General features: G+C 39.3%; 17 protein-coding genes, 9 long non-coding RNA genes and 4 other non-coding genes across 56 annotated transcripts; 14 read left to right on the forward strand and 16 right to left on the reverse strand.

Moving 5' to 3' along the window:
• Window positions 1–955: 955 nt before the first annotated feature.
• Window positions 956–20,439, reverse strand: LOC146519617 (uncharacterized). The gene is made up of 2 exons (XR_014873656.1): window positions 19,699–20,439; window positions 956–1,797 (listed from the first exon to the last, which is right to left on the reverse strand). It is a non-coding gene; the product is annotated as an uncharacterized LOC146519617 (long non-coding RNA).
• LOC146519618 (uncharacterized) lies at window positions 1,796–15,739 on the forward strand. Of its 4 annotated transcripts, XR_014873654.1 has the most exons (5): window positions 1,796–4,467; window positions 8,041–8,174; window positions 12,216–13,629; window positions 14,966–15,060; window positions 15,161–15,739. It is a non-coding gene; the product is annotated as an uncharacterized LOC146519618 (long non-coding RNA). The 4 variants fall into 4 exon arrangements; XR_014873652.1 differs by lacking the exon at window positions 12,216–13,629 and having other exon boundaries at window positions 7,966–8,174; XR_014873651.1 differs by lacking the exon at window positions 12,216–13,629.
• On the reverse strand, window positions 9,941–12,691 carry LOC146519619 (uncharacterized). Its single transcript, XM_085156458.1, has 3 exons — window positions 12,195–12,691; window positions 11,983–12,102; window positions 9,941–10,986 (listed from the first exon to the last, which is right to left on the reverse strand). Exons 1-3 carry the CDS (start codon window positions 12,689–12,691, stop codon window positions 9,993–9,995), a joined length of 1,611 nt encoding a protein of 536 aa, XP_085012584.1. The 3' UTR covers window positions 9,941–9,992.
• Window positions 20,440–20,566: 127 nt separating the features above from the next.
• LOC146519620 (uncharacterized) lies at window positions 20,567–29,884 on the forward strand (the record flags this gene model as incomplete). The annotated part of the gene is made up of 9 exons (XM_085156471.1): window positions 20,567–20,860; window positions 25,380–25,581; window positions 25,712–25,744; window positions 25,843–25,961; window positions 27,712–27,814; window positions 27,978–28,010; window positions 28,359–28,391; window positions 28,491–28,724; window positions 29,864–29,884. Coding segments are annotated over exons 1-9 (792 nt in total), but the record flags the coding sequence as incomplete, so codon positions are not given.
• Window positions 29,885–29,888: 4 nt separating this feature from the next.
• LOC146519621 (uncharacterized) lies at window positions 29,889–35,378 on the forward strand. The gene is made up of 3 exons (XR_014873650.1): window positions 29,889–30,766; window positions 30,863–30,918; window positions 31,708–35,378. It is a non-coding gene; the product is annotated as an uncharacterized LOC146519621 (long non-coding RNA).
• Window positions 35,379–40,378: 5,000 nt separating this feature from the next.
• LOC146519622 (uncharacterized) lies at window positions 40,379–56,839 on the forward strand. 6 transcript variants are annotated; one of them, XM_085157752.1, is made up of 12 exons: window positions 40,379–40,681; window positions 45,497–45,698; window positions 45,829–45,861; window positions 45,960–46,078; window positions 47,793–47,895; window positions 48,059–48,091; window positions 48,440–48,472; window positions 48,572–48,805; window positions 49,943–50,046; window positions 51,138–51,303; window positions 51,400–51,455; window positions 52,251–56,839. In XM_085157752.1, exons 1-11 carry the CDS (start codon window positions 40,668–40,670, stop codon window positions 51,442–51,444), a joined length of 1,086 nt encoding a protein of 361 aa, XP_085013878.1. In that variant the 5' UTR covers window positions 40,379–40,667; the 3' UTR covers window positions 51,445–51,455; window positions 52,251–56,839. The 6 variants fall into 6 exon arrangements, with proteins under 6 accessions (XP_085013878.1, XP_085013881.1, XP_085013880.1 ...); XM_085157755.1 differs by lacking the exon at window positions 40,379–40,681 and adding an exon at window positions 42,777–44,097; XM_085157754.1 differs by lacking the exon at window positions 40,379–40,681 and adding an exon at window positions 44,032–44,637.
• A 4,312-nt stretch (window positions 56,840–61,151) lies between these two features.
• Window positions 61,152–73,797, forward strand: LOC146519623 (uncharacterized). Of its 3 annotated transcripts, XM_085157856.1 has the most exons (13): window positions 61,152–62,222; window positions 63,334–63,535; window positions 63,666–63,698; window positions 63,797–63,915; window positions 65,665–65,767; window positions 65,931–65,963; window positions 66,304–66,336; window positions 66,436–66,669; window positions 67,808–67,911; window positions 69,011–69,176; window positions 69,273–69,328; window positions 70,118–71,113; window positions 72,371–73,797. In XM_085157856.1, exons 1-11 carry the CDS (start codon window positions 62,152–62,154, stop codon window positions 69,315–69,317), a joined length of 1,143 nt encoding a protein of 380 aa, XP_085013982.1. In that variant the 5' UTR covers window positions 61,152–62,151; the 3' UTR covers window positions 69,318–69,328; window positions 70,118–71,113; window positions 72,371–73,797. The 3 variants fall into 3 exon arrangements, with proteins under 3 accessions (XP_085013982.1, XP_085013980.1, XP_085013981.1); XM_085157854.1 differs by lacking the exon at window positions 61,152–62,222 and having other exon boundaries at window positions 62,279–63,535; window positions 69,558–71,113; XM_085157855.1 differs by lacking the exon at window positions 61,152–62,222 and having other exon boundaries at window positions 62,280–63,535; window positions 70,130–71,113.
• Window positions 73,798–78,032: 4,235 nt separating this feature from the next.
• LOC146519624 (uncharacterized) lies at window positions 78,033–90,899 on the forward strand. Its single transcript, XR_014873735.1, has 4 exons — window positions 78,033–79,095; window positions 83,910–84,118; window positions 90,125–90,219; window positions 90,331–90,899. It is a non-coding gene; the product is annotated as an uncharacterized LOC146519624 (long non-coding RNA).
• LOC146519625 (apolipoprotein L3-like) lies at window positions 85,377–87,809 on the reverse strand. The gene is made up of 2 exons (XM_085157173.1): window positions 87,714–87,809; window positions 85,377–87,680 (listed from the first exon to the last, which is right to left on the reverse strand). The coding sequence occupies exon 2, from the start codon at window positions 87,380–87,382 to the stop codon at window positions 86,390–86,392; it is 993 nt and encodes a 330-aa protein (XP_085013299.1). The 5' UTR covers window positions 87,383–87,680; window positions 87,714–87,809; the 3' UTR covers window positions 85,377–86,389.
• Window positions 90,900–93,076: 2,177 nt separating the features above from the next.
• Window positions 93,077–100,385, reverse strand: LOC146519626 (uncharacterized). Its single transcript, XR_014873736.1, has 2 exons — window positions 98,803–100,385; window positions 93,077–94,011 (listed from the first exon to the last, which is right to left on the reverse strand). It is a non-coding gene; the product is annotated as an uncharacterized LOC146519626 (long non-coding RNA).
• Window positions 100,386–105,113: 4,728 nt separating this feature from the next.
• gfap (glial fibrillary acidic protein) lies at window positions 105,114–175,350 on the reverse strand. 2 transcript variants are annotated; one of them, XM_085157175.1, is made up of 9 exons: window positions 174,798–175,350; window positions 173,107–173,167; window positions 172,913–173,008; window positions 172,652–172,813; window positions 172,354–172,479; window positions 171,511–171,731; window positions 171,385–171,428; window positions 171,090–171,172; window positions 105,114–108,715 (listed from the first exon to the last, which is right to left on the reverse strand). In XM_085157175.1, exons 1-9 carry the CDS (start codon window positions 175,316–175,318, stop codon window positions 108,656–108,658), a joined length of 1,374 nt encoding a protein of 457 aa, XP_085013301.1. In that variant the 5' UTR covers window positions 175,319–175,350; the 3' UTR covers window positions 105,114–108,655. The 2 variants fall into 2 exon arrangements, with proteins under 2 accessions (XP_085013301.1, XP_085013302.1); XM_085157176.1 differs by lacking the exon at window positions 105,114–108,715 and adding an exon at window positions 168,948–170,648 and having other exon boundaries at window positions 174,798–175,348.
• LOC146519628 (uncharacterized) lies at window positions 109,694–112,140 on the forward strand. Its single transcript, XR_014873737.1, has 2 exons — window positions 109,694–110,622; window positions 110,780–112,140. It is a non-coding gene; the product is annotated as an uncharacterized LOC146519628 (long non-coding RNA).
• Window positions 112,458–116,044, reverse strand: LOC146519629 (uncharacterized). Its single transcript, XR_014873730.1, has 2 exons — window positions 113,976–116,044; window positions 112,458–113,818 (listed from the first exon to the last, which is right to left on the reverse strand). It is a non-coding gene; the product is annotated as an uncharacterized LOC146519629 (long non-coding RNA).
• Window positions 129,552–136,238, forward strand: dcaf7 (ddb1 and cul4 associated factor 7). The gene is made up of 7 exons (XM_085157096.1): window positions 129,552–129,946; window positions 130,262–130,420; window positions 132,067–132,178; window positions 132,284–132,402; window positions 132,499–132,708; window positions 132,944–133,061; window positions 134,986–136,238. Exons 1-7 carry the CDS (start codon window positions 129,809–129,811, stop codon window positions 135,156–135,158), a joined length of 1,029 nt encoding a protein of 342 aa, XP_085013222.1. The 5' UTR covers window positions 129,552–129,808; the 3' UTR covers window positions 135,159–136,238.
• kcnh6a (potassium voltage-gated channel, subfamily H (eag-related), member 6a) lies at window positions 135,941–163,874 on the reverse strand. Of its 5 annotated transcripts, XM_085157095.1 has the most exons (17): window positions 163,722–163,874; window positions 163,320–163,431; window positions 160,336–160,566; window positions 158,558–158,707; window positions 158,172–158,275; window positions 157,045–157,354; window positions 155,129–155,331; window positions 146,268–146,696; window positions 144,633–145,050; window positions 143,983–144,182; window positions 142,917–143,169; window positions 142,161–142,354; window positions 141,127–141,226; window positions 140,752–141,039; window positions 140,365–140,548; window positions 139,632–139,839; window positions 135,941–139,125 (listed from the first exon to the last, which is right to left on the reverse strand). In XM_085157095.1, exons 1-17 carry the CDS (start codon window positions 163,845–163,847, stop codon window positions 138,838–138,840), a joined length of 3,798 nt encoding a protein of 1,265 aa, XP_085013221.1. In that variant the 5' UTR covers window positions 163,848–163,874; the 3' UTR covers window positions 135,941–138,837. The 5 variants fall into 5 exon arrangements, with proteins under 5 accessions (XP_085013221.1, XP_085013220.1, XP_085013219.1 ...); XM_085157094.1 differs by having other exon boundaries at window positions 163,320–163,853; XM_085157093.1 differs by having other exon boundaries at window positions 135,941–139,134; window positions 163,320–163,853.
• trnac-gca (transfer RNA cysteine (anticodon GCA)) lies at window positions 136,478–136,549 on the reverse strand. Its single transcript has one exon. It is a non-coding gene; the product is annotated as a tRNA-Cys (tRNA).
• On the forward strand, window positions 140,248–140,319 carry trnac-gca (transfer RNA cysteine (anticodon GCA)). The gene has a single exon. It is a non-coding gene; the product is annotated as a tRNA-Cys (tRNA).
• Window positions 143,505–143,576, reverse strand: trnac-gca (transfer RNA cysteine (anticodon GCA)). The gene has a single exon. It is a non-coding gene; the product is annotated as a tRNA-Cys (tRNA).
• Window positions 158,743–158,814, reverse strand: trnac-gca (transfer RNA cysteine (anticodon GCA)). The gene has a single exon. It is a non-coding gene; the product is annotated as a tRNA-Cys (tRNA).
• Window positions 175,351–180,766: 5,416 nt separating the features above from the next.
• Window positions 180,767–203,241, reverse strand: map3k3 (mitogen-activated protein kinase kinase kinase 3). 2 transcript variants are annotated; one of them, XM_085158226.1, is made up of 18 exons: window positions 202,693–203,241; window positions 201,807–202,476; window positions 196,665–196,753; window positions 196,072–196,193; window positions 192,843–192,883; window positions 192,305–192,404; window positions 191,763–191,876; window positions 191,428–191,548; window positions 190,665–190,798; window positions 190,215–190,288; window positions 189,926–189,993; window positions 189,432–189,527; window positions 189,155–189,316; window positions 187,866–188,014; window positions 186,515–186,646; window positions 185,882–186,011; window positions 185,552–185,729; window positions 180,767–184,331 (listed from the first exon to the last, which is right to left on the reverse strand). In XM_085158226.1, the coding sequence occupies exons 3-18, from the start codon at window positions 196,666–196,668 to the stop codon at window positions 184,103–184,105; spliced, it is 1,854 nt and encodes a 617-aa protein (XP_085014352.1). In that variant the 5' UTR covers window positions 196,669–196,753; window positions 201,807–202,476; window positions 202,693–203,241; the 3' UTR covers window positions 180,767–184,102. The 2 variants fall into 2 exon arrangements, with proteins under 2 accessions (XP_085014352.1, XP_085014351.1); XM_085158225.1 differs by having other exon boundaries at window positions 201,807–203,241.
• Window positions 203,242–205,454: 2,213 nt separating this feature from the next.
• limd2 (LIM domain containing 2) lies at window positions 205,455–216,495 on the reverse strand. Its single transcript, XM_085158245.1, has 4 exons — window positions 216,304–216,495; window positions 208,726–208,770; window positions 208,379–208,515; window positions 205,455–208,283 (listed from the first exon to the last, which is right to left on the reverse strand). The coding sequence occupies exons 1-4, from the start codon at window positions 216,304–216,306 to the stop codon at window positions 208,136–208,138; spliced, it is 333 nt and encodes a 110-aa protein (XP_085014371.1). The 5' UTR covers window positions 216,307–216,495; the 3' UTR covers window positions 205,455–208,135.
• Window positions 216,496–218,671: 2,176 nt separating this feature from the next.
• ddx42 (DEAD (Asp-Glu-Ala-Asp) box helicase 42) lies at window positions 218,672–226,985 on the reverse strand. Of its 3 annotated transcripts, none has more exons than XM_085158221.1 (18): window positions 226,876–226,985; window positions 225,017–225,238; window positions 224,746–224,896; window positions 224,600–224,661; window positions 224,218–224,254; window positions 223,778–223,930; window positions 223,549–223,653; window positions 223,271–223,390; window positions 223,010–223,186; window positions 222,789–222,917; window positions 222,590–222,689; window positions 222,439–222,486; window positions 222,250–222,347; window positions 221,698–221,974; window positions 221,299–221,525; window positions 221,061–221,171; window positions 220,826–220,939; window positions 218,672–219,940 (listed from the first exon to the last, which is right to left on the reverse strand). In XM_085158221.1, exons 2-18 carry the CDS (start codon window positions 225,229–225,231, stop codon window positions 219,335–219,337), a joined length of 2,730 nt encoding a protein of 909 aa, XP_085014347.1. In that variant the 5' UTR covers window positions 225,232–225,238; window positions 226,876–226,985; the 3' UTR covers window positions 218,672–219,334. The 3 variants fall into 3 exon arrangements, with proteins under 3 accessions (XP_085014347.1, XP_085014348.1, XP_085014349.1); XM_085158222.1 differs by having other exon boundaries at window positions 225,017–225,233; window positions 226,876–226,963; XM_085158223.1 differs by lacking the exons at window positions 224,218–224,254; window positions 224,746–224,896; window positions 225,017–225,238; window positions 226,876–226,985.
• Window positions 226,981–236,657, forward strand: strada (STE20 related adaptor alpha). 4 transcript variants are annotated; one of them, XM_085158228.1, is made up of 13 exons: window positions 226,981–227,117; window positions 227,748–227,811; window positions 228,275–228,332; window positions 230,581–230,609; window positions 232,339–232,441; window positions 233,655–233,776; window positions 233,969–234,077; window positions 234,215–234,338; window positions 234,440–234,611; window positions 234,752–234,856; window positions 235,063–235,316; window positions 235,433–235,475; window positions 235,652–236,657. In XM_085158228.1, exons 2-13 carry the CDS (start codon window positions 227,800–227,802, stop codon window positions 235,805–235,807), a joined length of 1,287 nt encoding a protein of 428 aa, XP_085014354.1. In that variant the 5' UTR covers window positions 226,981–227,117; window positions 227,748–227,799; the 3' UTR covers window positions 235,808–236,657. The 4 variants fall into 4 exon arrangements, with proteins under 4 accessions (XP_085014354.1, XP_085014355.1, XP_085014356.1 ...); XM_085158229.1 differs by lacking the exons at window positions 228,275–228,332; window positions 230,581–230,609; XM_085158230.1 differs by lacking the exons at window positions 226,981–227,117; window positions 230,581–230,609.
• A 36-nt stretch (window positions 236,658–236,693) lies between these two features.
• Window positions 236,694–241,237, reverse strand: rnf113a (ring finger protein 113A). The gene is made up of 10 exons (XM_085158244.1): window positions 241,096–241,237; window positions 240,615–240,694; window positions 240,112–240,210; window positions 239,746–239,853; window positions 239,447–239,556; window positions 239,015–239,121; window positions 237,507–237,596; window positions 237,337–237,430; window positions 237,151–237,257; window positions 236,694–236,837 (listed from the first exon to the last, which is right to left on the reverse strand). Exons 1-10 carry the CDS (start codon window positions 241,199–241,201, stop codon window positions 236,770–236,772), a joined length of 969 nt encoding a protein of 322 aa, XP_085014370.1. The 5' UTR covers window positions 241,202–241,237; the 3' UTR covers window positions 236,694–236,769.
• An 888-nt stretch (window positions 241,238–242,125) lies between these two features.
• rundc3aa (RUN domain containing 3Aa) lies at window positions 242,126–256,781 on the forward strand. 4 transcript variants are annotated; one of them, XM_085158232.1, is made up of 11 exons: window positions 242,126–242,405; window positions 250,227–250,354; window positions 250,570–250,703; window positions 250,809–250,894; window positions 251,080–251,169; window positions 253,474–253,554; window positions 253,644–253,809; window positions 253,895–254,052; window positions 255,142–255,255; window positions 255,364–255,467; window positions 255,825–256,781. In XM_085158232.1, the coding sequence occupies exons 1-11, from the start codon at window positions 242,299–242,301 to the stop codon at window positions 255,965–255,967; spliced, it is 1,311 nt and encodes a 436-aa protein (XP_085014358.1). In that variant the 5' UTR covers window positions 242,126–242,298; the 3' UTR covers window positions 255,968–256,781. The 4 variants fall into 4 exon arrangements, with proteins under 4 accessions (XP_085014358.1, XP_085014357.1, XP_085014360.1 ...); XM_085158231.1 differs by having other exon boundaries at window positions 242,128–242,405; window positions 255,361–255,467; XM_085158234.1 differs by having other exon boundaries at window positions 242,128–242,405; window positions 250,227–250,342; window positions 255,361–255,467.
• On the reverse strand, window positions 246,089–248,064 carry LOC146519642 (uncharacterized). The gene is made up of 2 exons (XR_014873903.1): window positions 247,389–248,064; window positions 246,089–246,341 (listed from the first exon to the last, which is right to left on the reverse strand). It is a non-coding gene; the product is annotated as an uncharacterized LOC146519642 (long non-coding RNA).
• On the reverse strand, window positions 246,089–249,783 carry LOC146519643 (uncharacterized). The gene is made up of 2 exons (XR_014873904.1): window positions 248,978–249,783; window positions 246,089–246,341 (listed from the first exon to the last, which is right to left on the reverse strand). It is a non-coding gene; the product is annotated as an uncharacterized LOC146519643 (long non-coding RNA).
• Window positions 256,782–256,887: 106 nt separating the features above from the next.
• Window positions 256,888–267,467, forward strand: fam117aa (family with sequence similarity 117 member Aa). Of its 3 annotated transcripts, none has more exons than XM_085158236.1 (8): window positions 256,888–258,894; window positions 260,274–260,419; window positions 262,932–263,027; window positions 263,221–263,334; window positions 263,654–263,770; window positions 264,128–264,353; window positions 264,493–264,667; window positions 266,073–267,467. In XM_085158236.1, the coding sequence occupies exons 1-8, from the start codon at window positions 258,771–258,773 to the stop codon at window positions 266,284–266,286; spliced, it is 1,212 nt and encodes a 403-aa protein (XP_085014362.1). In that variant the 5' UTR covers window positions 256,888–258,770; the 3' UTR covers window positions 266,287–267,467. The 3 variants fall into 3 exon arrangements, with proteins under 3 accessions (XP_085014362.1, XP_085014363.1, XP_085014364.1); XM_085158237.1 differs by having other exon boundaries at window positions 260,277–260,419; XM_085158238.1 differs by lacking the exons at window positions 256,888–258,894; window positions 260,274–260,419 and adding an exon at window positions 260,781–262,407.
• Window positions 267,468–267,705: 238 nt separating this feature from the next.
• On the forward strand, window positions 267,706–274,564 carry slc35b1 (solute carrier family 35 member B1). Its single transcript, XM_085158243.1, has 9 exons — window positions 267,706–268,388; window positions 270,431–270,522; window positions 270,708–270,838; window positions 270,957–270,987; window positions 271,459–271,619; window positions 271,766–271,892; window positions 273,197–273,303; window positions 273,438–273,591; window positions 273,878–274,564. The coding sequence occupies exons 1-9, from the start codon at window positions 268,264–268,266 to the stop codon at window positions 273,928–273,930; spliced, it is 981 nt and encodes a 326-aa protein (XP_085014369.1). The 5' UTR covers window positions 267,706–268,263; the 3' UTR covers window positions 273,931–274,564.
• A 3,351-nt stretch (window positions 274,565–277,915) lies between these two features.
• coxfa4a (cytochrome c oxidase associated subunit FA4 a) lies at window positions 277,916–280,699 on the forward strand. Its single transcript, XM_085158246.1, has 4 exons — window positions 277,916–278,078; window positions 278,669–278,757; window positions 278,876–278,936; window positions 280,194–280,699. Exons 1-4 carry the CDS (start codon window positions 278,037–278,039, stop codon window positions 280,248–280,250), a joined length of 249 nt encoding a protein of 82 aa, XP_085014372.1. The 5' UTR covers window positions 277,916–278,036; the 3' UTR covers window positions 280,251–280,699.
• Window positions 280,700–283,614: the final 2,915 nt, after the last annotated feature.

Genomic DNA, 283,614 nt, shown 5'->3' on the forward strand with positions numbered 1-283,614 from the left:
AGGGTTCATACGCCTTTTTCTGGCTCCAATTCAAGCACTTTTTAAGCACTTTCAAGGTCCATGTTCAAGCTTTCCCAGCACATGGCCAAAAAAAACCCCACAGAAAGCATGTTTCACTTTGCATCACCTCACTAAGACCATGTGAAAATGAAAACGAATCATCTTAGGTTGACTTAAAAAGCCTTTCTTTCCCACAAAACAGGAAAACTGCACCAAACATCACATATTTCAAGCACCCATGTGAACCCTGTTTACAGATAAATACAGATTCAATGAAACTGCACATTAATCCCATAAATATGAAGCTCTGACCTTCTATGTGACTGAAGGTTGATCAGTGACTAAATCAGTGGATCCTAACAGTGAGTCCGGAACACACTTCCTAGTTGCCCTGCACAGTACCTAAGGACTCCAAGGTGCAATTTGCTATTGCAATAAACTATTATTTATTTATCCACACTTAACAACTCTTGCACTTAATCTATAATAAAATGATGACAAAAAATATAATGAAATATATTTGAAATAAAAATTTAATACAATCAGTTTCTTAATGTATGTTCTTTAAAACACGGTGTGTGTTTATTAAATGTCATAATTATAATAATCCATAATTATGTGGATATGCATATTACATATATACACACAGAAGCAGACAGGATAAGACTAGTGTCATATCTGAGACAGTAACCAGGGCCGGACTGTTTCTGAAACCTCCATCATTTTCATTGTGCAACAACACGGCAGCAGAGGACAGTTTGATTTTGTTATGGGAATAAATCACTACTGGAAATCACAGGACTCAGATCAACACATGATCTGCTCAACGATCTGTGCCACAGTAAATCTCATGCAGTGCTACTTTTAAAACTCTCACATATTTGGACAATCTATAATCTTCTACCACAAAAACATACAATTGTTCATTGAAGTAAACACACAGAACAGTAGTGGATATTTTAAAAATGTGTTTATTTATTTTGATTTGCTGCTAACTGCAAGGATTTTATTTGTAGTTTTTGTAGTAGGAAGCACTGCAAAAATTACAAATAAAAAAGTGCAGTTAACAACTGCAGTGCTCTCCACTATGTAAAACCCTCACCTGAATTTTTAGGCTTTTCAGTTCAAGCCAATTAAATGAAACCCAAAAATTCAACCCCAACAATCAAATGATCCCCTATGAGCAAGCACTCTGGCAACGGTGGAGAGAAAAAACTCCCTTTTAACAGGAAGAAACCTCTGGCAGAACCAGGCTCAGGGAGGGGCAGTCTTCTGCCATGACTGGTTGGGGGCGTGAGGGGCAAAATAAAATCAAACATAAAGGAGAGCACAGCATATTTTAGAAGGGCGCCGGCCTTGAGGCAGACCGAAGAAACGGTGGATGGACAAAATCAAGGAAGATGGAGAAACCTTTGCTGAAGAACGGACCCTGCACCAGCGGGAACAGCGCCAGGATGAAGGTGGACTGTGGATGGAAAATATTATTACTGTTTTTAAGGGGTTTCTGGTCCACATCCACAATTACAGTAGGGCTGTAATTGTGGATGTGGACCAGAAGCCACAATTGTAGCAATCCCCGCTCTGTGGGGTCATGATTATTATCATGACCCCACAGAGCGGGACATTCACTTTAGCCGAAAAGCATTGCGATGGCCCAGCAAGCTGCAGGAACAACAATGGCCACTGTGGCAAGACCTAAACCTATTTTAAGTAGGCGTTTGGCACCATGACACCACGAACCATGGGTCTCAGCCTCCTCAGGTTCAGGAGCATTGCTATTTATTGTACACTGTGCTTCTTCCGCTAGGCGCTGATGATTTTCCACAGTTTTCCTGAGTTCTGCCTTTTCATTGCTATTTATTATACGCCGTGCTTCTTCCGCTAGGCGCTGATGATTTTTCATAGTTTTCCTTAGTTCTGCGTTTTCATTGCTATTTTTTATACACTGTGCTTCTTCCACTAGGCGCTGATGATTTTCCATAGTTTTCCTCTTTTTTTTTCCTCTTTTATTGTCACAGCGTGACAATAAAAGACCCTCGGCTAGCTCCAACAACGAAGCACTGCTAAAGGCTAATGCTAGCCAAACAGCCGGGTCGGTAAACCCACTGCTTGACTACGGTCATGACTACACGGCTTTTTCACTACCTCTCCCAATAACTGTGGACGTAATGGACGAGTTTCCACCTCTACCCGTCTCACCCAGCCAGTCTCCGGCGCCAAAGAAAGCCCTGCATTCAAAGGTAGATAGCGTGGATATTGTTGAAACTCTGTCAAAGCTAATTGACTATGTGCACGTTAGCATATGCTACTTCCGGTGCGGAAACTCCTGTGGGGAGCTTTGTTTCCGGTGTCCTATTCGCGCCCTGTTTACGGTCCAAAACAAGTTAAGCAAATAAATAAATAAAGCGGCGATTTACATTTCTATAGATGTCTCGGGCATTTACCCAATATATCTGTAAATGATGTTCATCGACTTGTCGATATTTTTCCCCCACGCCTCAGGGGAAAAGAGAAAATGGATTCAAATGTTATATTTCTCAGCTGTCCCTCGTTTATCGCAGGTGTTATGTTCTAAAAATAACCAGTGATAGGTGAAATCAAGTAGCCAATTTTATTTTTTGACGGTGCAAAACGTTTCGTGTACATCGTGGACATACAGCACTGCACTTCAGAGTCACACTGCTAGCGATAGATGCAGCGATTCTGTATTGTACAGGAGAGACGGAGGAGATCGTCTACAGCGATCAGGACGCAGGACGTAAAAAAGCATGCAAACTTGCACTAAAAAATCTGTGAAACAGCGAGGTGAAAGGTGAACCGCGTTATAGCGAGGGACCACTGTAATTTTGAAGGTAAGTCACAACATACCCTTCGTAAATACTAATGTATAGAAACCGTTACCAGCAATCATTAATTTTTTGTGTGGCTTTTTTTCACGGTTTGTTAACATGCTGTGTAGGTGTGTACTTGACTAGCTGATATCGACATAACGGAAAACATCTGGTTTGACTATTGTTCACCTGTAGTTTGAATGCTGAACATTTGCCTGTTTAAATCATGAGACCAGTCACTATACAGAGATGTGCTTCTGCTGCAGTGATGCAGTTCTGCTTGTGTTTAGTGATGTAAACAACTGATCGATCTAAACTTTTTAAACGTCAAAATTGATCATTAGATTTTTATGACACAACAGTGGTGAGTGTTCCCACCTTCTCCTCTTTGTAACTTAACGCGATCGTTCCGTTTTCGAGTTTTCACATCAATTTTGGAGTATATCTTTGCAGTAGCGATTGACCGCAAAGTAAAGCTACCGGAAATGTACAACCCCACATCCGGTCTCAAACCAGGAAGTTAGCATTTTCTCGTGCACAGGGTCAATTAACGAAAGAATGGATGACCTGGATCAGAAAAACTGGACTTTGCATGTGAAGAGATAAAAGATGTCAAATGCAGAGTGGGCACTTTGGAGCAGAAAATCTCCAAAGAGGAAGAGCGTATGACCAGCAAAGAATCACAGATCACGAGCGATACTCCAGACGGTGAAACCTCAGGCTGTTTGGTGTCAAGGAAGAGCAACAGGATGATACATGGAGAGTTGCTGTTGAGATTTGTCAGGCCTGTTGCCTGAATGTAAAAATCAACTTTCTGACACTGTACATCGGGTCGGCTCCAAACGCCCAAACAACATCAGTCCCAGACCTATTATCATCCAGTTCATCTCCCGCAGAACCAGAGATGTCTTGGCTGCTTTCCACAGGCTATCTCCATTCTTAAAGGAGAACCGGGACCTGAAGTTGGCTGAGGACCTTTCCTGAGAAGAGAGGGAGCGCCGCAGCAAGATGTGGCCTATTATTGAGAAGGCTCGCAGAGAAAATAAAAAGGCCTATTACGTCGGATGCCGGGGTTTTGTTAATGGGACGGAGGTTTTCCCGTCTTCAGAATGAGAGGTGAATACGGGGGAGCTAAGGAATAGAAAAGTCCCTACAATGTTGCACAGTTGTTTGGACTTGGTTGAATGTTTTTCATTGATCCTTCTGATGTTTTGGATCATTAAGTCTATGCTTCATTTATATTTCGAGGACACTTTAAGTTTCAGCACCTGAGTTGTACCTTAAAAAATATTTCTTGTATTTATGCCGAGTTATTTTCATCCCTGCAATGCTCGGTCCCTTAGTGAGGTTTATTTTTTTGTTAAGCACACAATATTGGTTCCTTAAATTTCTAGCGGTTTATTTTGTGTTTTCTTAATTGTCATTTTCTATTGTTTCCCTTAATGCCAGGGGGTTGAGACAGATCTGTAAACGTAAAGCCTTATTTTGTTTGGTAAGAAATATAAAAGTGATTTTTGTTTTTTCCAAGAAAGCCATTCTGTATCTGCTGATGTGAACTTCTGGAAGTCTCAGTGGGGTAACGATGTTTGGTATTCGCACGCCACAGAGAGGTCAGCTGGGGTCACAACACTCAAAGGTAGCTTCGGAGGTATTGTTCTACATTCAGATTGTGACTCTTTGGGTCATTATATTTGTCTGGTAGTAGAATACAATCACTCCATTTTCAGAATTTTGCTTATTTTTTCCGCATAGAAAAAAGTAGATCTAAAGCCAATACTATTCATAAATTGAATATAAATGGTACAGTCAGTGATGATGCAAAAATTATCTCTCGATTTTGTTGTAATTTCTACTCAAAGTTGTATGAATCCAATTATAACGCAAAGGTCGCTACCCAATTTATTGACTCTGTAAATAATGTTGAAATGATTAAAAGTGCTGATAGGCTTTTTTGTGACAGTCCAATTACTGAAAAAGAGATATTGACATCTATTGAATTTCTTAAAAACAACAAATCTCCAGGCACAGATGGGCTGGTGGCTGAATTCTATAAATCATTTTCTTCTCATCTTGCATCCTTTTTGTTGCAGGTTTATAATGAAAGTATTGAAAGGGGCACTCTTCCCCCCAGCCTTACTCAAGGACTTATTACTTTAATTCCCAAACCTAAGAAGGACCTACTTTTTATAGACAACTGGAGACCAATAAGCCTCCTATATAATGATTATAAAATATTAGCTCTATTGCTAGCTAGAAGAATGAAATATATTTTGGATGATATTGTAGATTAGACACAGTCTGGATTTATGACAAACATACACATCTCCAATAATATTAGACTCATCTTGGATATTCTGGACTACTCAGCATTAATATCTGATCACTCATTTATCCTTCTCCTGGACTTCTATAAAGCCTTTGACTCAATTGAGCATGAATTTATATTTCTTACACTTTCTTACACAGAAATTTGGTTTTGGTGATATCTTCTGCTAAGATATCAAAACTCTGTATTCCAATGCTAATAGTTCTATTAGAATGAAAAATGGCACCACTTCTCGTTTTAGTCTTAATCGAGGGGTACGCCAGGGTTGCCCAATTAGCCCTTATCTTTTTTTTACTTTGCACCCAAATTCTTGCCTCTCATATTTCGAATAGCACTGTGAAAGGTATAAATATAGCAGACAGAGATTGTCATCAGTCAATTGGCAGATGATACCACAATTTTTCTTAAAAATGCCAGCCAAGTGCCAATTGCTTTACATGTAATAGAAGATTTCTCAAAAGGGTCTGGATTGGTGCTAAACTTAAATAAATGTCAATTATTACCTGTCAAAGAGTGTAATGTTCAGAGTATTTGTAATATAACAGTTAAAAATGAAGCAACATATTTAGGTCTGATTATCTGCAAAGATCCAAAAGACAGAATTTCACTACATTTTCCCCCAATTATTAAAAAATCTCAAACCAATTTAAATCAATGGTTGCAGAGAGATTTAAGTTTAAGAGGAAGGGTATTGCTCTCAAAAGCAGAAGGTCTGTCTCGACTGACTTATGCAGCAATTTCTCTGCATGTGGACGGCAAAACTTGTAAGGATATTGACCGAATGCTCTTCAACTTCCTCTGGAAAAACGGGACACATTACATCAGAAAAAGTGTAGTGATGAATGACTATGAACACGGTGGTCTCAATGTTTTGGATTTTACTACTCTAAACAATACATTTAAGATTAATTGGGCTAAACATTTTCTTAAAAATCCAATATCCATTTGGAATTTTATTCCTCACCACATTTTCTCTAAGTTTGGTGGTCTAAATTTTATCTTTGGTTGTGATTATAATATAGATAAGCTTCCAGAAAACTTGTCGATGTTTCACAAACAAGTTCTATTAGCTTGGTCCCATATATATATATATACTCAACTTTACACCCCATACGTATTTAATTTGGAATAATAGGAACATAGTGCATAAAAATAAATCATTATTATTTTTCTATGTGGGTTGAGAAACGGATTGTTTTAGTGAATCAGCTGTTTAATCCTAATGGGCAGCTTATGTCCTATTCAGAATTCTTAAACACCTATAAATTTCCAGCCACACCCAAAGAATATGCCATATTATTTGATGCAATACCTACGGGTATTATAATGCTTTTTAAAGGTATTCAACCTTGCATATCTTCTGTTTCTCCCCCCAACCCTTTGGATTCACACATAGGAAGAATCTGTCTAACAAACCATAGTAAAAGTAATAAGAATATTCATGCTTTGTTCCAGACAGAATCTCTAACTATTCCACATGTGGTCTCTTATTGGAATTCTTTTGTCAGTGACAGTGGACAATTCCTAACAAGTATCTGGTAACAAATAAAGTGAAGGAAGTCTCATTTAAGTCTAATTTAAAATACTGCATAAATTTTATCCTGCTAATCATTATATGACAAAGTTCAAAAGGGACATAAATGTGAACTGTGGATTTTGTGGAAGCCATCCTGAGACTGTGCAGCACCTCTTCTGGATCTGTTCATACGCTAGAACATTTTGGAAAGACTACACCCCCTGTGATATATTAATTTTGCCCTGGTTGTATACACGTTCTGTATACTGTTTCTCAATAAAGTTTAATAATAATTTTTAAAAAAAGGATCAAAGAGCGCTGTGGATCATTCTGCGCATGCTCAGATCATACATAATGAAATGAAATTTATTTTTAAATACTTTGCTTTATTTTTGCACAATGGGAGGAGGCGCTGTCGCGTCGTCCATCTTTTATACAGTCATTGGTTAAAATCATTAAATAAATATATTAACTGTAAATCATTTATACTATTTTAACATATATTTAGAGTAACTGCAGAAAAAACACTGCAGTACATCACACATTAACAAATCAGTGTGAATGCTGATTAAGCATTATGAAACACGTAGTGTAGTCCTTATTATGCCATTATACAACAAAAGCACACGAGTGAGAAGAAAGCAATCGTTGCAAATGTCATACATTATTTGATAGATGTAAGCTGTATGAATATGATATTACTAAAGACAATGTACTCATAGGTGATTTAGACTCATTGACGTACTGTTGCTGTCCCCAGAAAGGCAAAGTAACTAACATTCTCGGACTTTTTCCGCATGTAAAAATGAAATTGCATTTGTGATGAGATGATGGATTGTATGTTTGTCGGGAAATTTTTGGGAAGAAAAATGAGAAAATATTTGTTGTATTTCAGCATTTTCAAACACTGGTTCAACTTGGACAACTTGATTAGTGTTTTAGTTTGTTTTCCACGTTCACAAAATCGTTTCAGTTTTAATTATTTCTCAAAAGTCTATTTTTTTTATATTTATTTTAGTAAACAACATTATTTTTCACAACTAGTTTTAGCTTTTAGTTTCGTTTTGGTTTAACCTGGGAAGAAGCACCAATTAGCTGGCACGAACCGTAGCATAATTCCCCCACTGTAATTCCCCACAGCCGAGCTGCACAGTGCCAAGGCGACAGCGTATGCTTGAACGCTGAAGCCGTGTCCCTGCCGTGTTTCCTCACTGTAGCCGAGCTATTCGCTAGCCGGCAGCTGCACAGCATGGTCCGACCGGCGCATAACCTCTTTTTTTTTTTTTTCGAAGCGATATGCCGGGGAAGGGGGACCAACCAAGGGGAAGCAACGGCCAGCTAGGGGGAACCAAGCTAAGGGATACCAGGGGAATACCGGGGCTACCAGGGGAATACCGGGGCTACCAGGGGAATACCGGGGCCACCTAGAAGGGAGAGAGACATCGCCCACGGAGGATGCCGAAGCAAGCTCTAACAGACGCAAGCACACAGTACTCTCAAGGTAAGCACGCACACACACACCAAGTGGAGATCAAACAATCAGATCAAACAGGGATTAGATGATTTACAGTTGGCTGACATCATAGAAGTAGACACCTTTTTAAATCTGTTCTCAAACCTAAAGCAACCTGTTACACTTTTGTTTGGTTTGCAAGCTTCAGATTAAAATCTTCCCACAGCTGTGGTTACAGCCCGAGAGGCAGAGATCTGATATAGGCACATCCTGCTGAAGATAAAGTAAATTCAAACAATGGTGAAAGTAATTTTTTTTTTCACATAGTGTTTAACATGACTATTACTGATATAACCTCACAGGTACACCTTGTTGTTACTACGTTGGACCCCTCTTGCCTTCAAAACTGCCTTAATTTTTGTAAAAAAGTAAAGAGGTTTTGTAAGCCACACATTACTTTAGTCAAGTATGTACATTTAAACATGGTTTTAGCTTTCAAAGAGCAATACAAAGAACTGAATAACAATAAAAATTCACATATTTTATTACTTAAAATATATATATATTGCCCGGATCAACAAGGTCCACGTCAGGTGTTGAGGAACCAGGGCACCCTGACGAGAAGTGGGCTACTGGAACAAGAAGGCATCGGTGGGCAAGAGACGAAAACAGGGCGTTGTTGGAATGCTACTACGCAAGTAACCCTGGCAGAAGGGGTTACATGAATAGGATGAGGGACCTATGGATTCTTCGATACCCAACATCCACAATGACGGCAAAACAACTAGTAGCTCAGTGTTCCAACATTCGAAAGAAGGGACTGCTCTCACAGCTAGAGATTGATGAGGTACAACATAAATGCTACGGCAAGGGGGAGCCAGGACGCCAGGTCAGGGGGGGAGATATCATCACCCCCACCCAAGATTGGGTACCAAGCCCCAAGTGCGATACGGGAAGGATCGTTGAGTGCGAGAGAAACTGACCTGAAAGATCATGGCCAAGCTTGAAACCTGGACCCCCCCGTAGCCGGTTACCAAGATTACGTGAAGTACCCTCAGAAGGTCTGCTAGATGATGTTAATGCACTACGGACGATACCTACAGCCACAATTACCGACACTAACAAGCTGATATATATATATATATATATATATATATATATATCAGCTTGTTAGTGTCGGTAATTGTGGCTGTAGGTACAATTACTGCCCTGGGCTGCCCTTTTCAGCCCAGGGCAGCTGTGACAAATAAACGTACAGGTTTTACTCTAAGGACAATATGCACATATACCAACAATGACCTTGTTAAATACTGTAGCAATAAAATTAAGAGCATCACAGTTGTGGGAATTCTGTTTTGCTTCATCTGGAAGATATCATCATCATCATCATATATTTGCCTTTGAAACTGTAATTACAGCTGTCACATGTTTTATAAGTGAAGCTTGCAAATGTGTAAGAGGCCACTGGAAAAGGTATCCATGTTTATCACATTATCAGAGAGTCTGACTAAATGTTCTGAAAAAATTTAAATTCTATTTTTATGTAAAATATTGATTCTTAAACAAGAAAAACTACAACATCTATTTTTTTGTTTTAGTTTTCATCTAGTATTAAATCAACCACATCAACCACAGGCATAGCTTTTTAATTATATTCACTAAAACAATTCTGGATATTAACACATTTCACTGGATAAGTTAAAACTTTATATATCAACAGAGGGAAAATTTAAGGATACACGTATTTATACAAAAAGAAACAGACTACATTTACATTATGATCATTACATGTGATTAGTGCTGCTGTTATGAGTCGAGCACTTCAGTGATCAGTAATTTACAACTGTTTCATTGCAGTTTTTTTAATCATTCAGCAGATGGTTCTACCCTTTCTGCTTCACTCTGTTTCTTCACCTCCATCTCCAGATAAATTGGAGTCTCCAGGACAGCCTTCTTTTTTTCTGATGTTGGCAAACCTTCATTCAGAGAGTCATGCATCTTCTGCCATGAGTCGATCTCTGAACGCCAAAGTGCAGCTCTGGCTCTGATGAATTGTGAGACTTCAGTCTCGCTGCCTTTAGCCAGACTGATGCTGTCTTTACAGATGAAGAAAATATCCATGCCGAGGAGGAGAGCATTAACTGCAATGAGACCTGCTCTTGCTGACATGGAGAATGCAAGGGTCCCTTTGGCTGCTGCCTGACCAATATCTGGGATATCTGAAGCCACCCTGGGTGCATTACGTAACGCTTGTCCTTCTTGAGCCACAACTTTCCCAGCACTCATGAGCAGCTCTTCAGTTTGTAACACCTTAACAGCAGAAGCGGCATCAACAAGTGCATCAATATCCTTTCCAATAGTACCAGCGTTAGCTGCAATCTTGCCAACTCCCACAACCATATTTATGTCAAGTGCGTCCAGTTTGGCGATGGTTTGACTGGTAACCTCCTCCAGACAACTCTGGAGACTCTGTACATCCTCCATAAAGTTCTTGAAGACTTCAGAGGCTTTCTTTCGTTGTGTAGCATTTACTCCAACCTCTGTTGCAGTGGTCACAACGCTGTTGACTCCACTGGTGATTCCCAGCCCGACTCCAGTCATTGTCAAAGCTAGAGAAACTCTTGCTGTGAAAGGAATTAATGCCAAACCAACAATGGACAGCACACCTCCAACTGCCCCCACGGAACCGCCTGCCACACTGGAAATCTTTGCCCCCTTATTCATTTTGTCTAACTGAACAGCTGTCTCCTCCAGCTCCAGAAACTGCAGCATGGTGGGCTGTCGCTTGTCAAACTCGCTAATGAACCCATGGCACGGTTCCTCCTGGAACAAGAACACCATTCGGAACTGCTCGTTCATCCTGAGAGAAGAAATTTAAAAAGAATTAGTGGGGTGACACATTTTAAAATGTCAGCATGTTATTGCAATATTAACAATATTTGGGTTTAGCTTTTAAGGCTACATGACCAACAAAAACATGTCATGTGTCCTGCAAAACATTTTTTTGGTTGCAGGGATAAAAGTCCTCCGTGCAGCCCATGAACAAGACTAAAGGTTTAACCTCCTACGACCCAAACTCTTTCAAGTCATGCATTTTTAATTTCTCTTTGCTATTTGGGCTGATTGGGACCTGATGAATGTAAAAACAAAGAATTACCTGATTTTTTTTTTTTACCTGATTTTTGTTTCTGAGAGAAATGAGATCCACATATGAGGACATTTGTTTTAAATTTTGATAGAACAGTGGCAGTATAATGTCCTCGTAAGTGGATATTAGGACTTTGTAGAGCAAAATTTTGTATTTTGGTCTAGACAACCCAAAATGTGATCTCCACATATGTGGACGCCAGGTCCTAGGAGGTTAAGAAACATCTACACTGGCTTCACTTTTCAGATCCAGAAGCTACATCATTTTTTTTGTATAGTGTAGTGTCCAGGCAAGCATGTTTATCAGGGGTCTCGAACTCCAGGCCTCGAGGGGCAGTGTCTTGCAGGTTTTAGATGTGTCCTTGATCCAACACAGCTGATTTAAATGGCAAAATTATCTCCTCAACTTGTCTTGAAGTTCTCCGGAGGCCTGCTAATGAACTAATCATTTGATTCAGGTGTGTTGGCCCAAAGTGAGATCTAAAACCTGCAGGACACCGGCCCTCGAGGCCTGGAGTCCAAGACCCCTGATGCACTATGAGTGAAACTGGTCTCACTGCAGCGGCAATGTCTACGTCACAGCACCAACATCAAAGGACATCTTATGCAGGCCTGTAGGACACCAGCAGTATCTGACCCCTGAGATGAAAAAAACAAACAAACAAAACAAGCTCTGTGCTGACACATATTTTGGAACAGAAAAACTTACCTGATCTCATCAAGCTGATTTACGTGATCAAGCATTCTCTGTATGTCATCCTCAGACAAATCCACATCAAGATCAACCACAGTTTCTACAGCCATCTTCAGACCAAAGTCACTGAAGCAGCTGTGAAGAACGCATGTCAACTTATTTTATACAATAGATGATACTTAATGTGAAAAATTCCTTAATATTTTGTATATTATTTATTTGTTTACCTTTTGTCCAACTTCTCACAGATTGTCTTGGAGGTCTGTATGTATCTGTCTAGCTGATATGATGGGACTTCCATATTCTGGAGTTTGGGAAGGAAGAAGGCGTTGTCGTCTCTTTTAAACTCCAGCAGCAGAGGACAGATTCCTCGTGCAGCCAAGATGACAGCCTGAACATACTCAGGACTGATCCCTTCTGGAAGGTGTAACACCTGGTTCTCCGTGAACACATGCAGCGAGGTCACTGCCAGCTTCTCCACTGCATCCAGGAAGCTGCTGAGACTCTCCAGGCCACTTGCAGTGTCCTTCAACACTTCGACCAGCTCATTCTCCAGCTCTGCACACTTGCTGTCTACATTCACAGTCACCTTGCTCTTCATATACTCCACAAAGGCTTTACCTTTTTCCTCTGATTTAGTAACATGGTTGATGTTTAGGTCAAGTGCGTCAAGTCTATCTTTGATATCGCTCATCATTTCTACCTCGGTGTCTCTCCAGAGCATCCATTTAGAGAAGATCTCACAGAATGCTCTGACTGTGTGGATGTAGGTGAGGGTGTCTGTGGTGTAGCGGTATAAGGCCTCCTGTAGCTCCTTTCTGTAACACAAAGCATCATCTGTTTGTGAGGTTTCTAGGGGAATTCAAACAAAACTTGTACATGACAGCTCGGTCGCAGAGCTCAGTAAAAAGTGCACTACAGAACAACTTTAATAGTTTAAACACTTTTATTTAAAATGTACAGCACAGCACAGAGTCCAACACAAACCAAAAAATACTTCAGATTTTATTTTGCTAGTAGTGCTAAGTGGGTAGGCACTTGGTCCACAATAGCTAATATTAGAGATTTTGTACCAAAAATTCAATTTGTGGAAGAATCTTTGTTTAATCTTGGGCTAACATCTCACAGGATTGTCTTTCTCTTTTTAAGTTCCCTTTCGCACTATCCCTCTTCCCTTCTGTTTTTCTTTTCCTTCATCTTTCTGTCTCCCTTTCCTATCCCTCAGTCATGTCTGTCTCGTCTGTAACAACTGAAAATAAAATAAAGTAAATAATAACAACAAAGGTTGATCAAATGGACCAATACGGCAAGGCCGTGATGACCATTTGGCAAAGTAAATCCATTGGGTATCCTTGTTGGTCTTCAGACAACAATTCTGACGGCTAAAGAACCAAATGGGACAGGCAAAAAAAAAAATCCTTCCACTACCATGACCTGGATGACTGAGAGCCTACACCGATGTCTCACTGTGGATTTGATGCAGGATCCAAAATAATCATATAGATTTTCTTCATAGTCAGTTTGAAGTAATGATAACGGGGTTGTTTTTTTTTGGGGTTTTTTTTTAAGTGACAAGAGTGCCCAGGGGAAAGCAAAAGATGGCAACAAGTGTCAGCACTCTTTGGCACCAAAGGACAGTCCTACTCCTTCTTAAGACTGATGGTAAAAATGTAGATTTGGTATTAATGTACCCTTTAAACATTTCTATGTTTGTTTTGTAATTTAAGTACTTGAAATCTTTTTGAACCATTTTTAGTAGGTATACTATTACACAGTTGGGGTTTGTTATATTGTCTCTATTGTTCTAGTTCTTGTTTTTATTCTAAAGATGCACTAATATTACAGAGATTTAAATAACATGCAAATAAACCTCAGCAAAGGTTTGTCATTGTTTGATTAACAAAGAGTCTCCCGGTTGTGGACTTTTGTTAGCTCAGATACACAAACTGGTTTTGTACCAACAAAGGCCTGAAAGTCCCTATTTTGTATTTTACTAGCTGTTTTTATAATATAACCACTAGATGGCGCCAAATTACAAAAGGCTATGGCTCAGTAAATTGAGTTATTAGGACAGGTTTTAATAAAATGGTGCTGTTGCTGTACACCAACAGAAGATATAGCTCTTCTTCTTTGGCTGTGTACTGTGTATATTGTGCTTCATCCGTTTCTAATTTATTTAAACATGAATATTTGTCACCCATTTCCTGTCCTGATGGGACTTTTATTACTTATTATAAAGCCCGACTTCAGACATGCATAAGCAGGTAACATTAATGTGACTAAGTCATTTTGCCCTTTTGTTCAGGCCTCAATGGTTAGAGTGGTAGAAAAACACCTGGGATATTAATTAGCAGCACACTCATTATCAGATTGTTAATATTAATGCAACAGTGCTCATGTATCATGTCTGTTACAGTTGCAGTGTTTATGACTTAACCACAGACTTTGTCCTTTAATACATCTCTGTATAAAGTTTTTCTATAGCCCCTCCAAACGTTTATGTAAGGAGTCAATGTGATTGAAAGAAAGAAAAAAGCAAAGATATGTTTTTTGGGGAGTGGACATTGCATATTTGTACATTTTTTAGGTTTAAAAAGATTAAAATATAAAAAAAAATAAAAATAACATGAAAACTTGGATGTAACCGGAACTGAAGCTGATTAAAGTGAAAGAGTAGATACTATATTAAGGAAGACAATGTAAATGATATTGTAAAGTCATTAAAACAGAATACTCTGATTAAAAGAAACATGTAATTGGGTAGGATAATAATAATAATAATATTAAAAAACATGTACATGATGGGTATGTATACTTGTACCCAGAATTTAACAACTATAAAGTTGTAGCATGCCAGACCATCTTGATTGAATGTAACTTCGCTCCACGCAAGTTTTATGGTAGACATATTCATATTGGTATCTAATAAATGATTAATTCTTAGATTTTATCGAACGTTAATTTATAAATTGTTTCTGTCTTGATGTGTTTGTTTCAGAAAATGCAAGATGAAATTATTCAGTCAGCAAGACACTTGCTGCAGTTGCTGACATCATCCAACTGAACTGCTGCTGTGATGAATCATAATACAAGGTTTACTTTAGCAAGACTTATGAGTTAATGCTACATTTAACTAAATTGTTATATATTTTTTGTGTCCAATATTGTCTCCATATGATTTTGTTTTTTGCAGCATCTTGCAGAGAACAGAGTCAAGGTGGCCAGGGTACCAGCTTGGTCAACCCTGAAAGACCATTCGTTCATCAAGAAATGACCAGGTGAAAAAGTCATAAACTAAACACTCTGCATGAGCATGGAATTTAGGATGCAACTTTATATCTTACCTGCTCTACAGTCAGGGCTTGAATTACAACAACAGTAAATCACATAAAAAAAATATACTTTTGGTAGTTCTGCGTCTCTGTCTCTCTCCTCCAAACCCAGATGGCTGCTGGTACTGAACCGGGTTCTGCTGGAGGTTTCTTCTTGTTAAAGGGGAGTTCCTCTGCACTGTCACTTCATGCTGCTCAGTGTGAGGGATTGTTGAGGTTGAGTCCATATGTCCTGCGAACAACTGCTGGGCAATGACACCATGCAATCTTCTGGGATTCTTCAGATAGAAAACCTGTGAACTGCACTTGTCCTTGGTCTTCACAGCTCACCTTTTTACTGTTTATTGAATCAAAATGCTCCAGTGACATGGATTCTACATTGTAACTGATGTGATGTTCTATAAAGTGGTTTTAATAAAATAAAATAAAAAAAAAAAAAAGGCAAAAATTTGTTTGTTTCTTTATTCAATTTTTGAACTGATACTCACTCAGTACATATTCAGTAAATGCAAATTATTTACACGGCAGTGCACTACAGGCATAAATCTAGACCCCTAGATAAAACATTATGGCATTATAGCAGTGACAACTCCTCCACAGTAGCAGGTGGGATTTTTCTTTTTTGAGGACAGCTCCTTTTACCTGTCACTACAGATGGTCTGTTTATGTTTTGATCAAGAGCCTTTTTTTGGGCAGCTGAAGAGGAGAAGTCTATCTTATGGCCAACCTCTGACTGTATCTTGGTCATATTACCCAGCAAAACCCAGTATGGAGGTTCATCTGTAACAGTCCTTGTGCCACAGATCAACACTGTTGCTTCTACATTAAACAGAAGAGCAGCGACATGACTGCAGGTCTCCGCGACTCCGGCCTTACAGGTGCAGTGGGCGGCTTCAACCTTCCCTGTGATGCTCACAGTGACCCATGGCTGCAATGCTGGTTCATTCAGTCTTTGAGAGTGCAGGACCTGAAACACACAAAGTTAATTTAAAGACAAGAACTATCAGCCAAGGCCGACATAAATGTGTTTTATCTACTTAATCATTAATGTAACAAAGTGTTTAGAAAGTTAGCACATACATGTAATTTTTCATTTCTTTATGTGTCCATCTATAGAACGCTGCATGTTATAGTGTAAATCTGCCTGTTCTCTCTCAGAAACCTGCCTGCAGAAAATGAACCTAAAGGATGTAATGCAAGGATGTCATCACTTTAGAGATGGAGAAAGCATAAAGTGACAATTATGAATCACTTAATATGATAAGGAGATTCTGCAGGTCATTAATCAATGTATAAAATTAAAATAAAATGTATTTTTAGTGACACAAGATACAAATATGGAAGCAAGATGTATAATCGCTCAGTTTGGGGAAATTGTGGGTAGCCTGCAAGGGCCTCAACCTCTCCATTCCCACAATGTGCAACAAATGGGCACAGCTGATCTTCAACAGTGGAAAATCGGCCAGTTACTTCCACCTTTAACGCAGCTTGTAGTCTTGGAGAGCAGCACACCAAAACTGCATGCACAACTTCTGCTAACAGTGGAAACGGATTAAGAAATCCATGCAAACAGATTCATAAACCGAAAGAATATTATTTTACAGGATTAATGATCATATCAGCCGCTGGCTGATCACAAACCCTGAGGGTGTATACAAGAAGCAGAGGGAATATCCCATTTAAGTTTAGATTGTATTTGTAAAGATATTGACCATATCCTTTTCTGAAAGTGTGGATATAATGGATGGGGTAAGGTACTGACATGCTACAACTTTATAGTTGTTAAATTCTGGGTACAAGTATACATACCCATCTTGTACATGTTTTTTAATATTATTATTATTATCCTACCCAATTACATGTTTCTTTTAATCAGAGTATGCTGTTTTAATGACTTTACAATATCATTTACATTGTGTTCCTTACATTTTCCCTAATCGTATGTTATATTAATCCTATATTTCCGTTTTAATATTTCTAATGTTTGCCTTGTTTTCTTCACTGTCTGGTCTGCCTCTGTCTTGCCTGTATGGATGCATTTACACCTAAATGTCCCCAACAAAGGATGTTTTAATTCACCACTATTCCAGTGAAACACAAGTCTCCCATCTTCCTGCTACCGGTCTCGAGTTTTTGTTCACCAAAGCACACACCAACTTCATACTGACGGACAGATCACTGCCCTTTTGCCGCCTTGTGGCTTTGGTTCACTTCACCTCACTCTTCCCCATTCTTGTCATTAAATCAGGCCGTTCTGCAACCATGGCAGCCATTCACTCTATGGCTTTATTCATGCTGTATTTTACCCCTTCACCAAAGGCCGTTCTCGTTTCCAACATTATATTTGCAGTGTTCGTCTATCTATCAATATCTGCGGAGTCTTTGTTTTTTTTACAAGTATCCTATTTTCTAAAGCACAGCATGTAAAGGGTAGCTCGGTTAGCAAGATGCTAGCATGTAGCGCTTAGTGAGACACGCCTCAGACGAGTTGAGCAAAGACCCCGTCTGTGTACTTTATACGTGAGCAACGGATTTAAATAAAATTAACGTTTCAAAAGACAAACTTGAAGATAAAAAACAATATACTTACCGGAGAACCGCCAGGGTTTGCCGCTTCCATCTTGCTGCTCCTAAATTCAAAACTGCCTCTGCAGACAGGCAGGGGAGGCGTGGAAATTGTATTCGAGTTAGTCAAACGTTTTCCTTAGTTCGAGTAGATGATGATAAAATAAAATAAAAAATAAATGGGATTTTAAGCAGGACTACGCGTTCTGTAATGATCTCTATTTAGGAGAAAAACTTAATCACTCACCTTTAAACAGCTCTCTTTTAGGAGACACACTGCTGGCTAACGGTGTCATGTGATCAAACAGCGTAATTTAATTGGCTGAGAGCCGCTCGACTCGATCTAGTGCTGATTGCTCTGGCTTGGGTCATTCAAGTTCATCACTTTTGCAGTTGTATTTTTGCAGGTGAATTTTTTGCAGGTGAATTTTTGCAGGTGAATTTTTTGCAGGGAAATTTAGAGGATAAAAATTCAGTGTTATAAATTCAATGTCTAAAAATACTTGAATTCTGATGATGCTATATTTCTTCCATACAATTTGCTATTGCAATAAACTATTATTTATTTATCCACACTTAACAACTCTTGCACTTAATCTATAATAAAATGATGACAAAAAATATAATGAAATATATTTGAAATAAAAATTTAATACAATCAGTTTCTTAATGTATGTTCTTTAAAACACAGTGTGTGTTTATTAAATATCATAATTATAATAATCCATAATTATGTGGATATGCATATTACATATATACACACAGAAGCAGACAGGATAAGACTAGTGTCATATCTGAGACAGTAACCAGGGCCGGACTGTTTCTGAAACCTCCATCATTTTCATTGTGCAACAACACGGCAGCAGAGGACAATTTGATTTTGTTATGGGAATAAATCACTACTGGAAATCACAGGACTCAGATCAACACACGATCTGCTCAACAATCTGTGCCACAGTAAATCTCATGCAGAGCTACTTTTAAAACTCTCACATATTTGGACAATCTATAATCTTCTACCACAAAAACATACAATTGTTCATTGAAGTAAACACACAGAGCAGTAGTGGATATTTTTAAAATGTGTTTATTTATTTTGATTTGCTGCTAACCGCAAGGATTTTATTTGTAGTTTTTGTAGTAGGAAGCACTGCAAAAACTACAAATAAAAAAGTGCAGTTAACAAAAGCAGTGCTCTCCACTATGTAAAACCCTCACCTGAATTTTTAGGTTTTTCAGTTCAAGCCAATTAAATGAAACCCAAAAATTCAACCCCAACAATCAAATGATCCCCTATGAGCAAGCACTCTGGCAACGGTGGAGAGAAAAAACTCCCTTTTAACAGGAAGAAACCTCTGGCAGAACCAGGCTCAGGTAGGGGCAGTCTTCTGCCGTGACTGGTTGGGGGTGTGAGGGGCAAAATAAAATCAAACATAAAGGAGAGCACAGCATATTTTAGAAGGGCGCCGGCCTTGAGGCAGACCGAAGAAACGGTGGATGGACAAAATCAAGGAAGATGGAGAAACCTTTGCCGAAGAACGGACCCTGCACCAGCGGGAACAGCGCCAGGATGAAGGTGGACTGTGGCTGGAAAACATCATTATTATTTTTTTAAAGTATAATTAAAGTAAATAAGTAGTAATACTAGTAAAGTATAATTGTGGGTAACTGTTAACTATAACAGTTACCCACAATTATAGCGCTCTGTCCCGCTCTGTGGGATCATGATAATAATCATGATCCCACAGAGCGGGACATTCAGTTCAGCCGAAAAGCTGTGAGATGGCCCAACAAGCTGCAGGAACAACAATGGCCACTGCGGCAAGACCTGAACCTACTAGTAGGCGCTGTTTATTTGCCACAGTTTTCATGAGATCTGCGTTTTCTTTCCTAAGTTTTTTGAGCTCTTGCCTGAGATCTTCGTTTTCTTTCTTAATATTTTTCAGGTCTTCAATGGCGTCTGACTTTTTTTTCTCACTATTTTCGAGCTCTTGCTTGAGATCTGCGTTTTCTTTCTTAATATTTTTCAGGTCTTCAGTGGCTTCTGACTTTTTTTTCTCACTATTTTCGAGCTCTTGCTTGAGATCTGCGTTTTGTTTGTTAATATTTTCGAGGCCTTCAATGAGTTCTGACTCGTCTTTCTTACTATCTTCGAGCTGTTGCTTGAGATCTGCGTTTTTTTCCCTACTATCTTCGAGCTGTTGCTTGAGATCTGCGTTTTCTTTTTTAATAACTTTAATTAGAAGTGCTATGTTTCTGTGAACTTGAGACATACTCGTCTCAACAGCCTGAAACTGCACTGTTGGTGACTCATCTCCACTATCACTTCCAGAAGGTAAGTTATTTAATGAGTCCTGTGACATTTTTTAAAGGTTTAAGGCACGGTCTCACGGGTTAAATACGTATTAGCTTTGTCTAAAACAACGGTCTGTTTCTGAAAATGCTCCAATGTAAACCGTTAAAGGAGCTCCCTATTTAAGCACTAGCAGAGAACGTGACGTCGAACGTGACGTCAGAATGGTCCTTTGTGAAGATCAAAGGATCAAAGAGCGAGGGGGCGTTCCCAGATGGCCGAGAAAGTACACGCTTAGGGACGTGCAGAGGGGCGGGGGGGGGGGGGGCTAGAGGGGCTTGAGCACCCGCCCCTTTCCTGATGGGTGCCCAAAGTGCCCTTTTGTTGAGGCAACGTTTTAAAAATAATAATAATTTTTTTTTTTTATGTGTGTGTGCGTGCGGAGTCCTGTCTGTGCCCCTCAACAATAATATTTAACTATTAATCACAGTTTTGCTAAATAAAAGGATCTGGCTTGCATCAGTCACATGATCACATTTAACCAATGATCGCCCTTGACGGCAGAACGCGCTGGTTACGAGCCGGGAACGAGCTCACAAAGAGCACGCGCATTTTTAGCGGTCCGGAGCTGTAGGAGAAACAAGTTAACTCAGAGACACAGACTTACTATATTCCTTCCATACAGACTGATGCGACAAAACCAGTAAGTAGGTGTACAGCGTACACTGTAGTGTATAGCACACAGGAGTATTAGCTTATTACGTACACGTTGGTAAGTTGTCTTGTGGCAACTGACGAACTGAAAACGAGCGTGCTGTGTGTGCAACAGCGCGACAAACATTACCTGTCCTTTTATTAACTGCACAAGTAGTGCTGGTCATAGCTGCTGGCTACCTGTGTAAGGCTGTCATGGGTCTGTAGCTCTGTCACCGTTTTAAGGAACATATTTAGTTTTAAAGTAAGTTTCCGGGCTTTTCCTGCCTTTCTGGTGGGATTATATTTCACTAAAAAACGATCTAATATGCATGTCCACATAATTATGCATTATTATAATATTTAAAAAAACACACGCTGTATTTTAAAGAACATACATTAAGAAGCAGATTATATTAGATCTATATTTTAAATAAGACAAAATTTGGATTTTACAGCAGTAAAATTATTGTATCTTCACAGTTTAAAAATGTAATAAGCTTTGCCCCTGCACAGAGTGGATAGTGAAACAAATGGAATCATCATAAATACATTAATTCATATTTATTACTTCCCCCTCCTCATTGCGTTATTATTGTAGCTCTAGTAATAAATAATAATGTAAGGATTCTGGATCAGCACCGTGATGCCCATAGTATATACAGTATTCTGAAGAAGGTCTAAAATGTCACTGTGTGTTCGTGCATGTGTTTGTTTTATGTATATGGATTTTTTTTTAAATTATTACTCATGATATAACATTGTCCAGACATGCCTGGTAAGGACATGAGGAGGAAACAGTAGGAGCTGTGTGAGGCTACTAAAGGCAGAGCTATAACATTTTTCTGTCATCATTTTATTATAGATTAAGTGCAAGAGTTGTTAGGTGTGGATAATTAGATTATAGTTTATTGCAATAGCAAGTTGTGCCTTGTTCTCAGATAGACAGCAAGTGGAGAGTGATATATGAAATGATGGGATGGATGGAAGAAGAGAAGCAAAGAGTGATTCACAGGCACAGCCTACATTATTTCTCACAGTTTTTTGTTGCCTTATGGTTCCAAGCGCTGTCACCAATCTTTGCATTTTGTTATTATCTCACTTGTTTAATCAGCTACCATCTCTCCTATGGACTTTTTACTGTCTACAGTCTCAGATCAACACAGCCCTGCCCTTCCCATATTAGATTCTTGATGAATGTGTGTTGTTGTTATTCAGCCTGGTTTAATGTGCCCCTTTTTAACTTTGAGCACCCGCCCCTTTAAACCTCTCTGCACGGCCCTGCTCCCCAGCTTAGCAAATGTAACGCTATAATACTGTAGGAACACTGTGTCAACTCAGACCTCAGAAGCTTTTTTCGGTATTTAAGCGAGAAAAGGACTGATTTTGATCAATAAAGCGACAAAATGTCACAGCGTGACAATAAAAGACCTAGCTTCTAGTTTATAATAACAAAGGTAGCATGTTTTGGCACATAATTTTTCCCATCAGAATTATGCTTCTTGCTCTTATTAACAAAGTGTTGCATCTTCAAAAAGTAACAATGAAATAACTGAGACTTCCAATGGCGTATTGTTGCAACTGGTTTACTGAACCTTTCTTTCAGGGCATGTACAGAACATGAGCATACATTTTCTACTGCCTCCTACGGGACACACTCTTCTTCTGCTTCCTTACAACATTAATGTAACATAGAACCACTACTGCCTCTCCTGGCATTACCATTGTAACAACACACTCATTCTGTTTCTTTCAGATGAATAACAGGAACTTAGGATGTATGTATCTATGAATAATAACTATTATGCATACTCATATATTTATATAACCACACAATATTTCTCGTGTATATATATATATATATATATATATATATATATATATATATATATATATATATATATATATATATATATATATTTCCTGCGATACCACACAAAGGTAGCATGTTTTGGCACGTAATTCTTCCCGTCAGAATTATGCTTCTAGTTTATAATAACAACAGTAGCATGGTTTGGCACTTGTTTGTAGAAGCAGTCTGCATGCCAAGGTGCTTAAATAAAATAAATAAAATAAAATAAAATGAAATAAGACATTCAGACAGATATTCTCCTGTTGCATTAGTTTGTGCATGCACAGAGTGACGGCGCTGTGCGCGCTGCCCTCAGCTGGTGGATGGTGGAGTTAAAGCTGTGGCTGTCTGATGCTGCTCTGAGCTCACAGTTGTCGTTGTGCAGTGCAGTTTTTCTCCCCACTGTGTGCAGCCAACCGCAAGAAATGGTGAGTGATGATATATCATTTACCTGCAGTAACCATTCTGGTTCAAGGAAATCGCGTATTGATTTCTGGTTAATATCAAGTAGTCTATCAAAGGACAGTGTCACGGTCAATATCCTTGCAACTCCACTTACGGGCCATAGAGCAATATATATATATTAACCTGCAACTCTTTCCAACTATTGCAATTAATAGATCCTCATATTGGAAATTAAATAGTTCGCTTTTGAGCAATACAATTGTGAAATCTGAAATCACACGACTGTTAAAACATTTTATACACAAGGCTAATATTGAGAATTCCTATGGCATAAACTGGGAAATTTGAGACGAGTAAAATGTTAAGACAGTATGGGGCAAAAATAGCTAAGTCAAGGGCAGCAGAAGAAGAAAATCTAATTGTTCAAATTTCCGCAATATATCAACTCCCACCAGACGAGGTCTTGGAGGAGGATAGATTACATCTTAGGTCCTTTCAATCTAAACTGGATGAGCTTTACCGCCAGAAAGCTGAAGGAGCTTTTGTTCGTTCAAGAAAAAGATGGATAGAGGAGGGAGAGCAGAATTTTGCTTATTTTTTCCGCATAGAAAAAAGTAGATCTAAAGCCAATACTATTCATAAATTGAATATAAATGGTACGGTCAGTGATGATGCAAAAATTATCTCTCAATTTTGTTGTAATTTCTACTCAAAGTTGTATGAATCCAATTATAACGCAAAGGTCGCTACCCAATTTATTGACTCTGAAAATAATGTTGAAATGATTAAAAGTGCTGATAGGCTTTTTTGTGACAGTCCAATTACTGAAAAAGAGATATTGACATCTATTGAATTTCTTAAAAACAACAAATCTCCAGGCACAGATGGGCTGGTGGCTGAATTCTATAAATCATTTTCTTCTCATCTTGGGAAGGAAGGAAGCATAAATGCGACCTTTATTTTGAAATGTCCTTCCGGATGTTGAAGTGTCCAAATTGTTGTTAGCTGGAGACGTTTCTCATACAACTTTAGCGTTAGCAACAACAAAATCGGTTTTTGTGGTCCCAACTTGACCGAAATTTGACCATAAATGGGGAGATATACGTGTGCCTACAACTGCGACACCTCGAGCGATCCAGATGTAAAGTTTTCGATAATAGCGCTGCTTTTTGGTTAAACTAAACCAACAGTCAAATCATTTGAGAACCACTTGTGAGCTGTAGGAGTGACTTAAGGGTTTAAGGTGCTGGTGGTATTGTATCAGGGATCAGCCCTGAGGTGCTTATTTCACCAACAAACATAATAGTCCATAGTATTCATGGACTGTGATGCAGGGAACATTGTGACCTATACTGACAGTAAGGAACAGGTGTGAACTGTGGACATCGGAGAGAAGAGAAATGAGAGGGATACAGGTGTGACACTGCAAGAAGTAGAGGTAGTGAAGATAGATGAGTTTACATACCATTCAAAACAATAGACAGTGCATAAGAGAGGTGAAGAAGAGAGTGCAGGCAGAGTGGAGTGGGTGGAGACGAGTGTGGGTGATTTTGTTTTGACAGGATAGCAGGAAGGGTAAAGGGGAAGGTTTACAAGATGCTAGTGAGACCTGTTATCATTTATGGTTTGAAAATGGTGGCACTAACAAAAAGACAGGAGGCGCAGTTTGAGATGTTAAGATTGTTATTGTGAATGACCAGGATGGACAGGATTAGAAATGAGTATGTCAGAGGGACAGCTCAGGTTGAGTGTTGGGAGACAAAGTTAGAGAGCTGCATTTTTAGGTGGTTTGGACATATGCAGAGGAGGGACAGTGGATATATTGGACAAACGATGCTTAACATGGAGCTGTGGATTTGGTAAAGGAGAACATACAGAGGGTTGCTGTGACAGAGGAGGATGCTAAGCATAGGTTGAGATTGAGGCAGATGAACTGCTGTGGCGACCCCTAAAGGCAGCAACGGAAAAAAGAAGAAGAAAAAAAGACCACTTAAGATCCTCTAAATTACATCTATGAGACAAAAATACTCCAGATTAAGACCTTTAACATTAAATTATGCTCTTATTATTATGTTTTTCTGTTGTTTAAGTTGAATTATCTAGCTTACATTCAGTATATCACGCTGGAAATACTGAGTGTTATATTACATATAGCATATCATAATCAGTTTTAACAGAGTTAGTCAACAGGTATAATTTACTGAACTCTACACGATTTTTAGTGAGTTACTTTTCACACAGGGGAAAAAATGTTTTCTGTGTGTGCATGCAGGTTTCCCCTGTACAACCCCCGAAAACTTAAAAAATGGGTACTGAACATGAAGTGGAAGGACTGGACGCCGACTCGCTTTTCTGTTCTGTGCATCAATCACTTTGAGGAGCAGTACATTGACAAAACGGGCAAAAGTGTGACACTTCGGGAAGATGCGGTTCCCACCATATTTACACCGACTGACAACACACAGAAAAAGAAGGTTTGTGTGTATCATAGATAATTGTTGGCATCATTTAGAAATAAAACATTTGTGAAATATTTTAAGCTGCATAATGAAACTCCTCTGGCTTTTTAAAAATAAAGGTGTTGTTACTGTCTCCTTGATGCAGGCTGCCATTAACCCGAGACGTAAACGACACAAGGTGAGCTGACCCAGACGGTTAACTTTTTATTGTTTAACGTTTAATGTTATTCATTTTTCTAAATGCATTACGTGTTGTTTCTTTTATTGTGAAAGCAGCAACCTGGTGCTAAAAGCTCAGAGAAGGATTTGGCTGCATCTGCAACATCAGCTCTCCCTGCAACAGACGACAGCGTCCGGGCCAAAGAACCCAGCCAGACAGAACAAGAGACATCTGGGTATGTAACTACACACAAGGAGACGTTCTACTGTCCTGGTCCTCTTTTCTTAAATCAATAATAAGCAGTAATGCTTCAGTATGCACAGTACGGATGCCCTTCATGAGGGATTTGTGTCTCTTCCTTGGTATCTTTCACTTTTTAGGCAAATGTGTGAACAGCTACACTATGGAGCCAGTTTCTTTAATCATTAATTATACCTCTAATAAGTCAGTGTTGACAGTTTGAAGACTGCCATTAGCTTCTTAGGCATATTTGCTTGTTAATTATTAATAATACGTTTATTTGTAAAGCGCATATTTACAAAGTGCTTAACCGTTTGAATAAAACCACACATTAAGGATAAGTGTACATAATCAAACATGCAGTTAGTCTTACATTCGTTCCTGCATACACACATTCAAAGAACCAAGGGCCAAAAACAACAGTCAAACAATTAAGGAAAAGCTGAGTTATGAAGCGTCACTGAAAACCAACCATAAATTCAACCAACCTGATAAGCTGAGGAAGGTTTAGCAGTGGCAACTTCAAAAGCATTATTACCTCTGGTTTTAAAGTAAAAGCGTAAAATAGTTAAAAGACCTTTTCAGACCCAGATGACCCTCTTCAGTCTCAGCAGATCTGCTGTATAGGTAGGAGCCAAGCCATGTAGGGCTTTATATGTTATTAATAACATTTTAAAATGAAGAAAGGTTTAATTTTTGCAGTGTTTGTTCAATAAAGGAAACAAGGCTGGATGAGCTTAGAGATCAAAATTTAGATTGTGGTAAATAATATTAGCAGCTTTAAAGTTTTCCTTCCATATTATTCTCTAAAACCAACTTCCTCCTCCTGTTCTCATCGCTCCTTAATTCACTGAATCTGCAACTTTTTTGTTATATATTTGCTGAGCTTTTAACATTCACACATGCTCCATAATGAGCTTATGAGAAATAGTTTCTAGGTGTCACAGATTGATTCAATTATATTCCACTGTATATGTATAGTGACCGTGAAAGATTTGTTTTGTGCTCAGTGAGGGACATTTAAGATTTGTTAGAAGTTTTAGAAGAAAAGCAAAAGATTAAAAAGGACAAAAGGACTAAACATGTTACTTCTGACTACTCAGTTTCTCTCAGAGGTATAAAAAACAATCTGGTTCGTCAGCTGCTACCTGCTGAAAGATTGTGGCTCATAAATGTCTTTATAGAAGCAGTTAGCATTATACAAACGCCTCAGATTTTAAATTGATATATATTTAATGCACAAGCCTAAAAACCACAGTAACCTTGCAAAAAGGTTGTTTTGGATGGTACAGTTTGCAGGTTTACAGTGAAGATTGTGTGCTTACAGGTATAACACAATGTCAAACCTAAGTTTTTTTTATTTTAAAAGCTGATAAAAGCATTTAAGATGACATTTTCCTGCTGTACACGCATTTAAAAACAAATTTACAGTCATGGTGGTTTGCTGTATTGGTCCATTGGAGATCTGCCCACTGGTTAGGTCACTAAACCAGTTTTCAGACCTAACCAAAGGTTTCCTTGGGACTTGTTGTGTTGGCAAAGATGACTTTCTGGTCGATCACAGGTTTTCTCTTGGAAAAAGATAAAGATAAAATCAAATCAAACACCAGAGAGGTTTCTTTGGTGCTTCTCCTTCATAAATCAAAAAAATTTCCTGTTCTTTTATTTATTTTGTTAATAATTTCTGTACAGATATATATTATTGTTTCCTTAATGTTTTAACTTTTTTCTGTTTTAATGATTAGAGATCCCAAAACGTCAGAGAAATGGAGGATTATAATTGATGAAGCGCTGATGAAGATCGATTCATTTCCACACTTTTTTCATGGAGATTACTGTGTACCACAGGTAGATGGAATTGTATTTTATACATACTGATCACTGGGATAACTTAAGAGTTTATGTTTAGCTAATCTTATGGCATTTACGGCATATCCGATATGTTTTATCTTGTTGTTTATCTTCATTAGTGCGAGTTAATCTATGTGTGTGTTTCCACCTGCATCGACAGAGTATCCACTGGGCTCCAGATAATAATTTCAGTGTAAGTAGAATATTTTCAGTCTACTAGGGGTGTAATAAATCTCTGAAACTGGATGAACGGATGAACACTAAAACCACAACCCTGATCACTTGATTGGATCATAAACAAAAAATAAACTTTTATTCTCATATATTTCCAGTTCATCCACTACTGGGACATTTTTAACAGAATTCACCAGACTAGCTTTAACCAAGGGCTCCACACGGGTATCAGGACACCGAGTGTTGGGCACAATTGTGTCACAGTTTCCTGTCTCTGCTGCAGAATTCTTACACCCTTTAATCTGTAAACGTTTGTCTTTTATATCGAGAAGCACTTAATTCACCTCCTCTTTTGTCATTTTTACAGCCTGAGGATAAAGACAATGAAAACATTATAGAGGTACGTCTGTTGTACGATTACCTGCAGGTGTTACTCCAAATCCAAACCAGGGTTTAGGGTGGTTTTGTCCCTCTGCCTGATGCATTGTCCTGACTGCAGGTGAAGGAGCCATGGGAGTGGCTTGCTCTGGATGTCCGAGGACCGCTGCCTCAAACAGTAAACGGACACAAATACATTTTGACGGTGACCGACTTCTACTCCAAATGGGTGGAAGCTGTGCCGATGACAGCGTGCCTCCCTTCAGCTGTGGCAAAGAACGTCGTGGACATCATTGCGCACTTTGGATATCCACTGAGAATCCTCTCCAGACTGCCTCTTGACATAGTCCACAAAGTGAGCGCGCACCCTTGATTAATCTGCCTGGACTGTTTTGCAAAACCTGATTTCATATCAACATCAAAAATGTAGTTGAAGTTTAGAAACTTGCATTTTTTAAAGTGCCTTATAAATCTGACTTGGAATTAGTGCCTGAAAACCAAACCCAAGGCAGTTAAACCCATGTGTAGTTATTATAGTGACATGCTTTTAATTTAGAAGAGCATATTTAACCTTCACAAGACCAACTCGGCAATCATATAATGCATAAAGAGAAGCTAATATACTCCTTATTTTCTTTCACACACATATTGTTGTGGTTTGTTCGTACCAAATGGGTAACAGTTTTGTCTTGTGGTACTTGCATGAATACAGTTGTGTTTGAAAACCATGAGTTTTCTCTGCAAAACACACGTACAACTGATGGCTAGAATCGAGTTCCACAACGTATTTTCACAACTTATCACGGAGTCCTGCGATGTCTCCAAACTTTGCCCCCTTTTTTCAAGTCTCTAATAGTCAGATTGAAGCCTTGGGCTGTTTGCATCACGAACTGCATCTGACATAAAAATCTGTGAAATCAAGCATGTGCAGCCTGAGAACAATTGTCTAGTCTTGCTTTGTATGATGTCAGTGAGACCAGATGGCTCAGAAATTCCACCTTCCTCCGGTAAAAAGCTCCTGTTTACAAGTGGCTGCCAGTCAGGAGACTGTTGGCTTAAAGGGAGCAGAAGGAAGGTAAACTGGCTTGTTTTAGACCGTGGATGAACTTAAGGGCTGCACTGAGGCCCAAGGCAAGATGAAAAACATTATCTGAACTGTTAACAATTTGAAACTACAGTTGTTTTTTTAGAGTTCCAGTATAAAAAATATGGTGCTGAGAATGAAACTTTATCTATTCTGTGAGATGTTATGATAATTAAATGCTAATGAAATAATATTGTTTTTGTTTTTGTTAAATTAAACATATACTCTGAATTGTCCAGTATAACATGTTATACTGGAAATGAATTACCACCAGCTGAAAAAGCCCTTTGTGTCTTCCAGCTCATAATATAATGCATGATACTTTTTTTGTTATAAACTAATGTTATAGTGTGTCCTCGTTGTCCAGTTTCACACAACTGTATACTGTGTGACTGTCTTCCTGATGACAGATCAACCGAGAACTGAAAGACAGGATTATTCATAGTGAGTCATTCAAACCACACAGGAACATGTTTTAATGCATTGTGTTGTTGATGGATCATCTCTGAGATATAGTCCGTTTTCATCATCTTCTTCCTACCAGATGATAGTGGGAGACCCTCAACATGAACTTTTATTGAGAATAGTTTTATCCAGATCTGTGCTGATGTGTTTCTATCAGCTCGACCATAACTAGCCACCTGGTAGTAAAGCATATGTCAAGTATCCCAAAGCTGCTGTTATTTTTTCCATCTACCTTAACATCGAAAGTTATAGCCGAACTCTACTTTTTTCTTTTTGTCAAAAAACATACTAAAGTGAGAATTTTGTCAACTTCAGATGGAAATGAGCTCTTCTTTACTTTTGGATGTCTGGACATGAAACTTTATTGAAACAGTGGTCGCGCTCATTTTATTGGAGCTGAAAGAGTCTGGACAATTTTCAACTCTCTGTGGATTCTCAGTACTTGTTTTGTTGGGAGCTAAAGGAATATTTGAACAACAATTTCCTGCTGATGATGTAGTTGTCTTTTATAATAGTATTTATGTTTTTTTCTCAATGAGATAAAAGGGAATAAATAAGACCAAAAATATGAAATATCTGGCACCTATGGACCAAACTGTTATTACAAACAATCGGCGCATAATACCTGGATGTTCTGTCGTCATAGTAACATCTCAGTGCTGTAATGTTCCTAATCAAACAGGATGGTGAACGATCTAATAGAGGAGCATGCAGCTGACTGGGATGTTTACCTGCCTGCCAAAGTGTTCAGTCTGTGCTTCAAAGAGCATTCAGAGACCAAGGAGAGGCCTTTCTCAGTGCTCTGCTGTAAGGGACTAGAGCCTGTTCAATTCCCCAGAGAACTGGATGTAAGTGTTGGTTTTAAAAATTTGAGTTCTAATAAATCTTTAATAAACCTTACAGGTAAAGTAAAATGACTTTCTGTTTAATCCATTTTTTCACAGTTTCCACTTTCCAAGATCCGAGAGAGTGCCTTTGTGGTTAGATAGAAGTTTACTCGGTGAGTTTTATGTGGAGTTGTGCACCACACGGTAATATAATATTCTGTATTTTACAGTTTTTTTTTTTGTGATCAATATTTTATTGATTTAAAATGGGGTTTTGGGGGGGGGGGGTACAGACAAATACAGCACAACTGTAAACTGCAGTAGCAAAGCAAACATTGGTCACAGGGCATAGGGACAGCAAAGAAAAAACAGAAAGTTAAAACCAATTATTGCCTCTTCCAGGAGATAACTCTGGATGAGAAGATTTCCCAAGCTTCAACAGTCGCAGGTCGAGCTTTATTTAATTTTCTGTGGTATGTTCAAAACCAATAACACGGATAAGACATCGTCTCCAGAATGATTCCATACAAATGTCAGGACTGAACCATTGCTTTGTAATAGTCTTCTTTGCGGATGTGAATCCAGCCAACAACATTTTGCATTGTATTTGTTTCAAGGAGATCATTAAGGAGACAAAGACCAGGATTGGGAACATAAAAAACTTCCAGTACCTCAGATAACTCTGTATTTTACTGTTGTTTGGAACTGTGTGAAGCATATGGGGCATTTGTGGAATATATCACTGGGATTAGGTAATTACTATTACTATAGCAATTATTCAGGTTTATATTTTCTCTTGGTTAGATTATTGAGGTGTTCTTTTAACAAGCATCAGAAATCAGTTGAACGACTTCAAATTCAGCAGTGAGACGTCTTAAAATATTATGCCAGTTTTAGTGACACTACACTGGCTACTTGTGTTGTTTTAAACTGACTTAACAGTGATGTTCAACTTGTCTCAGTTTTATTTTCAGGTCACTTTAATTGGAAACAAACTGGAGCTGCTTTAGCAGCAAACCAGGGAAGAAGAACGTGTTCAGTCCTGGAGGTATTCGTTCTGGTGGAAACCCTGATGAGTGGACCGGGATGTTCTAGTACTGAGCTCTGTGGAGAGGATTTGTTGATGAAGCTGTGCATTTCAACAGCATTTTCCACTTTGTCTGTGATACACTGAGATGCTCCACCTATTTTTCATTCGCAAGTATTTTTCGATGTAGTATTTTAATTCAGTTTTTTGCTGTAGCACTGCAGCAAAATGTCTTGCTTAAAATATATAGCAGCATGTCTGCAGTGTTGAGACTGGAACAAGGTAAATGTAGGTTAGGAAGGCAAGACAGTTTTCTGAGCCATAGGAGACTGATCAGTATAGCATTATTATTTTTATGACTTCAAGCAGTTCAGCCACCTCCACTGGTTTAGGCTGCTGATCGTTGATGTTTTCTGTTTGTAAAAAGGTAAAAGATGCCAATAAACTTTATTTAAATATAATTTTTAATCACTAGTGAATAGTTTTTGTTTATTGACTATCCATGTTATTCTTATCCAATCTGGGGGTTCTTGAGGCCAACTCAGCTACCTTAAGGTGAGAGAGGGGTACATCCTGGTTGCCAGCCTATCACATGATAACACAGAGAGACGGACAACCATTCATACTTACAATCTCACCTACAGCCAATTTAGACTCGCCAGTTACCCGATGCCTATCTTCAGACTGTTGGAGTAAGACGACCCAGACTGGAAAAAAACAAAGTTAAAAAACACTTCTTTTTTTTTTGTACAATAATCTCACAAACAGCTGATTTACAAGTCTTCCAAGAATCAGTTGACGAGCCTACAACTCACTTCTGCTATTCTTATTTTACAGTAAAGAGAAGTGTGTGTTTTTCTGTCACACATTTTTAGACACTGCTGACTCCTGAGGGTCAAGACAGAAAACCAAACCTCAGCTGTTGTCAGGTCAGTCATCCCACTCATCTCTGAGGGAAGGAAGGCGTGATGAAACGGTTTAAAAGGTGTCGATGTTACAAAACTTTACTTGTGTTGAATCCAAAAGGAGGAAGCTTCTTGCGAGATCTGAAAAAATCTGAAAAAAAATTAAGATTTCCTTGACCTACCCCAGATCTCAACAAAATAGATGAGTTCATTTATAAATATCCAGAATAATTATAAATATTTTATAGATAAACACACACACAATCTTTGCACTTATAAAATTAATTTTGTATTTGAACACAATTCCCACCTGCTAAAAACAGTGTTTTTAACTCTAGTCACTGCTAAAACTATCAGCTGTAAAATCATCTGCTAATCTGTCTGCTAACCATGGATGGCAGGGGTATCAAACTCAAGGCCCAGGGACCAAAATCTGGCCAGCAATGACTCCAACCCGGCCCACAGGTTAGCTTTGAACAATATTCAAGCAGGGCTCTCATTTTAAGCTTTTCACCGTGCTTTTATAAGATTTACAACTTTTCATACTGATAAGGGCTTCACCCATTCATACTACACCAAAGTAATTAAGTAACAGATAAACCGTTAAATGACAGAAAAGTTCCTGTTTCGCCCCGCTTACTATGGAAATTTCTGCTTTTTTGTGAATTAACAAAAGCATTGTTTTATTTTAAATTGTAATTTTCCACATTTATTTAAACCCAGAGTTTCAGTATTAATGCTCACGTGTTGACTTTTGCAAAACAAAACGTCTCAGTATGTGGGAAAAACGTGGCGCAATCCTTCATAAAACGGGAGCTCCGATTAACTCTGATAATTATGGCAATGCGCATGCATACTCTCCTGCACGCAACGGGCTTTGGGGTTGACGTAACGCCGCAATGCATTGTGGGAGCGCAGCACCATATTGGCAGGCCACGAATCAAAACAAAGGGCCTTTCTCAATATGCGTACTTGTGCTACTTGGTATGATAAGGGCATCTGGTCAGTGATGCATTTGTTAAATGATAGAGGTAAAATTTTATTAGAAGATTTCACCACCAATTATAATCTGCAAATAAATAACAAAGAATTTTAAAAAAAATTACTAAGGCTATCCCTCAAAACATTCTATGTACAGCATATAATCTTTTTCAAAACCCTGACTATAGATCCCCTGACCTCCCTGAACTCTTGGTAAATGGGCATAACATTACAGCTAACAGTCTAAAAAAACCTCCCAAATTAGGGAATTATTTACTAATGTTTTTTTCCCTTATAGATCCAATCCAAATTCCATCTCACATCTGTTCTCCGGTGATCAAAAGAAAGAGATCAGAAAAAATTACCTAAAACTTCCCATTCCTCCCAAAGCTAAGGAGGTCCACTACAAAATCCTTTCTGGTATTTACCCTTCCAAAGAATTTCTCAGACGTCGCTTTGCTATTGATAATAATTCTTGCTCTTTTTGTGATGGGGATATTGAATCAACAGAACATTTATTTTATGATTGTATATTCTGTAAAGCCCTGTGGAACGATGTGCACTACTGGCTCTTTCCAAAGATTCCAAACTTACTTGAATTTTCTAAAAATGATATTATTTTTGGTTCTCTAAGAAAAGAAAAGAAGCTTGAAAATGTTTTAAATGTAATAATTATTATGGGGAAATTCTTCATTCACAAATGTTGTTTTCTGAAAACAAAGCCGTCCTTTTTGACTTTTCACAAAGAACTCTGCCTCTTCCTCTCACCTGTTAAATTTATGGACAAAAAACAAGCTCTGGTTCTGAATCATATGCTTATTGAACTAGATCTGCTAGAAAACCCCTAAGGTATAATGTCTTTTTTTTCTTTGTTTTTTTTTTTTTGTTGTTGTTTTGTTTTGTTTGTTTGCTTTGATTCTGTTTGTGGTTTGATTTTATTTATTTATTTGTTGTTGTTTGTACTTCCTGTTTATTATCTATCTTCTATATGCTGGAATTTAGCCTGTTCTGATACTATTTCATGTTGGGAAAATAGAATCTTTGTAGAGATAATAATTTGTAGCCATAATTGTTGTACATTTCTGTGCAAATAAAAAAAAAAAAAAAACTCGTGTACTCGTGATACGTCATCAGTCAGAGACCAAGTACTGTTCCAATAGGAGAAGGGTCTTGCTGCAGCCAGATGCTGTTGTGGTGTGGGGGGGAATTTATAGCGCATCCCAGCTCAGTTTCCAACAATGGTGGCAGCTAGTTAGTTTTAAAATGACTCTTATTATTCTTTCTGGGTCACAAAATAAACATTTAACATATTTTAAGGCGAGAATGTAACTGTGTAAACCTCAAATATCTCCTCAGTTTATCAAGACACCACATATTTTCAAAAGCGCTCCTATGTTTTCGGAGACCTCTGTTACCCACTAGCTCGATAGCTAGCCGGGAGCAAGGCTCACTAGAGCCCGTGAGAACACCAGATTCCCGGCAAATCGTTTTCAAACCCACCGCTGTCTTTCGCTACTGAGGTTAAACATGATATATAAGTCACTTAGATAATTTAAAAATGTTATTGTTTGGCTTTTTTTAGTATTTTATTTGTTCCTGAGTAAATCGGTTTGGCTGAGATTAAAGTTATAGTTTTTACACAGCTGAATAAACATCAAGCAGACAGCTGATTATCAGAAGTGTGAGATGCTCGAGAATTTACTCCGGTGTCCTGTTATATTTTAGATAGCAAGGAGTTTATTAAACTTCACCGAAACAACTTCACCGAAACAAAGCTATCATATAACTAATGATAGTTATAACTATCATTAGCTTGCAGCTTTAAGTGTATAAAGTGCTCTTATATAAGAGCAGATGCATGCTGGTGCAATAAGCTGTACGTTTTATGTCCAATGGATACATGATCTGATTAGTCGACTAATCACAAAAATAATCGGTGACTAGTCGACTATCAACAGCCCTACTGTTCATACACTAGAACATTTTGGAAAGACTTCAGAAGATTCATTGCTGGACATCTCTACAAAGACTTTACTGTGAAATGGGAAAATGTTGTATTTTGTTTCTTTTGAAGGCAGAAAAAAAGGGATGTTTACTTTATAATAAACTTTTTATCTTAGCTAAATTTTATTTTCACAAATGCAAATACAGTAACCAAAAACCTAATTTTAAATATTACTATAATGATGTTTTATGTTACATATAATTGATTTGTGGATTACTTAACAAAATGCTATGAAAACTATTACCATTTGTAGTAATTATAAATTATTTGAATGTATTTAATTCTTTGTATTACACCCCCTGGCATATATTAATTTTGCCCTGGTTGTATACACGTTCTGTATACTGTTTCTCAATAAAGTTTAATAATAATTTAAAAAAGGATCAAAGAGTGCTGTGGATCATTCTGCGCATGCTCAGATCATACATAATGAAATGAAATTCATTTTTAAATACTTTGCTATTTAACAAAGGTGACTTCCCTCTAACAAAGGTGAATTTTGCAACACCTGGTGGCGATTCACCGTTATCAACCCTCAAGCTCGTGAATTGGCTCACTAGCTTTTACGTTTATGATCGATTGCTACTGTTGTCTATCGCATATGTATTATTTGGAACCCAGCTTACCTGTAAAAACAGAGAAACAGGAGGTATCAGGAACTACCTGGTGCGCCAGCTCTGCACTACTCTTCTAGCGAGGTGTCGGCTACTGATGTGTAAGACACTGAGCGCCCTCTGCTGGCGGAACTTATATTACAGCAAAATAGACACTAACAGTAGTTTTTCCCAAAAGGAAGTGACATGAGGCATATAAATAAAATGGGGGGCTGCAATTTTCATGTATTCATCTATGATGCCACACATGCCCAAAACTTAATTTAGCATATTAAATAAATGTGAATGACTAGAAACAGTTGTTTCCTGAATATAAGAATAGAAGAATAGAATAGAATAATCCTTTAATTGTCCCACAAGGGGAAATTTGGTTGTAACAGCAGCCAAAAAGACACATATACAAACAAACAGTACAGAAAACTGCCCAAAATCAAAATATGTAACTCCAAAATAAAGTTTATTTCAAGCCACTGAGCCAGTGATCCTGAAATATATGCAAGAAAAAGCAATAACAAAAACACTAAAATACTTCCTCTGTGTGTGTGTGTGTGTGTGTGTGTGTGTGTGTGTGTGTGTGTGTGTGTGTGTGTGTGTGTGTGTGTGTCACCGTTCTCACCTCCGTGCGGGCGGGTAGGCTCGCACACGCCACTCATTAAAAGCAGCTGCAGGCTCAGAGGGCTCAGCGAGATGAGGTGGGCGGGAAGATCCAGAAGATCCCTTTCCAGCTGTGAATCATGGGAGGAGGGATCAGCTTGGTTTGGGGTAACCTGCAGCACCAGGTATTACCCCGTCCTCCTCTGCTACAAACATTTTCAGCGAGTGTATGAACACACTGCAGGGCTGCCATCACACTGCAGGGCTGACATCATCTATCTACATTTACACCTGAAACAGGTCTGTGTGTGATATTGTTGCATATTTGTCTGTTTGATACATGTTTTAGATTATAAAACTTGTTTGCATTTTAGACAAAGATAATAAAGATATTACAAAAAGTATTGTTTAAATTATGGTTTCATTTATAAAGGGAAAAACACTCTCCAAACCTGCCCTATCTGCAAAAGTAACTGCCCCCTAAACCTAATAACTGGTTGTTCCACCCTCTGCAGCAGGAGCTGCAATCACGTGTTTGTGATCCTTCATCCTGATCATCAACCTTTCTGACTGAAGGTCATTTCTGCCAGCAGGACTTTCATCAGCACCACAACACTTAATGCTAAACACAAAGTTACAAAACTCAGTTCACAACTACGCAGTCTGATCTACAAAATATTGATGAGCACAATTTGAGCCCAGACAGCACAGCGGTTACCCTCTAACCTGAAACAGATTTTTAAAAAGTCTCCTCTCTTTTCTTTCCTTCTGTAATCCATGTCTGAAGCAAACACCTGTCAGTATTTCCTTCAACAGGACACAGTAATGTGCAAAAGTGTTGAGCTGCCCTTCAATTGTTTATATTTGGAGTCAAAGACAAACATTATATAACACATTTGATTAAAAGAATGTTTAAAAAATGTTTTTAATATTATATAATATTTAAATTTTAATATTATATACCTCCCAATCAAGGGTTCATACGCCTTTTTCTGGCTCCAATTCAAGCACTTTTTAAGCACTTTCAAGGTCCATGTTCAAGCTTTCCCAGCACATGGCCAAAAAAACCCACAGAAAGCATGTTTCACTTTGCATCACCTCACTAAGACCATGTGAAAATGAAAACGAATCATCTTAGGTTGACTTAAAAAGCCTTTCTTTCCCACAAAACAGGAAGACTGCACCAAACATCACATATTTCAAGCACCCATGTGAACCCTGTTTACAGATAAATACAGATTCAATGAAACTGCACATTAATCCCATAAATATGAAGCTCTGACCTTCTATGTGACTGAAGGTTGATCAGTGACTAAATCAGTGGATCCTAACAGTGAGTCCGGAACACACTTCCTAGTTGCCCTGCACAGTACCTCAGGACTCCAAGGTGCAATTTGCTATTGCAATAAACTATTATTTATTTATCCACACTTAACAGCTCTTGCACTTAATCTATAATAAAATGATGACAAAAAATATAATGAAATATATTTGAAATAAAAATTTAATACAATCAGTTTCTTAATGTATGTTCTTTAAAACACGGTGTGTGTTTATTAAATATCATAATTATAATAATCCATAATTATGTGGATATGCATATTACATATATACACACAGAAGCAGACAGGATAAGACTAGTGTCATATCTGAGACAGTAACCAGGGCCGAACTGTTTCTGAAACCTCCATCATTTTCATTGTGCAACAACATGGCAGCAGAGGACAGTTTGATTTTGTTATGGGAATAAATCACTACTGGAAATCACAGGACTCAGATCAACACACGATCTGCTCAACGATCTGTGCCACAGTAAATCTCATGCAGTGCTACTTTTAAAACTCTCACATATTTGGACAATCTATAATCTTCTACCACAAAAACATACAATTGTTCATTGAAGTAAACACACAGAACAGTAGTGGATATTTTTAAAATGTGTTTATTTATTTTGATTTGCTGCTAACTGCAAGGATTTTATTTGTAGTTTTTGTAGTAGGAAGCACTGCAAAAACTACAAATAAAAAAGTGCAGTTAACAAAAGCAGTGCTCTCCACTATGTAAAACCCTCACCTGAATTTTTAGGTTTTTCAGTTCAAGCCAATTAAATGAAACCCAAAAATTCAACCCCAACAATCAAATGATCCCCTATGAGCAAGCACTCTGGCAACGGTGGAGAGAAAAAACTCCCTTTTAACAGGAAGAAACCTCTGGCAGAACCAGGCTCAGGGAGGGGCAGTCTTCTGCCATGACTAGTTGGGGGTGTGAGGGGCAAAATAAAATCAAACATAAAGGAGAGCACAGCATATTTTAGAAGGGCGCCGGCCTTGAGGCAGACCGAAGAAACGGTGGATGGACAAAATCAAGGAAGATGGAGAAACCTTTGCCGAAGAACGGACCCTGCACCAGCGGGAACAGCGCCAGGATGAAGGTGGACTGTGGATGGAAAACATTATTACTGTTTTTAAGGGGTTTCTGGTCCACATCCACAATTACAGTAGGGCTGTAATTGTGGATGTGGACCAGAAGCCACAATTGTAGCAATCCCCGCTCTGTGGGGTCATGATTATTATCATGACCCCACAGAGCGGGACATTCACTTTAGCCGAAAAGCATTGCGATGGCCCAGCAAGCTGCAGGAACAACACTGGCCACTGTGGCAAGACCTAAACCTATTTTAAGTAGGCGTTTGGCACCATGACACCACGAACCATGGGTCTCAGCCTCCTCAGGTTCAGGAGCATTGCTATTTATTATACGCCGTGCTTCTTCCACTAGGCGCTGATGATTTTCCACAGATTTCCTGAGTTCTGCGTTTTCTTTTATAATATTTTCGTACCCTCTTCTGAGTTCTGCGTTTTCTTCCCCGAGTTCTGCGGTTTTTCTTTTTATATATTCGTACCTTGTTGTGAGTTCTGTGTTTTCTTCCCACATTTCTTTTATCTCTTCCCCGTGAGCTCTCCCACTTTCTTCATACTCTTCTCTGATTTGATTTCTCTCCCTTCTAACGTCAGACAGCTCAGCAGATATCCTACAGCAGAACTCAGTACGTAGCTGTACTACTTTATTAAGCTGAGACGCTCTCATACTAGTAGCCTGAAGCCGCTGCTTGAGTGATCCCGATCCACTATCGCTTCCAGAAGGTAAGATATTTAATGATGCCGGTGGCATTTTTTAAAGGTTTAAAGAACGGTGTCACGGGTTAAATACGTATTAGCTTTGTCTAAAACAACGATCTGTTTCTGAAAAAGCTCCAATGTAAACTGTTAAAGGAGCTCCCTATTTAAGGACTAGCAGAGAACGTGACGTCGACCGTGACGTCAGAATGGTCCTTTGTGAAGATCAAAGGATCAAAGAGCGAGGGGGCGTTCCAAGATGGCCGAGTAAGTACACGCTTACTCCCCAGCAGGCACGTGCAGAGGGGGGGGGGGGGGGGGGCTAGAGGGGCTTGAGCACCCGCCCCTTTCCTGATGGGTGCCCAAAGTGCCCTTTTGTTGAGGCAACTTTAAAAATATATATATTTTTTTTTTTAATGTGTGTGTGCGTGCGGAGTCCTGTCTGTGCCCCTCAACAATAATATTTAACTATTAATCACAGTTTTGCTAAATAAAAGGATCTGGCTTGCATCAGTCACATGATCACATTTAACCAATGATCGCCCTTGACGGCAGAACGCGCTGGTTACGAGCCGGGAACGAGCTCACAAAGAGCACGCGCATTTTTAGCGGTCCGGAGCTGTAGGAGAAACAAGTTAACTCAGAGACACAGACTTACTATATTTCTTCCATACAGACTGATGCGACAAAACCAGTAAGTAGGTGTACAGCGTACACTGTAGTGTATAGCACACAGGAGTATTAGCTTATTACGTACACGTTGGTAAGTTGTCTTGTGGCAACTGACGAACTGAAACAAACGAGCGTGCTGTGTGTGCAACAGCGCGACAAATATTACCTGTCCTTTTATTAACTGCACAAGTAGTGCTGGTCATAGCTGCTGGCTACCTGTGTAAGGCTGTCATGGGTCTGTAGCTCTGTCACCGTTTTAAGGAACATATTTAGTTTTAAAGTAAGTTTCCGGGCTTTTCCTGCCTTTCTGGTGGGATTATATTTCACTAAAAAACGATCTAATATGCATGTCCACATAATTATGCATTATTATAATATTTAAAAAAACACACGCTGTATTTTAAAGAACATACATTAAGAAGCAGATTATATTAGATCTATATTTTAAATAAGACAAAATTTGGATTTTACAGCAGTAAAATTATTGTATCTTCACAGTTTAAAAATGTAATAAGCTTTGCCCCTGCACAGAGTGGATAGTGAAACAAATGGAATCATCATAAATACATTAATTCATATTTATTACTTCCCCCTCCTCATTGCGTTATTATTGTAGCTCTAGTAATAAATAATAATGTAAGGATTCTGGATCAGCACCGTGATGCCCATAGTATATACAGTATTCTGAAGAAGGTCTAAAATGTCACTGTGTGTTCGTGCATGTGTTTGTTTTATGTATATGGATTTTTTTTTAAATTATTACTCATGATATAACATTGTCCAGACATGCCTGGTAAGGACATGAGGAGGAAACAGAAGGAGCTGTGTGAGGCTACTAAAGGCAGAGCTATAACATTTTTCTGTCATCATTTTATTATAGATTAAGTGCAAGAGTTGTTAGGTGTGGATAATTAGATTATAGTTTATTGCAATAGCAAGTTGTGCCTTGTTCTCAGATAGACAGCAAGTGGAGAGTGATATATGAAATGATGGGATGGATGGAAGAAGAGAAGCAAAGAGTGATTCACAGGCACAGCCTACATTATTTCTCACAGTTTTTTGTTGCCTTATGGTTCCAAGCGCTGTCACCAATCTTTGCATTTTGTTATTATCTCACTTGTTTAATCAGCTACCATCTCTCCTATGGACTTTTTACTGTCTACAGTCTCAGATCAACACAGCCCTGCCCTTCCCATATTAGATTCTTGATGAATGTGTGTTGTTGTTATTCAGCCTGGTTTAGTGTGCCCCTTTTTAACTTTGAGCACCCGCCCCTTTAAACCTCTCTGCACGGCCCTGCTCCCCAGCTTAGCAAATGTAACGCTATAATACTGTAGGAACACTGTGTCAACTCAGACCTCAGAAGCTTTTTTCGGTATTTAAGCGAGAAAAGGACTGATTTTGATCAATAAAGCGACAAAATGTCACCGCGTGACAATAAAAGACCTAGCTTCTAGTTTATAATAACAAAGGTAGCATGTTTTGGCACATAATTTTTCCCATCAGAATTATGCTTCTTGCTCTTATTAACAAAGTGTTGCATCTTCAAAAAGTAACAATGAAATAACTGAGACTTCCAATGGCGTATTGTTGCAACTGGTTAACTGAACCTTTCTTTCAGGGCATGTACAGAACATGAGCATACATTTTCTACTGCCTCCTACGGGACACACTCTTCTTCTGCTTCCTTACAACATTAATGTAACATAGAACCACTACTGCCTCTCCTGGCATTGCCATTGTAACAACACACTCATTCTGTTTCTTTCAGATGAATAACAGGAACTTAGGATGTATGTATCTATGAATAATAACTATTATGCATACTCATATATTTATATAACCACACAATATTTCTCGTGTATATATATATATATATATATATATATATATATATATATATATATATATATATATATATATATATATATTTTTTTTTTTTCCTGCGATACCACACAAAGGTAGCATGTTTTGGCACGTAATTCTTCCCGTCAGAATTATGCTTCTAGTTTATAATAATAACAGTAGCATGGTTTGGCACTTGTTTGCAGAAGCAGTCTGCATGCCAAGGTGCTTAAATAAAATAAATAAAATAAAATAAAATGAAATAAGACATTCAGACAGATATTCTCCTGTTGCATTAGTTTGTGCATGCACAGAGTGACGGCGCTGTGCGCGCTGCCCTCAGCTGGTGGATGGTGGAGTTAAAGCTGTGGCTGTCTGATGCTGCTCTGAGCTCACAGTTGTCGTTGTGCAGTGCAGTTTTTCTCCCCACTGTGTGCAGCCAACCGCAAGAAATGGTGAGTGATGATATATCATTTACCTGCAGTAACCATTCTGGTTCAAGGAAATCGCGTATTGATTTCTGGTTAATATCAAGTAGTCTATCAAAGGACAGTGTCACGGTCAATATCCTTGCAACTCCACTTACGGGCCATAGAGCAATATATATATATTAACCTGCAACTCTTTCCAACTATTGCAATTAATAGATCCTCATATTGGAAATTAAATAGTTCGCTTTTGAGCCATACAATTGTGAAATCTGAACTCACACGACTGTTAAAACATTTTATACACAAGGCTAATATTGAGAATTCCTATGGCATAAACTGGGAAATTTGAGACGAGTAAAATGTTAAGACAGTATGGGGCAAAAATAGCTAAGTCAAGGGCAGCAGAAGAAGAAAATCTAATTGTTCAAATTTCCGCAATATATCAACTCCCACCAGACGAGGTCTCGGAGGAGGATAGATTACATCTTAGGTCCTTTCAATCTAAACTGGATGAGCTTTACCGCCAGAAAGCTGAAGGAGCTTTTGTTCGTTCAAGAAAAAGATGGATAGAGGAGGGAGAGCAGAATTTTGCTTATTTTTTCCGCATAGAAAAAAGTAGATCTAAAGCCAATACTATTCATAAATTGAATATAAATGGTACGGTCAGTGATGATGCAAAAATGATCTCTCAATTTTGTTGTAATTTCTACTCAAAGTTGTATGAATCCAATTATAACGCAAAGGTCGCTACCCAATTTATTGACTCTGAAAATAATGTTGAAATGATTAAAAGTGCTGATAGGCTTTTTTGTGACAGTCCAATTACTGAAAAAGAGATATTGACATCTATTGAATTTCTTAAAAACAACAAATCTCCAGGCACAGATGGGCTGGTGGCTGAATTCTATAAATCATTTTCTTCTCATCTTGGGAAGGAAGGAAGCATAAATGCGACCTTTATTTTGAAATGTCCTTCCGGATGTTGAAGTGTCCAAATTGTTGTTAGCTGGAGACGTTTCTCATACAACTTTAGCATTAGCAACAACAAAATCGGTTTTTGTGGTCCCAACTTGACCAAAATTTGACCATAAATGGGGAGATATACGTGTGCCTACAACTGCGACACCTCGAGCGATCCAGACGTAAAGTTTTCGATAATAGCGCTGCTTTTTGGTTAAACTAAACCAACAGACAGCTAGAAGCACGTTTGTAAAGTAACAGTGGCTTACAGAAGTAGGCTTGTATCAGTGTTAAGACTCAAATTTTCCACCTTTTCTCAACATTTTAAGCCCACATAATTGGATCTTTTTCTGTATACATGGGAGTGCAGTTCGGAGTGCACCTGGAAAAGTTACCGAGATGTGTACACAAGCTCACTAAGCAAAAAGTGCATAAACAAAGAAAGTTTATCACTGTACATTTTGCTGCGGCATTATTTTTTTATGCAGTTGCAATAGAGGGGTTTTATTCACACTAAATTCTAAGTCAAATCATTTGAGAACCACTTGTGAGCTGTAGGAGTGACTTAAGGTGCTGGTGGGATTGTATCAGGGATCAGCTCTGAGGTGCTTATTTCACCAACAAACATAATAGTCCATAGTTTTCATGGACTGTGATGCAGGGAACATTGTGACCTATACTGACAGTAAGGAACAGGTGTGAACTGTGGACATCGGAGAGAAGAGAAATGAGAGGGATACAGGTGTGACACTGCAAGAAGTAGAGGTAGTGAAGATAGATGAGTTTACATACCATTCAAAACAATAGACAGTGCATAAGAGAGGTGAAGAAGAGAGTGCAGGCAGAGTGGAGTGGGTGGAGACGAGTGTGGGTGATTTTGTTTTGACAGGATAGCAGGAAGGGTAAAGGGGAAGGTTTACAAGATGCTAGTGAGACCTGTTATCATTTATGGTTTGAAAATGGTGGCACTAACAAAAAGACAGGAGGCGCAGTTTGAGATGTTAAGATTGTTATTGTGAATGACCAGGATGGACAGGATTAGAAATGAGTATGTCAGAGGGACAGCTCAGGTTGAGTGTTGGGAGACAAAGTTAGAGAGCTGCATTTTTAGGTGGTTTGGACATATGCAGAGGAGGGACAGTGGATATATTGGACAAACGATGCTTAACATGGAGCTGTGGATTTGGTAAAGGAGAACATACAGAGGGTTGCTGTGACAGAGGAGGATGCTAAGCATAGGTTGAGATTGAGGCAGATGAACTGCTGTGGCGACCCCTAAAGGCAGCAACGGAAAAAAGAAGAAGAAAAAAGACCACTTAAGATCCTCTAAATTACATCTATGAGACAAAAATACTCCAGATTAAGACCTTTAACAGTAAATTATGCTCTTATTATTATTATGTTTTTCTGTTGTTTAAGTTGAATTATCTAGCTTACATTCAGTATATCACGCTGGAAATACTGAGTGTTATATTACATATAGCATATCATAATCAGTTTTAACAGAGTTAGTCAACAGGTATAATTTACTGAACTCTACACGATTTTTAGTGAGTTACTTTTCACACAGGGGAAAAAATGTTTTCTGTGTGTGCATGCAGGTTTCCCCTGTACAACCCCCGAAAACTTAAAAAATGGGTACTGAACATGAAGTGGAAGGACTGGACGCCGACTCGCTTTTCTGTTCTGTGCATCAATCACTTTGAGGAGCAGTACATTGACAAAACGGGCAAAAGTGTGACACTTCGGGAAGATGCGGTTCCCACCATATTTACACCGACTGACAACACACAGAAAAAGAAGGTTTGTGTGTATCATAGATAATTGTTGGCATCATTTAGAAATAAAACATTTGTGAAATATTTTAAGCTGCATAATGAAACTCCTCTGGCTTTTTAAAAATAAAGGTGTTGTTACTGTCTCCTTGATACAGGCTGCCATTAACCCGAGACGTAAACGACACAAGGTGAGCTGACCCAGACAGTTAACTTTTTATTGTTTAACGTTTAATGTTATTCATTTTTCTAAATGCATTACGTGTTGTTTCTTTTATTGTGAATGCAGCAACCTGGTGCTAAAAGCTCAGAGAAGGATTTGGCTGCATCTGCAACATCAGCTCTCCCTGCAACAGACGACAGCGTCCGGGCCAAAGAACCCAGCCAGACAGAACAAGAGACATCTGGGTATGTAACTACACACAAGGAGACGTTCTACTGTCCTGGTCCTCTTTTCTTAAATCAATAATAAGCAGTAATGCTTCAGTATGCACAGTACGGATGCCCTTCATGAGGGATTTGTGTCTCTTCCTTGGTATCTTTCACTTTTTAGGCAAATGTGTGAACAGCTACACTATGGAGCCAGTTTCTTTAATCATTAATTATACCTCTAATAAGTCAGTGTTTACAGTTTGAAGACTGCCATTAGCTTCTTAGGCATATTTGCTTGTTAATTATTAATAATACGTTTATTTGTAAAGCGCATATTTACAAAGTGCTTAACCGTTTGAATAAAACCACACATTAAGGATAAGTGTACATAATCAAACATGCAGTTAGTCTTACATTCATTCCTGCATACACACATTCAAAGAACCAAGGGCCAAAAACAACAGTCAAACAATTAAGGAAAAGCTGAGTTATGAAGCGTCACTGAAAACCAACCATAAATTCAACCAACCTGATAAGCTGAGGAAGGTTTAGCAGTGGCAACTTCAAAAGCATTATTACCTCTGGTTTTAAAGTAAAAGCGTAAAATAGTTAAAAGACCTTTTCAGACCCAGATGACCCTCTTCAGTCTCAGCAGATCTGCTGTATAGGTAGGAGCCAAGCCATGTAGGGCTTTATATGTTATTAATAACATTTTAAAATGAAGAAAGGTTAAATTTTTGCAGTGTTTGTTCAATAAAGGAAACAAGGCTGGATGAGCTTAGAGATCAAAATTTAGATTGTGGTAAATAATATTAGCAGCTTTAAAGTTTTCCTTCCATATTATTCTCTAAAACCAACTTCCTCCTCCTGTTCTCATCGCTCCTTAATTCACTGAATCTGCAACTTTTTTGTTATATATTTGCTGAGCTTTTGACATTCACACATGCTCCATAATGAGCTTATGAGAAATAGTTTCTAGGTGTCACAGATTGATTCAATTATATTCCACTGTATAGTGAGGGACATTTAAGATTTGTTAGAAGTTTTAGAAGAAAAGCAAAAGATTAAAAAGGACAAAAGGACTAAACATGTTACTTCTGACTAGTCAGTTTCTCTCAGAGGTATAAAAACCAATCTGGTTCGTCAGCTGCTACCTGCTGAAAGATTGTGGCTCATAAATGTCTTTATAGAAGCAGTTAGCATTATACAAACGCCTCAGATTTTAAATTGATATATATTTAATGCACAAGCCTAAAAACCACAGTAACCTTGCAAAAAGGTTGTTTTGGATGGTACAGTTTGCAGGTTTACAGTGAAGATTGTGTGCTTACAGGTATAACACAATGTCAAACCTACGTTTTTTTTATTTTAAAAGCTGATAAAAGCATTTAAGATGACATTTTCCTGCTGTACACACATTTAAAAACAAATTTACAGTCATGGTGGTTTGCTGTATTGGTCCATTGGAGATCTGCCCACTGGTTAGGTCACTAAACCAGTTTTCAGACCTAACCAAAGGTTTCCTTGGGACTTGTTGTGTTGGCAAAGATGACTTTCTGGTCGATCACAGGTTTTCTCTTGGAAAAAGATAAAGATAAAATCAAATCAAACACCAGAGAGGTTTCTTTGGTGCTTCTCCTTCATAAATCAAAAAAATTCCTGTTCTTTTATTTATTTTGTTAATAATTTCTGTACAGATATATATTATTGTTTCCTTAATGTTTTAACTTTTTTCTGTTTTAATGTTTAGAGATCCCAAAACGTCAGAGAAATGGAGGATTATAATTGATGAAGCGCTGATGAAGATCGATTCATTTCCACACTTTTTTCATGGAGATTACTGTGTACCACAGGTAGATGGAATTGTATTTTATACATACTGATCACTGGGATAACTTAAGAGTTTATGTTTAGCTAATCTTATGGCATTTACGGCATATCCAATATGTTTTATCTTGTTGTTTATCTTCATTAGTGCGAGTTAATCTATGTGTGTGTTTCCACCTGCATCGACAGAGTATCCACTGGGCTCCAGATAATAATTTCAGTGTAAGTAGAATATTTTCAGTCTACTAGGGGTGTAATAAATCTCTGAAACTGGATGAACGGATGAACACTAAAACCACAACCCTGATCACTTGATTGGATCATAAACAAAAAATAAACTTTTATTCTCATATATTTCCAGTTCACCCACTACTGGGACATTTTTAACAGAATTCACCAGACTAGCTTTAACCAAGGGCTCCACACGGGTATCAGGACACCGAGTGTTGGGCACAATTGTGTCACAGTTTCCTGTCTCTGCTGCAGAATTCTTACACCCTTTAATCTGTAAAAGTTTGTCTTTTATATCGAGAAGCACTTAATTCACCTCCTCTTTTGTCATTTTTACAGCCTGAGGATAAAGACAATGAAAACATTATAGAGGTACGTCTGTTGTACGATTACCTGCAGGTGTTACTCCAAATCCAAACCAGGGTTTAGGGTGGTTTTGTCCCTCTGCCTGATGCATTGTCCTGACTGCAGGTGAAGGAGCCATGGGAGTGGCTTGCTCTGGATGTCCGAGGACCGCTGCCTCAAACAGTAAACGGACACAAATACATTTTGACGGTGACCGACTTCTACTCCAAATGGGTGGAAGCTGTGCCGATGACAGCGTGCCTCCCTTCAGATGTGGCAAAGAACGTCGTGGACATCATTGCGCACTTTGGATATCCACTGAGAATCCTCTCCAGACTGCCTCTTGACATAGTCCACAAAGTGAGCGCGCACACTTGATTAATCTGCCTGGACTGTTTTGCAAAACCTGATTTCATATCAACATCAAAAATGTAGTTGAAGTTTAGAAACTTGCATTTTTTAAAGTGCCTTATAAATCTGACTTGGAATTAGTGCCTGAAAACCAAACCCAAGGCAGTTAAACCCATGTGTAGTTATTATAGTGACATGCTTTTAATTTAGAAGAGCATATTTAACCTTCACAAGACCAACTCGGCAATCATATAATGCATAAAGAGAAGCTAATATACTCCTTATTTTCTTTCACACACATATTGTTGTGGTTTGTTCGTACCAAATGGGTAACAGTTTTGTCTTGTGGTACTTGCATGAATACAGTTGTGTTTGAAAACCATGAGTTTTCTCTGCAAAACACACGTACAACTGATGGCTAGAATCGAGTTCCACAACGTATTTTCACAACTTATCACGGAGTCCTGCGATGTCTCCAAACTTTGCCCCCTTTTTTCAAGTCTCTAATAGTCAGATTGAAGCCTTGGGCTGTTTGCGTCACGAACTGCATCTGGCATAAAAATCTGTGAAATCAAGCATGTGCAGCCTGAGAACAATTGTCTAGTCTTGCTTTGTATGATGTCAGTGAGACCAGATGGCTCAGAAATTCCACCTTCCTCTGGTAAAAAGCTCCTGTTTACAAGTGGCTGCCAGTCAGGAGACTGTTGGCTTAAAGGGAGCAGAAGGAAGGTAAACTGGCTTGTTTTAGACCGTGGATGAACTTAAGGGCTGCACTGAGGCCCAAGGCAAGATGAAAAACATTATCTGAACTGTTAACAATTTGAAACTACAGGTTGTTTTTAGAGTTCCAGTATAAAAAATATGGTGCTGAGAATGAAACTTTATCTATTCTGTGAGATGTTATGATAATTAAATGCTAATGAAATAATATTGGTTTTGTTTTTGTTAAATTAAACATATACTCTGAATTGTCCAGTATAACATGTTATACTGGAAATGAATTACCACCAGCTGAAAAAGCCCTTTGTGTCTTCCAGCTCATAATATAATGCATGATACTTTTTTGTTATAAACTAATGTTATAGTGTGTCCTCGTTGTCCAGTTTCACACAACTGTATACTGTGTGACTGTCTTCCTGATGACAGATCAACCGAGAACTGAAAGATCAGCTGAAGGTTGCTGTTGCTCTTGTGGTCTATCATCAGCAGACGGGCATCGCAGATATGATCACACCACAGCTGATAGACAGGTCTGTAAAAAGCCAGGGTGTGCTAATATTTGTTTTTTGTGACATTTTATAGTCTTGTTATACCTTTATACCTGTAGTTTTGTTTCCTTTGGTCCTTTTCCAGATTTTATTAATTTTACCAAAATACACTTTGTCATTTGGATGACCTACAAAGTTCATTCTCTTGTTGTTGCAGGTGAAAACCTGTAGCTTTTAACACAGGATAAAAACACTTAGGTTATTAATAATATCACGAATGTTAAAGTCTCTGAAGTTTCCTGTTACCATATTGGTTTTGCAGTGAATGGTTTTAGATGCCTTCGTGCCTTTAGGGCAGTTATAACTGTGCATGCACCAATAAATCAGGCAAACATCAGTATCTGTTTGTTAAGTGGTGATGTAACAGGATTATTCATAGTGAGTCATTCAAACCACACAGGAACATGTTTTAATGCATTGTGTTGTTGATGGATCATCTCTGAGATATAGTCCGTTTTCATCATCTTCTTCCTACCAGATGATAGTGGGAGACCCTCAACATGAACTTTTATTGAGAATAGTTTTATCCAGATCTGTGCTGATGTGTTTCTATCAGCTCGACCATAACTAGCCACCTGGTAGTAAAGCATATGTCAAGTATCCCAAAGCTGCTGTTATTTTTTCCATCTACCTTAACATCGAAAGTTATAGCCGAACTCTACTTTTTTCTTTTTGTCAAAAAACATACTAAAGTGAGAATTTTGTCAACTTCAGATGGAAATGAGCTCTTCTTTACTTTTGGATGTCTGGACATGAAACTTTATTGAAACAGTGGTCGCGCTCATTTTATTGGAGCTGAAAGAGTCTGGACAATTTTCAACTCTCTGTGGATTCTCAGTACTTGTTTTGTTGGGAGCTAAAGGAATATTTGAACAACAATTTCCTGCTGATGATGTAGTTGTCTTTTATAATAGTATTTATGTTTTTTTCTCAATGAGATAAAAGGGAATAAATAAGACCAAAAATATGAAATATCTGGCACCTATGGACCAAACTGTTATTACAACGCATAATACCTGGATGTTCTGTCGTCATAGTAACATCTCAGTGCTGTAATGTTCCTAATCAAACAGGATGGTGAACGATCTAATAGAGGAGCATGCAGCTGACTGGGATGTTTACCTGCCTGCCAAAGTGTTCAGTCTGTGCTTCAAAGAGCTTTCAGAGACCAAGGAGAGGCCTTTCTCAGTGCTCTGCTGTAAGGGACTAGAGCCTGTTCAATTCCCCAGAGAACTGGATGTAAGTGTTGGTTTTAAAAATTTGAGTTCTAATAAATCTTTAATAAACCTTACAGGTAAAGTAAAATGACTTTCTGTTTAATCCATTTTTTCACAGTTTCCACTTTCCAAGATCCGAGAGAGTGCCTTTGTGGTTAGATAGAAGTTTACTCGGTGAGTTTTATGTGGAGTTGTGCACCACACGGTAATATAATATTCTGTATTTTACAGTTGTTTTTTTTTTGTGATCAACATTTTATTGATTTAAAATGGGGTTTTGGGGGGGGGGGGGGGGTACAGACAAATACAGCACAACTGTAAACTGCAGTAGCAAAGCAAACATTGGTCACAGGGCATAGGGACAGCAAAGAAAAAACAGAAAGTTAAAACCAATTATTGCCTCTTCCAGGAGATAACTCTGGATGAGAAGATTTCCCAAGCTTCAACAGTCGCAGGTCGAGCTTTATTTAATTTTCTGTGGTATGTTCAAAACCAATAACACGGATAAGACATCGTCTCCAGAATGATTCCATACAAATGTCAGGACTGAACCATTGCTTTGTAATAGTCTTCTTTGCGGATGTGAATCCAGCCAACAACATTTTGCATTGTATTTGTTTCAAGGAGATCATTAAGGAGACAAAGACCAGGATTGGGAACATAAAAAACTTCCAGTACCTCAGATAACTCTGTATTTTACTGTTGTTTGGAACTGTGTGAAGCATATGGGGCATTTGTGGAATATATCACTGGGATTAGGTAATTACTATTACTATAGCAATTATTCAGGTTTATATTTTCTCTCGGTTAGATTATTGAGGTGTTCTTTTAACAAGCATCAGAAATCAGTTGAACGACTTCAAATTCAGCAGTGAGACGTCTTAAAATATTATGCCAGTTTTAGTGACACTACACTGGCTACTTGTGTTGTTTTAAACTGACTTAACAGTGATGTTCAACTTGTCTCAGTTTTATTTTCAGGTCACTTTAATTGGAAACAAACTGGAGCTGCTTTAGCAGCAAACCAGGGAAGAAGAACGTGTTCAGTCCTGGAGGTATTCGTTCTGGTGGAAACCCTGATGAGTGGACCGGGATGTTCTAGTACTGAGCTCTGTGGAGAGGATTTGTTGATGAAGCTGTGCATTTCAACAGCATTTTCCACTTTGTCTGTGATACACTGAGATGCTCCACCTATTTTTCATTCGCAAGTATTTTTCGATGTAGTATTTTAATTCAGTTTTTTGCTGTAGCACTGCAGCAAAATGTCTTGCTTAAAATATATAGCAGCGTGTCTGCAGTGTTGAGACTGGAACAAGGTAAATGTAGGTTAGGAAGGCAAGACAGTTTTCTGAGCCATAGGAGACTGATCAGTATAGCATTATTATTTTTATGACTTCAAGCAGTTCAGCCACCTCCACTGGTTTAGGCTGCTGATCGTTGATGTTTTCTGTTTGTAAAAAGGTAAAAGATGCCAATAAACTTTATTTAAATATAATTTTTAATCACTAGTGAATAGTTTTTGTTTATTGACTATCCATGTTATTCTTATCCAATCTGGGGGTTCTTGAGGCCAACTCAGCTACCTTAAGGTGAGAGAGGGGTACATCCTGGTTGCCAGCCTATCACATGATAACACAGAGAGACGGACAACCATTCATACTTACAATCTCACCTACAGCCAATTTAGACTCGCCAGTTACCCGGTGCCTATCTTCAGACTGTTGGAGTAAGAGGACCCAGACTGGAAAAAAACAAAGTTAAAAAACACTTCTTTTTTTTTTGTACAATAATCTCACAAACAGCTGATTTACAAGTCTTCCAAGAATCAGTTGACGAGCCTACAACTCACTTCTGCTATTCTTATTTTACAGTAAAGAGAAGTGTGTGTTTTTCTGTCACACATTTTTAGACACTGCTGACTCCTGAGGGTCAAGACAGAAAACCAAACCTCAGCTGTTGTCAGGTCAGTCATCCCACTCATCTCTGAGGGAAGGAAGGCGTGATGAAACGGTTTAAAAGGTGTCGATGTTACAAAACTTTACTTGTGTTGAATCCAAAAGGAGGAAGCTTCTTGCGAGATCTGAAAAAAAAAATTAAGATTTCCTTGACCTACCCCAGATCTCAACAAAATAGATGAGTTCATTTATAAATATCCAGAATAATTATAAATATTTTATAGATAAACACACACACAATCTTTGCACTTATAAAATTAATTTTGTATTTGAACACAATTCCCACCTGCTAAAAACAGTGTTTTTAACTCTAGTCACTGCTAAAACTATCAGCTGTAAAATCATCTGCTAATCTGTCTGCTAACCATGGATGGCAGGGGTATCAAACTCAAGGCCCAGGGACCAAAATCTGGCCAGCAATGACTCCAACCCGGCCCACAGGTTAGCTTTGAACAATATTCAAGCAGGGCACTCATTTTAAGCTTTTCACCGTGCTTTTATAAGATTTACAACTTTTCATACTGATAAGGGCCTCACCCATTCATACTACACCAAAGTAATTAAGTAACAGATAAACCGTTAAATGACAGAAAAGTTCCTGTTTCGCCCCGCTTACTATGGAAATTTCTGCTTTTTTGTGAATTAACAAAAGCATTGTTTTATTTTAAATTGTAATTTTCCACATTTATTTAAACCCAGAGTTTCAGTATTAATGCTCACGTGTTGACTTTTGCAAAACAAAACGTCTCAGTATGTGGGAAAAACGTGGCGCAATCCTTCATAAAACGGGAGCTCCGATTAACTCTGATAATTTAAGCAGTTATGAAGATAAATAAGACATTCAGACAGATATTCTCCTGTTGCATTAGTTTGTGCATGCACAGAGTGACACCGGCCGTTCCTCTCAATTCGCGCCTCAGAGACGTCGTTATTTTTCAAAAGAAAGAAAGAAACAGCAACAACTACTAAACAGAATTTTTGCACGTTCATTGCACATTTGTGGGTATGTTTAAATATTTACTTTTTATTAATTACTTTTCATTTTATCTTTATTTTTAAAATCACCATGGCAATGCGCATGCATACTCTCCTGCACGCAACGGGCTTTGGGGTTGACGTAACGCCGCAATGCATTGTGGGAGCGCAGCACCATATTGGCAGGCCACGAATCAAAACAAAGGGCCTTTCTCAATATGCGTACTTGTGCGTACTTGGTACGATAAGGGCATCTGGTCAGTGATGCATTTGTTAAATGATAGAGGTAAAATTTTATTAGAAGATTTCACCACCAATTATAATCTACAAATAAATAACAAAGAATTTTTAAAAAATTACTAAGGCTATCCCTCAAAACATTCTATGTACAGCATATAATCCTTTTCAAAACCCTGACTATAGATCCCCTGACCTCCCTGAACTCTTGGTAAATGGGCATAACATTACAGCTAACAGTCTAAAAAAAACTCCCAAATTAGGGAATTATTTACTAATGTTTTTTTCCCTTATAGATCCAATCCAAATTCCATCTCGCATCTGTTCTCCGGTGATCAAAAGAAAGAGATCAGAAAAAATTACCTAAAACTTCCCATTCCTCCCAAAGCTAAGGAGGTCCACTACAAAATCCTTTCTGGTATTTACCCTTCCAAAGAATTTCTCAGACGTCGCTTTGCTATTGATAATAATTCTTGCTCTTTTTGTGATGGGGATATTGAATCAACAGAACATTTATTTTATTATTGTATATTCTGTAAAGCCCTGTGGAACGATGTGCACTACTGGCTCTTTCCAAAGATTCCAAACTTACTTGAATTTTCTAAAAATGATATTATTTTTGGTTCTCTAAGAAAAGAAAAGAAGCTTGAAAATGTTTTAAATGTAATAATTATTATGGGGAAATTCTTCATTCACAAATGTTGTTTTCTGAAAACAAAGCCGTCCTTTTTTACTTTTCACAAAGAACTCTGCCTCTTCCTCTCACCTGTTAAATTTATGGACAAAAAACAAGCTCTGGTTCTGAATCATATGATTATTGAACTAGATCTTCTAGAAAACCCCTAAGGTATAATGTCTTTTTTTTCTTTGTTTTTTTTTTGTTGTTGTTGTTTTGTTTTGTTTGTTTGCTTTGATTCTGTTTGTGGTTTGATTTTATTTATTTATTTGTTGTTGTTTGTACTTCCTGTTTATTATCTATCTTCTATATGCTGGAATTTAGCCTGTTCTGATACTATTTCATGTTGGTAAAATAGAATCTTTGTAGAGATAATAATTTGTAGCCATAATTGTTGTACATTTCTGTGCAAAAAAAAAAAAAAAAAAAACTCGTGTACTCGTGATACGTCATCAGTCAGAGACCAAGTACTGTTCCAATAGGAGAAGGGTCTTGCTGCAGCCAGATGCTGTTGTGGTGTGGGGGGGAATTTATAGCGCATCCCAGCTCAGTTTCCAACAATGGTGGCAGCTAGTTAGTTTTAAAATGACTCTTATTATTCTTTCTGGGTCACAAAATAAACGTTTAACATATTTTAAGGCGAGAATGTAACTGTGTAAACCTCAAATATCTCCTCAGTTTATCAAGACACCACATATTTTCAAAAGCGCTCCTATGTTTTCGGAGACCTCTGTTACCCACTAGCTCGATAGCTAGCCGGGAGCAAGGCTCACTAGAGCCCGTGAGAACACCAGACTCCCGGCAAATCGTTTTCAAACCCACCGCTGTCTTTCGCTACTGAGGTTAAACATGATATATAAGTCACTTAGATAATTTAAAAATGTTATTGTTTGGCTTTTTTTAGTATTTTATTTGTTCCTGAGTAAATCGGTTTGGCTGAGATTAAAGTTATAGTTTTTACACAGCTGAATAAACATCAAGCAGACAGCTGATTATCAGAAGTGTGAGATGCTCGAGAATTTACTCCGGTGTCCTGTTATATTTTAGATAGCAAGGAGTTTATTAAACTTCACCGAAACAACTTCACCGAAACAAAGCTATCATATAACTAATGATAGTTATAACTATCATTAGCTTGCAGCTTTAAGTGTATAAAGTGCTCTTATATAAGAGCAGATGCATGCTGGTGCAATAAGCTGTACGTTTTATGTCCAATGGATACATGATCTGATTAGTCGACTAATCACAAAAATAATCGGTGACTAGTCGACTATCAACAGCCCTACTGTTCATACACTAGAACATTTTGGAAAGACTTCAGTAGATTCATTGCTGGACATCTCTACAAAGACTTTACTGTGAAATGGGAAAATGTTGTATTTTGTTTCTTTTGAAGGCAAAAAAAAAGAGATGTTTACTTTATAATAAACTTTTTATCTTAGCTAAATTTTATTTTCACAAATGCAAATACAGTAACCAAAAACCTAATTTTAAATATTACTATAATGATGTTTTATGTTACATATAATTGATTTGTGGATTACTTAACAAAATGCTATGAAAACTATTACCATTTGTAGTAATTATAAATTATTTGAATGTATTTAATTCTTTGTATTACACCCCCTGGCATATATTAATTTTGCCCTGGTTGTATACACGTTCTGTATACTGTTTCTCAATAAAGTTTAATAATAATTTAAAAAAGGATCAAAGAGTGCTGTGGATCATTCTGCGCATGCTCAGATCATGCATAATGAAATGAAATTCATTTTTAAATACTTTGCTATTTAACAAAGGTGACTTCCCTCTAACAAAGGTGAATTTTGCAACACCTGGTGGCGATTCACCGTTATCAACCCTCAAGCTCGTGAATTGGCTCACTAGCTTTTACGTTTATGATCGATTGCTACTGTTGTCTATCGCATATGTATTATTTGGAACCCAGCTTACCTGTAAAAACAGAAACAGGAGGTATCAGGAACTACCTGGTGCGCCAGCTCTGCACTACTCTTCTAGCGAGGTGTCGGCTACTGATGTGTAAGACACCGAGCGCCCTCTGCTGGCGGAACCTATATTACAGCAAAATAGACACTAACAGTAGTTTTTCCCAAAAGGAAGTGACATGAAGCATATAAATAAAATGGGGGGCTGCAATTTTCATGTATTCATCTATGATGCCACACATGCCCAAAACTTAATTTAGCATATTAAATAAATGTGAATGACTAGAAACAGTTGTTTCCTGAATATAAGAATATAAGAATAGAATAGAATAATCCTTTAATTGTCCCACAAGGGGAAATTTGGTTGTAACAGCAGCCAAAAAGACACATATACAAACAAACAGTACAGAAAACTGCCCAAAATCAAAATATGTAACTCCAAAATAAAGTTTATTTCAAGCCACTGAGCCAGTGATCCTGAAATATATGCAAGAAAAAGCAATAACAAAAACACTAAAATACTTCCTGTGTGTGTGTGTGTGTGTGTGTGTGTGTGTGTGTGTGTGTGTGTGTGTGTGTGTGTGTGTGTGTGTGTGTGTGTGTGTGTGTGTGTGTGACCGTTCTCACCTCCGTGCGGGCGGGTAGGCTCGCACACGCCACTCATTAAAAGCAGATGCAGGCTCAGAGGGCTCAGCGAGATGAGGTGGGCGGGAAGATCCAGAAGATCCCTTTCCAGCTGTGAATCATGGGAGGAGGGATCAGCTTGGTTTGGGGTAACCTGCAGCACCAGGTATTACCCCGTCCTCCTCTGCTACAAACATTTTCAGCGAGTGTTTGAACACACTGCAGGGCTGACATCACACTGCAGGGCTGACATCATCTATCTACATTTACACCTGAAACAGGTCTGTGTGTGATATTGTTGCATATTTGTCTGTTTGATACATGTTTTAGATTATAAAACTTGTTTGCATTTTAGACAAAGATAATAAAGATATTACAAAAAGTATTGTTTAAATTATGGTTTCATTTATAAAGGGAAAAACACTCTCCAAACCTGCCCTATCTGCAAAAGTAACTGCCCCCTAAACCTAATAACTGGTTGTTCCACCCTCTGCAGCAGGAGCTGCAATCACGTGTTTGTGATCCTTCATCCTGATCATCAACCTTTCTGACTGAAGGTCATTTCTGCCAGCAGGACTTTCATCAGCACCACAACACTTAATGCTAAACACAAAGTTACAAAACTCAGTTCACAACTACGCTGTCTGATCTACAAAATATTGATGAGCACAATTTGAGCCCAGACAGCACAGCGGTTACCCTCTAACCTGAAACAGATTTTTAAAAAGTCTCTTCTCTTTTCTTTCCTTCTGTAATCCATGTATGAAGCAAACACCTGTCAGTATTTCCTTCAACAGGACACAGTAATGTGCAAAAGTGTTGAGCTGTCCTTCAATTGTTTATATTTGGAGTCAAAGACAAACATTATATAACACATTTGATTAAAAGAATGTTTAAAAAATGTTTTTAATATTATATAATATTTAAATTTTAATATTATATACCTCCCAATCAAGGGTTCATACGCCTTTTTCTGGCTCCAATTCAAGCACTTTTTAAGCACTTTCAAGGTCCATGTTCAAGCTTTCCCAGCACATGGCCAAAAAAAAACCCCACAGAAAGCATGTTTCACTTTGCATCACCTCACTAAGACCATGTGAAAATGAAAACGAATCATCTTAGGTTGACTTAAAAAGCCTTTCTTTCCCACAAAACAGGAAAACTGCACCAAACATCACATATTTCAAGCACCCATGTGAACCCTGTTTACAGATAAATACAGATTCAATGAAACTGCACATTAATCCCATAAATATGAAGCTCTGACCTTCTATGTGACTGAAGGTTGATCAGTGACTAAATCAGTGGATCCTAACAGTGAGTCCGGAACACACTTCCTAGTTGCCCTGCACAGTACCTAAGGACTCCAAGGTGCAATTTACTATTGCAATAAACTATTATTTATTTATCCACACTTAACAACTCTTGCACTTAATCTATAATAAAATGATGACAAAAATATAATGAAATATATTTGAAATAAAAATTTAATACAATGTATGTTCTTTAAAACACAGTGTGTGTTTATTAAATGTCATAATTATAATAATCCATAATTATGTGGATATGCATATTACATATATACACACAGAAGCAGACAGGATAAGACTAGTGTCATATCTGAGACAGTAACCAGGGCCGGACTGTTTCTGAAACCTCCATCATTTTCATTGTGCAACAACACGGCTGCAGAGGACAGTTTGATTTTGTTATGGGAATAAATCACTACTGGAAATCACAGGACTCAGATCAACACACGATCTGCTCAACGATCTGTGCTACAGTAAATCTCATGCAGTGCTACTTTTAAAACTCTCACATATTTGGACAATCTATAATCTTCTACCACAAAAACATACAATTGTTCATTGAAGTAAACACACAGAACAGTGGTGGATATTTTAAAAATGTTTTTATTTATTTTGATTTGCTGCTAACTGCAAGGATTGTATTTGTAGTTTTTGTAGTAGGAAGCACTGCAAAAACTACAAATAAAAAAGTGCAGTTAACAAAAGCAGTGCTCTCCACTATGTAAAACCCTCACCTGAATTTTTAGGCTTTTCAGTTCAAGCCAATTAAATGAAACCCAAAAATTCAACCCCAACAATTAAATGATCCCCTATGAGCAAGCACTCTGGCAACGGTGGAGAGAAAAAACTCCCTTTTAACAGGAAGAAACCTCTGGCAGAACCAGGCTCAGGGAGGGGCAGTCTTCTGCCATGACTGGTTGGGGGTGTGAGGGGCAAAATAAAATCAAACATAAAGGAGAGCACAGCATATTTTAGAAGGGCGCCGGCCTTGAGGCAGACCGAAGAAACGGTGGATGGACAAAATCAAGGAAGATGGAGAAACCTTTGCCGAAGAACGGACCCTGCACCAGCGGGAACAGCGCCAGGATGAAGGTGGACTGTGGATGGAAAACATTATTACTGTTTTTAAGGGGTTTCTGGTCCGCATCCACAATTACAGTAGGGCTGTAATTGTGGATGTGGACCAGAAGCCACAATTGTAGCAATCCCCGCTCTGTGGGGTCATGATTATTATCATGACCCCACAGAGCGGGACATTCACTTTAGCCGAAAAGCATTGCAATGGCCCAGCAAGCTGCAGGAACAACAATGGCCACTGTGGCAAGACCTAAACCTATTTTAAGTAGGCGTTTGGCACCATGACACCACGAACCATGGGTCTCAGCCTCCTCAGGTTCAGGAGCATTGCTATTTATTATACGCCGTGCTTCTTCCGCTAGGCGCTGATTATTTTCAAAAGTTTTCCTTAGTTCTGCGTTTTCTTTTATAATATTTTCGTACCCTCTTCTGAGTTCTGCGTTTTCTTCCCCGAGTTCTGCGGTTTTTCTTTTTAGATTTTCGTACCTTGTTGTGAGTTCTGTGTTTTCTTCCCACATTTCTTTTATCTCTTCCCCGTGAGCTCTCCTACTTTCTTCATACTCTTCTCTGATTAGATTTCTCTCCCTTGTAACGTCAGACAGCTCAGTAGCAAGCCTACTGCCGAAATCAGAAGTTAGCATTTCTAATTCATAAAGCTGAGACAATCTCATATTAATATCCTGAAGCCGCAGCTCGAGTGATTCCGATCCACTATCGCTTCCAGAAGGTAAGATATTTAATGATTCCTGTGACATTTTTTAAAGGTTTAAAGAACGGTGTCACGGGTTAAATACGTATTAGCTTTGTCTAAAACAACGATCTGTTTCTGAAAATGCTCCAATGTAAACCGTTAAAGGAGCTCCCTATTTAAGGACTAGCAGAGAACGTGACGTCGACCGTGACGTCAGAATGGTCCTTTGTGAAGATCAAAGGATCAAAGAGCGAGGGGGCGTTCCCAGATGGCCGAGTAAGTACACGCTTACTCCCCAGCAGGCACGTGCAGAGGGGGGGGGGGGGGGGGGGGGGGCTAGAGGGGCTTGAGCACCCGCCCCTTTCCTGATGGGTGCCCAAAGTGCCCTTTTGTTGAGGCAACGTTTTAAAAATAATAATAATTTTTTTTTTATGTGTGTGTGCGTGCGGAGTCCTGTCTGTGCCCCTCAACAATAATATTTAACTATTAATCACAGTTTTGCTAAATAAAAGGATCTGGCTTGCTTCAGTCACATGATCACATTTAACCAATGATCGCCCTTGACGGCAGAACGCGCTGGTTACGAGCCGGGAACGAGCTCACAAAGAGCACGCGCATTTTTAGCGGTCCGGAGCTGTAGGAGAAACAAGTTAACTCAGAGACACAGACTTACTATATTTCTTCCATACAGACTGATGCGACAAAACCAGTAAGTAGGTGTACAGCGTACACTGTAGTGTATAGCACACAGGAGTATTAGCTTATTACGTACACTTTGGTAAGTTGTCTTGTGGCAACTGACGAACTGAAACAAACGAGCGTGCTGTGTGTGCAACAGCGCGACAAACATTACCTGTCCTTTTATTAACTGCACAAGTAGTGCTGGTCATAGCTGCTGGCTACCTGTGTAAGGCTGTCATGGGTCTGTAGCTCTGTCACCGTTTTAAGGAACATATTTAGTTTTAAAGTAAGTTTCCGGGCTTTTCCTGCCTTTCTGGTGGGATTATATTTCACTAAAAAACGATCTAATATGCATGTCCACATAATTATGCATTATTATAATAGTTGAAATGATTAAAAGTGCTGATAGGCTTTTTTGTGACAGTCCAATTACTGAAAAAGAGATATTGACATCTATTGAATTTCTTAAAAACAACAAATCTCCAGGCACAGATGGGCTGGTGGCTGAATTCTATAAATCATTTTCTTCTCATCTTGGGAAGGAAGGAAGCATAAATGCGACCTTTATTTTGAAATGTCCTTCCGGATGTTGAAGTGTCCAAATTGTTGTTAGCTGGAGACGTTTCTCATACAACTTTAGCGTTAGCAACAACAAAATCGGTTTTTGTGGTCCCAACTTGACCGAAATTTGACCATAAATGGGGAGATATACGTGTGCCTACAACTGCGACACCTCGAGCGATCCAGACGTAAAGTTTTCGATAATAGCGCTGCTTTTTGGTTAAACTAAACCAACAGTCAAATCATTTGAGAACCACTTGTGAGCTGTAGGAGTGACTTAAGGGTTTAAGGTGCTGGTGGGATTGTATCAGGGATCAGCCCTGAGGTGCTTATTTCACCAACAAACATAATAGTCCATAGTATTCATGGACTGTGATGCAGGGAACATTGTGACCTATACTGACAGTAAGGAACAGGTGTGAACTGTGGACATCGGAGAGAAGAGAAATGAGATGGATACAGGTGTGACACTGCAAGAAGTAGAGGTAGTGAAGATAGATGAGTTTACATACCATTCAAAACAATAGACAGTGCATAAGAGAGGTGAAGAAGAGAGTGCAGGCAGAGTGGAGTGGGTGGAGACGAGTGTGGGTGATTTTGTTTTGACAGGATAGCAGGAAGGGTAAAGGGGAAGGTTTACAAGATGCTAGTGAGACCTGTTATCATTTATGGTTTGAAAATGGTGGCACTAACAAAAAGACAGGAGGCGCAGTTTGAGATGTTAAGATTGTTATTGTGAATGACCAGGATGGACAGGATTAGAAATGAGTATGTCAGAGGGACAGCTCAGGTTGAGTGTTGGGAGACAAAGTTAGAGAGCTGCATTTTTAGGTGGTTTGGACATATGCAGAGGAGGGACAGTGGATATATTGGACAAACGATGCTTAACATTGAGCTGTGGATTTGGTAAAGGAGAACATACAGAGGGTTGCTGTGACAGAGGAGGATGCTAAGCATAGGTTGAGATTGAGGCAGATGAACTGCTGTGGCGACCCCTAAAGGCAGCAACGGAAAAAAGAAGAAGAAAAAAAGACCACTTAAGATCCTCTAAATTACATCTATGAGACAAAAATACTCCAGATTAAGACCTTTAACAGTAAATTATGCTCTTATTATTATGTTTTTCTGTTGTTTAAGTTGAATTATCTAGCTTACATTCAGTATATCACGCTGGAAATACTGAGTGTTATATTACATATAGCATATCATAATCAGTTTTAACAGAGTTAGTCAACAGGTATAATTTACTGAACTCTACACGATTTTTAGTGAGTTACTTTTCACACAGGGGAAAAAATGTTTTCTGTGTGTGCATGCAGGTTTCCCCTGTACAACCCCCGAAAACTTAAAAAATGGGTACTGAACATGAAGTGGAAGGACTGGACGCAGACTCGCTTTTCTGTTCTGTGCATCAATCACTTTGAGGAGCAGTACATTGACAAAACGGGCAAAAGTGTGACACTTCGGGAAGATGCGGTTCCCACCATATTTACACCGACTGACAACACACAGAAAAAGAAGGTTTGTGTGTATCATAGATAATTGTTGGCATCATTTAGAAATAAAACATTTGTGAAATATTTTAAGCTGCATAATGAAACTCCTCTGGCTTTTTAAAAATAAAGGTGTTGTTACTGTCTCCTTGATGCAGGCTGCCATTAACCCGAGACGTAAACGACACAAGGTGAGCTGACCCAGACGGTTAACTTTTTATTGTTTAACGTTTAATGTTATTCATTTTTCTAAATGCATTACGTGTTGTTTCTTTTATTGTGAAAGCAGCAACCTGGTGCTAAAAGCTCAGAGAAGGATTTGGCTGCATCTGCAACATCAGCTCTCCCTGCAACAGACGACAGCGTCCGGGCCAAAGAACCCAGCCAGACAGAACAAGAGACATCTGGGTATGTAACTACACACAAGGAGACGTTCTACTGTCCTGGTCCTCTTTTCTTAAATCAATAATAAGCAGTAATGCTTCAGTATGCACAGTACGGATGCCCTTCATGAGGGATTTGTGTCTCTTCCTTGGTATCTTTCACTTTTTAGGCAAATGTGTGAACAGCTACACTATGGAGCCAGTTTCTTTAATCATTAATTATACCTCTAATAAGTCAGTGTTGACAGTTTGAAGACTGCCATTAGCTTCTTAGGCATATTTGCTTGTTAATTATTAATAATACGTTTATTTGTAAAGCGCATATTTACAAAGTGCTTAACCGTTTGAATAAAACCACACATTAAGGATAAGTGTACATAATCAAACATGCAGTTAGTCTTACATTCATTCCTGCATACACACATTCAAAGAACCAAGGGCCAAAAACAACAGTCAAACAATTAAAGAAAAGCTGAGTTATGAAGCGTCACTGAAAACCAACCATAAATTCAACCAACCTGATAAGCTGAGGAAGGTTTAGCAGTGGCAACTTCAAAAGCATTATTACCTCTGGTTTTAAAGTAAAAGCGTAAAATAGTTAAAAGACCTTTTCAGACCCAGATGACCCTCTTCAGTCTCAGCAGATCTGCTGTATAGGTAGGAGCCAAGCCATGCAGGGCTTTATATGTTATTAATAACATTTTAAAATGAAGAAAGGTTTAATTTTTGCAGTGTTTGTTCAATAAAGGAAACAAGGCAGGATGAGCTTAGAGATCAAAATTTAGATTGTGGTAAATAATATTAGCAGCTTTAAAGTTTTCCTTCCATATTATTCTCTAAAACCAACTTCCTCCTCCTGTTCTCATCGCTCCTTAATTCACTGAATCTGCAACTTTTTTGTTATATATTTGCTGAGCTTTTAACATTCACACATGCTCCATAATGAGCTTATGAGAAATAGTTTCTAGGTGTCACAGATTGATTCAATTATATTCCACTGTATATGTATAGTGACCGTGAAAGATTTGTTTTGTGCTCAGTGAGGGGCATTTAAGATTTGTTAGAAGTTTTAGAAGAAAAGCAAAAGATTAAAAAGGACAAAAGGACTAAACATGTTACTTCTGACTAGTCAGTTTCTCTCAGAGGTATAAAAAACAATCTGGTTCGTCAGCTGCTACCTGCTGAAAGATTGTGGCTCATAAATGTCTTTATAGAAGCAGTTAGCATTATACAAACGCCTCAGATTTTAAATTGATATATATTTAATGCACAAGCCTAAAAACCACAGTAACCTTGCAAAAAGGTTGTTTTGGATGGTACAGTTTGCAGGTTTACAGTGAAGATTGTGTGCTTACAGGTATAACACAATGTCAAACCTAAGTTTTTTTCTTTTAAAAGCTGATAAAAGCATTTAAGATGACATTTTCCTGCTGTACACGCATTTAAAAACAAATTTACAGTCATGGTGGTTTGCTGTATTGGTCCATTGGAGATCTGCCCACTGGTTAGGTCACTAAACCAGTTTTCAGACCTAACCAAAGGTTTCCTTGGGACTTGTTGTGTTGGCAAAGATGACTTTCTGGTCAATCACAGGTTTTCTCTTGGAAAAAGATAAAGATAAAATCAAATCAAACACCAGAGAGGTTTCTTTGGTGCTTCTCCTTCATAAATCAAAAAAATTTCCTGTTCTTTTATTTATTTTGTTAATAATTTCTGTACAGATATATATTATTGTTTCCTTAATGTTTTAACTTTTTTCTGTTTTAATGATTAGAGATCCCAAAACGTCAGAGAAATGGAGGATTATAATTGATGAAGCGCTGATGAAGATCGATTCATTTCCACACTTTTTTCATGGAGATTACTGTGTACCACAGGTAGATGGAATTGTATTTTATACATACTGATCACTGGGATAACTTAAGAGTTTATGTTTAGCTAATCTTATGGCATTTACGGCATATCCGATATGTTTTATCTTGTTGTTTATCTTCATTAGTGCGAGTTAATCTATGTGTGTGTTTCCACCTGCATCGACAGAGTATCCACTGGGCTCCAGATAATAATTTCAGTGTAAGTAGAATATTTTCAGTCTACTAATAAATCTCTGAAACTGGATGAACGGATGAACACTAAAACCACAACCCTGATCACTTGATTGGATCATAAACAAAAAATAAACTTTTATTCTCATATATTTCCAGTTCACCCACTACTGGGACATTTTTAACAGAATTCACCAGACTAGCTTTAACCAAGGGCTCCACACGGGTATCAGGACACCGAGTGTTGGGCACAATTGTGTCACAGTTTCCTGTCTCTGCTGCAGAATTCTTACACCCTTTAATCTGTAAAAGTTTGTCTTTTATATCGAGAAGCACTTAATTCACCTCCTCTTTTGTCATTTTTACAGCCTGAGGATAAAGACAATGAAAACATTATAGAGGTACGTCTGTTGTACGATTACCTGCAGGTGTTACTCCAAATCCAAACCAGGGTTTTGGGTGGTTGTGTCCCTCTGCCTGATGCATTGTCCTGACTGCAGGTGAAGGAGCCATGGGAGTGGCTTGCTCTGGATGTCCGAGGACCGCTGCCTCAAACAGTAAACGGACACAAATACATTTTAACAGTGACCGACTTCTACTCCAAATGGGTGGAAGCTGTGCCGATGACAGCGTGCCTCCCTTCAGATGTGGCAAAGAACGTCGTGGACATCATTGCGCACTTTGGATATCCACTGAGAATCCTCTCCAGACTGCCTCTTGACATAGTCCACAAAGTGAGCGCGCACACTTGATTAATCTGCCTGGACTGTTTTGCAAAACCTGATTTCATATCAACATCAAAAATGTAGTTGAAGTTTAGAAACTTGCATTTTTTAAAGTGCCTTATAAATCTGACTTGGAATTAGTGCCTGAAAACCAAACCCAAGGCAGTTAAACCCATGTGTAGTTATTATAGTGACATGCTTTTAATTTAGAAGAGCATATTTAACCTTCACAAGACCAACTCGGCAATCATATAATGCATAAAGAGAAGCTAATATACTCCTTATTTTCTTTCACACACATATTGTTGTGGTTTGTTCGTACCAAATGGGTAACAGTTTTGTCTTGTGGTACTTGCATGAATACAGTTGTGTTTGAAAACCATGAGTTTTCTCTGCAAAACACACGTACAACTGATGGCTAGAATCGAGTTCCACAACGTATTTTCACAACTTATCACAGAGTCCTGCGATGTCTCCAAACTTTGCCCCCTTTTTTCAAGTCTCTAATAGTCAGATTGAAGCCTTGGGCTGTTTGCGTCACGAACTGCATCTGGCATAAAAATCTGTGAAATCAAGCATGTGCAGCCTGAGAACAATTGTCTAGTCTTGCTTTGTATGATGTGAGTGAGACCAGATGGCTCAGAAATTCCACCTTCCTCCGGTAAAAAGCTCCTGTTTACAAGTGGCTGCCAGTCAGGAGACTGTTGGCTTAAAGGGAGCAGAAGGAAGGTAAACTGGCTTGTTTTAGACCGTGGATGAACTTAAGGGCTGCACTGAGGCCCAAGGCAAGATGAAAAACATTATCTGAACTGTTAACAATTTGAAACTACAGGTTGTTTTTAGAGTTCCAGTATAAAAAATATGGTGCTGAGAATGAAACTTTATCTATTCTGTGAGATGTTATGATAATTAAATGCTAATGAAATAATATTGGTTTTGTTTTTGTTAAATTAAACATATACTCTGAATTGTCCAGTATAACATGTTATACTGGAAATGAATTACCACCAGCTGAAAAAGCCCTTTGTGTCTTCCAGCTCATAATATAATGCATGATACTTTTTTTGTTATAAACTAATGTTATAGTGTGTCCTCGTTGTCCAGTTTCACACAACTGTATACTGTGTGACTGTCTTCCTGATGACAGATCAACCGAGAACTGAAAGATCAGCTGAAGGTTGCTGTTGCTCTTGTGGTCTATCATCAGCAGACGGGCATCGCAGATATGATCACACCACAGCTGATAGACAGGTCTGTAAAAAGCCAGGGTGTGCTAATATTTGTTTTTTGTGACATTTTATAGTCTTGTTATACCTTTATACCTGTAGTTTTGTTTCCTTTGGTCCTTTTCCAGATTTTATTAATTTTACCAAAATACACTTTGTCATTTGGATGACCTACAAAGTTCATTCTCTTGTTGTTGCAGGTGAAAACCTGTAGCTTTTAACACAGGATAAAAACACTTAGGTTATTAATAATATCACGAATGTTAAAGTCTCTGAAGTTTCCTGTTACCATATTGGTTTTGCAGTGAATGGTTTTAGATGCCTTCGTGCCTTTAGGGCAGTTATAACTGTGCATGCACCAATAAATCAGGCAAACATCAGTATCTGTTTGTTAAGTGGTGATGTAACAGGATTATTCATAGTGAGTCATTCAAACCACACAGGAACATCTTTTAATGCATTGTGTTGTTGATGGATCATCTCTGAGATATAGTCCGTTTTCATCATCTTCTTCCTACCAGATGATAGTGGGAGACCCTCAACATGAACTTTTATTGAGAATAGTTTTATCCAGATCTGTGCTGATGTGTTTCTATCAGCTCGACCATAACTAGCCACCTGGTAGTAAAGCATATGTCAAGTATCCCAAAGCTGCTGTTATTTTTTCCATCTACCTTAACATCGAAAGTTATAGCCGAACTCTACTTTTTTCTTTTTGTCAAAAAACATACTAAAGTGAGAATTTTGTCAACTTCAGATGGAAATGAGCTCTTCTTTACTTTTGGATGTCTGGACATGAAACTTTATTGAAACAGTGGTCGCGCTCATTTTATTGGAGCTGAAAGAGTCTGGACAATTTTGAACTCTCTGTGGATTCTCAGTACTTGTTTTGTTGGGAGCTAAAGGAATATTTGAACAACAATTTCCTGCTGATGATGTAGTTGTCTTTTATAATAGTATTTATGGTTTTTTCTCAATGAGATAAAAGGGAATAAATAAGACCAAAAATATGAAATATCTGGCACCTATGGACCAAACTGTTATTACAAACAATCGGCGCATAATACCTGGATGTTCTGTCGTCATAGTAACATCTCAGTGCTGTAATGTTCCTAATCAAACAGGATGGTGAACGATCTAATAGAGGAGCATGCAGCTGACTGGGATGTTTACCTGCCTGCCAAAGTGTTCAGTCTGTGCTTCAAAGAGCATTCAGAGACCAAGGAGAGGCCTTTCTCAGTGCTCTGCTGCAAGGGACTAGAGCCTGTTCAATTCCCCAGAGAACTGGATGTAAGTGTTGGTTTTAAAAATTTGAGTTCTAATAAATCTTTAATAAACCTTACAGGTAAAGTAAAATGACTTTCTGTTTAATCCATTTTTTCACAGTTTCCACTTTCCAAGATCCGAGAGAGTGCCTTTGTGGTTAGATAGAAGTTTACTCGGTGAGTTTTATGTGGAGTTGTGCACCACACGGTAATATAATATTCTGTATTTTACAGTTTTTTTTTTTTGTGATCAACATTTTATTGATTTAAAATGGGGTTTTGGGGGGGGGGGTACAGACAAATACAGCACAACTGTAAACTGCAGTAGCAAAGCAAACATTGGTCACAGGGCATAGGGACAGCAAAGAAAAAACAGAAAGTTAAAACCAATTATTGCCTCTTCCAGGAGATAACTCTGGATGAGAAGATTTCCCAAGCTTCAACAGTCGCAGGTCGAGCTTTATTTAATTTTCTGTGGTATGTTCAAAACCAATAACACGGATAAGACATCGTCTCCAGAATGATTCCATACAAATGTCAGGACTGAACCATTGCTTTGTAATAGTCTTCTTTGCGGATGTGAATCCAGCCAACAACATTTTGCATTGTATTTGTTTCAAGGAGATCATTAAGGAGACAAAGACCAGGATTGGGAACATAAAAAACTTCCAGTACCTCAGATAACTCTGTATTTTACTGTTGTTTGGAACTGTGTGAAGCATATGGGGCATTTGTGGAATATATCACTGGGATTAGGTAATTACTATTACTATAGCAATTATTCAGGTTTATATTTTCTCTCGGTTAGATTATTGAGGTGTTCTTTTAACAAGCATCAGAAATCAGTTGAACGACTTCAAATTCAGCAGTGAGACGTCTTAAAATATTATGCCAGTTTTAGTGACACTACACTGGCTACTTGTGTTGTTTTAAACTGACTTAACAGTGATGTTCAACTTGTCTCAGTTTTATTTTCAGGTCACTTTAATTGGAAACAAACTGGAGCTGCTTTAGCAGCAAACCAGGGAAGAAGAACGTGTTCAGTCCTGGAGGTATTCGTTCTGGTGGAAACCCTGATGAGTGGACCGGGATGTTCTAGTACTGAGCTCTGTGGAGAGGATTTGTTGATGAAGCTGTGCATTTCAACAGCATTTTCCACTTTGTCTGTGATACACTGAGATGCTCCACCTATTTTTCATTCGCAAGTATTTTTCGATGTAGTATTTTAATTCAGTTTTTTGCTGTAGCACTGCAGCAAAATGTCTTGCTTAAAATATATAGCAGCGTGTCTGCAGTGTTGAGACTGGAACAAGGTAAATGTAGGTTAGGAAGGCAAGACAGTTTTCTGAGCCATAGGAGACTGATCAGTATAGCATTATTATTTTTATGACTTCAAGCAGCTCAGCCACCTCCACTGGTTTAGGCTGCTGATCGTTGATGTTTTCTGTTTGTAAAAAGGTAAAAGATGCCAATAAACTTTATTTAAATATAATTTTTAATCACTAGTGAATAGTTTTTGTTTATTGACTATCCATGTTATTCTTATCCAATCTGGGGGTTCTTGAGGCCAACTCAGCTACCTTAAGGTGAGAGAGGGGTACATCCTGGTTGCCAGCCTATCACATGATAACACAGAGAGACGGACAACCATTCATACTTACAATCTCACCTACAGCCAATTTAGACTCGCCAGTTACCCGGTGCCTATCTTCAGACTGTTGGAGTAAGAGGACCCAGACTGGAAAAAAACAAAGTTAAAAAACACTTCTTTTTTTTTTTTGTACAATAATCTCACAAACAGCTGATTTACAAGTCTTCCAAGAATCAGTTGACGAGCCTACAACTCACTTCTGCTATTCTTATTTTACAGTAAAGAGAAGTGTGTGTTTTTCTGTCACACATTTTTAGACACTGCTGACTCCTGAGGGTCAAGACAGAAAACCAAACCTCAGCTGTTGTCAGGTCAGTCATCCCACTCGTCTCTGAGGGAAGGAAGGCGTGATGAAACGGTTTAAAAGGTGTCGATGTTACAAAACTTTACTTGTGTTGAATCCAAAAGGAGGAAGCTTCTTGCGAGATCTGAAAAAATCTGAAAAAAAAAATTAAGATTTCCTTGACCTACCCCAGATCTCAACAAAATAGATGAGTTCATTTATAAATATCCAGAATAATTATAAATATTTTATAGATAAACACACACACAATCTTTGCACTTATAAAATTAATTTTGTATTTGAACACAATTCCCACCTGCTAAAAACAGTGTTTTTAACTCTAGTCACTGCTAAAACTATCAGCTGTAAAATCATCTGCTAATCTGTCTGCTAACCATGGATGGCAGGGGTATCAAACTCAAGGCCCAGGGACCAAAATCTGGCCAGCAATGACTCCAACCCGGCCCACAGGTTAGCTTTGAACAATATTCAAGCAGGGCACTCATTTTAAGCTTTTCACCGTGCTTTTATAAGATTTACAACTTTTCATACTGATAAGGGCCTCACCCATTCATACTACACCAAAGTAATTAAGTAACAGATAAACCGTTAAATGACAGAAAAGTTCCTGTTTCGCCCCGCTTACTATGGAAATTTCTGCTTTTTTGTGAATTAACAAAAGCATTGTTTTATTTTAAATTGTAATTTTCCACATTTATTTAAACCCAGAGTTTCAGTATTAATGCTCACGTGTTGACTTTTGCAAAACAAAACGTCTCAGTATGTGGGAAAAACGTGGTGCAATCCTTCATAAAACGGGAGCTCCGATTAACTCTGATAATTATGGCAATGCGCATGCATACTCTCCTGCACGCAACGGGCTTTGGGGTTGACGTAACGCCGCAATGCATTGTGGGAGCGCAGCACCATGTTGGCAGGCCACGAATCAAAACAAAGGGCCTTTCTCAATATGCGTACTTGTGCTACTTGGTACGATAAGGGCATCTGGTCAGTGATGCATTTGTTAAATGATAGAGGTAAAATTTTATTAGAAGATTTCACCACCAATTATAATTTGCAAATAAATAACAAAGAATTTTAAAAAAAATTACTAAGGCTATCCCTCAAAACATTCTATGTACAGCATATAATCTTTTTCAAAACCCTGACTATAGATCCCCTGACCTCCCTGAACTCTTGGTAAATGGGCATAACATTACAGCTAACAGTCTAAAAAAACCTCCCAAATTAGGGAATTATTTACTAATGTTTTTTTCCCTTATAGATCCAATCCAAATTCCATCTCACATCTGTTCTCCGGTGATCAAAAGAAAGAGATCAGAAAAAATTACCTAAAACTTCCCATTCCTCCCAAAGCTAAGGAGGTCCACTACAAAATCCTTTCTGGTATTTACCCTTCCAAAGAATTTCTCAGACGTCGCTTTGCTATTGATAATAATTCTTGCTCTTTTTGTGATGGGGATATTGAATCAACAGAACATTTATTTTATGATTGTATATTCTGTAAAGCCCTGTGGAACGATGTGCACTACTGGCTCTTTCCAAAGATTCCAAACTTACTTGAATTTTCTAAAAATGATATTATTTTTGGTTCTCTAAGAAAAGAAAAGAAGCTTGAAAATGTTTTAAATGTAATAATTATTATGGGGAAATTCTTCATTCACAAATGTTGTTTTCTGAAAACAAAGCCGTCCTTTTTGACTTTTCACAAAGAACTCTGCCTCTTCCTCTCACCTGTTAAATTTATGGACAAAAAACAAGCTCTGGTTCTGAATCATATGATTATTGAACTAGATCTGCTAGAAAACCCCTAAGGTATAATGTCTTTTTTTTCTTTGTTTTTTTTTTTTTTTGTTGTTGTTGTTGTTTTGTTTGTTTGCTTTGATTCTGTTTGTGGTTTGATTTTATTTATTTATTTGTTGTTGTTTGTACTTCCTGTTTATTATCTATCTTCTATATGCTTGAATTTAGCCTGTTCTGATACTATTTCATGTTGGGAAAATAGAATCTTTGTAGAGATAATAATTTGTAGCCATAATTGTTGTACATTTCTGTGCAAATAAAAAAAATTAAAAAAAACTCGTGTACTCGTGATACGTCATCAGTCAGAGACCAAGTACTGTTCCAATAGGAGAAGGGTCTTGCTGCAGCCAGATGCTGTTGTGGTGTGGGGGGGAATTTATAGCGCATCCCAGCTCAGTTTCCAACAATGGTGGCAGCTAGTTAGTTTTAAAATGACTCTTATTATTCTTTCTGGGTCACAAAATAAACGTTTAACATATTTTAAGGCGAGAATGTAACTGTGTAAACCTCAAATATCTCCTCAGTTTATCAAGACACCACATATTTTCAAAAGCGCTCCTATGTTTTCGGAGACCTCTGTTACCCACTAGCTCGATAGCTAGCCGGGAGCAAGGCTCACTAGAGCCCGTGAGAACACCAGACTCCCGGCAAATCGTTTTCAAACCCACCGCTGTCTTTCGCTACTGAGGTTAAACATGATATATAAGTCACTTAGATAATTTAAAAATGTTATTGTTTGGCTTTTTTTAGTATTTTATTTGTTCCTGAGTAAATCGGTTTGGCTGAGATTAAAGTTATAGTTTTTACACAGCTGAATAAACATCAAGCAGACAGCTGATTATCAGAAGTGTGAGATGCTCGAGAATTTACTCCGGTGTCCTGTTATATTTTAGATAGCAAGGAGTTTATTAAACTTCACCGAAACAACTTCACCGAAACAAAGCTATCATATAACTAATGATAGTTATAACTATCATTAGCTTGCAGCTTTAAGTGTATAAAGTGCTCTTATATAAGAGCAGATGCATGCTGGTGCAATAAGCTGTACGTTTTATGTCCAATGGATACATGATCTGATTAGTCGACTAATCACAAAAATAATTGGTGACTAGTCGACTATCAACAGCCCTACTGTTCATACACTAGAACATTTTGGAAAGACTTCAGTAGATTCATTGCTGGACATCTCTACAAAGACTTTACTGTGAAATGGGAAAATGTTGTATTTTGTTTCTTTTGAAGGCAAAAAAAAAGAGATGTTTACTTTATAATAAACTTTTTATCTTAGCTAAATTTTATTTTCACAAATGCAAATACAGTAACCAAAAACCTAATTTGAAATATTACTATAATGATGTTTTATGTTACATATAATTGATTTGTGGATTACTTAACAAAATGCTATGAAAACTATTACCATTTGTAGTAATTATAAATTATTTGAATGTATTTAATTCTTTGTATTACACCCCCTGGCATATATTAATTTTGCCCTGGTTGTATACACGTTCTGTATACTGTTTCTCAATAAAGTTTAATAATAATTTAAAAAAGGATCAAAGAGTGCTGTGGATCATTCTGCGCATGCTCAGATCATACATAATGAAATGAAATTCATTTTTAAATACTTTGCTATTTAACAAAGGTGACTTCCCTCTAACAAAGGTGAATTTTGCAACACCTGGTGGCGATTCACCGTTATCAACCCTCAAGCTCGTGAATTGGCTCACTAGCTTTTACGTTTATGATCGATTGCTACTGTTGTCTATCGCATATGTATTATTTGGAACCCAGCTTACCTGTAAAAACAGAGAAACAGGAGGTATCAGGAACTACCTGGTGCGCCAGCTCTGCACTACTCTTCTAGCGAGGTGTCGGCTACTGATGTGTAAGACACCGAGCGCCCTCTGCTGGCGGAACTTATATTACAGCAAAATAGACACTAACAGTAGTTTTTCCCAAAAGGAAGTGACATGAAGCATATAAATAAAATGGGGGGCTGCAATTTTCATGTATTCATCTATGATGCCACACATGCCCAAAACTTAATTTAGCATATTAAATAAATGTGAATGACTAGAAACAGTTGTTTCCTAAATATAAGAATATAAGAATAGAATAGAATAGTCCTTTAATTGTCCCACAAGGGGAAATTTGGTTGTAACAGCAGCCAAAAAGACACATATACAAACAAACAGTACAGAAAACTGCCCAAAATCAAAATATGTAACTCCAAAATAAAGTTTATTTCAAGCCACTGAGCCAGTGATCCTGAAATATATGCAAGAAAAAGCAATAACAAAAACACTAAAATACTTCCTGTGTGTGTGTGTGTGTGTGTGTGTGTGTGTGTGTGTGTGTGTGTGTGTGTGTGTGTCACCGTTCTCACCTCCGTGTGGGCGGGTAGGCTCGCACACGCCACTCATTAAAAGCAGCTGCAGGCTCAGAGGGCTCAGCGAGATGAGGTGGGCGGGAAGATCCAGAAGATCCCTTTCCAGCTGTGAATCATGGGAGGAGGGATCAGCTTGGTTTGGGGTAACCTGCAGCACCAGGTATTACCCCGTCCTCCTCTGCTACAAACATTTTCAGTGAGTGTATGAACACACTGCAGGGCTGACATCACACTGCAAGGCTGACATCATCTATCTACATTTACACCTGAAACAGGTCTGTGTGTGATATTGTTGCATATTTGTCTGTTTGATACATGTTTTAGATTATAAAACTTGTTTGCATTTTAGACAAAGATAATAAAGATATTACAAAAAGTATTGTTTAAATTATGGTTTCATTTATAAAGGGAAAAACACTCTCCAAACCTGCCCTATCTGCAAAAGTAACTGCCCCCTAAACCTAATAACTGGTTGTTCCACCCTCTGCAGCAGGAGCTGCAATCACGTGTTTGTGATCCTTCATCCTGATCATCAACCTTTCTGACTGAAGGTCATTTCTGCCAGCAGGACTTTCATCAGCACCACAACACTTAATGCTAAACACAAAGTTACAAAACTCAGTTCACAACTACGCTGTCTGATCTACAAAATATTGATGAGCACAATTTGAGCCCAGACAGCACAGCGGTTACCCTCTAACCTGAAACAGATTTTTAAAAAGTCTCCTCTCTTTTCTTTCCTTCTGTAATCCATGTATGAAGCAAACACCTGTCAGTATTTCCTTCAACAGGACACAGTAATGTGCAAAAGTGTTGAGCTGCCCTTCAATTGTTTATATTTGGAGTCAAAGACAAACATTATATAACACATTTGATTAAAAGAATGTTTAAAAAATGTTTTTAATATTATATAATATTTAAATTTTAATATTATATACCTCCCAATCAAGGGTTCATACGCCTTTTTCTGGCTCCAATTCAAGCACTTTTTAAGCACTTTCAAGGTCCATGTTCAAACTTTCCCAGCACATGGCCAAAAAAACCCACAGAAAGCATGTTTCACTTTGCATCACCTCACTAAGACCATGTGAAAATGAAAACGAATCATCTTAGGTTGACTTAAAAAGCCTTTCTTTCCCACAAAACAGGAAAACTGCACCAAACATCACATATTTCAAGCACCCGTGTGAACCCTGTTTACAGATAAATACAGATTCAATGAAACTGCACATTAATCCCATAAATATGAAGCTCTGACCTTCTATGTGACTGAAGGTTGATCAGTGACTAAATCAGTGGATCCTAACAGTGAGTCCGGAACACACTTCCTAGTTGCCCTGCACAGTACCTAAGGACTCCAAGGCGCAATTTACTATTGCAATAAACTATTATTTATTTATCCACACTTAACAACTCTTGCACTTAATCTATAATAAAATGATGACAAAAAATATAATGAAATATATTTGAAATAAAAATTTAATACAATCAGTTTCTTAATGTATGTTCTTTAAAACACGGTGTGTGTTTATTAAATGTCATAATTATAATAATCCATAATTATGTGGATATGCATATTACATATATACACACAGAAGCAGACAGGATAAGACTAGTGTCATATCTGAGACAGTAACCAGGGCCGGACTGTTTCTGAAACCTCCATCATTTTCATTGTGCAACAACACGGCAGCAGAGGACAGTTTGATTTTGTTATGGGAATAAATCACTACTGGAAATCACAGGACTCAGATCAACACACGATCTGCTCAACGATCTGTGCCACAGTAAATCTCATGCAGTGCTACTTTTAAAACTCTCACATATTTGGACAATCTATAATCTTCTACCACAAAAACATACAATTGTTCATTGAAGTAAACACACAGAGCAGTAGTGGATATTTTAAAAATGTGTTTATTTATTTTGATTTGCTGCTAACTGCAAGGATTTTATTTGTAGTTTTTGTAGTAGGAAGCACTGCAAAAACTACAAATAAAAAAGTGCAGTTAACAACTGCAGTGCTCTCCACTATGTAAAACCCTCACCTGAATTTTTAGGCTTTTCAGTTCAAGCCAATTAAATGAAACCCAAAAATTCAACCCCAACAATCAAATGATCCCCTATGAGCAAGCACTCTGGCAACGGTGGAGAGAAAAAACTCCCTTTTAACAGGAAGAAACCTCTGGCAGAACCAGGCTCAGGGAGGGGCAGTCTTCTGCCATGACTGGTTGGGGGTGTGAGGGGCAAAATAAAATCAAACATAAAGGAGAGCACAGCATATTTTAGAAGGGCACCGACCTTGAGGCAGACCGAAGAAACGGTGGATGGACAAAATCAAGGAAGATGGAGAAACCTTTGCCGAAGAACGGACCCTGCACCAGCGGGAACAGCGCCAGGATGAAGGTGGACTGTGGATGGAAAACATTATTACTGTTTTTAAGGGGTTTCTGGTCCACATCCACAATTACAGTAGGGCTGTAATTGTGGATGTGGACCAGAAGCCACAATTGTAGCAATCCCCGCTCTGTGGGGTCATGATTATTATCATGACCCCACAGAGCGGGACATTCACTTTAGCCGAAAAGCATTGCGATGGCCCAGCAAGCTGCAGGAACAACAATGGCCACTGTGGCAAGACCTAAACCTATTTTAAGTAGGCGTTTGGCACCATGACACCACGAACCATGGTTCTCAGCCTCCTCAGGTTCAGGAGCATTGTTATTTATTATACACTGTGCTTCTTCCGCTAGGCGCTGATGATTTTCCACAGTTTTCCTGAGTTCTGCCTTTTCATTGCTATTTATTATACGCCGTGCTTCTTCCGCTAGGCGCTGATGATTTTCAAAAGTTTTCCTTAGTTCTGCGTTTTCATTGCTATTTTTTATACACTGTGCTTCTTCCACTAGGCGCTGATGATTTTCCATAGTTTTCCTCTTTTTTTTCCTCTTTTATTGTCACAGCGTGACAATAAAAGACCCTCGGCTAGCTCCAACAACGAAGCACTGCTAAAGGCTAATGCTAGCCAAACAGCCGGGTCGGTAAACCCACTGCTTGACTACTGTCATGACTACACGGCTTTTTCACTACCTCTCCCAATAACTGTGGACGTAATGGACGAGTTTCCACCTCTACCCGTCTCACCCAGCCAGTCTCCGGCGCCAAAGAAAGCCCTGCATTCAAAGGTAGATAGCGTGGATATTGTTGAAACTCTGTCAAAGCTAATAAACGAAAGAATGGATGACCTGGATCAGAAAAACTGGACTTTGCATGTGAAGAGATAAAAGATGTCAAATGCAGAGTGGGCACTTTGGAGCAGAAAATCTCCAAAGAGGAAGAGCGTATGACCAGCAAAGAATCACAGATCACGAGCGATACTCCAGACGGTGAAACCTCAGGCTGTTTGGTGTCAAGGAAGAGCAACAGGATGATACATGGAGAGTTGCTGTTGAGATTTGTCAGGCCTGTTGCCTGAATGTAAAAATCAACTTTCTGACACTGTACATCGGGTCGGCTCCAAACGCCCAAACAACATCAGTCCCAGACCTATTATCATCCAGTTCATCTCCCGCAGAACCAGAGATAGCCTGTGGAAAGCAGCCAAGACATCTCCATTCTTAAAGGAGAACCGGGACCTGAAGTTGGCTGAGGACCTTTCCTGAGAAGAGAGGGAGCGCCGCAGCAAGATGTGGCCTATTATTGAGAAGGCTCGCAGAGAAAATAAAAAGGCCTATTACGTCGGATGCCGGGGTTTTGTTAATGGGACGGAGGTTTTCCCGTCTTCAGAATGAGAGGTGAATACGGGGGAGCTAAGGAATAGAAAAGTCCCTACAATGTTGCACAGTTGCTTGGACTTGGTTGAATGTTTTTCATTGATCCTTCTGATGTTTTGGATCATTAAGTCTATGCTTCATTTATATTTCGAGGACACTTTAAGTTTCAGCACCTGAGTTGTACCTTAAAAAATATTTCTTGTATTTATGCCGAGTTATTTTCATCCCTGCAATGCTCGGTCCCTTGGTGAGGTTTATTTTTTTGTTAAGCACACAATATTGGTTCCTTAAATTTCTAGCGGTTTATTTTTTGTTTTCTTAATTGTCATTTTCTATTGTTTCCCTTAATGCCAGGGGGTTGAGACAGATCTGTAAACGTAAAGCCTTATTTTGTTTGGTAAGAAATATAAAAGTGATTTTTGTTTTTTCCAAGAAAGCCATTCTGTATCTGCTGATGTGAACTTCTGGAAGTCTCAGTGGGGTAACGATGTTTGGTATTCGCACGCCACAGAGAGGTCAGCTGGGGTCACAACACTCAAAGGTAGCTTCGGAGGTATTGTTCTACATTCAGATTGTGACTCTTTGGGTCATTATATTTGTCTGGTAGTAGAATACAATCACTCCATTTTCATAATTGTCAATTTATATGGCTATAATACCAAACCTGAAAATGATAAATTAATTGACTCTTTAGATACAAGGATTAGTTTTTGGCTCTCTAAATATCCCAGTTTGAATTTAATAATTAGAGGAGATTTTAATGTTTCACTAAATGACACTATAGATCGATGGCCCCCAGCACAACATTTTAGAAAAAAATTGAGATTGGAAACATTTATGGATAAATTTAATGTAACACATATTTGGAGAGACAAATTTCCTGATGATATATCATTTACCTGCAGTAACCATTCTGGTTGAAGGAAATCGCGTATTGATTTCTGGTTAATATCAAGTAGTCTATCAAAGGACAGTGTCACGGTCAATATCCTTGCAACTCCACTTACGGGCCATAGAGCAATATATATATATTAACCTGCAACTCTTTCCAACTATTGTAATTAATAGATCCTCATATTGGAAATTAAATAGTTCGCTTTTGAGCCATACAATTGTGAAATCTGAAATCACACGACTGTTAAAACATTTTATACACAAGGCTAATATTGAGAATTCCTATGGCATAAACTGGGAAATTTGAGACGAGTAAAATGTTAAGACAGTATGGGGCAAAAATAGCTAAGTCAAGGGCAGCAGAAGAAGAAAATCTAATTGTTCAAATTTCCGCAATATATCAACTCTCACCAGACGAGGTCTCGGAGGAGGATAGATTACATCTTAGGTCCTTTCAATCTAAACTGGATGAGCTTTACCGCCAGAAAGCTGAAGGAGCTTTTGTTCGTTCAAGAAAAAGATGGATAGAGGAGGGAGAGCAGAATTTTGCTTATTTTTTTCCGCATAGAAAAAAGTAGATCTAAAGCCAATACTATTCATAAATTGAATATAAATGGTACGGTCAGTGATGATGCAAAAATTATCTCTCGATTTTGTTGTAATTTCTACTCAAAGTTGTATGAATCCAATTATAACGCAAAGGTCGCTACCCAATTTATTGACTCTGTAAATAATGTTGAAATGATTAAAAGTGCTGATAGGCTTTTTTGTGACAGTCCAATTACTGAAAAAGAGATATTGACATCTATTGAATTTCTTAAAAACAACAAATCTCCAGGCACAGATGGGCTGGTGGCTGAATTCTATAAATCATTTTCTTCTCATCTTGCATCCTTTTTGTTGCAGGTTTATAATGAAAGTATTGAAAGGGGCACTCTTCCCCCCAGCCTTACTCAAGGACTTATTACTTTAATTCCCAAACCTAAGAAGGACCTACTTTTTATAGACAACTGGAGACCAATAAGCCTCCTATATAATGATTATAAAATATTAGCTCTATTGCTAGCTAGAAGAATGAAATATATTTTGGATGATATTGTAGATTAGACACAGTCTGGATTTATGACAAACATACACATCTCCAATAATATTAGACTCGTCTTGGATATTCTGGACTACTCAGCATTAATATCTGATCACTCATTTATCCTTCTCCTGGACTTCTATAAAGTCTTTGACTCAATTGAGCATGAATTTATATTTCTTACACTTCAGAAATTTGGTTTTGGTGATATCTTCTGCAGAGCTATCAAAACTCTGTATTCCAATGCTAATAGTTCTATTAGAATGAAAAATGGCACCACTTCTCGTTTTAGTCTTAATCGAGGGGTACGCCAGGGTTGCCCAATTAGCCCTTATCTTTTTTTTACTTTGCACCCAAATTCTTGCCTCTCATATTTCGAATAGCACTGTGAAAGGTATAAATATAGCAGACAGAGATTGTCATCAGTCAATTGGCAGATGATACCACAATTTTTCTTAAAAATGCCAGCCAAGTGCCAATTGCTTTACATGTAATAGAAGATTTCTCAAAAGGGTCTGGATTGGTGCTAAACTTAAATAAATGTCAATTATTACCTGTCAAAGAGTGTAATGTTCAGAGTATTTGTAATATAACAGTTAAAAATGAAGCAACATATTTAGGTCTGATTATCTGCAAAGATCCAAAAGACAGAATTTCACTACATTTTCCCCCAATTATTAAAAAATCTCAAACCAATTTAAATCAATGGTTGCAGAGAGATTTAAGTTTAAGAGGAAGGGTATTGCTCTCAAAAGCAGAAGGTCTGTCTCGACTGACTTATGCAGCAATTTCTCTGCATGTGGACGGCAAAACTTGTAAGGATATTGACCGAATGCTCTTCAACTTCCTCTGGAAAAACGGGACACATTACATCAGAAAAAGTGTAGTGATGAATGACTATGAACACGGTGGTCTCAATGTTTTGGATTTTACTACTCTAAACAATACATTTAAGATTAATTGGGCTAAACATTTTCTTAAAAATCCAATATCCATTTGGAATTTTATTCCTCACCACATTTTCTCTAAGTTTGGTGGTCTAAATTTTATCTTTGGTTGTGATTATAATATAGATAAGCTTCCAGAAAACTTGTCGATGTTTCACAAACAAGTTCTATTAGCTTGGTCCCATATATATATATACTCAACTTTACACCCCATACGTATTTAATTTGGAATAATAGGAACATAGTGCATAAAAATAAATCATTATTATTTTTCTATGTGGGTTGAGAAACGGATTGTTTTAGTGAATCAGCTGTTTAATCCTAATGGGCAGCTTATGTCCTATTCAGAATTCTTAAACACCTATAAATTTCCAGCCACACCCAAAGAATATGCCATATTATTTGATGCAATACCTACGGGTATTATAATGCTTTTTAAAGGTATTCAACCTTGCATATCTTCTGTTTCTCCCCCCAACCCTTTGGATTCACACATAGGAAGAATCTGTCTAACAAACCATAGTAAAAGTAATAAGAATATTCATGCTTTGTTCCAGACAGAATCTCTAACTATTCCACATGTGGTCTCTTATTGGAATTCTTTTGTCAGTGACAGTGGACAATTCCTAACAAGTATCTGGTAACAAATAAAGTGAAGGAAGTCTCATTTAAGTCTAATTTAAAATACTGCATAAATTTTATCCTGCTAATCATTATATGACAAAGTTCAAAAGGGACATAAATGTGAACTGTGGATTTTGTGGAAGCCATCCTGAGACTGTGCAGCACCTCTTCTGGATCTGTTCATACGCTAGAACATTTTGGAAAGACTACACCCCCTGTGATATATTAATTTTGCCCTGGTTGTATACACGTTCTGTATACTGTTTCTCAATAAAGTTTAATAATAATTTTTAAAAAAAGGATCAAAGAGCGCTGTGGATCATTCTGCGCATGCTCAGATCATACATAATGAAATGAAATTTATTTTTAAATACTTTGCTTTATTTTTGCACAATGGGAGGAGGCGCTGTCGCGTCGTCCATCTTTTATACAGTCATTGGTTAAAATCATTAAATAAATATATTAACTGTAAATCATTTATACTATTTTAACATATATTTAGAGTAACTGCAGAAAAAACACTGCAGTACATCACACATTAACAAATCAGTGTGAATGCTGATTAAGCATTATGAAACACGTAGTGTAGTCCTTATTATGCCATTATACAACAAAAGCACACGAGTGAGAAGAAAGCAATCGTTGCAAATGTCATACATTATTTGATAGATGTAAGCTGTATGAATATGATATTACTAAAGACAATGTACTCATAGGTGATTTAGACTCATTGACGTACTGTTGCTGTCCCCAGAAAGGCAAAGTAACTAACATTCTCGGACTTTTTCCGCATGTAAAAATGAAATTGCATTTGTGATGAGATGATGGATTGTATGTTTGTCGGGAAATTTTTGGGAAGAAAAATGAGAAAATATTTGTTGTATTTCAGCATTTTCAAACACTGGTTCAACTTGGACAACTTGATTAGTGTTTTAGTTTGTTTTCCACGTTCACAAAATCGTTTCAGTTTTAATTATTTCTCAAAAGTCTATTTTTTTTATATTTATTTTAGTAAACAACATTATTTTTCACAACTAGTTTTAGCTTTTAGTTTCGTTTTGGTTTAACCTGGGAAGAAGCACCAATTAGCTGGCACGAACCGTAGCATAATTCCCCCACTGTAATTCCCCACAGCCGAGCTGCACAGTGCCAAGGCGACAGCGTATGCTTGAACGCTGAAGCCGTGTCCCTGCCGTGTTTCCTCACTGTAGCCGAGCTATTCGCTAGCCGGCAGCTGCACAGCATGGTCCGACCGGCGCATAACCTCTTTTTTTTTTTTTTCGAAGCGATATGCCGGGGAAGGGGGACCAACCAAGGGGAAGCAACGGCCAGCTAGGGGGAACCAAGCTAAGGGATACCAGGGGAATACCGGGGCTACCAGGGGAATACCGGGGCTACCAGGGGAATACCGGGGCCACCTAGAAGGGAGAGAGACATCGCCCACGGAGGATGCCGAAGCAAGCTCTAACAGACGCAAGCACACAGTACTCTCAAGGTAAGCACGCACACACACACCAAGTGGAGATCAAACAATCAGATCAAACAGGGATTAGATGATTTACAGTTGGCTGACATCATAGAAGTAGACACCTTTTTAAATCTGTTCTCAAACCTAAAGCAACCTGTTACACTTTTGTTTGGTTTGCAAGCTTCAGATTAAAATCTTCCCACAGCTGTGGTTACAGCCCGAGAGGCAGAGATCTGATATAGGCACATCCTGCTGAAGATAAAGTAAATTCAAACAATGGTGAAAGTAATTTTATTTTATCACATAGTGTTTAACATGACTATTACTGATATAACCTCACAGGTACACCTTGTTGTTACTACGTTGGACCCCTCTTGCCTTCAAAACTGCCTTAATTTTTGTAAAAAAGTAAAGAGGTTTTGTAAGCCACACATTACTTTAGTCAAGTATGTACATTTAAACATGGTTTTAGCTTTCAAAGAGCAATACAAAGAACTGAATAACAATAAAAATTTACATATTTTATTACTTAAAATATATATATATTGCCCGGATCAACAAGGTCCACGTCAGGTGTTGAGGAACCAGGGCACCCTGACGAGAAGTGGGCTACTGGAACAAGAAGGCATCGGTGGGCAAGAGACGAAAACAGGGCGTTGTTGGAATGCTACTACGCAAGTAACCCTGGCAGAAGGGGTTACATGAATAGGATGAGGGACCTATGGATTCTTCGATACCCAACATCCACAATGACGGCAAAACAACTAGTAGCTCAGTGTTACAACATTCGAAAGAAGGGACTGCTCTCACAGCTAGAGATTGATGAGGTACAACATAAATGCTACGGCAAGGGGGAGCCAGGACGCCAGGTCAGGGGGGGAGATATCATCACCCCCACCCAAGATTGGGTACCAAGCCCCAAGTGCGATACGGGAAGGATCGTTGAGTGCGAGAGAAACTGACCTGAAAGATCATGGCCAAGCTTGAAACCTGGACCCCCCCGTAGCCGGTTACCAAGATTACGTGTACCCTCAGAAGGTCTGCTAGATGATGCTAATGCACTACGGACGATACCTACAGCCACAATTACCGACACTAACAAGCTGATATATATATATATATATATATATATATATATATATATATATATATATATATATATATATATATATATATATACATATATATATATACATACAGCCCAGGGCAGCTGTGACAAATAAACGTACAGGTTTTACTCTAAGGACAATATGCACATATACCAACAATGACCTTTTTAAATACTGTAGCAATAAAATTAAGAGCATCACAGTTGTGGGAATTCTGTTTTGCTTCATCTGGAAGATATCATCATCATCATCATATATTTGCCTTTGAAACTGTAATTACAGCTGTCACATGTTTTATAAGTGAAGCTTGCAAATGTGTAAGAGGCCACTGGAAAAGGTATCCATGTTTATCACATTATCAGAGAGTCTGACTAAATGTTCTGAAAAAATTTAAATTCTATTTTTATGTAAAATATTGATTCTTAAACAAGAAAAACTACAACATCTATTTTTTTGTTTTAGTTTTCATCTAGTATTAAATCAACCACATCAACCACAGGCATAGCTTTTTAATTATATTCACTAAAACAATTCTGGATATTAACACATTTCACTGGATAAGTTAAAACTTTATATATCAACAGAGGGAAAATTTAAGGATACACGTATTTATACAAAAAGAAACAGACTACATTTACATTATGATCATTACATGTGATTAGTGCTGCTGTTAAATTACCAGTGCAGTACACACACAGCAGACTGGTCAGACTGGTACAAGAATATTTCATCTGTTCTAAAATCTATGCACCAGAACTTCATGTAATTACTGTGTAATAACAGAACTATATTACAGAAAAAATGTCTATATCTGGAAGTAATTCTTAAATAATGTTATTAATAAGGTTTTATATTTGGCTGTACAAATAAAATGTTCAGCAGAATTATGTACAAATCACATATATTATTCAAATTTTGCATTGACAGATATTTTCTCTGATACTTTATATTGCAGTAATCACAACTCTAGAATATACATTTTTTTCAGTTGACTTATTGGCAATTAATGTAATTACAGCATTAGGATGCCTCGCTGCATGCTGTTACTGAAAAGACCTACAGTCTGATGATTGCTTTCAAACATTTTCCACATAAAACGGCTCTATGATCTGATCATTTTTCAGTTAGCATGAGTCGAGCACTTCAGTGATCAGTAATTTACAACTGTTTCATTGCAGTTTTTTTTTAATCATTCAGCAGATGGTTCTACCCTTTCTGCTTCACTCTGTTTCTTCACCTCCATCTCCAGATAAATTGGAGTCTCCAGAACAGCCTTCTTTTTTTCTGATGTTGGCAAACCTTCATTCAGAGAGTCATGCATCTTCTGCCATGAGTCGATCTCTGAACGCCAAAGTTCAGCTCTGGCTCTGATGAATTGTGAGACTTCAGTCTCGCTGCCTTTAGCCAGACTGATGCTGTCTTTACAGATGAAGAAAATATCCATGCCGAGGAAGAGAGCATTAATTGCAATGAGACCTGCTCTTGCTGACTTGGAGAATGCAAGGGTCCCTTTGGCTGCTGCCTGACCAATATCTGGGATATCTGAAGCCACCCTGGGTGCATTACGTAACGCTTGTCCTTCTTGAGCCACAACTTTCCCAGCACTCGTGAGCAGCTCTTTAGTTTGTAACACCTTAACAGCAGAAGCGGCATCAACAAGTGCATCAATACCCTTTCCAATAGTACCAGCGTTAGCTGCAATCTTGCCAACTCCCACAACCATATTTATGTCAAGTGCGTCCAGTTTGGCGATGGTTTGACTGGTAACCTCCTCCAGACAACTCTGGAGACTCTGTACATCCTCCATAAAGTTCTTGAAGACTTCAGAAGCTTTCTTTCGTTGTGTAGCATTTACTCCAACCTCTGTTGCAGTGGTCACAACGCTGTTGACTCCACTGGTGATTCCCAGCCCGACTCCAGTCATTGTCAAAGTTAGAGAAACTCCTGCTGTGAAAGGAATTAATGCCAAACCAACAATGGACAGCACACTTCCAACTGCCCCCACGGAACCGCCTGCCACACTGGAAATCTTTGCCCCCTTATTCATTTTGTCTAACTGAACAGCTGTCTCCTCCAGCTCCAGAAACTGCAGCATGGTGGGCTGTCGCTTGTCAAACTCACTAATGAACCCATGGCACGGTTCCTCCTGGAACAAGAACACCATTCGGAACTGCTCGTTCATCCTGAGAGAAGAAATTTAAAAAGAATTAGTGGGGTGACACATTTTAAAATGTCAGCATGTTATTGCAATATTAACAATATTTGGGTTTAGCTTTTAAGGCTACATGACCAACAAAAACATGTCATGTGTCCTGCAAAACATTTTTTTGGTTGCAGGGATAAAAGTCCTCCCTGCAGCCCATGAACAAGACTAAAGGTTTAACCTCCTACGACCCAAACTCTTTCAAGTCATGCATTTTTAATTTCTCTTTGCTATTTGAGCTGATTGGGACCTGATGAATGTGAAAACAAAGAATTACCTGATTTTTTTTTTACCTGATTTTTTTTTTTACCTGATTTTTGTTTCTGAGAGAAATGAGATCCACATATGAGGACATTCGTTTTAAATTTTGATAGAGCAGTGGCAGTATAATGTCCTCGTAAGTGGATATTATACTGCCTCGGTGTCTCTCCAGAGAATCCATTTAGAGAAGATCTCACAGAATGCTCTGACTGTGTGGATGTAGGTGAGGGTGTCTGTGGTGTAGCGGCACAAGGCCTCCTGTAGCTCCTTTCTGTAACACAAAGCATCATCTGTTTGTGAGGTTTCTAGGGGAATTCAAACAAAACTTGTACATGACAGCTCGGTCGCAGAGCTCAGTAAAAAGTGCACTACAGAACAACTTTAATAGTTTAAACACTTTTATTTAAAATGTACAGCACAGCACAGAGTCCAACACAAACCAAAAAATACTTCAGATTTTATTTTGCTAGTAGTGCTAAGTGGGTAGGCACTTGGTCCACAATAGCTAATATTAGAGATTTTGTACCAAAAATTCAATTCGTGGAAGAATCTTTGTTTAATCTTGGGCTAACATCTCACAGGATTGTCTTTCTCTTTTTAAGTTCCCTTTCGCACTATCCCTCTTCCCTTCTGTTTTTCTTTTCCTTCATCTTTCTGTCTCCCTTTCCTATCCCTCAGTCATGTCTGTCCCGTCTGTAACAACTGAAAATAAAATAAAGTAAATAATAACAACAAAGGTTGATCAAATGGACCAATACGGCAAGGCCGTGATGACCATTTGGCAAAGTAAATCCATTGGGTATCCTTATTGGTCTTCAGACAACAATTCTGACGGCTAAAGAACCAAATGGGACAGGCAAAAAAAAAAATCCTTCCACTACCATGACCTGGATGACTGAGAGCCTACACAGATGTCTCACTGTGGATTTGATGCAGGATCCAAAATAATCATATAGATTTTCTTCATAGTCAGTTTGGAGTAACGATAACGGGGTTGGTTTTTTTGGGGGGTTTTTAAGTGACAAGAGTGCCCAGGGGAAAGCAAAAGATGACAACAAGTGTCAGCACTCTTTGGTACCAAAGGACAGTCCTACTCCTTCTTAAGACTGATGGTAAAAATGTAGATTTGGTATTAATGTACCCTTTAAACATTTCTATGTTTGTTTTGTAATTTAAGTACTTGAAATCTTTTTGAACCATTTTTAGTAGGTATACTATTACACAGTTGGGGTTTGTTATATTGTCTCTATTGTTCTAGTTCTTGTTTTTATTCTAAAGATGCACTAATATTACAGAGATTTAAATAACATGCAACTAAACCTCAGCAAAGGTTTGTCATTGTTTGATTAACAAAGAGTCTCCCGGTTGTGGACTTTTGTTAGCTCAGATACACAAACTGGTTTTGTACCAACAAAGGCCTGAAAGTCCCTATTTTGTATTTTACTAGCTGTTTTTATAATATAACCACTAGATGGCGCCAAATTACAAAAGGCTATGGCTCAGTAAATTGAGTTATTAGGACAGGTTTTAATAAAATGGTGCTGTTGCTGTACACCAACAGAAGCTATAGCTCTTCTTCTTTGGCTGTGTACTGTGTATATTGTGCTTCATCCGTTTCAAATTTATTTAAACGTGAATATTTGTCACGCAATTCCTGTCCTGATGGGACTTTTATTACTTATTATGAAGCCCGACTTCAGACATGCATAAGCAGGTAACATTAATGTGACTAAGTCATTTTGCCCTTTTGTTCAGGCCTCAATGGTTAGAGTGGTAGAAAAACACCTGGGATATTAATTAGCAGCACACTCATTATCAGATTGTTAATATTAATGCAATGCTCATGTATCATGTCTGTTACAGTTGCAGTGTTTACGACTTAACCACAGACTTTGTCCTTTAATACATCTCTGTATAAAGTTTTTCTATAGCCCCTCCAAATGTTTATGTAAGGAGTCAATGTGATTGAAAGAAAGAAAAAAGCAAGGATATGTTTTTTGGGGAGTAGACATTGCATATTTGTACATTTTTTAGGTTTAAAAAGATTAAAATATATAAAAAAAAAATAATAAGATGAAAACTTGGATGTAACCGGAACTGAAGCTGATTAAAGTGAAAGAGTAGATACTATATTAAGGAAGACAATGTAAATGATATTGTAAAGTCATTAAAACAGAATACTCTGATTAAAAGAAACATTTAATTGGGTAGGATAATAATAATAATAATAATAATAATAATAATAATAAAAAACATGTACAAGATGGGTATGTATACTTGTAGCCAGAATTTAACAACTATAAAGCTGTAGCATGCCAGACCATCTTGATTGAATGTAACTTCGCTCCACGCAAGTTTTATGGTAGACATATTCATATTGGTATCTAATAAATGATTAATTCTTAGATTTTATCGAACGTTAATTTATAAATTGTTTCTGTCTTGATGTGTTTGTTTCAGAAAATGCAAGATGAAATTATTCAGTCAGCAAGACACTTGCTGCAGTTGCTGACATCATCCAACTGAACTGCTGCTGTGATGAATCATAATACAAGGTTTACTTTAGCAAGACTTATGAGTTAATGCTACATTTAACTAAAATTGTTATATATTTTTTGTGTCCAATATTGTCTCCATATGATTTTGTTTTTTGCAACATCTTGCAGAGAACAGAGTCAAGGTGGCCAGGGTACCAGCTTGGTCAACCCTGAAAGACCATTCGTTCATCAAGAAATGACCAGGTGAAAAAGTCATAAACTAAACACTCTAAAAGCTCAGAGAAGGATTTGGCTGCATCTGCAACATCAGCTCTCCCTGCAACAGACGACAGCGTCCGGGCCAAAGAACCCAGCCAGACAGAACAAGAGACATCTGGGTATGTAACTACACACAAGGAGACGTTTACTGTCCTGGTCCTCTTTTCTTAAATCAATAATAAGCAGTAAAGCTTCAGTATGCACAGTGCGGATGCCCTTCATGAGGGATTTGTGTCTCTTCCTTGGTATCTTTCACTTTTTAGGCAAATGTGTGAACAGCTACACTATGGAGCCAGTTTCTTTAATCATTAATTATACCTCTAATAAGTCAGTGTTTACAGTTTGAAGACTGCCATTAGCTTCTTGGGCATATTTGCTTGTTAATTATTAATAATACGTTTATTTGTAAAGCGCATATTTACAAAGTGCTTAACCGTTTGAATAAAACCACACATTAAGGATAAGTGTACATAATCAAACATGCAGTTAGTCTTACATTCATTCCTGCATACACACATTCAAAGAACCAAGGGCCAAAAACAACAGTCAAACAATTAAGGAAAAGCTGAGTTATGAAGCGTCACTGAAAACCAACCATAAATTCAACCAACCTGATAAGCTGAGGAAGGTTTAGCAGTGGCAACTTCAAAAGCATTATTACCTCTGGTTTTAAAGTAAAAGCGTAAAATAGTTAAAAGACCTTTTCAGACCCAGATGACCCTCTTCAGTCTCAGCAGATCTGCTGTATAGGTAGGAGCCAAGCCATGTAGGGCTTTATATGTTATTAATAACATTTTAAAATGAAGAAAGGTTTAATTTTTGCAGTGTTTGTTCAATAAAGGAAACAAGGCTGGATGAGCTTAGAGATCAAAATTTAGATTGTAGTAAATAATATTAGCAGCTTTAAAGTTTTCCTTCCATATTATTCTCTAAAACCAACTTCCTCCTCCTGTTCTCATCGCTCCTTAATTCACTGAATCTGCAACTTTTTTGTTATATATTTGCTGAGCTTTTAACATTCACACATGCTCCATAATGAGCTTATGAGAAATAGTTTCTAGGTGTCACAGATTGATTCAATTATATTCCACTGTATAGTGACCGTGAAAGAAAGCCATATTGCTGACCAACTTGTAGTCTCGAGTTTAGTTTTAGTGCACTTCATATCGTTCACACAGGTGTACTTAAAAGTGCTGCCTTGTAGTCATAAGCTACACATTCAAATATGCACATAAATCCTGAAAACAAAGCATTCTTCTTTGCGTGGTTTTGATGCTTGATATTTATTTGCTGAGAAAAATATTTGTTTTGTGCTCAGTGAGGGACATTTAAGATTTGTTAGAAGTTTTAGAAGAAAAGCAAAAGATTAAAAAGGACAAAAGGACTAAACATGTTACTTCTGACTAGTCAGTTTCTCTCAGAGGTATAAAAACAATCTGGTTCGTCAGCTGCTACCTGCTGAAAGATTGTGGCTCATAAATGTCTTTATAGAAGCAGTTAGCATTATACAAACGCCTCAGATTTTAAATTGATATATATTTAATGCACAAGCCTAAAAACCACAGTAACCTTGCAAAAAGGTTGTTTTGGATGGTACAGTTTGCAGGTTTACAGTGAAGATTGTGTGGTTACAGGTATAACATAATGTCAAATCTACGTTTTTTTCTTTTAAAAGCTGATAAAAGCATTTAAGATGACATTTTCCTGCTGTACACACATTTAAAAACAAATTTACAGTCATGGTGGTTTGCTGTATTGGTCCATTGGAGATCTGCCCACTGGTTAGGTCACTAAACCAGTTTTCAGACCTAACCAAAGGTTTCCTTGGGACTTGTTGTGTTGGCAAAGATGACTTTCTGGTCGATCACAGGTTTTCTCTTGGAAAAAGATAAAGATAAAATCAAATCAAACACCAGAGAGGTTTCTTTGGTGCTTTTAAGTACACCTGTGTGAACGATATGAAGTGCACTAAAACTAAACTCGAGACTACAAGTTGGTCAGCAATATGGCTTTCTTTCACGGTCACTATACAGTGGAATATAATTGAATCAATCTGTGACACCTAGAAACTATTTCTCATAAGCTCATTATGGAGCATGTGTGAGTGTTAAAAGCTCAGCAAATATATAACAAAAAAGTTTCAGATTCAGTTTCAGATTCAGTGAATTAAGGAGCGATGAGAACAGGAGGAGGAAGTTGGTTTTAGAGAATAATATGGAAGGAAAACTTTAAAGCTGCTAATATTATTTACCACAATCTAAATTTTGATCTCTAAGCTCATCCAGCCTTGTTTCCTTTATTGAACAAACACTGCAAAAATCAAACCTTTCTTCATTTTAAAATGTTATTAATAACATATAAAGCCCTACATGGCTTGGCTCCTACCTATACAGCAGATCTGCTGAGACTGAAGAGGGTCATCTGGGTCTGAAAAGGTCTTTTAACTATTTTACGCCTTTATTTTAAAACCAGAGGTAATAATGCTTTTGAAGTTGCCACTGCTAAACCTTCCTCAGCTTATCAGGTTGGTTGAATTTATGGTTGGTTTTCAGTGACGCTTCCTAACTCAGCTTTTCCTTAATTGTTTGACTGTTGTTTTTGGCCCTTGGTTCTTTGAATGTGTGTATGCAGGAATGAATGTAAGACTAACTGCATGTTTGATTATGTACACTTATCCTTAATGTGTGGTTTTATTCAAACGGTTAAGCACTTTGTAAATATGCGCTTTACAAATAAACGTATTATTAATAATTAACAAGCAAATATGCACAAGAAGCTAATGGCGGTCTTCAAACTGTAAACACTGACTTATTAGAGGTATAATTAATGATTAAAGAAACTGGCTCCATAGTGTAGCTGTTCACACATTTGCCTAAAAAGTGAAAGATACCAAGGAAGAGACACAAATCCCTCATGAAGGGCATCCGTACTGTGCATACTGAAGCATTACTGCTTATTATTGATTTAAGAAAAGAGGACCAGGACAGTAAACGTCTCCTTGTGTGTAGTTACATACCCAGATGTCTCTTGTTCTGTCTGGCTGGGTTCTTTGGCCCGGACGCTGTCGTCTGTTGCAGGGAGAGCTGATGTTGCAGATGCAGCCAAATCCTTCTCTGAGCTTTTAGCACCAGGTTGCTGCATTCACAATAAAAGAAACAACACGTAATGCATTTAGAAAAATGAATAACATTAAACAATAAAAAGTTAACTGTCTGGGTCAGCTCACCTTGTGTCATTTACGTCTCGGGTCAATGGCAGCCTGCATCAAGGAGACAGTAACAACACCTTTATTTTTAAAAAGCCAGAGGAGTTTCATTATGCAGCTTAAAATATTTCACAAATGTTTTATTTCTAAATGATGCCAACAATTATCTATGATACACACAAACCTTCTTTTTCTGTGTGTTGTCAGTCGGTGTAAATATGGTGGGAACCGCATCTTCCCGAAGTGTCACACTTTTGCCCGTTTTGTCAATGTACTGCTCCTCAAAGTGATTGATGCACAGAACAGAAAAGCGAGTCGGCGTCCAGTCCTTCCACTTCATGTTCAGTACCCATTTTTTAAGTTTTCGGGGGTTGTACAGGGGAAACCTGCATGCACACACAGAAAACATTTTTTCCCCTGTGTGAAAAGTAACTCACTAAAAATCGTGTAGAGTGCAGTAAATTTTACCTGTTGACTAACTCTGTTAAAACTGATTATGATATGCTATATGTAATATAACACTCAGTATTTCCAGCGTGATATACTGAATGTAAGCTAGATAATTCAACTTAAACAACAGAAAAACATAATAATAAGAGCATAATTTACTGTTAAAGGTCTTAATCTGGAGTATTTTTGTCTCATAGATGTAATTTAGAGGATCTTAAGTGGTCTTTTTTTCTTCTTCTTTTTTCCGTTGCTGCCTTTAGGGGTCGCCACAGCAGTTCATCTGCCTCAATCTCAACCTATGCTTAGCATCCTCCTCTGTCACAGCAACCCTCTGTATGTTCTCCTTTACCAAATCCACAGCTCCATGTTAAGCATCGTTTGTCCAATATATCCACTGTCCCTCCTCTGCATATGTCCAAACCACCTAAAAATGCAGCTCTCTAACTTTGTCTCCCAACACTCAACCTGAGCTGTCCCTCTGACATACTCATTTCTAATCCTGTCCATCCTGGTCATTCACAATAACAATCTTAACATCTCAAACTGCGCCTCCTGTCTTTTTGTTAGTGCCACCATTTTCAAACCATAAATGATAACAGGTCTCACTAGCATCTTGTAAACCTTCCCCTTTACCCTTCCTGCTATCCTGTCAAAACAAAATCACCCACACTCGTCTCCACCCACTCCACTCTGCCTGCACTCTCTTCTTCACCTCTCTTATGCACTGTCTATTGTTTTGAATGGTATGTAAACTCATCTATCTTCACTACCTCTACTTCTTGCAGTGTCACACCTGTATCCCTCTCATTTCTCTTCTCTCCGATGTCCACAGTTCACACCTGTTCCTTACTGTCAGTATAGGTCACAATGTTCCCTGCATCACAGTCCATGAAAACTATGGACTATTATGTTTGTTGGTGAAATAAGCACCTCAGGGCTGATCCCTGATACAATCCCACCAGCACCTTAAGTCACTCCTACAGCTCACAAGTGGTTCTCAAATGATTTGACTTAGAATTTAGTGTGAATAAAACCCCTCTATTGCAAATGCATAAAAAAATAATGCCGCAGCAAAATGTACAGTGATAAACTTTCTTTGTTTACGCCCTTTTTGCTTAGTGAGCTTGTGTACACATCTCGGTAACTTTTCCAGGTGCACTCCGAACTGCACTCCCATGTATACAGAAAAAGATCTAATTATGTGGGCTTAAAATGTTGAGAAAAGGTGGAAAATTTGAGTCTTAACACTGATACAAGCCTACTTCTGTAAGCCACTGTTACTTTACAAACGTGCTTCTAGCTGTCTGTTGGTTTAGTTTAACCAAAAAGCAGCGCTATTATCGAAAACTTTACGTCTGGATCGCTCGAGGTGTCGCAGTTGTAGGCACACATATATCTACCAATTTATGGTCAAATTTCGGTCAAGTTGGGACCACAAAAACCGATTTTGTTGTTGCTAACGCTAAAGTTGTATGAGAAACGTCTCCAGCTAACAACAATTTGGACACTTCAACATCCGGAAGGACATTTCAAAATAAAGGTCGCATTTATGCTTCCTTCCTTCCCAAGATGAGAAGAAAATGATTTATAGAATTCAGCCACCAGCCCATCTGTGCCTGGAGATTTGTTGTTTTTAAGAAATTCAATAGATGTCAATATCTCTTTTTCAGTAATTGCACTGTCACAAAAAAGCCTATCAGCACTTTTAATCATTTCAACATTATTTACAGAGTCAATAAATTGGGTAGCGACCTTTGCGTTATAATTGGATTCATACAACTTTGAGTAGAAATTACAACAAAATTGAGAGATAATTTTTGCATCATCACTGACCGTACCATTTATATTCAATTTATGAATAGTATTGGCTTTAGATCTACTTTTTTCTATGCGGAAAAAATAAGCAAAATTCTGCTCTCCCTCCTCTATCCATCTTTTTCTTGAACGAACAAAAGCTCCTTCAGTTTTCTGGCGGTAAAGCTCATCCAGTTTAGATTGAAAGGACCTAAGATGTAATCTATCCTCCTCCGAGACCTCGTCTGGTGGGAGTTGATATATTGCGGAAATTTGAACAATTAGATTTTCTTCTTCTGCTGCCCTTGACTTAGCTATTTTTGCCCCATACTGTCTTAACATTTTACTCGTCTCAAATTTCCCAGTTTATGCCATAGGAATTCTCAATATTAGCCTTGTGTATAAAATGTTTTAACAGTCGTGTGATTTCAGATTTCACAATTGTATGGCTCAAAAGCGAACTATTTAATTTCCAATATGAGGATCTATTAATTGCAATAGTTGGAAAGAGTTGCAGGTTAATATATATATATTGCTCTATGGCCCGTAAGTGGAGTTGCAAGGATATTGACCGTGACACTGTCCTTTGATAGACTACTTGATACTAACCAGAAATCAATACGCGATTTCCTTGAACCAGAATGGTTACTGCAGGTTAATGATATATCATCACTCACCATTTGTTGCGGTTGGCTGCACACAGTGGGGAGAAAAACTGCACTTCACAACGACAACTGTGAGCTCAGAGCAGCATCAGACAGCCACAGCTTTAACTCCACCATCCACCAGCTGAGGGCAGCGCGCACAGCGCCGTCATTCTGTGCATGCACAAACTAATGCAACAGGAGAATATCTGTCTGAATGTCTTATTTGATTTTATTTTATTTTATTTTATTTTTTTAAGCACCTTGGCATACAGACTGCTTCTGCAAACAAGTGCCAAACCATGCTACTGTTGTTATTATAAACTAGAAGCATAATTCTGACGGCAAGAATTACGTGCCAAAACATGCTACCTTTGTGTGGTATCGCAGGAAATATATATATATATATATATATATATATATATATATATATATATATATATATACACGAGAAATATTGTGTGGTTATATAAATATATGAGTATGCATAATAGTTATTATTCATAGATACATACATCCTAAGTTCCTGTTATTCATCTGAAAGAAACAGAATGAGTGTGTTGTTACAATGGTAATGCCAGGAGAGGCAGTAGTGGTTCCATGTTACATTAATGTTGTAAGGAAGCAGAAGAAGAGTGTGTCCCGTAGGAGGCAGTAGAAAATGTATGCTCATGTTCTGTACATGCCCTGAAAGAAAGGTTCAGTAAACCAGTTGCAACAATACGCCATTGGAAGTCTCAGTTATTTCATTGTTACTTTTTGAAGATGCAACACTTTGTTAATAAGAGCAAGAAGCATAATTCTGATGGGAAAAATTATGTGCCAAAACATGCTACCTTTGTTATTATAAACTAGAAGCTAGGTCTTTTATTGTCACGCGGTGACATTTTGTCGCTTTATTGATCAAAATCAGTCCTTTTCTCGCTTAAATACCGAAAAAAGCTTCTGAGGTCTGAGTTGACACAGTGTTCCTACAGTATTATAGCGTTACATTTGCTAAGCTGGGGAGCAGGGCCGTGCAGAGAGGTTTAAAGGGGCGGGTGCTCAAAGTTAAAAAGGGGCACATTAAACCAGGCTGAATAACAACAACACACATTCATCAAGAATCTAATATGGGAAGGGCAGGGCTGTGTTGATCTGAGACTGTAGACAGTAAAAAGTCCATAGGAGAGATGGTAGCTGATTAAACAAGTGTCATGAGATAATAACAAAATGCAAAGATTGGTGACAGCACTTGGAACCATAAGGCAACAAAAAACTGTGAGAAATAATGTAGGCTGTGCCTGTGAATCACTCTTTGCTTCTCTTCTTCCATCCATCCCATCATTTCATATATCACTCTCCACTTGCTGTCTATCTGAGAACAAGGCACAACTTGCTATTGCAATAAACTATAATCTAATTATCCACACCTAACAACTCTTGCACTTAATCTATAATAAAATGATGACAGAAAAATGTTATAGCTCTGCCTTTAGTAGCCTCACACAGCTCCTACTGTTTCCTCCTCATGTCCTTACCAGGCATGTCTGGACAATGTTATATCATGAGTAATAATATAAAAAAAATCCATATACATAAAACAAACACATGCACGAACACACAGTGACATTTTAGACCTTCTTCAGAATACTGTATATACTATGGGCATCACGGTGCTGATCCAGAATCCTTACATTATTATTTATTACTAGAACTACAATAATAACGCAATGAGGAGGGGGAAGTAATAAATATGAATTAATGTATTTATGATGATTCCATTTGTTTCACTATCCACTCTGTGCAGGGGCAAAGCTTATTACATTTTTAAACTGTGAAGATACAATAATTTTACTGCTGTAAAATCCAAATTTTGTCTTATTTAAAATATAGATCTAATATAATCTGCTTCTTAATGTATGTTCTTTAAAATACAGCGTGTGTTTTTTAAAATATTATAATAATGCATAATTATGTGGACATGCATATTAGATCGTTTTTTAGTGAAATATAATCCCACCAGAAAGGCAAGAAAAGCCCGGAAACTTACTTTAAAACTAAATATGTTCCTTAAAACGGTGACAGAGCTACAGACCCATGACAGCCTTACACAGGTAGCCAGCAGCTATGACCAGCACTACTTGTGCAGTTAATAAAAGGACAGGTAATGTTTGTCGCGCTGTTGCACACACAGCACGCTCGTTTGTTTCAGTTCGTCAGTTGCCACAAGACAACTTACAACGTGTACGTAATAAGCTAATACTCCTGTGTGCTATACACTACAGTGTACGCTGTACACCTACTTACTGGTTTTGTCGCATCAGTCTGTATGGAAGAAATATAGTAAGTCTGTGTCTCTGAGTTAACTTGTTTCTGCGGAGCCCCGCAGGGGACATGGGAGAAAAAAAAATTAAGACGGACTTTTGCGAGATCTCGCAAAACTAACTCGGGATCTCGCAAAACAAACTCGGGATAACTCGGGAGCAAACGTTTTAGCCGCATTCTTCGGACGCTGGCTCGAAGCCGACTGGGAGGTCGAGGCACGATGTGCCGGGAAAGCGGTGTTCCTCCCGGCTGTAGTAGGTCTCGACCTCCCGTTAGCTTCAAGCTAATGGGCTAAATCTTTTGCGAGATCTCGCAAAACTTTTGCGAGATCTCGCAAAAGTTTTGCCCCCCCCCCCCTCTGCACGTGCCTGCTGGGGAGTAAGCGTGTACTTACTCGGCCATCTGGGAACGCCCCCTCGCTCTTTGATCCTTTGATCTTCACAAAGGACCATTCTGACGTCACGGTCGACGTCACGTTCTCTGCTAGTCCTTAAATAGGGAGCTCCTTTAACAGTTCGCATTGGAGCATTTTCAGAAACAGATCGTTGTTTTAGACAAAGCTAATACTTATTTAACCCGTGACACCGTTCTTTAAACCTTTAAAAAATGTCACAGGAATCATTAAATATCTTACCTTCTGGAGATAGTGGATCGGGATCACTCGAGCTGCGGCTTCAGGCTACTAGTATGAGAGCGTCTCAGCTTAATAAAGTAGTACAGCTACGTACTGAGTTCTGCTGTAGGATTGCTGCTGAGCTGTCTGACGTTAGAAGGGAGAGAAATCAAATCAGAGAAGAGTATGAAGAAAGTAGGAGAGCTCACAGGGAAGAGATAAAAGAAATGTGGGGAGAAAACACAGAACTCACAACAAGGTACGAAAATCTAAAAAGAAAAACCGCAGAACTCGGGGAAGAAAACGCAGAACTCAGAAGAGGGTATGAAAATATTATAAAAGAAAACGCAGAACTCAGAAGAGGGTACGAAAATATTATAAAAGAAAACGCAGAACTCAGGAAAACTTTTGAAAATCATCAGCGCCTAGTGGAAGAAGCACGGCGTATAATAAATAGCAATGAAAACGCAGAACTCAGGAAAACTGTGGAAAATCATCAGCGCCTAGCGGAAGAAGCACGGCGTATAATAAATAGCAATGAAAACGCAGAACTCAGGAAAACTGTGGAAAATCATCAGCGCCTAGTGGAAGAAGCACGGCGTATAATAAATAGCAATGAAAACGCAGAACTCAGGAAAACTGTGGAAAATCATCAGCGCCTAGCGGAAGAAACACGGCGTATAATAAATAGCAATGCTCCTGAACCTGAAGAGGCTGAGACCCATGGTTCGTGGTGTCATGGTGCCAAACGCCTACTTAAAATAGGTTTAGGTCTTGCCACAGTGGCCAGTGTTGTTCCTGCAGCTTGCTGGGCCATCGCAATGCTTTTCGGCTAAAGTGAATGTCCCGCTCTGTGGGGTCATGATAATAATCATGACCCCACAGAGCGGGGATTGCTACAATTGTGGCTTCTGGTCCACATCCACAATTACAGCCCTACTGTAATTGTGGATGTGGACGTGGACCAGAAACCCCTTAAAAACAGTAATAATGTTTTCCATCCACAGTCCACCTTCATCCTGGCGCTGTTCCCGCTGGTGCAGGGTCCGTTCTTCGGCAAAGGTTTCTCCATCTTCCTTGATTTTGTCCATCCACCGTTTCTTCGGTCTGCCTCAAGGCCGGCGCCCTTCTAAAATATGCTGTGCTCTCCTTTATGTTTGATTTTATTTTGCCCCTCACACCCCCAACCAGTCATGGCAGAAGACTGCCCCTCCCTGAGCCTGGTTCTGCCAGAGGTTTCTTCCTGTTAAAAGGGAGTTTTTTCTCTCCACCGTTGCCAGAGTGCTTGCTCATAGGGGATCATTTAATTGTTGGTGTTGAATTTTTGGGTTTCATTTGATTGGCTTGAACTGAAAAGCCTAAAAATTCAGGTGAGGGTTTTACATAGTGGAGAGCACTGCAGTTGTTAACTGCACTTTTTTATTTGTAGTTTTTGCAGTGCTTCCTACTACAAAAACTACAAATAAAATCCTTGCAGTTAGCAGCAAATCAAAATAAATAAACACATTTTTAAAATATCCACTACTGTTCTGTGTGTTTACTTCAATGAACAATTGTATGTTTTTGTGGTAGAAGATTATAGATTGTCCAAATATGTGAGAGTTTTAAAAGTAGCACTGCATGAGATTTACTGTGGCACAGATCGTTGAGCAGATCGTGTGTTGATCTGAGTCCTGTGATTTCCAGTAGTGATTTATTCCCATAACAAAATCAAACTGTCCTCTGCTGCCGTGGTGTTGCACAATGAAAATGATGGAGGTTTCAGAAACAGTCCGGCCCTGGTTACTGTCTCAGATATGACACTAGTCTTATCCTGTCTGCTTCTGTGTGTATATATGTAATATGCATATCCACATAATTATGGATTATTATAATTATGACATTTAATAAACACACACCGTGTTTTAAAGAACATACATTAAGAAACTGATTGTATTAAATTTTTATTTCAAATATATTTCATTATATTTTTTGTCATCATTTTATTATAGATTAAGTGCAAGAGTTGTTAAGTGTGGATAAATAAATAATAGTTTATTGCAATAGCAAATTGCGCCTTGGAGTCCTTAGGTACTGTGCAGGGCAACTAGGAAGTGTGTTCCGGACTCACTGTTAGGATCCACTGATTTAGTCACTGATCAACATTCAGTCACGTAGAAGGTCAGAGCTTCATATTTATGGGATTAATGTGCAGTTTCATTGAATCTGTATTTATCTGTAAACAGGGTTCACACGGGTGCTTGAAATATGTGATGTTTGGTGCAGTTTTCCTGTTTTGTGGGAAAGAAAGGCTTTTTAAGTCAACCTAAGATGATTCGTTTTCATTTTCACATGGTCTTAGTGAGGTGATGCAAAGTGAAACATGCTTTCTGTGGTTTTTTTTGGCCATGTGCTGGGAAAGCTTGAACATGGACCTTGAAAGTGCTTAAAAAGTGCTTGAATTGGAGCCAGAAAAAGGTGTATGAACCCTTGATTGGGAGGTATATAATATTAAAATTTAAATATTATATAATATTAAAAACATTTTTTAAACATTCTTTTAATCAAATGTGTTATATAATGTTTGTCTTTGACTCCAAATATAAACAATTGAAGGGCAGCTCAACACTTTTGCACATTACTGTGTCCTGTTGAAGGAAATACTGACAGGTGTTTGCTTCATACATGGATTACAGAAGGAAAGAAAAGAGAGGAGACTTTTTAAAAATCTGTTTCAGGTTAGAGGGTAACCGCTGTGCTGTCTGGGCTCAAATTGTGCTCATCAATATTTTGTAGATCAGACTGCGTAGTTGTGAACTGAGTTTTGTAACTTTGTGTTTAGCATTAAGTGTTGCGGTGCTGATGAAAGTCCTGCTGGCAGAAATGACCTTCAGTCAGAAAGGTTGATGATCAGGATGAAGGATCACAAACACGTGATTGCAGCTCCTGCTGCAGAGGGTGGAACAACCAGTTATTAGGTTTAGGGGGCAGTTACTTTTGCAGATAGGGCAGGTTTGGAGAGTGTTTTTCCCTTTATAAATGAAACCATAATTTAAACAATACTTTTTGTAATATCTTTATTATCTTTGTCTAAAATGCAAACAAGTTTTATAATCTAAAACATGTATCAAACAGACAAATATGCAACAATATCACACACAGACCTGTTTCAGGTGTAAATGTAGATAGATGATGTCAGCCCTGCAGTTTGATGTCAGCCCTGCAGTGTGTTCATACACTCACTGAAAATGTTTGTAGCAGAGGAGGACGGGGTAATACCTGGTGCTGCAGGTTACCCCAAACCAAGCTGATCCCTCCTCCCATGATTCACAGCTGGAAAGGGATCTTCTGGATCTTCCCGCCCACCTCATCTCGCTGAGCCCTCTGAGCCTGCATCTGCTTTTAATGAGTGGCGTGTGCGAGCCTACCCGCCCGCACGGAGGTGAGAACGGTGACACACACACACACACACACACACACACACAGAGGAAGTATTTTAGTGTTTTTGTTATTGCTTTTTCTTGCATATATTTCAGGATCACTGGCTCAGTGGCTTGAAATAAACTTTATTTTGGAGTTACATATTTTGATTTTGGGCAGTTTTCTGTACTGTTTGTTTGTATATGTGTCTTTTTGGCTGCTGTTACAACCAAATTTCCCCTTGTGGGACAATTAAAGGATTATTCTATTCTATTCTTATATTCTTATATTTAGGAAACAACTGTTTCTAGTCATTCACATTTATTTAATATGCTAAATTAAGTTTTGGGCATGTGTGGCATCATAGAAGAATACATGAAAATTGCAGCCCCCCATTTTATTTATATGCTTCATGTCACTTCCTTTTGGGAAAAACTACTGTTAGTGTCTATTTTGCTGTAATATAAGTTCCGCCAGCAGAGGGCGCTCGGTGTCTTACACATCAGTAGCCGACACCTCGCTAGAAGAGTAGTGCAGAGCTGGCGCACCAGGTAGTTCCTGATACCTCCTGTTTCTCCGTTTTTACAGGTAAGCTGGGTTCCAAATAATACATATGCGATAGACAACAGTAGCAATCGATCATAAACGTAAAAGCTAGTGAGCCAATTCACGAGCTTGAGGGTTGATAACGGTGAATCGCCACCAGGTGTTGCAAAATTCACCTTTGTTAGAGGGAAGTCACCTTTGTTAAATAGCAAAGTATTTAAAAATGAATTTCATTTCATTATGTATGATCTGAGCATGCGCAGAATGATCCACAGCACTCTTTGATCCTTTTTTAAATTATTATTAAACTTTATTGAGAAACAGTATACAGAACGTGTATACAACCAGGGCAAAATTAATATATGCCAGGGGGTGTAATACAAAGAATTAAATACATTCAAATAATTTATAATTACTACAAATGGTAATAGTTTTCATAGCATTTTGTTAAGTAATCCACAAATCAATTATATGTAACATAAAACATCATTATAGTAATATTTAAAATTAGGTTTTTGGTTACTGTATTTGCATTTGTGAAAATAAAATTTAGCTAAGATAAAAAGTTTATTATAAAGTAAACATCTCTTTTTTTTTTGCCTTCAAAAGAAACAAAATACAACATTTTCCCATTTCACAGTAAAGTCTTTGTAGAGATGTCCAGCAATGAATCTACTGAAGTCTTTCCAAAATGTTCTAGTGTATGAACAGTAGGGCTGTTGATAGTCGACTAGTCACCGATTATTTTTGTGATTAGTCGACTAATCAGATCACTAATCATGTATCCATTGGACATAAAACGTACAGCTTATTGCACCAGCATGCATCTGCTCTTATATAAGAGCACTTTATACACTTAAAGCTGTAAGCTAATGATAGTTATAACTATCATTAGTTATATGATAGCTTTGTTTCGGTGAAGTTGTTTCGGTGAAGTTTAATAAACTCCTTGCTATCTAAAATATAACAGGACACCGGAGTAAATTCTCGAGCATCTCACACTTCTGATAATCAGCTGTCTACTTGATGTTTATTCAGCTGTGTAAAAACTATAACTTTAATCTCAGCCAAACCGATTTACTCAGGAACAAATAAAATACTAAAAAAAGCCAAACAATAACATTTTTAAATTATCTAAGTGACTTATATATCATGTTTAACCTCAGTAGCGAAAGACAGCGGTGGGTTTGAAAACGATTTGCCGGGAGTCTGGTGTTCTCACGGGCTCTAGTGAGCCTTGCTCCCGGCTAGCTATCGAGCTAGTGGGTAACAGAGGTCTCCGAAAACATAGGAGCGCTTTTGAAAATATGTGGTGTCTTGATAAACTGAGGAGATATTTGAGGTTTACACAGTTACATTCTCGCCTTAAAATATGTTAAACGTTTATTTTGTGACCCAGAAAGAATAATAAGAGTCATTTTAAAACTAACTAGCTGCCACCATTGTTGGAAACTGAGCTGGGATGCGCTATAAATTCCCCCCCACACCACAACAGCATCTGGCTGCAGCAAGACCCTTCTCCTATTGGAACAGTACTTGGTCTCTGACTGATGACGTATCACGAGTACACGAGTTTTTTTTTTTTTTATTTGCACAGAAATGTACAACAATTATGGCTACAAATTATTATCTCTACAAAGATTCTATTTTCCCAACATGAAATAGTATCAGAACAGGCTAAATTCCAGCATATACAAGATAGATAATGAACAGGAAGTACAAACAACAACAAATAAATAAATAAAATCAAACCCCAAACAGAATCAAAGCAAACAAACAAAACAAAAAAAAAAAAAAAAAACAAAGAAAAAAAAGACATTATACCTTAGGGGTTTTCTAGCAGATCTAGTTCAATAAGCATATGATTCAGAACCAGAGCTTGTTTTTTGTCCATAAATTTAACAGGTGAGAGGAAGAGGCAGAGTTCTTTGTGAAAAGTAAAAAAGGACGGCTTTGTTTTCAGAAAACAACATTTGTGAATGAAGAATTTCCCCATAATAATTATTACATTTAAAACATTTTCAAGCTTCTTTTCTTTTCTTAGCGAACCAAAAATCATATCATTTTTAGAAAATTCAAGTAAGTTTGGAATCTTTGGAAAGAGCCAGTAGTGCACATCGTTCCACAGGGCTTTACAGAATATACAATCATAAAATAAATGTTCTGTTGATTCAATATCCCCATCACAAAAAGAGCAAGAATTATTATCAATAGCAAAGCGACGTCTGAGAAATTCTTTGGAAGGGTAAATACCAGAAAGGATTTTGTAGTGGACCTCCTTAGCTTTGGGAGGAATGGGAAGTTTTAGGTAATTTTTTCTGATCTCTTTCTTTTGATCACCGGAGAACAGATGTGAGATGGAATTTGGATTGGATCTATAAGGGAAAAAAACATTAGTAAATAATTCCCTAATTTGGGAGGTTTTTTTAGACTGTTAGCTGTAATGTTATGCCCATTTACCAAGAGTTCAGGGAGGTCAGGGGATCTATAGTCAGGGTTTTGAAAAAGATTATATGCTGTACATAGAATGTTTTGAGGGATAGCCTTAGTAATTTTTTAAAAATTCTTTGTTATTTATTTGCAGATTATAATTGGTGGTGAAATCTTCTAATAAAATTTTACCTCTATCATTTAACAAATGCATCACTGACCAGATGCCCTTATCGTACGCACAAGTACGCATATTGAGAAAGGCCCTTTGTTTTGATTCGTGGCCTGCCAATATGGTGCTGCGCTCCCACAATGCATTGCGGCGTTACGTCAACCCCAAAGCCCGTTGCGTGCAGGAGAGTATGCATGCGCATTGCCATGGTGATTTTAAAAATAAAGATAAAATGAAAAGTAATTAATAAAAAGTAAATATTTAAACATTCCCACAAATGTGCAATGAACGTGCAAAAATTCTGTTTAGTAGTTGTTGCTGTTTCTTTCTTTCTTTTGAAAAATAACGACTTCTCTGAGGCGCGAATTGAGAGGAACGGCCGGTGTCACTCTGTGCATGCACAAACTAATGCAACAGGAGAATATCTGTCTGAATGTCTTATTTATCTTCATAACTGCTTAAATTATCAGAGTTAATCGGAGCTCCCGTTTTATGAAGGATTGCGCCACGTTTTTCCCACATACTGAGACGTTTTGTTTTGCAAAAGTCAACACGTGAGCATTAATACTGAAACTCTGGGTTTAAATAAATGTGGAAAATTACAATTTAAAATAAAACAATGCTTTTGTTAATTCACAAAAAAGCAGAAATTTCCATAGTAAGCGGGGCGAAACAGGAACTTTCTGTCATTTAACGGTTTATCTGTTACTTAATTACTTTGGTGTAGTATGAATGGGTGACGCCCTTATCAGTATGAAAAGTTGTAAATCTTATAAAAGCACGGTGAAAAGCTTAAAATGAGTGCCCTGCTTGAATATTGTTCAAAGCTAACCTGTGGGCCGGGTTGTAGTCATTGCTGGCCAGATTTTGGTCCCTGGGCCTTGAGTTTGATACCCCTGCCATCCATGGTTAGCAGACAGATTAGCAGATGATTTTACAGCTGATAGTTTTAGCAGTGACTAGAGTTAAAAACACTGTTTTTAGCAGGTGGGAGTTGTGTTCAAATACAAAATTAATTTTATAAGTGCAAAGATTGTGTGTGTGTTTATCTATAAAATATTTATAATTATTCTGGATATTTATAAATGAACTCATCTATTTTGTTGAGATCTGGGGTAGGTCAAGGAAATCTTAATTTTTTTTTCAGATCTCGCAAGAAGCTTCCTCCTTTTGGATTCAACACAAGTAAAGTTTTGTAACATCGACACCTTTTAAACTGTTTCATCACGCCTTCCTTCCCTCAGAGATGAGTGGGATGACTGACCTGACAACAGCTGAGGTTTGGTTTTCTGTCTTGACCCTCAGGAGTCAGCAGTGTCTAAAAATGTGTGACAGAAAAACACACACTTCTCTTTACTGTAAAATAAGAATAGCAGAAGTGAGTTGTAGGCTCGTCAACTGATTCTTGGAAGACTTGTAAATCAGCTGTTTGTGAGATTATTGTACAAAAAAAAAAAGAAGTGTTTTTTAACTTTGTTTTTTTCCAGTCTGGGTCCTCTTACTCCAACAGTCTGAAGATAGGCACCGGGTAACTGGTGAGTCTAAATTGGCTGTAGGTGAGATTGTAAGTATGAATGGTTGTCCGTCTCTCTGTGTTATCATGTGATAGGCTGGCAACCAGGATGTACCCCTCTCTCACCTTAAGGTAGCTGAGTTGGCCTCAAGAACCCCCAGATTGGATAAGAATAACATGGATAGTCAATAAACAAAAACTATTCACTAGTGATTAAAAATTATATTTAAATAAAGTTTATTGGCATCTTTTACCTTTTTACAAACAGAAAACATCAACGATCAGCAGCCTAAACCAGTGGAGGTGGCTGAACTGCTTGAAGTCATAAAAATAATAATGCTATACTGATCAGTCTCCTATGGCTCAGAAAACTGTCTTGCCTTCCTAACCTACATTTACCTTGTTCCAGTCTCAACACTGCAGACACGCTGCTATATATTTTAAGCAAGACATTTTGCTGCAGTGCTACAGCAAAAAACTGAATTAACCCTTAAGGACCCACAGTGACACTGGTGTCACTGCCCCTTTACACTTAGAGACTTGGTTATATATGATTCATTTGATATAAGACCCCCGTAATTTTCATGAAAGTAGAAATAGGTCTGGGCTCTTAAGGGTTAAAATACTACATCCAAAAATACTTGCGAATGAAAAACAGGTGGAGCATCTCAGTGTATCACAGACAAAGTGGAAAATGCTGTTGAAATGCACAGCTTCATCAACAAATCCTCTCCACAGAGCTCAGTACTAGAACATCCCGGTCCACTCATCAGGGTTTCCACCAGAACGAATACCTCCAGGACTGAACACGTTCTTCTTCCCTGGTTTGCTGCTAAAGCAGCTCCAGTTTGTTTCCAATTAAAGTGACCTGAAAATAAAACTGAGACAAGTTGAACATCACTGTTAAGTCAGTTTAAAACAACACAAGTAGCCAGTGTAGTGTCACTAAAACTGGCATAATATTTTAAGACGTCTCACTGCTGGATTTGAAGTCGTTCAACTGATTTCTGATGCTTGTTAAAAGAACACCTCAATAATCTAACCGAGAGAAAATATAAACCTGAATAATTGCTATAGTAATAGTAATTACCTAATCCCAGTGATATATTCCACAAATGCCCCATATGCTTCACACAGTTCCAAACAACAGTAAAATACAGAGTTATCTGAGGTACTGGAAGTTTTTTATGTTGCCAATCCTGGTCTTTGTCTCCTTAATGATCTCCTTGAAACAAATACAATGCAAAATGTTGTTGGCTGGATTCACATCCGCAAAGAAGACTATTACAAAGCAATGGTTCAGTCCTGAGATTTGTATGGAATCATTCTGGAGACGATGTCTTATCCATGTTATTGGTTTTGAATAGGGATGGGTATCGTTTAGGTTTTATCTGATACCGGTGCCAAACTGGTACTTTTGAAACGGTGCCGGTGCTTAAACGGTGCTCGAACCGGTGCTTAAAGAATGGAGAACACAAAATTGGTCCAAAAACCTCTCATGTTCAGCTGTTTTTTTTTTGTAAAAAGATAACAATGTTAGCCTTTTCTGCAGCTATAGGGCATATATGGTATCACTCTTGGCTGGAAGCAGCTTAATCAATGGAAAAAACAAAAACTTTGTCCAAAAACCTCTCATGTTTAACTGTTTCCCACTTTTTATTTGGTCATTTTTGCCTTTTTGGCCAGGGTGAAGGGAGTATCTGCCATCAAACAAGAAGACAGCCGCATGTAGCTATGATGGTGTTTGCTAGTTCACCTTACATGCATTAATGTAATAACGTGGTTAGCCTACTCAACCTAAATTACACACGAACAACATTAAGCTACTCACGCAGAGAAGAACGGCTGCTGCTGCATCATCATCCTCATCATTTCTGCTACACTGGCAGGGCTAGGGGCCAGGTATCCGGTGCCATCATGGCACCGGATACCGGTACCCATCCCTAATTATGTTAGTTTGAGACCGTTAAAAACAAAAGAAAGAGAAAATCAATATTTTGTTTTTGTTTCGTTTCGTTTGCTTCTTCTGCTCCTTGACTACCACAAGCCGCGTTCTCCTTTCATTAGGACTGCCTCATGTAAGTGAAAATTGTATCTATGAAAATTATTATGAGTTAGACGGACACACTGCTCTGGAATTCCCCTCATCTAACCTTCCCTCAGAGCCAACAATGGGCTATAGTACCAGATAAACATGTGTCTCATTTAACGATTAATGATTAAACAAAGAGATCAGATAAACTCTGCTGCATGTTTGGAACCTTTAAGTCATCCTGTCCTGTCAGAATTAACATATCAGCATTGCATTTTCTAAGGGTAAAATACTTAATTTAACTATTTTATTTTCTATTAGGGCTTTAACTTGATTTTGATTTTCCTTAACAGTTGCAAATTAAATGATTAGTCATTCAGTCTATGACATGAAAAATTCCTTTTCTGATTTCTGTAAGCACGTTTATGTTACAAAACAGAATGTATTGAAAGAAATTTATCGATACAACTGATTAAAATGTGACTTTGTTGATGTGTTTTGGTTTAGAATCAAACTAAACTGCTGTTTCACTAATGATTTATTATTGGATTTTAACCTATTAACCTCCAAAAAAAAGAAAGTAGCACAGACCAACATTAGTTTGCAGGTCATTATATTTTTTTCTTGCCAGCAGCTCCGCTCTCTTTGCCTGACCTTAGCCATTATGTGGGATATTGCCAAATTGACCCTTCATCTCACTCCGTTCTCCTGAATCGGCCTAATCAACCGAACAGTCTGAATTCACGTGGGCTGTCCTAAAACTGCCCGTTTTTCACATCCTTGCTGTGCAAGCAATCATCATTCACCTATGAGTGCTTTGATGGATCACAGATGGTTTAATTAGCCATTGTTCTCATAAATGAAAGTAATTATTCACTGACAATGTCCCTCTGTCTTTCCTTTCCTTCCTCCCACACCCAGATAGAAAGGAAAAACGTATCGCTCCACCATACGGATTGTCCGCCTAGCAGACCAGATCCCAGATTTCTGCCGTAAAGTGTGTGTGAAACTACAGTGCTGCCCGAACCTCTTCAGCCCAATCCTCGTTACTGATAAGTGCCCAGAGAACTGCTCCGTCCAAACAAAAACCAAATACAGTGAGTCTCTGTAATTATACGCATCACTTCCTGCACCACAGCTATGAAGGAGACCCAAATCAAAGCTTGTGATGCTGCAGAGTGTATAATTGCCCTGGATGAGTGGCTAAGTTTTGTTTTGGGTGCATTGTTTTCAACATCTGCTATGCGTCCACAGCCTATTACTATGGGAAGAAGAGGAAGCTATCCAAGCCCACTGCAGGAGAGGAGACAGCAGAGGGAGAGCTGGCCAAGCCGACGCGCCGCAGAAAGAAGAGGAAAGCTATCTTTGTGCAGAAGAAAAGACGCTCCTCTGCTGTGGACTACACTCCCGCTGGCTCCCCGCAGGTTAGAAAACACCTCACTTCTTCACTTCTTCCTCAGTCTTTTATTTTGTCTTGCATAACAAGTGTCCTGTGCACTCCTGCGCATGTGACAAGCAGCAGGTACACTCACAACAAAGTGCACAGTGTATAAATTACAAACAAAATCACGTGTGAATATAGAAAGTGCGGGGTAAAAGAGGAGCTGCTCATGCAGGTGCCTTATGCAGATATATCCACTGCTGGGCACAGAGTTATTTATTGTAGCTAAAAATAGCCACACATCTGGCACAGAAAGGTTGCAGTCAATCACATTATAGTTGTTAATTTAATATGCAGATGCCACAGAAGTACCGTCTTCAGGCATCAAGTCTGCATTTGTGTGAGCTTTAAAGCTTATTATATGACTACCTCACAGGTTAAGGCCTCAGTTAGCTTTAGCATATTAACACAGGGATAAGGTCAGTTTTCAGTGAAAGCGGGGCACGAGTTCATTCTCTAGTTTTAACAGCCAACACAGGCGTTGCATTCAGTGCATTATATAGTCGACCTTTGAACCATGAGGTCTGGGCTCCTCCTGGAATATTTTTATATGAAACTGTGCAAAGTATGGGAGTCTAACTAGACTGCCTCAAGTGGCCATAAGAGGAGCTACAGGTTTTTGTTTTGGTTTGGTTCAAGCCATCTTGAAAAATTTCAAGATGGCTGCAAAGTGGTGAGATTTGCTTCTAGAAAGGCTTTCTTTGGTTGTACTACAACATGGCGCCGTGGCAACAAGGAACTTTTGAGTCACCATAGCAATGAAAGAAAACAAGTACAAAAAGAAACATTCCACCTGAGACTGCTAACATCATCAGTTTCAACAAGACTCGTGCTTGCTGGATTAAGTGCAGAGTCGCAGAACTCTGACTTAAACAGACTCTCATCATGCCCATCCTCGCTCGGGGTTTCATCTTGGGTTTTGTCATCACTAAATCTGTAAGAAAACTCATGCAGCGGTTCCTCAAAGAAGAAGACGAGGCAAGCAGAGATGAGGAAATCACTTCAGGACCTTCTGGTGCCGTTGTCCAGCAACATCCTCCTGATCCAACAACAATCAACAACCAGCAGAGAAACCAGAGCAGCTTTACGTTCAGCCTGAATATTGGGTTGAGCACAAATATTGGTCAGCCAATCACATTGGACTAAATAAACATGTGATGACTGTTATGCTCAATACTGTGTGATATATTTATCAATAACATCAGTAATTTGCAAAACTACTTTTCTGTTTTTAAAAGCTTTTCACAATTATCTGAGATATTTCTGTTGAATATTACTCTTCATGGCTTTTGCATGATGAAGTGAGACAATACCATCGTTACATTTGTCACAGCAGAATGAAATGGCTGATTTAGATCAGTTTTTGTCCTGGTTAAACAGATTTAGAGTAAACAAAGAAAGGAGGTCTGACAAATATACATTCACTACTAGTGAATGTATATTTGTCAGACCTCCTTTCTTTGTTTAACCAGATAAATATATCACACAGTATTGAGCATAACAGTCATCACATGTTTATTTAGTCCAATGTGATTGGCTGACCAATATTTGTGCTCAACCCAATATTCAGGCTGAACGTAAAGCTGCTCTGGTTTCTCTGCTGGTTGTTGATTGTTGTTGGATCAGGAGGATGTTGCTGGACAACGGCACCAGAAGGTCCTGAAGTGATTTCCTCATCTCTGCTTGCCTCGTCTTCTTCTTTGAGGAACCGCTGCATGAGTTTTCTTACAGATTTAGTGATGACAAAACCCAAGATGAAACCCCGAGCGAGGATGGGCATGATGAGAGTCTGTTTAAGTCAGAGTTCTGCGACTCTGCACTTAATCCAGCAAGCACGAGTCTTGTTGAAACTGATGATGTTAGCAGTCTCAGGTGGAATGTTTCTTTTTGTACTTGTTTTCTTTCATTGCTATGGTGACTCAAAAGTTCCTTGTTGCCACGGCGCCATGTTGTAGTACAACCAAAGAAAGCCTTTCTAGAAGCAAATCTCACCACTTTGCAGCCATCTTGAAATTTTTCAAGATGGCTTGAACCAAACCAAAACAAAAACCTGTAGCTCCTCTTATGGCCACTTGAGGCAGTCTAGTTAGACTCCCATACTTTGCACAGTTTCATATAAAAATATTCCAGGAGGAGCCCAGACCTCATGGTTCAAAGGTCGACTATATAATGCACTGAATGCAACGCCTGTGTTGGCTGTTAAAACTAGAGAATGAACTCGTGCCCCGCTTTCACTGAAAACTGACCTTATCCCTGTGTTAATATGCTAAAGCTAACTGAGGCCTTAACCTGTGAGGTAGTCATATAATAAGCTTTAAAGCTCACACAAATGCAGACTTGATGCCTGAAGACGGTACTTCTGTGGCATCTGCATATTAAATTAACAACTATAATGTGATTGACTGCAACCTTTCTGTGCCAGATGTGTGGCTATTTTTAGCTACAATAAATAACTCTGTGCCCAGCAGTGGATATATCTGCATAAGGCACCTGCATGAGCAGCTCCTCTTTTACCCCGCACTTTCTATATTCACACGTGATTTTGTTTGTAATTTATACACTGTGCACTTTGTTGTGAGTGTACCTGCTGCTTGTCACATGCGCAGGAGTGCACAGGACACTTGTTATGCAAGACAAAATAAAAGACTGAGGAAGAAGTGAAGAAGTGAGGTGTTTTCTAACCTGCGGGGAGCCAGCGGGAGTGTAGTCCACAGCAGAGGAGCGTCTTTTCTTCTGCACAAAGATAGCTTTCCTCTTCTTTCTGCGGCGCGTCGGCTTGGCCAGCTCTCCCTCTGCTGTCTCCTCTCCTGCAGTGGGCTTGGATAGCTTCCTCTTCTTCCCATAGTAATAGGCTGTGGACGCATAGCAGATGTTGAAAACAATGCACCCAAAACAAAACTTAGCCACTCATCCAGGGCAATTATACACTCTGCAGCATCACAAGCTTTGATTTGGGTCTCCTTCATAGCTGTGGTGCAGGAAGTGATGCGTATAATTACAGAGACTCACTGTATTTGGTTTTTGTTTGGACGGAGCAGTTCTCTGGGCACTTATCAGTAACGAGGATTGGGCTGAAGAGGTTCGGGCAGCACTGTAGTTTCACACACACTTTACGGCAGAAATCTGGGATCTGGTCTGCTAGGCGGACAATCCGTATGGTGGAGCGATACGTTTTTCCTTTCTATCTGGGTGTGGGAGGAAGGAAAGGAAAGACAGAGGGACATTGTCAGTGAATAATTACTTTCATTTATGAGAACAATGGCTAATTAAACCATCTGTGATCCATCAAAGCACTCATAGGTGAATGATGATTGCTTGCACAGCAAGGATGTGAAAAACGGGCAGTTTTAGGACAGCCCACGTGAATTCAGACTGTTCGGTTGATTAGGCCGATTCAGGAGAACGGAGTGAGATGAAGGGTCAATTTGGCAATATCCCACATAATGGCTAAGGTCAGGCAAAGAGAGCGGAGCTGCTGGCAAGAAAAAAATATAATGACCTGCAAACTAATGTTGGTCTGTGCTACTTTCTTTTTTTTGGAGGTTAATAGGTTAAAATCCAATAATAAATCATTAGTGAAACAGCAGTTTAGTTTGATTCTAAACCAAAACACATCAACAAAGTCACATTTTAATCAGTTGTATCGATAAATTTCTTTCAATACATTCTGTTTTGTAACATAAACGTGCTTACAGAAATCAGAAAAGGAATTTTTCATGTCATAGACTGAATGACTAATCATTTAATTTGCAACTGTTAAGGAAAATCAAAATCAAGTTAAAGCCCTAATAGAAAATAAAATAGTTAAATTAAGTATTTTACCCTTAGAAAATGCAATGCTGATATGTTAATTCTGACAGGACAGGATGACTTAAAGGTTCCAAACATGCAGCAGAGTTTATCTGATCTCTTTGTTTAATCATTAATCGTTAAATGAGACACATGCGTGTTTATCTGGTACTATAGCCCATTGTTGGCTCTGAGGGAAGGTTAGATGAGGGGAATTCCAGAGCAGTGTGTCCGTCTAACTCATAATAATTTTCATAGATACAATTTTCACTTACATGAGGCAGTCCTAATGAAAGGAGAACGCGGCTTGTGGTAGTCAAGGAGCAGAAGAAGCAAACGAAACGAAACAAAAACAAAATATTGATTTTCTCTTTCTTTTGTTTTTAACGGTCTCAAACTAACATAATTAGGGATGGGTACCGGTATCCGGTGCCATGATGGCACCGGTTCTGACATAAACGGTAGTAACCAGACCGAAAAGCAGCGCACATTTCGGTGCTTTATTTCGGTGCTTTTTTTTCCTGAGATGTGATACACTTTGAAATCTAGCCAATCATTTTACGTTTCCGGGGATAGTAGGCGGGTCCAGGTACGTACGTTCTTTTAGAGCAGAGCTACAGATTAAAAATGCCCAAGGTGAAGCGGTCAAAAGTCTGGCTGTACTTCACAGCAAAAGATGCAAACTCAGCAGCTGCAACAAGTGCTTTAAGGTGATACTGTGGAAAGGAGGTAACACCTCAAATCCAATGAAACACCTGGCGACGCATAGCGGGTTTTTTTTAAAGCCGAAAAATGCGCCGTATTTGATAGCTTGCTGCGAGACCTCACACTGAGCGCATCTACTGCAGGTGTGGTGCCTGTTATCGGAGAAGAGTTAGCAACATCCCCCAAAAAGCTGAAGAGTAGAGTCCTGGCCCCTAGCCCTGCCAGTGTAGCAGAAATGATGAGGATGATGATGCAGCAGCAGCCGTTCTTCTCTGCGTGAGTAGCTTAATGTTGTTCGTGTGTAATTTAGGTTGAGTAGGCTAACCACGTTATTACATTAATGCATGTAAGGTGAACTAGCAAACACCATCATAGCTACATGCGGCTGTCTTCTTGTTTGATGGCAGATACTCCCTTCACCCTGGCCAAAAAGGCAAAAATGACCAAATAAAAAGTGGGAAACAGTTAAACATGAGAGGTTTTTGGACAAAGTTTTTGTTTTTTCCATTGATTAAGCTGCTTCCAGCCAAGAGTGATACCATATATGCCCTATAGCTGCAGAAAAGGCTAACATTGTTATCTTTTTACAAAAAATGAATGATTCCATACAAATCTCAGGACTGAACCATTGCTTTGTAATAGTCTTCTTTGCGGATGTGAATCCAGCCAACAACATTTTGCATTGTATTTGTTTCAAGGAGATCATTAAGGAGACAAAGACCAGGATTGGCAACATAAAAAACTTCCAGTACCTCAGATAACTCTGTATTTTACTGTTGTTTGGAACTGTGTGAAGCATATGGGGCATTTGTGGAATATATCACTGGGATTAGGTAATTACTATTACTATAGCAATTATTCAGGTTTATATTTTCTCTCGGTTAGATTATTGAGGTGTTCTTTTAACAAGCATCAGAAATCAGTTGAACGACTTCAAATCCAGCAGTGAGACGTCTTAAAATATTATGCCAGTTTTAGTGACACTACACTGGCTACTTGTGTTGTTTTAAACTGACTTAACAGTGATGTTCAACTTGTCTCAGTTTTATTTTCAGGTCACTTTAATTGGAAACAAACTGGAGCTGCTTTAGCAGCAAACCAGGGAAGAAGAACGTGTTCAGTCCTGGAGGTATTCGTTCTGGTGGAAACCCTGATGAGTGGACCGGGATGTTCTAGTACTGAGCTCTGTGGAGAGGATTTGTTGATGAAGCTGTGCATTTCAACAGCATTTTCCACTTTGTCTGTGATACACTGAGATGCTCCACCTATTTTTCATTCGCAAGTATTTTTGGATGTAGTATTTTAATTCAGCTTTTTGCTGTAGCACTGCAGCAAAATGTCTTGCTTAAAATATATAGCAGCGTGTCTGCAGTGTTGAGACTGGAACAAGGTAAATGTAGGTTAGGAAGGCAAGACAGTTTTCTGAGCCATAGGAGACTGATCAGTATAGCATTATTATTTTTATGACTTCAAGCAGTTCAGCCACCTCCACTGGTAAAGTTTAGGCTGCTGATCGTTGATGTTTTCTGTTTGTAAAAAGGTAAAAGATGCCAATAAACTTTATTTAAATATAATTTTTAATCACTAGTGAATAGTTTTTGTTTATTGACTATCCATGTTATTCTTATCCAATCTGGGGGTTCTTGAGGCCAACTCAGCTACCTTAAGGTGAGAGAGGGGTACATCCTGGTTGCCAGCCTATCACATGATAACACAGAGAGACGGACAACCATTCATACTTACAATCTCACCTACAGCCAATTTAGACTCACCAGTTACCCGATGCCTATCTTCAGACTGTTGGAGTAAGAGGACCCAGACTGGAAAAAAACAAAGTTAAAAAACACTTCTTTTTTTTTTTGTACAATAATCTCACAAACAGCTGATTTACAAGTCTTCCAAGAATCAGTTGACGAGCCTACAACTCACTTCTGCTATTCTTATTTTACAGTAAAGAGAAGTGTGTGTTTTTCTGTCACACATTTTTAGACACTGCTGACTCCTGAGGGTCAAGACAGAAAACCAAACCTCAGCTGTTGTCAGGTCAGTCATCCCACTCATCTCTGAGGGAAGGAAGGCGTGATGAAACGGTTTAAAAGGTGTCGATGTTACAAAACTTTACTTGTGTTGAATCCAAAAGGAGGAAGCTTCTTGCGAGATCTGAAAAAAAAATTAAGATTTCCTTGACCTACCCCAGATCTCAACAAAATAGATGAGTTCATTTATAAATATCCAGAATAATTATAAATATTTTATAGATAAACACACACACAATCTTTGCACTTATAAAATTAATTTTGTATTTGAACACAATTCCCACCTGCTAAAAACAGTGTTTTTAACTCTAGTCACTGCTAAAACTATCAGCTGTAAAATCATCTGCTAATCTGTCTGCTAACCATGGATGGCAGGGGTATCAAACTCAAGGCCCAGGGACCAAAATCTGGCCAGCAATGACTCCAACCCGGCCCACAGGTTAGCTTTGAACAATATTCAAGCAGGGCACTCATTTTAAGCTTTTCACTGTGCTTTTATAAGATTTACAACTTTTCATACTGATAAGGGCGTCACCCATTCATACTACACCAAAGTAATTAAGTAACAGATAAACCGTTAAATGACAGAAAAGTTCCTGTTTCGCCCCGCTTACTATGGAAATTTCTGCTTTTTTGTGAATTAACAAAAACATTGTTTTATTTTAAATTGTAATTTTCCACATTTATTTAAACCCAGAGTTTCAGTATTAATGCTCACGTGTTGACTTTTGCAAAACAAAACGTCTCAGTATGTGGGAAAAACGTGGCGCAATCCTTCATAAAACGGGAGCTCCGATTAACTCTGATAATTATGGCAATGCGCATGCATACTCTCCTGCACGCAACGGGCTTTGGGGTTGACGTAACGCCGCAATGCATTGTGGGAGCGCAGCACCATGTTGGCAGGCCACGAATCAAAACAAAGGGCCTTTCTCAATATGCGTACTTGTGCGTACTTGGTACGATAAGGGCATCTGGTCAGTGATGCATTTGTTAAATGATAGAGGTAAAATTTTATTAGAAGATTTCACCACCAATTATAATCTGCAAATAAATAACAAAGAATTTTTAAAAAATTACTAAGGCTATCCCTCAAAACATTCTATGTACAGCATATAATCTTTTTCAAAACCCTGACTATAGATCCCCTGACCTCCCTGAACTCTTGGTAAATGGGCATAACATTACAGCTAACAGTCTAAAAAAACCTCCCAAATTAGGGAATTATTTACTAATGTTTTTTTCCCTTATAGATCCAATCCAAATTCCATCTCACATCTGTTCTCCGGTGATCAAAAGAAAGAGATCAGAAAAAATTACCTAAAACTTCCCATTCCTCCCAAAGCTAAGGAGGTCCACTACAAAATCCTTTCTGGTATTTACCCTTCCAAAGAATTTCTCAGACGTTGCTTTGCTATTGATAATAATTCTTGCTCTTTTTGTGATGGGGATATTGAATCAACAGAACATTTATTTTATGATTGTATATTCTGTAAAGCCCTGTGGAACGATGTGCACTACTGGCTCTTTCCAAAGATTCCAAACTTACTTGAATTTTCTAAAAATGATATTATTTTTGGTTCTCTAAGAAAAGAAAAGAAGCTTGAAAATGTTTTAAATGTAATAATTATTATGGGGAAATTCTTCATTCACAAATGTTGTTTTCTGAAAACAAAGCCGTCCTTTTTTACTTTTCACAAAGAACTCTGCCTCTTCCTCTCACCTGTTAAATTTATGGACAAAAAACAAGCTCTGGTTCTGAATCATATGCTTATTGAACTAGATCTGCTAGAAAACCCCTAAGGTATAATGTCTTTTTTTTCTTTGTTTGTTTTTGTTGTTGTTTTGTTTTGTTTGTTTGCTTTGATTCTGTTTGGGGTTTGATTTTATTTATTTATTTGTTGTTGTTTGTACTTCCTGTTCATTATCTATCTTCTATATGCTGGAATTTAACCTGTTCTGATACTATTTCATGTTGGGAAAATAGAATCTTTGTAGAGATAATAATTTGTAGCCATAATTGTTGTACATTTCTGTGCAAATAAAAAAAAAAAAAAAAACTCGTGTACTCGTGATACGTCATCAGTCAGAGACCAAGTACTGTTCCAATAGGAGAAGGGTCTTGCTGCAGCCAGATGCTGTTGTGGTGTGGGGGGGAATTTATAGCGCATCCCAGCTCAGTTTCCAACAATGGTGGCAGCTAGTTAGTTTTAAAATGACTCTTATTATTCTTTCTGGGTCACAAAATAAACGTTTAACATATTTTAAGGCGAGAATGTAACTGTGTAAACCTCAAATATCTCCTCAGTTTATCAAGACACCACATATTTTCAAAAGCGCTCCTATGTTTTCGGAGACCTCTGTTACCCACTAGCTCGATAGCTAGCCGGGAGCAAGGCTCACTAGAGCCCGTGAGAACACCAGACTCCCGGCAAATCGTTTTCAAACCCACCGCTGTCTTTCGCTACTGAGGTTAAACATGATATATAAGTCACTTAGATAATTTAAAAATGTTATTGTTTGGCTTTTTTTAGTATTTTATTTGTTCCTGAGTAAATCGGTTTGGCTGAGATTAAAGTTATAGTTTTTACACAGCTGAATAAACATCAAGCAGACAGATGATTATCAGAAGTGTGAGATGCTCGAGAATTTACTCCGGTGTCCTGTTATATTTTAGATAGCAAGGAGTTTATTAAACTTCACCGAAACAACTTCACCGAAACAAAGCTATCATATAACTAATGATAGTTATAACTATCATTAGCTTGCAGCTTTAAGTGTATAAAGTGCTCTTATATAAGAGCAGATGCATGCTGGTGCAATAAGCTGTACGTTTTATGTCCAATGGATACATGATCTGATTAGTCGACTAATCACAAAAATAATCGGTGACTAGTCGACTATCAACAGCCCTACTGTTCATACACTAGAACATTTTGGAAAGACTTCAGTAGATTCATTGCTGGACATCTCTACAAAGACTTTACTGTGAAATGGGAAAATGTTGTATTTTGTTTCTTTTGAAGGCAAAAAAAAAAAGAGATGTTTACTTTATAATAAACTTTTTATCTTAGCTAAATTTTATTTTCACAAATGCAAATACAGTAACCAAAAACCTAATTTTAAATATTACTATAATGATGTTTTATGTTACATATAATTGATTTGTGGATTACTTAACAAAATGCTATGAAAACTATTACCATTTGTAGTAATTATAAATTATTTGAATGTATTTAATTCTTTGTATTACACCCCCTGGCATATATTAATTTTGCCCTGGTTGTATACACGTTCTGTATACTGTTTCTCAATAAAGTTTAATAATAATTTAAAAAAGGATCAAAGAGTGCTGTGGATCATTCTGCGCATGCTCAGATCATACATAATGAAATGAAATTCATTTTTAAATACTTTGCTATTTAACAAAGGTGACTTCCCTCTAACAAAGGTGAATTTTGCAACACCTGGTGGCGATTCACCGTTATCAACCCTCAAGCTCGTGAATTGGCTCACTAGCTTTTACGTTTATGATCGATTGCTACTGTTGTCTATCGCATATGTATTATTTGGAACCCAGCTTACCTGTAAAAACGGAGAAACAGGAGGTATCAGGAACTACCTGGTGCGCCAGCTCTGCACTACTCTTCTAGCGAGGTGTCGGCTACTGATGTGTAAGACACCGAGCGCCCTCTGCTGGCGGAACTTATATTACAGCAAAATAGACACTAACAGTAGTTTTTCCCAAAAGGAAGTGACATGAAGCATATAAATAAAATGGGGGGCTGCAATTTTCATGTATTCTTCTATGATGCCACACATGCCCAAAACTTAATTTAGCATATTAAATAAATGTGAATGACTAGAAACAGTTGTTTCCTAAATATAAGAATATAAGAATAGAATAGAATAATCCTTTAATTGTCCCACAAGGGGAAATTTGGTTGTAACAGCAGCCAAAAAGACACATATACAAACAAACAGTACAGAAAACTGCCCAAAATCAAAATATGTAACTCCAAAATAAAGTTTATTTCAAGCCACTGAGCCAGTGATCCTGAAATATATGCAAGAAAAAGCAATAACAAAAACACTAAAATACTTCCTCTGTGTGTGTGTGTGTGTGTGTGTGTGTGTGTGTGTGTGTGTGTGTGTGTGTGTGTGTGTGTGTGTGTGTCACCGTTCTCACCTCCGTGCGGGCGGGTAGGCTCGCACACGCCACTCATTAAAAGCAGATGCAGGCTCAGAGGGCTCAGCGAGATGAGGTGGGCGGGAAGATCCAGAAGATCCCTTTCCAGCTGTGAATCATGGGAGGAGGGATCAGCTTGGTTTGGGGTAACCTGCAGCACCAGGTATTACCCCGTCCTCCTCTGCTACAAACATTTTCAGTGAGTGTATGAACACACTGCAGGGCTGACATCAAACTGCAGGGCTGACATCATCTATCTACATTTACACCTGAAACAGGTCTGTGTGTGATATTGTTGCATATTTGTCTGTTTGATACATGTTTTAGATTATAAAACTTGTTTGCATTTTAGACAAAGATAATAAAGATATTACAAAAAGTATTGTTTAAATTATGGTTTCATTTATAAAGGGAAAAACACTCTCCAAACCTGCCCTATCTGCAAAAGTAACTGCCCCCTAAACCTAATAACTGGTTGTTCCACCCTCTGCAGCAGGAGCTGCAATCACGTGTTTGTGATCCTTCATCCTGATCATCAACCTTTCTGACTGAAGGTCATTTCTGCCAGCAGGACTTTCATCAGCACCACAACACTTAATGCTAAACACAAAGTTACAAAACTCAGTTCACAACTACGCAGTCTGATCTACAAAATATTGATGAGCACAATTTGAGCCCAGACAGCACAGCGGTTACCCTCTAACCTGAAACAGATTTTTAAAAAGTCTCCTCTCTTTTCTTTCCTTCTGTAATCCATGTATGAAGCAAACACCTGTCAGTATTTCCTTCAACAGGACACAGTAATGTGCAAAAGTGTTGAGCTGCCCTTCAATTGTTTATATTTGGAGTCAAAGACAAACATTATATAACACATTTGATTAAAAGAATGTTTAAAAAATGTTTTTAATATTATATAATATTTAAATTTTAATATTATATACCTCCCAATCAAGGGTTCATACGCCTTTTTCTGGCTCCAATTCAAGCACTTTTTAAGCACTTTCAAGGTCCATGTTCAAACTTTCCCAGCACATGGCCAAAAAAACCCACAGAAAGCATGTTTCACTTTGCATCACCTCACGAAGACCATGTGAAAATGAAAACGAATCATCTTAGGTTGACTTAAAAAGCCTTTCTTTCCCACAAAACAGGAAAACTGCACCAAACATCACATATTTCAAGCACCCGTGTGAACCCTGTTTACAGATAAATACAGATTCAATGAAACTGCACATTAATCCCATAAATATGAAGCTCTGACCTTCTACGTGACTGAATGTTGATCAGTGACTAAATCAGTGGATCCTAACAGTGAGTCCGGAACACACTTCCTAGTTGCCCTGCACAGTACCTAAGGACTCCAAGGCGCAATTTACTATTGCAATAAACTATTATTTATTTATCCACACTTAACAACTCTTGCACTTAATCTATAATAAAATGATGACAAAAAATATAATGAAATATATTTGAAATAAAAATTTAATACAATGTATGTTCTTTAAAACATAGTGTGTGTTTATTAAATGTCATAATTATAATAATCCATAATTATGTGGATATGCATATTACATATATACACACAGAAGCAGACAGGATAAGACTAGTGTCATATCTGAGACAGTAACCAGGGCCGGACTGTTTCTGAAACCTCCATCATTTTCATTGTGCAACAACACGGCAGCAGAGGACAGTTTGATTTTGTTATGGGAATAAATCACTACTGGAAATCACAGGACTCAGATCAACACACGATCTGCTCAACGATCTGTGCCACAGTAAATCTCATGCAGTGCTACTTTTAAAACTCTCACATATTTGGACAATCTATAATCTTCTACCACAAAAACATACAATTGTTCATTCAAGTAAACACACAGAACAGTAGTGGATATTTTAAAAATGTGTTTATTTATTTTGATTTGCTGCTAACTGCAAGGATTTTATTTGTAGTTTTTGTAGTAGGAAGCACTGCAAAAATTACAAATAAAAAAGTGCAGTTAACAACTGCAGTGCTCTCCACTATGTAAAACCCTCACCTGAATTTTTAGGCTTTTCAGTTCAAGCCAATTAAATGAAACCCAAAAATTCAACCCCAACAATCAAATGATCCCCTATGAGCAAGCACTCTGGCAACGGTGGAGAGAAAAAACTCCCTTTTAACAGGAAGAAACCTCTGGCAGAACCAGGCTCAGGGAGGGGCAGTCTTCTGCCATGACTGGTTGGGGGTGTGAGGGGCAAAATAAAATCAAACATAAAGGAGAGCACAGCATATTTTAGAAGGGCACCGACCTTGAGGCAGACCGAAGAAACGGTGGATGGACAAAATCAAGGAAGATGGAGAAACCTTTGCCGAAGAACGGACCCTGCACCAGCGGGAACAGCGCCAGGATGAAGGTGGACTGTGGATGGAAAACATTATTACTGTTTTTAAGGGGTTTCTGGTCCACATCCACAATTACAGTAGGGCTGTAATTGTGGATGTGGACCAGAAGCCACAATTGTAGCAATCCCCGCTCTGTGGGGTCATGATTATTATCATGACCCCACAGAGCGGGACATTCACTTTAGCCGAAAAGCCTTGCGATGGCCCAGCAAGCTGCAGGAACAACAATGGCCACTGTGGCAAGACCTAAACCTATTTTAAGTAGGCGTTTGGCACCATGACACCACGAACCATGGGTCTCAGCCTCCTCAGGTTCAGGAGCATTGCTATTTATTACACACTGTGCTTCTTCCGCTAGGCGCTGATGATTTTCCACAGTTTTCCTGAGTTTTGCGTTTTCATTGCTATTTATTACACACCGTGCTTCTTCCACTAGGCGCTGATGATTTTCCACAGTTTTCCTGAGTTCTGCGTTTTCATTGCTATTTATTATACGCCGTGCTTCTTCCACTAGGCGCTGATGATTTTCCACAGTTTTCCTGAGTTCTGCGTTTTCATTGCTATTTATTATACTCCGTGCTTCTTCCACTAGGCGCTGATGATTTTCCACAGATTTCCTGAGTTCTGCGTTTTCTTTTATAATATTTTCGTACCCTCTTCTGAGTTCTGCGTTTTCTTCCCCGAGTTCTGCGGTTTTTCTTTTTAGATTTTCGTACCTTGTTGTGAGTTCTGTGTTTTCTCCCCACATTTCTTTTATCTCTTCCCCGTGAGTTCTCCTACTTTCTTCATACTCTTCTCTGATTTGATTTCTCTCCCTTGTAACGTCAGACAGCTCAGTAGCAAGCCTACTGCCGAAATCAGAAGTTAGCATTTCTAATTCATAAAGCTGAGACAATCTCATATTAGTATCCTGAAGCCGCAGCTCGAGTGATTCTGATCCACTATCGCTTCCAGAAGGTAAGATATTTAATGATTCCTGTGACATTTTTTAAAGGTTTAAAGAACGGTGTCACGGGTTAAATAAGTATTAGCTTTGTCTAAAACAACGATCTGTTTCTGAAAATGCTCCAATGCGAACTGTTAAAGGAGCTCCCTATTTAAGGACTAGCAGAGAACGTGACGTCGACCGTGACGTCAGAATGGTCCTTTGTGAAGATCAAAGGATCAAAGAGCGAGGGGGCGTTCCAAGATGGCCGAGTAAGTACACGCTTACTGCCGAGCTTAGCAAATGTAACGCTATAATACTGTAGGAACACTGTGTCAACTCAGACCTCAGAAGCTTTTTCGGTATTTAAGCCAGAAAATGACCGATTTTGATCAATAAAGCGACAAAATGTCACAGCGTGACAATAAAAGACCCTCCGCTAGCTCCAACAACGAAGCACTGCTAAAGGCTAATGCTAGCCAAACAGCCGGGTCGGTAAACCCACTGCTTGACTACGGTCATGACTACACGGCTTTTTCACTACCTCTCCCAATAACTGTGGACGTAATGTCCCGTCTCACCCAGCCAGTCTCCGGCGCCAAAGAAAGCCCTGCATTCAAAGGTAGATAGCGTGGATATTGTTGAAACTCTGTCAAAGCTAATAAACGAAAGAATGGATGACCTGGATCAGAAAAACTGGACTTTGCATGTGAAGAGATAAAAGATGTCAAATGCAGAGTGGGCACTTTGGAGCAGAAAATCTCCAAAGAGGAAGAGCGTATGACCAGCAAAGAATCACAGATCACGAGCGATACTCCAGACGGTGAAACCTCAGGCTGTTTGGTGTCAAGGAAGAGCAACAGGATGATACATGGAGAGTTGCTGTTGAGATTTGTCAGGCCTGTTGCCTGAATGTAAAAATCAACTTTCTGACACTGTACATCGGGTCGGCTCCAAACGCCCAAACAACATCAGTCCCAGACCTATTATCATCCAGTTCATCTCCCGCAGAACCAGAGATAGCCTGTGGAAAGCAGCCAAGACATCTCCATTCTTAAAGGAGAACCGGGACCTGAAGTTGGCTGAGGACCTTTCCTGAGAAGAGAGGGAGCGCCGCAGCAAGATGTGGCCTATTATTGAGAAGGCTCGCAGAGAAAATAAAAAGGCCTATTACGTCGGATGCCGGGGTTTTGTTAATGGGACGGAGGTTTTCCCGTCTTCAGAATGAGAGGTGAATACGGGGGAGCTAAGGAATAGAAAAGTCCCTACAATGTTGCACAGTTGCTTGGACTTGGTTGAATGTTTTTCATTGATCCTTCTGATGTTTTGGATCATTAAGTCTATGCTTCATTTATATTTCGAGGACACTTTAAGTTTCAGCACCTGAGTTGTACCTTAAAAAATATTTCTTGTATTTATGCAGAGTTATTTTCATCCCTGCAATGCTCGGTCCCTTAGTGAGGTTTATTTTTTTGTTAAGCACACAATATTGGTTCCTTAAATTTCTAGCGGTTTATTTTTTGTTTTCTTAATTGTCATTTTCTATTGTTTCCCTTAATGCCAGGGGGTTGAGACAGATCTGTAGACGTAAAGCCTTATTTTGTTTGGTAAGAAATATAAAAGTGATTTTTGTTTTTTCCAAGAAAGCCATTCTGTATCTGCTGATGTGAACTTCTGGAAGTCTCAGTGGGGTAACGATGTTTGGTATTCGCACGCCACAGAGAGGTCAGCTGGGGTCACAACACTCAAAGGTAGCTTCGGAGGTATTGTTCTACATTCAGATTGTGACTCTTTGGGTCATTATATTTGTCTGGTAGTAGAATACAATCACTCCATTTTCAGAATTTTGCTTATTTTTTCCGCATAGAAAAAAGTAGATCTAAAGCCAATACTATTCATAAATTGAATATAAATGGTACGGTCAGTGATGATGCAAAAATTATCTCTCGATTTTGTTGTAATTTCTACTCAAAGTTGTATGAATCCAATTATAACGCAAAGGTCGCTACCCAATTTATTGACTCTGTAAATAATGTTGAAATGATTAAAAGTGCTGATAGGCTTTTTTGTGACAGTCCAATTACTGAAAAAGAGATATTGACATCTATTGAATTTCTTAAAAACAACAAATCTCCAGGCACAGATGGTCTGGTGGCTGAATTCTATAAATCATTTTCTTCTCATCTTGCATCCTTTTTGTTGCAGGTTTATAATGAAAGTATTGAAAGGGGCACTCTTCCCCCCAGCCTTACTCAAGGACTTATTACTTTAATTCCCACACCTAAGAAGGACCTACTTTTTATAGACAACTGGAGACCAATAAGCCTCCTATATAATGATTGTAAAATATTAGCTCTATTGCTAGCTAGAAGAATGAAATATATTTTGGATGATATTGTAGATTAGACACAGTCTGGATTTATGACAAACATACACATCTCCAATAATATTAGACTCGTCTTGGATATTCTGGACTACTCAGCATTAATATCTGATGACTCATTTATCCTTCTCCTGGACTTCTATGAAGCCTTTGACTCAATTGAGCATGAATTTATATTTCTTACACTTCAGAAATTTGGTTTTGGTGATATCTTCTGCTAAGATATCAAAACTCTGTATTCCAATGCTAATAGTTCTATTAGAATGAAAAATGGCACCACTTCTCGTTTTAGTCTTAATCGAGGGGTACGCCAGGGTTGCCCAATTAGCCCTTATCTTTTTTTTACTTTGCACCCAAATTCTTGCCTCTCATATTTCGAATAGCACTGTGAAAGGTATAAATATAGCAGACAGAGATTGTCATCAGTCAATTGGCAGATGATACCACAATTTTTCTTAAAAATGCCAGCCAAGTGCCAATTGCTTTACATGTAATAGAAGATTTCTCAAAAGGGTCTGGATTGGTGCTAAACTTAAATAAATGTCAATTATTACCTGTCAAAGAGTGTAATGTTCAGAGTATTTGTAATATAACAGTTAAAAATGAAGCAACATATTTAGGTCTGATTATCTGCAAAGATCCAAAAGACAGAATTTCACTACATTTTCCCCCAATTATTAAAAAATCTCAAACCAATTTAAATCAATGGTTGCAGAGAGATTTAAGTTTAAGAGGAAGGGTATTGCTCTCAAAAGCAGAAGGTCTGTCTCGACTGACTTATGCAGCAATTTCTCTGCATGTGGACGGCAAAACTTGTAAGGATATTGACCGAATGCTCCTCAACTTCCTCTGGAAAAACGGGACACATTACATCAGAAAAAGTGTAGTGATGAATGACTATGAACACGGTGGTCTCAATGTTTTGGATTTTACTACTCTAAACAATACATTTAAGATTAATTGGGCTAAACATTTTCTTAAAAATCCGATATCCATTTGGAATTTTATTCCTCTATTTTATCCTGCTAATCATTATATGACAAAGTTCAAAAGGGACATAAATGTGAACTGTGGATTTTGTGGAAGCCATCCTGAGACTGTGCAGCACCTCTTCTGGATCTGTTCATACGCTAGAACATTTTGGAAAGACTACACCCCCTGTGATATATTAATTTTGCCCTGGTTGTATACACGTTCTGTATACTGTTTCTCAATAAAGTTTAATAATAATTTTTAAAAAAAAGGATCAAAGAGCGCTGTGGATCATTCTGCGCATGCTCAGATCATACATAATGAAATGAAATTTATTTTTAAATACTTTGCTTTATTTTTGCACAATGGGAGGAGGCGCTGTCGCGTCGTCCATCTTTTATACAGTCATTGGTTAAAATCATTAAATAAATATATTAACTGTAAATCATTTATACTATTTTAACATATATTTAGAGTAACTGCAGAAAAAACACTGCAGTACATCACACATTAACAAATCAGTGTGAATGCTGATTAAGCATTATGAAAACCGTAGTGTAGTCCTTATTATGCCATTATACAACAAAAGCACACGAGTGAGAAGAAAGCAATCGTTGCAAATGTCATACATTATTTGATAGATGTAAGCTGTATGAATATGATATTACTAAAGACAATGTACTCATAGGTGATTTAGACTCATTGACGTACTGTTGCTGTCCCCAGAAAGGCAAAGTAACTAACATTCTTGGACTTTTTCCGCATGTAAAAAGGAAATTGCATTTGTGATGAGATGATGGATTGTATGTTTGTCGGGAAATTTTTGGGAAGAAAAATGAGAAAATATTTGTTGTATTTCAGCATTTTCAAACACTGGTTCAACTTGGACAACTTGATTAGTGTTTCAGTTTGTTTTCCACTTTCACAAAATCGTTTCAGTTTTAATTATTTCTCAAAAGTCTATTTTTTTTATATTTATTTTAGTAAACAACATTATTTTTCACAACTAGTTTTAGCTTTTAGTTTCGTTTTGGTTTAACCTGGGAAGAAGCACGGGCGTTACAGGGAGACAGGGAGAATACAGCAGTTTCCACCTTTTAATCACCCGCTATTTACATCCAACCAGCAGGTGGCGGCAATGCATCTCTAAGCTTCTTCGCTGACCGCCAATAAATTCAAGAGTAGAGGGGCTTTTATGTTGGAAATACTAACCGGAAGTCATCTGGATATCGTGTGACTTGACCTTTTCTTCAGGTTGAAGCCAGCGATGGTACTCTTTGTTAAGTAACGTGGTGGTAAACGTTGCTTTCAGACAAGATTTGCTTATTTAAATAGCCGCTGTCGCCGTGTTTGCCGTCATTTGTTCATACAAGTTAAAGAAGCGGTCGAACTTCGCTTGTGGGACTACTTAAATCGCAGTTCGCTGACGCTGGTGTGTTGGCTGCAGTTCGAGGGGGATGTCTCTACACGGCAAAAGAAAAGAAATCTACAAATACGAAGCGCCATGGACGGTGTACGCCATGAACTGGAGCGTCCGTCCGGACAAACGGTTTCGGCTGGCTCTCGGCAGCTTCGTGGAGGAATACAACAACAAGGTGCGCAGTGTGGTTTGGGCCGCCAGCAGCTAACGCAGCGTTGACGAATTAATGCTAATGCTAGCTGCCCTAGCGTACAATAACAATGTCCGATCTGTTGTTATTTACCGGTAAAACTAAAACAACAACAGTGTGCATATGTGTTAATAACCAGCGCGTCTTTTGTTGTGTATTACTAATAATATCCCTTAGTAACGCCACTATAAATGGATAATTCTAACTCCGAACCCCCTTGGGAACAGTCATTTGGTTTCATTCCCGATATATCAGGTCGTCTGTTTGATATGACAGGATATGTTTTTCCCTCCTGCACAGGTTCAGCTGGTGGGTCTGGAGGAAGAGAGCTCAGAGTTTGTCTGCAGGAACACATTTGACCACCCTTACCCCACCACCAAGATCATGTGGATCCCGGACACGAAGGGGGTCTATCCAGACCTGCTGGCCACCAGTGGGGACTACCTGCGCATTTGGAGGGTAAGAATACAGATAACTGTGTTTTATATAGGAAAATCCTGAACATACTACAAAGAGAACAAGTAAAATATAATAGATAATATAAATTAAAACCGCAAGTTTCCAAAAGTGACTTAAAAGAAAACGGCAAACAAGACACGGTTAGAGTAGTATGTTGTGAGCAAAGGGGTGACCACACAGGAGCGAGGGTGTTGGAAGACATGTATGAGTACAGTGTGATAGTGGTGAGGATCAGCTCTGTGCCCCTTCTTGTTTGCACTGATGATGGACAGGCTGAGAGATGAGGTCAGACAGGCGCATCCATGGACTGTGATGTTCACATGATACCGTGATCTGTAGTGAAAGAAGGGAGCAGGTGGAAGAGAGTCTGGAGAAGTGGAGGTATGTTCTAGAGAAGATTAAATTATTAGAAGACTCAAAACAGAATATATATGAGTGAATGAGAGGGTGACACGTGCAACAATGAAGACGCAAGCAGCATAGGTAGGCAAGAGAGGTGAAGAAGAGAGGGCAGGTAGGGGGAAGGGAGTGGAGATGAGTTTCAGGGGTGATTTGTAGCACAAGGATGGGAGGAGTGAGAGGGAAGGTTTACAGAGTGATATTGAGATTAGACATGATTAGAAATGAGTACATCAGAGGGAAAGCTCAGGTTGAGTGGTTTGGAGCCAGATTTAAAGAGGCAAGGCTGAGATGGTTTGGACATGTCCATAGGGAGCGATGGTGAATATTGGTCAAAGGAGGCCTGAATATGGAGCTGCTAGACAGGAGTAAAATATGAGTACTACAGAGAGAAGATTCATAGATGTAATGAGAAAGGACATGCAGAGGGTTGGTGTGACAGAAGAGGATGCTTAGAGACAGGGTGAGATGGAGAGAGATGAGCTGCTGTGCTCTAAAAGCAGCAGTTGAAAGATGAAGAATAACAGGGAAGAGATCAAGATGACATCTCTTTATGACCTACTGGCTTTTAAAGTGATCATTAAATATTTTTAATACCTACTGTTATGTTTTAAATTGTACTCTAAAACAGACGGGGAGTAAGTCACGTGATTAAATGTAAGAGCCTGTGGGGCGAAGAAGAATTTGCATTAATTTAACTGGGATGAAATGAATGCATGATTCTGCTTGTTAAAGTCTTAGGAGATAAAATGAGCAGATAACAAATGTAACTGGAGGATCAGACAGCCAATTGTGTTAACAAATAAGAGCTATTTTGTGTCTGTGCGCTATGGAGCTTTGCTGTTGTTAAAAAAAAAACTATTAATAACACATCAATGACCCACATTTTACTTCTTTATTCTGAACTGAAAGTGTCCTGCTGTTGTAACTATTACCTCATGGAACAAATGCGAGATTTAATCCTCTTTAGTTGCTAAAAACATATCCAGCTGTTTTAAAAGCAGGAAATATTACATTTGTGAATTGTTGAGGACTTTTAAGAAGATGCATTTGGTCTTTTTTTTTTTTTTTTTTAATGTTTTCATAGGAAAAGTAAAAACGGTATTTCCAGCCTTATTTAACTTGTCTGCTGCTGAAATGCACAACTGCATGTAAAAGGACTAAAAGTTTTTTTTCGTCCTGGTGGCTGGCTGGCGGCACATTAGCTGGTAGCACTTGTTGTAAGAGTCCTTGGGTTTGTGTTGCAGGTCAGCGACACAGAAACACGTCTCGAATGTTTGCTGAATAACAACAAGAACTCAGACTTCTGCGCTCCCCTCACCTCCTTCGACTGGAATGAAGTCGATCCTAATCTACTTGGTAAGTAACCCAGTGTGTCATAAACTGTAGAGTTACTAAATTGAATGTAGTTTTTCTTTCTTTTGTGACCTTTGAAATCGTTAAGCTGTGTTGCTTTTTCTGCAGGTACTTCCAGTATTGACACCACCTGCACAATCTGGGGGTTGGAAACCGGCCAGGTGTTGGGACGAGTTAACCTCGTGTCTGGACACGTGAAGACCCAGCTGATCGCCCACGACAAAGAGGTGTGTGCGTTTGTGTGTTTGTAGCCCAGAGGTGATCCCTGTGTTGCTGTGTATGCACAGGAATATTTAATTGAATCCAGCTGTTTGTCTCTGCAGGTGTATGACATCGCGTTCAGCCGTGCAGGAGGTGGCAGAGACATGTTCGCCTCTGTTGGAGCCGATGGATCCGTCCGCATGTTTGACCTGCGACACCTCGAGCACAGCACCATCATCTACGAGGACCCCCAGCACCACCCGCTCCTCCGTCTCTGCTGGAACAAACAGGACCCCAACTACCTGGCCACGATGGCCATGGACGGCATGGAGGTATGTTTGCTTTAAAATACTATAGCACTTTTGTTTTGTTTTGTTTTAGGGAGCAAAAAAAGTAACATTTAGATTTTTTGGGGCATGTAATTATCAAAGCACCTCTTCCAGAGTTTTCCATTAAATACCTCAGCAGAAGGAGATTCCCAGAAAGACCTTAACATCAGGCCACATTTTATCTGTTTGAGGAAAATAGTTTTATTATTATTTAATTTGAAGTCTTTTTGTTTAATAGGTGGTTATCCTGGACGTACGCGTGCCCTGCACTCCGGTGGCTCGGCTGAACAACCATCGCGCTTGTGTTAACGGCATCGCGTGGGCACCGCACTCCTCATGTCACATCTGCACCGCAGGTAAGCGAACTGCAAGCAGGGCTTCAGTAAAATTAGAACCACTCACGGAGATGTGTGATCTCAGGTACCGCTAAGACATAAAGTAACACACTTCAGTGTTTAACTAGAAGTTTATATTTGTGTTTTTAAAGGCTTGTAAGATACCAATATGCTGGATTTTGATTTGTAATATTAACTTATTCTTTTCTTAGAAACAGAAAAACAGGACTCATGCTACAAAGTCATTCTTATTTTGATATGCTTAAGACAAATAGCGACATATATAATATGAAAAAAACTACGTGTGGGTAATTTAACCATTTAGTGGGGCTTTATCCTTCAGTGGGAAATTTGTGAAATGTTGTGATTGGCCCATTAAGTACTGTTGTTCCATTTCCACAAACTACAAACATGCTCCATCTACCACAGGCAGCGGACTTCAAGCACACTTCAAAAAAGTGTAAAAGTAATGATTATTTGGCCATCAAATCTCCACCTGTCCATGTCTGTAACGGGCTATAATTGAGGCTTTTGGCTGTAGTCGTATGTCCTGCTTCTGATGTTACGGGCCATGAAATGTTTAATTGGTGCATTATGTAAAAGATTATAACATGCTATTTTATTTTTGTGGTTTTATGATATTTGGCAAACAGCTTCGACCATATTTGGGCAAGGGAGGTGCATTACCTACTGCCAAGCAACAGTGAAAACAACAAAAGGAAGTGACGCAGCATGCAAAAACCTAAAGTTCAGCACTTTCATTTATTTGTCTTCACATTTTTTTACAAAACTTTTTTTTTTTTTTAGATTTTTTTAAAATGTCAAAACATCTAGATTAACATGCAAAAACAGATTTGATCGGTCTTTGTTCGTTTCTTCAGAATTTTTAATTTGAAATAGCAAACTGTGTCCGTTCTTTGAATTATTTTGGTTTAGGAAAAATGCAAATAGATAAATACTGAATGTTGCACTCACTCCCCACGCCGTGAGCGGGGGTTTCCCCTTATAGCTAAAATATTTGCTGGATGAGGATATGGAGCGAAACAGTGCATGGTTTATTTACCAAATTTCCCCTTGTGGGACAATTAAATGATTATTCTATTCTATTTACAGTTTATTGTAGATGTTTTGCAGACCGTGAGGTTGAGATAAAAACCTTGGAATTATCGGAAATTCCTTTTCTTGACAGTGTCAGGCTGTTTCTTTATGGGCGGTTGTTCCATAAACGTATTTTAGGACATGAAATATTGCATAAATGATTTGATTTGTCTTGTAAAACATGACCTTAACAAAGTGTAATGATTTTACTTTAAACACCAAAACCAAAACATTTGTCTACTTAAAATAAGTTTGGGCAGAAATACAAAACGATATTTAATAAAAACACTTGAGTGTTGTAAAAGTGTGTTGGGCGAGACTTCTCTTTAAAGAAGAGTGCTTAGCCTGTCCCATTTTCTTTTTTTGTGGGAACTGAAACAACCGTCTCTTTGTTGTCAGTATGTCAGTGATCAAGTTAATAAAATCGGTCATAAAAAGCCAGTGGATAGGCCAAATATTCAGTGCAGCAGTTATCCAAATGTTGTGTTCGTTGCCATAGAAAGCATAACAAAGATTCGATTCACAATTTAAGATGACTCTGCTGCACATCATCACATCAGAATAGATCAGAACTGCAGTTTTCCAGCTTTAAGCCAGGGTCTGGATAGAAAGGTGCACCAAGAAAATTCAATATTAGCCGTGTGCTCATTTTGTTACATTTTCTTTAAAGTTATTTTGCCCAGCCCTGGCATAATTATGTTAGAGGAAGCACTTAAACATTTTATTTCCACCTCAGCACCGATATCTCTGCTTTGCCTACTTCCCGGGTCTCCTTTTCTTTTTTTTAAAAATTAATGAATTGATTGTTTACATTTTATCGTTCCCTTTTCTTTCCGTCTCCTCTAAGCTGACGACCACCAGGCCCTGATCTGGGACATCCAACAGATGCCACGGGCCATTGAGGATCCGATCCTGGCCTATACCGCCGAAGGCGAGATCAACAACGTGCAGTGGGCCTCCACGCAGCCGGACTGGATCGCCATCTGCTATAACAACTGCCTGGAGATCCTGCGTGTGTGAAGTCACGGAGAAGGAGCGCCATTTCAGATGTGGACTTTTTTTTCCCGTTCTCATTCCTGCGTTTTCAAGACGAGGATGAGGTGTCGAGTGAACTCTCTGAATGTGTTTGGAATATTAAACACCTGCTCCGCAATAACCTGGTTTACAATGTTTTTTCCATGTCTTTACTGTTATATTAACCGTGTTTAAGCACTTATTTATTTTGCTCACAAGGTAGTGTTCAGCAGCTGGAAGAGACACGAGTGCTTTGAGCTGCTGCGTATGAAAGTCCGATTTTTGTACTCCTCGGTGTGATTTGTAGCCAGCCGTGTGATATTCATGAAGGGTTTACCTTCCTTGTACATTTCATCTGTTTCCTTTCTAAAGGTTGATACCAGCTACTGTAGGTGCCAGAAGATGGCTTCTCTAATATGTAGGAATATGTTGTAGCCTTTCTCGTGAATGCATACCTTTTTATCGATAATCCGAGGATTAATATATTGCAGTCTTGTTTACCCTTGTGGCAATTAAAGCTGTTAAATTTGGGTGTATGTGCTCTCTTCAGATGACTGTGCCCAGCGTCAAGCTTGTGACTGGTGCAACTTTTCGAAAAATGTAAAATAACCTGAGAGGGTTCATGTTGTCACTGCAGTGGTGTGTCATCATGTTGTGTTTTAGTTCGGCTGGCGATGCTGTGAAGCAACCGTGTACAGCAGCACTCAAAACCTACCAGAGCAATGTTGTTCAACCTTTTATTCCCCCCCAAATTATTCAATTATTCTCCTCTTTGTCTTCTTTTTACATGTAGAAAGTTGTGCTTGGAAAGCTGCATTTTTTTTTTTCATGCGCGTGAGCTGTAAAAATGGGAGGAAACAACTTTCTGACTGTTTGTGTCTGCCTCTTTTTTTGTTGTTGTTTTCAGTAATTAAAGGGTCATGTCCTTGTAGCATGCCATTACAAGGCAAATTGTACATACATATAAATATATCAACTCGAGTTGTTTGTAAGACAAGTGTTCATGCCGTAGTTTTTTTTCTTTTCATAAAGTTTAATATGGAATTTACTCAAATAAATTGTATTCCTCCATGTCTTACAGACTAAGCCTCGTGTTGCCTTATTTCTTTTTTGCCCCCGAGCTTTTGTAAGATCATTTTACTGTTGCTGCCTTTGCATGGCACGAGTTAATCTATTTAGAAAGCTACTGCTGTCAGCACATTCATCCTGCAGTTCTCAGAGAGCCAGAGCTGTCTATTTACAGTTCGGGGTCATTTTCACCTTACGCTCAGTTGCCTCTCTCCAATAAACATAATTTCAGTTTGTGTTGGTAGAAGGGTGAAAAGAGGGGGCACCCGGATTTGAACCGGGGACCTCTTGATCTGCAGTCAAATGCTCTACCACTGAGCTATACCCCCTACAGGTGCAGTACTGTCCTTTTCTCTTCTTAGTTGTCAGTTCCCTGATAGGTCAAAAACACTGTTCTTCTAAAAAAAAAAAAGGTAGCTTTTTTTTTTTTCAGTGCAAAAAAACCTCAACATTGCACTTCCCATCAATAATTTTAAGGTCTGATACTTTCTTTTCATAAGAATTTACTACTATTCCTCCTGAAAAGTCTGAAAGGTGCAGCCTTCCAATTTTAAATTGGGCTAATCTGCTCTTCCACTCAGCTTTCTGTGCAGCTGATAAATTTAGATCACTCCTTAGAAGTCATGTTACGACCACTTATGCTGGACACATGCTTTAAATTTGTCACAGAAATTAAACGTGAACTTTTCTTTTGCACTGACCCAAATTTTGAGCGGCGGATCACCACTGGCAACGGAAGCTGGGTTTCCAGGAACTGAGCTTTTTCATCAGTTTTCGTGTGAAGAGTGGACAGTTTCCTCTTCACATGTCGGGTGAAGAGGAAGCCCAGGAGGATACTAAACTGGCTTCATCCTGTTGTGCGCTATAAAGTTGTCCCGAGTGTGAGACTATCAACAAGGAGTTCTAGTGTGATGCCCTGAGTTCTTTGGCCACACGCGTCATACTTCCTCATCACCTGCTCCCCTTGGCTTTGCAGGATTGCTGTTTTGACACATTAGAGGACATCCAGCTGCCACTGCAAGTGACACAACAGCAAGGGGGCATAAGCGGCCTTCCTTTGAGAGACCTGAAAACATCAGCCTAATTGAAAACGGTGCAGAAGTGCAAAAAAAAGTTGACCTTGAATGTGAGGTTGGCCAAATTTACATCAAGATTTTTTGCTTTTATACACATGTTCTTACAACTTGTTGAGCCTTAGACAAACAGGCATCAGACTGGTGTACAATATTTAAGAAAACCCGTCCCCCTAAATGACAATATATTATATATTCATTGAAAAACTTAGCTTTAGTGTGTTCTGTTATTTTGAAGTGTTTGCAATGTTTCATTTGGCATTGCAGTTATTATCCCAGTTACTTGGAAAACAAAAAGAAATAACTTTGCGGTGTGTCTTTAATCTAAAAAAGACAAATAACAGGAATCTGTGCTTGAAGAAGCCTTTCACAGAATTATAAATGCTTAATAGGTCATTACATTCACCCCGTGGCTGGAACTGAAAGATCATCTCGGCGCACATTTAGACGTTGTCTCTGCGCCTTTATGCGATTGACAGTTACCGTCCACTTCAATTGCCACTAAGCTGATTTCCCTTTACGTGCGTCCAGGGTGCGGTTTGTCCACTGCGAGTGAAAATAACTGAGAGAACAAGTCCGTCATTGTTGGCACTTTCAGATAAACACATCAGGAGCGTTACGACACCGTGTGACCACGCTGCTTTGAGAAACAGTCGACACACGTCTGAGGTGAGCGGATAAACAAACACAGAAACGGGAGCAATCGAAGCATTCGTGACCAAAAACAAAACTGTAAGAGCTATATTTAAATGTACATGAAACTTTGACGTTTTTTCTTTTGTTCTGTGCTGCTTCATTGTGCATATTCTAATATTTTCTCATGACACGCTCGACACGTTTTCATTCACGTCAAAATGCCGCAACAGGAAACATGAGATGAAAACGACGCTTTCTCCTACGTCTGCCATAAATCGTCATCCTTCGCGGTGTGTGAGACAGTTATTGTACGACTTTTTGATATTTTTTAAACATACACAACAACGACAAAACACTGAACCTAAACCACTCACAGTTGTTACATTTACTAAGTGCATGGTCCTGAATGTACCTATAAATATTTGCAATATGAAAATAATTTCATTTCCAAATAGCTGATTATAGTTTTCTATGTTCAAATCTTACACAAAGTGACTGCAGATAATTCTTCAAACGTGAAACCTCTTATTTCTTTCTTGTCATTTCACTTCTCTTCAAGGACGCCTCCATGTAGGAGCAGTTGGTGTAGCTTTGAGATCCAGTGACTGCTTGGCATGTCCTGTAGATGTCAGTGCACCATCCTGCTCTTTATTGCACGGGACTTTGGGAGTGATGGGATGCTGGAGCACAAAACTACAGCAGCCTTGAGGGCAATGTTCGGTCTGTGCTTGAGAAACTCGAGACACTGTGTACCCTCTGTGATGTGAAAGGCAAGGCATCCCACGCTCCACAGCAGCATCTGAACAGGAGAGGAGGTTTAAATGGGAAGGAAGTACCGATGTGGGGAAAATATGGCTGTACCGTCCAAAGTACCAGGCTGTAGGGTGTGAGGGTCAGTGATAGCTCTTCTAGCTGCCCGGCAGGACAGGATCAGACACATGCCTCTGGATCTCCTGCATTTCTGTGGAGATCTCCAGGTGCTCCGGGAGAGAGGGGAAGCGCTGGGTGCCGCACAGAAGTCCCGAAGGCTCTTGGTCTCCAGAGCAGAAGATCTGAGGAGGAGTGAGGTCGACAGAGGGTAGATGTGGTCGGTCTGCCTCTGGTGACATGGACATGGTGTCATCTGATGCCACAGTTAGATGGATCCCGCTGGACAGGGAATCCTTGGATTTGTGCTTGCAGTCAGAGTCTGGACTCTGGAAAGACTGAGAAGTATTAGTTCATACAAGATTAGATGTATGTAGTGTATAATTTAATTATATTAAATAAACGGCCTGACTGACGTTCTGCAGGACACAAAGGTCAGAATCTTTTTTAGAGTCTAATTTAAAAAAAATAGTTTAATATTATGGATGTTTTGGGCTCAAAGAAAGTGCTCTGAATCCAAAAGCAAGGAAGAAAGATCCTGCATTAACTGATCTCTTGCTACAGATAATGCAAGACATAAATGATGATTGGGGCGAAAAGGCAGTTATCTTGAAACCTGGAGATAACAATCATCGTTCGACTTGTAGATTTATCAGATATCTCTGTTATTCTTTTTCCTTTCAGGATTATGGATGTCTTAAGTTCTTATTTTCTTTTTCAACTCTGATGAACTGAATTGAATTGCTTAAATATTTTTTTTGGCAAAAGTGTCAAAAAAAAGTAATGACTATAGAGGAGCAATCTTATTGCACATAGCATATGATAAGTAAAGCACCTGGAGTAGTGAGGCAGGGCTGTCGATCTGTGGTGGCTGCTTTGGAGGGACGGTGTGGATTGTGGGTGTGCCCGTGCTGTACAGCGTGGTGGGGTGAGGTGGGTGAGGGCTGGGGGACACAGCGCTGTAGGCCGGAGGCACCGGAGCCATCTGTCTCTGAAGGAGCTGCAGGATCACATTAATGTCTGCAGTCATACGGGTCTCCAGTCTAGACAAGGCAAGAAGACAAAGATATATGGCTTCAAGACTCTTTCACACATTTATTTCTATGATTTGATCCTGGTCAGAACACTTCTATAAAGCGTTATGAGTGTTACTACACTTTTCTCTATCTGTCGCTATAGAATCATCACGATCATTCACGTGGAAGCAGGCAGGCAGTTAAAAGAAAACACACATGATGGACATTTTCAGTCTCACCCCTGACCCTTTCTTATCTCTGTTTAATTTGTTCTTACTCCTCCTTTTCTCTCACACACATGCAAAATAGCCCCGTGTAGTAAGCACTCAGCTGGAAACTGATATGCAAACACAGAAAGAAGGGTGGAGCTGAAATGCAAACACTGCCTTGGGACAACAGTGACAAATGCATCCACCTCCCAGAGGCCTCAGCACCGGGGGTATAGCTCAGTGGTAGAGCATTTGACTGCAGATCAAGAGGTCCCCGGTTCAAATCCGGGTGCCCCCTTATTGTTTATTTCTTTAATTCTAAAACAACATAAGTCTAGCTTACCGGTTTAATTGTGACTGAAGCAGCTCCAATCGAGACTCTAGCTCACTGGGCCGATTTTCAGCACAGGGTGAAGGGTGAAAACCCGCCCTTACTGAGGACGGCCGCCTCTGGCTGTCTGAAAACTGGCTTGCTCTGCGGTCTGGCCAGTAGCTATACAGGCCTGGCATGCTGATAGGGGCTGCTGCTGTGCAAAAGTAAAAGAACAATCATTTCTTGAAAAAAATGTTTGTTAAAATATGCAAATGTCTTACTCCACAGTTATTTTTTATTTATCTATCAGTGCTGCATTCAAACCAAAAAAAAGCAAATTAAAATGGAATAAAAAATTTACATTTGTGGAGTTTTTGTGTTCTCTGTGCCTCCAAAAGTGTTTTAAGCGGATTTTACCTGAGTATGGAGGTCCTCCAAGGTCTACAGGCGGGCCGAGTCCAGCTGAAGGTCCACTGTGAGGCAGAAGGTTGACTACTGCGGATGGATAGTCTCTGGTATCACCTGCATGGGGGTACAACTCCCCTTTGCTGTGTCCTATGGGCTTCATTTCCTCATCACTAGACTGTGAACATATACTAGCACTGCTGCAGAGGTCTTCCCAATGAGATCCTGCCATTGTTCCCCGGTGGTGGTTTGACATCGAACGTGACTGATCTGGGTAAGAGTCTTCACGATCCATCCCGTCTGTCCACACAGAGTCACAGCACAGATAGGAATAAGACAATAAGTTGATACGGGAGCATTTGGCGTTAGGCCGCGTCCCTTACTCACCTGGCCTGTTTCTCCGACGCAGTGAGCTTCTCCGATGCCTCGTCAGACGATAGCCACATTCAGAGTCCCTGCCTGGGGTTGTCTGGTTTATTCTATCTACCTGATACAGATCAGCTTCAGTAATTCAAAATTACAAACCACATCTCCTGCTTAACAGAAACATGCAGCACATTTTCCATCAGTATATTTAGAAATCTAGGTGAGATCTTTATGATTTTACCACTTAAGATACTGGTAACCACTTGTAGCGCTGTGGCACAATGCTTACTGACTGTGTTGTACAAATGCCCCAGTTTCAATTCTGCCTCTAAACCCTCCTGCACACTTTGCCTATATTTACATGTTCGCCTGGAGGGCCCTCACATTAACTGCTTTTCCAAACCGTTTATTTTTAAGTTGAAACGGCACCACACTCAGAAACCAGGAAGGCTCCAGTTAGCCAGTGTGATTATTTCAGGACTGACAGAGTAATATATGAAAAGAAATGTCTTTAATGGACATTTTATACATGTTTGATCACAATTTCATTGTACACATGCAATGACAATAAAGGGCGATTCTATTCTATTTATTGTACTGTTATAAATATTAGTTATAAATAACGAGAAATAACAACGTCATGAAGTCATATGGGAGCATTTTGGAAAATGTAATAGATTCATTTACTTTGAAATGATAGACATGGTTCTAGTTTATCTTCCTGACAGCACTAGAGATCAGCAAACTGGAAGTTCCTGTTTCCAAAAGAGAAAGGCAGGTATTTCTGCCCTAACCCTTAAAAGAAATTAAAAGAAAAGCGTGACCCCACACAAAGTTACACTCATCACAGAGAGGAAAGGCATAGGGGACCGATTAAAACCGGGGCAGAAAATGCAGTTTGAGCATGTTTATGATGCCAAGATGACAACATCTCAGTTGATTTGCTACGTTTTTACTAACAGAATAGAATCGGCGCTCTTGAGACATAAATCTATGACTCTAAACTCTAATCACAAGCAGGATGCTGTGTAACAACGCCCCCTGGTGGCACTCACGTCTCTCAAGTTGAAGGTGATCTCCAAATTGTTCCAGAACATGTTGGAAAAATCGGGATACATGTCTAGCACTTCCAGAAGGTCGTCCCTCAGGATCTTGTGAAGATCACAGTATGTCAAAGCCCTGACATCAGCGCTGGATTTCCCTGACCTCTCGTACAGATTGATGGGTTCACCAAAGATGTCATTCTTTCCTACATACATCACAGCAAAAGTAGTGGGAAATTCAATTAGGCAAGCCCATCCTTGTATAAGCAATAACAGGGTAATGTCAGTTCTTTTATTTATTTATTTTTTATGTTTAATGCATTATTAAAAAATAATGCACCACAGTGACCTGATCCACAGCAGTACAGCAGCTCAACACAAATCAGTGGTCCCCACAAACACAGCCACAAAGATGTGACCTGTGCAGCCTGGATAAGCCAGTGCTGGCTCTATTGATGATCAATCGCTGTGGAATGAAAGTGGAGCTGTGCCCAAACACCTCTGGCCACAAAACACACACAAGTGTGTGCTGATGTGAACTAAGGGCCAATGTCAGTTCTGGCTGTGACTTTGCAGGAAGAGAAAGAACAAGTAAGTGGAAAACAAACAGGACTGCAAAATAAAACAGATAAAAAACATTTCATGATCAGATAAATATAAACAAATTAAACTGGTTTTACCCAAAATAGGTGAATTTTTTTGTTTATCCTTGAAAATTCTTAAAGTGTTAACAAGTAAAAAGCTCTTTATTAGCAACTTGCAGCTCACCCAGTATGGCCACCACCACGTCGTCCCTGAGGATCTCTATAGAACCCCTGGAAATGAAGTATAGGGCAGTGAGAATATCCCCACTGTGGACTAGGGTGTCACCCGGCGGAGCGTGGGTGGTCTTAAATCGCATGGCCAGAGCCCGCAGGCAGCCTTTGTTAGCACCTCGAAAAGCTTTGCAGTTCTGCAGCAAGCTGCGGTTCAAATGAAGGCAGATATCAGCTTGCAGACACTCAGGGAAACCCTTTAAAACCTGCAGGAAGAAATGGGACACAGGAAATCTAACTTTGTCTTCATATTATGTTTCTTTTTTAAGCTTCTGTAACATAAAAAAAGAAGTAACGTGAAAGCACATGAAAAAGGTCTGGAGGGGAGAGAAGGGGAGCAGAGTATCAGATTGATGCATGCAGGGCATAAAGGATGAGAGCTACAATTGATAAGCTAATCCCTCATTGAATTGGCAGGCACTGATTCTGCTCTTGCACTCTGGTTAGCAGGGATGTCCCAAACAGCAACATGACGCACATCACATCTGAAAAGTGGGTCTCTCTATGAGACACTGGAAACAATGAATGTCTGTAAATGAAGAGGGGGCACCCAGAGTTGAACTGGGGACCTCTTGATGTGCAGTCAAATGCTCTACCACTGAGCTATACCCCCATGAACACAAAAAGGCCCCTAAAAGTCTCTGAAAACGTTTGAAATAAACTGTGTTATAAAGGTTTTATTTGAATATTACGAAAACTTTTTTTTTCTGGGAGCAAGTGGGTTTTGAGTGCATCAAACAAAGCCTGGATTTGTACGTATTACTACTTTTAAGAACTACATGACATTAAAAGATCACCACACAAAAACTGGGCCATTGCAACAGCATAGAATACGGCAAGCAGCCAGTGTAGGTCAAACACAGGACATGCAGAGAACTTGAGGACAGCAAGTGTTTCTATAAATTGTAACACATTATTTGTACTTCAGTTAGGTGCTTTGAACGTGCGCATTGATGTTTGCACTTTGAAAGCATGCTCATAAGGGGAAGGCAGCAGTCAAAGCCTTTTCATTTTCTTACAGCATTCATGTCGATGCCGTTTGTGTAGGACCAGGCATGTTGGAAGTACTCCTCCAGCCTTTGTCTCAGACCTCCTGGGATCTGATGGAAACGGATGAACTCCTTGACCCGCAGCATCTGGGTGTGGTAGCGGGCCGTGCCTGAGTAAAGTCTCTGAATGATGGCTGATACGTTTCCGAATATACTGGCATACATCAAAGCTGCATGGAACAGAAGGCAGAAACAATTTACTCCTGGGGTTGTGATAAAGTTTGATTCTATTTCTCCTGTCTATCTCTGTACCATCAAAAAATAGGCTAGCAAAGGCTGTATGTATGCTCAGGATGTACTGGATTTATGTAAACAGTACAAGCTGTTCTCATAAAAACAGGTAAGATCTTGGAGGACTTATTTTACCAGCTAACAAACAGTGACTGACCTAATTTTTTGACATGATTCTCCTTAAACTTGCTGATTTGTTTGACATTATCTTTGTAATTTTCCTCATATTAAAAGGAATATACTCCGCATCACCTAAGTGATTGAATATATGAATTACTCCAGAGTTTCTAAGATGAGCTTCAGAGTTAGAGCAAAATATTCTGGATTCTACTTCAATGATTCGAAGTCTGAAGTGTTGCATGTTTCTGATCCTTTTCCTTTCTACTCACAGCCGATTAGCATGACACAGATGGAGAAGATCTTCTCTGGGTTGGTGTTGGGTGAGACGTTGCCAAAGCCCACACTAGTCAGGCTGCTGAAGGTGAAGTACAAGGCTGTAACATACTTGTCCTTGATTGAAGGGCCAGAGGCTGGGTCACTGTCATTGTAGTATTTCCCAATCTGGTCGGCCAGATTGTCCAGCCAACCAATCTTCATGCCACCGATGCGGGCAGAGCCATGACGCTCCACGTTACCGATGGCGTACCAGATACAGGCCAGCCAGTGAGCAATGAGGGCAAAGGTGCACATAAGGAGGAAAAGAACAGCAGCTCCATATTCTGAGTAACGATCCAACTTCCTGGCCACTCGCACCAGCCTCAGAAGTCTGGCCGTCTTCAGTAGTCCAATAAGAGTGGTTGTTTGAGGCTGTTGAAGACAGAGAAGATTTAATGTTAGTGCTATTAGCAGACTTTTATAAGTACAAAAAATAGCAATGAAACTGAATCTATGCAGAAATAAACAATTTACTGGTCAATAAGCTGAGCAGTCAGTTTTAGGTTACATGAGGGCACAATGGGATAGCCAGACTGGACGTTTACCATGTGTAACTCAGCGGGTTTTCCATCTTCTTAAAACGCATATAAACACTTCTAATTTGTCCATAATGCTTCCAGCTATCCTGCAATAATTACTCCATCATAGTATTATAAAAATATAATTTTACATAAACTGGTAAAAGGAAAAGGACATCACAGATAAAAGTATAAAAGTAACCAAATACAGCTACATTTGTAGCACAAAAAGCACAGGCGTGTTAGTTGGTTCACTTAGTAAGAGTTAAAAGGCCAAGAGCTGCCACTCATAACAGCAGTGCCATGGCGCTGGGGGGGTTGTTCATGCATTTTGAGTTTAGTATACTTGTTTATTTAGTTGAGTTTTGATTGGTACTTGTTTTTTGATAATGCCAGTGTTTGATAATGCTACTTCTGATGGCAGTTTCTGTTAAGGCTGAGAGTTTGCTATTTAAACATAGCAAACAGAGTGGCTGTGGCTACAATGTAGCTGCCATCACCAGTGTGTGAATGTGTGTGTGAATGGGTGGATGACTGGATATGTAAAGTGCTTAAGGGTCCTTAGGGACTAGTAAAGCGCTATATAAATACAGGCCATTTACCATTTAAACATAAGTCCTTGTATTTTGGTTTATTTTCCTAGCTTTCCTTCATATTTCTCTGTGGCAGGCTGCTGTGTGTGTCAGTGTTGTGCCTCTTATTTTTTACATGCTTTGTTTTGCTTCTTGTATATCATTATCTTGGATATGCCTCGCTTTCCTGCTGTTTCCATTTCCCCTGATTGCCCTCTGTGTATAAATAGTCTTCTCTCCCTTACAGCGTTTGTCAGCGTGTCTACTTATCCACCCTAGTCTGTTCCCAAGTCACCTGTTCTGAATCTCTGCTTTATGTCCTAGTTGATTGTATTTTGGGACTTTCTGTATTTGACTTTAATAAAAAAGTTGTGTTTTGAGGATTTTCCAGTTTTACTGCAAAACTGTAAAAATCAGTTACACATAAAGGCTATAAAAGGAGACTTTTCATTTAATCTTTTGTCTGAAACACAAAGTGATATTCAGATAGCTTTCTCACCTCCTCAGACCCAGAGCGAAATATGAGCAGGTCAAAGGGGATGGCAGCAACTATATCGATCAGGAACCAGCCCTTGAAGTAGTGCTGTGCGATGCGTCCCGGGTGGCTGACCACCTCGTCGTTATGGTTCACATAGGTGGTTCTGAAGTTGATGAGGATGTCCACGATGAACATGACGTCCACCACAAGGTCCACCACATTGAGTGGGTTGCAGGTGTAGCCGCAGATTCTTCTCTGTGTTTCTTCTTCTGCTTCATTGAGAAGGAAGGCAGCAGAATATGGCGTGAAGATGGCCGTGTAGATGACCAGCAGCAGGATGACCCAGTCCCATACTGCTTTGAAGGGGCTGTAGTGAAGGATGGTCCATTTGTGGATGCGCGGGGCCTGGAGCTTGTACTCTGGCAGCACGTCAGCTCCGAGGGATAACACCTGATAAGAGGCCAATGGGAAACAGAGGAGGTTATTAATAATGGAGGAAAGATCAAGGCCCATAGCCAGAAAGTATAATATAAATACTATATAGAGTACCTTATGAAGCATACAATTAAAACAGGAAGAAGGGGGAGGCGTGCACATTAGCTAATGTCTGAGACGAGAGTAAAGGAAGTAAGTGCACAGTTCTCACAAAGCAAACAACTATCCTTATTCAAAAACAATAACTTTATTTTGACATAAAAATGTGAAATGTTTTTGGTCTGTAAGTCAGCATCTTAAGTTATCATTTAAACAGCTTTCACTGCGGTTTAATTATTAGAATTTAACATTAAATGAAGCAATATTTAATAAGAAACTTCAATTTTCTTAGTTAAAATGAAAATGATGTTCTTTACAAAACAGCCAAAACTCATTTCAGTCATTTTTTAAAGATTCCAACATACTGATAGGGCCTTAAAAGAATTAAAGACAGAGTTAAAAGAGTGTATGTTAAAACAGTCTGGTAGCTGTTGCTGACCAAGTAAGACAAAGGTTGGGAAAACGAAAAAACAAGCAGAATTTAATGCAGGAACATGGTGCACGAGAGCCCAAGAACTGTAGTTTTCATAATTACTGTTAGTGCCATCTCAAGTATTTACAATAAAAACTGCAAAAAATCCATAAAGTGTAGCAGGACTGTGATAAATAGATAGACACTGGGATACTTTTACATTAACCACACCCCACTGCACCCTTAAAGTAAAGCCCAGCATGTCCTTTGATAGTGCCATGCCGCCTCAGATGATGAACTTCATCATGAACACGGCTTTAATTTATAATAAATGGTGCATTGCTCAAAATATTCTAAGCAAGTTTGCACACAAAATGGCAGAAAGCTCTAACAACAATGGGACATATTTTTAAAACAGCAAGAGGTTCAAAAACAACTCTGGACTCTTCTTTCAGAGTGGCAGAAAAGAGCAAAACACAAATCCACTCATATGTCGAGTACATGCAGACCAGCACAAATCAGAAAATTACCAATGACTGAATCAGTGATGAGTAAGATCCACTGACCGGTACAACAATAAGAGCTTCCATGTCCAGGTTCTCATCCTGGCGTCCACAGCAGCAGAGGAGGCTTCTCCAAACTCTCTGCTGCCCCACCTGCCTTCTTCCCCATCTCCCTTCCTTCATCACTTTCTTCCAGATAAATATGTTTGCTGATGACTGCCATGAACACACATCCCAGCTCCCGCCTTCTTCTATCCTCTCTTCAAATGCACTTAACCGAGCCAAATCACTGTCCTTTTTAGAGAGTCCACTGCAGCCTCACCTGCCTCCGCCGCACCACGTGATTGCCACTTTGTCTAAGCCACGTGACCCTTTCTGCCAGCGATCTGATCAATTTCGGACTGGAATAAGTGTTGGCATCGACCGGGCTTCATGCAGAGGAGTGATTTTAGGTAATTTCTGTTAATGGAAAGGTCAGCTCTATTTGGCCAAACTGGCTTTGCAGAAATCAAAGTGCTTTATTCGTCTAATGCACTATAACTGACATTCACATCTACATGAACCACAGAGAGCTAAACTGCTGTACATGCTGTTGGGTTTCCATGTCCTTCTTGTCCTTACAAGCCCTTTGGCGGTTAGACCGTCATTTACATTTCAGTTTGCATAATTATGTTGATAGTCATCATGACAAAAGAAGCTGAACTTGTATGGCAAGCACACAGATCAGTGAGAAATTAAAAGGGAAAAGCTTTTGGTGTGCTATAGCTCAAGTCCTGAAGCCCACTGCAGGGAATGAACCAAATTCACCAAAACAGCTTCTTATCTGGTGTTTTGATGAAGAGAATGGGGTGTAACCCTGTGGCCAAAGATCTCCCATATGTATCCAGTTGATAGAGTCTGATGACTGTGAAGGCCATGACATATGATGTGCATCTTATTTATACTTAAACTATTAAGTGATCCCTCCCCTCCTGTTGATGGAGATGACACTGTAAAGCTTGAAAAGATCTCTCTCTTTTCTCTTAATTCGAGCTAGAAATGTTTCACCACAGGATAAATCTGATGACTCAGAAGAACATTGCATTGATTGATACATCAGCTATCCATCCAAGGGGAGAAGTGCACCCAGAAAAATGTCCCAACAACAAAACAGGGCCCTTGGATCTTCACAAGTCGAGAGTTTTTCCTTTAATTTCTCACATATTGGTACCAGAAACCAGAAACCACTTTCTACTCACTCTATCCCCAGTAAACCCATCTTCCCTTGCAAAATATATTATATATTTAGACTTTTTTGTTCGTTGAGGGGAAAAAAAGTCTCCTCAAAAATACATTTCCCTTCCACTTTCCCAGCTTGAATGAAAGCAGTGTCCATAAATAGTCAAAGTAAACTTTTTCTCAAGACAGAGTACTATATATAAATTAAGAAAGATGGTCACTAGGAATAACCAAGGTTTCAATAATATTTGCAGTAAAGGGATGTTGGCTGCTTCACTTGCTTCATAATTTAGGTTTACAACCAACAAGACAGCGTTGAGTTTGAAAACAGACATAAATGGAAGAAAGTGCACAGAATTTATTGAATTCTCCATCTAGGACAACAAACTGTGACAACCTTTTGTGTGTAAGCAACTAACCACAGGAGCTGAACAGATGTGAAGAGACAACACAGTAATGAGAATGTAAACACACGAGCAAAGGTTCACTCATCCAAGAAATGTTACGTTATTGATGTCCACCACAGCTCTGTTTAATGATAATGATGACCAGACAACGACAGGCACCTCTAATTTGCACGCTACAACTCTCTGTTGCTACTCCGACTTTAAAGTCATCATGGGAAGAGATCAAGTTGATACATTTCAAGCTGTACTAGATTTAAAAGACAGCAGAGCTGTAATCAGTGAACACAATTTAATATATATATATATATATATATAGTATAATAGTAATAATCCAGCATATATATATATATATATATATATATATATATATATATATATATATATATATATATATATATGAAACTGCTTCTTCTAAGGTATTCAGAGTAGAAATATAAAATATTCATAATAATATGACAACTGTGGATAAAGCAACAATGCAAAGCACAAAACACATTTTAAATATTTTAGTTCAAAGTTTAAATAGTATCTATAAAAAATAAGTAAAGATAAAATTAAGCCTTTAAGATGTGACTATCACATTAATAGAATGCAAACATGAAAGTAGCATTTATTTTCAGCTTAAAAACCCCTCAGTAAATTTGAAAGTGCTCTAACTCTGCACAGTTCTCGTGTAATCTCTTTGTGAAGTTACGTCACTTTGACATGTCATCAGCTTAACTTGACTCAAGTGATCATTTCTAACTCGTGGAGAAATATTCAGTAAGCTGGAAGTTTGAGGTGGAAGACGACTAAAGATGGGGTGAGGAAAAAGAACAGGGAAAGGAACACTGGCAGCTAAGAAACAGGAATGTGGAGCTGAAAAAGAAATGGAGTTTTGAGGGTAACTGCAGAGAGCATGAAAGACTTAGTAAGGCTGTACTCACAGGCTGAAGTTTCTGCTTGACGCTCATGCTGAAACACACACCACAGGGTAAAAAGCAGGACAAGACTACGACTAAGAGAAAGAGAGAGGGAGACGGGAACTCTGTACGTCAGTCTGTGTCTCCCTCCCTTCTGCTCCTCTCGCTCTTCCTCCCTGATTGTAGCCCTGCCCTCATCATGGGATCTTCTTTCAAGCACATAAAAAGTGATGGATGATGGTACCTGCCTCCTGTGTGATGCTCAACAAGTAGTAATTATTGGAGAAAAAAAAAATCAAAGATGGTTGTGTTTGGCCTGACAATAAAAAGCTAAACAGCTAAATAAATTTTAAGCTCTTGACTGAAGTAAAATTTACCTTTAGCTCTATACAATCTTTATAGGAGGTGAGATTCATCTTCAGTTGCTGGGGAATTAATTATAAAAGCATTTGCGTGAATTGTTTGTGAATGCAAATACACTGTGTGTGTTTGATGTTTTGTTTTTGTTTTATATTTTTGCATATGCAAATTATTATCTGAATTAATGCAGTGTATGTGAGGTCTTGTCATTTTGTGAATAACCCTCCAATCACTTTTATTATATTTTCAAAAAACAAAGGTTTACGGTAACATTGCCATGTCTTTTCTCCCCTCTGAATTAATGTAATTCTTTTTAAAAAATATTTTTTGCAAAGTCTTGTAAATGAACTAATAAATTCCATTAAAAAATTCAAATAACCTCATATTCAACCCTGATATTTGGAAAATATATTTACACACGCCTCTCTAACACGCCTTGTGAGGATGTTGATTTTTAGAAGCATGCATTATTTGGGTGTGACTGCTTCAGAGTTCAATCAGATCTCAAACGAGCATGTTATCAATCTGTACACACACATTCATGGAGACAAATACTAAAAATAACTGTGCAAACCTGCAAAAATCAGAGGCACACTCAGTTAAAACTGCAACTATCTCCAAGTTGCCCTGTTGCAAGATCAGTCAACGCCAGGTGGCGCCACATACACACCGACACACAGTACTAGTTACAGTGCGCTGAGGCTCTTGTACAGTTATCTGTCTTTAACAAGCCACAGTCTATAATCAATTGCAGCGTGCTTTGTGTTATGCAGACAAATCAATATGAACAGAGATCAATGACAACCATCATCCCTCTTTTTTTAACTTGCCAATCGAAATTCAATTATAAGGGCAGCGTAAAGAAAACATTCTATGCATAATGAAACTGGGCCCACAGAGAAAAGGCAACATGTGCTTAATATTTATTACCTGTAGAAAACTCACAGTCAGTAAAAGACCACTGCTACAGTTCACATGGCAGCAGCCGTGATTACTGTGACGTTAGCCTGACCTTCTTGTCTCCGAACTCATCATTATGATACTCAAGCAAGTTGGTTTAACCGGACAAAAACTCACAGCAGTAACAACACGCAGTTGTGATTTAGTGTCTGACAGAGGCACAGAGACCAAGCCCACTGCCCTCCACTTCCATTAGTTGCAGGAGCCAAGGTCACTGGCAGCGTCAAGCCACGAGTGCCGCTCAATAGTCTCGCTCCCTTTCATAAATCCAGCTCACCAGCAGGACTCCTCTCCACACTCACAGGCAGCTGTGAGCCCTACATACATCCAGGCATTCTTCATGTACTGACATTACATAAAGAAAACACAGCAATATGACTACACAGAAGTTTGGAAATAACTTCCATTTGCATTTGCAATTAATGAAACCTTTTTTTTCATTTTTGAATGTTGGAGAAAAAGTTTATATTTCTATAAGACACAGACATATTTTCTTTATTTGGATGCTTGACCTTTGTGTTTATAGAATTTAACCCTAAAAGGATTGAACAGTCATGTAGTTAGGAGGGATTTTACTGTTATGGTTCATATGTATTTAAGTTGTGTACATGAGTGGTGACTTTATGGTATAAAAACCAGGAGGGGAAACACCTGAAACCTCAGGTGCATAAACTCTGACAATTTTCAACAAAGTAGGTTAAAATGTTTTGTGCATTGTTATATATTTGAAAAAGAAACATGTTTTCACATTCATAGAATATCAAAAAACAAAACAGGAATAGATTTAATTAATTGTAAATAAAGCAGCAGCAATGGATGGATGGATGGAAATGCTTTGAGTTTATTTAATGTTGTATAATCTTCTTCATCACAGCACTTTATCAATCTAAAAACAACTAAACATCTAAGACGGTGTGTGGTCTGCCTGCGAGTGGCACACCAAAGAGATAGTTGTAATAATTACCTTCTACCTTCTACCTTCCAACAAAAACATAACAAGACTAAAACAAACCTCCCTGACAAGCGGACAAACCCTGTCTGTGTAGTTAAACAGAGGAACGCTTACTTTCTATCCAATCTTGTTCATGACGTCAGCTAAGCCAAGATAGCAGATGAAGTGTTCAGCCAGGCTTTTCGAGAGGTCTTCTGTTTGTGCAGTCACTTTTTCCAGGACCACAGAAGCTACGTTGCTTGCATATAGAGTCAGAGCCGGCTGTCAATACCACAATCACTCCCAGTGCAAAGAAGCAATATCTCACCACCACCACAGCAGCACCATTCAGTCACAATGCAGTCACATGAGGTCACAGCACTGTGCAAATGCACAACTAACATCTCCTAAAAGGTGGTGTCCGTACTGAAATGTTTATTAAACTTTCTAAGTAATTTATTAACCTCTTAAGCCCCAAGCCTACCTGATCTCCTGCTTTTTGCCCTCGTATCAGGGGGCACTGGGGCTTAAGAGGTTAAACTTCACAAAGATTAACCGAGTCATGGTCACTTAAATGCCCAGAGGCAGATACAATTGGGGTGAACTGCAACCAAATGTAATCAAATCACTTACTGTGAGTTACTGTGTGCAGTTTTATAGCCTGGATTATATAGATTTGTGGAGGAACTAATAGATGAATCATTAACCCAGATTAAAAAAAAATCATACTGTATATTAAATCAGCTGATGCTCTAAATTTTAAAGACTTTAATGAATCAGATAATTAAAATCTTGTAAAATGTTACAAGTCATGAACCATGTAAATAGCTTACAAAACACCTCATAGTGAACCCATAGCTCCTATATCTGATATCCTGCTAAAATAACAAACCAGCCACTCCAAAGAAAAAAGATAAATGGGACATAAACAAAAACCCTTCTTTGGTCAGTTTGGCTGAAAAGAGGCTCAACTGACCTTCCTGAAAGCCTCTCTGATAAACCGGTTAATGTGATGCACTTAGGGAGCCCAGCATTGCCTTATTTTCTGCTTTATACCTGAGCAAACAGGCCTTTGCATTGTTACAGTCAGAAAGAAAAGCTTTATCATTTTTTTTTATGCTCAATGTAACATTCGTAGATCCATTTATACTTACTAATGGCAGCAACCTGCTGTGCAGCGTGTCTAGTGCGACATGAGAACTTCATCAAAGCTATTAAAAATATTTAATAATTATAATAATTTTAATAATTTAATTATTACTACTAGAAAACATGACATACTGCTGTACAAATAATAATGCATTTAAAAATAAATATTTTGGCAGCTATAAACTGCTTTTCTTAATCATTATTCATGTTACTTACTAACATATGACGTCACCACAGTGAAATTTTAAATTATCAAATGTAATTCAAGTGCAAAGCTATAAAGAATCAAGTGAGGTTTTTGAATCAGCTTCAAATATTATGTCTGCTGCATTTGTTTACAAGGGCTCAGGCCTCACCTCACCACGAAACTGCCTGTGAGCCGGCAGTTCATTTAATATTAAGCTTCTAAGAATGGGGGACTGTGTATAAAAATGACATGATAATAATAAATAATTTATCCTGTACCTTTGTAAAAAAAAAACTTGAATTAAAGCTGAAACTGTGCACTTCAATCACATGTACTCATTGTTTGATTTTAAACAACTTGTCGTGTATAGCGGCAAAACTGCAAAAAAAGAAATTATCGACCTAACTGTATTATAGTGGAAATAACTGTTTCCCTTGGCAGGAGAAAAATTTCTTGGGTATTTTAAGGTATTTTCCATTGTGGTCCTTCTTTCACTCTTGTGAGGCAGTTTGCCAAAATGTACACAGAGACACCGTGGTGTGATGACAGGTGGCTGATGAATGTGTTTTGCTGCTGTCACACCTCAGGTGAGATTATTCGTTCACGCTTTCACCCTGTGAGTTCGGATGTCTCGCGTCTTCAGTCACCCTGAAGCATGTGCCATTTATAGACACCTTTGACTGAACTATCTGACAGAAATATGATGTTAATGATCATATTTCTTTTTTTTCCAGTTAGAAACATTATAAATTTCTCTTTCAGGAAGAGCCAAAAACAGCTAAAAGTACACCAGAAAATTTTAATTACTCAGTTATTTATTGCTGTTCCTTGTATTAGCTTGAAACAATAAAAAATGCAGTCATTTAACACAACATTTTCCAAGCAGAAGATGATATAAAAACCAATTCTACCAGCCGAAGTCTGTGTCACTGATTCCTTTTCTAGGACATAAGTATTGTAATTTGAACATTTTCTTCCTTTTAGTGTTTCCTACCACTGATTGCTGTCCAGCGGCTGCAGACATATCTGCAGTTGTGTATTAACCAAACAAAGGGAAGAAAGGAACGCTGGTTAACAATTCGGCCAATCTCACAGGTGAGAAGGAAGCAATTTCTAGCAACTTCGCCTCTTAAAGATCAGACAGCAATTCGGTTGATGTAGCCAATTACTGAATAAGAAAATATATATGCAGCCAGCAATGTGAAATGGAGAATTTAAGACCCTGGTGATGACATAAAATGAGTGAAGATGAGTAAAGTGCTAAGAAAACAGGTATTTATTCTCTGTTTTTTCTCTTGAGATGGTAAAGAGCAGCTTACCTGTGTGACCTGAGTGACCTTCTCTGTGACGTTCTGCGTTCGGTCTTTAATCTTGCTGGGTGCAATGATTTCAATCTCAGTTGGGGAAGGCGGTCTCATTCGGTCAGAGCCGAACGTGAGGGTAACCTGTGGGATGCGGCCTATTGTTCGATGTCTCATAAGGTCTGAGTCTGAAGTGGAGTTCAGAGTATTGGGCTTGAGATCTACAACACAAAACAACAGCATCAGCAGTCAAGTAAAAAAACAATCTGTGGAAGAGTAGACCGAACAGAAAAAGGGAAGAGTATGATTGGAACCTGTACAAAAGAAAACGTTTCCTCATGAAGGATTTCCCCTGAGAGCGGAGATGATGTGCAGTGATGAGCAATTTTAACACAGACCCAATCACTGACAGAAGAATTGATTATCGTGTCTCCACTGGAATTTTTATTAGGCAGCTGCACAGAGGGACACTCTCTGTGTTATAAATATCAGAGCAACAATCTGACATCAACAACCTGACAAGTGCCCAACTGGTGAGAAATCTGTTGAAAGCTGTTACAGCTCAGCTGCAAAAAAAATCAGTTTTGATTCTGATTAGTTTGCAGTTATATGTTTTAGGATATGCCAAGGACATTTTAAGCTACTAAACATTTCAACTGCATTTAACTTGATAATACTAATGATGTGTCACCTCACTTTCTAATCTGATATAAACTTCCTTTTCTTCTTTCAGCTGCTCCCTTTAGGGGTTGCTACAGCTGATCATCTGCCTCCATGTCCTCTTTAATGACATCCATGAATCATTTCTGTTGTCTTAACCCTTTCCTCCTGCCTGGTAACTCCATATACAACATCCTTTGTCCAATACATAACCCTCCTCTTCCTCCCCTAACCATTCTTTTCACATATTCAGATCATCTCAGTCTTGCCTCTTTAATTAGGTTTTCCAAAAACACTCAACCTGAGATGTTCTTCTGCTGTACCCATTTCTAATCCTGTCCTTTCTGCTCACTCCCAATAAAATTCTTAACATTTTCAGCTCTGCCACCTCCAGCTTCACCTTCTGTCTGTTGTTAGTCTCACCATCTTCAAACCACACATCACAGCATTTCTCACTACCATCGCGTGAACCTTGCTAACATCCTCTGTCACAAATCACCTTTGACTATTTTCTCCACCTGCTCCACCCTGCCTGCTCTCTCTTCTTCTACTCTCTTGTCCACTGTCTGCTGCTTTGGATGTTTGACCCCATGTATTTAAACTCACTTGCTCCTTGCATCTTCACTGGTACATCTGTCTCCCTCTTATTCACACACATGTATTCTGTCTTGCTTCTCCCGCCATTACTTTTTCTACAGATCACAATGTCATCTGTGAACATCCTGCCTGACCTCATCTGTCAACATGTTTGCCACCACTGCAAGATTGTTTCACGTCTGAGATCCTACTGTATCCTAAAATAGCAAATAATAGACACGACCTGTTAGAGATCCCTTTAATACCAGCAAACCTTCCAGCAGATCTCACAGTGAAAGTGTTTGTTTGTATGCAAACCAAAGTGGCAATAATAACAAAGGCAAATTTATGTCTCAAAGCAGGTTTTTTTTAACAGAATAAAAGGCTAATGAAGAAAAAAATTTGAACTGAATTCTGTGTCATTTTCTGAGTCAGAGTCAGAGAAACCAGCTGTGAAAAGTGCTTTGTGTGATTTAATTTATTAGGATGCTGCTTTATATTCCTGTCAGAAGGTTAATGTGAAAAAATGTTAAACACACATTAAATTCCACTAACATCATAAAAAAATATGCATTGTAAAGACTTCATAGTTTCTTTGAGACACAAATACACCAACGATAACCTGATGATACTCGTACTAATTCTATATTTTATTCACAGCTTTAGTTTCCCTCTGAGATGCCCCATCAGACACTCACTGCTGTTAGTCCGGGCGTCTCCAGGCCGACTGTTCCATTCTGCCCTCATGCCATCGATGTCATCCAGTGACGAAGCACGTCGGAGGCTCCTAACACTGTCCCTCGAGCAACTTCGAGGTAATGTCCCTCGGGGGAAGGCATGCATGGGGTCCAGTCGATCTGTCAGAAGGGAGCGTCGTTTGGTGGACGGCTGAGCTGCCGGCGATGGGGGATCCATGTCCTGTTCTATCAGAGCCTCCGTCTCAGACTGCATACAGCTTTCCTTAGATGGGATCCGAAACTCTTTCAGAGGGACTTCCTCGCTGTTTGGCTGTCAAAGAAGGGCAATAAGGCACAAGCTACTTTGAATATTATGGAAATGAAGGCCATGCGTCTCTTTATAGTTCAAACAAATAATTACACACCATATCTGCTGGTTTTTGGCTTAAAATGCTTTTTTTCTCTTCTAAATGTTTTCTTAAAAACGTTGTCATATTTCACACTTCACAAATGCTGTTCTGAAACAGAGAGGAATGTCACCTCCCTGCCAGCACGTAAATGTAAAACAGTCCCAACATGTCAATTTATCTGATTCAGTACAGTTCCAGTGTCAGGTAAGGATACTGGCAGGAAATACTTTCATACAAGGTGCCATTCATCAAAAGAGAGAACTCTAAACACAAGTAAAGGAAAATTCTAAGGAGAGAAAGGTGAACAGACCAGTTGCTTTTCCTCCTCATTCTTCCATTTGGTGTCTTTTTGGGCTGAGAAACAAGAACTTCTGCTTCAAAAACATCTCTCTGCTATTTAAGGTGGTTCGTATTTAACTATTAGAACTGCATATAAAACTAAAATTGTTTATACAGCACTTGAAAGGCAAATCAAAGACTTTGTTGTTACTATAGTGTGTAGAACATTTTGATTAGTGCTCTTCATGCATGATTGAAGAACAGTAGAGGCATTGCAGGCATAATATGTCAGTAAGTTTTAAAATTGTATCATTGCAAATGTCATGCCTAGGAGTCACAGTGTGACGTATTATCTTTGTACAGATTTTTTTTCCACTGCCAGATGTGTTTATGTACTCCAGCAAAATGCAAAGCATGCATTCATGCAAATGGACTGCACTGCATGCATGTGTTATTCACCTGCAGGTAGTCTACTACCACTCCTTCAAACTGATCTTTTGAGAGTGAAGGTCGTCGCATGGATCGCAGCACCGGCAGCCTCATCTTCAGCCTGCGATTCTGGCCTAAAGAGAAAACTTCATCTTCAGCTCACTTGTTATCGAAATTCCAAATGTATTCAATTCAACTTTTCTGCTTTAAAATATCCAACTTTTCTGCTAAGATAAGACAGTAGTGCACATTCTGACCAATATGATGAGAAAATCAAGACTAATTACACATATTAATTTCTGATTTATATTTACAGTTGCAGAATTCACAGGAAAAGAGAAAGACAGAAAAATGTTTAGCTTCTATAAATGTGAAACACAAACAAAACATGCAGTGTGCAGTGTGAAAGGCTTTACAATAGGCCCATCCTTGGGTGATTCTCTGCCTGAGAGCAGTCTTCTTGTGGGAGGGATCGATGAGCTCCTGGAAGTCAAGGATGAACATGATCACAAGGCCTTCTTCATTTTTTACTGGAACGATTCCCACAAGGCAGGGTCTGCAGGTCCCTATTGACACAAAAGGTAAGAAACAGCAGTTATACAGGGGGCACCCGGACTTGAACCAGGGACCTCTTGATCTGCAGTCAAATGCTCTACCACTGAGCTATACCCCCTGTTGGTAACCCAGAAGTTATTTCTAAAATGTGATCAGCTGAAGGCTGGCCTAGTTTAACGAGGTTATGTTTCTAAGGGAGGTCACACAGGAGAAAGCAATATGAGCAAAGGAGAAAGAAGGAAAGGAATCGTTTCAAAAAGTGTGGAAGCTAAAAAAAAAAAAAGGCTAAATGAGCAATACTTCTGTCAGGTCTGACTTCACTTCACAATCAGTGAGCTCCAAAAATAGAAACGGGAGAGAGGGCAGAACGGACAAACACACACACAGTGCATGCATTCACTTCCATTCATACATTCACCCTGAAAGACCTTGAACAGAGATTTTGTTTGGAGGTTAAGAAAAAAATCGGCCTGTGAGCACTGTAGTCTTGTTCTGAATCACATTGCAATCACATGTTCAGATTTTTTTTCCCAGTCTGTTCAGCCTGGGAGCACAGTGGGAAGCAGGGGAACAAAACAAATGGATGCTTAGTGGATTTGATCTGGCACACAATCCCATTCCCATGACAACAGCACTCTAAACTGCGCTCCTCATGCCCAAATGGCAAAAGTTATAACAGACATGTACTATGAATGTCCATGTATAAATGTAGACAGTAAATGTATGGTTTATAGTCGGTAACTGTCATTGTCTAACTCATGCTCACTCATGTGTGTCTACCTCAATTCCTTTGTGCCAGAAAAAGATGATAAAGAAAAAGAGATGACGGAGGTTAAACACAGACCTCGGCAGAGGACAGTGTGTCACTGGCATCCCAAATAACTTGGAATAAACAGGAAATTAAACTTTAAAAATAAAAGTAAACGACGTGCAGAGAATCATGCATAGGACTGATGAGAATACGCGCAAGTATGAATTAAGAATACACCAAAAAAAGCAGGTTTGAAGAAGTGATTAAGATGCTGAGTCTGCCTGCCTGGTCTCGCTGGGTTGGTGACTCGAAAACATGGCAAGTGATTTAAAGCCTAAATATAAAAGCATAATCTGGCCATGGTGACGGATTCGCAAGATCAATGGGAGTCCAGCAAAAGATAGCAGCTAAACGCGGATACCTGCCAAACATAGTGGTCTGAGATGAATAAAGAATCTCCTGAACTACACAAACTTAAAGGGAGACGATCTTTTACTATCTACTTGTTTTGATTGCAAAAATTATTCACATGAAAATCATCTTTGTGCATCAGATCCAGACATTTATCATGATGAATTATCAAAATGAAAGGACTAGTCTTGGAAAGCAGGAAAGATGTTTTAAAACAGATCCAATCGAATGGCTGGTGGACTGAGGTAACATTCTGGATTAAGATCTCTGTAACAAGGTTTCTTGTCAGAAGATAAAGGATAAACTAGTTGAACATATGGAGGATTATTTGGACTGTTCTGATAACAATCAAGCTGTCAGCAGGCCAAATCTTGTGACAGCCAGAGGACTCTCTTCATAAGGTCTCGAGCTATAAGCTTAATCCAGTCATTTTTCCTCCAGCTCCGTTGTCTTGTTTTTGTTTTTCGTGTGTCTTACCTTCCTTAGAGTAGTACAGGATCTCCACTTTGCGCTCCTCAGACCCAAGCAGGGCCTGTCCCAGCTGGGCCAGGGAACTCTTCATTGTGCCAGGACCCACCAAGAACTGGCAGGTACAGGGCTGCTGCATGATCTCTGCTCTGGTAAAACCAAACATCTGGCAGAAGCCTTCATTGCAGTAGATGATGCCACAGTTCTTCATCTGGGCATTGGCAATAATAAACTTGCGATCTGAAGGGAGGAACACAGTGTCAGTTGACAATTTATAAAGGCAAGATATCCATGTGGCAGTACAACGACCGCCCATTAAAGCTGGGTTAGAAGCAACACTGACAAAGCCAATTTCTTGCTTATAAATATTAATAAACTTTCTGCTCATTAAAGGAGAACTAATATACTGCATAGAGAAGTTTATAAATTAAGCTTAGCCATGACTATCTCACCAACTAAATTAGCCTTTCACTTCACAGAGGGTAATGACGCCTGATTCCAGTGTTTGCATGTATGCCTGACACTGAAAGATTGAAAGAGATAGTTTGTTAATGCTGACAATTAAACTGTTTACACTGTTTAAGATTTAATTTGATTTAAAGATGCTGAAGTGCTGACTGTTGTGGATACGCATTGACTTCACGGCCCACAAAGTCTGTTCTTCCTCCTCTAGGCATGACAATCAGCTGAAGTGGAACTAATGAAGTCTACTTTTCCATGGTGCTAATGTTATTAGCGTCACAATTCCTCCCAGGGGATTGAAAAGGAGCAGGTGGGCACTTCAGCATAAGGGTATTTGGAGTATAGCACATGGCGCCAGGTAACTTATGGGAATCTACGGGTTCTGGAGCCTGTGTATCTGACATTTTTTAATTACATCATTACATTGGTATCAGCCACTTGCCTATGAATATATTTTATTTGTTTAGCAAGGCTACCTAAACAGTAAAAATATTACATTTCCAGATTTACATTGTTTATCAAATAGTTTTCATATGTTAACAGTGGTAAACAATATTAAAAGTACAATCACTGTACAGTTGATATTTTTGCCACCAACTTTGATTTGTATTAAAAATGTTGCCAGTCTGTCTTTTAAGAAGGTGAATGTAACACTTAGCCTACATTTGACATAGTTTTGTTCATGAAAACACAATATTAAGATCATTTTACATTTCATAATAAGATAAACATGTGACAGTGCGACAAAATAATAAAATAAAATAATGCCATTAAAGTTGAGATAAAATCTCTAACTGCATGGTAGCTGCTGGACTTCTCATCAGCTAATGACACTCACTGGGGCGTTGACCACCACCATCAGTGATCTTTCATCATGGGGGAAACACTGTGGCTGTACAGTGTCAGTTACAACAATAATGGTTCTTCCTGGTCAGTCAGAGCTTTGATTCTGAGTCTCTCAGAGTCACCCTGCTTTCAGAAACATCCCCAACAGTAACTCCAAGCTCATATGTCCTTCAGTGCCTAGTACCGATGAAATGAATGATACTGTTCGTGGCAACGGAAACACCCACTGTCCCAAAAATGCTGCATGGAGGGAATTGGGGCAGTTTTGTTCGAAGGCTGCTAATGGAGGAGTTGAACGATCTGAATGAAAAGTACATACATAACCTCTGTCGCCTCTCATTGGCCTTTTTATTACTGGTGAAACTGGGTTAAACAGCTGTTTCCTGCCCACACAGATGAGAGCAGGGGACTCTTCTCTTGGCCCCTCTTTTTAATATAAACGGGTGAGCTCTTAGAGTGGAAAAGCACATTCTGTCCAAAGTCATTATCTGGGGCTCAAAGCAAAAACACTGATCGTCACACCGTTGCTAAGCAGCACCACTGTGGCACGTGCACTCACCTTATCGTGCACGTGTATGTGACTGCGCGTGCACACACATACACCTTTTTGGGATACAGTAGAGGCATTACATAATACGGGTTTCTTAGGGGATATTGGAGATTCAAGCATTACTGGTCCTAGAGCTGATTATACTAACACAAACTGAGAGTTGTCAGCAATCAAACTATTTCTCCATGTATGGTCAGTATCTAATCAGGATGGCAGGGTTATTTTCAGTCCTGTGTCAACACGCTGCTAGTGGCGAGGAAATGTACTGATTATTGCACATGAGATATAATGTAGCATGGTGTCTTTCGGTGTTTTTGTTTTTAAACTAAAGTAGCATTAACAAAGATTTACAGGCTCATGTAATAAGTGTTAAGTACCGAAAATGGATGAAGGTAAATCTGGATACAAATAATGGTCAAAAGAAGACAGCAACATATGTGTTCTATCAGAGGCCTTAGTGGTTTCAGGGATAGGGATTTTTTTCCTCTCCAATAAGTGAGAGGTGGTCTCTTCTTCCAGCCAGTGGAACATGTGAGCTAATGGAACACAATGTAAGTCATAAGGTGAGCTCTCACAAACAAACTCACATGCAGGTGCAATAACCCCGCAAACATAAAAGCAGCAGCTGGGTTCTGTCAGCATTACTGATACAGATAAGATAAGATGTGTTAATTTATTATAATATAAAAAGCCTGTCCTTCTACCATCTGTTCAAGCAATGAGACTGACCGACAAACAAACACAGACGTGTGAAAAATAAAGCAAACAAAACTATACCAACAAGATTTAACTGGATACACTAACAGCTCTGAAATAAATACAGGCTACAGCTCCTACTGATGAACTAGCTGTCAGAAACACTTTTCCCATAGACAAAGAGCACGGTTATCCCTTTTAAAATAGAGGATGTAATTAATTCAGCGTAAATTAGAGTTCCCCGTCTCTGCCATCTCTTTCGGATTTATTTAAAGCATTTGCGAGCTAAACCATCGCAGCAAAAAACAGCTCAAATGTTTAAAATGGGAAAACTAAATATGTATTTTGTAAAATGTTTGGAATCTAAATATCACACCCTTTGTTCGGACCTCAACAGCAGCACAGACGCATAACTGAAACTAATTTCATGTGCACTTACTTTGCTCGTCGAATTTCCTGATGATAGTATCCAAGTAAGTGTTCTGGAGCGCAACATGACCGCGTCTCACGGGCATTTTGATGCTGAGAGAAAACACTTCCGACACATGAACCTTAGATAAGTAAAAAAAACAAAACAAAGAGATTTGAAGTGACGCCAGTGAACAAAAGGGTCCGCTTCCTCTTGGAGGGCGAGCGTAAGCAGCAGATTTTGGCTTCCCTCGGAGCCTGCCGCTGATGGTGAGGGGTGAAGCGCCGGAGAATGATGGAGAGGAGGGCTGGTTGCCAGGGCAATAGCAGATGCAGGCTGTTGCACGCTGATAACGTGGGGGTAAAAAGTAGAGTAGGATACAACAAAAAATGTATGAAACCGATTCGAAAGTCTTTTCCTTAGTGAGGTTACCTGTTGTGGGACAAGTTGTGAACAAAAGCTGCAGAGCGCAGAATCCGTTCGTTGCTTTATAACCGCTGCTTTCTCCCTCAAGTTTTGGACAATGCGCGATAAGGATGGCAGTGAAGAAGCTCCCATTAGCCCGATCCCAACCCACTCCCCTTGCACCACCCCCTGTCGCCCATCAGCAGCGTGAAGGCAGAAGACAGCGGAAGCATCAGTTATGTATATCTAAGTATATAAGTCTCTCTACATATATATTAGATATATCTTAGAAGACATACGGTATGGAATTTTAAATCAGGGAAGAGATCCCATAACATTACTCATTAGTATCACTGATGACTTGTACTGTCAGTCAGGTTAGAAGATATTTGTGAAGAAAAATTATGAAGAATTTGGTTATTAATAATCCTGGATATCCAAGGTTGGCTGTCCAGACCACGTTTTGTAATGATGTTAATTATTTCTTCTACATTTCTGGTACCTTATTCCTTAGGCGCTACATATCTTTTATCTAATAGCTGTTTGTACTTTGTTTCTCATTGAAGTAATGTTTTATTTTGAAATGCATATACTGACATTATCTATTTATGGCATTGTGGATAGCTCGACAGTGATTTGACAATGATAGAGTGCAGACCCACAGCAGTCTATTCTGCTTCACCCTACATCTGAAGACTGTGCTGAAAATAGCAGCATCCTCTTACTCTGTGGCTGCCATTGCACCTCTGAAGTATTATATTAAACTAGTGATGGTAATCTTAAAAGTGCACTCATTTGTTTGTGTTTACATGTGCCTCTGTGAGAGTTTTTTTTTTTATCCCTTTTTAAATTGTTCAGAAAGCACATTTTAAGTTTGTAGGTGAAAGTAATTCAGGACTTCTGTGGGGGAAATGAATTATACACGCTCAAGTGCCACTGCAGAAAAAATGTAACTGTCAAAACTAAAAAAAGAAAAAGGGATTCAAAACATGGTCGTAAACTGAGAAGATAGATTACTTTGTGTTTAACAAGCCTGAGACTGTGAGACTGGAAACTTTCAGTCTGGATTTTATTGTGCCACAGCCAGACGTGAGGATGCAGACTCAAACAGTGTGACTTGATTTGAGTTGCAAAAATGAAAAATTCAAGTTTGACTAAATGAAAAGCTAGATGGGGTTTAGCTTTCATATTGTGAGTTCTTGCCTGGGCTTTAGTCTTATAGGCCTCAATCCTATCCTTAACTTCAAATTGGAGCAGCAAGGACACGATCACCTGGCACTGGCAGTGTCTTCCGAGACGGAGCAGACATCCTGGCCAGACTTTCTATTGTGTACCTAGTTAAAGGTCACCTGCAGGCTGCAGCTGCCTTTTTCAAACTCACACACTGTGCACATTTTGTTTGAAAAAAAAAAAAACACAAAAGAGTTTTACAGACAAAGCAGGCTGAACAGGGCTGAGTTATATTTAATGTCCACCACTAGTAAAAATGGTTTTTGAACCTTCAGAGTCCATGTAAATATGTTATTCTAATCTTCACCATGAAAAAACTCAAACAATGTGACAGAAACCCACCAGGAAGCCACTCATGACCCTTTGAGCTGCCAGCAGACAAATGTGTTTAAGAAGTCATCCTTCCACTTTGTCCAAAGACACGTGTTCACTGAAACCTAGACAGAAAAAGGTGTTAGGAGATCAGACGGTTCACCTTTCACTAGACGGGTTGAGGTAGTGGCTCTGTGTTTTGTCTCAACGGCCTTGATGAAATGAGGGCTAAAATTAACCAAGGAGCAGACATGCCTCCCCATGACCCTGTGGTGTGAGAGCCACCAAAGGGCTCTCACACAGGAATGTGCACTAAAGAGGGCAATGAAAGACAAAGAGCCTTGACTGGAACTCTCGGCTATGCATGTGAATTTGCCCTGATTCGCCATCACCCTGATTATTTCCTCTATGAGGAAATAATCTTATTGAAATTAAGTGAATGTCTCTATTTAAAAAAAAACAAAAAAACAAAACAAAACAACTCATGATGTGATATTATAGTATATAGTATATCAGAAATCTGTTCACTGTTTTTATTACAAATTATATCAGTAAGGAAGCTGACTAAATATTAACTGATAATTTATGGCAAAGGGGTGGGATTAAATAAGTGTTTACTTCTTCCCACTCCCTTTCAACATGTAAATTAATAATTTTTTTGTATGTAATTTGTACAGTATTTTTTTTCTTATTTTCTTTTCTAAATGTACTTGTATATTGTTCACATGTTGAAATAAATTACCAATCAATCAATCAATCAATCAATCAATCAATCAATCAATCAATCAATCAATCAATCAATCAATGAACATCTATTATCACCACTCCAGTGTGATTTGATTGTCTTATTTTTGTCTTAAAAAAACAAAAACAATTAGGAATATGTAAAATTAGGTGAAAAGTTTTGGTTTAGTTTTGCATCTAGGTGCTTGTGTAATATCTAACTTTCCTGAATATCTTCTGGAACATCCAAGTATAATTTTTTTTAAATGTATTTGCATAGTAATTTGATTTGTTGTTTGAGCTTTAAATGTCTAGATAATACCAGATGGTATGCCAATGATACAAAAGTGGGTTAAGTTACAAATTAACAGACATGTGGGACAGGAGTGTAAAGTAAGGCACCATCTGCCTCCTCTAGTAAAGGTGCCCTTTACTTAGTGTTTGTAGGTGGGATCAGACAAGCCTTTGAACTCAACCTTCATTTTGATCTCAGATACACACTTTAAAATTTTCATGACAGTATCTCCCGTGGCCGTAATTCTATCATTTTGACTCACCTGTTGTTGGGCAAAAAAAAAAAAACGGCTGCTGTGAGAGTCTCTGCTGTCGTCCGTGTGACTCGAACCATATTTTGCAGCAAATCCTAACAACTGAGAGGCTAGAACAAGCTAATCCAAATTGTTTGTCTAAATGGTGTCGATAAATCCTCTCTGTAATTCACCTGCAAGATTTAGTTGGCTTCTTTCAGTTGAGTTTCTCTGCAGAATCTATTAGAGAAACATAGAATTCCCTGGAAAAAATAATAAATTTCAGAGGTTTATTTTTTCTCTTGATATTCGGATTTACATAGTTCAAAAAAAGGTGTTGGCACTGTGTGCATTTGTGACTTCTGTACATAACATATGCATGCATGACAGCTGTTGCTACCTCACATCCACCGTAAAAACATAAGCCTAAAAAATGCACGTCTCTGTAACCCTTTGTACCTTCCCAACCTTGTAGAAAAGCACTAGATGGGAAACGGGGCCAACTGCCTGAGAGTTTTATCTGCTTGGAATTCCTTCAGCTCAGGGTTGTCTTCAGTTAAGACCTGAGAACCTCCATTCTTCTGATAAAAGCTGGACAAAACAGACACATGCTGTGCTTACAGACGGTTACTGGATCATACTTTAACCCTGTAAGACCCGACCCATAAAAAATAGCCAGAAAATTCTGATTGATGTTTATTAACCTTTATAGCAAAATCCACAATTTTTCTTTTGCTGTATCATGTTGTGTATGATATATTTTAATTATATATTTATTATATATTTTTTGTATTGCATTTGAAACATTGGGCTTTTTTGGCAACTTCTTGTTAACAACAATGTTAATTTTAGACAAAAAAAAGAGTTTTGTCCATAACATTTTAAAATTATGGCAAGTATTGATTTTGTTGATGAGATAGAGGTCTCAGAAATTCACCTATCAAATATGATACAAAGGGCATTATAGAGTTAATACACATGTTCCACTCACCTGATAAGAAAATAAAAAGAACTCCCCACTAATGCCAGTGTGACGTTTTTCTAAATTTAGGAGGAAAACCGTGAAACCAGTCAGCTTTTTTGAATTTACCATGTTAGGTATTGAAAAGCATTGTATTTACTTCATTTACTCAAATGTTTGCTTTAACAAATCATACTTAGACATGTTTTTTTTTTCACCATTTCGAGACAGTTTACTTCTTGATAAATTTGACAGACAAAACCATAAGACAAACAAGAGTAGGGAGAACAAATGAATCACATCTAAAGTCTTTTATTACTTGGTCTTTTCATCCTTTTAGCTGCTTTTGTTAATCCTTATTTAAGGCAAAGAAAATCCTTTAAGTTCGAAGTATAGTTTGAACTCTATAACTAAAAACACCCACTGGAGTGCAGCTCAAGCTTGACCCATTTCAGTAACTGTTGGTTAACAGACCAGATTCAGAGCCTGTTACAACTCCTTAAAAAGAGTAAATCAAAGATTTTTTTTTTGTTTTTTGTTTTTAAATTGTCTTACAACAGTACTCTTATTCCCATTGTTGGTACATCAAAACATGCTTTGCTTACTAAAATAAATCCTTCCATAACAGTTTGGAGATTAAAAAAGAAAAAGTGATAAAAAATTAAACGCCCCCATCCTGTGCAATGAATAAATAAATAGATAAAAATAAAAATAAATTTTAAAAAAAATCTGAAGTTTATATAGTTTTGTATCTTTAAAACTGACCAAAGTCTTAAAAAATCAAAAACAGTGAATATGCGCAAAAATAATCCCTAAAAAAGTCTTTAAGCTTTCATTAAAACTTTAAATGAAATTAGTGACTAGTGGCCAGTATCAATAAGAGGAATAATTTCAGGAGCAAAAAAGTCTATATTTTAACACCTGACGAGTAGTTTGAGACATGGAGTGGCCTAGTGTCGAGTCTGTGGCCCTTTGCTATGTGTTTTCCCCTGCTCTCTTTCCTGCCTGCAAATAAAAGTCAAAAGCCAAAAAATAATTTTAAAAAATCCAAATATCTATCCTTTAAAAACTCAAACTCAAATTGTAGCCCGAATGACGTATAAGGACTCCTCTGACAATGTAGAAAACTCACTTTTTGAGATCATGTGTTTATCAGTCCAGTAGAAATGTTTATATGCATCTCAAGCCATACTATATTTGGCCACAAATGATATCTAGGCCCATACATACAGTGAAACTCACACAGAGCCATGACATAACTTGAAGCGAACCCATCTGCTCAGCGGTACAGCCTGCTTGAAGGGCAGAAACAATCAGTTACAATGAATAATATCTGTCCGCTGCTGTCAGCCCTCTTGTCAGGATATATAACACAGCTGAAAGTGATGAGAGCTGATATACTGTATGAATGTGTCAGGCTTGTATGAGAGGCAAAAGAACATGATTATGAACACATGAAAACACTGTTAGGACAGACTTTTTTATAAAAAACAAGAGGGATCAGCAAACAAATTGTTTTATTTTTGTTAACATGACATCACAGCTCATAGCACTGGTCAAAACTAATGTTATATTCACACCTGCAGAGGTTTCTAAAGAGCAAAGGAGCAAAAACTTCTATTTGACATTCAGTAAAACAAAATAAGTTGCTAAGTGTTGTTAGAGGAAAAGGGAGAAGTGGCTGAGGGATGGGGGTGAAAGTTCCAGTGTAAAGGGTGCTAGGCATGAACACATGGTGTCCTTGGCGACAAGTACAGACACAGCCGGCTTTGGCGTAGCACCACTCTCATTAGTGGCAGGTCCTGTCAACACTGCTTCAGTCTGTGGGGTTTTCAACAAAAGTTGGGGCTTGGATTACAGCGTTTGAACTGTGACGTCCATCTATGCTTCCAGCAGTTAAAAAATAATCTAAATTCCTCCCATTCAAAAAGAAAAAAAAAGGAAAAGTCAGAACTGCAGCACAGTTTATATGTGAGGTTATTATAACAACCGCATGGTCTCTGTGTCTTCCTCTGCTATCAGCCTAAAATACAGGAGCTGGCTGACACTTGGTGGAGGCTGCAGGGCAAAAGCCGTGTCAGTACCCACACCTGTAAACTTGCCTGTCTTTTCCTGTTATCCTACTGGATAAGTGGGCATGTCATGACGCATCCTGGTGTCAAAAAACGCTGCCCTTATCAGGTTGTGTTCAAGAGGCAGAGGATGCTAAAGAAGAGACAGAGGAGTGAAAGGACAGTGATGGAGAGCATTTTAGAGGCCCCACACAAATGTTGATGCTGACAAGCTCTTACACTTTTTATAGAGCGAATGAACGCTCTAGAAGTCGCCATAGTTATTCCCTCACGACCTGTATCTGCACATTTATTTGTACTCCCATCTGGTTGTGCAGATTTAAGTCCGCAGAGCAGCAGAGATAGCTTTGTTTGGGCAGTCATTGCAATGCAATGCATATAATGTATCTACCTATGTATGTGTGCTATACTTTACATTCAACAAGTAATACACAAGTAGAGACTAGAACAAAGGGAGTGAAAAATCAAAATAAAACCAAACGAAGGGTTAAAAGAAAAAAACAACAATTCAGACTCACATGCTCTGACAAAAGCTGCAGTACACACACATATCTGCCATTACTTGCCTAAATCCATTTAAAGTGTCTGCATCTGCAACTCCCTCCTTTATTTCACTTGCCACATTTCACATGCACATCAATCTCCACCATGCTACATGCTAAACATAATCACTATGATTCTCTTCTGTGTCATTTAATCAGAATCAGTGCTAAAAATCTGTCCTGTCAGCTCAAGTTAAAATTAAAACAGCTTACTTAGTTTTTATTGGAAAAAATCTAAAGATGGTGTAAGGTGACTGGGCTGCAAACATTTCAGGTTTATGGTGGAGCTGTACACAAAGCCACACCGAGATATCTTTCAGGAGAAATTCTGACAAGGGAGACTAAGTACAATCGGTGGTTATATTGTGGTTGCAATAAAAAGAAGCAGGTGATGGAGGAGGGAAAATAGAGGGATGCAGTGAATTTGATGGGGTAGCTTTTGTGTCTGGAGACAAACAAATAAAAATGGTAGTAATATCCAATAATGGACATTCAGAATCCCCAGGTAGTAACTAAGGAAATATGGATGAGCTGGTCTTGAAACTTTAAGGAAGATCTTTGTGTTCAGTGGTTGATTCCTTAATGATCTGAAAAAGGGGAAAACTCAGTTAAAAATAACAAAAAGAACAAATCTCTCATGGGTCTTTAGTATCAGTTGCACAAGGCATCAGGTGTACTGAGCCACAATGAATCTGTGAAAATCTGCAGAAGAGTTCAACATTGCCCTCCAGAGGGAATGGGTTAGAGGTGCAATGTGCAGATCGTCCTGAAGCAGTGTGAAAGACTTATACAAGCACTAATTCACTCGGTTTACTAAGTGGCTGGTTGATTACAGTAGCAGAATATAGTTAGTTTGTCCTTATGACTCCTAGAACATATGCTGCAGACCACTGACATGCCATGGAAAATGAGAAATGTGTGCAGATTAAAAAGATAAATTAAAGTTAAATGAATAAATTTGTGGTGAGGAGAGTGAGGTATGCTATGTCTGTACGATCCAGTGTTGCTCTTTGTGTTCATCCACATACCTCCCCGTCCCTGGTCTCCACAGTTCGAACCAGGATGCTTCTCTTCACATGGGCCTCAGGAGTTTTAGTGTCCAAGTTAGTTTCTAAGGGGAAAACACAGAGAGAGTGAGAGGATATTAGCTCTGACCAAACCTGCTGAAACACTATCCTCTGTTCACATTTGGTTTAGAGTACAGGTACAGGATTCATCTCTTTTTAACCAATAAATACTGTCCAGTTTAACTGCTGGTATTCTACAGCAAAAACAATTTAATCAGTCAAGGGAAGAAAAAAAGGGTTCAAAATTTAAACTGACCTCTAAACTGCATGTTGGAAAAGCTTTGAACTGGAATCGTGATCCTGGACGAAAAGAGACAAAAAAAAAATCTGTATCACATACTATGATTTATAGTTAAATCTGACCAGACAAGCTCTAACTCACCTGCTCTCCTCTCCCTCCAGGAGCTTCCTGTATGTGGCAATCTCAATATCCAGAGCCAGTTTGACATTGAGGAGATCCTGGTACTCCTGCAGGTGCCTTGCCATCTCCTCTTTCAGTGCCTGGATTTCCTCCTCCAGTCGGCTCACTGAATCCTGGTATCCGGCTGTTTCCATGGCACAGCGCTCCTCCATTTCCCGGAGTTGGCGTTCCAGTGACTCATTCTTAAATAGAAGAGAGAAAACCACAGAATAAATGGAGTGAAAGAGCAAATTCTGTACTCCAGGATTTAATGTAGATAAGTAAGATTTTGTTTAATGTTCTTCCTAGATAACTTGTTGACGCAAAATTTTACACCATTACTACGATCTGTCTCTACTGTTGCTGATCCTGCTAATACAACTTTTGCATTTACTACTTCGACAGCATCTACCACTGCTGTTTCTGGTCTATATGAACTGCTTTTTTTACACCACTAATATTGGTAGTACTGTACAGATGCAGGATTAACAAAACAAAAGATTTATTAGGCTACTTTGAGTTCAGGTAGAAGAGAAAGAAGAGAAAACTGATTGTTCTTCAATCTCAATTCAAGACCAGACTATTCACAAGTTTCTGAGTTGCCTCCCGATGATCCAGAAGTAGGTGGAAAAGGGAAAGAAAATGTTATCTCAAATTAAAATTGGGAAGTCAGTGCTTCAGCTCCACACTTGTTGTTTCATTATAGTTTAAACAGGCTATTTTATAGACAACAAAAAAGTGTGTGTTTGCCAAAAGTCCATCTGACTGCAGTGTAATTTGTGAACTCAAAATGTCTGTGTAATCTGCGGGATCTGGTGTACTTACTGTGCCACGAAGAGCCTCCAGGTCACAGGTGACCACTTGGATCTGACGACGATATTCGTTGGCTTCCTGCTTGGCCTGGCGGAGGGCTTCTGCATTTCTATTGGCTGCATCTGTCAGGTCAGCAAACTGTGTACAAAGGTGAAACAGCTCGTTCGTATGTGGTGTGTGCATTAGCTTATTAGCTGTGAAACAATATCTTTATCTTTGTGCATTTATTTTAAATTTTCACAGGAAATACAAAAAGAATTGTCACACATATACAATATGTGTTTTATGTCAGACAGCTAATTCTTCTCACCTTGGATCGATACCATTCCTCAGTCTCCTGCATATTCGAACTTGCCATGTTTTCATATTGGACCCTAATGTCTCTGAGAGCAGCAGTCAGGTCTGGTTTAGACACATCAAGATCAACATGGACCTGCTGGGCCATGATCTGCTCCTGTAACTCACGCAGTTCCTGCAAGGAGGAAGTCCAAATTTGCTTGTGGTTAGTGGCAATTATTGGTGCCTTAATATTTCTCCTCCGTGACTTCTATTCCTTCAGTTGTATTCTTACCTCCTCATGGATTTTCTTCAAGAAGTTTATCTCGTCCTGCAGTGCATCAATCTTCCTCTCCAGCTGAACACGATTTAAAGATGCCTCATCCACATCCTATGCAAGAAATGAAGCACACAGAGAGATGAAGTTGGATAGTCAGTCATACCGAATGTCTAAATTATTTAGTTGATGATTTCAGGGAACAGAATTACCTGTCTGAAGCCATTTAGATTATTTTCTGCATCCTGTCGGAGCCCGATTTCATCTTGCAGTCTAAGTCACACAAAGGAGAAAAATCACCAAAAGTACTCAAATTAGTTTTTTGTAGGTTAATAGAACATCCAGTCTTTCCAGTTTTTGTTCTGCAAAATACTTTTATAGACAAAAAAATCATAAACACGCCATTTATTTTGAGTTAACTTGTTGTGCATGAGTAACTCCTTCACATCTCAGCAAAAAGGAAACAAGCGTGGAAGGATTTCAATTTTTTTTTACAGTTTCTCATTTATGTCTAACAGAGTATCATGTGCAAGTGCTAAAAACATATATTTAAGCACATCGATTAGATTTGTGATATCAGCTTTACCGCTGCTCCCCATGCTGCTGGGGATGTGCGGGGCTCAGCTGAAAGGGCAGCTTACGCATCATTACACATTCACTCCAATCTAGCAGCCAGAGGCCTTTCCCACGGGATGGAGCAGACACACAGACATAAAAAGGACGCACGTACGCACAGCCTCGTGCACAGATAGGCACCACCCTACAATCCATCTGCCATGCACACAGTGACATGGAACTCTAAGCATCTATGGCTTCATGGAGTGATTGTTGAATAGAGAGCTTCAAGAAGAGCAGCATGAATCACAAAAGTGACCTCTGACCAGAATCATCACTATTCATGCTGCATTCTTTTAGAGGACCAGCAGCTGCGTGGTAATCGGACGATATAGTGTGAGAGAGACCTTTCGAACCTTTAGAGGCTTCAAGTCACTCATTCACAAGATTAACTTATAGATTCATGCCACATATGCATCTAAATTTAAAAAAAAAAAGTGCATATGTAATGGCAGTGAATCAGTATTTTGGAGTAACAGGGGACTAGTGAACATCTGCCCGGCTGGCCGTTCCCTTTGTGTTGGGCTACCATTGTGTTTCCCTCATTCCTTCGCACTCACTCAATGGGGACAAGGGGTTCAGCGAGGATCAAGTTTGTAAAGAGGGATCCAGGAGTAAAGCTGGGGCAGAGCACAGTGGGCTGCATTCCAGCGGGTCTGAAATCTGCATATAAATGAACTGGCAATTATAAAAGAAAACTAAGAAAAGAGTTTGTCTTATTTTGTGCCAAAATACATAAAATCTACTCCAGCTGAATGTGTTTTCCAATCAAAGACCAGCTAACCAAAAGCATTTGTCTAGAAAACACACTTTGTGGGGGAGTTTTCACAGTCCAAATATATTTTTCAGAGTGTGTTTCAGGTTCTACTATGCTTTAATCAAGAACATGGAAAGGTTTAACATAAAAAAGGCTCTAAAACATCTGCACACTAACTGAAATATGAAATATGAAATTGAAATTCAGTACATAACTCTAAAAAATCTATAGTATTTGAGTAAAGGAAGCACATAGGGGTTTATTCCTACTCCTCCCTGTTTATTCATTTAAATTTTAGCTTGTAACCCTAAACATAACACAAAATGCCAATGATATCACAAAAATCAAGTCTTTGATTATTAGAGTGTGCATTCAAGTAAAAAGAAAGCAAAAGGAGTTTGCATTTCTTTCATTACTCTTATACATACATATGCAATCTCTACAAGAGATACAAATAGGTGGTACTACTGTGTGATCATACATCACATCTACATGATCCTCCACCCACAGAAGTCCTGCCCTGCTACCTACTTCTGCTTAAGTGCAGCCAGATCTGCAGCCAGGTTATCCCTCTCGACCTCCAGTCGAGCCTTGTTGTTGGTGAGACCATCCACTTGTCGTCGTAGCTCCCTGAGCTCCTCCTGGTAGATGTCTCCCAGTCGGCTTGGCTCCTTCCCCTTCAGCTGGTTCAGCTCTGCCACCAGCACCTTATTCTGCTGTTCCAGCAGGCGCACCTTCTCTATGTAACTGGCAAAGCGATCATTCAGGCCCATCATCTCCATCTTCTCGTTAGTTCGTGTTTCCTTGTACTGGGCCTTCAACAGAGAGTCAGCTGAGAAGTCCAGCCGGTCAACAGGGCTCCCCAGCAGCAGGGCTGTGCTGCTTGAGCCCAGGGAGATCCGCGACACAGGACTGGAGTGGGTGACATTGCGAGGGGTGCCATGCCAGGAGAGGCGGCTAGAAGAAAGGCCACCAATTCTGACTCCAGAGCTGCTCGAGCTCTGGGGCCCAAAACGCTTCCTGTACGAGGACTGGATTCTCTGACTCTCCATGTTGGGGAATGGAGCTCGTTCTGGGCACAAACAGGGCTTTTATACAGCCAGGCAACCAACCCCCCCAAGACCAAAGCAGAGAGACCACAGGGTGGGGCAGAGAGAAGGGAGGGTGGCAGGCAGTGAATGGGACAAAAAGGGAGAGCGAAGGGGTGGTTTACATGACACTCAAAAAGCTGTGTGCCAGGGATTGTCTGTGCTCGTCCACTCAACTACAAATGTTTCTTGGCTTTCTCCCTCTCCCCCTTTCTCCTCCCTTCTCCCCAGCCTCTAACTCACTCTCTCTCTCTCACTCTTACTTTCACCCTTTTTTGTCTTCCTCTCTTTCTTTCTGTTTGAGCTGAATGAAAAGGAATTTGTGTGACAGGGTCTGGCCACCAATTCAAGCTGACCACACATGCGCTCTCACAAAAACAGAAACACAGTTTGATCAAACAAAAGGGTGCTGGGGAGAGATCTTCACTCTCTAATCAGAAAATAACTTCAGATTGGCAGGTGGAGCAGGTACAGATACAAAGAAGGATTAGTATATTAAAAACATTGTTGAGTGTATTGGAAGTTTGCACAACAAAAGCCTGTGAAATCATTTGAGACTGGGGTCAAATGATTTCACAGGGTCAGTTGTGTGGAGAGAATCTAAGAGCTGTTGTCACTGCTCTTTCAATCACAGTTTAGGGCAGCAGTTATATAACAAAGGGCGTAACATTATTCATGAACTCATCCTTAATGGGAATATTTATTATCCACAAAATATATTCAATCCAGTTTCAATTCAATCTTATTTATACAGCGCCAAATCACAACAACAGTTGCCTCAAGGCGCTTTCTATTGTAAGGTAAACCCTATGATAATACATACAGAGAAAAACCCAACAATCATATGACCCCCTATGAGCAAGCACTTTGGCAACAGTGGGAAGGAAAAACTCCCTTTAACAGGAAGAAACCTCCGGCAGAACCAGACTCAGGGAGGGGCGGGGCCATCTGCTGCGACTGGTTGGGGAGAGGGAAGGAAGACAGGATGAAAGACATGCTGTGGAAGAGAGACAGAGGTTAATAACAAGTACGATTAAATGCAGAGAGATTTATTAACTAGTGCTGTCAGCGTCAATCTCGTTAAAATGACCTTAACGCCAAAACCGCATTAACGCGACAAATCTCTATTAGCAAGTTAGCGCGGCTCGCCCTGTGAGTGGGGCTGCACAGCGGTTAGCTTGTTAATGCACTCCCACATACGGGGTGATCCGCACTAACTTGCTAACGGAGATTTGCCGTGTTAATGCAGTTATGGCGTTAACGTCATTTTAACGAGATTAACGCTGACAGCACTACTATTAACACATAGTGAGTGAGAAAGGTGACTGAAGGAGAAATAATGCATCATGGGAATCCCCCAGCAGCCTACACCTATTGCAGCATAACTAAAGGAGGATTCAGGGTCAGCTGATCCAGCCCTAACTACATGCTTTAGCAAAAAGGAAAGTTTTAAGCCTAATCTTAAAAGTAGAGATAGTGTCCGTCTCTTGAATCCAAACTGGAAGCTGGTTCCACAGAAGAGGGGCCCAAAAACCGAATGCTATGTCTCCCATTCTACTTTTAATTACTCTAGGAACAACAAGCAAGCCTGCAGTGCTACAGTGAAGTGCTCTAATAGTGTGATATGGTACTATAAGGTATCTTACCTTATAGTACCTTAATAGTACCTTATGGTACTATAGAGATGAGATGGCACCTGATTATTTAAGACCCAGGGTTTTCATTACATATGCCATTAAATATTAATCTATAACACTTCATCTCAGAGCAGGAGCTTTTAATAGATAGACAGACAGACAGACAGACAGACAGACAGACAGACAGATAGACAGACAGACATCTATTGCCTTTCAATAGAAAGAAGAAAAATCCTTCCCAATGAAACGGTTAAGACTTGGAGATGTTCACTGTGTCTGGTTATTAGATGTCTTGCTGGTTCCAAAGACAGATGGATGGCAGAGATGAGTGGGGTCAGGTGGTGAGATGTGGGGAGGAAGGGAGTTGGTGAGTAAAGCCTTTTAATCTGAACTCTGAGGACTAACAGTCTGCATTGCAAAACCATTATCATCCATTACCTTGACAACCACAGAGCTGGCTACCTCAGACCACCTCAGCTGATCTTTTTGAAGAAGATGTGATTTATGGAAGTGAGATTTTGACCAAGTGCCCATTTCCTTCTGCAATAATATATCCCTCATGTCAAGAACAGAGTATTTTGGCGTGACAATAATGTTATTAAAAACAGAGCTGAAAAAGACACAAAAGTACTAAAGGTTTAGGGAAATACTGCTGAAAAAACTATGAGTAATATTGGTTCTATGTTGCTGACAGGATACAGTAAATAACTCTAAGTAATTTTAATGAGAAAGGCAACAGTAACTGTGTAGCAAGTTTCTTTCTTTTCTCTATCTCCTCGTTCTGTGTTCATGTCTTTCTCCTCAGGTGTTCCCTTCTCACTATCTTTAATTTATATTTTATATATTTCATATAAGTCTTTTGTATCCATGTTTGGATGGTCATGCAAGGTTTTGTTCTTCGCCTTTGTTTGATTTTGCCACCTGTGCTTTATCCCTAATGAGCCTTCTGGGTTTATAGAAACCTCTCTCTTCCTTCTGTTCTTTGTTCTGGTGTCATTTGTGTAATCCTCAGTGTGTGTCCTGCTCTTGTGTCCTCATGTTTCCTAGTTCTTTGGACTTTTTGTATCACATTTGGAACCTTGATCAACCTCTATAAAGGCTTGCCTTTTGTTTAGCTCTACGTTCGGGCTCTGCACCCCCCCCCCCCCCCCCCCCCCAGAAAAAATTGCAACATGGTAAAAAAAAAAAAATACCAGTATTTGGTTAAATTCCAGAAAAAATATAAATTCTGTTTTTGTTTGGTGTTAGAAAGATCAGACTGGCAGTGGCACATTTAACTGCTGAAGGTAGTAAAAACCACAACAGCAGTGGTTCATAAAGGATTTCTTTGTTACTAGGCCATAAAATCACAGGGACTGTAGACCAATCATAGGGCCTTTATTCAGTGGGAGACAGTGAATAAAGGCCCTAGGACTTTACTATTTGGCCTCTGAGTGTTGTTGCTAGTAAAGAAGAAAAACAACAACGCACTGTCTTGAATTCTAATTGGTATCTCTTAATGCAGGTTAAACAAGATGGCACACTGTAAGTCTGGCAGAGATTTGTTGATTAAAAAGGCTCCATCTCTAAGGATTAATAGCGTGCTTGCATCATTAAGGTGACAGTAATTGTTTGGCCCCTCTGAATTTTTCCGGCAATCACCACCGTTGCCCCAGTTCTGGTCACTGAGGTAATATGTCCTCATGATTAAACATCCACGCAGAAAGAGAGTAAAAGTGGTGCTGCAGACCTCTCCTTCTCTTTGCTCCCTGCTGCAAGAGTTTTATGAAGGGCCAAATCAAACAGCTGATTCATAGATCCAGCACAAGAAGACCATCTCATCTGCAGGACTTACAAAAAGAAGGGGTGTGGGGCAGAATCTTAAAACTGAAATGATCTCAGGCCAAGGTAAAACTGCAGCCAGCTAAGTTTGACTGCTCTGGCATTTTGCGTCCAGACACCCCAGTGTGAACCTCTCAGCTACCATTCTTCAACCTGGCTGATGTCTGAATCTACATGGCCACATACCAAACTGAATCCTGACCAACAAGCTGGAAACACGACTATCTCAGCCCCACCTTCATCACTACATCAAGGACAGACAGGGTTTGAATTAAGGGATAGGCCTTAATCAAAACTAGGTGCTTTGGGTTTAAAAAAAAAAGTGTTACACCCACAAAATTATGTCCTGCAACAAATTAAACAAGATGAATTTAACCTATCTGCATTAATCCGTGTGAACATGAGTCTTGCATCCCCCAACGACTACGCAGGTGGGGAGAGTGCTTGATTGTGTCCCTCACACCCCTGCTGCACTTGTTTGGTCAGGACAAATTATACTTTTTAGTGACTTTGCATAATTCCCTGCATAGTTGATCCAACTCAGACACTGATATTGTTAGGAATATTAAAAAACAACAACATAATTTAATGCAGATTTTATTTATGCCTAAAACTAGGCGTATTTCTTGTCTGTAAACTGATCTTCATGGTGCAGTATAGTTTTCATTTTACTCCTCGTCCTTCTTGAGAGAAATCATTGTACATGAGATTACTATGAACCTACCATATCTTTACATTTACCTGGTGTGCAGTGCTCTTGGCTGATTAACTGAGACTTGTGGAGGGAAAATAAGTAGATTAAATTTTCTGCCATTATGCAAAAATGGTTCTTTCCTTTATATAAAAACATCCTGTTAAAAGTTCAATATTAAAAGCATATACAATTCTTAAACCTACTTCCAATTTTCCCTACTAGTCACATAATACAGGGGCACTGAGCTCCTTTAATTTATATGCTTAATTAGATCCCATCTAAGGAGTGTGTGGAGCGTGCCTGTCTGTCTGAATCTCCTACTTGCTTCATTCACCTTCAACGGTGGGAAGATTTTCATACTTCGATTATTTCCATAACAGCCCCCCCCCCCCCCCCCCAAAAGAAAAAGAGGACTAATTGGGGAAAATAAATGAAAACACCTGTTCTTGTGCAATAAGCAAAGGATCTGAGCACTCTTCCACTGCTGGTACTGACTGTAGGCTGGTGCCGATGGAGACTTGACAGTTAAAAACAACACAGCTGAATGCTTGGGTTCTACTGAAGCTGCAAGGCCTCATGGGAAAAGGGTTTTAATGAAAATCAGGGGGGCTTAACTGGGACAGACTGAACAGCAATATGACTCAGCATCACTAGGTCCAAACAGAGCGTAGCCACAAAGAAGACGTCAGAGAGACGGGGTTTAGAGCCCAAGCTCCAGTCTGCCTGTCAGCAGGAATGCTGGGGGCCCAAATACACACAGATAGCTCTGCTTACCCTACACATCACATAATGAGGATGGCACTCAGATAACAACCCAAGCTTCACTTGATTATACTCAGGTCAGAAAATCATTAACATGTCAGAATTTATAGCCTCATTAAAGACAAGAAAGAGAGGGCACGCTAGAGTTTTTGTTGGATAAGCATCTAATATTTTCATGTGTGTGCGGGTGCACGGGTATGTTGGTATGGGTATATATATATTTGTAGGTTGTGTATCCTTTGAGGTGTTAATGGGGTTATTGAAAATGTGTATATGTGCGTATGTGTATATACGTATGTATGGATAGATAGAAACATATATGTATATATATATAAAAATTAAAAAAAAGAATAAAAAAAAACACACATGACATATAATGTAATTGCAAGGAGGTATTTCTGTAGTCTATTGATTACTAGATAGTGGAAAAGGGGTGGGACTAAATAAGCTTGTGCTTCTTCCTGCTCCTTTTTGAACATGAAAGTTATTTGTAGTTGTGGTTGCTCGTTTTCTTTTTGTTTTGCTTTGTTTATTTGTCTCTTTTAATTCTATGTTGTTGTACTTTTTTAACATGTTCAAAATAAAGATTCAATCAATCAATCAATCAATCAATCAATCAATCAATCATCAGCTCACAGTAATAATCCTAACCTTCAGATGTTTAGAGGCCTCGTTCTCCATGGTTAACATGTTGCAAATACTAGTTACTAAGTTATCTAGCAGACAGAGATGTCATTAGTTTAGCAAAGTATTTTGATAGGATGAGAATACTACAGGATGTGCTTTGACAAACAGTTTTGAACCAATTAAAATCAATGACAATGGTTTCTTTATGGATAATTTATGCAGCACATTTGTGGTAAAATGATTAGTTGAAACAAAAAAAAAGAAAGCTGTCATTTACCCTAAAATCTCACTCTATAATCCCATTCTCAAAAAAAAAAAAGAGTGAAAAGACAATAAAACAAAGCCTGTCAAAAGTACGGGAATGTCTATATGACACCAGTTCACGAAAAAAAAAAAAAAAAAAGACCCTTTGTTCGATACAGTCTGTTTATCCATCTCACAGGCGGACACGGCCTGTAGAAATCTCTTCTTCCTGTGTCTGCCTCCTGTTTTCCCTCATGAGAGGAGTGAAAGAGCCAAAAGAGAGGAAGAAACAGAGCGAGGGAGGGAGAGAGAAGAAAAACGAGCGCATCAATCAAGTAGCTTCTTATTGCCAACAATGAGCTCAGTCTCCTGTGTCCCTTCATTTACAGGACTCACTGGGCTTGGACAGGCTCGTCCTCCCACACATATAAATACACTGATAACAATTAGACAACATATTTAAAAACTATTTATTTGTTTTTGAGACAGGGAAGGACATATATACAGTATATATTTATATATAACATACTATTCTTTTCTTGCTGTAAAATAAATTTGATACATTAGACTTTGCACTGCAAGTCTTGTCATGATACATATAATACATTTACATATATTGATTTCTACCAGCTAGTCTGTATTCATTTGATCATCCTAGGGTCCTTAATTTCTTTAAAACTGCATCACTTAAAACACATTTTAGCTGCCTTTAGCATGTAGCAGCCCCATAGAAATAGTTTTCTATTACAGTTACGGCAGTAGCAAGCTTATTGCCCAGAAAAATCATTTAATACTGGACTCGTCTGAACCCTGGGATAAACAAAGTCGTCGTCTGGGTTGAACAGCGAACTCTGACATTCAGCGCTGGCTCTGATCCTGTTTGTCTTTGGCTCACACACCACTTAATTATGCTTTAATAACACTGAGTTCACAGAAAAATATTCCTAGAAATTTCTTTTGCAAGTTAAACCCCTAAAGGTTTCATTCAGTCTCCTAGATGAGTCGAAACAGTATGGCCAATAATGCAAATTTTCCATAACCTGTCAGGTAATACTGCCTTCAAAATGTATAGCTAAGGATGTGTGGAAACATTTTTCTGCACTGGAAGAAAAAACCAGGCAGCCCGAGTTCGTTTTCCATCCATTTTTCATTTATAAACCCCATTTGTGAAATGTCTGCAAAACCAGTTGCTTTCAATGAGTCACTTTTAACAAAACTAAGTCCTCAAAGTATCATTAGCTTTGACAGAGTCTGAATATAAAAAATATATTTAAACATATATACCTATAAACATCTAACTGGAGTGGACATGGGGATATAAATACAAGTGAAAGAATATTCACATTTGAAGTTAAACAAACCAAAACATCACAAACATTCCTTTTATAGAAAAGTGCATCTGATTTAAATTGATCTTTACGCTAAAGCTTCTCAGTCAGGGAGGTCTGGGCCAGACACACGTGAACACAAAGAAGGCCCATCACATTAAGGCCTTTAGTTTGACTTTTCAAACAATAAAAAGCGTCATCTGATTTACTTTTATACATACAAGATTAGTTTATCTACTCCTGCTCTGAGCTACGGCAGGAAGATGTCTGACAGAAAAATTAGTTACTACGAGGTGAAGTTCCACCCTTAACATCCCTTAAACTGTTTATTACATTATTTAGCTCAGTCCCCAGACTGTATTGAAATGCACTGATTTTCTGAATTTACCTGAATGCATTAAGACGGCCTGAAAGAGTAGATATTGTTCTTCTACCTGAAAACTAACTGTTAGAAAAATCTCTCTTAGATCAGGCTAAGCACCTGCATTGCTCCTGTTTGCACCTCTCACACATAAAAACTAGTTTCAAGTGAAAGAGCGAAGCATGTCAGAAAAAAACAAAACACCTGGCAATCGTTGAAAAGTTTGCTTCAAAAATGTCGTTTCTCAAAATGAAATTTAACTGAAAAAACAAACTAATTTAAACTAATTGGTCAAGTTGGGAGTAACGTGCATTTCTTACTTTAGCTGCACATGACAACTCTTTGGCAGTTAGAAAGTCTTGATTTCTTCTTTATGTTTTAAAATGTCATACATAATGCTGGATTAAGATGTTTCTTATATATTCTGTTCAAAGACTGCAGGATGATTATTTTCAAGATAAACTAATGTTAGATCCATTCAAATGCAACAAACAGAAAAACAAATGACCCTCATAGTTGTGGAGGATCATCGTCTATTCAAGATAATATCATCAGGCTTTGTGTATTTGTGTCCTATCATGATGTTATCCAAATTTCCTATCTTGCCTTTTACAAAGATAACTAAACCATCCTAAAAAACATCTTAATTTTAAAGGGGTAAAAAATGAAAAAGTGCATCACAAATAGCTTAAAAAAGAGAGATTTCTTTGTCTCAGAAAGGTGGAGATGGACAAGACGGGGAAAACAGAACAGCAATCCTGTCCATTTAGCGGCACTGTGGTTCAGCTTACACTTTCGGCTCACTGTAGCTTTAAAATGAGCTGAAGCTGCATGTTTAGATTTAAATACTTAAGGATATCTGGTATTTCTCATAACTGCACAAGTGAATGTAAACATGGGAGCTGATGCAACTGGTGCTTGAGCCTTAACTACATCATTCTGCCTTTGGAGTGCATCATTTGGTGTGTGTGACCGTGTGAGCTTGAATCTATCAAGCTACTTAATCTGTGTTTTGTTCCCCCCCTTGTGGAGACTCTTGTAAGAGCACATACTGGCATTTTTAAGGCTTCGTGTTGACTGCCATGGTCAGCGTTGTTTGTGTTCTTTGGATGTGCTTGTGAGAAATCTTCTTTGAAGTATCCGAGTCCTGGAAGAAGCTCAGTGCCCTTAACACTGACATCTCAGTCATCTCTATGTCTGGATTTCTGGGATCTTAAGGAAGCTGCACATGCTGCTGAGGCTACTCTGTGGTTCAGTTCAGAAACCACGCAGGTCTCAACACAGTATCTGGGAGAAAGGGTGTCTGAGCAGTTCCTCAGCACTGGGCCTGTGTTTGGCTTCCACAAAAATGCTGCGGATAAAGTCCCGTGCCTGGTCGGAAGTGTGCGAGGGCAGAAGCGGGTTAGTGGGCTGGGTGGCGATCTTGAATATCGCTGCCATGGCCTCATATTCAGCCCACGGTGGCTTTTCTGTCAGCATTTCGACCACTGTGCAACCAAGACTCCTACAAAAGACATACACAATAAATGTAACTTTAATATTGCTTACAGTGGAGTCTCAAAACAAGTTGAAACAAATACCACATATTTTGTCTGTGCGACTCACTCCTAAAGCCTTACAGGAATGTGTTTAGTGGAAACTTCGACACACACTGTCTGCAGATGGCCTCTGCCACCTATCTGGGATCTTACTCTCCTTCCAGCACAAACTGAAAACCTGGAACATACCAACTTCTGTAATGACCTGTTTGACTGGCCTTCAGCCAATCACATCACTCGCCTGGTGGGTCACCACCCAATTAGACTGCATGAGGGAATGTGGTCTGCTGTGTGTGGGAGTGTAGTAGAAAGTGGGTTTCATACAGCAGGCTCCTCACACAATTTAGTGTTTTCTTTTGAGAGAACATTGTTACTCCTGCTTACCAAGTAATAGTCTGGTATTTTCACACGTCTCAGCCTCCCCAACTCCTCATCGTGTGATCCTAATTTCATCTTCGAGTGTTTCTGCCCAATAAACTTAGTAGTTTGTTACTTCCATCAAGGTGCTTCATGTGTTCGTTTCACTCTCACACAAGTTTCCAGCACCAATCGCAGGAATCATAATGTGCAGCAACAAACACCCGATTGTTAGTGAATAAAGACTGCTGGTGATCTCAGTCACTACTGCAGCTACTGCAGGAGCATATCTTAGCTGTCACTGGGACAGAGGGGGTACATCCTGGACAGGTTGCCAGTCTACTGAAGGATTTGGGTAAAGATACATCTGTATGTAAAATAAGATTTCTGTGACCTGACAACATTAAACCTTGTTTTTTTAACTCTATGTTTAGTGTGTAAGCTGATTTGTTAACTGAGAGACACAAAAAACTGAAGTAAAAAATGCTGCATGTATGGATGTTGCTGTAAAGAAGCAGCGTACCAAAAGAATAAAGCAAGGAGGCATAAAAAGATGTACTCAAGGTGCAGTCTTTGAGTAAATACACAGATTAAGAATATAGTTCTTGTAGTTTTAGTCATTAAAACTAACGCATCCATGTCAACACCAAAAACAGTACCACCATCATGCATTTGTGTCAGTTCCATAGTTTCTACTAAGCCTCTCTCTCTTTCTAGCAAATAAACTGTCAGCAAGCCTTTTGAAACGGTGCAGAGGTCAACTTCAGTTTAACACACCGCCTTGATCGACTTGGACAAAACTAAACCGAAGTGGATCTTTTGGTCTTACCAGACATCAGCTTTCCTTCCGTAGCCCTCTCCGCTGATCACCTCCGGACTCATCCAGTAGGGGGTGCCGGTTACAGAGCGTATGCCGGTGCCAGACATGCAGATGGTCTGGAGCCTTTTGCTGGCACCAAAATCTCCAAGCTTCACGTTTCCCGCTGAATCCCGCAGGATGTTGGCACCTGAAAGCCACAGTTGATATGAAACATGCAAATATTACATGTCAATAATCATCATCCGCACGCAGTAAGAACCAAGCATCTCATTATAAAACACTAAACGTTTTCTTTCTGCAGAGCATGATGTTTCAGTATCTGCAGTTAAACAGGAATACCTTTGATGTCCCTGTGTACAATCATGTTGCTGTGCAGATAGGACATGCCTTCCAGTATCTGCCTTGTGTACTTGCGGGTGACATTTTCTGTCAGCGCCCCATAGGCCTTCAGCTGATCTTTGACAGAACCCTGACAGGAAGAAATCACGGGTTTTACATGGTAATGCCTTAAAACAACAGCTTAACAAGTCAGAGATGGTGACTGCAATAAAGAGTAAAGACAATGAGCTACAAAATAAAGTTAAAAAGCTGAAGATGACAGAAGAATGAAAAGGAAACAAACGTGTTTCATGTCACTTTCTTTTTAACTTCTGGAATAGTTAAAAAACAAAAAACGGCCCAGTTATTGTGAGCTAAATGGAGTAACTGTAGCGGTTTGACCATTATAATAAAAGTACAGTGGTCAAATCGCTTTACTGAATAAATAAATATGTTTATATTGTCAACACAGCATCAACACAGCAATGCAAAACATTAACTCGTGGACATTTGTGTCTTTGTTGCCCTTGTGCGACTGGTTTCAGTCCTACATGCAATGGAAATGAACACACAGTCTGCGATTGAGCAAATGATTATCATGAAAACAATCACTGCTCTGCCTGAATCTGTAAAATGAGAGCTGCTGAGACTCACCCCCGGCATGTACTCCATGAAAATCGTGAGAGTTTTCTCGTTGTGATCCCTCAAACAACCGTAGTACTGAACAATGCGCTCGTGATGTAGGTTTTTCAGCAGCTGGATTTCGCACTCTAAAGCGCTGACCTCCTGCACAGAACAGTGAACACAGGGAAAATTAAAAACTGAAGAAAGGGCAACAAATAACAGAATATCTATAATTTTTCAACATCTTTGCATTTTTATGGATTTGCAAATTGCAAAATTTGGATTTCAGCTACAGCTAAGTCCCGCCCCAGGCCCTGTTATATCAGTTACCATTACACAGTCATCATAAACAAATGCAGCCATAAACAAATGATACTTTTTCTTTACTGCATGTGAAGTCAAGCCAAAAGTGGAAACTAATGCAGAGAGTCAATAAAAGCCAACAGCACAGGTTCCCTAAAAGTAGTTCCTGTGTTTACTTCAGAGAATTAGGCCACAGCGGAGAGAGAGAGACAGAGAAAGGAAGAGTAGGAACTCGGAGGGACACAAACTAATCCCCAGGTCCCAGCACTGAAGCTGCTTTAACAGAAACAAATACTGAATCACATTTGCTACAAGCAGGGGGTGGGAGTGGGGGTGTGAAGGGGTAACAAGAGGTCAATGCAATGCTGACCCATCGCCCCTCCGTCACCACTGCAATATCTGGCTGCTCTCAGATACAGGAAGTGACAGTGCGTGTTTTCTCTGTGGCAGACAGGAAAAGAAATTAAAATGGGGAAGAGGGGGGGTTGATGGTGGAAGGACAACTTCTACGATGCATTCCACTTTTAGTTTGTTGATTTTCCTTCCAGCAGGCTTTTATTTTTGTCTCGGGGGATAAAATAAAATTGGAAGCTTGAATCCAGAGCCGTAGCTAAACTGTGGATGTTGGTTGATTTATTAATCCCACGCTCAGCTATTCCTGCTAACAATCGACATTCCAGCATAATGACCTGAACAGATTATCGTATGAAGTCACACTTGGCACATTTTCAGCTGGACATTGGTCCCGACTCATGACTTGTCAGTAATGTGCAACCTTGAGTGCGACATTAAAAAAAACAAGAAGAAGAAAAAAACGATTTCATCATTCATGAGATATACAGTAAAAAGAGGATGTGATGTAACCTTCTGACAAACGCAGCACAATTTTAATGTACAAGCAAAAGCAAAAGTTTGCAAATATACAACATGTGAGCATAACAAGAAAGTCACCGTGGAAACAAGAGTACCAGGGAGAGAAATAGTGAGAACGCCCACACACGTGAAAAAAAAATTCTGTTTGTGAAGGTATGCATAAAGTTAAACCATCCGTGTCAATGAATATCTCCTAGCTCCTCACCTTACTGGTCTCAGGACTGTCAGGATCAAACTGGACTTGCTTGGCAGCCAGCTCTCTCCCAGTATCTACATCATAACACAGGTAAACCTGACCAAACGCGCCCTGGCCCAGAAGCTTCCCCCGGCGCCACGTCACCGGAGCACTGGGCGCTGAAAACAAACAGACAAAAAACAAAAAACAAAACATTTGTTGGTTGTTGTTTTATGTATCCATTCATTCTCTTCCACTTATCCTTTTCAGGGTCGCACAGGGCTGGAGCCTTTCCCAGCCGTCTTAGGGCGAGAGGCAGCTACACCCTAGACATGTCGCCAATCTGTCACAGGGTTAACACATATACACACCTCATACTCACATTCACACCTATGGGCAATTTAGATTTTCCAATTAACCTGTCCCCACTAACTGCATGTCTTTGGACTGTGGGAGGAAGCCGGAGTACTCTGAGAGAACCCACACAAACACGGGAAGAACATGCAAACTAAACAGACAGAAAGACGCCGGCCTAATGTTGGAATTGATCTCAGGACCTTCTTGCTGTGAGGCAACAGTGCTAACCACCAGCTTACATTTTCAGAAACATAACTCAATATTAAACAAAATGTTACTCATTCTGTTACACAACTTCCTTAAATGGTCATTTCCAGTTACAATTTTAAATCCAGTCTTTAACCTCCTAAGACCCGAACTCTTCCACGACATGCATTTTTAATTTCTCTTTGATATTTGGGCATATTGGGGCCCGATGAATGTAAAAACAAAGAATTAGCAGATTTTTTTTTAACCATATTTTTGTTTTTAAGAAAAATAAGAGCCACATATGAGGATATTCGTTTAAAATTTTCATAGAACAGTAGCAGTATAATGTCCTCGTAAGTGGATATCAGGCCCATGTAGAGCAAAATTGAGTATTTTAGTCTAAATAACCCAAAATGTGATGTCCACATACAGTATGTGGACGCCAGGTCCTAGGAGGTTAAGGCAGACTTGGCTCCAAGTACCCGGAGTTAAAATTGTCATTTGACAATTTGAAATAAACAAAACAAACCGAACTTCCTGTCAAATTTAGTTACATGTTTCATTTACCGACACTATAATTTTGCTCCCGTGGGTGATTTTATGAAGAGTGTGAAATCAAATGTTTTTTCCTTTATGATGCAGTATAACAGGAACTAACATGATTGAGATAAGCTTCAGCTGAAAAATATAATTAGCGCTGTTGACTCATTTATTCACCTCTGTCACGAGCACCGCGTATGAACCTTTTTATTAAAAAGTTGTGTTTTACTCACACTTGTGGGGAACAGAACGATCCTGGGGGCGTAGCCTGCCTTGTGCGTCGACCTGCTGCCAGCTGCCCAGACTCTCCTCACTGCCGTTAAGTGACCGTCTTGAGGGCACTAGAGTGAAAAGGTTCCCCTGAGGGCGACGAATCCGTGGAAACGTTCGGCGACCTTGAGGAGAACAGGAAAGAGTGCGGCTGATTCTAATATAACATTGTGAATGGTGAGACTAAGGAAGGCTATACTACAGATGGAGGCAGTATATAGTAGATATCATTAATCTCACCTTCACTGTTGTCCTTATAAGGGAGGGACACAAGGTACCTTCGAGGAAAGGTGCCTCCCTTCCCTGCAACCCTGTCATACACATGATTCTCCCGATCTGAAAACAAACACCCAGAGTGTCATAGCTCAGCAGGAAGCTGCAGTTGAACAGTTTAGTTAGCTGCACGGTGACACGTACCATTAAATTTAGCTTCTTTGATACTCTATTTTGTAGCTTGTACTTGTAGCTTGCAGCCAGTTTACATTATCACTAACAAGAAATCACTGATTAACAAAAGTAGATAACAGATAAATTATTATTAAATGATTATATTGCGTATAATAGATAGATAACAGATCAGTAATTAATGTTATGCACTCAGCTTATCAAAGCGCAGAGCAGTTTGCTAAAAACTTACTAAGGTAAGACTGAATGCACACATTGTATGTCTTATTACATGAGTGCTGTAATCATCTTTCTATATAGGTAATGGAAATACTGGGCTTGGCTGTTACCTGAGCACTCTTGACGATTATCAGGGTAACTCTTGGCTCTGTGCATGCGAGACTTCCTCAGTGAGGGGCTGTGAAAGAGGAGCAGGAAGGATGAAGACTGAGGTATGTTCAGAAGCCATCCCATAATAAACGAAGCGTTTCATCAGCAAAACGTTGCATTTATTTTATTTTACAAATACCAGTAGTTGAAATGTAATGGAGAAATGATAAAATAAGGCATGAGTAGTAAGCTCCTGGCAGGAGGCATCAATGTTAGTTTTGTATTTAGCAGGCAGAGCCTGTTTGTCACCTGTCTGAGTTGCTGTCCAGAGACTGGCAGCTTCCAGAAATTGAGTTCTCTGCACTGCTCCAGGGATCCAGCACCTGCACAGGGCACAATGGAAAATTCAGAGTGTCCGTTTTTATGCGCGTGTGGTTTGTGTACACACAGGACTATGTTTTTGAAAACATTTTCTGTAGAACAGCTGCTCTGGAAAATGGAGATGAGCAAATCTGGGGAATTTGCCGAGCACTTAGTTCGGCTTTTTACTCCCAAACTTAATTTGAACTTCTTAGGAACATGTTTACAAAATCTCATCATGTCAGCCTCACAGCCCATTAAAAACCAAAGTCGGAAAAGATCTTAATTGAATCTCATACGTAAACAACTCTTAAAAGTCGTAATCACAAAGACACAAGATCCATATGATTTCTATTATAAGTTTTCTTTTCCTCCATTATGAATAAAGAGATGGCTCACGCATTGATCGCTGGTTTCTGGGATGAACTCTCCCTCACTGTTTATGCTGGTGTATGAACCTTGGCGGGCGATCCTCTGCTGGCGTTCAGGGACGTAGCCAGGAGGTGGGGAACTACGCCCTGTGTTCTGAGAACCTGGAATCAGTCAGAAATGATGTGTATTAGCTAGTTACATGTTTGCCTGATTTTAAAAATTGTTAGGCTCTGTTCCTCTCTACTGAAACTAATTTTTATTTTCCTGCAGTACACATGAAAGTCGGACATGATGCTGTTGAGACTACAGTCCATGTTGTAATTTTGGGGGTTTTCTTCTTGCTGACCAACAAAGATAAGGCAACAATGAGAACTAGTTTCAGCATTTTAACTTGTTATGATGCAAAGCTCTCAAGCCTTCTAGGAGCTACTTTGACCCCTCCTCCTCTAGAGGGGGAAAAAAAATATCCTAAAACAGACCACTGGTCTGCCACACTAATAGCATTCTGTAATCTGATTGGCTGCTGTCCAGCAGGCATCGTCTAGTGATGGTGAACAGGAAAAGGAAGAGGACCCATTGCAACAAGGGGAAGCAAAAGAAACACCAGTACAAGAGAGTAAAATAAGACAGGCAGGGAAATCAAGGGAGTAAGGCACAACAAAAATATCCATAACTGATAATTCAGTAACTGTTAGGAGATATAATCCAGTTCAAGTCAATCAGATCTCTTTTTTTCTCAAATGATTAAAATTTGAAGAACTTTAAATAGACCTGAAATCACAGTATTTACCGGTTGATAGGTGACGCCCCCTGGGCTCGGGGGTTTGGTACACTGTGCTCACATCTCCAGTGGACTGGGAGGATTTGATCCTCACCTGCTTACATGGCACGTGGTGGGAAGGAGAGGATGCCTGTAGTTTGGGAAAAGATAGGAGAACAGAAGATGTGAACAATGCTTTAACACATTTAACAATTTCCTCATGTTATCAAACCACTTAGTGTCGGTAAATCAGGAACTTGGGTATTTCACAACATGGCGCTGTGGTGAAGAAATTGTAGTGATGCAACTGTATGCTGTAAATGCACGCCCCTGTGTGTGTGTGTGTGTGTGTGTGTGTGTCTTACATTGCTGTGCTCCTGAGTGAGAAGCAGTATCCTGATGCTCTTCATGTTGGAGCTCCGGTCTAGTAAGTCGATTGCCTTGTCAAGGTCATCCTGTCCTCGCAGAGGAATGGACAACTGCCAAGAAACCAGACAACAAAAAGAACACACACATTCAAAATGACATGGAAACAAATCCTTGCCAACATTTACAAGCATACGCAGGCTGCTGCTCAAACGTAAAACGCACGAACATTAAATCAACACAGAAAACAGACATGCAGGAAGGCACAATTGAGCGAATGAGAATTGGAAAGCTGATAACGGATGATCCATTACTCATGTTTCCATTTACCAAATCACTTGCCCTTCCTCAAAAGAGGATTTACAACTACTATTTAAGAACATAACATCTTAAGATTTAAAGTACAATTTGAATGATGTCGCGGTGTCTTCCTGCATCTTTTACTCGACTCTGAACATGTCTCGACTCAACGATCCGTCAAATTCTTGAGGAAGGTGGGTGGTTGGGTGAAGGGGGCGGGGGGCACAGTATAACACTTTACCTCATTGTTCATATAATGCAGGTCTAGCTGCTGGCCAAAGACCGTCTTGACTTTCTGCTGAATTTCCTCAAACTGCACAGGTCGTCCAAAGACCAGGATCCTGCAAAAAGAAAAGCAGCAATGAATCATCCAGACAAAGGAATTATAAAAGATTTACACCAGTTGGTAAAGAAACTGCGTTAAATTACGTGCACACATGCAAACAAAATACACAAGCTGATGTTTTGAGTGTGTGCAGATTTTTCTATGTACACCTTGCATATTTGTGGTTTATGTTGGCAGTCGCTGGCTAACCACAGTCCTTTTCCCTTCTCTTCTCCAGCTCACATACCAGTCTGAATTAAGTGTGTGTCAGACTGTGAGAAGTGCTCTTTCATGAACTGGAACATGTGACAACAGCTGCATGCCTAAGTGAATGTGTTTATGTCTCCTCCATGAGTTATTAGTCACTCTCACTTCATATGAATGTATACTACTGGAAAGCACGATAGCCACACATTCACAACATGCATGTTAATGCAAACCATGCCAAACTCACCTCCTCTCTCCTGAGAACTCAAACTTTATCCTGACATCGTCCTGAAAGAAAGCAGAAATAGCAAGGTCAAAGAATGCTAATACAGTAATGTACAAAAGTCTCAAGTAACTAAATATTTTGCTTTCCAGGAGCCAGATTTTCTTGTAATTTTTTAAAAAGTGAGCAGTGGTTTTCTAATCTTAATGAAAGTCTTTTTTCTTTTGGAGATTGACTGCTTTTTCACTCATTATTTAGACCAGTTGTCGTTGTACCTGAACATTTTCAGAGAAATGTTGTTTTACTCAAAGTTGTATCTACACATAACTAACAACTTAGGAAAGAACTAAATTTAAATTGCATCTTCTGATTCTTTGTTACTAGCGGCCCGGTGGAAAAGCACATAATTATTTCTTCTTTCTTTACTGAATTTATGTAAAATGCCAATGAGAACAAAGTTTAAGCCCTAAACAGTATTCTTACACCAGTAAGGTGATTCGCAAAGAGCTATTGGCTGCACACTTGGCATATCTTATGCAGTGTGTAAGAGCCAATTAAAGGTTAATTTTATTGGTACTGGTAAAATGATTAGAGGAGAAATATACATGTTTGATGTTAAGAATATAATTTCTAGTTAATTTCAAAATACTGTTTTGTTAAAGGTATAGAATATAGAAGTGCGACATTCTAATGCGCTTTTTAGTATTTTGGGCTTCCGGCACACTGTAATTACGTAGTTGGGGAGTCGGATAAGCTGGAAGCAACACAGTTTTTTGACCAAGTCTTGCCATGTAAACTAAAAGCTTCAATAAACATAGTTTTTGCAAGAAAAGTACCTAGACTTGCTCGCGTTTCAAATGCATGTTGCTGGACTGACTCCTAAAGGTGGTACAGAAGAGTGAAATAGAGACGGAGTGCCGCCACTACACAGTGTGTCCTTAAAATTTTAAGGAAACTAGACAAGCAGAACAAAATAAGGTGGCAAAGATTCGGATGAGTCATGTCTTTAAGAAATAAGAAAAAAAAAATCCAATTTAGACCTGACACAGGCCTTTGCATTTTGTCCTCCAATTGATCCATCTACTGTTCACTGAACCCTGATCAGAAATGGTCTTAGTGGATAGCTGTCAAGAAGCCATTCTTAAGAAAGGGAAACAGGGAGAAAAGCCTGAGGTGTGCCAGACTCCACGAGAACTGGAGTGAAAATCAGTGGCAACAGGTCTTATAGAGTGATCAATACAAATTCCAAATAATTTTGGTTCAAATCGTCAGTACGTGCGTCAAATGATGTCAGAAAAAAGAGCCAAGAATGAGCGTCTCCAGCCATCTGTAAACCACAATTAAGGCTCTGTCTGGTTTGGGGCTGCAGCCAGTGGTGTTGGAAATCTTCTCAAAACTGATGGAATTATGCATGAAAAAAAACATACTGTCAGATTTTGATCCACCATGCAATACCATCTAGAAAGTGTGTGATAATATCCCCAAACACATTTCCAGAGCATATCGGTATAGAAAAAACACAAAGAAACTCCAGCAGTCCTCCTCAAATGATAGATCTTATTATTACTGAAGTGGCGTCGAATCAGACAGAAGGCAACAAAAGGCAGCCAACATCCTAAGAATGTCCCTCAAGACGTCTGGAAAATTATTGCTGAAGATTAATTAAGTAAATTACAAGAAAGCTTGCCTAAGAGAGTTCAGGCTGCACCGAGGAGTAGTGGTGATCATACCAATTAGACTTCACCTGTGGGTCTCACACAAAGCCGAGCCAATGTGTACCTCTTTAATTTCTTAGAGAACTTGCACTCGTAACAACTGCAAATAAAGTTACCGAGATTACCCGGATAGCCAAGCAGAGAGAGAATTTCTTGTTATAATTCTACAGGAAACAAACTTATTCACCTTCTTGTAGAGTTACATGAGGAGATTGCTTCCTGACTGACCATCAGAAAACACGAAGCTACAGCCAGGATCCAGCTGGCTTGGCTTAAACTGAAAAACGGAGAGATCAGCTAACATGGTCCTGTCCAAAGGTAACAAACTACACCTACCACCAGCTCTAAATCTTACCAACTAAGTTATTTCCCCTTGCTTTCATTTGGACAAAAAAACAAAGTGTAATACTGGAAATTGAGGACATAACTACAGCTTAGGATTCAGGATGCTGACCATTAACCCATGAACAGCAACAACCTGGGTCAAATTTAGCTTGGATGTATTTTTCTCTTTTAAATATTGTCATATCACTACTATTACTATCCCCCACAATTTGCATTATTATATCCTGGGCAAAGATTCTTCAAACAGCCCACGTAAAACTGTGAAATGAGGAAGAATTTGTTTCTACTACTTGTGAACTTTTCCATTCTACCTTTGGACAAAACTAGGGTCCTTGCTCCCTAGTGTCCAATTTCTTTTGCAAACTTGTCAGGTGCTCACATAAGCTTTATATATACACACTGTACAGATAAAAGTCAAGTATGTATATCAATCTTAAATGCAACTTTTGCAGGAATGGGAACGAGTTTTATTTCCCAGAACGTTGCTTTGGGCAAACACCAAGATTAAATTTTAGGTGGGCCAAGTGCCACTTTTTCTTCTTTTTTAGAAAAGCTAAAAAATTATTTGACAAATTGGTGGTGACTTTGGAAATTCATGTAATTTTGCTAAAACTATGTACCATGTGCGTCAGGAGAAATACTAAAAGCATCAAAAACTTTTGCCAAATAGTCCTGGACACTTACACTGAGCTCTATTAAAGAAGTTTTCTCTAATAAAAATTCTTTGCTTGACACATTTGTCCACCCTGATCTCTAGACTCGGGGTTTTAAATTGAATTATAGAACAAATATCACTCTGGCTCATTATGTTTATTAAACTCATTTCTCACTACACGACTTAGAGAAAATATATTCCTTCAAAACACAACATAACAACGTATTCATTTAAGACACAACAACTGAGGAAGCAGTTTATGAAGACAAACAAATTTATAGGGTTTAACCTTTGTTTAGACCTGTTTCTAAAGGGTCTTGCCTAATAAATGACAACTTTACGTCTTCAGAACTGCATTGCAAAACTCACCTTATGTGTTTTTAGACTCACAAAATCTTGATGTTGTGTATTCATATTGGATCAGTGTGTTTTGTTTTTGATTTGTAAGATTTTAAGTTCTACAGTTTCATTAATTTTCTGAAATTTTAGATAATTAATTCTTACTTTATAGCCAAATTGCGATCGACTGATGCTGTACCTGTCTGTTGGCCTGTGCTGGTGTTTTGGGTTTACCGCTGTCATGAGACAACACCGGCTGCCGCCGCGTCATCTGGAGGGCAACGAGGTCCTTCATTATAGAGTGGAGAGCCTGCCTCTCATCTACAGGGGAAAAAAAGGTTGGCAAAAAGCAGACAATTAGACAGTGGATTAACAAATGAGTGGTGTGAGCATGGCACAAAGTGAAAGAAATATGAGCTCTGCACTAACAGGTGTGAAAAGACAATCAGTCATCTTTAATTGCAGCTTTATTGAAACTATCCTGTGACTGAGTATTTGAGGCTTGAAAGAAGTACTTTGTTTTTGATATCTTTATTCCCACATTTGATCTCAGGGCAAGTTCTGTCTTGTCTGGAAAAGCTCACGAAAGAAAAATATTCCCCTTGTATAGCTTGGACAGACATCATACAGCCCTGGGGCTGAACCAGACCCCTATCTCCAGAATGCTGAAAACCAGTCCTCTTCACCTGACTGTCTGGAGAAGCAAGTCGCACCAGCTATGCCCTCGGGGATGGTGATTGGTGTGTATGTCTGTTTTTAATGTTGTTTAGAAAACTATACTCTAAGACTTACTCATTGTGGCGTTGTTTGTGATCGAGGTCTACAAACCAGTCTTCAGAAACTTGCAGGGTTGCCTCTGCTGTTCAACCAACTCCCAGAGCCTTTAGTGGTAAACACAGAAATCAATTAGTTATGAGAATAAAGCATGCAATAATTGAGGTAAGAACAGATATGACAAAGGGCATCATTAAAAACTTGCACTACCTTACTGGTAAATGTTATGTATATGAGGAGACAACAGGAAAAAAAAGGAATCGCAGAATAAGACCAGAACACTGGCATGACAAAGAACCTGTTATATTGTACCCGTCTTATATGAAATTACAGCAATGAAATTACACATTAGTGTTTAATATGTTTCAGAGAATCTCTTTTTCATTTACAACACAAATCTCTTCTCATTCCTTGCAGGCACGTAACCGAACCCTGCAGACCACAGACCTAAAGAGTTTTTCTGACTGGAAGGCTAGGCGAATGTGAAAGTGTGCAGCGCATGTGAGAATGTGTATTGTGAGTTTGCCCATGAGAAAGAATGACAGTTGGAAACGGCTGAAATTCAAGCTGACCTGGCAGTGATTATTCTGGCTTTGTCCGTATGGGAAAAATGTTCTTTGCGAGGAGTTTTCTGCCGTTTTAAGTAACTACCAGCTTTAAACAGCCTCCTTTGCACGAGCTGCAAAACTCAAAGTCGGTTGTGTCATAACTCCATTGTTGATGTTAACAAGGCAATATTATCAGCCCTGCTCAAGGCGTCAACAGCATTATAAACTGAGGCATTTCCTTCAATGGAGAGGGTTTCCCTCATATTTGTACCAATAAACCATGGAATTTAAACTAATTCGGCAAAGGCAAATACAAAGCACTTTAGAGTTTCTTGAGACTTTGAGGTCTCAACACAAACTTCGTTTTCACAAATGCCCCAAATAATGAGTAAATTTTGTTCAGTCAACCAGATACAAGTTGCCAGCAACTACAGTTTAAAACAGCTGTTCCCCCAGAAATGCACCAACTTGTTTCTCACCCAGTTCTGATACCTCAACGTAATATCTGGTGATATTATGTAGAAACTGTGTACCACACAGCATCCTTAGGAAGACGTTTATGACCTAACTTGAACCCAAAGATTGAAATAGCATGTTTTAGCCTGACAGATGCTTTATTTTTCTTGAAATATACTGCAGCAAATCAATCCCTCTACACAAATTCTATCATTAGCTGCTGAGTAAGTCTTGAAAACTAAGGACTGGTTTGATTTAGAATAAGGCTGTGACTAAAAAAAAACCCCAGTCAAAGAAGGTCAGACAAGAAGTTGAACGGTGTCTGAGTCTGGAGCCAACAGCAGAGGCTGTCCGTCTGTATTCTGTAGTCAAAGGCTGTCTTAAAGGAAAGCAAGAACACGAGAAACTCTACTGTACATGAAATAAGCAGCATCGGCACCTGAGGCAACTCATTGACTTTGTGGCTTTCTGGGTAATAATCACCCACAGGAATGCAGGGCATGTCCGTCTGTGGTCGCCGGAGCGTTGCCACATTGCTTTCAAGCTTATGCTACTCTCAAGTTGCCCTGCCAACGGTGAAGGTGCCAAATAGTTTTGTCCTGCAGTCCTTGAACTTGTTTATAGCATCTAATTCCAAAGTAAATAACATTGAATTTATGCAGCGTGTATTTCTCACTGCTGCATTAGTGCACAGACACTTGAGGTAACATAGAGCAATTACCTCATGCATTACCTTAAAAAAAATGTGTGAGAAAGAACAGTCAACACAGTATTTAGAAATAAAACCGCAACTCAAGTGGTCCTTATGGTCAACAGCACAACAACAAGCTTCTCTGTCAAGTCCCCAAGCTACCCTCATCTCTCTCTTGCTTCTCCTGATTTTAATTACCTCCCAAGCGGAATTCGGGGAATTCAATGAAGAGTAAAGCTGCACTGTACCAGTCCAGTCAGCTGTGCCTGCTTTATTTTCCTTGTATCGCATTTCCAGGACTAGCAGGATTTACATGGATTTTCCTCCACCCTCTCTTCTCTGTCTGCTTTAAGAGGTGTTTAGTCTGAGGCTGTTTTTCTCAGCCACAGTCCCCTGTCTCAAGCCAGTGATGCATTAGGACTGAGGGCTTCGTAGCAAAATCCCATGGCCTGATGTCTGTCCTGTTTCAGGTGCACATGTGCTTTTCATTTAGTGGAACCCACCACATTTAAATATTGCAATCTCAACAAAGAGCTTGTGCTTGTGTTGGCTACGTGAAGTCTTAGAATGTCCTCTGTAGTGTTTTCACACATGGAAATACACTGAAAGTCAAAGCTTATGTGCAATGTACATCAAAATGTTCATTGTGCATGTTAATATGAAAACCACCGAAAAAGATTTAAAGACAGAAAGCTGGCACCTTCTGTTGCATTCATGGATAGGCTTGCAAAAGTGTTGTGAATAAAGACAACTTTGATTTAAAGCTAATATACTACTGTATATTAGCTTTAAAACAAAGTTGTCTTAGTAGCAGGAGTTGGCAATCAAAGTCAGATGCATCCAGCAAATGGGCCCATTGCTTACTCCTCAATACAAATATGACAAAAATTAAACTCTAACCAGAATGGTGTGGGGAATAGCCTATAGTGAGCTCTGTTCTAGGTTCATAGTCGCATCTAGCTTTTCAAAGCATCCTCTAATATGTCTCCTCTCAATACTTCATCATGCAAAATATTGCAGTTACTAAGCAATTGCATCACTCGTTATCAATCTCTCTTTTCCTTTAAATAGTAACATGAAGTCATTCAAGGTTAGTTTTCAACAGTAATTGTTAAGAAAACAAACTTACGTCTCCAGATACACAAACGTTACTGTGTATCTGGAAGTTCTGACACAGAAGTCCTGACTTATCCATAAAACAGATGTATGCTTTTATATGTCCATAACTAATCTGGCCCAAAGACTTCCCCTATTGACTTAAGTTATTCTGATAAACTCTGTCACTATTGTCAAATGACTATACTTGAGTGTAGGTGTTCATTGCCATCTCAGACTTCACTGACACACTCTCTTTCCTGTGCTGCTCTGGAATTCAGATCAATAGAAATAACTGCAATGTGAAGGTTTGGGTACAGGTTATTAATTTAGCTGTTGAGTTGATTTTTGTTCAGTTGTTTTATTTAATTTTAACTGCAGAAGGCGGTATTCTGCAAAATAGTACAGCCACCTCCCCCTCCATGAATTGCCACCTTATCATGATGGAGGGGTTTGTGTGCACACATGATCCCAGGAGCTATTTTGTTGAGTGCTATTTGCCCCTGGTATGATCTCCCAAAGCAAATTGGTCCTGTTTGAGGGGCCAAACTAAGAGTGATTCACAAGATGAAGGAAAAACAAACAAACAAACAAAAAGGTGCATGGATACTCTGGGATAGGGTTACTGGGGTCCCACCCTGGAGTCAATCGCTGGTTGGGGTTAAGTTTGGGAGGAAGGGGGCAATCCACAGGCAGTGATTTGGTTAGGCAGATTGACTTTGTAATTGTTTTTGTTATCAGACCATCTGCCTGCTGCAGTTTGTGTTGCACACTCAGGTAAAGAGATGAGCAGAGCTGTAAACTGATCACCACCTGGCTATAAGTTAAAACAGGTGGTGGTAGAAGATGCTGGACAGACTTGGCGTACCCCAAACATATAGTGAAAAACACGGGTCTGAGAGTCTGGGGAGGCAATGAAGCAAGACTTTCGGTCTCACTTGGCAATTATGGCAAACTGTCAGGTGACTCAGGAAGGGGAAGCAGCTTCCTGCTCATGCTGTTTACAATAGGGATGGAGTTCTGCTGACCTCAATAGAGGATATAGTCGCTTCTCAAGCCCACTGATACACCTTCTGTAGTAGAAGCAAAGTCTGGGGACAAAGAGGGGTGACTGGCCCATTACTGTGACTGATTTACTGAAGTAGTCAAAAGCTCTTTAGTGGTCGAGCCCCTGGGGTGGATTAAATTTGCCCCGAGTTCCTTAAGACTCTGAACTTGTGGCTGTCTCGTTTGACATGCTTCTGCAGCATCACTTGGAAGTTTAGGATGGTGCTTCTGGCCCTTTGTTGCAGATTCTGTTCATAACTTTTATGGATATATTTTTTAAGGCATAGCCACATGGCAGAGGGCTTCAGCTTTGGCAACCTCAGGATCACGTCTCCGCTCTTTGCAGATGATGTGGTTTTTCCGTCCTAATCAGGCAGTGATCTCCAGCGTAACATGGGTTGGTTTGCAAGCAAGTGTGAAGTAGCTGGAATGAGAACCAGCACCTCCAGGTTTGAATCCATGAACCTCAGCCAGAAAAGGGTGGATTGCTGACTCCAAGCCAGGGACGAGTTGCTGCCTGACGCTCTCCCTTATTGAAAAGACGAGGAGCTCAGTGATTTGGGAGGGACTCACATTAGAGCCATTACTCTACTATTGATAAAAGTTGAGGCGGTTTGGGCATCTAACTAGAATTCCTCCAAGTCCCGTGCTAGGAATGTTTTTTTGAGCATGTCCAAACTGGGAGAAGGCTCCAGGGTAGAAAAAGCACACACTGGAGAGATAATGTCTTAGCTGACTTGGAAATGTCTCAGCAGTCCCCCAGATGAGATGGAGTGCCCAAGCAACCCGAACCGGATAGATACAGAAAATGGAACAAAATGGAATGACACATGCTTGAGGAAGATAAGCTATTAAATTTTGTAAGCACAGCTGTTATATATTCACTATAGAATATGAATTTTAAAAAAATTCTCAATTAAAAAGGTGGAAAGCTGGATGGCATTTTCAACCCTGACTGATTAAGACAAGAGCTTACAGACTAATCTTTTTTTAATGGAAACTTTTAGAAAATACTACAACTACAATCTATATTCATTTTCAATTCCCTCCAGCTTGTTATACCTTCAATTTCTTAGACTTTATTCAACTAATTCAGCAAAACAAATAATTTCCAGGACACAGCCTATTCAATAATAATAATAACAATAACAACAACAATAATAATAATAATAATAATAATAAACCCGTAAATAATTAGAAAAGTTTACATTTCTGTTTTTGGCAGACAGATATAAAAAATATTTCACATTTTTTCCCTGTCGCATGAACACAGCGCATAATTTACACCTGGCACTACTCTCAGGTGTAGCTCACAACCCTCACCTGTAGTGTCGGCAGGTCAGGTCAGGTCAGGACCGAGGTTCTCCCGCGTACAGCCGACGGGTCACCGTAGTCTAGCGGCAGGAATGATGCAGTAGGTCCAGCTGTTGTTAACGTCCATTAGTGTCCTCGGTCAGACCAACACACCAAAGAGTGTGAGTGACTGTAAAGGTGCCATCGGCGGGGCTGACCCCCCCAGGTACCGGGGCTTGTCTTCTTTAACGGAAAGTTAGATCACACACAGAAACCGATTCTTTCCAGGTTGTAAAAACAAGCACGGTCACATGAGGCAGCTGTAAGCCTCACAGAGAAAATGTTCCGATGGGAAAACCTACATCAAACAGCTCCAGCTGTGGCCCAGAGGCAAACTTTTGCGCCGTTGTAGCCTCGGATCCTTGGAAAACTTAAATTTCCAAAACATCTTTAGAAGTCACACTAAAAATCGATGAATTTGGAAATGTATTCAGAGCCGTGTCCCATTACAGTGTTAAATACGAACAAAAGCTGCCAAACCAAAGTGTAACAGTAACCGTATGGCCTGTATGAAATCCATTTGTGGGTAGCAGCTCGCCAGAGGAAAGACCGTACGATTTCCGTGATTCTGATGGCCTCTCTTCCTGCTAAGTTTGCAGATTTTCCTCGACCGTGGTTCCAGGTTTGAATCCACAATATTCTAGGCAGAAGATGTTTTTATTCTCATTGTTGCATTGAACATAACTGCATCGCATTGCAACGTGAATGATGATATAAACATAATCAGGGAAGAATACACGAAGGCCTATCTGGCCTATTAAAATGTGCAGATTAATTTAATTGAGATAGCACCGTTCTGGGTTCAGACTTAAAAATAACACAGACTATAGGGACATTGGCAGAAAAAAGGTACTACCTTTGAGTTTATTATATACTTTAACCAGATGCGTTATGTCATGCGAAGCCAAGTAGGATAAAGTCCATCGATGTTTAAACTTCGCAGGGCTGCAGACTCTAAAATTGTAGATCCTGGAGTATTCATATAAACAGCAAAGTGATATTTAAAAAACAAACAAATAAACAAAAAAAAACGTACATTACACGAGCTCGGTCTGTTTTCAGCGACAGTAACAAAGATGTCGTTTGTTGAGAGGAACCAGCGGTCGTCCACAACCTTTCCGAACCAAAACAAAGCAAGAAATAATCTTCAGCTGAATACGTCAAACTTCCTGACAGAAAAAATATCGCCACCGGAACCAGCTTTTATGCTTCCAAGAAGTCATGAAAACGGCTCGAAAAGGTTGTATCCATGTTTCCCAGATGCTTCACTGTCCGGCATCCAAACGCAAGTAATAACGATGATTTATTCCCGGGGGGATTTCTGACTCCTAAACTATCTAAATTAGAGCCGTGCAGCCGCGGGGACGCGCTGTTACTCGGTGGAAGTCTTCTTTCTGGAGCGCGCACAATATTATTGGAGGGGCGGAGCAGCTGTGACGTCGTGAAGCGTTTGCTGCCGTGAAAAAGAGTTGGAAAATCCGAAATTCACAGCTTTTAACTTAACAGTCCTCATCCGTCTAAGTCATCCAATGTTTCCTTTAAGATTGAACAATAACGTGCATTCCCTAATTGAATTTAAATGACACGTTAGAATAATCTAACGTGAAGTATTTGAAGTCAAGTATTTTCATTTTATTTTGGTTTCAGCAGTACTGGACCTGGAGCGAGTGGAATACTTATGTAAAAAGGTCAACGGGTTGTACTTTATTATATCATAGGATTATTGTTGCATGTATTTGAAACATTTATTGCGCAGTGTAATGCAACAATTATACAATATATGCAATTTATCTAAAAGAAGCAGAAACACGCTCGTGCGCGCGCGCGCGCACACACACACACACCTTTTCATTTAATTGTTTTTCTTTATTTTCATGACTATTTACTGTAGATTCTCCCCGAAGGCATCAAAACTACAAATGAGCACATATGGAATTATGTAGTAAACAAAAAAGTGTGAAATAACTCAAAACATGTTTATACTATAGATTCTTGAAAATAGCCACCCTTTGCTTTGATTACTGCTTTGGACACTTTTAACATTCTCTCAGTGAGCTTCATGAGATAGTCACCTGAAACGGTTTTCCAACAGTCTTGAAGGAGTTTCCAGAGGTGACGAGCAGTTTTTTGCCCTTTTGCCTTCACTCTGTTGTCCATCTCGTCTTAAACCATATAATTTGGGTTTAGGCCAAGTGACTGTAGGGGCCAGGCAGCAATCCATCACTCTCCTTCTTGGTCAAATAGCCCTTGCTGACCTGGAGGTGTGTTTGGGGTCGTTTTCCTGTTGAAAAATAACTAACTAAATGCAAACTGGATGGGATGGCATGTCGCTGCAGGATGCTGTGGTAGCCATGCTGGTTCAGTGTGTCTTCAATTTTGAATAGATCCCCAACAGTGTTACCAGCAAAGTCCCCCCACACTATCATATTGCCTCCTCTGTGCTTCACATTGGGGACCATGCATGTAGAGACCATCCGTTCACCTTTTCTGCGTTGCACAAAGACACTGCGGGTGGAACTAAAGATCTCAAATTTAGACTCATCAGACCAAAGCACAGATTTCCACTGGTCTAATGTCCATTCCTTGTCTTTCTTGGCCCAAACAAATCTCTTTGTTTGTTGATTTTCCTTAGTAGTGGTTTCTTAGCAGCTAAGTGACCATAAAGCCCTGATTCGCACGGTCTCCTCTAAACAGTTGATGGAGAGATCTGTCTGCTGCTGGAACTCTGTGTGGCATTTATCTGGTCTGTAATCTGAGGTGCTGTTAACTCCACATCAGGTTTCAAGTGTTTTCCATGATTCTGTTCAGGGCATGTTCATGTTTCAAGTTCACTTTTTCTTTTTTGGTCCTATACCTTCTCTCATGCTCATAATCATGTTCATGTTCTCTTTGGTCATAGCTGTTAGCCTAGTCCACAGGTGTCAAACTCCAGGCCTCGAGGGCCGGTGTCCTGCAGGTTTTAGATGTGTCCTTGATCCAACACAGCTGATTTAAACGGCTAAATGACCTCCTCAACATGTCTTGCAGTTCTCCAGAGGCCTGGTAATGAACTCAGATGTGATGACCCAGGGTGAGATCTAAAACCTGCAGGACACCAGCCCTCAACGCCTGGAGTTTGACACCCCTGTTTCCAGTTTTGTTTTTGCTACTGTTAGTTTTGCTTTGGATTTTGTATTCATGTTTTTCAGCGAAATAAACGGCTCGCTTTTTGTTAAACTTAGTTCGTTTTCTCCTGTCTCTGATTTTGGGTCCATTCCTTTAACGCACCGGCTTTGCAGCCGTGACAGTTCTATATTCATAATCAGAATACTTTGTTAATTCCAGATAATATTTTGTGGTCAAAGTTACTCCAGTAAGAACAGTAACTAACTAAACCACATTCAAAAACAAAATATAACAAAAAAGCTGTAATATAAATATAAATATTGCAGAGTAAGATTGGCAGTATTTTTCACTGCAGTGTATTGGAATATAAGTATAGTGTATCAAGTACTTCAACGTTGTACTTAAATGTAACCAATTACCTTTTGGATTACTTCCATTACAACTAAACTTTATTAGATCTAAGTATTTCACCACAAATAAAATGCAAATAAAGACAATGTAAAACTCAGTGTGTTAAATCAACACCAGCATTTCATTTATTTATTTTTTTCCAAAAGCATGTAAAAAAAATAAAAACAAAAATATGCACAAATGATTGTGTATATTGGCGTAGAAAGAGGGCGCTCACATTTTAAAATGTACCGTACTACAACTAAGCAAGAGAGAGGAGGAGGAAGAGAGGAGAAAGACTGCATACAGTCCAAGCATCCTTTTGCTGTAAGGCCACCTCAATCCACAGGTCATGTCTGTAATACAGAACACACTTTCAAAGATGCATACATTTAAAACGTCTTGATGACAACGGCAATAAAAAAGGAATTCCACATGTAGCACAGAAATGAAATGATTCACAGATTTAACAATAAAACGTCACACTGCAATCATTCACCTGAGCCTTGTGGCACCAGTGTAAAGTGTACCTTGTCTGCTCTATTAGACTTGGACATTGCAATTCACAGATTTTGCAGTTGTACCTTGGCGAACTGCTAACAGAGAGTGACAAACACAGCATTTTAAGATACAATTCTCTTGATTTTTAAAGCATTCTCTGGGATCCAGAGGGCTGTTTTAAAATGACATAAAGAAAACATACATGTTCACACACAGTAGAATTAGAACTTTTGTACATGTGAATAAAGATGGTTAGGTGGGGAAAAATGGTTGCTGGTTGAGTGAAGTAATCATATGTTAAAGAGTTGGACTCTACAATAACCAGATCTGTTTTTAAAAAGGCATGATCACAAGATCGTTGTAAAGATCTGTGCACTCAAAGGTGTTTTGAAAAGCAATAAGGTCAGCTCTTTGTTGTCTAAGGCTTCTCTTTAAAAAAAAAAAATCCATCTGTTTTGCTTCCTATTCTGCACAGCAAGCTCAAATTAACAGTAAACCTTCAGTCACAGAAAGTACTTTGTGCCATTCAAGTGTCAGCGGTACTCAGACATTTTCTAAAATGTGATGATTTAATGGCTTTGGAGTTATCCTTTGTACACAATGAAATAAAACCATGGAAATCTACATTGAATTAATTGTTCTTACATGTTAAAACTAAATAAGATCAAAAGAAGTTGTTGGCTCGCCTAGCTGCTGATCCAACTTAAAAACTTGAAAATAAAAGGCTATACTCAAATCATGGGCAAGTTATCGTGTTATCCTCTCACGTGAGACGCTATTGTCACACTTTCCCCAGCAGGGGGTGCTCTGCACTGGCTTTTGCATGCAGCCACACATCAGGGTGCCCATATATGTGACAAACTATCCATCCATCTATTGTAACATTTATATTAAGAAATAGGTCCAGTTGCATTTAGCAAATAAGACAGGAGAACCAGAAGGCATTAACTGAAAAAGGACTCAGGGGTTCAAGACAGAGTGACTGGATGTTTATGTCGCTATAATACAGCTTTTAAAACTTCATCACAAGACAACAACAAGCTGACAAGCATGAAATTATGAAGCAACACACTGTGAGACCTAAGCTCTGTCCATCAACATCCTCATTTATAGCATACATGCAATAATCAATTTATCCAGGTGTTTACACTTCCTCTTAAAATGTTTCATAGGACAGATGGAGGGATGTTTACATACTAAAGCTCAGCTTCCCTGCCATAATTAACCTTTTGTCTGGTGATCGTGTGTAGATATATGTGCAAGACAAGGGTACAGCACAGTGGGGAATGTTTACTAATCACAAACTACAGCTAGTATACAGACAGTATACAAAGCACAATCTGAAAAATTCATTAAAATCTTAACCATAAAAAGCTCAGAGATCAACTTATGCCATGACATCAATCAAATCTAAACTCAAGTGGGTCTAAAAATGTTAAAAAAGATCATCGCTATGTAAGAGAAACAAATGAAAGTAACACTCACACCACAAAAGATCAATACAGTCATAAGATAAGGCTATCAGGACCCAGTCATACCAACATGCAAGACTCATTGAAATAACGAAGAACCGTGTGATGAAGTGAGCAATAATAAAACTAACGAAAGCAAAAATATAAACACAAGAGGTGAGTTGTTGCTAACGTGCACGGTTATTTTACAGTACATTGTACCCTGTTTGTTCCTCAAATATATGAAACCTGACAAACCTGTCTGACAGCATTGTCATAATACAGAGGATCGCTTTTTTTTTTTTAATTTGATGTGTGTGTTTTTACAATGAGTAATAAAATCTGATAAGTCTTCTTTTAAACCCATGGGTTAAAACTGACCTGAGTGTATGCCCTAACGCAAAACGTGATGCTCTTTAACCCCTTAGATATGTTTGCCTGAGCATACAGTTTACTTATTTCTAAAAATAAAAGGGTGCAATTAATTAAAACAAAATAAAAAGAGAGAGAAAATAAAAACTCTTCACTATTCCACTCTCCACACCAGAGAAGGCTTTTGGTCACAATCAACTACCAATTTCAAACAGGAAATTGGAAAATACAATTAGGAAATTAACAGTTATCATCAAATTATACTCAAAATTACGGTAAGTGGTATATATCATGACTGCCCAGTAATTTTCTAGATGTCTATGCATGTATTTGTTTTGATGGCATTTAAAAAGCGAGTGAGTGTGTGGGTGATTTAACAGTGCCCCAGCTTATGAGGCATGTGTTCATCGTGATGCATTGGAGGTGTTAGGAGGAGGGAAAAGAAGAGGCAGGTCTGCGACAGGACAAAGGCAGCCATGATTATGGCGTATTTGTCTCCTTGGCGGCCCAGAGCTGTTTGTGCTGCTCGCGTCCAAAACCCTCGTCATAGTTTCCTTTGCTCTTGAACAGTTGTTTGAAGTGGGGTTTGCAGTAAAATTCGCCTTGAAGAGATGCAAAAGTGCCAAGGCTGCCAGAAATGGAGGAATCAAAGAGTTACATGCCGATCACAGTGGTCAGGAGAAAACAAAAACAAAAAAAACCCAGTATACTATATATAGTCACCTGAGTTTGGCATTGCAGTGCCTGCAGCAGAAACATGCTGAATGGAAGACGAGGTTATTTGCAACCAGTTTCTCCATTGGGTAGACTGTCTTCAAACATGATGTACACACTTCCTTCTGGGTGTTGAAGCTGAAGGACTGAGCACACAAATATACTGCTTTACTACCAGGCATGCACGTAATGTTCCCAATAGAGCCTTTTAGCTTTAGCAAGATGAAAGCTAGACACTAAATGCTCTCTCCTAAGATCAAATGCTGATGAAAGTGAAGTCGGGCATAAGTATCACATGCAGGTGAACACAGAGCTGTGAACTTGGGATAAGAGTAGACAAATACAAATATATTTACCTTGGATCGTTGAACGGATTTTTCTTCCGTGGTGTTTCCGGTGTCCTGTGTGAGCACACAAAAATACATTTAACAATTAAATAAATGATTCAAATATGTATAATGCATAACGTGTGTGTGTGTGTGCTATATACGCATTAGAAATATTAGGTAACACTGTCCGATAAAATTACAGGCATCACAAAAATCATACTAAAGGGTATTTTCACTGTCCTCTTTTTACCTTTGCCCGTGTTTTAATAGTGTCAATCTGATCTCTTTCTATTCACTCCATCTGTCTCTTTACACCCCTGGGAGAGGATCAGGTGCCTTCTGTTTAGTCATGTGACTTGAGCTGTGCGTTGCTCTCCATGGATCAGCCCTCAACATAGCAGAACAACTCAGACTCAGTCGTTCAGTTAAGAAATCTTAAGGGATAACGGCACGGACTCTATTACAAAAGGTAGAAGAGTTCTCACTGAAGTAATAAAACTGATGTTCTGTTGCCAGTCTTTATCTTAAAAATGACTCAACTTTGCAATCTGTAATCAGTTCATGTAATGAACCATTTTGTTTGACTCAACCCTACAATCATGCATATTCATAAATTTACTCTTTAATTCTCTGGCTGCCATACAACACAAGTCAGCACAGTTTTCTGCACACTACGGGTGTTGAAAGCTTTTGTCATGTAACTGCAGTTTCGTTCAGTTTTATAAGCAAAAGAGACACTTCTCAGACATGAAGAAGGTTAAGAAAGATGAAAAACTTGCTGGAGGAAGTGACAGTAGTACTGCAGTAGGTTTCCTGAAGCAATGAACATGATCACATCTTTAAGCAGAACTAACAGGTAGATGAAGCAGATAATAAACAGAAAAACATTCAAAACAAGCTTTTCAAGAAAACTTGGTGTGCAGAAGAAGGGACGTCTCTGTTGAGGTAGGGGAAAGTCCACTGCAGACTTTGCTAAAACCCTGTTATATAAGGCAATCTGGCAGGAGCTGGACCTTGGGGTGAGGTTATGGGGGTTCAGAGACTGCTATAAACTTCAAAGCTCTTTAGCATCAGAGACAAATGCTGATTGCTGTTTTTTGCAGGTTTATTACAGCTTTGAAAACAAAATAACAAACAAACAGTTAAGATGCATTAGAGCATGAATCGCTCTTGAACTGCTGACACGAGTCAAAAGCAGAAGTTAAGCAACAAACCAGTGATAAATAGCATTGCAATGTGCTTGACATGCCTGAAAAACTAGATCCCTGTACTATGTATAGGAGTGAGTGATCCAGGCGCTTTCTTGGTAGCCAGAAGTTTGTTTTGAACAGTAGAGCAAATTAAGTCTTACAGATCACAGCAACTGGTCCCATTGCCCCATAAAATCCAATTTAGCTAGACATAACTTATATTGGCACTATGTGTTATATGTAAAAAAAATATTATTTATTTTCTCATTTATATTACTGTCAAAGTCAGGCTAATGTTTGGTCTGCATTAAACACACAATTCACGTTGTCACAGAACTCCTGCTCATTGAAGTGCAACAAGGCCACAGGTAAGCAAATAACAAGTATTTCTGGCTACAATCATAAATGATAAAGTTTTGCAAAACTTTATTGACAAATGTGGCTTCACAATGTATGGATTATTAAATCACACTTCCTGGATTGCACATCACATGTTAGTTTAATGATTAGAGAGGTTCTACTTGATTAACAGTGTAAACTGTTGCTGTATTAATTAGCATATTGTTTTTGAACGGGGCTGCCTTTAATGCACCCTCAAAGGGAGAACAGCAAGGGTGTTGTCTGTACTTATGACAACCGGATGACATACTTTGAAACGATTGGTTCATTAACAGTGGGGCCATGCTGCTTCCTGTAGATGTAATCACATCCCAACAGTTGGACGTCTCCCCGTTATCCCCCATTCATCTTGAACTCAGTCATGCTGCTGCTGCTGCTCGCTAGCAGACAGCTCACACTTTTCTGGTTATCTAGCAGAACGCATGATAGACCACTTCCTGTTGCTGCAATACAACTGAGAAACTAGCATGCATCTGATCTTCTCAAATGACTGAACACTACAGAAACTCAAGTTTGATTTTGTAATATTTTAAGTTTTTTGCAGGGAATATTTACATCAGTAGAAGGCTGTAAAGGCTGATAAGGAAGTTGTGCAAATGAAATCATGAAATAAATGTAAAAAGGGTAAAGTGATCAAAGCAAAAGCAAAGACTAGCCAGTGTTTGTTTTCTCTTTGGTAAAAATAACCCAGCAGCATTCGTTTCTATGTCAGGCCTGGGCAGTCATTCCAAAAACACGTACACAAACATGCAGGAAGACTTGAGATTAGCTTGTGCCATCTTGTCTTCTTTTACCTTATATGGGTCTCAGTTGCCATCAAACAGCTTGAATGTGGCAGGAAGTTGTTTTGACACATCTGGCTTCCTCTGTCTTACATAGTCCCAACAAGGAGTATAATCACTATGTACCTAACCAACTTCCTTACTAATAATTGACTGTAAACGGCAACTTTGTGCTGTATGAATAAATCGCAATGAAAATTTTTAAAGACAAAAATTGATCTAAACATAAATAAAGTTTTGTGGAGTGATTAATTAGGCCTGCAATGAGTAACACTGTTTTAACTGTGGGGCAGTTCAGCATACCAGTGTATGAGGAGCGAGAGCCAGCTGGAGCGTGGTTATCTTACCAAACAAAGAGCACTTTCACTGAAGTTTTCAAATCTTCTTGGAAAAGAGCTTCTACTCTTAGCTCACAGCATCATTCCTCACATTCAGCCCTCACATTGCTTTAATCTCACATGCACGTATGCTTGTGTGCATTTGTATTCATGCTGCAACCACCTAGGAGGTTTTGTTCACTTTTGTTGACTTAGATTGAAGGTTAAATACCTCTATTACACTTGTATAGTAAATAAGAAGCTACACATCAACCCCGTAGCACCATCGCTTGCTAGTACTGGTGCTACGGGGTAATATTTGTTACAGTATGGCAGAGACATGTTAGCCATTTTCCCTATTTATATTCTTAGCTACAGTATCTTTCCTACAGAGCTTTTAGCAGCAGTAAGCAACTGTGCATCCTGATCTCCATGTTGAAGTATGATTTCAATCCTTTGACTTAAAATACCAAAGTCCCAAAATCCTACTCTCCTTTTCTTTGAGGCCATGGATGTGTTTGACCAGGGAGTCAAATGGCCCTCAGGTCTGTTCTTATTCTGTCAAAATCAAGAGGAGACGTAATAGGGAGAGTATGTGGAGATGCCATTTAGGAATTATAGGAAGTATTAGGCAATAAAGCGTATACATTCTTCACTGATGTTGACGTTAAACAAGCACCAAAACTACAAACCAAGGCCCCCGATCTCTAAATCTTTGAAATGTATACAAGAGCTGTCTGCTGATGTAAATCGCAGACCTTTAACTAGCTACAAAAACTCTAAAAGAGTATTATGGGGGTGAAAGTTCAACATACTAGTGAAGTTCAAAATTGACACACGTTTTTTCTCTTGTAGTGCTGATGGACAGAACACAAGAAGGCAAATGCCACCACCTCACACTTGATTATCACTTAAAACACAGAGTGCTGCAGCAGGCCCCTACAAGGGAATGGAGGGAAGCTATGTAACAAATGTCATTTATCAAATAAGGTTCCCAGTCTCTCTCTCTCTCTCTCTCGCTCGCTTTCTTATTTTTAGAAACAAGATCATTGTTTAATAATTTGGAAAGCAGAGTCAAAAAACTGAACAATGTACCTCGTCGTCATTAACACATCACACAACAGTGTTAATGAGCTTGTTTATCAGCAGCCTAACGGTTTCGCGAATAAAAACAATAATTTTCCAGACCAGTACTTACAACATAACCTAGAGCCTGAATATTTATTTTACAGAAAATATCTAACTGTACGTAATATGGATGTGCAAGCTACGGAAATGATCCAACAACTACAAAACCTGCTGAAGAGATTCGATAACGCTTAACGTGCAGAGACAAAGCAAGCTATGTGGACGACATGCCAGAGAAAGGAAAAAATAAAACACTCATCTGATATAAGGTTAATTTAAAAAAAATTATCTGTGATGCAGAAATATTTGAACATGGCTACTGGCTGGGGAGCAGCTAAAAGAATGACATGGTCTCGTTCGCCAGAGCACGGATAGAGGTTTGCCTCAACAGTCTGCAGAGTAATCATGTCTGAGCCAAGTTTTGGTATTTGCTTGACCACTACTTCTCTTCTTCTTTTGAACTTCCTGTATAAAAGAAGAAAATGACGAGGCATTTTCTGTGTTCGACAGTATAGACCATTTATCACATGTCCACGTCTCATAGTTTTTTTCACTTCCTGTCTAAGATTGACAAAGAGGTTCGTGAAACCTATGTTAATGAGGGACGACATGAACTTTAGGGGTGAACGGTGAGACTAGACAATAACATCTTTTTAGTGCTTTTCTGATTCAGTCTATCGTTCATTGTTTCATTATCTTGGCATTGGAAAATTCTGGAAAATTAAAAGATCGTCATACAAGAAAGCTGCAACCAGAATATTTGTGGCAAATATGCTGTGCATTAACTTTTTGATGAATAACAAGTCAATCCTAACCATTTCTGATCTCAATTTTCTTTTTGGTTTTGCTGTTCTGTTAATTTAAGAAGTAGGCAAAGTCTTTCAGTAGTACAAAAAACACAACATTTTAATATCATTTGCATGTATCATTTCTGAGAAGTAGTTTGCCATTTCAAAAGGAGAAAGTGTTACTGACTTATCACTTGCAGTTAAAAGCAAGAAACATATAGTAACTTATAAGTTGCACTGCAGGGCTACCTTTACTGAAGAGACCAAATTCCAGTAGCACTACTGTCGGTGCTGGTAGCAGGTGGTATGTTTATGGTTTCTTTTTAAAACTGAAAGAAGTAAAACCAGCTTATAAAAAATGTTTTGGAGACCCGGAGTCTGTGTTGACTTGATGTAGCAAAATGCCACTGCTTTCAGCAACCTTGCTGGAGGTAGAACAGAAACTGATGCAAGTTCAAGACATGATCTGATGTTATCGGGGACTTCAGAAGAGAGACCATTTCACAATCAACTTCTTCTCCCTGAATGGAATTCACCGTAACATGCCTCATCCCGTCTACAAAAAAATGGCCCCATGCAAATATCTGCTTTGCAATCACAGCAAAATTTCCATCACAGTGGCAATGGAGGGCAAGGAACAGGGAATTAAGTGTTGCTCAATAAAGTGCCTTCAGTAGTTACTTCTCAAGTTCAAAAGTAATCATTTGAGAGGTGATTGTCTGCAGACCCCCACAGACATGAGATATCTTAGACGTTCTCTGTTGACTTATGATGCTGTGAGGAACTGGAGTACTTCAAAACTATTTTCCGTGAGGACTTTAGACGTTGGACCAGTGCTGACAACCTCAGAGACAAAACGTAGTGTGAGTTAATGGTTTCAGTCCAGACTGAAAAATACTGGTATAAAGAAGAGACACGCAGAGCTTTAAATGGCAGTGGGGGTGGCTGAGGAGACTGGACTGTATAAAAAGAATGGAGAAAAGACTATAATCATGTTGAAGTTTCTTATCTTCAACTGGAGCAGTTGCTGTACGAGTAGAGCAGCCAAACCTTTATTACCAGCACCACACATCTGTCTGAGATCTGATTTACAAGAGAATGACATGAAACTTCTCAGGAAAATTAAATAAATCAAAGAGAAAGTAACGTACTAAGACTTCCTGGAATGAGTCTTTATGCAGGTTTACAGACTGCAAGACTGCACATACCCACAGGAAACGAAAGAGACGTGTATTTTTTCCCTTTTACTAGGTCAGGTATATTTGTGTGCTCAACTGGCAATCAGTGATTTGCCCAATGATTGAAAAATACTGATTCGTCTCTACACAGCTGATTTGGCTTGCAAAGAAGTGACGTTTCCACGCAACAATAAAAAACACACACATACACACACACGATATATATATAATCAGTTAAAAGCATTGAATCAACTGTGAAATTGTTCCAACATCCTCCCAAGCCTGATCCTGCCTGCTTACACATACCTCCTGGCTATATTTCTTATTTTCAGTAAATGATTGATAGAGGGGGACATAAAGGCACAGGTATGCACCCAGTGTAACTATGTGCCACTTTTTCCTGCAGCTCTATGCCATGGACCTGCTGGCGACCCATTTAATACTCCTCTGCACATCTGACAGCAGGCAACCCCCCCTTCCAGCCAACATATGGCACTTCTGACATGCCCAACAAATTAGGTTTTTGTGCCGTTAATGGTAATTGTTTGACAGAACAGCATATGGACAAACTAAATACAATTTTTAGTAGTCCTCATTGCAGCTTTGGAAAATGGGGTTTGCTGAAAGCTGCTTTATTTATTTACTGTCTGGGCAAACAAGTGAGTCAAACTGCAACAACAGGCTTCCAAATCCAGCAGGATACTGACGTAGTTCAGGCAGCATAACAGGGTGTCAATCTGTGCAGTCTACTCCAACTGAAATTACACTCAGACAGTACACTGATGATAGTAGGAAATCAGAGAATGACGGTATACTTACTTAAGCCTTCTCGCCATATGCCAGGGCCATAATTACAGATTTCTAAAGCTGTGGTGCTTTGGATGGATGAAATGTGGTTTTACCACACCGCACATAATGGTTTGACAATACAAACCACTACAGCAAGTGCAAATAAAGCTGAAAACCCAGTCACTTATACATTTGGAAAGCGACTTTGTATGCTGCAGGGTAAAGTCAAAGAGGACCATTATATTCATTGTATATCCATTGTATTCAGACCTGGATAACTGCTTATCCCTCAATGAACACAGTTATTTCATAGGGATGCAGGAATGCCTGGATGGATGCTGCTAGTCAACATTTATGTTATGAACATGTATGAAGCCAGCTGGCTGCAAAGTATGCACAGTGAGCGGAATACAACATGCATCTTTATACTTTTTGCGTGCTTTTCTTTCCTAGGTTTCTTGAATGCTCGTCCATGGTTTGGTGTAATTGCTACAGAAATATCAGGTGCAAGTAATGACAATCTGCTATGGCTGGTGCAGCTCAAGCAAAACAAAAACATAAATACACGCCACATAATATTCAGCTGATTTAAATGCACGTTTAAGTAGGCCGATGAAAAGGAAGGAAAATTAATAAGTCATAGACTTAATAATAAGCAAGAGTGATTTGTAATAACGCACTAATAGTATATTTAGATACTATGGTTAGATTATAATAATTAGCCATCGAGCTAGCTAACGAGCAGACAAGAAGCGGCACACTGTTAGCATTTCTGAGGAACACGGCGGCTGCGGCGGCGGGCATTTAAATTCTGTGGAAATTTTTCAGAGCTGATTCTCTCCTCCTGCCCCAGCAATTCACGCAGTGGTTTACATAACAAATCAGTTTCTGCACAGCTAACCGTTCCCGGGTGGAAAGACATCACCACCTCACATCTTCTCACAAAAAAATTAAAAGAAGAGGGGCGCGCGGCGGAGGGAGGGGAGGCTGCAGACACACACACGGTGCAACGGACAAAAAAAATACACACTCACCATCTGGCTTCTTGTCTGCGATACACTGGCTGATAACACGAAGTCTGCTTGCTCAGTAGCTGGAGGCAGATACCTTCCCTCTCATTCACTTTTGGGTTAAGGCAAGATTTTTTTCGGAGACAGTAACCCCAACGCCGGCGAATTTCTGCCTCCTCTTCGCTTCTCGTTTCGGGTTTTCAACGGAACGTGTTTTTTTTTCCTCCGGCAGGAGGTCGCACGCTATTGGTTCTCATCTGTTCTGACACATTCGCAGGTTATCGGACAAATTACAACTAAAGCTCGAACAGAAAGTTTTTAAACAAAGGCTAAATATATTTTAATCGTAATCTACATGTTTTAAAGAAACAACGATAATAATTTCCGGCTTATTGGTTTAGATATTCTTTGGTAATTGCTTTGAACTGCACATTTCTTCTGATATTATTCGTATTATTGCTGGACGTGTCTTTCCTGAATTCATAAGTGTGTGAACATGTCATGTAAGCTTTCGATGCTTTTTTGTTTTTTTCTATGCATTAAATTTGTCAAAACCATGTGACTAAATGTACCGCGGAATCGTGCATTATTTTATTTATTTCTTTTAATCTAATTCACTGATAATCCTCGTGGGGTGATGCGATGGCAGTTTTTATACACAGGAGTAAAATGTGTTATAAGTTAAAAATATTTTTAACTTACTACTTACTTAAAATACATGCAGTTCTGATCATAAAGGTGCAAAATACTATTGTACTGTGTTCATCTGTTACAAAAATGCGTGTTGTGCAAGTTTTGTGCCTTTAAAAGCTGCACTGTTTGAACCCGAGCTATAGCCTTCCTGTGTGGAGTTTGCATCTTTTCCCCTGGGCACTTAGACTTTCTTCCATAGTCAAAATACATGCATATTAGATTATCTGTGAATTCTGAATTGGCTATGGGTAAGAGGTAGGTAAAGTCCTTGAAGTGCATAAAATAAAGTGTTTCGTGAATGTATGGTAAACACTTCGAGTGGTCAGTATGAGTAAAAAAAAAGAAGAAGATATATATATGAATGTGAGTAATATGGAAGTAATAACAGTAAAATCACTGAATGTGGACAAACTGAGATGTTATGGTGAAAGTGCACTTTTGTTTCTTTAGATATCTTAGGCTGTTCATCATAACACAAAAATCTAATCGTGTGGTAATGTGTGATATTATCAGCACACATATTTATTTGCTTTATCAACTATCAGCTTTTCACCTTATTCATTATATTTGTTTCCCGATTCAATCAATTCTTGAACCAGGAGATTACAAGTTACCAAAATAAAGTACATATTGTAAGAAGACTAAAATGTGTATTTATATCCATATATTTCCTCATAACAATGTAGAAATGCTCCATCAAAAGTAGATAGTCTTAGATCTGTGTAGGTTCTTGGTGATCCCGGTCACGGTAGTCTTGAGAGCTTGAAAGTTTAGACGGTGATTGGACGTCTTTAAGTTATTCGAGGACATTGCATCATCGACTTAAAAAAAAATAAAAAAATAAAAACATCCCCTCTTAAGAAACAACTCCCACTAGGGTTTAAATACCTGGAACTCTTCACCTTTTAGACGCCTCTTGGATGAAAGGTGAAACATCTTCAAAGAAGTTAAAGATGTCCAGTTGCTTTTCTTTGAAGCTCTTACATACAGGAAATTACACTTCATTTGGATCAAAAGCTGCAGACTTGAAGCCACTAAATGTTAGTTAAATAGGTAGCCATGGTAAAACTAATTTGAAAATACAGGTCATAGTGTTGAGCAGTGTACAACACACTGAAGCAGTTAAACCAATCGCTATGTGAAGTGAATGCCAAATATGGAAGAGAAAATTGGTTAAACTTTTTTGAAAAGGGGGAATAAAATTGTGACATGCTAGTTATTTACTTTTTGCTTTGTAGTTTATGTGAATAACATTTGCACAGGGATTATACGTAAATATCTGAGCTGCCTGCAAAAATATGATGTTTGATACCGCCACGATTATGTGTAATGATGCGTATCACAACCATTTATGCCCCCCAGTGGCCACAGTGAGAAATGACAAAACCACTTTTTTGTGGCTGTTTGCTGCCAGGAACTGTTTAAGTTTAAATTAAATTAATTGAAACCACTTTAGAGAAATATACAACTCCCATCTTTTATGTCACCTTTTTGAATTTTAACATCAACAGTAAAAACTCATTTTATGTCACATGATGCTAAAGCAACAGCCCATACAACAAGAGCTTAGTTCTCAATGTGGCAGGCTGGGTTTCATTTCACTCCAGTCCCTTTGCATCATGTCATTGCATCTCAATCCCAAGTTTCTGACCCTATCACTATGTAATGAAAGCCAAAAATGAATATATATAAAAGCATGTGCCAAAGGAGTCCTTTTAATCAAAAACCTCTCATTTTCCATGTCAATATACACTTGAAATTCCTCTCAAACAAATGCATTTTCTTGAAAACATTTTGGAATACAGACTAAATGCCAAAGAGAGGCACTTCACTAAAACTTGAATACAAGACACAAAAAGAACTATACATATTTGTTTTGACATGTACTCGAGTGACTGTGAATCATCACAGTGCGCCTTCAGAAATCAAACAGTTTGCTTTGTAGATTAACAAAATGCAAAAATACAAACACACTTGGCAAAAAACCACTGGAGAAAATAAAGCATCAGGTTTGCAAGCCAAAAGCATGAGGCCAGTGAGACAAACAACAATAACACATCCTAATTTGATTGTTTTTAATGGACAGGAGGATTTATTACAGCTGTATTGCTTGACTTGACTTACAGTAACAACAGTCTTAGATGGTATATGTACAGTAGCTGTCTCGGAGCCGCTTATGCTGACCTAACCAGCCTGATAGGAGGTTTGGTACACTTCCTATCTAATCGAAATCTATAAAATATCCCCTACGGTTCTGTGCTTGTGTCAGCCTCTGATATGCTCTGCTATCTGCCTATACAGACACGCTTGTTATGGAGCAGTTGGGTGCACATAAAGATCGATTAATGTGTTTATGTTCTCTTTAGTTGTCCCATCTGCTCTTTCTACGTTTAGGTGGTTCAGGGACAGCAAAGCTATCGCTTCCTCTGTCCCTCCCATCTCCACTCCCCCTGTCTCCCCCATCCCTATCACTCCTCCGATCATCTCTGTCCCTCTTGCTTCCATCTCCGTTACGACTGTCACTGTGGCGGCTGCTGCTGTGGCGATCACGGTCGCCGTGGCGGTCGCGATCTCTATCTCTATCCCCGTGACGATCCCGGTCTCCGTAGCGATCCTCGCTACTGTATCGATCGTTCCTGTCGCTATGGCGGTGCTGACTGTCACCGTGACGCCCCCGGTCGTCCCCGTGTCTTTCACGTGAGCTCTCTCTCTGTGGCGGAGGTGCAGGTGGAGTGTAGCTGTGGTGTGAACTGGTTTGACTGGTGGGGGCCACTGAGCTCAGGGTGCCAGCACTGGTGAAACCCACCATGGACAAGGTAGCACTGTGAGACCGTTCTGAGCCGTTGGCAGACTCTGTTGGCACAGAGCTCAGGCTGCCGGCACTGGTCCATCCTGAGGAGCCACTAGACTTGGCACTGAGCTTTGGGGGGCCGCTGGATGCAGCTACAAAGTGGCTCTTATATTGAGCCTAGAGGAAAAAGAGACATTATGAATGACTAACTATCTTAAACCTAAGGCATTTATTCCTTTCTAACAAAGAATGTCCAAAGTAAGCGTACACAGTAAGTTTAAGATGAACTCATCAAGATGCAACTGAACTGCTTTTCAGCTTCGATTTAAGCGGCTAAACAAAAAATACTGCATTAAGCACTTATACATAATACATGGAGGTAAGTCTAACAAAGGAGTATTAGGGCCACACTGAGGAAAAACACATATTATTGATCATTTTGAGAAAAAAGTCAAATTTTTGAGATTAAAGTCGAAATACTAATTTGAGTTAAAAGTTGAAACGTGCAGATTACTGCTGTCATTTTAAGGGAAACTGTCACGGCTGCTATACCCTCTACAAAATGCCTTGTGTAGATATAACATACATCCTCTTTATTGAACGAGGGTGGAACCATCGATAATCTCGCCTCTGTCCATTACCAGCCCTTTCATTTTGTACAAATACACTCTTCCAAGTTTGTGTGGTTTTTCTGTTTGACCAAATGCAGCTTCTGAATCTTCTTTTCACCGTCGTTCTTATCACCACACTGTGTTTATGTGCTAAAAGAGAAATAATTTCTTTCCTTGTCACTTAAGCTGAGTCTGAAGTACGATTTCAGTAACTCTGAGGATACAGCAGCCGTGGGAATTTGTCTCGAAACAACAACTGTAATCTCCACATTTTGAATTTTTTCTCTAAATCGATTTTCAACTTTTATTTTATTCTCAAAATGATCAATAACATTTTTTTTTCTTAATGTGGCCCTAATACTACGTCGTAAACGTGCATTTGAAATCTCTCTAGGTAGGAATAATTATAGACCATAAAGGAGAATGGCAGAAAAATTGAATTAGTGAGTACCTGGAAGGCTTGTTTCATTGCAGACATGCGATCCCCCATTGCCCCAGTAGTTGGTTTGCTGTAGCCTTCATAGCTACTAGTGGAAGACAACAAGCTACTAGTGCTGCTACGATCCTGTAAAGAAAACAGTTATAAGTCATTATCTGTTATTATGGGCATTTTGCTAATTAATTTACAGTGTGCATTAATGATAACAATCATTAGGAGTTTCATAGTCTACTAATCAGTAACTTACAGAACTTTCAGCCCCAAGGCCGGGTCTCTCTCTGTAACCAAGACCACCTCCACCAATATTCAGTTTCTTTCCTTTGCCACCCTTGAATCGTGACTTCCTGAACCAGGGATTCTGGGAAAAAAAACCAAAACAATGCAAATTGAGCAAAGTTTACAAAAAAACAAAAAACAAAAACAATTAATAAAGTGATGCATTTAGTCCAGATAAATATTATTTGTGAATCCGTGATTTATCCAACCTGCATGGCCAAGTCCATCAGTTCTTTGGAAACAGCCTGATTAGCTCCCTCCAGATTCCGCACCAGGTCCCCTGCAAATGATGTGTCTTTATTGGTGAGGAGAGTGTAGGCCACACCTTTCTCTCCAGCACGACCCGTTCTACCGATCCTGTGTGTGTGTGTGTCGATGTCTCGTGCAACGTCGTAGTTCACCACCGTACGAATTGATGGGATGTCCAGACCACGAGCTAGTAAGAGGAAAAAAGAGAGCAAGGAAATGTTAGAAGATTACAATTGCGTTCATACATGCATGTGTTTCTCAGCTTGAAGAAAATTAAGTTTCTACAGAAAGTGATGAAAACGTAAAGAAAAGGGAACAAGGAAACCTTAGTGTCAATCAGAACTACATCTTGTACACACCAGCTACATCAGTGGCCACCAGAACGGGCAAGTTCTTCTTCTTGAAATCACTGATGACCTTGTTCCTCTCACTCTGGTCCATATCACCATGCAGGAGGCCCAGGCTGTAGCCCTCTTGAGTCAGGTTAGTAGCTAGCTCCTCACAGTTGGCCTTCTTGGTGACAAAAATGAGGACCGATCCTGTGGAGGTGAATTCGACCAGGCGGCGAGTCAGCCAGCCCCATTTATCAGACCCACTGATCAGCATCTCCACTACCTGAGTCACATCTTCATTGGCCTTTTAAGAGAGGATTAAAATAAAAGCGGTGTCAGGGCATCTTTTTATTTGCATTTTAATGAAAGCCTAAAAAAACATGTTATGTACTTTTTAATACAGAGCTTCAAAGACAAAAATATCTTACAAAACTTTGTCTATTTTGCAGCAGAACATTTAAGTAGACATGAAACTACGTTTTAAAAATCGAAAGTTAGGAAAAGTTGAATTCTATGTACTTCACCACCCTGTAAACGTTTAAGAAGCATTAACATTAAAAGCATTAATGCTATATTTACCTCTCCAATGTCTCCCTGCACGACACGAATGGGATCAACCAAAATGTCTCTAGCAAGCCGCTCTATCTTCTTCCGAAATGTAGCACTAAACAGAAGAGCTGAGAAGAAATGAATGAATCAATATTAATAAATAAATTCTCAGTAGTTCCAGTATTTGCATTAAAAAAAATAAGGAATCATATCACTTACTCTGTCTGTCTGGGCGAACGTGGCTGGCAATGGATCTAACCTGATATTCTAAAGCAAAAAGAAAGAAAACAAAAAAGGATTTCAACATACTGTAAATTAGAAAGAATAAAAGCACAACATCTTTCCTAGAGCAGTGACAATGATAACCCACCAAAGCCCATATCAAACATTCGATCAGCCTCATCGAACACCAGGTATGTTACTCTCTGCAGAGACGTCGCCTTCTTTTTAACGTGGTCTATCAGACGACCCTGTGCAAACACACACGTGCAGTGAACTTAATGCTTATTTTGCAACAGTGCAGCAAATGCTTCATCCTTTAACCAGGAGAAATGAAAAAAGGTTCTTACTGGAGTGCACACAACAATCTCTGCACCGTCCTGCAAAGCCTTGGCTTGCTCCCACATGCTGCCTCCTCCATATACAGCCACTGAACGCAATGAGTAGGCTTTCCCAAAGCGCTTACATTCTGCATGGATCTAGTAAATATTAACAGTTACACACCATACCGAGCCAACGCTTTTAACAATGTAATTTCAAATATACCCTTTATACTCCACCCTTCTCTTACCTGCTGACAAAGCTCTCTGGTAGGACACACGATGACTGCGATGGGTCCTTCCCCAGGCTCCAGTTCCTTTTGGTCCATGATATGAACCAGCATTGGCCAGATAAAAGCTGCAGTTTTGCCGCTGCCCGTTTTTGCAATACCTATCATATCACGTCCTGACAGCGCAATGGGGACACCCTAAAATCCAAATTTATTCCCCATTAATAACAACTTATTTAATTTTCACCCATGTGGATATCAAAACATTAAATTGCAATATACCTGACACTGAATTGGTGTGGGCTGAGTATATTCAGACTTCCGAATTTGGTGCATTAGTTGCTCATCGAAATTAAAGTGGGCAAAGCTGGTACAAGGTTTTGGAGGGGCAGCACCAGATACCTGAGAAAGAACAAAACAATGAGGAACAAATAACTTAATCTTTATTTCGCGATCCATGTTGCTAGTAATATCGGTGATAAAGAAAATAAGACTAGAAAAGAAAGCTTAAACTACATCCCTATCCCTTCTCAGGTACAAAAAATGAATAACAGACTTACTCGTAAGTTCAGTTTATGCCTCAACTCCAGCACCTGAGTTCCAGTCAAGCTGCTGAGTTCCTCATGCTCTTCGTAAAAGTTTTTCTCAAAGGGTGGATAATCAATCTATGAAAAATAGCAAAAAAGGCAGCAAAATGTACAATCAAATAGTTATCATATGTGACAAATATAAAAACAACAACAACCCCCCAAAAAACTGTGTGTTTTCAGTCAGAATTATGAACTTTACCTCTGAGTGGTCAATAGGAGGAAGTGGCATGATTATTTTCTTGGTTGTTGAGGGAATTGGATTCCCATCACTGTCATAATCAATGTTTTCCTCCTCCTCTTCCTGTGTCAGCCCGGCGGTGGGATTCTCTGCCATGTAGCGGAAGTAAGCTTCCTGCAGAGATTTAATCATTTCAGGTGAAAAAGTGAGCTAGTACAGCCTTACTACAGCCTCCAGGATGAAGTGACAAATGAGACTTTCAGCTTTATAGCACAAGCTTAACATACGGGTTAAAGAATACTTAACAATTTATAAACAAGAATGAAATGCATTTAAAAATATTGATCCTATATGCAACCTGGTCAAAAAAAAGGGAAGACATGAGGCTTTATAACATTAGAGAGGGTAGACCTCTCTGACCAGCAAAGTAGAGGATTAAAAACTTTGGAGGGCTCACTCACTTGCTCATCTTCTTCTTCAATGTCATCACGAATACCCCTGAAATGACAAGCGGAGAAAAAAAAACTTCCCTGCGGCTCGTTCATACACCAAAGACAGCCCACATCCCACTATGAGTACGATCAATCTGCTTACCTCACAATATCTTTTTTTTTTTAATTTAGCAAAGGTACTGTTGGATTTTTATTTTTTTTTTACATTTTTTTCTTGGAGAAATGATAAGTTTTGAGTAAAGTTTAACAGCTTTTGGCAACTTAAGCCACCTTTAAAATTAAATGAAATTTTGATCCAATTGTGGGCAATTTCTATTTTCCTTTTGAAATCATTTTATTTAATGCCTAACACCTAAATTAAGCATAAAAACAAGCAAATATAGAGTCTTACTTGGCTGACTTTTTCTCCTTCTCCTTTTCCTCTAGTTTCTTCATGTCTTTAGCTGCTTGGTTCTGAAAAATAAAAATAAAATAAATCTGTTAAAGGCAGAATTTAGTTTAGTTTGTGTCTCTGCTTATCTGTAAGATTCTACTCACCTCAACTTCGGCCATGAAAGCATCCAAAGGGTCATCTTCGCTGTCTGAGCCGCCACCTGACTGCATCTGTTGCCGTGTGGGTGAGTTTTCAGCTGGGATGTAAGGCAGATCCACGTTACTGCTGGACTCCTCTTCATCATCTTCAAAATATCTAATTGAAAAGTGGAAACATGCAGCTTATACATTTACTCACAATCCCATTATGTGCTGCTATCAAGGGCTGAAATTAATATTTCTATTACTGTACATATGTGAGATATGTAATACTCACGCATTTTCCTCATCAAAATTAGCTCTTTTGGTCCCTATTTTGTAGAATGATGGGAGCTGCTGGTTCTTCCCATATCCACCACTTCCAGATCCTGGGCCTCCAAATGATGTGTGTGATTGTTGAGTAAGGCGAGGCTCTTCTTTTTTTCCTGCGAGTGAAAAGCCCCCAAAGCCAAAACCTCGCTTCACACCAGGACCACCTTTGTTCCAGTTCATGGCTGTTCTGAAAAGAATTTAAAAAAGAGCTCTTAGAGAAGTCTCTAAAATCTTAAACCAGCCCTGTTACACTTCCCAATTTAAAGTTAAAAAATAGTTCTTTCAGTTCTTCTTTCTCCTTTGTCACACCAACCCTGCTTCACTACATCCACCAACCTCTGTGGTCCTCCTCTCTTCCTCCTTACAGGCAGCTCAGTTTTTAAAAACTATCTCAATCTTGCCTCTTTAGTGTTGTCGGCCTGAGCTGTTCATCTGATGTACTCACTTCTAATTTTGTCCATCCCAACTAAAACCTGATCATGTTCAACTCACCTCCGGCTCCTGTCTTTTTGTTAGGAAGCCAAAGATCATAGCAGGTCTCACTACCATTTTGTAAACGTTTTCTTTCACGCTCGCTGCTAACCTTCTGTCACAAAACATTCCAGACACTTGTCTCCACCGTCCGTTGCTTTGGATGGTTGACCCCAGGTATTTAACCTCATCCACCTTGACTACCTTTCACTGTTACACCTGTCTCCCTCTAATTTGTGCACATGTATTCTGTCTTGGTTATACTGACCTCCCTTCCTATTCTCTCCAGACCATAACTCTCACCAGTTCTCTTCCTCCAGCTCACTACTCTCACTACAGATCACAATGTCATCTACCAACACCATAATCCACGAAGACTCCAACCTGACCTCATCTTTCAATGTGTTCACCTCCACTGCAAACAACAAGGGGCTCAGAGCCGATCCTTGATGTAATCCTACCCCCACAGTGAACCCATCTGTCACACCTACTTTATACCTCACCACTGTCTCTGTCCTCACACATGTCCTGCACCACGCTTACATGCTTCTCTCCCAGTCCCCACTGCTTCATGCAATAACACAGTTCCTCTCTTAGAATCCTATCATACACTTTTTCTTGATTCAGAAAGACAAAGTGCAGCTCTATCTGACATTTTCTATATTTCGTGGCTCTTTATTAAAGGTGCCCTCAGCACAATCTGTCTCAGCATTATGGACACCTCTCTCTTTAGCCGGTCACATGGTCAATAGCGTCCATTTCTAACAAGGGCATTTCGGTGGGTAATGACGAGTTTACTAACAAATAATACGGATCGTAAATACATTACATCCCCTACTGCGGAAACCAACTTTAGCTGAACAACACATGCGCAGACGAGCATCTACGACTATTCACGTCAATACGACTACTATGATAAATACACAAAATTCATGAAACGCCTTTATTGATATTTATGACGGTACTACAGAAACTGCTGTCTATTGGCGGTATGCATATTTGTTAAAAAGCAACAGCAAAGCATCGACGTTACGGTTCCTAAAGCTTACCGCATACGCTAAATACGAAGATAAAAGTAAACACAATACATTTTGATTGCCCTGCTAGCTTCGAGAGGTTGTTTGCGTCGTAGCGGTTGGACAATAACAGCACTTGGACATGATTTATCTGCAGCAAATGTTAGCGTTAGCTCAAGGCCGCAGTAAGGCCGAGGAGGTGTGCGACGTTAGGATCGAAACTTTGCCGTGAACGAGGCCCTTTCACAGCCAAGCGCAGCACAGAGCTTAATTTTTTTTTCATTAGACGAAAGCATCGATCCTTTGTAGTGCTAAACGGTAGGGAGTATTTATTTACCTGTTTCTTATTCCAATAAAAGCGCCTCTGTTTTCACTAGTCCCCCACGGTACTTGCGTCAACCGTGTGCGCGAGGTTTCTTTTTGCGCGTTTCGTCATTCGCTGGCGACACGGCGCGCAACCCATAAAGCTTAGTAGAGAGCTATCAAAAACATCCTGCCGGAGAGGATGGCGCGCCAAATAAGTTAATCTGAGACATAGTATCACACCAACAAGGCATTTCTGCTCCGAGCATTATACGGGTGAGTTATCGAGGTGTTAAAATAATGGCGTTTCTGACTGTAAAACAGGTTAATGTCGCCGTTTTAGCTAACTATGCCAGCCTGTGTCCTCCATCATAGCAACATTAGCGAGTACCCCCTCAATAATAACAATAATATCATTGTGGTACTAGTGAATGATTTCTTTATTTTCTTTCGCTTTATTCACGCTTCTCCTTCTTCTTCTTTTTTGTTGTTGCTGAGCAAATCTGGTTGCGTAGCCATCATCAATACTGAAACGTAACTCCGACCGCTTCTAGGCTTAAAATGACAAGAAAAGAGATGTCATCTGTCAAGCCAATAGTTACTTCTACAGGTCATTTAGCTGGTTGTTTTATTTTTCTATACAAGGTTTAGTAAGCGCTTTAATGAACGGCGATAACTTGTAAGCAAAAGGAAAACGAGGAAAGACTGGTTTTGCTTGTTTGGCGACGTACCAAAGCATTAGATTGTTATTGTCTACAACTTGTGTTAAATTTCACATTTATTCTGTGAAATAATTCTAATATGTATTGATTATATTTAATTTAATCTAATTTAATTAACCACTACTACAGCTGAGTGAGGCTAGACCGCTACATACATTGTTTTCTTTCTTTCTTGTTTCCACAGTTATTCCCTTTATCTGTTTTCGGCATCAAATGTAACACACTTGAGAGGATCGATGTCTTTTCTTGTAAGTATTTGGTCAAATTCTTCTAAATTCTTGTACTGTCTTGCAGGGCTGGTATCATGAGGATTGATTCTTAAGTCAGACCATGCCTTATGTCTAATTGTATGCTTTTATTCATTATGCCCACTGAAGATTGCCACTGTACCAAGAGAAGGATTAATCCCTTTAAGGGATTCATCATTAGTGTATTCATGTTTCTAAAGTTCACGCAGCAAAGAAACACTTTGCCTTTCGATCCAGCGATGCTTATAGATATACAAGACTGGACACAATTGCTAAATGTGTTTGAAACAGAGCTTTGCACAACTTTCTCTTGCACAATATTAAAGAAACTTCTACAGCTGCACCTTACTAAATTAACCAACTTTATTCAGCAACATTAAATGTGCCTATATTTATGTGTAACCTTGCCTTATTCTTGCTTGCATTTCTCTCCTTTTTTCCATTAACTCTCTGTGTATGTCAGCGTTGGGTATCTGAGAAATTGAGTGTGGAGAGCCTGCGGGATTTGGAGTTGTTTGGAGGTGAGACTCAAAGCCAAATTAATTTTTAACCATAGGGTTCACCTTTCACAAACCACTGACCATTCAACAGCACCAACAGAAAACAACTTTCAGTTTTCGCTGAAGCTTTGCTCTAGTTGAGTATTTACTTTGCTGTGAATTTCACAATTATGAAAGCTTTCCATAACCTAATCATCTGTCAGCAGCGCTCTTAACTTATTGTTTCATTTTACAAGGGAACATTATCACAGGATGGCACTCACAACTGATGTCATGTGGGCTTGCCACGTTTTTGTCATGCTTCTTCTGAAGTTGTGTTTGGTATTAAAAGTACTTATTTTTGACTATTAAATATTTTATTTCACAAGTAATTAAATGCGACTTTATCCTTTTAATGAATTAAGTTGCAGCTGACCACGTGTACTGTACACCATTAACATGAATGGTCATTAAAAATGGGATACACAGTAGATACATATGTGAAACAATGAAAAGAATCCAGATCATTTAAACACGTGGTTACAAACAAAGATAAAACATACCTAAAAGAAAAAAAAATAGTGCAGTCCTAGGAATGGCTAAGAGGCAGAACCCTCAGAGTCCCAGGCCTCTAGTAGTGGACCCGAGTTTGAGGAGCACATACCATGCCTCGGGGGTGAGAGGGAGATTTATTCAAATAGGAAGAAGGTACAATAGTATTAAAACAAGGATGGGAATTAAAATGCTTTTGTCTTGATTATTTTGGTTCCCTTAGATTCCTGATCGGGGGAGAAAATGAAAAAAATTTACGAGGTTTCAGCATTGGTGCAACTCTGAGTCTGAAAACAGTGTGGAAATAAAGCAAAAAAACAACAAGGAAAAAACAAGAAAGGCATGCATGTGACTGAACTGTGCAAAAGGTCCACAGCCATTAGTTTGGCGTAATTGTTTTGCAGTGCTCAGCTGACAGAAAAGTATGCAAGCATTGATAAAAACTGATCTGAGGTCTGAGACATAGAGTTAAGGTAAATGGACATTCTGCAGCTATTTCTTAGTCCCCACCTTCAGTGACTGCAGTTCATGCATTAATTCATTAATGACTGCACCTTAAAGCTACAAGAAACTCTTTAGTGAGGTGTAGAGGGACTGTTGCAATGAGGGTGCTCCAGGTTTTGCAGGGTTCATAGCGCTACAATGTCACATACATAATTTAATGTAATTGGTTACTGAAGAAACATCCATATTGTTGTAAAGCCTACATAGTATGGGGTCTCGGTTAATTGGGCTCCAAGGAGTCTAGTGTTAAACTCATTACACAGCCTTAGCAAGGGATGTCTGTGTCTCTCACTTTGTCTTTCTTCTTCCCAGCTGACAGGTCATTTAACTCTGAGCAACTTATTTAAGGTTAGATTTGGAATAGTTCCACGTACATACAAGGAACATTTATGCAACTTTAAAAAAAATCTTGATATTGGCAACAGAGTTGCTTTGCTAATGTGATGAGAGTTGTAATGATTTGTTAACTCTTATTTCTGATATTCTATATAGTTTTTACCCCTCAGCCATAAAGGGCTGATGGGGTATTGTTGTCACCCTGCCAGGTGGGTGATGTCGACACATTTTTGTAAATGCAATAACCGAAGAACGAAGTGACGTACAATTTTCAAATTGACACCATATGTATAGCTACCAAAAAATCTTGAAGAAGTTCATATCTGTGTGACCTCAACCTTAAGGTCAGAGGTTAAGTTTTCTGAAAATCCTGTGAATGCAAAGCTCATCTTTGAGCTGTTAGACTCCTCAATAATTAGTATTATAATTGTGATATTCTTGTTATTTTTGTCAAGTGTTTGTTTTTAATAAGAAGTTGTACAGTATTTGTCTCATTTTCATTTCAATGCATGCAGATCATTGCTCAGAGCTACATTTGGATCAAGTATATAATTTCTGTTTTGGCTGTGTTCACGATGGTTAAAATAACATCTGGGAAGAGCCTGATGGGTTTAGCGAGATTGTTTTGTTTTATTTTTTAAATTTGTGTTTTTTAAGAACGAATGAAGCCTTTAAAACAGATAATTCTGTGTGGGTGGTCACCAAAAGGACAAAGATGCTGAATTAGACAATTCATGTGAAACCAGCAAAGCTCATTTATCACATTTTGGTTCATGCAGCAAACCCTTACTTCCAGAGGCTGTGTTAACCAGTTCAAAAGCTTCTCTAAACACAGATCCTTCTCTTGTTTTGTTTGTGTACATGTTTTTATGTCATTGATGTGGTTTTTCTACCCCAGAGCAAGCTCAGGGAGTCTCTCACAGGAAAGTAAGTGTGGTACTCCTGCCACTGCATCACCCCATGTGCCTTTTGTGTATGTGCGTGCATGCATGTATATGTATGTGCGCACACAGAATAAGCAGAATCCACTACCCCCTCAAGGCTTTGCACATTTATATATGCATGACTTTGCAGTTCATGACACACACTGTACATGCTTGTAGCATAGAAAGCCCTTTTCACCTCACTCGCGAGGGCTTCTGTTTTGTGGTTTATAGACAAGCATACCTGAAAGAGATGAATTCATTCCCTCCTACAGCTTATTTGAAATAGTCTGAGTCCTTTGGTGTGCTGCTGTTTACATTTTGGCCTTCAGGCAGCTGCTGTTTTGGATTTTGATGGGTTTTTGTAGCCGTACTAAAAGTCTTGAGTAACATTAAAAAGATATTGTGTGTTTTCACACTTCCTGTGTGAGGTGACGGCCCCTATGTTGAGTTGGCGGTGAGCTGAAAGTGTCACACTTTGATATCTGCGACCGTGTGTCCCTGCAGTTTGTTAATGGATGGAGTTCCATGTGTTGAGCTTTTGCAATGCATGGTAACCCCTTCTAAATCTGATCACAGTGGCAGCGTCTAGTGTACCCCATGTGATTAGATAACATTTGCCGACACTCCCTTAAGCGATGGCTACCAAAGCATGTTTGACTTTGCTGTCATGCCAGTTTTAATGTGTATTTAATTTAAACTACATAAAGATAATTTATTGTGGCTCGGTTTACACAAGAAACAACTCTTAGTTTTATCTGTGAGGATATTTTCGGAGTTGTGTGTTCCTGATGTTGATCTTGAAGCCATCTCCAGCCTGTAAGAGTCAATTATGATCAAAGAAGGGTGCTGTTCTAATTTCGCCTGTCTCTTACTGCTGGTCACCATGGAGACCGTCCAAATATTCCTACATCTTGCTGTCATTTGCCTCCACAGCTTGACTGCAGTCTGTCCATTTCCATCATTTTAACAGAAGTAAACTGATGGAATTCAGGAGTCCTCACTTTCAAAAATATAAACTGTTCTCTACATGTTATGTAAAAAGTTTTAAGCTTAACTTCTGTTTTTGTTATTGGAGAATTAGTTCATAGCATAGATGGTTTAAAAGATGGCACAGTTACCATGAAGTCTTGTTCCGAGGCTTTGAAATGAGCATTTACACTATTAGCGTCTTGGTTGCAAAACAAACAAACAAAAACACGCAATCAGATGTAATGGAGAGGGGCAGATCTGATTTTGAAACTGCTTGCTTATTGGTTCGTGACTTGTAATTGACAAGTTGTTAGCACATGAGCGTTCACACATGGCTTTCAGATAGAAGGCAGGATTAAGACACTTCACAATTGGCCTGGAAACTACATCCATGTGTTTACACTGTGTTGTTCAGAGGAGTAACCATATACAACTGATGCACTGTAATTCTCTGGAGCAATTAAAATTGCGTATATGTCCTTAGGAATTATTGAGGTATTCTGATTAAGTGGAGCTCTGGTCATTATTTTAATGATTAGACTTATAGGTTGCCCAGTTTGTGTTCCTAATTTTCTCTAATTCCACTAGTGCTATGGGTCATGCTAACACACCTGAGTCTCCTCTCTAGTGATCTTCTAACAGCTATCACACATAAGACTAAGTCTCCAGCTGTCACTCACAAACCCTTTTGGTTCAGTGCTATAACCACTGAGGTTCATGCCAGAACTGATCTCCGTTCACTGTTTCCTTTTCTCCTCCAGGCCAATGAGGACAGTCAGGAGAGTCTGACCTCGTTCCCTCGTCGAGACACTATGGGCAGTTTCCTTCCTGACAGCAGCTCTTATGAGCTCCTTGCTGTTATTGGTAAGTAAAATCAAAGATATGCCTCAACTTAATTCAGTTTTTGTTGGCAAAACTCCTAATGCGCCTTTTAAGCACAGCTGGCCTCCATATAGTTAAGGTAGTAGCTTTGGGTGACCTTCATTAATGTCGTTCTTGTTATTTCTGGACATTTGTTAAACAAAATGTATTGATGCTTGAGTAAAGAACACTCAACTTAAAAATAGTTATATATAAACAAGTGGTCAAAGGAACAATAAGCTTTTTCTATAGCAATAAGTCTATCAACTGTTCATTTAAAATTTTTATCACTGCTCTTTTTTTCAGTATTGATCAGAATTTAATCAAATGTACACACCGTGGTCACCTTCCTGTGAATTATGATAGCTCGTGAGCTGGATCTGCTACTATATCAGTAGTTTAGAGTCCTGGTGGTTTTTCCTTCCCTGTAAACTAAAGATGAATGTAAAAAGCTTCTTTAAAGACTTGATTGTTTTAAGTGTAGTTAAATGGTAAGGATGTGTTGTTTTGGTTTTTTACTATTAAATGTAGTATTTGGATTGTAAATAAAAAGTATTGTTAAGTTGTGTGTGTTTAGCATTTAACAACATAAATATTCAAACAAACAGAACTGGAGGATGACTTTGGCTATGTCCACACGTACATGGGTATTTTTGAAAATGGAGATTTTCCGTTTTCGTTTTAAAAAATAATCCCGTCCACACGTAAAGGCAGAAATGAAGGAAAACGCTGCTAGGAACATGCCAAAGCAGCAGGTGGCGCTATATTCTTAACCGTGTAGAAATGTTGGCCAATCAGAAGTCTAGAAGCCTCGGTGGGAAATAGTAAACAAAGATGGGGCATAGAAGCAGAACCGAGTCGTATGTGTGGAGGGACAGTAACTGTGTGTGTCTATGTAAGCATTTAAACACTGCAGAGAGTACAATTAACAGTATTGTAGAAATTCATTTCACCGAAACAATAACGTGGCGCACATCTTTGACGCTGCGTTTTCTGTGTTTTTTCGTTTTTCTCGTCCACACGTAAATGCAAAAACCGAGTTTTAGAAAATATCCACCCTGTCCGGAGTTATTAGAAATCTCCGTTTTCAGTGACCGAAAACGCCGTTTACGTGTGGACGAAAGGTGCAAATGCATAGAAAAATCTGCGTTTTCAAAAATACCCGGGTACGTGTGGACATAGCCTTTGTCTCAGTGATTTGAATATTGTCTTGCAGGTCGGGGCTTGGACAATTTAATGACTGTTAACCTGGCTCGATATAGACCCACTGGGGAGCATGTGGCCATCCGACGGATTGACTTGGAGTCATGTACTAATGACATGGTTACCTACCTGCAGGTTTGAATCGCTCAATGTCTTCAGTGTGCATGACTTGACTGTTATGTCACCCTCCTCCCCATATTTCATTTTAGTGCTTTATTGAGAATTTATCTGTTTGCCAGCCTCATAGTCTGTTACATTTTATGTAATCTTCTCCTTCCCATCTTTCGTTCTGACATAATAAGATGTAGTTTCCTTTCTGTCTCACAGGGTGAACTACATGTGTCAAAGTTGTTTCACCACCCCAGTATTCTACCATACAAGAGCGTCTTTATAGCTGAAAATGAATTATGGGTCATCACACCTTTCATGGCTTATGGTAAGAAATCCAATTTCTTACCTTATTGCTGTTTCTCATACGTTATGCAACTAAATTTCTGTTAACAATTCATGAAGCGGCCTCTGCTAAGCTCGGAGAGCTTTCTAATCACGATCATCTGTTTTTGAATCTTGCAGGGTCAGCCAGAGATCTCATCTGCACACATTTTACAGATGGTATGAGTGAGCTGACTATAGCATACATTTTGCTAGGCATGCTCAAAGCTCTTGAATACATCCATCATATGGGATATGTGCACCGGTAAGACAAGCATGTGGTTTAATTTATATTACCCTGTCATTAAATTACAAGCATTCACACCTGATACGATATTGAATATCTTAAATGTTTTGGTTATGCAGGAGTGTGAAGGCCAGCCACGTTTTGATCTCTGCAGATGGACAAGTGTGCATGTCAGGTCTGCGGAGCATCTTTAGCCTCATTCGACATGGCCAAAGGGCCAAAGTGGTCCACGACTTCCCCCAGTATAGCGTTAACGTGCTGCCGTGGCTTAGTCCCGAAGTGCTGCAACAGGTACTACATTTTTCAACACTGTGAATGCTGTTCTGCAGTCAATGTTAGAGGCTGCAGAACTATAGTTTTCATGCTACATGCACAACGAAAAAGAGAAGGGTACAGATGAAACTGACAGTTTCTATTTGATTTCTTTGAAGAATCTCCAGGGCTATGACTCTCGATCAGACATCTACAGCCTCGGCATCACAGCCTGTGAACTAGCCAATGGACACGTTCCCTTCAAAGACATGCCAGCTACACAGGTAAGCAGAGATGTGTCAATGCCCTAAATAGTCTCCTATGTTACATTTTGACTGTAGAAAATAATTTAATGGTAAACAACAAAATTGGTGTTATTTTCATTTTGATCTAAACTGAAGATTAGGGGCAAAGCTGAACACTAAAACCACAAACTCTAAGGTGTGCAAGAAGGTCATTGGGTTAAACTAATACTAGCTCATTTCCACAGATGCTACTGGAGAAGCTAAACGGGACAGTGCCATGCTTGCTGGATACCACAACTATACCACCAGAGGAGCTGTCCATGAAGCCTTCCCGTTCTGGTGCTGACTCTGGGATCTGTGAGGGTCCGGGACCGGGAGGAGTCCGACACTCCAACGGTGAACCCTCGTCATCGTCAGGAGGACACCCATACAACCGGACGTTCTCCCCACAGTTCCACGCCTTCGTTGAGCTGTGTCTACAGCGAGACCCAGAAAAAAGGTTGCCGAAACTCTCCCTGCATATTTAAAGTATATATGCAATAAATGCACTGCAACTGCTTTTAGGAATGTGTTATGACTGGGACACTAACTGTTTTCCCAATTGCATTTCTTCAGACCATCTGCAACCAGTCTTGTTGGCCATCCCTTCTTCAAACAGGTGTGCAAGATATCGAATTAATTACAACATTAAAATTAACATTTTCACTTGTGTACATGTATCAGTATATAGTATTTAAAGTGTTAGACAATCGTGGGAGAGTTAGAACATTTAATTTTGGTAAATAAGATATGAATTGGTTTCAGTTTGTTCTCTAAATCTTTTTGTTTTCTTAGATCAAACGGCGACCTTCAGAGGCCCTACCTGAGCTGTTGCGGCCCGTGTCGCCTATCACCAGCTTTGAAAGCTCCCAGCCTCAGGACTCACCTTCTGGACTTGCCAGTCTGGAGTCCGGTCTCAGCCACCTGGAAGTAGATGACTGGGACTTCTGACAGTGGAGGATTTGGCGGGAAGATGTTCATATGAGAAACTCTCTGAGCAGATGGGACAAGATTAGTTTTTGTTATGGCCCCTATGTATATAATACTAAAAGGAGTGGCTGTCCTCAGACCCAGGTTACAAACCAGCAGCCATCCTGCCTCTTTTGACATTGCTCACGCTTTTGTTCTTTAGATATGCACAAACTCTTGCACTGCACTGATTGCCTATTTGTCTCTCTCTCTCTCACACACACACACACACACACCTGTTTACAGATTGTACTCTTACATTACAAGCCCCCTGGAGCTAAAACAAAGCAGAACTCTCACTTCCTCATGCTAGTGTTGAGGTCAGAGTCTGTGTTTGTAGCCTAAAGAGTCTCACAAAACAAATTGGCTTGAAGCTGCTACTAAATATTCAGAGGGGACACTCTACCTCGTGTGAGAACAGAGCTGCTTGATGCAGCCCATATGCTCAGTGAGGCCATAATGGCGCACAGCGGTCCTCACAGCTGACTTGGTTAGTCTTCTGCACCAGATGGAAGGTTTTGCGTTTACCCGGAGGGTCAATTAAATTAACAGCATGTAAACACATTTCTTAGCTCTGCTTGTGTTACAGTGTAAACTACATTTCATGTTTCAGGCAACTGTTCTGTTGCAGAGGTTAAGATTAACGTGTTAGTTTAACCATCAAAGCATAGACGTATGTATTCGCTTGAACTTACTCTGGGTATTAACTCATGTCAAAAATGAATGTTTTATTGGTGCTTGTTTTGTCTGCATGTATATTTGAAAGTGAGGGCAAACCAATGTGTTGCAAAACTCAAACTTGACTTTTAACAATAAACGTGGTTGACATTAACTTTTTATTTTGATAGCACCACACAGTGAGGCTGTAAACCTTATTAAAAATGTTTTATTTCAATTTTACACAGACAAACACGTAAGGGGAGGCTGGAAATGTTTGGATTTTGCTAATTGTCTTCATCGGATGGTGGTTGGTCTGTCATGGCATTGTGCTTCTCCAGCTTAGCCATCAACTCTGAGAGGGGAAAAAGGTAAATTAAAACATGATTAATGGGTATTATTAAGTTGCACTGATTACAATACTATCTTATAACCTTAATTATAATTATTGCAGTCAAAGACAGCTGGAAACCTGGTGGCCGAGTAATCATTGCTGTTATACTTTGAAGCCCGTCGCAGTGACAAAAAGCAGGCAAACACACATCTGCATGGACTCCTTCACTCAAAGTCTAATGCCAAAATTGATTTCACTCGTAACTGAGCCGACACAAGGATGCAGAAAGGACCATCAAGACATTAAAAGTCTGTTTTATAGAGATCTTGCCTACCTTTAGCAGGATTGAACACTCCATGGGTTTGAGTATCGCACACATAACAGCGCTTGGACTTGCGGTAATGCTGAAGTGCACAAACCTCACAAAAAAAGTGCCTGCACCTGAGAGACATTAGACTTGTTAATATGTTTCAAAAAACAGGGAACAGCTTGGCAAGGAAAAATGACATTAAAGTCTTACTTTGTGACTACGGGATTCTTATAGGATTCCCGGCAGATGAAGCACTTGAAGGGCAAGTCTTCCTCATCACTGCTTACTTCATAGTTCTCTTCATCTATATAAAAATAAGACAGCGTTCAGGAAAAGCTCGTTTACAGTAGGAACAAAAATGCAGTTCCTTCTCAACTCACCATTGGCTCCATATCGTCCCTCTTCCAGTTCCCTCTCAATCTGCCAGCCATGTTTGTAGTCTGATCTGTCGTGAAGAAACTTGCAGCTGTCTGATAGCAGGAGAGAAGATCATGAGGAAGCTTTATTGAACGACCAGTATTTTCTTAAATGTCTCACACACACTACAAATTGCTCTAATCTATAGATAAATAGAATAAAAAGCAACTCCATCGCAAGGAAAAAAGGTCTTAAGAAAAAACATAAGGTTTTATGAAAACCACCCAAAAAAGTGTATTCTGCCCAAATTTTTCCAAGGATTTGGCACAGTTGCAGTCAGACTTGTGCCACCTGATACATTTATACACGTAATAGTTTAATTTCCCACAAAACAAAAACAATACCCCAATAAAAACAAAGTTGTAAGGGAATTTGATATTATTGCCATTAACTTTTTCCTGATTTTCTGTCGTTTTTGTGAATTGTCCTGTTTGTCATAGTGACTTCTTTTAAACAAAATACTGCATGGTTTGACGTCCTGAAAAATCCAAATTCTTAAGTTCTCCCATTACATCACATGTTAAAAGTGTTTTCTCTTATAAATGCAGACCATTTGAAAGCAGTGAGTTCAATATCATGTATAAGAAACCTGTTTGAGAGGATATGAGCTTTGTGACGTTTCATTATTGTGCTGGAAGCAAAGTCTAAAGATGCGTCGTGGTCATTAAGAGTATGACATGGTCAGCAACAATACTCATATATGCTGTGGCATTTAAACCAAACTCAACTTGTACTAAGGGACCCAAAGTGTGCCAAGAAAATGTTTCCCAACAATATCACACCAGCAGCAGCAGCATGAACTGTTGATACAAGACAAGATTCTTCTATCGTCCAGTTAGAGTGAGCCTGTGTGAACTGTAGCTTCAGTTTTCTGTTCTTAGCTGTCACCAGTTCAACCCAGTGTGGTCTTCTGTTGCTGAACCTCCATCTGCATCAAGGTTTAACAGTTGTCCATTCAGAGATGCTCTTCTGCGTAATGTGTGGTCATTTAAATTACTGTTGCCTTCCTATCAGCTCAAGCAGCAGTCAGACCAATCTCTGATTTCTGCCATCAAAAGGGGAAGTTCACCTGGAGAACTGCAGCTCACCTAATATTATGGACCAGTCTCTGTAAACCCTAACGGTGGCTATGTGGGAAAATTCCAGTGCATCCACATTTTCTGAAATACTCAAGTTCAGCTTGTCTGCCACATTTGAGTCACATAAACCAAATTTCTTGCCTGCTTCTATGTGGCTGAATAGATTTTTGAACTGACAAGCAGTTGAACAGATACACCTACTGAAGTGGCCAATGAGTGTATGTTGTTCTAACTAGTGGGAGGTTTTACTTACATTTGTCCCATTTAACACATAACATTTTTTTCTGAGTTGTTTTTCTTGCTCAATAGATGGAGGGAAGTGTCAAGACATTATAATGAAAAGTGTTTGATTAATTATACAAAAGACACGTATTTTAAAATATCATACCCACCTCCAAAACCACAGAAACCAGTCTCCTTGTAGTCTTTGCAGATATCTGGCTGGTAGTCCCACCTGACTGTGGCTCGCAGGTGTTCAGGGGCTCTGATTGGTCCTTTTCTGTTAAAATGATTGAACTGAATTACACACATCAGTATTAACTAATTACATTTCAGAACTTAAAAAAAAACCCAAAACTGCATCAGTGATAGATCATCAACCATGCACCATCATAGGAAAGTCTTGAGCAGATGGAGCATTATTTAATGTCTATTTCAAGCCCCTTAAAAAGCTCCAGATTTCCTTTGTCTTTGTGGTTTATTAGCAGTTTTAATGATACACACATCCACAAGAGAAGTGCATTTGGTGTTCTGTTTACTTTTATTTTTTTTTAATGACACAATGTGACTGTGATGGAATGGATAAGCCTCGCCTTAATGCTCACCTGACCATGCCAGAGGAGGCATTGCCCATAGTTGTGTCTTTAGGCTTGATGAATTTTTGGTAGTTGTTGATGCCACGGTAGATTTTATCATCATCTTTACCTGTCAGTTCCTATTACAAGAGGAAAAAAAGAATATTAGTTCAAGATTTAGTTGAAACTACTGGACTTTTTAAAATTTATTTTAGCACTCAAGTCACAATTTGTGAATATGAACAGAACAGTTTTCCAACTAAGTCATTATATGATAGGAGTTGTAGCCTTTTCTACAAGGCTTTAACATTAAAAATAGCATCTACTACCTCTTGGATTTTCTGACTCCTTTCAAAAATGGCCTGGGCATCTTTGTCTTTCTCTGTGTCCAGCTGATATGTAGCAGTTGCACCCATGTCCTCCGGTCCCTCTGGTTTCTTGTTTTTGGATAGGATTGGGAAAAAGATTTACATTAAATACTTTTATATAAGCACATCAATAAGTTTGCAAGACTGTGGCTCTTAAGCAGTATACAGGACAGGGAACACACACACACAAGGCAAATCAGAAGAGGCCAAATCAGCATGCATACAGATGAAACAACAAAAAGGTTGGATACCTTGCTCATTCATATCTTCCTTTACTTTTAAAGGACAGCCTTTAAAAAGTCAGTATGATAGAAAAAGTCAACTCACCGCTGATCGTGTGGACTTGTAGGAAACAGTCACCTTCTTGTCTTCTTTCTCATCTTCACTTTCACTGGATGATACAGCATCTCTCTCCACTTTCTTTGTCTGGGCAAAAAACCCAAAACAAAAACAGTCACCTCTGTCTCATTTGAGGCTACTGTCATAGCAGTCTTGTCTGCAAATGTGTGTTTGCATGATTAGATTTATAAACTTTTTCAAAATATCAGGTTTGCAAGTGTATAAAAACGTTTGTCCAAATTCTAAATGTAAAAAGAAAACTCTATATATGCATTAACATAACACACTTTTAAATACTTTAGTACTCTTGTAAATCTAAATGCAGATTTAGACTTTTGCAAATCTAACTTTGTGCCAGCTGATTCTGGATACATACTTGCCGTTTCCAGTGCACGTTGAGGTACACAGTGATTAAGACAGAAAAACGCAATTCTCGACAAACACGTGTCAAAAAATATAAATAATAAAAAAAGGAATAATCCACTAATTACCCTCTGAATCATTGGGTTGACGCGAGTTTCTTTCTTTTCTTTTCTCACAACGAGGGTCTGGTCCTCATCACTGTTTTCATCTGAAAAGGACATGAGTGAGATACATTTGGTGAAAAAATCTAGTAATTTGCCCAATAACTGACAGCAGACTTGCAAAATCTTAGAATAATCTCGGAGTTAACTGGGAGGACAAAAAACAGCAGGCGCATCCAGTGTTCCAAATTCCGAGGAAACTTAAACGAGGCACGAATGTGAAATTTGTTTATAACAGGAACAAAAAATGTGTCATCTGCGGCACTTTACATCGATTTTTGGAATCAGATATAGTATTTTTGCCTCTTCCCGTGTTAATAACACAGTGGTTATCTGTAAAGGACTACGAGAACAGAAACAAGTAGTCGATCATTAAAAAGCTCGAGCGCTGTCGGCACCGGAAGTTCACTGGGCTTTAAATGATCAGAAAGTAAGTTAAATAACAAACCTTTCTCGCTATCGCTTGCTTTTCTCTTTCGCCCAGAGAATTTCCTATTAGATTTCTTAAACAGAAAAGTGCAAGATCCCTCCCGAGGCTTCTCTGATTCCGCCATCTTGACTCTGTTTTGTAAATATCTGCTCTCGCCACAGCACCCTCTAGTGTCTAGGAGTCATATTAAGTTAGTCCCTGTACTGGCCAAAAGGAGAATCACACCTGTCTACTCAGGCATTGTGAAGTTAGATTTAAAAAGACAACAATGATACTTCAGTGAGAAAGTGGCTGCAATTTTTGCGAGCCAGTCAATTAAAGGTTGCTCAATGATATTTACCTATTTCATATTTAAAAATAATTCATGAGAATTTAAGTTATGTCTTGGAAATCTTTATAACTCTATGAAGTGCTGTAATGTTTTTAGAGCTGTGCCAGAACACGTTCGTCTGCCAAAGGGGGGATTTAGATACTTATCAAAAAGTTATAATTATTTAAACTGTTTTAAATTACTTGTTGGTCTATAATCTATCAAATAAATTGCAAAAGTTTCTGACCAGACACAAGGTAGGAGCTGCAGGAAGTAATTGGCTAAGTTACTCTTAGACAGTGACTTCCTTTATTTTTCCAACTAAAAAGTCTAACTGATATTAAAAATATCTTTTTCAAAACATGTTTGGTCAAAGAAGGCTTTGGGAATTACAACAAATGTAAAAGAACAGTTCTATAAAGATATTTTAAGCAGCAAAAAAAGGACCGGATTGATTATAATGCAGGACACAGAGTAGCTACAATAACGCAGAGTCGAGATACTTGCAAAAAAATGTAATTTCTTCGTTTTATATTTAGCCCTTTGAAAATTCTGTTGACCCCAGCCTACCTACCAATGTAAGGCAAGATATAACACATACAAACACATAAAAACATCAGCAATCACTTTTTTTGCCTGACGCCGGAAGACTTGAAATTTCAGTATAATTCATGAATCTGTGATGAAAACGGGAAGATGGTTTTATTTTGAAAGTTTTAACCGGAATGTTCACTGATAAATACGTGTAACTTGGTTCTAGTCGCTTAGATCCCGTCCTCTTCCAGCAGCGACTGTAGCAGCATCCGTGACTCCCCGCAGAGGACGGCCGGTGTTTGTAGGACTCAGGGCCCGCGGAGGGAGCGGTCCTGGCCTGGGCACGAATCCCGAAGAGGCCCCGGGGCCGCCGCTGGATGGAGTCGGGCTGTATTCAGACAGCAATGGCTATGGGTCTGACATCGAAAAAGGCGTCTGCTCGGAGCGTCTGCGTGGAGCGAAAAAACCTCATCACGGTCTGCAGGTATACATCACGACACCACCGATGTGCCGTATTTACCAGTAGGAGCCTGTCCTTGCAAGCTGTTCGGGTTATAATTTCACCAGTATGCTCATTATGAAGGTTTTTTTTCATCCAAGAATTCCACCCCTGCGCTCATTCCCAAAGTGAAACAATGGCAGCAACATAAATGGAAAATATTACAGAAAAAAGGGCCACATTTCTAGAAAGGCGAGGGTTAAGGAGGGGGCAGGTGCGTGTTCACCTTCACGTACCTTCTGTCATCACACCCAGTTTAATAGAGACAGTACACAGTAGACTAAAGAAACCACTCAATTATCCAGGGTTTGTTTTTAAATGCTCGTTTACGGCTTGCAGGGCTTCTTTTTTCTTTCTTTTTTTGCTATGATGTTAATCTATTAATTCTGTCTGTCGTTTAAAAGTACAGTCCCCGTGTTGGCGTGTTTGTTTCTATAGCAGGAAATGCAGCTTCAAGTGATTCAAGTGATGAGTGTTGCAAAATCAATTGCAGAATAGGGATGGAGGGAAGATAAGCCAGTCAGCAGCAGGTCTCCTCCTCCATCATGCTGAGCTTCAGTGCCTGAATTGGACAAGGGCATTTGGAGCAGTGCAAGGACTCCTCCCCAGATCAGGGGCCCTCCATCCTTCTCCATCCAGCCTAGAGATGGCCTCTGACTGATTGGCTCTAATAAATCACTGTCTTCTGCAGTGAGGTTAGCACTGTAAATGTGTGAGCTGACAGCTCGCACAACGAGAGCTCTTCAGCTGCACAGTAAGTCCAGTTAATACAATAATGTAACACCCTCCTGGTTCCAGTCTTCACATTATTACATCACGTGTGATATTTAGAGCTTTAACAGCTTCCATCCTTTTTGACCAGAGGCTCTAATTTGCATGCTTCCACGTGAGACCAATGTTTATATTCATATAGAAACAATAAATGTAGCAAGACTATTAAAAATAGCCCAGAAATCTTTTTTTTTTTTTCTTTTCTCTTTTCTCAGCACTTCATGACCTCCTTGCATTAATTTTGTAACCTTTCAAATTAGGCATCCCCGATGTAAAAATGACTCTGCTCATTTCACTGAAGGCTAATTAGCTTTTGGACCATGTTATCACAAGTTCTCAGAGGCCTAGGTGCTTTTTTCTCAAACGTCTTTTGCACAAATAATCATCGCATCCCAATGATGGACAACCTAATACTGTACAAGTCTAGAAAAATGCCACAAATATCCACATCTCAGATGTTTTTTTTGCCTTAAAATAACTTGAACTACCTATTTTGTAAAAATATGTTTCTGATTATTTTCCTTTCTCTGATATAACTAGGTTATAGTGACCTTATCCTACTTTTGGAGTATTAGTTAATTATGTGATATCCACAGAGACTGGCAGGAAAATGCTGCTTTGATCATCATAAAATTTACTATAGTACTACTCCTCATCTTGAATTGCAAATTGACTATAATCGTTCATAAAAGTGGGATCATGCGTCTGAGCTCTGCTGTATTTCTTGTAATTTATTGCACCGTAGTGCTAGAAACCACCAATCAAAACAGAAAGGGACTCCAACATGGACTCACAGTCAAGCATTTTTATTCCAGTACCTTTATATCGAAGGTCCTGCCTGCGTTTTAGTGGCATGTACAGTGAGGCAAAAACACACAACATCACAGAGAGCATGCATGCAAAGAAAGAAAAGTTCTCACAGTGGACACAGACAAGGATTAACAGGGACACAAAAACACCTTTGTTTTCAGTTTCTCCTGACCGTGCTAAGACAGATTTAATCATTTAAGCGTTTTAAAGACAAACAAACTGGACAAGACAGAAATAAATCTCAAACAGCTTTCCATCAGTAATGCTTACTACAACAACCTTTCTCCATTTTCTTAATGAACAACATGACATTGATTAGGTTCACTTCGAGGGCAGTTTCTTCTTGGCATGTCCAAGTTGCTGCCCGATCTCCCTGCTCATGGTGTTTTGGACCTTTTTCATGTTGTTCAGGTCAGAGCTGATTCACAGGCTGCTCGCTGATCGGATAATGAGGAGAGAGCCTGAATCAGCACCGTCCCTCTGGCTGTGCATTAGTGCAGGCAGGGCATCGTGTTGCACGATTCAGGATCCAGGCTCTGTCGCGGTTGTTGAGATGCAGCCATTCCCACAGCTGAGTTTGTGACATTAGTGCTTAATTAGTTCACCAGGCCAAGCTATTATTTACCCTAAGTGTGTGTGTGTGTGTGTGTGTGCATTTACTGCATATATAAAGTCTGCCCTCTTTTTTTTCTTACTGCAACATCATACATGTTTAACATACAGTCAGCACACACAGAGATTAACATTTCTACTCCCAACAATTCCTTTAATGTGTTGGCATCAAAGTCCCGGTTAAAAGTGTGTACACTTGATCTGGCATGATGTGGGTCACGAGTACCAGCCACAGAAATCTGACTGATCTTTGCTCAGTGTTTCAGTGTCATACCTAACAGACCAATCCTATTTTAATGAGACGTGCTGTATCTACAGAGAAAAGAATGGACAAAAAAAGAATAACAACAGAGAAAAATAATAAGAGATGGCTATTCTAAATAGTAAGTAAGAAGAATGCTCCTTCTTTTTAGGTTAGGGGGACTTTTGAATTGCCAGACATCCCAAAAAGTATCTGAAAACCCAAAAAATCTATATAGGGCCACGTAGAGAGTTGATATTTATGACATTCACAGTGGTATCAGTGTCATACTGAGTTGGACTGTTGTCAATAGCAACAGGGTTCATCTAAATGTGGCTTTTTGCAGCGAGTGGAGGACATTCGTGCAACTCTCGGATTAGCGTTGTTTATCTGAGCTCAGTTTGACAAAATGTTTGGGGTTTAGAGGAAGCAAACCAACCGGCTTGTGTTGGTTTGTTCTTAAGGGCGCTTTCCATCCGTTAATGTTTAAAATTGAATGTTTTGCTGCTTTTTTTAGTCTGGCTAAGAGCTCTCTTGCTGCGGTCCGTGACAGGAGAAACGGTGCTACTGTAGACGTGGTGAACCTGAGAAAGAAATAGATAAGATGAGTGAGACAAGTCTGATGTGAAGAGGTATCCATGCAGCCGCTTCCTGTAAACAAAGAGAGCTGGGAGAGAGGCAAGAAGGGAGGGCGACGTGCTGCATGTTGGCTGAGCTCTGAGGCCTCCTGGGGCGTGGCTCAAGAGAAGAGAATAAAATGTTCTGAACTGTAGTAAAGCACGCCTGTTAGACGTGCATCGGTAAGAGAGTCAACGAATATTTGAATCTACGTGTGCAGATGGAGTAACACTAATTTTAATCGTTCAGCTTCCGTGCAGCCTTCTTTTGCATTTTTCCTGATTTCTGATCCTACGCTTTTTTCTTTTCTTTTTTTTTTTACCAACACCGTCAAGTATTTGAAATTACAGCAGAAATGTCTAAAAGTTTGGCTGAACACTTGGACACCACTCATCAGCTGATCTGTCTACACTCTCACTGTTAACTTCTCCTGTTATTCCTCATTTTTACCCCTCTGTCATACTCAAATATCTGATTCACACTCTCTGTGCTTCTCAACACCCTCACTGTCCGTCGTACGCCGTGATCCCTCTACACCTCCTCTGACCATGAAACACTTCCTGGACACTTGGTCACAGAGGGGATCGGTGAGAGAGAGAGACACACCCTGCTGTAGTTGTTTTTTTTGTGTGTGTGGTTTTTGTTTTACTTTTTTTTTTTTTTTTTTTTTTTATCATTGAGGATTTGGCCCAAATTGCGATTTGAAATATTCTTCAGAGCACAAAGCCTTTTCTTTCTCATGCCAGTCCAGTGCAGGACGCCTCCCCCGACAGTCCACGATGATAAACACAGCACTGGCTGGCGTTGTGCAATGCTTCGGCCAGTGAGGAGTTCACCTGTGTCATCTGATCCTGCTGGTTATGCCAAGGCTAGAAGACAGAGACAGAAATAAGAAGACAGAGAAAGTAGTCAGGGAAATGCTTGTGAGGGAAAACAAATAAAGATGAAAGTCGAGAAAGTTAATGTGAAGCTTTGTGTTTTTAGGTTAGACATCTTTGCTGATGAATGCAGTTTTGGTTATCCCGTGTCGTGCTGCGGATCAAACGCAAGTTTGTAAGTACAGTAGAGGGGTGAGAAAGGAGAACAAGCGGGCATTTAACAAGAGTTGAGAGTGTGCTTGGCATTGATCCAGGCTGAGTGAGAGGTTGCACAAAAGAAGCTTGTCAGAAGGCCCTGCAGTTGTTTTTCAGTGTCAAATCGTACCAAGAACATGTTGCTATTCCACTCCATCCATTTGCATTTGAGGCACGCCAGAGATTCCCCTTCAGATCAAAGGACTTCAGTTCATTTACAATCATCTGTTACAATATTCCTGTTAAGATAACGTTGCTCTCGCATTATTAGGTCAGACATGTTTTTTGCAGCTGTTGATATTTTGTTTTGATGATTTTAAATGTTGTAACTTTTGCTAACAAGAAGCTGTTACATGTTTGTTCGTATACTGAGCGTCCAGACCCACCGCTGGGGTTTCCATGGCATCTAGGCTCTGCACAGTGAGAAAAGATTTGATGTAATGCATTTTTCTGACTTGGAAGCATCACAAAGAGGAATTGTACTGTGAATTTGGGTGACTTACTGTTCACTCATTATCTCATATTTCTGACAGATTTCTAATTTTCTAACTTTTCTTCCTGATGGGATCCCTTTAGACAACATCAGGTAGCATGAAGCCGATTATTTTGTGAAGCTAAATCGTAGCTGTCACCCCCGGTCCCAACACACAATATTTGTGCTTATTTGGCAATACCCACCAAGTGGATTTTTTTTATTCAGCAAAAGCAGTTTTAGCTGCCCAGCTGAAGTAGGGAACACACTTGAAGAGATTCAGCCTAACTTTCTGGATCTATTATCCATTAATCTGCTGATCTATATGGTTTTTCAAACATTTTATCAGACAAAATTCAGATGCCACTAACCTGTTTCTTTGATAAATCCAAAGTGACCTGACAAAGTCAAGGCTCGAAAAGTAAATTTAATCCAGTTTTTGCTCTCAGTGCCGATTCCGTCGTGTTATCCATACGTCCTCTCTGATGATTCTTATTTTGAGTCAGTCCCCCCACCCCGTGATGCCGTCTTCTCTCATCTAGAGCGTCTTGCGTTTGGGGAAGATGGCTTTCCGAAAAGAGGTGCTGGTGGTACCTCTGCTGAAGGACGCACTGCCCAGCGAGATCTTGGTTTTCCCACTGGTGATAGTGGAGGAGCCCAGAGATGTTGTGCTCCTGCCCCGGGTGATGGAAGAATTCCCCATGGCAAGCTTGGTCTTCCCCCTCTTTATTGTGGTGTTGCCCAGGGTTAAGGCTGTCTTCCCCTCCGTGAAGCTGGTGTTGCCCATTGAGGAGAAGCTTGTCTTCCTGACCCAGATTCGACGGCAGGGTTCGGGACTCACTAGACGCAAAGCATCGCACACTCATGCAGCACTCTACGCTCTGCAAGCCCTCGGGAGTAATAGTAACATCAGCTACAATCCAGAGTGGACCAGAATGCTAAGCGTGGATAGTGCGACCCCCGTGTCGCATAATGCCTTCGTTGAGCTCTTCAACGTGGGCTTTGGAAGGCCACATACCACCCATGTGTCCCTGTGAATGGACAGAGGCAGCCGTAGGTGGCCACTGCCTATCTGGGGGGACTGGGACAGTAAAGCGATTGTCTCAGCGCCACGACGACACCGGACGGTTGAAGGAGACATTGTTGCAAAGAGGACAGTCTGTGGTGACATCACTTTCTTCTGAGCCATTGTTCCCTATAGCCTGTGATTGTAAGATGTTCCCTTTGTGTACAACTGTATGCACCATATGTGAAATGAGTTGTACCGTGTCGTTTTAAAGGAAAGGGATGCTGAATGTGCTCATGTTCTCCATATGTATGTGAAGCTTTGATTGCACCTCTTCTGGATTTGCGCCGTCCCTCCGTTTGGAATATAGGTGTGGTTCCTTCAGTTGGTGTTTATTATCCGTTTGAAATCTCGCTGAACTTTTTGAACTCGTGCAAAGTTTTTATTTTCCTCCCCTTTAACGTGTTACAGATCTTGAAATGTCTACATACAAAACAGTCAAGCTCATCAGTGTTTAGACATGTTACTTTTATAAGCACTGTTACATCGATCAACCTTTACAGTCTTGGGGGTGAAAACTGGATGTGCAGTGTGGGAGCTTAGTTATGGAAATGTGAAGTATCAGTCAGTCTTATCAGCGGAAAAAAATACCACATTCAAACCAACGATGCGGACGTGTTGATGCACAACATACAGGAGAATAGTGCTGATGAAGAGCACACACATACTCTTCTGTCTCCACATACATCACACACATCCCCTCCCTGCCAAGTCAACACACCATAAATCGTCATTTCATCAATGTCACATTTGCATAACATGCTCAGCGCTACTTTGGGAATGGGACGGCTCGCTTTTGATTGCGAACCTATTAGATCTGCAGGTCATTATCATTTTTTTATACACATCATAGACATAGCAGCTCTTTTTATTGATTTTTGAATCACTACTGACCTTCTAAAACAGACCATATAGATATATCCATGGGTTTTTAAGTATGTGCAGGATTCAAGTGTGAAAATCCCAGTAGATGTTGCTATGCGTTTCTTTGCCCCTGACGAGAGTGGTTTTGAACACAGACACAGACTTGGTCCCATGGGTGAAGGTCAGGGTGGTGAGAGAGCTTGTAGTCTCTCCTCGTGAAACAGAGGTATTGCCCACTGCTATGCTGGTTTTGCCCAAAATTGTGGTGGTTCTGCTCCAGGAGATCGAGTATTTACCCCAGGAGATGGTGTACTTATTCCTCAGGATAGAAACCCTCCCTTTGGTGAAGGAGGTTTTGCTTGACGAAAATGTAGTTTTCCACTCATTGTTAGAGTCTTTTTTGGACTGCTTGGCTGCTTTGGGTGTCTTAGCCCTGGTTTTGGGGGTCCTTTCCATTTAGGTGTTCCTCCGCTTGGACGTCAAGGCTTTACGGAAGGAGGTGGTAGTGGTTCCCCGGCTGAAGCTGGCCCGTCCCAGAGCCACAGTCGTCTTTTGCCTTTGGATGGTGGAATCTCCCATGGAGGTGGTGGTCACTCCCCTGAAGATGGAGGAGTTGCCTAAGGAGACTGTAGTCTTTCCCCTGGCTATGGAGGTGTTTCCCACTGCCAGGGCAGTCTTGCCCTCTGTGATGCTAGTGTTGCCCATCGAAGCCGAGGCAACCCGCCCGAGCCTGTGCCTGGATGCCTGCTCCTAACATGCACGCTGCATAGCGTTCCTTCTGTGGTGCAGGCGGTGGGGTGAGCATGTGAGGTCAAAAGCCAAGCTAAAGCTCCGGCAGCTGCCCTAAATAGATCACACCACAATGTATAGATAAGGGGGAGGGAATTATTTGATCATTCTTTCATGCTCGTCGGTCCCTCAGAGAGACAAGACCCAAAGGGACCTGGAAGCACAGCACGCACAAAGGCTGTAAAGACAGGGAGTTAATTGTATTGTTTTCATGATAACACTGCCAAAGCACTGAAGGGGTACATTGTGCAGTACACAAGACAATTGGGGTGACCTCAGTATGATAAGATGGCGTAGTTCCCAAAAAAAGAAGAAAAAAAATCCTCTCAGCTGTTGTTCAAATACAGTAGTACATTTGTCTGCTTGGTTACAGTACACAACTGCATTTCATGTGCAGCACAGCCAACTAAGAGTCCAAACCCCTCACACATTGCCATCAAAGTGTGCAGTATTTGTCTAATTTTTCTTTCTCGGTGCACTTCTATTTCAGATTCTCCGTAAAGACTCTCCTCGAAAAGTACACAGCAGAGCCCATAGATGACTCATCTGAGGAGTTTATCAACTTTGCTGCCATTTTGGAGCACATCCTCAGCCACCGCTTCAAAGGTAACACTGCAGGTAACATACAGGAAAGATGGACAAAGTTAATGTGACTTTCATTGTGAAACAGTCGAAATATATTTGAAATAAAAATGCAGCAGGCGTTCTCGTCAAAAAGCCATAAAATGGGTGCGATTACACAGTCAGCTGGATTGTTGCTGTGGGTGCATATTTTAGTTTCACTTGCTGTCAGAACAGAAATGATCGATTGGTGTGTTTTAATATTAAACCAGGTTCTGGCAGCTGGTTCAGCTCAGATGGACAGCGCAGCTTCTGGGAATACATCCGGCTGGCGTGCAGCAAGGTGCAGAACAACTGCATCGCCAGCATCGAAAACATAGAGAACATCAGCACATCACGAGCCAAGGCATGGAGATTTGTATGCACTCTAGTGTGTGTGCGTGTCTGTTTGTGTGCGGATGAGTGTGAGAAAAGGTCCTCTGTTCCCACTCACTAATACGTCGTCCTACAGGGCCGGGCGTGGATTCGAGTGGCGCTGATGGAGAAACGTCTCTCTGAATATGTGTCCACTGCTCTCAGAGACACAAGAACAACAAGGTTTGACTGGATTCTTAATTTAAACTAAACCTTTGCTTTAAAATGATCCCCAGTCCTGTTTTCCTTCACTTCACATTCAGCATCTCAATACGAAACATCGGTTCTATATACAGGGTTTTACTCCTATGAAAATGAACGTAAATACTCGGAAATTCGGAAGTGATAATCACCTCTTTACTTGGCAGGAGGTTCTATGATGATGGTGCCATTATGTTGAGAGAGGAGGCCACAGTGCTGACTGGCATGCTGATTGGACTGAGTGCCATTGACTTCAGGTGAGGTGGAGCTGTGCAGAGACTGTGATACAGAACACAATATGTTTTGAAAGAAGCACAGACACCAGCCCAGGCATTTTAAAATCAATATGTTATTACGTGGAATGCGGTAAGCTATCATAAAGTGGAGCTATTATCCTTTCATTGTGCTTTTTCCTTATTTTCTGTAAAATATAATGCCCTGCAAAAGTCCTAAGGTACCTCTCATCACTTTATATTTTTCCAGAAAATAGGTGGAAACACATGGAATTAGAGGATATAAGGCAAAAATCGAGTGTGTACAATTCTAACAGGCTTGAAAGTCACATTGACTTTCAAGCCTGTTGTGACCACTTTTATTTTTTTATTTATAGCCTGGACCCTCTTAGCCAAGCTTCCTTCTCATTTCTTTAAGTAGTCCTCAGGAATAGTTCTCCAGGCTTCTTAAAGGACATTCTTTTTTGGATGTTGGCTGCCTTTTGATGACGACCCCTCACTTCTTCAGTAATGTTGAGGTCCAGGCTCTGTTGAGGCCATGGCTGATAGTGTTCCATTGTGTGTTTTTTCTATCCAAGTATGCTTTTACAGCATTGGTTTTGCGTTTGGAATCATTGTCGTCCTGAAAAATGAAACTATTGCCAATCAGATGGTGTTGCATGATGGATCAAAATCTGTTGGTACTTTTCTGCGTACATAATGTTTAGACAAGATCCCAAACGCCACTGGATGAAATGCAGGATGGTTTACTGATAAGAACGGCTTTTTGACAGCCACTCTGCCACTGAGACCATTTCTTGTGAGACTGAACAGTAGATGGATCAGCTGGAGCGCACGATGTATCTCTCATGCTCGTTGTCAAGTCTTTGCTGGATGTTTTTTAACCATTTCTTATGGGCTTGACTTATAGATACTTGTAGATAATTTGTCCAGTTTCTATCATTTTGAAGGACGCGCTGCACTCCCACCATGCTGAGATATACCAAGTTTTTAGCTAATAGCTCTTTGGGAATCACCTTGTTTTTTTTTTCCATATATTTTTATTGAAATTTTTTATAATACAATACAAACAAATGTTGAACACCCTCACATTCACACACCCATCCATACATCACACCTGCTTACATCACATTCAAATGTAGAAAAGTTCTCACAGTAATACCAAAAAACAACGGGTTAGGATAGACAAGATTTTCCCTTCCTTCCCTTCTTCGTTTCCTTCTTTTTCATAAATGTCCTTCACCTCCACTCCCTAAAATATCCATATATGGCTTCCACATATTCACAAAGTCCCATTGTTTGCCCTTGGCAATATATGTTAGTCTATCCAGGCCTAGAGAGGCTGCAATTTCCTTCTTCCAGAGTCCCATGGAGGGAGCATCCATACTCTTCCAACATAGCGCAATGGCTCTTCTGGCTTGAAGTAGTCCATAGTCCAGTAATTTAGTTTTTTCCAATTGCTTAAATTCCTTTGGATATATTCCAAGTACACAGAGTTTTAGGGAATCACCTTGTTGGTGCAAAAATAAAACTGTGTTGTCTGTGGCATTTTTTTTATATATTCAACTAAATAAACTGGAACAAATGATGTGTTTTTGCAGCAGAGTCTGAGTAACAAAGTGCCTAAAGATACTATTTTAAAACCAGTTCTTTGCTAAACACAACTTAACAAAGAGTCTTTGAACTCTCAGCAAAAATTCTTTGAAAGACCTTCAGAAAGCCTGAAAAACTACTGCACAAGAACACTTTAAAAAATCCAAAAATGTAAATGAATGAAGTGTCGCTCAAAGCCTTTGCACAGCAATATACATACTGATACAGTGGTGAATACTAATACTAATCATGGCCAAAGGTTCAAATAAATAGGTCAGCTTTTGAACCAATAAATCGTTTTAAATGTTTGCTGTCAGACATTTTTTTTGTCTTAGTGTTTCATCTACATGCCTTTAATGTTGTGATCTAATTGACGTTGTTCTGGGATGGGAGCCAATTAAATTGGCCAAATTGTCTCAAGGGAGAGTAGCTAAAACAGCTTGTTTTAGACAGTAAATAAAAGGTTGCTTTAAACTGCTTGCAAAACTACTGTAAAAATGAGTATATTAGGCCTCCTTTAAGTATCTTACCTTGTGTATGTCATCTTTTTAGGTCTGCTATATAATTTTTTTAAGCCCAGTATTTATAGTGGGCTTAAAGCTGTCATCTGAATCTGAGCATAGTACCTAGTAATGCATAAAATTGTCCAGTAGTGTAGGCATGTTTATTAATGGATATATATGGATGTATACAGCACTTTCCATTTATTTTTCTTTTTTATTTCTTTCTGTGTAGTTTTTGCCTGAAGGGCGAGACTCTGGATGGGAAATCCTCGGCTGTGATTGATTATACACCTTACCTGAAGTTCACTCAGAGGTGAGCGCTCATCATGTCACTTCTAACAATGCATGTATGCATGCACAGGAATGGGGTCACATTAATACTCCAGCCTCTCTCTTGTTTAGCTATGACTACCTTAGTGATGAGGAGGACCGGCGCAGTGTTGACAGCAGTAACAGCGAGGAGAGCGTCCCTGAGCATCCCTACATCCCTCTGGTGACAGACGAGGAGAGCTGGAGCAACAAGTGTCGCAAGATGGAACAAAGATTTAAGATTGTCTACGCTCAGAAGGTGACTCATAACAACGTTACGTATCTGATCATCGCTATGAGCATCTGCAAAGAATTACCTGCCTCATTCAATATGTGTTATTCAGGGTTATCTAGAGGAGCTGGTGCGCCTGCGGGAGTCACAGCTGAAGAACGTAGAGACGGAGAACAAGCGTCTGAGAGCCAAGGTGGAGGAGCTGACAGTGCAGAGCCAACAGGAGAAGAAGGAGCTGGAAGCCATTGTGCTGGAGCTGCAGGCACAACTGTGAGTTAGCACATACAAGCTTGGCGTTACATTTGTTCGTTTGCTCTTTCTCGCACACAGATTTCCATTATGCAGTGTATTTACATGTTGGGCCAAGTTTAAAAGGGGAGCTAAGACTATTGTTTTAATGTTACCTCACAACTTGGGACAGTTAGATTCTGACTTTTAGTTGACATAACAAGTTTGCTTCTGCTTAGAAGAATAAAAGACACTATTACACTGGCTTCTGACGCTGTCCTCATGAAGAGACTGCAAAGGTTTATGTCTGTAATGCTTTTAATATATTTAAATGTTATAAATATAATATATAGATACCCAACCTGACAAAAAAACTGATTCTTTCAATCCGTCTGTGAAGGTTCTCAGTCATCCAGGTCATTGTAGTCAAAGGAGCTTGCAAAGAAAAGCGTCTGGACTTCTTTAAGTTACTTGAAGACGTTTCACCTCTCATCCGAGAAGCTTCTTCAGTTCTAAGGTCAAATGGTGGAGAGTCCCAGATTTAAACCTAGTGGGAGTTTCCCCCCACAGAGGGACAAAAGGACCCCCTGATGATCCTCTAATGGCCTGAGCCAAGGTGTGAAACTGGGTGTGAGTCCCAATCAGCCAGGGTTTCGGGTGAGCTCTTTGTAAAACCTGGCCCCACCTTATCATGCGGATTCCTGAGGTCAGATGGCCCAGGATGTGAGTGGGCGTTAAGGCGTCTGGGGAGGGAACTCAAAACTGGATTATAGATGGCAGACAGTTGGTGTCGTAAACCACCGCCTCTGTTCAAAGATGGTCGCTCACAGTGGACATAGATGGCTTCTTTCACTCCTCTTTCAAACCATCTGTCATCTGTCCTGCTTTCAATCCCCAGTTTTCTACAATTCTCACTGATCTTGTTGATGTCTGTTAGTTTTGAGGGTCTGTTGTAAAATCTGAGGATGATTCTGGATTTTCAGCAACACCAGGGTCTGCGTATTTAACTGACAGCTGTATTAAAGACTACTATAACAAACTATGGATGCTTTTGATGTTCAGGCTCATATATTTGTCTACCAAAATGAAGAGTTTTTGGAATTTAATAATTTTACTCTTTGCTGCATTCAGCTCTGCCCTCATGCCCTGTGACTCCTCCCACCTGGCTAAAGATCTCTCCATCCCACTCATCAACCAGTGGTCAACCATCACAAACAACCAACGTGATGTCAAACTCTTCCGCAGGTGAGCTTAAATAAACGGCACAGTTCTTTTTTTTAAAAAAAAACATATTGTAATACATGCTCATCCAGACATGTTTGTGTCTCGGTGATATTCTGTGAAAACTAGAAGGAGCTTCCACAGCTTGGAGCAGCTTTCCGCTGAAGTCAGTCTGAACTCCGACTCTCAGAAGACTGACGGGAGGCAGAATGGCGACGCTGCCTGGACCTCTGCAGGTAATAATGTTTTTCAGGGCCGCTGCATGTAGAGCATTTTAATGTTACTCTAGCGATGATATTATCTTTCTGTTTTTCTAGACAGTATTTACTGTTAAGTAAAATGCAATTTTATGCAGTGGCAGAGTCGATTTTTATTAGCTGCTTTTATACTTAACAAAGTCACCATAATCCTGCTCCCTCCTCTCTGCACAGCTACATAAAAGCCTTTCAGAAGCAGCCACCCATACACATGGACATACATATTCATAACAAATGCAAGCTTGACGCCCATTTATAATGCCTCATGTGGGCAGCTTAAACTATGCGTGATCACAAGTTGAATTTTATTGTGTTCTCCCTGTTATGTTCCTGCAGGAAAAGATAACACTCCTTCCATGCTGGGTCTGTGCGGCTCTTTGGCCTCTTTACCGAGCTCGAAGTCTCTGGCAAGCCTCAAGTCCAGTGAGTGTTTAGTCAACATCAGCACTGAACCCAGCCCTGCGCTCTCTCCCAGCTAGGAGCTTCAAGACCAACAACAGCCGAGATTGAACCCCAGCCTGTCTGCCTTGCTGCGTTGACCATGTCCAAACACCCTACCAAAACCCTGCTCTCATCTTATAGCCACCTCTATGGGATAACAACAGGATCTTATGACACCACATCTGGATTTTTGTATATGAGAGTGAAGTTGTCATGAAGCTAAAAGAGTCTCTCTCTTTCGGTTGTTTCCTTTCCCCTCACTTTATCTTTTCTTCATATCCCTCTTTGTATCTGTCAATCCCTTCATCTGAAATCAAGCAATGCCTCCGGGAACACTTGTCAGATCTTTTCCAAAGCATCCAGTCGCATCTAAATTTTCCCATCTTGCTCCTTATTTGAAAATCGGTATTCTTCTCATGGTATTCTCTGTGTATTTGTGCACCTTTGGCCATTTTTATTCCATTTTAAGTGTAACCAAGACAGCACTAGCAGCTCTTTGGATGCAGAGACAGATGTGATGATCATTTTAAGAGATGCAGATTATCCATATAAGGTCAGAGGGTGGGTGGTTAAACGCTGCCCTTATGGTGTAGCATCGAGGCGTATGCTCTGTGTGACTGAAAGGTATTAGGGTCTGTCACCCTTGAAAGTGCTTATCATTCCTGCCTGGCTAATCAAACAACACAAACATTTTCAGTAGGTTTAAATCTGTGCAGCTATTTATGGATTCTTTTAAGTCTTAAAGTACCGCATATGTTCATTTATCATCTCCAACAGTATGTTCTTTTTACACGTATGCAGTACGTTGAGTTATTTTGTTTTGTGTTGCAATAAATTGCCTTTTTCCATGAAGTGTGTCTTTTAGTGTGTCTTAGAAGGAACATTAGCAAAAGCAATATAGATGTTAAGTAGGGAGTTGCATCGCTGTGGCTCCATCTGCTGGTTAAATATATTATATGAATATCATATAACTTCTAAGCCTTTGGGTTCTGCAACAAATTAGAGTACTTGCATTTTCCCACAAAATTAAAAAAAACAGACTTTACTTCCTCTAAACGGATCAAAACATCTTTTTAAAAATTCCAGCTTTAACATAATAACCTGCAAGAATTATTCTGCTGATGAGTGTTTGATGGAAAGGCTGAAACTTTACCAACTTTATAGTCAGTATTTCACAGCTGATGCAAGAAACAGTTGAAACGGTAGTAAAAGAATTCCTGGAGTTGATAACTCATGATAGACAGATCTGACTAGTCTATGCTGATCGTGGGCGTCCTGACTTGCTTTGTCCTCACCAGAGCTTTTTGTTTTGTGTTTTTTCAGAGGGCACCGCGATCCTCCAGCAGTCACTCTGTGACAAATTCTATCTACGTCACTGAAATATGGAGTTTGTCAAACAGCTACACACCCAGTGATTAATTTTTGACTGTGTCATTTTCCCTGACGCTTTAATAACTGGGCAATAATTCAACATTACAAGCATAATCCTCATCAGTTCACAGGAATCTCTCAGCCCTTCAGCAAGCTTCCTGTGCTTTTGTTATGCTGCCAGGACATATTGCTGGGAACAAACAATGCCTGCAGGGACTTTTTAAGTAGCTCATTAACTTAATGTTAAGGTCTTTAAAAGTATATTATTATAATTTGCATCTATGTAGCATAAATAAAAACGTGTTCATATCATTTGTTTAGTCTGCAGATGTCATACTGAATAGTGCAGATGTTCCTCTATGATTAACTGCATTGCACAAGAAATTATTCATTTTAATTATAACTCTGGCAGAAATTATGGATTATTTCAACTATATTTTGTGGTTATGATAGAATAAAAATGAAAAATCCAAGCAAATAGTTCAGAATCATGTAAACAGTGCAAAAACCCGAATCCTGGTCTTGTGTTGAAGACGTTTTATAGAAGGAAAAAAATAATGGTGAAAATATCTGTTAGGAATATTGTATCAAATAAAATATTACTTTAATTTGTCTGTTTCTGCTTAAGCCTGTGGAGGATTACCAACTTGCCAAACCTACAAGCACGTTGCTCTAAGGTTACTTCAGTGCCATTGCTTTATTCTGATATAATAGAGAAAATTGTCCTCGATCCCTTGAACCCCTGCAGTGACCTTTAGCGGTCGCTGAACTTCCTTTGAAAGACCACAAAGGCTCACACACACAGCCACACGTACACCCTGTGAATAGATTTAGGTTTGTACGTGGATTTTAAAGGGAGGAGGGGATGGCGCATGCCCCGCATAGTGAAGGAAAAAAAATCTCAACAAAGTGGGTGGGAGCTTCAATTTTTTTTAATGCTTGGGGGGGCGGTGGCTTTCCTTTTAGGAGACAGATGGATGTGATGGCCAATAAGTGCTCAGTAATATTCTGCAGCAACCAACCACATCATCCTCCCTTGGAATTACATGCTGCACGAGATAGTTGCACAGGTTGAGTAGTTGTGTTGTCACTTTGCAGACAAGGGAAACAAGCAGCAATGTGACACAGGACCACTCAGACTCAGCTGCTGCCCTTTTCACTCTGCAGCATGAAGAATAATACGGAGTTTGGTATAATGCGTTAAACTGCAAAGCTCACTTAACACGCGTGTTTTTTCTTCTTCCCGAAACTAAGCAGTGAGGCAGCAAACATCATGGTCAACATCACAAAAGAAAGCTCGAGTAGTTTCTCCATCCAGAGGCCCGATCAGAGCTTTGGATCATCAGTGTGGATGAAGTGAGCGCGCTCAGTGAGAAAGCCCGTGAGAGCTGCAGTGAACGACGAGGAAAAAGAAAAGCAGGGACGACTGTTTTCATAAGCTGCGCTCGGCTGTGGGAGCCAAGTGGGGGGATGTCGAGCCGAAGTGGAGGAGCGCCTCGGGGGTGCAGCAACCCCAGCCTGCAGCCCCTTAGAGCCACAGTCCCATACCAGCTCCAGAGGGGCTCAGCTCTCCTCAGCAGAGAGGTCAAGACGGGTAAATACACACTCAGGAGGAGGGGGCTTGAATCTGCATTCACTTCCATGTGGTCCAGAGCTGAAAAGTTTGATTGTGCATCACTTAATCATCATTATTCCTTAGAAAAGTGACCCAGTGGGGCAAAGGGTTAATGTTTTGTGGTTTTGATATATAGTGGATTTTATTCAAGCAAAAATATTGACTGTGTATCATCACAAAGGGGAACTGAGCCAGAGTGATTAATCATTAAACATGAATTGCTGGGTGATTAATGAAAACTGACCCTGCTGTTGTTTTTATCTTGGATGAATTAAGTTGTTTTTGTCATTTAAAAACTGCATATTTTTATATTTTGAAAAGCTGGTAAGACAAAACTGAATTTGTGATGGGGGATAGTTGCTATTTTCTGACATATTTAATAGGAAATGCATTATTCTTCAATTCCTCAAAGTACTCTGCAGTTTAATCAGTGCACCTTTGTAAAGATGCTTCCAGAAGTCTCTAGAACTGTTAATTGGAGCTCTAGAGGGAAAGCATGCAACACCAGGACCAGCTATTCATACACTGAATGATTAATGAACCACAGGACACTGAAGAAAAGCAGGAAGAATATTTAAGAAGCAAATACAAGAGAGGACCATGCTTCTCACCCAAAGCCAGGGCATGAACTGTTTCAGTGTGCCGAACTATGCACCAGCCGTTTTACTTGGATTGTGCTCAAAAGAGTACAATTCCAACGTGCTAAGTCAACAATGAAGGCTGCTTGCCCTGAAACATAACACTGTTCTCATAATGTTATTTAGACACTCAGCTGCCCCTTAGCACTCTGACCTGTGGGATTCCTGCTGCATGCTTCATGCTAACACAGCAGCAGCTTTAAAGACCTCTTTGTTTTACTTTGAGTACTTGTTCTTTCACTGTATCCACAAAACTCACATCTGCATGTTATTTATGTGTCCTGTCTGCCCTGCAGCATGGGCTGATGACAACATACTGTGGGTGTGCTTTTGGATTAGTTGTAAATGTACTAGCTGGCTGTGGTGAGCGTTGCCAGTGTTGTGTAGCTGGATGGCTTTGCTCCAGGTCAAAGGCATGGTCCACACCTGCCAGAGATACAAAACGCTGCCAACACGCACACATACACGCTTGTTACACTCACACAGCCCTGTGGTCTGCACACTTATGGAAAGGAAGGAGGCTGTGAGCAACTGCCACTGGGGCTAAAGAGTTATTTACACTTACATGTCCAATACAGTGTCTTACTGAAGGCTAAACATGATTACACAGGCAGGAGTTCAATCCCTCTTCAGCACAGAAACAGTTTCGACATGTACTGAGTGGAAGCTTACAGTCTCAACATGCCCTCTGGCTTCTTTCTATTTTCTCTGTTTCCACAGCAGACAGAACCACGGCTCGTCCACCAAAACCCACCATCCGCCGAACTCTTTCTTTGGACGCGATTGTCGGACCCTATCTCCAGGGGCAGTGGCCCAAAGAGGCAGACGGGGCGGTAGTGAGCTGTGTCAATGATAAAGCCACACAGGTAATGATTAATATATCCTGAAACCCCCAAATCTGTTATGATACTGTGATGGAGTTGCTATAATCGAATGAGCTTGGTCTCGATTAATCCCAGTTTGTTCTGTACCAGTGCTTCTGTTAGTGCAGGAACACAGTGTGAACCTGTTGAATCAATTGCAGAAAAGGCAAACTTGTGTCTGCTGTGCTTCTCCTGGATGTTAACGATTTCTATAGAGGACAAGATATCTGATGTTAGCTCTGCAGGTGTCTGGTGGTTCCAGTTCGGCGCGGCGGGTGGAAGGCAGCCAACTGGAAATAGTCGTTTTTGTTCTTCTTTTAAAACAAAATCTGCTTCTCTCCCCTCGCTGCTCCCCCCCCCCCCCCCCCCCCCCGACTGTATCTGCTCCTAACTAGTGCACAAAGCCTGGAGTAACATCGCCAAGCTCCGCAAGCTTCGTCTTCTCTCCTGACACAGTTTAAACCCGAACGAACCCCCTTTGCCTCCATTGTGAGACACAGGCCCCTCCTGACCTCATTATACAGGCACCCCATCCCCCAGCACTCCCCAAAAACCACACTAACACGTACTTAGCAGCACCCCACCCAGCACCTCCTTCTGCCATAGTTCCTCTGCATTATGTCAGATGATATGACTAGTTGTTTGGTGTTACTTCATTCTTTACTTTGCACACTACTGCACCTTTTTATTCCAGTCTGTGTTAGAATAATCACTTAGTGACTCAAATGAAAGTAACTGTAACCAATTGATCAATTAAATGTTTAAGGCAATTACATTTGATTTTAGTCTGAATTAGTGCCGCAGCTCTTTGAGTTTTGTTGGCTTGTTTTTGAGCTAAATGCTAACACTATATTAACATGCTGACAGTCAACAATGTTTTAGCATTTTGCTAATTAGCACAAAGCTGATGGAATCTCATCCTGGTCCTCCTCATCTTCGTTCGGCTGCTCCCTTTAGGTGTTGCCACAGCAGCCTGCATCTCACCCTATTCTTTGCTTCCTCTTCTGTCACACCATGTCCTCCTTCACTACATCCATGAATCTTCTGTAGCCTTCCTCAATCTTCAACATCCTTTGTCCAATATGTCCGCTGGCCCTGCTCTGCACATGTCCAAACCATCTCAATCTTGCCTCTCTAACTAACTTTTAATCACCATGGTGGTTAAAAATGATCTTGACACACTCAATAGTTGTTGAGATTGCAGATCTCATTAGAGTTTTCTTTAATTTGACCTATTAAAGTAGCAGCAGTTAAATATAGTAACCTTTAAAAATGAAAACTCTCTCACTGGGACTTCTTAAATCTGAGGTTCTGCATAAATGAAGATTTTTTTTTTTTTTATAGAATTAGTCCAAAATGTAAAGGAAATAATATTTTTTTCCACCTTGTTCACTATATTAAAAAAATAAATACCAAAGACATTTTAATTAGTGCCTCAAGTTGGAAATATTAGCCATGGAGACCAAGTGCTTTGGTACCTTGGGGTCTTTTTATAGGTTTGTGTTCCATGATCCCTTGTCCATGTTTTGGGGAGGGTGGGGTTTTTGATGTTGGATGGTGGGGGAGGTTGGTAGCCGTAACTCTACACCAATGCCACTGTATGACTGACTCATGCTGCTTTCGGACTTATTTAGCCTAGCGACAGAGTCGACTGAAGAGGAGATGATGTCGGTGTTTTTCTACAGGCAGTAATGGCACCAGTAAGACTTCCCTGAGCTGTGAGGCCGAGCACCTTGTGTTTCGGGGGACAGAAATTCACAATGTCTCGGTGCATGGTTGCCTGTGAGCGGCTTATGAATAGACTGGACACCGGGGAGTGGATCAGATTCTTTGAAAGTGTGTGAAGCAGTTGACCCTAAACGTGGAGGCACCAGAACCTAGAGTATCGGATCCTGTTGCTTAAGTTGACCCGTGTGATGATGAATGTCCAGTCTACTGCATACAACCCAGCTCCCACTGGTAGAAGATCAAGAGTCAATGTGAAGAAATCGGTACGGATATAAGAGTGAAAAGGATGTTACAGAGTTGTGACTGACAAAGGAAGAAGTGCACTAAAAAGTCTGCTTGCTGGCTGCTTTTTGTTTTTCCCTCAACAGTGTGTGACTTTGTGAATAACAACAAATAACTTATTTGTGTGTGTAAGTGCACTGAGGTGTTGAATGCACTGTATTTATAGTTTTTACACTGATGTGGTTTGGATGTTTTTTTTATGAGAGTGTAAGCCGGGCTGTTTTGCAGCTCATAGTGGTTTCTTGTCGCCTTCCGCTGTACAGCTGTTGTGGGGCAGGTGTGCAAGACAGCTGTGGGGCTCAACTTAAGTGTTGTGCACACGAGTGTCGAATGGAGTTTGCTGGTTTTGGCAAAAAAAATAGAGTGGGTCTCCAAAAAGGTCGCCCTTTCTGACAGCCAGAATTACTGCCAATTAGGCCATTTTCTACCAGAGCCCCTCAACAGCATGTCAGGCAAAACACTGGATGCCTTATTTATATATGCTCTCTCTTCCTTTTTTTTAAAGACTCCAAGTTCCTGGGCAGAGGAAACCCGGGGAAGACGAAGTGCTGGTGGGCACAAGCGCTCAGCTTCTTGGGGCAGTGCAGAGCACCTAAGGGAGGCAAGTATTGTATACTCAAAAGCAGTTAATTAATCATTTCTTCTATTTCTCTCACATATCCACACTCTTCTTCTCTTTGGCCTCCCATTGATAGCCTGAAAGAAAAGGGTTCCTTCAGGGCAAACTTTGAACCTTAACCTTGAATGAATCACAATGACCCCCTGAATCATTTTTCTCTCCACTCTGCCCTCAGGTGGCCAAGCTCAGACACCAGTTGCAGAAGCGTTCCCGCCATGCCCCTCCCTCAGCAGGATGCGAGCTCCCCCCCCACCCCCTGCCTGCAGGTCATGCAGCAGGAGTCACTCAGGTAGCCTTTTGTCCAATTAGGATATTAAAGGACACATACAACAAAGTTTTCATGATTGCTCCCAATGCCAGACTGTGTTCCACAGGCAGACGAGGAGGAGCTTGGTAACTGGGATATAAAAAACACTTGTTCTTTTTTTAGTACTGGCTGTCATCAAGTCTGCCGTGCTACTGCCATGCTGTCTCTGAAAGACAGTTTGAAACGAGCATATCATTCTGTACTGTTCACATGCACTATTAACAATTGCAATAGTGAAAAACCAGATAATCAGGCTTAGGCTACCTCAAAATTTGTCCGTATTATACTCGTTTCTCCTCAGACGATGACGCTTATGCCGCTGAACAGACTTGCTCCGCGGCTGCGACGGAGCGTCGAGGGCCTCAACTTAGAGCTGGAGGAAGTGTTTGTGTGTGAAAAACAAGACGATCAGCATGAGGTTAGGTCACTGAAACTTGCTTATACGTAAAACCAGAAAGGTTTTAATATTAAAAGGCTATAAGGACTACCAGTATCAACCAATTTATAGTGCAGTTGCTTTTCTCATCAATATATCTGCGTGTCATATTTAATCACTGGTCACTTCATTAGTTACACCTTGCTAATACCAGGGTGGACCGCCTTTTGCTTTCAGAACTGTTTTAATTATTCATAGCAAAGATTCAACAAGGTGCTGGAAACATTCCTCAGAGATTTTGGTCCATACTGACATGAAAAAAAAGAAAAGTATCGTTATTCACATTCACTTCAGTGTTATTATGCTAAATTTTCATTTATTTGCTTCTGAATTTTACAGATTTTGGATATCCCAGATGGCCACAGAGCTCCCGCCCCTGCCCAGAGATGCAGCAGTGGCTCTCAGAGTGACCCCTCACCGGGGCCACTGGATCCTTCCCTTCTTTCTCCTTCTCAATCCCCTTGTATTCTTGATGCGTCACTTCTGACACCTTCAGGTTCACCTTGTCCTTTGAATCCATCACTTTTATCCCCATCCCAATCTCCCTGCACCATGGGAGAGCCAGGTTAGACAGGCTTACATTTCCTGTTCTGTAGTGCTTTATTAAACCATAAATGGATATATTTTTGAAAAATAATAATCTACAGACAGAGGTTTGCTTTAATTCTAGTATTGTTAGTAAAAACCTCTCTCTCTTTATGCAGAGCCTGTGGACTATGAGATCTTGTGTCCCTCTCCATCAGCATCGCTTCCTTCATTTGCACTGGATCCTCCTCTGCTGCAGGCCTGCTCCTCTTCGCCTCGTCCCAACAAAACCTACTCTTTTCAGCGCCAACCGCCAGAAGGCTGTGAGCGAGTTCGAGTGTGTGAGGAAGCAGTGTAAGTACACCAAAGCATCATGCATAGATCATATCATGCAATTATTTCCTACTTTCTATACCACAAATTTACTTTTGTACCCAACTAAACCCCTCCCACCAGTACCATCAGAGCAAAACAGGATGTCATTACCACTCCAAATCAAGTTCAGATCACAAGACAAAAGGCACACGTTGTAACCTTGGAGCCAGTAATGACAAATAATGTTGCAAGAGTTTTATACAAATTTATTATTTATGTGTATTTTTGTAACAGCTTCCTATGCATTTACATGTGGTCCCTTATGAATTTAACATTTCCAGGTTGAGCACCAAGTGTCCACCACTTTGATGAAATTTATGCCATTTTCCAGTCTGAGAGGTCTCCAAGGAGGTTTTGTTTTTAAATGTAGCTTATTTACATTAAGCCACGTGACACGTGAAACAAGTACAAACTGAGGCTGTAACATTGCATTTGCAGGGGAATCATTATATAAACATAATGTATATACAAATACAAAGAACTTGGATTTATAGGAAAGTTTTCCTTAAAAAACATATAGATGATAATAATTGCTATATGTGTGGTGATATTTATACAACGTTTTGTTGAGATTGGCCCACCCGTTAAGGAGGACATAGTTATCTAGAGACATAAATGCATATATAATCTATGATTATTTAAGTAAGATGATGTTATTTGCACACTGTAGTTGCTATCAAATTATGACACCATCTGAGTTTAGATTGCTTCCCTATATGCCACGTTTTCATCTGTTAATTCTGTTTGTCACTAAGTATGAAATATACAGGAAAAATGAAGCCTTGATTGTGTTACCGAATTAGGATGACTTATTATTTGTGGCACTTTAATTGCAATAATAATGGCATCCTTATTTGATATTCTGTCGAAAAATCTCCAGTCACTGCATCAGCAGAAACAGATGAAAAAGCATTTTATCCTACACATTTGTGGGATTCCATAGTGTGTTGATTAGCAAAATTGCCTAATGCGCAAAAGGTCACAACTCGGAGGAAACGCAAACCCAGCCTCAGGAGGTCACGAGTCAGTATCTGCCTTGGAGCAGTCCCAAGTCTGGATAAATGAGAAGGTTATATCAGGAAGGACACCTGGCCTAAAAATGTGTGTTAAATCCACTATGCGGCTCAATGCACTATGACAACCTTAGGAAATAAGCTAATTTGTAGACTTTTGAAGAAAACAGCTTAAATTAGTCTTGTCAGAATATCAGTGCACACTTGAAACCTTCTGATTTTGTGTGACAGTTATTTTTCACTGAATGATTTAATGGAATTGATGGCTTGTAGAAGTTGTTATTATGGTGCTATAAATATGTAACTACATATAAAGCCGTGGGTGCTGTGTTGCAGTATGGGGGTTCATGCTTCTATCTCTCCATCTACAGCTCTGCCTATCAGGATGAGACTCTCCTCCAGTCATCCTGCCCTGACCCCAATAAAGTCAACTTCACCCCCCACGGAGGCTCAGCTTTCTGCCCGGTCAGTCTTTTGAAGCCCCTCTTGCCCTCCATGGACCTCCTCTTTCGTGGCCTGTCGGTATCTCCCGTCACTGGCTGCTCAGGTCAGGCCTCTCCTACCAGGCACCTGGGCATGCAGTAGGTGGATATCTGAGCAGAGTCTCTCAGGACTGAACCACATTGCACTGCCAGGACAAGCAGAAACTGGATGTGATATATATATTTTTTTAATGCATCGTGACAATGGATAGTGTTGCATCACTGCTGTAACACGCCATCATCACTGTGATCAAAATAACCTTTGTGACTGTGAAGATTTGTTGTTGTTATACTTTAGAATAACTGTGGCCTAAATTCTGCCCTATTTATCTTTTGTTTTGGGTTTTTTTTATGTTTTTTTTCCACCTGCAGGAAGCTTTGATTCAGCTGATATTTACCCATCAACACTTAAACTGTCATAGTATTCAACCGTATGAGGCATGGATTAGACTGCAGGATCTAAGTTGTGGAAATGCTTGAAAAGCTTTATAAATACTTGCGTTTATTAAATCATTCTTTTGCATTAAAATTGTTCTAGTTAGAGACCGCAGTCTAGAAGGGATGCTTTTATTTTTCATCTTGAAACGTGAGAATTTACTGTCAAAACCCCTAGCAATTAGAACACACACTGGTACAGTTTTGCCTTCTTACTATCCAAACAATTGATGGGTATTCTAGTTGAGTATTGTTGATTTTAGATAAACATCCAGCTTAATTTGTGAGGGTTAACTGATGAAAAACAAAATATTTGTTGAATTTATATAGGCATTATATATTGAAATATTTTTGGCTTAAAGTTTCCAATGTCCTACTTTTCTACAGATGTGTTTCAAGGGAGATACATATTTTTGTGTCTTTATAAGAAGCAGATGATACTGCTTCTGTTTTCACTGTTCTGACTTGTGCTGTTTTATAAGCAGACATTTTATAGCTTTATTTGCCTACAGGGGGCTTTGTTATAACCAAACTATTTTTAATAATTAGAGCAGGTCGCAGTGTTTGTCAGTTTGAGCCTTTTTTGAACCCTGGAGTTTAGACCACAGTGTTAGTGAAGAGCTTGACTTCCCTTTGAATTATTATTCAGTTGTGTTTTTTCAACATAATAAATGACCTACAGGATAAATGGGGAGTAAACGTCAATGAAGAATTTGTCAGCCCTTTTTTTTTTTTTTTTTGGTATTCTTTTTACGTGATAGCAGTTAAAAATGTTACCTGTGCTGTTGCCTGTGTAGAAAACAATAAAAGAAAATTGTTTTGGGGGCGTTAAAATGCCTTCTTCTGTAATTATAATGCCTGTGGTTATTTTTTGTTGTCGTGTCTGCATTTGACACGTGTGTCTGTGGGTTTTTAAATCTAAACCCTCCCTCCTTTGCCAAATCAGCTTTGTGATTGGCTTAAAGCGGCTCCATAGTTCTTACATGGACCAATGAATTTAATCCACATCCTAGGACGACAAAAGGGCACGCGACATTTTCAAGAAAGGACCTCGGCTTTTTAAATAGCTGCCTCAAGTCACGGCTAACCATTAAAGGTTAACGCGAACACCAAACGATCACAGAAGAGGCAGCGTTTTGTTTGCAGGATTGGAGCGGAGTATATTAATCACGTTATTATGCCTGTATGACTCAGGGTAGTTTTATTAAACTTAATATAAGCGTACAGGCTCAGGTGCTGACACCTAATGGGTCCTTTTAGAAGATAACTTTTCCTGCTAATTGCAGGTTTTAATTTCCCAATGAAAACCCGAGCGGCACATCCTTACCGTTACTCGGGTGTGAAAAACGGGATGCTATAGCAGCTGCACAGCTAGAAGGCCCTTCTGTCTGGGGTGATATAGGACAACCAACTATGGCATGATACTCGAATCTCAAGACAAGAGTTGGAAAGCTCCGGCAAATAAGATTTACTGCGATATATCAGCAAGTCTTCCAGCTGGTGCATAATCCACAGCCAACGTAAATACCCGAGCGCCATTTCCGGGCTCGTGATAGCGGCTATAGTGGAGCGAGAGGTCGGAGCGAGAGGAGCGGGAAGTGGAGCGGTGGTGTCGGTTAACATTCCCGGGGTGGTCGACGACGGCATGGCAGCGGGAAAGGGAGCTGGGAAGCCCGCCTGGCTGTGGGACAATATGAGGTTACGGTTCATCGTTTGCTTCTTCGGAGTCTTCGTGTGCTACTTTTATTACGGAATATTGCAAGAGACGATGTAAGTAACAAGTAACGAAGCTAAACTAGATACATTGTTATGCTGCTGTGAACCAAAACTCCCTTCAAAAAGCTGCCGCTTTAATATTGCTATGCATACAGACGTCACCGAATCTAAATTAGTTTATTTTTCCTGCCACAACATGTTTTACAATCCGAAGGGTATAACGGAATACTCCGCAACATGTTTTTGCATTGTTTTGGAATATCTAACGATGTCGCTACCGGTGTAACAGTGACTGTGTTAAAAATTCAATTAAACTAAAATTTTAGTTGGAGTTTGGTTATAGTTTTCTCATTAGAAAAAAAAAACACAGTTCTCATAATCTTAATCATATGAGCATATGACCTGAAGCACTGTCTTTGTAGATCTCCAGATCTGTTAACTAAATACAGTACTGCAGCAGTATCCCCCCTTTTTGATTGATTGATTGATTTTTACATATTTGTCACACTTAAATTTCACTACTAGACAAAGATGACCCATGTAAATATAAACTGACATTTTGTAACTTGTTATTTAATTTATTAAAGGGGGGCTATCAAAACCTACCGGGCTCTGCAAAAGTAATTACCCCCTGAAACTAATAAGCGGTTGTGCCAACCTTGGTAACAAGAACTGTAATCAAGTATTTGTGATAACTGGCAATGACTCCTTTATGTCACTGTGGGGCAGATATAGCTTTCCTCGCTGTTCTTTATATAATTGTTTTGACCACATTAAATGGTTTTTTGAAAATGAATGTCTGTTTCAGGTCAATCTAAATTAAGTCTGGACTTTGACTAGGCCATGCCAAAACCTTTCATCTTTTAGTAGCTCTCAGGTGGACTTGCTGGTGTGTTTCAGATTATTGTCTTCCTGTTTAACCCAAGTGAACTTAAACTGCAGGGCACAAACTGATGGCTGGATATGAGGATTTTCTGGTAGAGCAAAATTTGCGGTTCCATCAATTAGAGCAAGTTGTCTGATCATGAAGCAGCCTCAGGTCATAACACTACCATGTTTGACTGCTGCTGTTATGATGTGTTAGTTTTAGGTCAGATAAGATGGGATTCAAACTTTCTAAAAAGTTGGATCTTTTGTCAGACAGGATCTATTTAAGCAATTTCTTTATTCAAGGGTCTGGCCTGGGTGTGACTAGTGAAACTGGGCTCAGCTTTCAAATTGCGGTAATCAAAGTTAACTTGTGGTTTAACGATAAATGGGCGCAATTACTTTTTCACACAGGTTTGGCTCTTTTTGCCTTAATAAATTAAATCATGGTTTTCTCTGGTTATCGCTGTCTAATATTAAAATTTGTTTGATGAAATGAAACGTGTGTGAGAAATATGCAAAAGAATAAGACATCTGGAAAACTTCTTCTCTGAAGAAATTTTTTTTGTTTTTAGTCTATCTTAAAAGCCAAATTCTGCATTACACAGACTTTTGTTTTGCGTTGTTTTTCTTTTTTGGAGAGTAAATTTAAAAATCTCAGAGATTTGCTGGTTCAGTCATAAGTTTTTGCAAAAGAGACATGTTAGTTTCATGTTTACTGTTTTTCCTATACATGCAACTTTAAAATCTGCAGTTTGGCTTATGTAAAGTAAGCAGAGCTCTGCCTGTGTTCTCTTTCACATACCGGTACTGAGAAAGGACACAGATGGTATGCTGTCAACAAAGGGTACAGGAATACTCTCTGGTTTCAAAATGATGACTTGAAAATGCCATGTGAGGTGAAGCGGCACTTCTCCAAACCAATGTCTGACTTTTATTACATGTTATTACATGTTGTTATGAATATGGACATATTATCTTCAGATTAGCCCACTAAAAACAATTGCAAACTGACACTAAGTACTCAAGCAAGACAGCTGCTGAAAAAACCTTTGGTCCACTAACAGGCTGCTACCCTCACCACACCCCTCTTTCACTCTCCTTTTCTGAATGCCCTTTTCACAGCTAGGAGACACATGAAACCACTCAGATGTTTAACCTAGCTATTTGGATGCTCCTGCCAAGACGGGTCTGTTGTGTTCAACATGCTGTTGCTCTCTGTTTTCTAGCACTCGAGGTGATTATGGTCACGAGAAGTTTAGATTCGCCCGGACGCTGGTCTTCATCCAGTGCATCATCAGTTGTGTCTTTGCAAAGATCTGTGAGTATGTGCTGCACAAAATGCACACGAAAACTAATAACAGTGGTTAAAAGACTCCACTGACTCTGCTAGGAAACACCTGAGAACAACACCAGTCAAATCTCTTGTATGTTAACTTCTCTGCGTAATATTTAAAATAATGTAATGTTGTGAACTTTTTTCTTTAATTCTCTTTTAATAATTAGTGATCCAGTTTTTTGAGAGCTCCAAGCCAGATCACACAAAGAGCTGGCTCTATGGCCTGTGCTCGCTCTCTTATCTTGGAGCCATGGTGTCCAGTAACTCTGCCCTTCAATATGTCAACTACCCCACCCAGGTGAGTATGCCCAATTTAAATGGATCAACTGTAACTGGTTATGTGTTTTTCTTTTTTCAATGTATGTGTATTTGTGCTTGAGCCTTGCATATTCTATAACTGCGTTTTTGTTTGATAGGTTTTGGGGAAATCCTGCAAACCCATACCAGGTAAATCGAACAATAATAAGTGTTGTAGTGTTGCTTTCTTTCACCATATCATTTACATAATATTTTGTCACTGCTTACCTTTGTTTCCGCAGACAGCAGTCTGTCTGTACTGACTAATTCAGAAAGTGTACAGTATGCAGTGTGTGTATGAGGAAATATACAAAGTCAAATTATTTACTTTTATCTTAAGTGTAGGCTACCAAACAAACACGAGTGATTCTGAGGTCTTTTCTTACAGATTAGGGACACATTTAGTTTGAATATTCTTCTTAGGCATGTGGAGCTGAGAGCCTGCTTTGCATATTACAGTATGTTCTGTTTATACATGAAGGTCATCTCTCACCCCTCACAGCTTGGTTATCTCTTGAATTCTGTTTCCTTCCATATGTTTCACTCTCAGAGCTGAAGTTTTGACACGCTGTCCAGGCTGTTATCAATCGGCTTCATATTTCTGTTATTGTGTCCTTGCAGTGATGATCCTCGGTGTGACAATACTGAGGAAGAAGTATCCACTGGCTAAATACCTGTGTGTGTTGCTGATTGTGAGCGGCGTTGCTCTTTTTCTCTATAAACCCAACAAGAGCTCTGCTGTTGCTGATGACCATATTTTTGGCTTTGGAGAGATTCTGCTGGTGAGCGAACACATATTCTGTTCATTTCACCTATTTGTCCTCATATGCTGCCCATCTGCCTGCATCTCCCTCGTGTTCTCACGGGTGCTTTGACTTTCCCATTACTTTCATCTCACGTCTCGGTGTTGTGTTTTGCTGCATCATAGCTGGTCTCTCTGACATTGGACGGTTTGACTGGTGTGGCCCAGGACCACATGAGGGCTCGTTTCCAGACGGGTGCGAACCACATGATGCTGAACATCAACATGTGGTCCAGTCTGGTGCTGGGACTAGGTGAGTCTCACATCTAATAGAATATGTGTCAGGAGCATGCAGGCTCTCATTCCAACTGAAAATACATCTGGCCATTACACTGATTTGCTCACCTGCAGCTAGAGAGGAGACACTAATGAGCAAACTCACCTTGGTGTGGTTCAGTACTGCCAACACTGGTGGATTGATTATACGGTTTCAAAGCTTTCTTTGTGAATAATTATCTAAGAGCATAGTACCGGTTTAAGGCTTTTGCAGAAAATTTCTTATGGTGCTATAATGTTTATAATTAACACTTTTTTTTTAAATTAAAGATAAGAACAAAATGTCCTATGTTTAATGTAGTTTTCCTCAGGTGCTTTTCCACTCAAAACTTTTTAAACACCAATTCAAAGTGAAATCACCAAAGTACCAAAAGTACCATAAGGTGTTCTCCGTTGTAGTTCTGTGTTCCTAAGGTGATTTTAATGTGAGTTTGGCATATTTTATTCTCATTCTGGATTCTGACACGAGCTCCAGGATGAATAGCGGGTGTGATGCAGTAGATGGTAGCAAGAAGTTTAAAAAAAAAAACAAACCTCAAACAGAACCAATAACAGCTGCATTAGAAGCAGAAAATGTGTGCACTTTTCCCTCAGGAGGCAAAAACTCATTAATTCAGTCAAGGCATAGTGCGGAGTGTTATCTTTTTAGATAAGAAATCCTGCACCTCAAAGCCCTCAGTTCTGTTAGCAGATTGCTACAATATGCTGAAGAGCAAGGCACATAAAACAAACACAATTTAATGATGGATTTTTTAAGGTTAGGTACTAATGGGCTCTGAGATAAAGATCAAAAGGTCAAAGATTATATGAGAACTGGAGGACTGTCATCACTTTTAAGCTAACTAACTGGTAGGGTCTGCCGTCTTGGAGTGTTTTTCTATCCTTCCTGAACCACTTTATTATGCTAAATTACATTTTATAAAGCTATGGTTTGGTTTTTTTTGTAAGCGTTAAGTGCAGTTCCAATATGCAACTTTAACAGCTTTTAGTTATTGGTTGTCAAATGTGTGCAAATGCAGATATACTCCTGGTTTCAACATGCACAGCAAGACTTTGATGTCTAGTATTTCCCAAGATGCAAAGGTATTCTTAAACCTCCACTCCTACAAATTCATTACACCCCCACACTAAGATTTCACCTAACTGCTAATACTGTACAGAACCACTTGGTGGTGCTGTACATTCACACTGTGAACTCGGTCTGGTTTTCTTACCAAGGATAGTCAGAAATGAACTGTGTTTTTGAATAGTTGTTGATGTTACGTTCCTTTCTGTTCTCAGCGGTGTTGTGGACAGGGGAAGTGTGGGAATTCCTGAGTTTTGCAGAGCGCCACCCGGGCATCTTTTACAATATATTTCTGTTTGGAGTCACCAGTGCTTTAGGCCAGGTAGGTGGATCAATGCGAGTACTGATTATTAGCAATGCCATATTAAAGAACAGGAAACACCCTGTTGTGTTTTACAATAGATACTTAGTAATGACTGACATCCTGACTGGCTGGTTCAAATGTTCCTTTTTCAGACCTTCATCTTCATGACAGTTGTGTACTTTGGGCCTCTGACCTGCTCCATTGTCACAACTACGAGGAAGTTCTTCACCATCCTTGGCTCTGTTATTTTGTTTGGCAATGTAATGACTACAATGCAGTGGGTTGGCACCATTCTCGTATTCCTCGGTCAGTAACTATATTACTTTCGTATTTTAATATATTAGATTTCCATTTCGTCAGGTTTCCAAAAGGTTGGTTCTGTTCATCTGGACATAGTCTTTTCAATCCAAGTGACAAAACGTTTCTCCCATTGAAAACGCTACGTCCAGATGAACAGAGTCAACTTTTTGGAATTTACTTACCTGGATGATTGAGTATGCATCAAGACATTTCGTCAGGTTAAATGTATATAAAATATCTGTTCAGATGTTGTGTCTTCCCTCCATTCACATCTTTGGTTTTCTCACTTTAGGTCTTGGAATGGATGCTAAATTTGGCAAAGCCCCCAAGAAGACTACACACTGAAACATCTGGCGCACATGAGGAAAAAAAAGAAGCGAAACACTAGATTGGAAACACTATAGCCAGTATATTATTTTCATAAGACATCATGTACAGGCACACTATATGTGCCTATGACTTGTTGAACTATGGTCAGATATTTTACTGCATTTAAAAGAGAATCGTTGTAGTTTTCAACTCCAGCTTCTGTTGTGTACAGTTGATATACTGAAGAGATGCATTATATGGGATCAAGTCCAGAATGAGCTGTGACACAGCTTGCAATCCTTTTTGTGGAAGAATTTGAACTGGCTGAAGTGCACAGGTGTAAACCTTATTTTATTCAGACAAATCTTTATTGTTTCTGAAACCAGCTCACCTGCCTTGGATTGATGTTGAACCAAACAAGGCCTTAGAAATACATTTCCAGCAGTTAACCCATGAAATTACACCAAATGGTTTACAAATGGATGCTTGAATATGTGTAATTGTAACATTTAGTTTGTCTGAGAAAACAATTAGTATGTTTAATGTCCTTTATGAAAATTTAGACGGTTGTATGTCGCCTGTTGTCTTATGTCCAGTCTTACTATTAAATTGTATTTACGTTTATTTTCTAAAGTTGAAAATTACTTGCCATAAAAGGGAAATTATTATATTTTGTTGTCATTTTTATTCCTTTTTTTTTTCTTTCAATTTTTAAAAACTGGTTCGAATCGGTTCATTCTAGAATGGTATTGACCGCATCAAGACACTAATCACCAGCTACTTGTTAAATTTGTTAGCCAAACCCAACAATTAAATGTATTTAAACACCCATCGATATTCCAATAATATGTAGCTTACACAATTTTCTCTACTTCAAATAATATTTTTAAAGATGCATTGATTGTGGAAATGTACCTAAGGAATGAAAGGACACTGGACTTCTAAATATGAAATGCCTCTGAATCAATATTTTGAATGGAACTGGTAAAAAACTGGAATATTGATTATATCTTAAGGGAAATGTCCTTAAACCTGACAATTAAAACTAAATAGCCAGGGTTTTTTTTCTTGAAAATCAATACAGTGTTTGGAGGAGAAATAGCTGACAGTGAACTCTGTTGTTAAAACATGGATGCACTGATAAAAGAGACGTTAACAGCAGCCTGTTTTGTTTCTTTATATCTAATAAAGAAACAAAATATGCAATCTTTAATGTATTTAAATAAGGCCTGCAAAATATTACCTTCATACTACAGAAATTTTAAGTTATAGGTCCTCAAAGTACTTAGGGGACATAAGTGTTTTTCCCCCCAGGATTTTTAAATCTGTCATAATTTAATAAGTGCATTTGATAGCAAAAATTGAAATCTGATGACATTTTCAGGGTTTAAACTTCCACTTTGATTAGTTTTACATCCACTCTAAATGTCACAGTCCAAAGCCCAAATCTTGTTTTCTTTAGCATGATTAATTAATACATTTTTATAACCAACTTTCATCATCAATATCATAGTTCACCAGTATCATACAGTGAAGTCTGAGATCTATTTACTCATTCAATTAAAATAAATTTGGAGTGAGCACTATTTATGTATAATGCAAATTATAAACTCATCTCTGTGTGCACTTTGAGAGAAAGTACTTAAATTATAATATGAAAGTAGCATTTAGCATTTAAATATAACACAGTTGTAGTTCAAAAACTAAAATTACAACTCAACAGTGCAGAGGGGAGGCACTCACTGATTTGCAAATGAGTGAGTGCCTCAACAACAAATTAACAACATTAACTGTGAGGAGAAAATCTACATAAAACAAAAGTGAAAACAAAATAGCAACTTTAAAAAAATATATGATAACTCATCAAGGTCAAGAAAGTCATGATGATTTTGGACTCTTTGTTATTTCTTTGAACTGTTGTTTTTCCAGTGTGGAATGATTGTACGACAAACATCTTTAATGGCTTTTAAAAACACGAATTGTTCTGTTTAGCAAGTTTCAGCTCAACCACACAGTTTTGGTAGCCATTAGCAAGCTGCTGGAAGAATTCTGGCTGAACATTTGACTTTTCTTGGCAGAATTGTTTTTGTTTAATCTGGTTGATTCCCTGGCAAGAAGTTGGATTTTAATCATACTGCACAAATTTCCAATAGAGTCGAGACTAGGGGTTTGTGGAATTTGTTCCAGAAACTTAATGCTAGCCTCCTTTATCCATTCCAAACCCAGCTTTGGATTTGTGCTTTGGATTGTTTGGTGATCCTTTTGGAACACCCAGCTGTGTCGCATTGTTCTGTACTGGTCAATCCAAATTACCAGTTGTAACCAATCATTCTCTGTGATGAGAAGTTAATAGGCCTTTGCCTTGTCAAAAAAGATTTGGGTGAATGTGTACCGTTTATATATATATGTTTATATATATATATATATATATATATATATATATATATATATATATATATATATAGGAATACGTATCTGTATACTTTTGACTCTGTGTGGATTAGCAAAAATCCAAAATAAATTCAAACTTATGCACACAATTCTTTGTTTTTTTAAAGATCTAAGCTGTGCAATCATTCCCCTCTCGAAAAAGAAATGTTATTTTTTAAAAACAAACAAACAAACAACCCCCCCCCCCCCAAATTACCATGTCTTTCATACCCATGATGAGTGTATGTAAACTTCTAACCTCCTAATCTTGCTCTCTGTAGATGTCATAGAGCAAGATAAGGAGTTATGAAACTTTTTGTTTGCCTAGAACAAAGTTAAGAAGTAAATAATGAAATACATAACGAATTACTCTGAATATTTATTCTCAAACATCATAATGATCATGGTGTGTCTCTACTGTTATCTATCATGCCACTAATATTAAAGTTTTTTTAAATAGAGTAAAGGGGAATTTAACATTACTTTATACTGTAGCTTGATATAATTATGAGCAACAGCTACTTCTGTCTTGGTGTGGGAAACATATATAGCTGATTGCACATATTACATTAAACACAATTTATATTTATAGTGCAGTATAAGATGATAAATGAAAAAAAAAAATCTGTTCTGGATCAGTGGGAACCAGAATTATTATAGTTTTATTTATTTTATTTTATTTTATTTTATTTTATTGAGTTTTCACTTCAGTTGAGTTTAATATAGCTCCCAAAATGTGTTTGCTCATTTTGGTTACAAATGTTTAAATTTCATTGAGTTTTTATTAGCTTCGGTCTTTATTTTAGGCCTCCAGGATATGGAGAGCATCTACTGGAGAGGATGTTTAGGAAAAAAATCAGAATAGCTAGTACATTAAAAAAATAACTTTCTGAAAGCAGGTCACCCACAAGTCCCAATAAACATGTCCATCAAAGCCTCATCAGGCTAGTTACGATATGTTTTTCATTTTATTTTAAGTTTTTTTTTTCAAGTACACAAAATCGTTTCAGTTAGCTTATATATATTTTTTTCAAAAGTGTACTTTTTATTTTTATTAACTAAAAAGCTTTTTCGACAGCTACTAGTTTTTATTTTAGTTTTAATTAATTACAATAACCTCGGTAGGATCTAAGCTTTTTTTTGTTTAATAATCACATAAAATTTGAACGAAATATTGGGAATACGAATAATAAAATACTTTTTTTCATTGGAGTAGGTAAATAGGTACATAAAATAAGTATTCCAAATTAAATTAAGACGAACATTTGTTAGGCTTCACAAACAGAGACAGTCCTGAAGGTTAATTTTATTCTTGACCTCAAGAAGAAGAGAATATATATTAAATATTTGTTTTGTTCAAAATAAGCGATTGTTGGGGCTTTTAAACTACTTTGATTTTGCCGGATTAAAAATGCTGCGTGGAAATCAAAGCTCGAGCAATATAACAGCTCGTTAATTAAACCATGTGAAATTATTCGGAATTTATTATATCCACTAACAAAATTATCGATATGCATACTGAACATAGTAATAATTAATTCCGTTTTTTACTCACGCTGGATCAGGCAGTGTGTGAGCATCCTATTGGTACTTGCTCTACCCTCCTTCCGCCCTTTCTCAAGGATTAAATTGCGCACTGTTCTGGCAAGACTGCTCGTAATCCTTTTATTTGTGTACAAAGTCGGTTAACTTTGCACGTGAGGAACGACAAAATGCTCGCCATAGTCCGCAAACAACTTAGAAACCACCCAGCTGTAAGTATATTGTAACTATATTCAGGTTAAAAGTCATTTTGAGAGCCCAGGCTGGTACTAGGCTAAGTTGCCAGTTAGCAGTGCTAGCTTGATTAGCCTCTGCGTTTGACCGCACTGACTTTGAGAGATCAAAGTATGTAGCAGTGTTTCTGTTTTCATTGTTTCTGTGTAATTTGTTGGTTAAGAGTGATCCTTCTGGCAGCTGATGACTTTCAGTTAAATAAGGTCACGACTTTAGTCATTCGATGGTTGTTGATTATTAGCCACGAAGAGCCTTTTCATGTGCTCTAAATAGCTGCTCCCACTAGTTAGCTGGCTACATTGGGTTAGCAAGTCCTTGTGAACTATTAATAGAACCCACAAAAGCGCCTCTCTTTTCGACAAAATATATGTGTGTATATATATTTTATAGTTATGGTAGTTAAAGTTGGCCAATTTGAGCCCCTGTCAGTTTCGTGTTTCATTCCAGAGGCTGTCTACGGGAGCAGGGGCGTGTTTTCAGTGTAAACATGTAGTTGAGTGTCATTGTCTTGAGAGCTTTAGGCTTCTCTCAGCTGATAAGATACCTTATCTTCCCTTGTCTCTTACAGCTGATCCCCCTTTTTTTCTTCATCGGTGGAGGAGTAGGCATGTCTCTGTTGTACCTCGCCCGTCTGGGCTTGAGAAACCCTGATGTCTGGTAAGTCATGTCGTTTTATTAATTAAAAATGTGTTTGTTTTTCATATTTGCATACAAGAGAATTTTCAAGTTGGTTGCCATGTACCTAGGAGTTACTCTTTAACTCTTCTTTCTGCAGCTGGGATCGCAAGAATAATCCAGAGCCCTGGAACAAACTTGGCCCAACTGATCAGTACAAGGTGTGCATCCCTTATGTTTAATTGTCTTGCAGTCTTGATTTTTCTGCTCTGATGTATTTAACAGTGGAGGTGGTTTTACTCTTGGATTGTATTGTGTAGCTTTAGCGGTGGAGTTTCTGATCCAGGGATAATTCCTCTTTAGTTGGACTAATCAAACATAATCTTGTTAACGCTGACCTGTGTTAACAAATCTTATTAAGTCATTAATGAGTGTAACTTGATGTAGTCGTGTTTGTTGTGGCAAGTGACCCAAACCATTTATGGTGGTGCATGCATTTTTCTGTGCAATCTTGGTGTTGGAAAAAAATTGGAAAATTTTCTGGCACAACTTCACCTGCTTCCAAGGTGCATGGAGAGGATAAAAGAATTCACAAAGCAGGAACTCCAGCAACACTTGAGGGAAGATGAACAACTTTAATAATAGACCACCGTGTTTCGGCTTGTGGCCTTCATCAGGGTCATAGTAAAACATTGTAAAAATTGCTTAAATACAAGACAGGAAACAGAAAAAAAATTCAAATTAACCAGTCAAAACTTCATAGACAGGTCAGCTGACATATAATAGGTAGGTATTGGTTAATTGGCTAAGTCACGCCCAAGTAAATACCGGACTAGATCATTACTGATGAGGAGGAGGAGGGGTGTGTGACATAACCCCCATATGTCTGAAAATAACACATGCATGAAATGCATGAGGATGCTATAAATATACACACAGTTTAAAAAAAAAAGAAAAAAAGAGGTGTGGTTCATAAAAACTCATTGATAGAAAAATCCTCATTCATACCTCTGGGGTGCAGACTCTTAAAACGGAATATCCAAGATGCTTCTCTTTTTTTCCGGATAAAATTTATATTGCCACCTCTTTGGTTTAGTTTAATGGCTTCTATGCCTAGGAAAAATAATGGTGAATTTGGATGTTTATCATTGAAGTGTCTTGCAACAGGGCTGGTTAAGTCATTCCTCTTGATTGAACTTCTGTGTTCATTAATTAGATCTTTAAGAGGGCGAGATGTTTCTCCTATATATATTTTATTGCATGGGCACATGTATCATGTAGATTACATTTTTAGTTCTGCATGTAATAAAGCCCTTTATGGCAATGGGTTTGTTACCTATAGGGTCTTTGAGTGATTTAACATTTTTGGTGTATTGACAATTAATGCATGCCCCACACTTGAAATTACCATGTAGGTTATGGGTTATCAGGGTTTTATCTGGGCCTAATTATTTATTTTTTTGTGTGTGTCTTTTCAGTTTTTCACAGTCAACATGGACTACAGCAAGCTGAAGAAGGACCGTCCTGATTTCTAAACAACAGCTGGACCACAAGCACAAAGATCGGCAGATCTGCACCAACTGGCTCATTGTGAACGTTCCTCTTGAAAGCTTAATGATGCAGAGGCTTAACCCGCACAGATGTTACATATTTAAGTTTCCTCATTGCATCCATTTGGCTTTTTGATATTGATTTACTCACTGTCTCATCAATAAAGTACAGGAGTCTTTTCTCCTCTATACAGAGAAAATAATTTGTTTTTATTTTTTCATGTGCTGTTGCCTGCTCTATGCTTGTCCTGTCTTAATTTGCATCCTCACTTTCCAGCGTCTAATATGCATACATATTCCATCACTTTTCAGACTAATGTCCACAACTTCTTTACATTTGTCATGTTCTGCTGCTGCTATACCTGCTTTGCATTCACCTAATTTTAGCTTTGTCCTGCTTTAACCCAATTAACAGTAAACTATGTACCACACTACTTTTGGTTGCTGTCCAATCTTTTGACATAAAAAGGAAACCCTGTCTGTATTTGAACCACCTTTGGTTGCAATTGCTTCAATCGAGAAGACATAGTGGTAGAAAGGTGTGTTTTTTGTCGTCCCCCCCCCCCCCCTTCCAAAGCTGGACTTGATGGGTTAGAGCAGTAGCGTGTTTGTGTTACACATTAAGTGGAATGAACTGGAAGTTGGCAGTGGGACATTTGGAGGTGTGTCTTATAGAATGCCATCGCTCTCAGCCAGATAAGTTTGTAAATGTCAACAGGTCGTGCTTTTCCATCTGCAGCCTGGAGAAATGCGACAAGGATGAGCAGCCAATGCAGTGCAGAAAATGTCAAGGACACTTTCATATTTGAATGGAAGCCCTCGTTGTAGTCTTTACCCATCTTCTGTAGTGTTGCACACATGTGAATCTCCCAGTTTTCACCTTGGGGCTTTTGCTACAGTGTATAACACAATATCAGCTTTTAACCTAAATATATGTGTATGTGTGTATATCTATCTATCTATCTATCTATCTATCTATATATATATATATACAGTGGCTTGCAAAAGTATTCCGCCCCCTTGAACTTTTCCACATTTTGTCACATTACAGCCACAAACATGAATCAATTTTATTGGAATTCCACGTGAAAGACCACCACAAAGTGGTGTACACTTGAGAAGTGGAACGAAAATGATACATGATACCAAACATTTTTTACAAATAACTGAAAAGTGGGGTGTGCATAATTATTCAGCCCCCTGAATCAATACTTTGTAGAACCACCTTTTGCTGCAATTACAGCTGCCAGTCTTTTAGGGTATGTCTCTACCAGCTTTGCACATCTAGAGACTGAAACTCTTGCCCATTCTTCTTTGCAAAACAGCTCCAGCTCAGTCAGATTAGATGGTCAGCGTTTGTGAACAGCAGTTTTCAGATCTTGCCACAGATTCTCGATTGGATTTAGACACCAGACTGGTGAGGGATAAAGTTATTGAGAAATTTAAAGCAGGCTTACGCTACAAAAAGATTTCCCAAGCCTTGAACATCCCACGGAGCACTGTTCAAGCAATCATTCAGAAATGGAAGGAGTATGGCACAACTGTAAACCTACCAAGACAAGGCCGTCCACCTAAACTCACAGGCCGAACAAGGAGAGCGCTGATCAGAAATGCAGCCAAGAGGCCCATGGTGACTCTGGACGAGCTGCAGAGATCTACAGCTCAGGTGGGGGAATCTGTCCATAGGACAACTATCAGTCGTGCACTGCACAAAGTTGGCCTTTATGGAAGAGTGGCAAGAAGTAAGTCATTGTTAACAGAAAACCATAAGAAGTCCCGTTTGCAGTTTGCCACAAGCCATGTGGGGGACACAGCAAACATGTGGAAGAAGCTGCTCTGGTCAGATGAGACCAAAATGCAAAACGCTATGTGTGGCGGAAAACTAACACTGCACATCACTCTGAACACACCATCCCCACTGTCAAATATGGTGGTGGCAGCATCATGCTCTGGGGGTGCTTCTCTTCAGCAGGGACAGGGAAGCTGGTCAGAGTTGATGGGAAGATGGATGGAGCCAAATACAGGACAATCTTGGAAGAAAACCTCTTGGAGTCTGCAAAAGACTTGAGACTGGGGCGGAGGTTCACCTTCCAGCAGAACAACGACCCTAAACATAAAGCCAGGGCAACAATGGAATAGTTTAAAACAAAACATATCCATGTGTTCAAATGGCCCAGTCAAAGTCCAGATCTAAATCCAATCGAGAATCTGTGGGAAAGTTTTGCAAGCCACTGTATATATGCTGCCAAGCCTCACTCCAGATAGGTTCTTATTAGAGGTAATAAAATCTGTTTTAAAGGGGTGACAAGATGGAAGCCAGTGGCGTACTTGGTCCATAGTGAACACTCCATGAGGGGAGAGAAAACTCGCTTTCTGCCTTATTCATGGTATCACTAATGTGTACAGACATTTTGTGAATTAATGATGCAAAATCACTACCTTAAAATATAAGGAAATTGGCATTTAGACTTATTTATCTAACAGATTTCTTTTTATAAAAAAATTGTAATAATTTTTACATCGACTTTGCTGTTTTTGAGGAATAAATGCATTAAATTAAAAAAAGACTTTGTTGTAACAATTGTTTTGCTGCTTTCATGTAAATGTTAAGCATACATACAGTTTACATACACCCATCATGGACATGAATGTCATGGTAATTTGGGGCTTTTGTTTTCTTTTAACTTTCCAGGGTAGAATGATTGCACAGCATACATCTTTAAGTCCATACAGGGTCAAAAGCATACATAAAGTATGTATACTTACATGTATACATTCCAAATAACAGATATGTTGGTCCTGTAGTAGGTTACACCTTCACCATGGACCTTTGTAGCCATTAATGACCTTCAGGCATAAATCAGACTGGATATTTGACAGCTCTTCTTGGAACAAGAGTTCATTTATGACATTAGAGAAGGCTGCAGTCAACTGAGACTGAAGAATTCACTTGGAAGAGTGACAAAACGTTTCTTCCAGTGAAAATGCTACAACAGAATCAGTTTTCCTGGATTTCCTTACCTGGATGATTGAGCATGGATCAAGACAAGAGATCATTTTAACTAGGTGTTTTTTTTGGTGGGAACCTGGATTTTAAGCATAGTCCATAAGTTTTCAAAAGAGTTGAGGTCAGGGCTTTGGGAAGTCCAGTCCAGAAACTTAATGTTAGCCTGATTTATCCATTATACATCCCAAACACAGTTTTCATGTGTGTTTGGGATCATTGTCTTGTTGGAACACCCAGCTGTGTCCAAGCTTCAGCCATTTAGTTGTTAAGTTGGGGTGAATTTGTAGAATTCGAAGGTAGTCCTCCTTTATCATTATTCCATCCACTGTATGCAATGTACCA

This window comes from Neolamprologus multifasciatus, chromosome 4 (assembly GCF_963576455.1).
Source record: "Neolamprologus multifasciatus chromosome 4, fNeoMul1.2, whole genome shotgun sequence".
Lineage (NCBI taxonomy): Eukaryota > Metazoa > Chordata > Actinopteri > Cichliformes > Cichlidae > Neolamprologus > Neolamprologus multifasciatus.

Bases quoted from the DNA above. Each gene is read 5' to 3' on its own strand.
- dcaf7 (XM_085157096.1), top strand. From the start codon at position 129,809: ATGTCTCTACACGGCAAAAGAAAAGAAATCTACAAATACGAAGCGCCA. The intron at 129,947-130,261 runs GTGCGCAGTGTG...CCTCCTGCACAG, and splicing joins TGGAGGAATACAACAACAAG to GTTCAGCTGGTGGGTCTGGA. The intron at 130,421-132,066 runs GTAAGAATACAG...TTTGTGTTGCAG, and splicing joins ACTACCTGCGCATTTGGAGG to GTCAGCGACACAGAAACACG.
- slc35b1 (XM_085158243.1), top strand. From the start codon at position 268,264: ATGGCAGCGGGAAAGGGAGCTGGGAAGCCCGCCTGGCTGTGGGACAAT. The intron at 273,304-273,437 runs GTAGGTGGATCA...TTCCTTTTTCAG, and splicing joins TCACCAGTGCTTTAGGCCAG to ACCTTCATCTTCATGACAGT. The intron at 273,592-273,877 runs GTCAGTAACTAT...TTCTCACTTTAG, and splicing joins CACCATTCTCGTATTCCTCG to GTCTTGGAATGGATGCTAAA.
- LOC146519619 (XM_085156458.1), bottom strand. From the start codon at position 12,691: ATGCTCTGGAGAGACACCGAGGTAGAAATGATGAGCGATATCAAAGAT. The intron at 12,103-12,194 runs GTAAACAAATAA...CGTTCTTCACAG, and splicing joins TGTGAGAAGTTGGACAAAAG to CTGCTTCAGTGACTTTGGTC. The intron at 10,987-11,982 runs GTAAGTTTTTCT...TTCTTCTCTCAG, and splicing joins AATCAGCTTGATGAGATCAG to GATGAACGAGCAGTTCCGAA.
- fam117aa (XM_085158236.1), top strand. From the start codon at position 258,771: ATGTCGAGCCGAAGTGGAGGAGCGCCTCGGGGGTGCAGCAACCCCAGC. The intron at 260,420-262,931 runs GTAATGATTAAT...TTTTTTTTAAAG, and splicing joins TCAATGATAAAGCCACACAG to ACTCCAAGTTCCTGGGCAGA. The intron at 263,771-264,127 runs GTTAGGTCACTG...TGAATTTTACAG, and splicing joins AACAAGACGATCAGCATGAG to ATTTTGGATATCCCAGATGG.
- map3k3 (XM_085158226.1), bottom strand. The intron at 191,549-191,762 runs GTAAGACACACA...CCCAAACTACAG, and splicing joins TCACTCAGGAGCACAGCAAT to GCATCCTCTCCTTCCCACCA. The intron at 185,730-185,881 runs GTATTCCTGTTT...TGTGGCTTTCAG, and splicing joins TGTACACAGGGACATCAAAG to GTGCCAACATCCTGCGGGAT.
- strada (XM_085158227.1), top strand. From the start codon at position 232,177: ATGCTAACACACCTGAGTCTCCTCTCTAGTGATCTTCTAACAGCTATC. The intron at 233,777-233,968 runs GTTTGAATCGCT...TCTGTCTCACAG, and splicing joins ACATGGTTACCTACCTGCAG to GGTGAACTACATGTGTCAAA. The intron at 234,857-235,062 runs GTAAGCAGAGAT...TCATTTCCACAG, and splicing joins AAGACATGCCAGCTACACAG to ATGCTACTGGAGAAGCTAAA.
- LOC146519625 (XM_085157173.1), bottom strand. From the start codon at position 87,382: ATGAACGAGCAGTTCCGAATGGTGTTCTTGTTCCAGGAGGAACCGTGC.
- LOC146519622 (XM_085157755.1), top strand. From the start codon at position 44,027: ATGGGGAGATATACGTGTGCCTACAACTGCGACACCTCGAGCGATCCA. The intron at 46,079-47,792 runs GTATGTAACTAC...TTTAATGTTTAG, and splicing joins ACAGAACAAGAGACATCTGG to AGATCCCAAAACGTCAGAGA. The intron at 47,896-48,058 runs GTAGATGGAATT...CTGCATCGACAG, and splicing joins GAGATTACTGTGTACCACAG to AGTATCCACTGGGCTCCAGA.
- rundc3aa (XM_085158235.1), top strand. From the start codon at position 246,416: ATGAAAGTCGAGAAAGTTAATGTGAAGCTTTGTGTTTTTAGGTTAGAC. The intron at 250,355-250,569 runs GTAACATACAGG...ATATTAAACCAG, and splicing joins CTTCAAAGGTAACACTGCAG to GTTCTGGCAGCTGGTTCAGC. The intron at 253,810-253,894 runs GTGACTCATAAC...TGTGTTATTCAG, and splicing joins AGATTGTCTACGCTCAGAAG to GGTTATCTAGAGGAGCTGGT.
- coxfa4a (XM_085158246.1), top strand. From the start codon at position 278,037: ATGCTCGCCATAGTCCGCAAACAACTTAGAAACCACCCAGCT. The intron at 278,079-278,668 runs GTAAGTATATTG...TGTCTCTTACAG, and splicing joins AACTTAGAAACCACCCAGCT to CTGATCCCCCTTTTTTTCTT. The intron at 278,758-278,875 runs GTAAGTCATGTC...TTCTTTCTGCAG, and splicing joins TTGAGAAACCCTGATGTCTG to CTGGGATCGCAAGAATAATC.
- kcnh6a (XM_085157095.1), bottom strand. From the start codon at position 163,847: ATGGGAGCTTCTTCACTGCCATCCTTATCGCGCATTGTCCAAAACTTG. The intron at 163,432-163,721 runs GTAACCTCACTA...TACTTATCTAAG, and splicing joins CACAACTTGTCCCACAACAG to GTTCATGTGTCGGAAGTGTT. The intron at 157,355-158,171 runs GTGAATAACACA...CTTCTTTGACAG, and splicing joins TGGTAGTAGACTACCTGCAG to CCAAACAGCGAGGAAGTCCC.
- limd2 (XM_085158245.1), bottom strand. The intron at 208,516-208,725 runs GTAAATATATTT...TTGTGTGCTCAG, and splicing joins AATCCGTTCAACGATCCAAG to TCCTTCAGCTTCAACACCCA. The intron at 208,284-208,378 runs GTGACTATATAT...CATTTCTGGCAG, and splicing joins CACTGCAATGCCAAACTCAG to CCTTGGCACTTTTGCATCTC.
- gfap (XM_085157175.1), bottom strand. From the start codon at position 175,318: ATGGAGAGTCAGAGAATCCAGTCCTCGTACAGGAAGCGTTTTGGGCCC. The intron at 173,168-174,797 runs GTAGGTAGCAGG...TGTGTGACTTAG, and splicing joins CTGGCTGCACTTAAGCAGAA to ACTGCAAGATGAAATCGGGC. The intron at 108,716-171,089 runs GTATGTGGATGA...TGTTTCAAGGAG, and splicing joins TGGAGACCAGGGACGGGGAG to ATCATTAAGGAGACAAAGAC.
- ddx42 (XM_085158221.1), bottom strand. From the start codon at position 225,231: ATGAACTGGAACAAAGGTGGTCCTGGTGTGAAGCGAGGTTTTGGCTTT. The intron at 224,897-225,016 runs GTGAGTATTACA...CTTTTCAATTAG, and splicing joins AATTTTGATGAGGAAAATGC to ATATTTTGAAGATGATGAAG. The intron at 224,662-224,745 runs GTGAGTAGAATC...TTTATTTTTCAG, and splicing joins CTTTCATGGCCGAAGTTGAG to AACCAAGCAGCTAAAGACAT.
- rnf113a (XM_085158244.1), bottom strand. From the start codon at position 241,201: ATGGCGGAATCAGAGAAGCCTCGGGAGGGATCTTGCACTTTTCTGTTT. The intron at 239,122-239,446 runs GTGAGCATTAAG...TCATTTTAACAG, and splicing joins GCCTCCTCTGGCATGGTCAG to AAAAGGACCAATCAGAGCCC. The intron at 237,258-237,336 runs GTAAGACTTTAA...AATGTCTCTCAG, and splicing joins AAGAATCCCGTAGTCACAAA to GTGCAGGCACTTTTTTTGTG.
- LOC146519623 (XM_085157856.1), top strand. From the start codon at position 62,152: ATGGGGAGATATACGTGTGCCTACAACTGCGACACCTCGAGCGATCCA. The intron at 62,223-63,333 runs GCTGCTTTTTGG...GTGTGCATGCAG, and splicing joins GTAAAGTTTTCGATAATAGC to GTTTCCCCTGTACAACCCCC. The intron at 65,768-65,930 runs GTAGATGGAATT...CTGCATCGACAG, and splicing joins GAGATTACTGTGTACCACAG to AGTATCCACTGGGCTCCAGA.